General features: G+C 40.2%; 2 protein-coding genes across 7 annotated transcripts; one reads left to right on the forward strand and one right to left on the reverse strand.

The window, feature by feature from the left end:
- The first annotated feature begins 31,115 nt into the window (after positions 1–31,115).
- On the forward strand, positions 31,116–208,670 carry THRA (thyroid hormone receptor alpha). Of its 6 annotated transcripts, XM_087945606.1 has the most exons (12): positions 31,883–32,151; positions 34,546–34,575; positions 47,897–47,960; positions 93,495–93,564; positions 148,832–149,087; positions 175,953–176,014; positions 184,567–184,667; positions 195,570–195,717; positions 196,093–196,298; positions 199,224–199,370; positions 203,420–203,678; positions 205,515–208,670. In XM_087945606.1, exons 5-12 carry the CDS (start codon positions 149,035–149,037, stop codon positions 205,763–205,765), a joined length of 1,227 nt encoding a protein of 408 aa, XP_087801732.1. In that variant the 5' UTR covers positions 31,883–32,151; positions 34,546–34,575; positions 47,897–47,960; positions 93,495–93,564; positions 148,832–149,034; the 3' UTR covers positions 205,766–208,670. The 6 variants fall into 6 exon arrangements, with proteins under 6 accessions (XP_087801730.1, XP_087801733.1, XP_087801731.1 ...); XM_087945604.1 differs by lacking the exons at positions 31,883–32,151; positions 47,897–47,960 and adding an exon at positions 31,116–31,149; XM_087945602.1 differs by lacking the exon at positions 47,897–47,960.
- A 9,270-nt stretch (positions 208,671–217,940) lies between these two features.
- NR1D1 (nuclear receptor subfamily 1 group D member 1) lies at positions 217,941–231,364 on the reverse strand. The gene is made up of 8 exons (XM_026679693.2): positions 230,901–231,364; positions 224,867–225,196; positions 224,427–224,515; positions 223,325–223,469; positions 221,934–222,508; positions 220,827–221,012; positions 219,338–219,548; positions 217,941–218,844 (listed from the first exon to the last, which is right to left on the reverse strand). The coding sequence occupies exons 1-8, from the start codon at positions 230,959–230,961 to the stop codon at positions 218,648–218,650; spliced, it is 1,794 nt and encodes a 597-aa protein (XP_026535478.1). The 5' UTR covers positions 230,962–231,364; the 3' UTR covers positions 217,941–218,647.
- Between the last annotated feature and the right edge of the window lie 56,994 nt (positions 231,365–288,358).

Here is a 288,358-nt window from a genome sequence, read left to right on the forward strand (position 1 = left end):
ATAGCTTATGACCTGGCTTGAGATTGATTCCTTAAGAGCCATCAAGCCCCATCCACTGCTGTAGAATAAATTATTTTTCAAATTCCTTTCCTGAAATGCTATTTAGTCCTATTTTCTCCTACTGCCTTCTCTGAATACAATTTGGCAGGGTACCCCTTGAGGCTGTTTGAACAGAGATTGGTTTTAGCCTTAAATGTGACATTTAAAAAAAGTTATTTTGCACTGTTTGTAACAAAAACAAAAACATAAATACTAGGGGGTAGCAAAAGGTTATGGGAACTGTTTAAGAATATTTTTTTGAGCAGTCCTTTGGCTTTATCAATAAATCTTTGCTAGATGATACAGACCACATATTCTCAGAAGCTCTGTACTTTCCCATCTTTTTCCTACTCTGGCTAAAACTTTGTTTTATATTCTGGTTTTGAAATACAAAACCAAAAATGTCTTCTCCTTTTCTATTACTACATCAGAGCCCCTAACTTTTTTATAATCCTATTACTAGAATATATCAATTAATCAATATCCTATCCTGTTTCTTATTCCATTTATCGCTTTCTATATCTGCCAACTTTTTCATATAGACTCTTTGATGTACTATTTAGAGTGAGGATGGGGGGAAGATTCCACAGAAAAATCATATCCTTGAAAATCGCAGATTACGACGAGTGAAAGAATTTATATAATCAGCAACTGAGTTATCTTACCCTTCTTGCAAATTGGCTAACAGTTGATGTACACCAGGGTTGAAAGGATGTGTTGCAACTTCACAGCTTTGAACAAATCCAAAGAATAAAGGGGCATTAGAAACAGACTGTGTATCAGAGGCGGTATTCAGCAGGTTCTGACCAGTTCTGGAGAACCAGTAGCGGAAATTTTGAGTAGTTTGGAGAACCAGCAAATACCACCTCTGACTGGAGATTTTACATTATCCCTTGCCCTGCCCACCAAGTCATGCCCACAAAACTGGTATTTAAAAGTTTGAATCCCACCACTGCTATGAAGGTGATAGATCCAAAATATAGGTAAGAAATAGAACTGGTCTGAATGGTCACCAGCTACAGATCTAATCACAAAAGCAAATTCTGTTTTGTATAAAAATTTAAAGGAAATTTTTAAGATGTGGGTTGGTCAGGTTAACGGTAAAATCTGCTTCATGTTCAGTTAGCTCTCATTTCTTACTTGGATATATGGCTTGGTTTGAGATTAGAGAAGGCTTTTTACCAGTGGCCCAAATACTGGTTCAGCTCCAGCAGGTCCGACTTTAGGTTCAGGTTGAGGAAGTGATGATGTAGGATGCTGAAGCAGAGGGGTTCCAATGGCTCGCCTTCTTCTGAAACATTCTAAAAATGCAACCCTTGCATTGGCAGAAGATGGTACCATAATACCCATGAGCCATCAATGAATCCTGGTTACTAATGCATTGTTATTTTAGATGCATCCCTTTAAGAGCTTGAGATCAAATGTATATGGGGCTGGTGGAGGATAAGAGATGACCAATACCATGTATTCATTTCTAATATTGATACATTCTGATATATGCTTTCTCTGTCATCAGAATCTATCCTTTATGTCTGGAACACAAAACACTTTCACAAAGGCCACCTTCCTTCACCTGCCTCTTCAAATCCCCTCTTTTCTTCTTCTTATCTCTTTTCTTCAACTGAAGGAGAACCTACTTGAATTATTTCCCATTCCTACCTATGACTGCTCACTATTGAATCTGGGCTGTCAGGAATAGTAGCCACCATCATAAGAGCTCTGTTCCCATAACATATGGAACAACAAACTATGAACACATTTTAACATAGTATATTGTGCAAATCCAACCCATGTTCCGAATGTCATACAAATAAAGAAAGATGGGTTGAATGTACCATGGCTAAATTAACAGTGCGTAAATGGATTATATGAACACAACCAGTGAAGCTTTTTGTTATTATCTTAAGGATATGGTTTTTAAAAGATTTAATTTCCCCATATTTTTGTGTAGTAATTATTAGAACAGGCTGCTCAGAGAGCTATGAAGGGAAGATTACGAATGACAATCACATGATTGTGAGATATTGCAATCATTGTAAGAGAGAACTGGCTTGCCAAGCTCCAAGATTGCAATCACCTGACTACAGAGATGCTGAGGTGGTTGGAACTTCAAGGACTGATTGTAAGTCCCATTCATTAGCACTGTTGGAGCTTAAAATGGTTGTTGAATGAGTTATTAAATAAGGATTATTATCTCCTGCTTAAACTATTAATTTAACAACTATTCAAAGTTACAATAGCAGTGAAAAAAGTAACTTATTACCAGTCCCCGAACTTATGATTGCTGCAGCATTCTCATGGTCATATGATCAGATTTTGGGCACTTGGCAAACAGCAAGTATTTATGATGGCTGCAGTACCTTGGGATCCTGTAATCACCATTCCAGCTTCCCAGATGGCTTCTCATGAGCAAAGTCAATAGAGCTTGCCAGATTTGTTTAATGACTGTGTGATTAATGGAATATCTGCAGTGATTTGTTTAACAATCGTGGCAAAAAAATATCATAAAATTAGATGTGACTTAACAACAGTCTTGCTTAGCAGTAGAAATTTTGGTCTCAGTTGTGGTTGAAAGTTGAGGACTATCTATACCTGTAATGTAAATTCTTTGACCTCGCTGCAAGTTATTTCATGCATGCAAGTTAAAACTTGATGAAGTACTAAGCTTGGGTCTAGTGTAAAGTGAAACATTATAAACACAAAGGTTCTATTAGAAAATAAAGTACAATAGAGGACATTGATACAAATAGGATAGATCTGACAAAAGGAAGGAAGGATGGCGGCTGAAATCCCTTACACCTTTGATACGTATTTCCTTTTAGGAAATGCAAAATGATAAGGTAAACTTGCCAGATGCTTTGCAGATTTTAACTGGTAAAGCTCTGTGCTAGATGGGTGTACATTGGATCATTTGTTAAAGTCTACAGATGAAGCTACTATTACATAAAATTAAGGTTAGTTGACAATCATAAAGGAGTTGAGAGAAGCTACAGACATTTTAAAAATTGGGTATGTGGGAGAGCAATTGATTGTAAAAGGGCCCCATGAAAGCTTGCTGAAAATTTCTCATTATTTCTAAATGACAAGGTCTCCCCTCTTCATCACCACACCCCGTCTTCCAGTATTCAGTTACAGTCATTGCTGCTGACAAGCAGTCTTGAAATTAAAGACTGATATATTTGCAGAAGAAATTGTAAATACTAGGTGGGCGTTGAGGAGGGGAGTGAGGGGGTGGTAATTGCATGAAAGTCAGTTTTAACAAAAGCGAGCTAATTCTCATCATTAGCTATGCAATAGGTTATGAATCTCCTGGGGATCAAGGAAATGTGCAGAGTTGGGTGAGGTTGGACATACATTGTTGATTTGAATAGAAGAGAATGTTGTTATTAATGACAGCTGAAATAAAACACCCAAGTCTCTTAGCCCTTTCCAGGAACAAGGGAAATACTATTTTGGCATCTTTGGTATAGGACAAGGAGAATATTTATGACAATATTTAAACTGAATTATTCAATTATAAAAATATAATGTAGCCCTTTTCTGTAGTGTAGCCAGGGGAGTGGAAGAAAAGACAGATGAACAGGTGTGTTCCTCTTTTGATACAAAAAAAGTAAAATGCAAAATAAAATGGCATGATTCTGCTATTTTTTGACATCAGGTTATATTCATGCCCATGAAATTAAATGGCAAAAGAATCTTACTTAAGACGTGCTGTATACTTTAAAATTTTGAAACTATGCTAGGAGACTCAAGTGGGAGTTGTACTTCAGAGCATTAAGAAGGTGGTAGATTAGGCAATGCTGTTGTACATAGACATATAATAAACAGAAATATATTTTTCTCATTCAGCAATAACATCAAGGTGCTATTCTTTTTTTCCTTTAAAGGATAAAATTACCATGTTCTGTATGACAGCAGTAGACTGAGTTCAGTTTTGTTAAACTTATTCTATTTTTTTTATTTAGTATTCCTGATGTCCACCAGATGTTTAATTATATGGATTCCATTTTCAGGCCATATGCCAATGATGTGTCTAGTCACATATAAGCTAGCACTAACATCTTTAAAAAGCTGGATCTACCAATGGCCAGAATATAACACTTGCCTCAGGTGTGAATTATTGAGTGGTATTGGCTAATACATGTTTGCTAGCGTGTATTATGCTAGCAAGCGAGTATAAGAGCAATTGGTATTTCCAGGATTTCTTGCTTCAAGAGCCCCAATGTCATGGGGAGTTACAGTGTCTGCATTTTGACAAAGACAAGCCATTTCTTGCTGCTTTTTTTCAGACAGAAAATTGTCCTAGGTCAAACCTGCTCTGAGGAAACTGCTGTATACCAATAATGTATTAAAACGTGCCATTATAACCACCAGTAATGTTGCAACCTTAATCAGTACAATCTGAGTAAACTTTGCAAGAACTATTACACCAATTTTATAGGATGTTCACACACTTCCCATTTGTTGCACAGGTTTAGATGATGGTGTTAATTTACAAAGCCCACAATGGTTTGGGTTCCCAGTACTTGCAGCAATCCAGAGTCAGGCCTTTTATAAAACCTTATTAGAGTGCCCTCGTGGCAATGGGCTTTTTCCAGCAATTCTGGATTGCTGTTCCCAAGGAAGTAAATCTAGTGCTAATGTTATTGCCTTTCAGCACCAGGTAAAGTCAGAGTTCAATTCTCTCCCCCTTTTAATATATCTGTTAATTATAAATGTTCATGCTATAGAAGAACTTTTGACAATTAGGATGGCAGTCATAATATCTGTTATTTTTTTTATTTACTCTGCTTTTGAGTTATTTTGTAATTTTATCAGATGCCAATGCTTTGTATGTCACCCTGAAAACATTTAGGCTGGATTTTTTTTTTTGCTGACCCAAAATTTATTCATCTTCTAGTGATTTCTCTGAAAATACATAATGGATTTATATTTCCAAGAAGGGTTGTGGAATGCTACAGAAGGATGAAACTAGGAGACAAAAAATGGTACTGCTTGGAAATAAGTGGATATTAATCACTGTTCCAGATCAAAAAGCAAATATTATAGGCACCCCTGAGGATGTGACCTGGACTTTACCTGTATGTTCCTCTGATGCCCACAGTTGTATCCAAACCACCTTTTTGAATGAGCAAATCTGCATTGCCTCACAGCAGGAGAAGTTTCAATAGGCAAATAAGCTCTGATTATAAGCACATCCTAAAGAATTAATTTTAGAGAAGAAGAAAAGATCCAAGTCAGGCATGTGCATCACAACTGAAACATCTGGGGGAATAATGTGGCTTTGGACCTGACATATAAAATTATTTGCTTTGTTTCTATACTATAAAACCACAGAAATTGAAACATAAACAATCTGTCTATTGCCCCTTCCCCAAAATGTCTTCTCAGCTTGCAGTGGCCATTTTTTAAAACAAATTATGCAACATCCTGAATTCCACAACTATAAAATTTGGGGCTAAAGGAAAGAGAAAGAAGAACATAGTGAATTAAAACAGAAGATGATCTAAGAAAACCTTATAAAGAGGGTATAATTGTGTTAGCAGTTAAGACTGGTAGAGAATATGGTGCCTTAATCCAGGCCTACCATATTATCTCCTCTGTAAACCTTAATTTTTTTCAACAAAAACTACCTGTCTCTTTAACCCCTTCATTTCAGGCAGGTACAGTAGATTAAATGTTTCTGCTGTGCATCTAGGTGCAGTTAAAAGGAAATTACTGCACCTGTTGAATATTTGTCTCTCATAAAGCAGTTTATTGCCAGAGACATCTTTCCTGGAAATATAATTAAAGTGTGGAAGTCTTAATTTTACGGGAGAAGTTGCATAATTGAAAATGTGAACAAAAGCCTATATTTATTTAGGAAGCAATCATAATTAAATGTTTGGTCAATGAAAAACATTCAGAGGGCAAGCTGTTCCATTGGTTGATTGTTCTCATGGTCAGAAAGTTTCTCCTTATTTCCAGGTTAAATATCTCCTTGTTCAGTTTCCATCCATTATTCCTTGACTGGCCTACAGGTGCTTTAGAAAATAGCTTGACCTCTTTCTCTCTGTGGCAGCCCCTCAGATATTGGAAGACTGCTATCATGTCTCCCCTGGTCCTTCTCTTCACTAGACTAGCCAAGCCCAGTTCCTGTAACCAGTGTTAGTAAGAAAATAGATAAAAAGGGTTTTGGAAGTGTTGTGAATGAATAAAAAGTAATAAACCTAAATGCAAAGCAGGTTTTGGAAGCCTGCACATTTTATTGGTCCTTAAACAATGAACAAGGATTGGTTCATAACAAACCTCTGATTGGCCAAGCTTAGGACACTTCTTATTGGTTATTAGTTTGAACTTGATGCACTTAGTATTGGTTAATAGGGTAACAGCCAACCCTATAAAAGGGGCTACTGCTGCCCACAGCCTTGCTCTGTTCTGTTCTATATACTGTTATTAAAGAGTTGAAGTCACTGGTCAGATGTCTGGTCTCCATTATTCTCCAAATATAACAGGAAGAGCATGAGTTATAAAAGGAAAAAAATGTCTCTCCCATAAGAATCCATGTTTTGGGAATAGCAATTTGACAGTAAAATCATCATCTAGATTCTAGAATCTTCTTTGGGATGCTGGTATGGAAGAAAAATGGGTAGGTGGTGCCTTAAAATCAGCTTCCTGAGAGCATCTATCTGGCTGCCCACTGGGACAGAGTTAAAGACTTTTCAAGCAAAGTTGAATGAATTCTGGTTTTAATCAGCATCAGAGGGAGTCCAATTATAATGGGGATGTTGGCAAATTACTTATATTCCTGGGTTTCTCGGGAGGAAGTGAATCTCAGTGGAGGCTCAGATAATTAAGGATTCTAGGGTTTCACAACCACCCTTCAAATGGGAGCAATGGATAATAAAATTTTGTTGGATAGAAAAGAAAACAGCAGACAAAGAAAAATGATTAATACCAAGATAATGCTCATACATGAAAATAGAGAATTTAAGATAAATTCAAGAGAATTGGCTTCAGAGGAATTTACTTTTCAAGGGTTTTCATATCCACAAGTAGGAAACAGGTTTAATATAGATAAAACATTATCAGGTATGGAAAAACATGTAATGAAATTTGAAGAGGGATTATAGTCAAATAATAAAAATGTATTTGCTAAAATGTGCAAACTTCTGTTGAGAATTTGAAATGAAAGAAAGGCAGGCTGAGGATGCATGGAAAAATGGGCTAAGCATTTTGATTATAATATGCAAATGGATCAATGAGAAAGAATGTGATTAAAAGGACTAAAGTTAACATTGTCTTATAACTTAAGAGAGATTTTTTATAAAATGATGTTACATTGGCATAGGTTATCAGAGAAATTATCTTTAAAATATAAAGGCTCTTTTAATTGTTGGAAATGCAAAAAGCATGAAGAGATATTTTTACCATGCCTGGTGCACTTGTAAGAAAGTGAAAAAATATTGGATACAAAATAGACATTGTGGTGCAGAGTCAGATTTTAAGTCTCTCTCTGAAGGCCAAAAGGGATCTCACTCCAGCAGCAGAGATTCCGAAGAGTGGAGGCCATAGCAAAAAAAATAACAGGAACAGTATAAGAGAGTTGGAAGGGACCTTGCAGATCTTTTAGTCCATGGTCCCCAACATTTACACCTTGGCAGCCCAGTAGGGGGGAGGGGAACAGGCCCACACAAGTGGCGGGCTGGCATCTGCGGATGTACACACCAGTCCGCCACTCATGCAGATTGAGCTGCATACATGCACCAGACAACTGCCCACACTGCCCGGTTCCAAATAGGCCATGGCCCGGTAGTGAGCCATGGCCCAGGGGTTGGGGTTTCCTGTTCTAGTCCAATCCCGGGCTTAAGCAGGAGACCCTATACCAGTGATGGCTAACCTTTTCCACATTGAGTGCCAACACTTGTGCGTGTGCATGCTTGCGGTCGCATGCCTGCACCCATGATGCAATGCACACGTGATTCCTCCCCTGCACATGCATGCATGACCCCTGCGTGTGTACCGCACACCTCTGTGCATGCAACCCTCCCGCATGCTGCATGCCTCTGCACATGTGCATGCTTCTCCTACGCACATGTCTCCCCCCGCGCATGCACAGCTGATACCCGACAATAAGCTGGCTGGTGGGGGGTGCGCATGCACAGTGAGGCTTTTCCGGGCGACCTCTCGGGTGCCGGCAGAAGTGGTTCTGCATGCCACTTCCGACACGCGCGCTATAGGTTCGCCATCACAGCCCTATACCATTTCCAACAAATCATTGTCCAATCTCTTCTTAAAAACCTCCTCCCACAATTTCTGCAAGCAAGTCGTTCCACTGATTAATTGTTCTAACTGTCAGGAAATTTCTCCTTAGTTCTAAGTTGCTTCTCTTCTTGATTAGTTTCCACCCATTGCTTCTTGTCCTGCCTTTGGAGAATAGGTTGACTTTGTGATATTCTTTGTGAAATTTAAACTGAGATATTGAAACACTACTATCATGTCACCCCAGTCCTTCTTTTCATTAAACTAGACATACCCAATTCCAGCAACCGTTTTTATATGTTTTACCTCCAGTCCCCTAATCATCTTTGTTGCTCTTCTTTGTGCTCTTTCTAGAGCCTCAACATCTTTTTTATATTGTGACAGCCAAAACTGGGTGCAATATTCCAAGTGTGATCTTACCAAGGCATTATAAAATTTGTGTGGCCTTCATTCTAGGCAGGGGTGGGAGTCTACCAGTTCGCACCTATTCGCTAGAACCGTTTGTTAACATTCTAAGCAGTTCGGAGAACCGGTTGTTAGAAGAAATTACTGGCCTAATCCTGTAAGGAAGGCAGGAAGGAAACATTCTGGTGTTGCTTACAGAAACTGCCTCTCCGTTAACCCTTATTACATTCTTGGCAGGACTAGACTTCCTGTCTCAGGAACTTCTCTGGAGTTTTTTTCCCTCCTTTGCTGGTACTTTGCTTATGTGGAGTGATCGTTCAAAGTTACAATGGCACTGAAAAAAGTGACTTATGACCATTTTTCACACTTATGACTGTTGCAGCATCCCCACAGTCATGAGAGGCCAGGCGAGGAGATGTGTGCCTCGATGTGAGTGATATTGAGTTGACCACGCCCAGTCAATAACATGACCACCGAGTCACATCCACCCAGTCACATGACCCCCAAGCCACGCCCACCAACTAAAGCCACGCCCACAGAACCAGTTGTTAAAAATTTGAATCCCACCCCTGATTCTAGGCCTCTATTCATACAGCTTAGTGCTGCATTGCCTTTTTTAAGCAGCTGCAGCAGGCTGCTGCCTCATATTTAAGTGATTGTTCCTAGAATTCCACGATCCTGCTTCCAGTTACTACTATTGAGCCAGGTATCACCTATACTATACCTGTGCATTTTGTTTTTCTTGTCTAAATGTAGGATTTTACTTTTATCAACACCAAATTTCATTTTGTTAGAAAGGGCCCAGTGTTCAACTCTACCAAGTTCCTTCTGTATCCTGAGTCTACCTTCTGGAGTATTAGCTATTCCTGCCAGATTGGTGTCATCTGCAATTTTGATGAGTTTCCCTTCTAAATCATTGATGAAGAGATTGAAGAGTATTGGATCTAAGACAGAGCTTTGGGGGTACTCCACTGTATACTCCCCTCCATGTAGATGCAGTTCCATTGAGGACTACACATGTGGCTCTTTTAGCCAATTACAAATCCATCTGGTAGTGAGTTATCTAACCCACATTTTTCTCTTTTATCAAGTGGTAGGTTGTAGTCTACTTTATCAAATGCCTTACTGAAATCCAAGTAAATTATATCCACAGCATTTTGCTGTCCGCTACACTGTCATCTAAAATTTCTTGACAAACGGGATCCATAGTAGGTCTACTGGATGAATAATCAATCAGAGTAGGCCCATCAACATTTGTGTATATATATGGTAATTGCAGTTAAATTATTGTGTGTAGAAAATTGGAAAAATACATAAATATCCATAATGGAGGAGTTGATGTAGAACTTGTAGAAATGGCCAAATTGTTTGATTGGACAAAGAGTAACAATAACTATAAAATACTGGAAATCCTTTATGGAATTTTTGCTGAAAATTGATAAAAAATAAACTGATGATTTCTGGATTTATCAATTAAATTGGAAGTTATTTCTTTCAGTATCTTCCCCCCCTCTTTTTTTTTCTTTGTTGTCTATTGTTTTCAATAGTTTATCTTTCTTTACTACTTTTCCTCTATACTTTTTCATATTTATTTTTAACATTGTTTTTTAAAAAAACCTTCTTTAATTAAAAAAAAACTATAGAAAAAGAAAAGAAAAGGAGAGTTGCCTGAAAGCCAGAATATTTCTGGGAAAAATAACTAGAGATGAATTATGAACTCCAAACTTTGCCTTCTGAATGTCTTGTGCTCAGTTTACCTCAGGAACTGATCATGGCTGTGCTATGTTGGGAGCATTATGGGGGATGCTTACAATTGGACTCTCCCTCTTTACAGTGTCTTTCTCTTATGTCTTTCTCCCACCCTCCCTCCCCATAGGGACTGTTTACAAGCTACTCTTGCTTACTTACCCTGAGCTATCCCCTAGGGAGAAAGGTGGAGGTTATGTGTAAATTGTGTTATGTACGTGGTGTGATGATCTCAGCTTGACTAGGGGCTTATCAGGGCCAGACGGAGCTTGCACTTGGGGAGGGGGGTGGCCAGACACTGCTTATTTGCAGAGGATAAAGTGTACTGTACAGGCAGAGGCAACGTCACCCAGGCATGAAGTATCTTTTCCTTCCACTCTCCTCTCCCCCCACACCCATCCTGCGTCTACATAGGACACTGGCTTGCAACCCATCCATTCCCCGGACGGCAAAGTTTAGTTGATTTCCCTCATTCTCAAAGGATGGCCAGATCTTTCCCTCCCTCAGCCGGTTTTGGGTGGAAAGAATTGGATGTTTTGTCCCTATGACAGAGGAGATTGGGATTATGGTGAATGCCTCTTCTTTTAAGATTTGAGGGTGATTGAAGTCTTTTTGGGGGAGGGGGCATGCAATGGCAAATTTCCTCCCCTATTCTTCCTCTCAGTTCCTGCTTGAAGTCACCAAGAATTGAGCTCAACTGTAAAGCAAGTTTACCTTTTTTTGATACAATAACATCAAGAACATCAGAACTGCCAGCAGGCATATTAAGCTGGCATATAACTTTTGAGCATATATGAAGTTATCTTCTTCCCCCAATAAGAACAAACTGTTCTACAGTGACCTAAGTGTAAAATATGCCTATGATGAATGTGTGTATAAGAGCATAAGTCACTGATATGAAGTATTTTCAGAATCTGCCTGAGGACAAAGTGCATCTGGGTTCTTGGAAAACAAGAATGTGGAGAAAAATTTATTTATTTTTTTACAAATGTAGGCAAATGACTTTGAGAAAAAAAAGTCTGGGTATAACCCTCCTTCCCCTTTAACTTCCTTCAATCTTGACAACAGAGCTGGCCCCAAATGTTTTGCATTCCATGTAGAGAAGTTGATTGGGCTGGTAGTTGAGGCTTGCTTTTTTTTCAACATAGGCTCTGCCACTGCACCCAAAGGCAATAAGCTAAGGAAGGGACAAAGAAGCACACAGTCTTATTTATGTCTTATGCCCTGCAGCCACCTCTCAACAAGGGCTACTTGAAACAGTCACCTTGCTTTGCCTAATAGCTGAGCTGACCCTATTTGATGACTGTCCCTAACATTTTGGCTGTGAACCAGGAAGTATTATTTTCTATATTAGCTATCTTGGTTTAGAAGCACTCAGCAGTAGAGAAAAGGGAGAAAGTTACTCAGAAAATTCTGATATAATTTAGGCCCCAACTTTGTTTTCTGTCTCCAATTATTAAATTCTAGTTAAGGTCAATTATAGGTTCTTCAATAAACCACAGTTAAGTAAATCATGGTTTAGTACAATGTACAAATTATCTGGGAAAATGAAAGGCACAAAGGGAGCAGTGGAGAGAAAGATTCATAACAAGGAAAGGACTTTGCCTTAATGAACTTAGTCAGAAAGGAAGGAGGGGAAGTAGAAGAAGAGGAAGAGAAAGAAGAGGAGGAGAGGAAGGAGGAGGAAAATTATGCTAAGAGTTGTAGCCAATTCTATTGTTGTTTTTTTTATAAATGTACACACTCCACATACATTTTTTGTGCAAAGCCATGAGTGTTGCTTTATGTCTATGACATTTGAAATTACTTTACCCAAGCATTGTACAAAAGCTAATAATTTGACACAGTGCTTTCTTTTCTTTAATTGTCCAAATTAAGGTCTTCCAGTGGGAAAAAGAGTATGACACTGATTCCCAGGATTCCTATGGCACTTTAAAACAAGATATTTTTTTTATTCTGGGATTAAAATTGCCACCAAAATTGCCATCAGATGAGAATGAGATCTGGGGGGAAAGCATATATGTTACACTGGGGGGGGGGGAAGCGGGGGAGAGAAAATCTATTGGCAGACTCAAACCCTGGGTGAACAGACTCAGAATAAAGGTTTTTGCAGAGACAGTAAAGAAAATCTTCAAAATGGCGTTTGTAGCCATGCAATCAAGTCCTTTATACACGCACAAAGATTGCAGACACTTATGACTCAGGATTTGGCTGTCTGTCATTGCATTTAAATGTCATGCTAATCCATCGTTCAATTTGTTTCATTTTGGTTTACTATGTTGTATAAAACACACATATAGTAGTTTGCAAACTATCAATTAATAAAAATATATATCCCTTTTTACAACCCGGTAATCCCTTAAATCAGGACAACTGTATGGAGCTATCCTGTTAATTTTGGTCAATTCAGTAGATCACGCTTAGGTGTAATATGCATATCAGGCTGGCATAAAGTAGCTTTATGCATATATATTAAAGAGAAAGTTACTTTTAGAAGGAGAAATTGGAATTCAGCGGGTATTTATAAGGAATTAAAATGAATTGTGGGACAAAACCAGCTTTCATTCAGAGGAAAATTTTGGTTTGGTTTTTGCAGCTTATATTTTTTTCAAAGCTGTGAAAAAACATGGATTTAGCTTAAATTGCTGTGAAATTTAATTGGTTGAGTAATTGAAAGATTTTGTATACTATCTTCAAACATGATAATTAAAATGCCTCAATAAAGAATATACAAGAGGTGTGCATGTCTACATATTTAATTTATGAAATTTATGCAGATAGAATCCAGCCTATCTTTGAGCAGAATTTGATGCAAAATCAGGATGTGTAAGCCACTATTTTATAATTAATAAGTGTTATATAGTTCAGTTCCTCAGACATAGTTTGCTGTTTATGTCAGTAATGGATTCTAATCATTCTTTGTATGTAGTTCTTCATTGCATGTAACTATGTAGGTAAATGTATTGTTGGCAGAGGCACCAGTACTGTATCTTAGGACTAAATCTAAGGGACAAATCTTTTAGGGCTAAATCTAAGGGTGAAATCTTTAGATCTTTGTCCAAATGTCAAATCCCAAATCAGGAATAACTTGTTAAGTATGGGAGGATGGGTCCAAGAACGGAGACGAGACTCAGATAGTAACAACAGCTCTTTATTAGTGACTTCTGATCTGAGCGAAATATCCTAGCCGCAGCAGCCCCTTTTATAGGGCTGGCTGCGGCTAGGCAGCCAATGAAAGCAATTTGACTTTGCCGCGCTTGGTTCACCCAATCGCGGCAGCCCGTTTACAAGCCAATCAGATCAGTCTGAGGCGACCAATCACGACCCGCTGTTTACGGACCAATCCGAGTTGCAGGCTTTCAAGCCCGCTAGTCCGGAACACCCCTCCCCTCTAGGTTCCGTCTAAGGGGTGGGGTTATATAGTCTCGCAGGTAGGCGGGTCTTCGCACCTGTCTACCTAACTTTCTTAGTTCAAAATGTCTGTGTTCGGTCTCGGTTTCCGATGGGATGCTCGCTGGAATCGGCCGGGACGGTGAACCGGTTCCATAGCTGGAACTCCCTTCTGGTGACCTCGGAATGGTTGAGTCGCCAGCTTCGTTACTACTGCTTGGGCTCCCAGGGTCCGCTGAAACTGCTCGGCTGCTGCTTCTAGGTGAATCGCCCATTGGCCAAGGCTCCACTTCAGCTGGTGAGTTCTGTTGGCTGTGATGTGGTGATCGTGGGGTTTGTCTTTCCCGGCCAGATGTTGGTTCTATTTCCGCATCCCCGGTTTCCCTTCCCCCTCTGATGTCATGGTTAGGGTCACCGGTGGGACACGTGGTTAACCTGGACCGTAGTTGGTCAATGTGGCGTTTCCACATTCTCCCATCTGAGGTTTCTAGGCGGTAGGAGCGGGGGCCTGTAATCTGAGTTATTTTAGCAGGAATCCACAACGGGTCTCCTGAAAAGTTTTTTTGCATATACAGGGTCTCCTACCTGAAAAGCACGGTGTTTGCTGCTAGAGCCCAGGGGTTTTTTCGGAGTGTATGCAGGGTGGAGGCGGTCCAGGGGCGATCTGAGTTTCCTGGCCATCAAAAGTTCCGCTGGGCTCTTGTTAGTAGTGCTGTTTGGTGTGATGTGCTGGAGAAGGAGCATTCTGGTAACTTTATCGTGGATGTTGCCTTGTTCCATTTTTTGTAGAGTTCTTTTGGTGAATTGAACCATTCGTTCAGCTCTACCATTTGCCGCTGGATGAGCCGGCGAAGTCAGTACGTGTCGGATGCCTCGGTCCGCTAAGTACTGTTCGAAAGCTAGAGCAGTAAATTGAGGGCCATTGTCGGATACCAGGACATCTGGTAGGCTGTGTGTTGCAAAAAGTCTGTTCAATTTCTTGATGACTGCATCTGTGGTGGTTGTTTTCATCTTGTTAACCTCGAGCCAGTTAGAATATGCGTCTACTGTTATTAGGAAAGTATGCCCTTTTGTAGGTCCCGCGAAATCGATATGGATGCGTGACCACGGGCCTCTGGGCATTTCCCATTCAGTTGGTGGAGCTTTTGGCGGGGCTGAGTGCGTCTCTTGGCATCTGCTACAGGTGGCAACCCAGGTTTCAATTTGTTTGTCCATACCTGGCCACCAGGCGTAGCTTCTTACCAATGCTTTCATGCGCACGATGCCCGGGTGCCCGTCGTGCAGTAATTGTAGGACTTTTTTTTGTAGTTTTGCTGGTATGACCACTCGGTCTCCCCACAATACGCACCCTCTTTGGGAAAAAAGTTCTGTTTGTCTGTTCTTGAATGGTTTAAAGGTTTCGTTGGGTTCGATTTCTGGCCATCCCCTCTCCACCCAGCCCAGAACTCAGGCCAAGCATGAGTCTTTTCTTGTTTCTAATGCGATGTCCTGTGCTGTTAGTGGAGGTGAGGGAATTGTCTCAATTTGTAGTATTTGTAGTGTAGGAGCCAGGTCGTCCTGCAGTTCTTGTAGTGGAGAGCGGCTCAAAGCGTCTGCGTGAGGAATGGTTTTCCCCGGGCGGTGTCTCAGTTGGTAGTCGTAGGCGGCTAGGAACTCCGACCATCTTGTCATTCTAGGGGATAGAATGTGTGGAGTAGGTTTGTCGCCCGCCAGGATGCCGAGTAATGGTTTATGATCTGTGATGATGGAGAAAGATCTTCCATACACATACTCGTGGAACCTTTTTATTGCAGATACAATGGCAAGGGCTTCCTTGTCTAGGTGACTATAGTTCCTTTCTGTGTTTGACAAGGTTGTTTAAAAATATGCAATAGGTGCCTCTGTACCATTTGGAAGGACGTGGCTAAGGATGGCACCGACTCCAAAAGGTGAGGCATCACAAGTTACAGTCAATGGAAGTGTTTCATTATACTGGATAAGCACGGCATCTGAAGATAAAAGGTCCTTAACTTGTTGAAAGGCATATTCCTCCTGTCGTCCCCAGGACCAGGAAGCCCATTTGTCGAGGAGTCTATGAAGGGGTTCAGCAACGGTCGCCTTCTGGGATAAGAAAATGTTATAAAAGTTAATGAGTCCCAGGAAGGCTTGTAGGTCAGTTTTGTTTTGTGGTCTTGGGGCATTTTTGATGGCTGCCAATTTCTTTTCTGTAGGGTGAATTCCTTGTTTATCCAGAAGGTAACCAAGAAATTCAACCCTTTCTGTGCAAAGCTGGCACTTTTCCTTTTTCACCTTAAGGCCAGCGTCTTTGAACATTTGTAGGACTGTTCGTAGTCGTTTTTCTAATTGACTCTTTGTTGGAGTGGCTATTAATACGTCGTCAAAGTAGGGCATGACCCCTTTTATGCCCTGTAACAGTCTCTCCATCAGACTTTGAAAAATGCCTGGAGCTACACTGACTCCAAACTGGAGTCTATTACATTTGAAGGTGCCTCTGTGTGTAACTATAGTTTGGGCTTCAGCGGTTTCGGCATCAACTGGCAACTGTTGATACGCTTGGGCCAGGTCGAGCTTTGCAAATATTCTGCCGCCCCCCAGCGAGTGTAGGAGGTGCTGGACCACTGGTACCGGATAGGCGCTCTGCTGTAACGCGTGGTTTAGGGTGGCCTTGTAATCACCACAGATTCTCAAAGACCTGTCAGGTTTTATGGGAGTAACAATTGGGATCTCCCATCGGGCGTGATCGATGGGTTCTAGCAGGCCTTGAGCAATTAATTTGTCCAGTTGCTCGTCAATTTTAGGTTTGAGAGCAAAAGGGACTCGGTGTGGTTTCAGGCGAATGGGTGCGATGTCAGGGCAGAGATTAAAGGAGATGGGGGACCCCTTGTACTTGCCTAAATGTTCGCTGAATACTTCTTGGAAGTCCTGGACAAGGGCCGCTTCCCAGTCATTGCCTTCAGTCTGGTTGATGCCTGCCATTTCGATTCCTAATGGCGCGAACCACTGTAGACCCAATAGGCTGGGTCGGTCTCTATCCACAATGGTGAGTGGTAGTATTGCAGTGTGGCCCTTGAAAGAGACCTGGAAGTGACTGGTGCCAACAACCGGAATCCGGTTGCCCTGGTAGTCCTTTAATATGAGTCTCTGGCTGCTGAGGTCTCGGCGGCGGATGTTGGGAATCATCTGCTTTAGGGTTCTCCAGGAGACCATGGATAGGGAGGACCCAGAGTTCACTTCCATGATGCATGGTTGATTGTCAATGGTGACCTCTACACGGATTTTTTGTGTGTCCAAGGATGAAGCGTGGCCGATGGTGATAGTCTGATGTGCTTCTTCCCGTCTGGGTGTGCTGGTAAACTTCCGGGGTGTGTTGTACTGGTTCCACTGGTTGCTGGGGCGGTCCCGATTTGTGGTGGGGGTGCCTTCGGATTGTCTGGAATTGTTCTCTCCCCTTCAGGGGCTGGAGCTTCTCTTGTTCCGGCATACCTTAGCAATATGCCCACGTTTTTCACAGAAGCGACAGATGGTGTCTAGAAATCTGCATTCGGATCGAGGGTGGTTTCTGCTGCAACCGGCGCATTGGAAATTCGACTTACGACCATGGCGGTATCATTGCTCTCGATCTGACCGGAGTCTGTGGACGTCTTCTTCGTCAGTATCTGATGAGGATTCGATGTCCTCGTGGTGGGTGGCTGACGTGTATTTTTCTGATGTCGCCATGTCGTTGGTGGGTTGGCGGTTGGCTTCATTTGTTCGGCGCATACGCGCTGCTGATTTGCGGGTGGCTTCAGCTGCAGTGGCATCAGCTATGGAGTCCGCGAGAGAGATGTCTCCTTTGGCCATGATCTTGCTTTGGACTGTTTGATCTCTCAGTCCCAGGACGAGTCGATCCCGCATGGCTTCTTCTAGATTGGCGAAACCACACAATCCAGCCAAGTTCCTTAGGTCTGCCACGAAGTCCCCGACGCTCTCACCTTCACGTTGATCTCTTTGGTAAAAATCGTGCCTTCGAATGAGAGTCGGTACTGCTGGAGCGTAATGGTTGCGAAGGATTGGGGCAAGGGTATCCCAATCCATTGTTTTGACTTCAGCTGGCTTCGCTAGTGCCTTGGCCATCTTAAAGACGGCAGGTCCGCAATGCGTCAGGAAAACTGCTCGTTTTTTTCCAGGGGTAGCATCCTTCAAGTTGTTGGACTCTAGGAACATTTGGAACCTGTCCATATATGAGTCCCAATCCTCGCTGGCTGGATCGAACGGGGCGGGTGGTATAGCGTTGCTAGCCATTCCGTCGGCGTCTGCGTGCTATCAGCCACATGCTTGTCAATCTTCTGTGAGTGTTCAGTCAGCTCTGCTCTCTCCGCATCCCATCCTCGTCGCCAGTGTTAAGTATGGGAGGATGGGTCCAAGAACGGAGACGAGACTCAGATAGTAACAACAGCTCTTTATTAGTGACTTCTGATCTGAGCGAAATATCCTAGCCGCAGCAGCCCCTTTTATAGGGCTGGCTGTGGCTAGGCAGCCAATGACAGCAATTTGACTTTGCCGCGCTTGGTTCGCCCAATCGCGGCAGCCCGTTTACAAGCCAATCAGATCAGTCTGAGGCGACCAATCACGACCCGCTGTTTACGGACCAATCCGAGTTGCAGGCTTTCAAGCCTGCTAGTCCGGAACATAACTGAAATAACATTTCCAGCATCTTTGAGCATGCATTTCGTCAGTCATGAATGGACTATTACTATATCCCATACATTTGAGACTTATATCAAATTGAAAAGTTTGGAAAATTAGGAAAGGGTGCTCCTAAGAGTTTATCCTTGGAAAAATTATGAAATTATGTTAGGTGTTGCCAACCCTTTTAAAAAAAATACTCAAGATAGTCACTCAACTTATATACCAATTGTCTCATCTGTACATTTGTAGTTAGAAAGAAGAGATTGACTCCTCTTCCCTATTTTCATATGAAGCCTCCATGGCTATGAGAACTAAGAAGGTTTTGCAACACAGCTCTTTTATCAGCAAAGTTCAATTTCGAAACAATCACCTTCACCAGAGCAGATGCAAAGAACTTGGCTGTTTCTTCTGATTTATGTACAGTCAGCCAAGCAAATGCCTGTAGCAGAAATATCTTAGAAAGTTCCAGAATATTTGCATATTCTCTCTCTCTCTCTCTCTCTCTCTCTCTCTCTCTCTGTGTGTGTGTGTGTATCAGCAAATCCTGCCATCATATTAAGTTGCACAATTTAGAAGTGTATGTGCTTCTTTTGTGCATGTATATTGGGTTTATCTTATACATCATGAGTATCTCTGTACAGATTTATGCACTGGGTTTACATATAAATCAGTTTACATGATGATTATACAGAGCAGGTACAGTTTTTAATCATTTAAATATACATAATCTGTGTACATCTACAATTTGTATGTGTGTGTGTGTTTGTGTGTGTGTGTGTGTGTGTGCGCGCGCGTGCATGTGTGTATGTGCGTGTGTGTCCATCCAGGCTGGACATTTATATATGTTGTATGTTTTGTGCCACTTTCACAGTTGTTTGGGTTAATTTGTAAAACATTTTCATCTTAGAATCATAGCACTATTGCAAATGTGTTTATGATATCAATATCTTGTCATTTTTTTCAAGTTCTTTGAATATGATGGAAATCTGTCTAATTCTTCCCTCACAAACTTATTACTCCCCTTAAATTCTTCAGGCCAAGGATCTTCATTTCTTTTACATCTCATTTTTAATTTTTCTTTCAATTCTTCTACAACTTATTTTCTCAGAGATTCTTTACGAGAAGACACAAATGTAATTCTTTTGGATTTGCAATTGTGCTAGTGAAGACTCCCTGGTTTTCCATTATTAATCAATCAATATTGTTTTCTTCTATAGATCTGAATAGTAGGTTATAAATGTTTTAAATCTAAAAGAGGCAACCAATGAAGTTCTAGCTCCAGCTTCCCAGCCCCAGAAATATATATATACCAAGACTGAAATATGATAGCAAAATAGACATCTCTCTCTCTCTCTCTCTCTCTGTGTGTGTGTGTGTGTGTGTGTAAGAGAGAGAGAGAGAGAGAGAGAATGATTCTGTATCCATGTACAATGAACTTATTTTTAATCTTCCAAAACCCAGTTTTTCAACCAGTAATCCCTACCTCTGAGAATGTCCTCTATGAATTTTCAGTGGCAGAAAGAATAAGTTGTTAAAATGTGTTCTCAGCCAGTGGAAAAAAAGAACATCTTTATTTCAGTCATCAAATAGCGGATAGTACTTAGAACCTAGTTAATATGATATAATCTACAGGGCATGAAGGGAAAACATAAAACTACAAATAAGCAAACATCTTTCTCTCCTCATCCAATAGTCCTGCTTTCACAAAATGGTTATGCAGCAGATATTTATGGCTTGTTCTAAGGTGAGGAAAGAGACAGTGTTCATATGTTATACTAAGCAAAATGTGGATGTGATCTGAGAGCTCACAGTAGTTTATACAATAAAACATAATAAACCAAAGCAAGGATTGATGTTTTGTTTGAATTCACTCTAAATCTCCAAGAAGAAGGAAAGAAGAGGCAGATTCCTTTTTACTGTTCAGATAAATTCACTAAAGTTGCAGCAAATGTGAGACTTCACATCTAATGAAGAATAGTGAACTCCCATGTAATTCCAGAAGACATGCAGAATGTTGATACTATGAAGTGAATCTCAAGTTTTGTACACATTAGAGAAATTAAAAATCAAGGTTTTATAAGTTGAAAAATACTAGCAGTGATTCAGTGGTGGGATTCAAATTTGTTTACTACTGGTTCTGTGGGCGCGGCTTAGTGGTTTGGCATGACATAGCTTGTTGGGTATGGCAGGAGAAGGATAATGTAAAATATCCATTCTCTCCCAACTCCTGGGGGAAGGTTACTGCAAAATCTCCATTCCCTCCTCACCCCATTAACCTGCTTTCCAGCTCCATTCTCCTGTGCAGAGCAACAAAAGAAGACCCAGCTGATCAGCTGGGACTTGGGAGGCAGAGAATAGATGGGAGCGGGGCCAGGCAGAGGTGGCATTTGCCGGTTCTCCAAACTACTCAAAATTTCTGCTACCGGTTCTCCAGAACTGGTCAGAATCTGCTGAATACCACCTCTGCTGTGGTTAAGTTTGAATGTTAGAACTATTTCCCTTTAAAATTTGAAGCCTCCTCTTCATAAAGCAATCAAATAAAAAAAAATACTTGGCTTTACTTGGCCAGAGATGATCAGTACAATGATGGTTCATTGAGACCTTTGGTGATGGAGAATGAGTCTAGGTGCTTCAACCTTTCCATCTGTTATTGCCATCTTTCATCTTTTATCAGTTTTATTGTAATTTTTTTGTTTGATTGGGGTGAACCACCCAGAGTTGTTGTAAACTGTATTTGAGTTTTAATAAATTGTTGTTGTTGTTACAGTTACAGTAGCATTACCTTTGTGTTCTACCTTGACCTCCCTGGGTATATTTTGTGGCTGAACAAGGCACAAGCTATGTCTTTGACATGATCCAACAGACCTTTCTATTCTCTCAAGCCTATAACAGCTCCTGTCACCTCCGTTTTGCCAGTGCTCCTCAGCAGACACACCAAATGGTTCTTCTGGAGTGGATTAACAACCAAGGAATTTTCACAACTGGATGGTGCTCATATAATTATTATTTGGATGTTTGATTCTTTTCTTCCTTTGGATTTTTTAAAATTGTTATGCTATACAATTATTTAATCTTGTGAATAAATAAGTAAATAAATAGTCATCTGTTCAGTTGAGTTGCTGCTCCCTCCTTATGTCAATTTTTCATCTTAAGGTCCTTCTGAACACAGTTTGCCTTTGGCGAGAAGACCAATGCCAAGTATTATACGGTAGGTACTGAGGAGCTCCACCCTTTTCTAATTCTTATTACTGTGCCACTATCTTCTCCTAGCAATGGGCCCACACCTTCCTTTTTCTTCCTTTTACTACTACTATTGCAAACAAAGCCCTTTTTGTTGCTTTAACTTCTCCAAGACAGCTCTCTTTCTGCCATGATTAGCTACCAGCTGATACACCTCACTGGTTTCCATACCAGTTTCCGTTTCCTGTACCTATTCCTTTTAATGCTTAGCTTAACTGAAAGCTCCCAATGCATCTGTGATGGTTTCTTCTTTTGCTAAAGCTTAATTATTTTTGTAATCGGAGTGGTGTGCAATTATGTTTCCAATTTCTTATTTTCTAGCCTTTCTCAACTCTCCTACCTTCCCTTAGACCTCAGGAATTGTGTCCATGTGATTAAGCATTTTCTAGTTATACTAAAATGGATATCTCAAAACTTAGCATATTCAGTTACTATTACGCTAGCGAAGTATTTCCCAACTTTATCAGTTTTAAATGTGTGGATTTCAACTTCCATTGCAGGTTGGAGAATTCTGGGAATTGAAGCTCACACGTCTTAAAGTTGTTAAGGTTGAGAAATACTGCTGTAGTGTTTTGTATTCTAAGATGCCATTATCATTCAGCCACTTCTCTTTCTCCAGAGGTCTCCTCGGCACACTCTATGAAATGATTGAGCATTCTAGATTAGACCATTCTTCAGAATGTCCTCTTTGGAGTATTCTTAACAAACTCGTCAATTTGGAAAGGATTTCTTTAAGGATAACTTGTTTATAAAACACCGTGGTGATGCTAAGCAGAGCAATGGCTATACCTTTATGGCAAGGGCTGTGAGTTTGCCAGATTGCCAGTTAAAGCAAACAATACTAAACTTCAAGACTCCAACTGCATTTTTCATGCATATCCCAGTGCCAAATGGTAAGAGTGTCTGCTGCTTAAATTTTCAGCAAGTGTGGCTGTATGGCAGCTCAGGCTGCCCAGTCCATTCTTCAGGTATATAAAAACAAGTTCATAGCTAGATTGTGTCATTGAATCTAAATTCCATAAAATAAATATAGGCTGGAACTGAAATAAATAAGAGGCAGAATTATTTTATGCATTTGTGCATCAAGCTAAGCTGCAGTTCCATTTATTAGGATTTGTTGAATAAACAGCAGTGGCTGGATTTGTTCATAAAGTTAAGCCAAAAATGCTCATTTTCAGACCACACTGACTTGCACAACATGCTCAGCTAATATCAACCACTTGATTTGTGTTCTTGTCAATCTATTTGCATATAAAGTGTCAAAATGACTAACATTAAGTAAAATTTAAGAGAAATAATGAAATAAGGGCACTTTTCACTGTTTTTTAAAATAACATTTCACAATGATATGAAATACTAAGATGCTTTACACTAATTAAATGTTCACTTGGGACTTCTGAGGCTTAATCCAATAAAATACATCACTGGAAAAAGCACTTTTGCATTTTTCAGTCTAGAAAACTTTCATTGACTTTCTATATATAATCTGTATTTTCCGGAAGACTAGTAAGATAATGCAAGAAGGCAATGAAGCCATTCTTCGCATACAGCATCATCCAAATTCTATGATTTAAATTCAAGGGGACTTAATGTTTATGAAATAATTTCATTGGTGTATCATTATTTTGCAGGGAGATATTGATATGAACTATACATTTTTAATGTTCTGATCCATTCAAATTGATTTATAAAACGTGATAGCTAAATCATGGCATGGTAAATAAACATATCTAGATTTGCTCATAAGCTAAATCAAAATTAAAAAATGGCTTAGCAGGATATGTGAATCTTGCCACATATCTTGCCAGATTATTAAGGAAAAAACACCCTTGAAAGTATTTAAACAAAACTGAGGTTGCTGCATTGCAGCAATCAAAGTTACTATGTTCTTTCTTTAGAATTCTTTATTAGCCAAGTGTGATTGGACACACAGGGAATTTGTCTTTGGTGCGTATGCTCTCAGTGTACAAAAAGGAAAAAAAAATACATCATCAAGAATCATAAGATACAACACTTAGTGATAGTTATAGGTTACTAATAAGCAATCAAATCATACTAGGAAACAAATAAAACAATATAAATTGTAAAGATACAAGCAACATGGTTATAGTCATATGTGGGAAGAGATAGATACTAGGAAGTGTTATTATAATCTAGTAGTAGAGGAATAATAGTAATACAGTCTTAGTAAATAAATTGACAGTGTTGTGGGAATTAGTTGTTTAGCAGAGTGATGGCATTCAGGAAAAAACTGTCCTTGTGTCTAGTTGTTCAGGTGTGCAGTGCTCTATAGCGTCATTTTGAGGGCAGAAGTTGAAACAATTTATGTCCAGGATGTGAGGGGTCTGTAGATATTTTCACAGCCCTCTTTTTGATTCGTGCAATATACAGTTCCTCAATGGAAGGCAGGTTGGTAGCAATTGTTTTTTCTGCAGTTATAATTATCCGTTGAAGTCTGTGTCTGTCTTGTTTGGTTGCAGAGCCAAACCAGACCGTTGTAGAGGTGCAGATGACAGACTCAATAATTCCTCTGTAGAACTGAATCAGTAGCTCTTTGGGCAGTTTGAGCTTTCTGAATGGGCACAGAAAGAACATTCTTTGTTGTGCTTTTTTGATGACGTTTTTTATATTAGATGTCTATTTTAAAGAGATATGATAGAACCTAGAAACTTGAAGGTCTCTACTGTTGATACTGTGTTGTCTAGTATTGTAAGAGACGGTTGTATAGGAGGGTTTCTCCTGAAATCTATCACCATTTCTACGGTTTTGAGTGTGTTTAGTTCAAGATTGTTCTGGTTGTACCACAAGGCCAGTTGTTCAACCTCCTGTCTGTATTTAGATTCACTGTTGTCTCAAATGAGACCAATCACTGTTGTATCATCTGCAAACTTCAGTACTTTAACAGAGGGATCTTTTGAGATGCAGTCATTGGTATATAGAGAGAAGAGAAGTGGAGAGAATACACAGGTCTGGGGGACTCCTGTGCTAATTGTATAGGTATCTGATGTGATTTTGCCTAGCTTCACCTGCTAGGTGAATTCAATATTCAAAATTCAAAATTCATGAACTAGCAATATTAGCTTCTGCTTGGAAACAATCAGTAATCTATAATAATATATAGTTTTGATGTAGGATTCTGGGGCTTTATTATTTCACTTTTGATGCCTTTGTCATATAAGATAACCATTATAAATAAGTATAGAATGGTGAAAGAGATAATAGAACGAGAAAACAATTTCCCAGTATTGTACTAAAAAGTAACTTAGTAAACTGTAAATCAATTAAATATCAAGGATTAAATAAGGAATATATTATCAATGACAAAAGATTATTGAAATGTGATCCAACAATTTATAAGAATCCAGTATTAATGCACAAGATTGGGAAAAGGAGCCCGGTGATCCCAGGTAAGACTTTTGAACTGACCCTACTTCTTCTAATCAACTTCTGCTAATAGTGACTTTTTTTTTTCATCTTTTCATGGGGTGGCATGTTCAGCTTCTTTGATAAAAGACCCAGCTGAATTTCTTACTTCCAGGAAGAACTACTTGTGGTGTCTTTGGACACAACTTTACATCTTTCTCATTCTTTAAAGCAATGTATTTCATTTCAATCTTGGCAACTTTAAGATGTGTGGATTTCAATTCCCAGAATTCCCCATATCTAAAGTTGCCAAGTTGAGAAACACTGTTTAAATCACAACAATGCCCTCTAAGCTTTTAAAAACGAGTCCTCTTGAAATTGCCTTCATTGGAGCAGAAGTTGTTTACAATTTGTATTTGGCTGATCCAGTTTTAAAGCAAAGTTCAATCCAGTCCAGTCCCAAGTCTAGTCAATTTTCTCTCGTTTCTCGACGATTTCTGCTATGGATATGACATAAACACTTCCACAACAGCTTTGCTGTAGCTGGCATGCTCCTTACTCTCTGGCCACTGGGCAAAACCACACATTGCCATTTTTTTTCTTCAAAACTTGGAATTAGCAGAGCAGAGCAAAGTCAGGCAGGGATTATTCAAAATACTCTTAGTTTAACATTCCTCAGAAGAACTTACAATCTATTTTTAAGCACAGGTTTTCTTCTTTCTTGAGAAAGTGTTAAACTAATGTTTTAAAAAAATCAGGATTAGCACACTCTACAGAGAATCCCAGTGCTGCAAAGAAAATTGATTTAAACCAGGTTCTACCTGAACTTATTGCTGATTCTATCCCAAAATTAAAGGTTTCTACTCATAGGGGTATACTTTTTATGGTTTTTGTTGCTTGGGGAGAAATGAAACTTGGGGACTCCTGGTGCCATTTTGCATACTTGGTCAGTTTATGTCTACAGAGATTCTCAGACATCCAAGTCATAGTTGTTTCAAAGGTGATTTTTTTTAAAGAAGGCAACTGTCCAAGTTGCCTTTTGAAGAAAAAAAACTCCTTTGAGACATACTTGGTGGGTTATTTCTGCTGTTGCCATGATCAGAAGTGGATCTGTTGGCCTCTGAATAAGATATTTAGTTAGAAATCCATTGATTGTATGCATTCCGGTGGTTACAAATGGCTACCGAATTCCACTTGTAGAACAGGCAGTCCTTGATTTGCAGCCAGTTTCTTAGTGACTGCATGAAGCTACAACTGATCCAAAAAAGGGAGTTACAATCCGGATTCAATGGTCCTCTCTGCGCATGACTGAATTTCTGGTGCAAACATTTGTAGCTATTTGGTCATGTGACCAACCCATTTTACATCCTATATCATATCGAAATAGCTTGACTGATAGATCTTAGGGAAAGAAGAGAGAGCTTAGGTGAAACAGGAGGAAACACTTTTCCAATGATGATTGTATCTCCTGTACCACCATTGAGACCTTCCCTTGGTCTATTTCTGAACCTGGGTTTATTACTTTTCTAAATCTACATCCTGAAATAGTTTGGTTGAATGCTTGCAGGAAGAAAGGATGGGTGAGGATTAAAGTGGGAGAGAGTTCTACCTCTAGTGATAAGTTATGGACAGGGAGCACCTCTCTATCCGTAACTAGTAACTGGGGCACCTGGAAAAGCGGTCCTATACACACACACTCTCTCTCTCTCTCAAGCATCCGGCCACATTCAGTTGACCTGCCACAGGTTAAAAAGAGCTATTAGTGGTTGTTTTTCCTGAAAGCAGATGATATTTTGTGGAAGGAAAAATAAAGCCGGGAGAATTCACCAATTGCTTTTGAAATCTTGCCCAGCATTAAAAATGAAGGACAGTACCAGATCCAGGCTCAGCTGTTGGGACAGGGGTTCCTTTTCCTTTGAACTTTCTCAAGGACAGCTTATTAATGCAGTCCTGAGGCAAAGCCCTTTTTGTGCATCAGTGCTCTGAGAGGCTTCCTGCAAATCTGTAGGTTAACCTTAGACATCACTCCTTTTGAAAGAGTGGTGTTCAGACTGGGATTTTGGCGTTGAGTAACCAAACACAATGGTAAACATTTTGATAAGCTAAAATGGTACATACAAATGGCCGACATGAGGGTAAAAGGAGTATGGCTACAAGTCCTCAGTGCTATGTGGAGGAGGCTGCTTCTAAATGGAGAGGCAACTATGTTATTCCTGAATACCAGCTGCTGTGGAATAACAACAGGAAAGGAGTATACAGCGCATCCACGTCCTGCCTGTGGGTTTCCCAAAGGAATCAGTTTGGCCACTGTGGGAAACAGGATGTGGCATCCAGATAGACCTTTGGTCTGATCCAGCTGATCTCCTTGGGCTCTCTTGCACGCAAAACGGAATGCCATATCTATCATGAACGACTGAATGAATAATCACACAATAATTTAAAAAAAAACACCTTGTTTTAGAAATGTGATGGGCTTCTCTGATGTTATATATCTGAGAGGGGAAAAATTAATTGAGACAATTTGTGCAACAGGCACATACTGGGACATTTAGTACAATATTTTTTTCCTTTTAGACCATTGTGTCTTTTTTTTCTGCCTGGTAATGATGCAATTGATACTATATGATTTGATCATGTCAAGTACTGTATTATAGTTTCTATAATATGTAACATTTTTAATTTAAATCATGGCAAGGGGTCCACAGAGAGGGGTTTTAAAAAAAAGTGAAGATAGTAACCAGAACAATGCAAACAAAGCCCCTTCCCTGGTTTAAACATACGCTAACACATTGAAAGGGGTAGGATTTGAGTTGAACTTTTTGACCTACAAAGCTGGCTGGGGAATTCTGGGAGTTGAAGTCTGCCAGGCTTAAAGTTGCTAAAGTTGGAGACCCCTGCTACAGATAACCCTACATCTGCAAGTCTTTACCCCTGTATCCCCATTTTCTCCTTTACCTCATACACACGAGTTGTTCTACAAGGTAGCATGTGCTATTTTAGAAGCTACTGGTAGCACTCAAATTACGACCACAATTGAGCCCAAAATATATGTTGTTAAGTGAGAAATTTGTTGAGTGAGTTTTGCCCCACATTACAACTGTTTTTGTCACCTCTGTTAAGTGAATCATTGAAGTTGTTAGAGTAAACACATGGTTGTTAAGTGAATCTGGTTTTCCATTGACTTTGCTTGTCAGAAGTTCGCCAAAGGGAACCACATGACCCAAGGACACTGCAACCGTTATATATACGAACCACTTGTCAAGCATCCAAATGTAAGTCATATGACATAGGGATGCTGCAATGGTCATAAGTGTGAAAAATGATCATAAGTCACTTTTTTTCAGTGCCGTTGTAACTTCGAACAATCACTAAACAAACTGTTGTGTCGAAGACTACCGAGATGTAGATTTGTATGCTTTAAAAAAAAAAAGTTATTGTATATCAGTGTTTCTTAAACTGTTAATCTCTCAAGACCTCTTTCCAATTTTAAAAATTAAAATTGATGCATTCACTGTCACTACTTTGCATGATTGTTTGAAAGAATATCCATTTTCTATTAATTTTCAACACAGACTGGTGGATAATTTTGATTTCACTGCCCTGCAGAAGATATTGTAAGACATCCAAGGGTCCTAGGACCCTATTTTAAGAAATACTGCCTTATATCATGCAAACTGGATATAATACAGATAGTGTTGTGGTTAGCCAGCAGCAGGTGCAGACGGCTGAGGAGAGTGGAGACTCAGATGAGGGGCCAGGACTATTAGGAAGTGGACTGCTGCCTTCAGAGATTGTGGGGTCTGGCAGCAGCAATGAGGAAGTTCCTGAGGAGCCTGTGCCAAGTGCGTGTGCACGCAGGGCTGCTTGTAGGAAAGAGCAGCTGCAACAGCATGGGCAAATCGGGAGTAAGGCTGCAAGGTAATGGCCCCTCCTTCAAAAAGATAAAAGCCAGCTGTGAATCAGACGTTTTTTGTAGGAAGTAAAAAAGTTTTGAAAACTCCAGCCTCGTGGACATTGCAGTATCTTAAATTGGTTATTGAAGACTCTTGTGTTGTAAAATATTTCTTATCTGTTATTCTTGGCAGCCTCAAACAGTTTTGGCGAGGCTTGTGCTTATCAAAGTTAATTAGTTTGCAGCAGCCTTTTAACCAGGGATTCATAAGAATCATTAAAAGGTTTCTGTTCCCTTTGGTTCGTGTTTGTTTTATTGGAAAAGGATTTGGGTCAGAACAGATAGTCCTCGACTTACAACCACAAGTGTGTTCAAAATTTTGGTTGCTAAATGAGACATTTCTTAAGTGAATTTTGCCTCATTTTACGATCTTTCTTGCTACAGTTGTTAAGTGAATCACTGCAGTGTTAGTAACATGGTTCTTAAATGAATCTGGCTTTCCCATTGACATTGTTTGTAAGAAAATGGCAAAAGGTGACCACATGACCCCAGGACACTGCAACAGTAATAAATGTGAGGTGCCACATGTCTGAATTTTGATCACGTGACTATGGAAATGTTGCAATGGTTGGTAAGTGTAAAAAACAGTCATAAGTCACCTTTTTCAGTGCCTTTGTAACTTTGAACAGTCACTAAATGAACTGTTGTAAATTGAGGATACCTGTATGATGTAAATTGAGATACCTGTATGATGCAAGTTGGTAAGAATTTAAAAACCTGTTGAAGCAGACTGAGAAAGGGCTGGGAGCCAACAGTGTTAAGAAAAAATTAAACCCAGATTAACAAGGCATAGTTCTTGAGTTAGTGATACTGTTGGTAAGTTGTATGTTAGGCTATGAACTAAGAAAGATTATAAGAGATCTGGACGCAAAGGTGGCATTCAGCAGGTTCTGACCAGTTCTGGAGAACCGGTAGCGGAAATTTTGAGTAGTTCAGAGAACCAGCAAATACCACCTCTGACTGGAGATTTTACAGTATCTTTCCCCTGCCACGCCCACCAAGCCACCAAGCCCACAGAACCAGTGGTAAAAAAAAAAATGAATCTCATGACTAAAGCGTATGATTAAGAGAACTGGGTATGTCTAGTCAAGTGAAGAGAAGGATAGGGATCATATGACAGCAACCTTCTCATATTGAAAGGGCTGCCACAGAGGGAATCGACCTATTCTCCTAAGCATATGAGGTCCAGACAAAAAGTAAGGGGTGGAAGATCATTAAACAAATATCCAATCTAGAATTAAGGAACATTTTGCTGACAGAGAGAACAATTAATTAATGGAATGACTTGCTTCAGTAAGTTGTGGGTGCTTCATTGCTGAAGTCTTTCAAGAAGAGACTGAATGGCCATTTGTCTGGAATAGTACAAGACAGAGTGGAGAACGATGGCTTTTTTATGACTTGTGGACTTCAATTCCCAGAAATCACAAATAATATAAGGTCCATCGTTTCCCAGCTCCGATATCGTTTCCTGCTTGAACATAGGGTTGGACTAGACGACTTCTAGGGTCCCTTCCAAACCAATTATTTTATGTTCACTGAGGAAATAGTAATAAGATTCTACTGATAATTGATAATTGAGCTAATTTTCATCTAGGTTATCTTAAATAATGAGTACCGTTGTTATTCTTTACTCTTTTTGCTCAAAGACTGCATTCACATTACATACAATCTAATTGATTGTTCTGTTTATACAAGTGACTTAGGTTCACACAACACAGTAAGACAATTATATCCTACAATGATCACATCAGCTACTGAGCCTAAATCAAATAAAACAGATTACGGCTTAATTATGTATTTCAATACTGTTTTGTTTGCTTCAGGCTTAATTATGTGTGAAGATATTCAACTGTGGCTTTAATAACAAAAATCCAGTTTAAAGTGTGGCATAAACCCAGTCAAAATTACTATTACTAAATGCTAATATTAATATGGCAAAAATTATAAAGCTATGTGAAATGCTTTCAAGATTAAAAAAAAAAAGTCCAGTACAGTATATAAATTATACTGAAAATCCCAGCTCTAGCCACGTGTGTGGTATAGCTCTGCCTACTTCATATTTGCTCCACCCACTACAGTTTTGCTCCTCTTAAAACGTCTGGAGGGTAAGTAGTCCCCTCTTACAAAGGTTGTTGACGTCTGCCCTATGGTAAGAAGAGCATACTTTCCTAAGTACAGTAGTGAGTGTTGTGTTTCGTTTATTTCCTCTTAGGCTCGTGCGCTTTTTCAACTGTATGACAGGCAGAACTTGGCATGCAGCTGGGTAATCACTGGCGTAAACACTTTATCTGTTTGATTCTTCTTGGTTGCACAAGCTGTAAAAAGTCTTTCCAGCTGGGGGTAGAATTTGGCCACGCTAACAGGGAACTCTAGATTTATTCATATACACATAAGGTGTATTTTTTTAAAAAAGAATGCTCGAAACAAATTATTGCTAGGATTGGAGTAGAATGTACCCTTATTTGGAAATAAGCCTAGTTGAAGAAATCGGGACATAGGTTTCCGAGAAAGCGTACATGGACAGAATGCTCGGATAAGCTCTTCGCTGTTCGAACATGATGCGAATTTCCAGTTTTTCATATATGCCTCTGTAACGCAGAGAAAAATGTGCACGGGGGCTGCGAAGAACCGTGGAAGGCGAGGTGTTTTGCTGGGGATCGAACCTCCTCCCTCCTTTCCTTTGCAGGAGGAAAATCGCTGTGCGCGCGGCGGCCGTTCTGGCACAGCGCGTCCTCGGCCTGCAGGGTGCAGGCGTTAGCCAAGGCGGCCGCGGTGGCGGTGGGGAGGGATGGGGAGAGGGGGAGGAGGAGGAGGAGCCAGGCCGGCCTCCTTCCCTTCGGCTCTCGAGTCCATTTCCCCAGCTCTAGTGACACAAACGCACCAGGCGAGCGCCGCTGCTGCCCGAGCCCGGATCTTACAAACCCCTCTTGGCCGTCTTCTCTACCGATCCCCTCCCTTGGGGCTGCAGCGAAGGAGCGCGCGGGGAAACTCCAGCTTGCGAGGGGAGGGGGGGCAGGACGCCAGCTTCCTGCTTGCAAAGAAGGGGGGGCGGGGGAGAAAGAAGAAGACGGAGAGCAGCCGCCGCCGCCGCCTCCTCCTCGCCAGAGGTAGGTTACGGGGGGTGAAAGGAGCGAATTGCGGATCTCTGCGCTTCTTAAGGGAAAGCTTCGTATACGCTTGTGAACCCCAATATGTCTTCCCTTCTCGGCCCCCCACCCTCTTCCAGCTGTCTCCACCCTGCACTCCCCGTCCCCTCGCAGCTGTTCCTGTCACTGCCAACGTTGCAAATCTAGAAGAGATTAGGCAGGGGTGGTGGGAAAAAGATGCGCCCCCCCCCTCCTTTCCCATATAGGGATTTTTCGCTTGTGGAATCTTGTGGAGTGAAACCTCGTCTCCTCTCCCCCCCCCCTTTTTTAATCTCATCATTTAATGTTTCTCCCTCCCGTTTGGCTCACGCTCTCTCTCTCCCCACATACATACATACATACATACACACACATACATACATACATACTCCCTTCTCTTTTCAGCAAGGGAGGGAAAGAGGGAAGACTTTAAGGAGAGGCAGAAATGAGAAAAAGGGAGACACTTTTCTTTCCAAAGAGAGACGCTTGTTTATTTATTGCACTTTCTGGAGATTGGTGCTGATTTGGGATTTCTGTTAATTTGTAGAGGGGGGGGGGAGGCAAAAAATTGGTTTGTTCAGAAGTGATGATCTCAAAATCAAATTTATTTTTAACACCAAAAATTAAGAATTTGCTTACTAACACTAACCCCCTCCTCGCAAGAGATGGTGGCAGGGTTAATTCCCCACTTTTTTTCCTTCTTGCATGAATTTGATTTCTTACTGTTTGCATCTCTGGTACTAATCTCAGGAAGGTATCTCTGTTTTTGCATATTTCTTGTTGTTTTTAAATGCAAAGATTGTTTGCAAAGGCTGACAATAGGAAATTAGTTTTGACATTTGCGTTGATTGGGGGGGGGTAGAAGAGTTAGAAAAAAGGAGGGTATTTTTTCTATTTGTGTTTAAAGGGGGAAATATAGGTAAATATTTTCTTTAAAAATAAGGACGTTTGGCATGTGGCTGGTGGTCACAAGTCTAGGGGGGCTGTAGGGGGGATTGCGTTTTTTAATGTTGGCAGCAAGGCCCATTTTCTGGTAGAGCTAGATTTAACTTTCCTATTCCATTTTTTTTTAAATAGGGGAAGGGCTCAGGGTGAGTGAAGTGTCCCCCTTTTGGCTTGAGGGGGTGGTGGAAGGGGGACTTTGTGTTGAAAAGGAACCCATGCAGCAGGGATCCTGTTCTTAAAGAAAGGGGGATTCTGAGGGGCGACTGTGCTGTCAGAGAGACATCTGTCTGTAGGGGAACATGGTTAGAGTGGCGGATTAATCCTGAGCATTTAATGCATGTCAATGTTTAAAAATCAGAAGCTTTGAGATGTCTGCAAATGCTTCTGCGTAGCTCTCAATTTTATTTAAAATTGAAAGAGAAAGCTGAGCAGAGATTGATATAAATCTAAATTATATCTCAGTTTATGTCCATGTTGGTCCCAGTCAGCATGCAAGTTTTTGCATGTGTCTTGAAAGGAAGGGCCTTGTGCCACCCTGCCTCCAGTTTTGTCAGTGTTGCTGCTTTCCCAGCTTTCTTTCCTCCCCTGCTTTGTGAGGGAGAGAATGGGTATACATCAGTTTGCTTATGGTGCAGGTTGATGGGTTGGGGGTTGTAGGGGAAGGAAAGATAGCCATTTTTCCCTTTAAAGACCAGAGATCACCCCTTGTGTGGATCATCAAAAGGTAATTAGGCAGGTATCTTTTCAACCAGATACCAGCAGATGTCTTTCAACCACTTCTGACATTCATATATTATTGATTGTTTTTTTTTTTTAAAAAAAAAGCAATATCCAACCGGAATGTAACAATTTGGCGGCAAATGTGGGGAAAATTTCTTTCTGGTAAAGAAGTCAACTTCCAACCTGGAACAAGACTAAAGGCACATTTATGCCGTTTTTCATTGGGCATGGATAGTTCTAGTTAATTTTTCTACTAAGTAGGAAGATTTTGTCATATCTTTATTTGCACTTCTCTTCATCATCCCATGGCTATTACGCTGGCTTCACATCCAGATCTCCCTTTGCAATTGCTGCTTTATGTAGTATTAATTGTCACTTTACTTTCTTCTTTTATCCTGCATATAGAAATGTGGGAGAATGAAAAAATATATATTAAGGTTGCCTTTTAATATCATTAAAAGGGAATGTAATACTAGCAAAGTTTTTTTTAAAAATCTATAAAAGATTTTGAAGGAAGTTACAAGCATTAAGTGGATAGTGGTTGCCCTTAGAAGAGCAGAGGTCATGATCTGGAAATGACCTCAGCTTTGCCCACCCTAAAACAGCTTGCAGTGGCAATAAGCAAGTAAAGAGGTTAGTGCAGGCCAAGAGTATGACTTATTTAGAAGTCAAGGCAGGGAATTAAAACCAGAATTTTTTTTCTTATATTAGAAGAGCGACTTTTGTGAACAAGGCAAAAAGGTAAGGCAACCATGAGGTATTCTTATTGCTGTGTTGGGAGTAATGTCCATCTACCCCATACGTGTGTAATAGGAATGCAGATCTTCGCACTACTTAGACTGAAGGTAAACCTTCTATGTGTACCATATTAACAATATCTGAATCTTCTACCAACTAGCAATATTAATGTATACATTCAAAATGTGCACAAGAGCAATTTAATTAATCTCACTGTAGTATGTAAAAACACCCTTGCTAGATTTGAAACTTGTGTGTGAAATTCTTGGTTTCTCTCTCTCTCTCTGTGCTCTCTCTCACACTCTCTGCCTGTCTGTCTGTCTCTCTCTCACACACACACATTCACTCACACTCACTCACTCTTAAGTAGTTATCACCTTCTGGAGAACAAAATTAGCTTATGACCAAATTGCATTGTTCTAAAATGTTCCTCCCCTTAAATTGGCTTTGGAGATCAAGCTATGATGTCTATAGATTATAGGAACTATAGTCTGGGAAATTTGGCAGGCATCAGATTAAGGACAACCATCTGAAACAACTGGAACTTGGCAACAAAATGGGAATGTATAGTTTTAGCAGCTGGTTATGAAAGAGAGAGAAATAGCTTTTAAATTTCACATAAACGGAAGAAATACCACAACCCCAAAATTGGTGCCCTTTACTTTAAAACAAGATATTCAGAATCAGTTGTGGTTACTTGGCTAAGGGATGTTGCTCTTCCCCCCAACTCACCCAGTGATCTGTGTTGGTAGACGTAACATTTTGTTTTGATTATGGTTCATATGTAAGTTAAGCTTGTCTTGGAGAGCAGTTATAAACTTGTTTTTGAGATGGGGAGCGGGTGGGGGGAAGGTCTCATACATTTCAAAGATGGGTGGGTGCCTTGCCCTGCTGCAACTAGATTTGGGCAGTATTTAATAGATCCCATTTAAGGCTTCTAGAAGTGCTCGCATGGGGATTAAATTGTAGTAGGTGATACATAATGTGGTTTTTCCTGGTAGCTTTGCAACAACAACCAAACAGGTTTCCCTACCTGTAAAAATTAATAGTTGTGTGCTTGGCTGAAGTGGCTGAGCCATGGTATACTTGAAGTGTTCTAGCATAGTTTTTATATATCAGTGCCATACTGTCCTCTTCATCTCACCTGGGTTGACCTTTGGCTAGGGTGACCCTGAAATGCTTTTTTTCAGGACCTCCACTCCATATTGACTGTGGTTGAAGCTTCAGGTACTACAGAGAGTACAATAAAAACTACAGAAACTATTACAGACTCAGCTTTTCTTTTCACACTTACATTTGTAAAATTTCTTATTATATTATAGTTGTTCCCATTGCTCTGAGATGTCCCACATCAGTTTCTACTTGATGTCATTGGCTGCTGGGTTAATTTTCTTGTTAAATGTTTTTATATGCTTTTATACATTATTATTACTCTCTACTGTTTTGAACTTATCCATTGTTCATATTTACCTCAGATTGATGCAGTGAGCGCATACGAGCATGTTATGGTGATTGGTATTTTTGCTTGCAGAAGTGCACTATTTGCTAATATTCTGTGTGCGTGTGTGTGTGTATGTATGTGCTTTCCACATAATCCCGATATCATTAGTGGACAGTTTCCATATCTGCTTAAGAAAAGGCAAATAGCCTTATGGAGGACAAGACTAAAAGGTAATAACTTGACCAGGACCAATTGAAATACATCATTTGATTTTTATTCTTGTATATCAAAATCTAATAATTTCTCCCTTAAAACCATCATGTTATCTGCTTCAGAAGAAACATTAACCTTTTATTAAGGACCAACCAGAGTTTTACTAATGTAATAGAAGAGTCTTCCCGAAGAGGCTGTGGGGGCAGACAGCCATTGGCAATAGCACCATCCTGTGGTATCTGAAATTGAGGCCAGTTGGTTTTCAAGTTGTTGATCCAGATATGGTAACTTTTCCCCATACATGAGGAAATTTTAGGAGCAGGCAGACCTAGCCAAAAAAAAAAAGGTGTCTCACAATTGCTGAATAAGAGTATAGTATATGGTTGCTAATAAAGCCATTTCCTATAATGTATGCTTTTTCAGTTAATATATTATTTCAATTTTAATTGATGCAATAATGAAAATTATTAGCAGAATTCAAACAGGGTGATTTGTTTGTGACATCATCTGCTACGCTGATAGACATAGGTGGGAGTATGCCAATCAGTAAAATTGTGATTTCTCCTATGATATTAAATGACTTTAAACCCATGATTTATTTTAGAGTTAAGGATCACAAGTGTAGTTCAATATAATTATGAACAGGAGAGCATCATTTGTCTGTACTTTGTATGATTTAGTTCTAGTTTAACCAGCTGAATCTCTCATCAGTTGATTGAGATGCAATACTCAGGCAATTTAAAAAAGGAATAAAAATAAACCAGGACCTTCCATGACTATCTTTCTAACCTACCGGTATTTATTAAAATTGGATTTGCATTGTATGTAGCCACTGTCAGGTGGGATTCAGGGTCGAAGTGTTTTGCAAATTGTTCAATAAAGAAAAAGAATGTATGTTTGTATGTAAAATATTTTGATATTTGAATATTACTCCTGGGTTCTTCATGGTCTTTAAGGAAACTGCTATGTCGAAGAGTTTAAGAAATCCATGTATATAGTATCTTTATAATGAATATTGGATTTTTTTCTCTCTTTAAAATATATAGAAAAACTGATGTCTAGAAATGAAGTGAGGCATTAAGTATTTAAAAACCCATTCCAATATCAGAGATATTTCCTCTTATTTTTATGTTCAATGTTGAGAAGTGTATAGCACTTGAAATACTGTATTAAGGTTAGGAAACATAATCCTTTTAAACAAATGTTGATGGAGTAGATCCTAATAAAAGTACTTTGAACCTAGATGACAGTTTCTGTTATTAAGAGTGTGTCATTTCTATAACTCAGTAAATCTTTACAACAGTCCCGTTAGATAGGTAAATATTGTATTGCAGATGAGGGAAAAGAGAATATGATGTTTCCTAAAATAACCTGATGAATTCATGTCAGGAGTGAAATTTGTTTTGCACAAACAACTTACTCCTAGCCATTTTGCCAAATGTGGTAATCATGAATTCTGGGTTGTGTTTCTTTAGATTGTATGGTTTAGAGACAATTCAGATTAGTTTACTGTGTTTGTTGCCTTGGTTCCCCTACTTTCCTCTTTTGATTTCTGCCTGTTTTGACTAGGCAAAATGCTGACTTTGTGCGGGCAAGCCCTTCGTCATGGTTTTGGGGAAAATACATCTGATTTCTGCAATGTTCAGGAAAGACCAAACTGTTGGAAGGAGCCATCAAGGAGCTGATCTGGGAAGAACTCCTTGATTAGATGCAAGTCAAGTGGTCTAGCTCCCCTCTCAACCCCCCCCTCCCACTGCTGTGGCCTAGCCTGTATTAAGGCCATGTACAGTTCTGTACAAACATAGTATAAGCAACCTCAGCGGAGGCTTGGTCCTGCCCCAGGCTGCTGCCTTCTTTTCAAATCTTGTGTCTTTCTGAGAGCTTTCTCGCATGCTCTGTCTTCTGGAAGTGGGGCAGAGTTCACTATTGCTGGCATGAACGGTGGCTGTGTGTGGGTTAGTGCGTGTGAGTGTGGTACATGGGCGGAGATATGTCAGCTGAAACGCACGTGGAGAGCCTCTGTCGCTGTAGTTTGATTTAAATGGTTGTTTCCATCACAGAGGAAGAAAAAAGGAGGTGCGGGGTGAGGTGAGGGAGAGACATTATTTGTGAGGCAGGAAAAACGAATGTTTAGTCTGAGGATGCTTCCAAGGAGCTTAGAGTCATACAGGAACACCACCAGAATGAATGTTCAAGGAGAAAAGCTGTGTTGGGTGAAGATTGTCACATTTGTATCTTACGATTCTTGATGTATTTTATTTTTTCTTATGTACACTGAGAGCATATGCACTAAAGACAAATTTCTTGTGTGTCCAATCACACTTGGCCAATAAAGAATTTCTATTCTTTTTTTAAAAATAATGTTATTTGTATTTTTTCACAATGACAAGTCTCTTGTACATTTTTACAACACTGTGATACCGACAATTTCATGTATATCTACATACATTTCTACTTTTAGTTCTTATTTCTATTGTGTAATCAGCTATACTATTTATCCCAGACCGTATAGTATTCCGACTCCTCTCTATTTTGCAATTCCAATGTAAGTTTAACCATCTCTGCACAAACCAACACTTACTTTATTACCATACTGGGGTACTGTCCAATTTCTAATTTTGTGCAAAAGCAATTATTGCCGTGTCACTATATGCACTATAATATATTTGGTTTTTTTCATTAAATTCTCCTCTAATTATTCCTAATAAAAACGTTTCAGGTTTAAGTTCAATTTGAAGACCTATAATTTCCTGTAGCCAAATTTTATTTTTACCCAGTATTTCCTCGCTTTGAGGTACAGCCACCACATATGAAAGTAGGTAACATATTTTTGTTTGCACTCCCAGTATTCTAGATTCATATTTGGTTATATCTTTGCCAATCTTGCCGGTGCTAAATGCCAACAATAAAACATTTTATAGAAGTTTTCCTTGTATGCAACAGACATTGTTAATTTATAATTTTTTGTCTGCAATTTTTTCCCAATCTTCTAGTTGAATATTATACCCAAAGTTCCTTGCCCAGGCTATCCCAGATCCTTTTACTATTTCTTCTTCTCTATCGAATCTTAACAAATAATTATACATTTTCATTATAAATTTCTCTTCTGATCCTAGTAGAATTTTATCTAATTGTTGTTGTTCCCTATCAATGCCATATTCTTCTAAGTCTTTTTTATATCTCATCTGCAATTGTAAATATGGCCACCAATCTATATTTATTCCTTGCTCTCTCAATTTTTGGTTTGTTATTAGCTTCCCTTGTTTGTCTAATAGTTCACTGTATCTTACCATTTTGTCTAGGCCAAGTGTATTTGGGTAGATCATTGTTTCCATGGTTGATAGCCAGCCATGTATTTTAATATAATATTTTTTCTTGATTTTCCCCCAGTCCTGTATAAGTGCATCCCTGATTTGACGTCGGTGAAAATATGAGTGTGTTTTGCTTTTTTTCTCCCAGATAAAGGCATGCATCCTGTCTGCAAATCATGGCCTTCTAATGTTAAAATTCTTTTATTTTTAAAATGAATCCACTCCCTTATCCATGTTAACGCCACGGCATGATAATATAATTTCCAATCTGGGAGTCTGAAGTCTCTATGGGAGTCTCTATGCCTACTATCCTGCAATAATTTCAATTTTATTCGGGGGTTTTAAGAATTCTATTCTATTCTATTTACTCTCAACCCTCATTTGTTCAATCTTGGGGCCTACCTCCTTCCTATTTAACCACAGGAGTGCTTTCTCTAGAGCACTTTTTCAATTTGCCCCATCTGTAGAGCTGTTTGACTGCAGCTCCCCTTACTAGTAAGCACAGTGGCTATGCTGGCTGAGATGATGGTTTGAACTCCAGGTTCTTTTGAGGCTTATCAGATTTGGTGGGAATAGTTATTCCATTTCTGCATTAGAATTTAATTCAGGCGTCTTCTTCACAGTATGGAAATTTGCCTCATATGGCACTAATACACATGTTGTGATAGTAGCCATTCCTAAATTTACCAAGGAATCTGGAAGGAACAAGGAATCAAAACAGGATAAATAAGCTACCTTCATTGTAAATAACTGATCACCATTTAGCACCTAGAAGGATCCGCATCCCAGGCAAAATACTTGAAACTAGGAAAACTGCCTATTCTCTGGAGTTCAGTTCATCTGCTATAGCTACCTGGACTTGGTTTTCCCTTTCAAATACTTTTTTGGTAATGTCTAGGCTCACTTTTTGTAATACATCAAATTTGTATTTTTTTTGGATCAGTGATCTAGATTTCCTGAGATATTTAGCTGCCTGAGACTATATATGGAATCTTCATATCACATATAGAAAATAACTGAACATTTTGTATATAATATAAAACAACTTGAACATATTGTACATTTATCTTGTTGATAGAGCAATACTCCCTATTATCTTTAGAATTTTGGTTAGAGGACAGGTAGGGTGCATAGCACATAGGTTTAACATTCACTATTCATTGGGGGTACCTTATCTGCTGACCTTTCTCATTATAAACAGTATACAAAGCTCACAATGTGGTATAATATTAATCCTAGAACAGGGGTCACCAACCTTTTGGACCTCAGGGACTACCAAACTCATAATTTTAAATCCCGTGGACCAGAGACCCTGGGAAAATCCCCCCAAAAAATCTGCAGGAAAATCCCCCACCTTGTTTTCCTACCAATCGATTATTCTTTATTTGGGATCGCGGGATACCGTCTCCAGCTCCATTCTCAGGGGGAGAGAGAGAGAGACAGACTTTTGGCTTCACACAAGGAAAGCAGCAGAAGTCTTTCTTTCTCTCCCCCCAAACTCCGCCAGAAATGAGTCTTTGCCAGCGTAGCCTCTTGAAGCAGGAGGTCAAAGACTCATTTGCCAGCATAGCCTCTTGAAGCAGGAAGTCAAAGACTCATTTCTGGCAGAGTTTGGGGGAGAGAAAGAAGGACTTTAGCTGCTTTTCTTGTGTGCAGCCAAAAGCAGAAGAAGAAAGAAGCGGAAAGAAGCAGCCCAGTGGCCAGGCCAGGCACGTGGGGCAAGTTCCCCCCCGCCCTTTCCCCCTCCCCTCACTACCTCATGTTGTTCACAATGCAAGCGACTCAAGCCTTGTGTTCCTGCGTAGCCTGGATTAATTGCTTTGGGGGGGGGGTGCTTTGAGGGTGACTTTTCTCTGCAGACCACCAAAATTTTCTTGTGGACCACCAATGGTCCCCGGCCCATTACTTGGCAACCACTGTCCTAGAATATTGCTAGAAATTTGTCAGGATAGAATGACAGTGTTTAATTATTGAAAGAAGAAATATTAATACTCAGAATTATACTGGAAGTTTGCATGCTATTTTAGAAAGAAGCCAGAACCTTAATTCTGAATTATGTTAATTATGTTAATCATTAATATATGGGAAAGCACATTGCACATTTGTGGGACATTCATCACTACATAAGAGGAAAGCATCAGCATGTGTGGAAAATGCCATGGTGTGTAAGGATACATAGGAAAATGAACCCCATTTTGTTTTGAACATATTCAATAGGTACATGACACTGATTTTTAGAAGAGAAAATTGGGATGCGGGTGTTGTGTGGTAGGCCAGGGATCCTTCCCCGCTTGCCTGCCTTCACATCTGGCCTACCATGCAGCACCTGCATGCCAGCTGCCCTCTGGATCCTTCCCCGCTTGCAGATGCCTTTAGCCCAGCTGCTCTCTGGTTCCTTCCCCACTTGCCTACCTTCGCTGCTTGCCTGGTAAGTTGTTGTCATGTATAGGGACAAAGGGACCAAATGGGAGCCTTCCTCCCCTCCCTCTTTTGGACAGTTTTAGAAAGAAAGGGCTGGGAACTTAAAGCCTCCCTTGCAGGCCCTGCCTTGCTTGCCCCCCCTCCCGCCGACAGCTCCAGGCTGGGCAGCATTTTGGCTTTCCCAGTTGGCCGCGCCCCCAATCCCTGCCTGCCCTTCCTGCTGCAACTGGTGGCAGAGACGAAGATGAACTAGGTTGAGCCGCTGCTGCTGGGCCACTCCTCCAGCCCGCATCTTGTCCCGCCTGGACTTGCCTGCCCCAACTGCCAGCAGATTAGGGCGGCCAGGGGCTGCTAGGTTACACCGCCCAGATCACCCCTCTCCCACCCGCTCGGTCAGGTTGTGGGAATGCCTGGCCTTCCAGCCGCCCCCCCACCCTCTAGAATGGCAGGGGCAGGGGCAGAGAACAAGGGATCACCTGGCAGCGGGGAGGGAGAGGGACAAGTGGCGGCTGCTAGCAGAGAGGGGGAGTGTGAGATTGGTATTTCTGGGCCGAGGGGAGCTGGGAAACGTCTGGATCTGGTTCACTCTCTTTCTGTCGCACCTGCGTGTTCTCCAACCGACATGAACGGATACTATGTGTTGCCAGTGCTTCTGCTAGTATGCCGAGGCTTCATTAAGGTGAGGGGGAAGGTGGTTGTATAGGCCCCAGCCATGCACTTTTGGTTGCCCACTGCCACCTTCTTGTCCATAATTTCCTGGCAATGCCCATGACATCTCCTGGCTCTAACAGTCGTGGAAAATATGTGTAATATCATTAGAACAGAAGGTATATTAAATGTATGGCAGAAAGTAGAGTTTGGGTGTGTGGGGTTGAAGGTGTATAGTTTAAGAAGAGGTGTGTGTGTACACAGTATATATAGTATCTAATGTATCCTTTTGTGTGCCTATACACATTATACCATGTAACGTGTATGTACATATATTGCATATATACATAGGATTAAATAGTGTATTTTAGATGTTCAGTAGTAGTAAATAAATAGAGAGGGACCTTGTATAATTTTTGTTGGTATACTGCTGTTTAAAAATTATAAATTGTTTGTGTCCCATTTTGTTTTTGCTGGTCTGTGACCTTAATAAAGATTTAATTGAACAACTTAGGACTCTCTTCTTCAGTATTCTAAGTACCTTGATGGAAGACAAAAGATATGTCTGTCTGCTAAATCCATAAATGAGCAACAAAAGTAAAACAACAATAAAAAGGTATCAAGTGAAAAGGAAGAGATTTCCTATTTTTTTAAAAAATAAATGTTTATAGTAGGAGAAAAATGCATTTCAAATATGAGGGCCATTGTGTCCATGTATGTATATACATGAAAATATATCCAGATGAAAATATGCAAATTTATACCTTTTTAAAAATAGTTTGAATTGGTGCTAGCAAAGACTTAATAATGCAGGCATATCTAAGGACAGAAGGGCAGTGTTATCCTTTCCTACTACACACTCGAATATACAAGATGAAAAGCAACCCAAAGGGATAGATGTATGGCATAAAGGCAAACCTTGTGTGTGTGTGTGTGTATGTGTGTGTGTTTAAACCAAGCAAGTATGGTGATGCACTAATATCATCAGAAGGGGGAGGACTAGAATTTTGATTCTTTTGTACCAATTTGGCGAGGTGCTACACAGTGTACCATCTCAGAAAACTGTTTGGGCTACTTGAAGGAGCACTTTTGTCTACACATTTCTTACGTCTTATTTTATATAGATGGCATTCCTTAGGGGTAATGCTTGTTCTTCTTACATGCTCTCGAGAGCATCATGTGGGTTTTTATAGATATTAATAGATATTAACCAGCTCTTGGATAGATGTTTTTTGTTAGCCATTAATTTGCTATGCTGCAACAAATTAATATTTTTAATGTTGTAATGTAAGCTGTCCAAAGTTGCCTCATGGTGAGATGGGCAGCTAAATACATACATAAATAAATAAATAAATAATAAAATAAATAATAAAATGATATAAAATAAAATAAAAGTAATCCTTGACCTGTGACTGTAATTGGGCCCAAATTTACAGTCATAAGTCATTGCATTCTTAAGTTGAAATATGACATGAATGGACCTGATTTTTTTTGGCATTTTTTTGCTGTAGTCATGAAGTAAGTGCCACTGTTGTTAAGTGAATCCATTTTATTCCTTGAGCATTTTTTGTTGGAAACCAGAAGTAAGCATCAGAAACCAGCAAAGTACATTGAAAATTGTCAACGTGAGGTGCAAAGGGCTCCAAAGGTGAGCTGGTTGCCAAGCACCTATACGGGTATATGGAGTAAAGCAAAAAAACAAGTCCTTGGCTTCCATACATCATGAAATACATTCCTGGTGCCCAAGATTCTGAGATATTTATATAGCCTATGCCTATATTGGTAGTCCTCAACTTACAACCACAATTGAGCCCAAAATTTCTGTTGCTCAATGAGACATTTGTTAAGTAAGTTTTGCCCGGTTTAATGACTTTTATTGCCCATAGTTGTTAACTGAATCATGTAGTTGTTAGTTACTAACCCAGTTGTTAAGTGAATCTGATTTTCTGATTAGCTTTATTTATCAGAGGTGGCAAAAAGGTGACCACATGACTCTGGGACAGTGCAACCATCCTAAATATGAGTCAGTTGCCAAGCCTCTGAAGTTTGATCATGTAACAGTGAGGATGCTGCAACAGTTGTAAATGTGAAAAATGGTCATAAATCACTTTTTTCAGTGATGTTGTAACTTCATTGTCGTTAAATGAACTGCTTTAAATCAAGGACTACCTGTAATTGTGGGATGTGGTCATTTTTTAAAAAATCAACTAAATATTCGAGCTGATTAAAAGTATAAATATTTAATAAGCACAATGTCAAACTATGTGTTACACACCCATACCCACATATCTAATGGAGATACAAAGAAAAAAGTAGTTTGGAATATTGACAATTTGAGCTATGGAACATGGGTGTTCATCATCTTCTATATCTGTAAATCAGATGTTTTTGACACATATTTACAAGGAGGGGAAAAGCAATTGTTTGCTTTTTATGCAAAAAAGCAGCCTGAGAACCACAGATAATAATAATAAAAAATTAAGTACTCCTTGCCTGTTTCTCTCTTCTTAATTCCCTAAATGGGAAAGGGAAGCTTTCAACCTACAAGGGACAACTTGATAGTGAAGAAAGAAAGTTGCTTATAGATATGATTGTGTCATGGATATAGAATGCATTGCTGCTAGTTTAAATGCATGATTTTGGACTTTAAGGTAATCAGGGCAGGAACTTATTTTTTTCGGGTTGCACGTGTACTGTTCTGTCAGTAATGAGTCTTCAAATCAAGCTTTACTTTGATTCTTAGTGATTTCAGGATATGTTCATGTAACTTTCTTGGTATTAGTATAAAAGTGGTTCACTCCTATCTTCTGGGACTTTTGGTTTGTTTGTTCGTTTTTTTCAAGTCTACTTGAAATCCTGGGCTTCGTCAATAGATCTTCCATTCACGTACTAAGTAATTTCAGCCCCAATTTTTCCAGATTAACCAAGGTTAGTTAGGTGTTATACATCTCTGTGTTTAAAAATGAAATTTCTGACCAACTTGATATTATAATAACTTAAAAATCAAATATGGTCTCAGTAGGGAAGAGCAACATTTAGGCATTTTCATATTTGCATCTTGTAAGTATTTAAAAGTATTGGGAATTGGATGCAGTATTCAGAAATAGTTGCATGTGGTCTATCTGAAGGCTCTGTGGTATGCAATAATCAATTAATAAGAACTAGAAAGGCTCTTTGAACCCTGATTCTATTTTGTGGTAGCCTTGTTTACTTATGGTTATATTATCTATATATTAGGCCTGGGGCTTAGTTTTGTGACAGCAGGGTCTGAGTCTGACACAGATAGTTGAAGCTCATGTGGGTCAAAGGTAGGACACATGGTCATGGATAGACTGGAAGTCAAATATCAGTTTATTTAATTTGGTTCTGAAAACTAGAGTTGAAGCAAGGAGAGGGAAGCGGTAAGTTTATTTTCATTTCATAAAAATCAAGTCTAATACTAATGAATAAACTGCTTACCAGTAGATTCTATGCCAGTTATCACAGTGGGCTGTACTTCGTTGATTAATTCTCCCTTTAGCTAGCATCTCAGTCTTTTCGTGTTGACTGGATAGATAATGTCTGTTAAAGAATCATTTGGAAAAAATGAAAACATTACAATTAGTGAGAGCAACTCATTACACAGAATGTAGAAAGCTGAACGCCCCTCCCCCCATTATCATTCAGATGACGTATAGGATTTTAGTTTACAACTCATTGTTTCAAATTGTAGGGGTAAAATGTTTTTCTTTAACTCCAATATGACCTGTGGCATCATATTAGATCTAATTATAGTACAGGAATTGGTTTTGCAAACCCTGTATGTTTCCATTGGCTTACATCTAGTATGATAGTTTAATGTGCATCTTAAAGATTGTGGATTATCTGGTAATGAGACTTTCATATGGGTATTAGTAAAAGGTAATGATTGGATATCAAGTATTGGATGTCCCAGCATAAAACTCTATTTGGTGTTTACAATGCAAGTCATCCTTGACTTACAATCACAGTTGGGATCAAAACTTCGATTGCAGTATCCCACGGTCATGTGATTGTCATTTGAGACTTTCCCAGCCAGTTTCCAACAAGCAAAGTCAACATGAGAAACCAAATTTGCTTAGCAACCATGTAATTCACTTAATGGCCACAGCAAAAAAGTTTTAAAATTGGACACATCTCATTTAATTGCTTTGTTAACAATGAAAGTTTTAATCCCAACTGTGATTGTAAGTCAGGGACTACCTGCATTGTAAATATCAAATAGAGTTTCATGCTGGAATATCCAATGTTTGATATTTTGCTAATACCCTTATGAAAGATCCAATCAGATCCAATCAGGATCAGAATAGAGCTGGAAGGGGTCTTCTTGTCCAATCCCTTGCTGAAGTAGAACACTCTATACAATTTCAGAAAGGCTATGAAAGGTTTCTTAAAAACCTCCAGTGATGAACCTAGAACTTCTGAAGGCAAGCTGTTCCACTGGTTAATTGTCCTCACTGTTAGGAAATTTCTCTTTAATTTGTTTCTTGTCTTGCCTTTGGTGCTTTGGAAAATAAGTTGATCATCCATCATAAATATATACCAGTATATTTGCCAAATGCCCAAATATTCATCATGTGATTGTGGGACACTGCAACAATCATAAGTGTATGGAATGGCTATAAATCATTTTTATTCAGCACTAATATAACTTTGAATGGCCACTAAATAAATTGTCGTAAGTTGAGGACTTCCTGTTTGGCTAAATGCTCAAATAAGCAATTTGATCTCATTGTTATTTTGGAATACCCAAATTTTGCTTGGGAACCCAAAAGTAGGGCTGGAGAAAGGAAAAAATATGTGATTTTATATAGTATGACTGGAAATAAGACTCATTATAATATATATTTTTATTGGTTATAAAATACCTGAAGCTTGCTGCATCGTATACTAAATTGCAAGTTTCCTATGGCTAGATAAGAAAAACATCTTGATGAGGAATCCTAATTAGGTGTTTCTGATATTTTGAATTTTGGCCAAACCAGAGTTAGATCTGAAATTATATTAACCACAGGCTGAGATGGAGAAAAATCTGGTGCCAAATTGGCTCACAAAACAGCCTTACTCCATTCGATTAATCAAAAGGATGACACAACACTTTGCTGGGAACAGTTGAGATCACTGCGATTACCTTTTGGTTCCTTCCACATTCAGAGGCTATAATTTCTAGCCAGGGAGATACGATGCACCTCTGATCTTTACCTTTGCAATAAAGAATTCCAACCTGTTCTGTTTTGTAATGCCATGGGACATATCTTTGTATTTTCTGTAGATTTCTGTAGATGAAGCTTGTTATTGAAGCCCGTTTATGCACCTATCTCTCCCCTTCATAATCGGTAAGATTTCCTATTTTCAAAATTTGGAACTAAAGCAGTAGCACTTTTAATTAGGAAAGTGAGGTTCCAATATCACCTAAAGCAGGGATCCCCAACCCCCAGTCTGTGGCCCAGTACCAGGTCAGAGCCTGTTGGGAATTGGGCCTCATGAGCGGTGGGCAAATACACACACACACACACACACACACACACACACACACACACACACCAGTACGTGAAGCTCCATTTGTGCCAGCAGCAGGCACACATGTAAACCATCCTCTCTCCTATCGCCACAGAGTCGGAAAGATTGGCGGCCATTGTCCTAAAGGATGTAATTGTTGTACGGTGTAAAATAGTTATATATCCTTGCATTTTCTGTGTGTCTGATGAGGAATTCAGTTCTCTCCCCTTTTTCTTCTCCCTATTCGAATTTCCTCTTCCAGTTGGTTTATCTTGCCTCTCTGCCAAAAGAAAAAAAAACTAAATATAAAATAAAAAACTTGGGGGAAATCTTATTTTTATTGTCACTGCTTGTTGGGGTGGTAGAGAAAATGGGAGGAAGAAAGGAGTGATAGTGGAAAAGAACTGATCTCTTTTCCTAGGTGCTGCTTCTGTTACTACTTCTCTTTGTTGCTCTGGGTGCAATATCAGGAAACAATGCTGCACCAGATTGGGCTGAATGACCTTTTCTCTGTGTGGCACAATTGTTGATAGCTGTACTTCTCTGCTGGCTGATTTTCGGGGATAGAGGGTCTTCCTTGGAAGTCAAGCAGCTTTTTGCATTGCTAATTCTAAGGGGACTGGTTTGGACAAAACTCAACAGCACAATTTTTTGTGCGGCTGTTGATAAAAATAGGATCACCAACATTATTGCCAATGTTCGATGACAGATAGGGCACAAGAAGAAGAAGAATTATTGATGTATTGCATTACTTAGTAATTTGTTTATCTAAAATTACTTATTTACTGGATTTAATCAGTCACTTTGAGACAGCCTATGCAGCACTATATAACATCATAATAAAATAATCTCAGTTAATACTCCAAGATCAAACCCTATTTTAAAAGCAGCAGCAAAAATAATCATTAATTAAAATCTGGAACAAGATACTTTGGCTTCTTTCTAGGGCAAAATATAATACAAGACAATCTGAGTAACTCAAAATTGTCCTGAGCTACAGGACAATTGTTGATAAGCCACAGTGACTATGTTTTGAACACATGCTAAGCCAAAACCAAACGAACCACTTAAGGCTCAGCACACCCTTGAACTTGAATGTCCTTCATTGTGCATTGCCCCATCTGGACTTTTATAGGGATCTGGGCATTTTCATTCCTTTTTCCCTAAAGGAAATCTGTTAAAGAAGGAAATATAGAATAACTGCATTGACACACTGTGCTAAGCTAAGATGGTTTGGTTATTTTTCTCTTAAGCAATATATAACATGCCCACTGCAGACAATGGGTTCACTTAATGACAATGGGTTCACTTAACAACCACCATAAAAATGTTACAAAGTTGCATCGGTCATAGAATGATCTGTTTAACAATTGGAACAACTTGCGATCATAATCCTGGGCTTACTTATGGTTGTAAGTCAAGGACTACTTATAAGCAGGTGTGTGCAACCTCTTTTCCTATTATGATCCTGATTAAAACTCAAGTTCTCTCCCATTACCAATAGCAAAAATCTGCAGGGACCAAGACTTAAAATCTTATCCTATCCTATGGTCCCAGTTGACTCAGAGACTCATCCTTCTTTTCATGTCTGCTGTTCTTTTTTAATCCGAAAGGTCTAAAGATGTTATTAATTTCATCTTGAATTTCGCTCTTAAATTTATCACTCCAGCACAGCTATGAATGGGCCTGTGTTCCCCCTGATCTAAGTGCTGTTAATGGCTACAAGTTACAATATGCATCTATTTTTAGAAGAAAGGTTTTAGCTCTGTGGTAAAGGAGTAGATCTTGGAACCTCTAGTCAAAAGGATCACGTAACAGGGCTGGGAAATACTTCTGTCTGACATTCTGACTGAGACTTTCCCCAGTCTGGTGCCCTTGAAGATGTATTGATTTGGTATGAACTGGAGTACAAAACATTGGGATAAATGGAATATTCAGCTCATTAAATTTATACCTCATAAACCACTCACACCTGCAGAATGTGGACAGCAGTGAAAATCTGAAAAAACGTTGAGAGGAAATAAAATTGGTAGCCTTCAGCCATTCCAGCTTAAAAAAAAAACAATTGGCAAGATTCACACAATACATTCTCACCCCTGAAATAAGGCTAGTTCCACCCCTTTTCTATAAGATTCTCAAGACCTGGCTTATCTTAAAGTGGTATGTATTTAATTTTCTCTCCTGAACCAGATGGTTGTGTTTTTTAATATAACTCATTGTTTTTATATATTTATTGTTTTATTTTAATGATTGTACACTGCCCAGAGTAACTTCCTATGAGGTGGCATACATATTAAATAAATGCGCTGCACTCGATTAAAGTAGGAGTTGATAATTTGTGGTTCTGTGTGTCATAGGACATAAGCATTGTTTACCATATTGTATGAATCAGGACGTTAAGTTATAATGTATAATTGGGCGCAACATATACCGTAAGAAGTATTTTTAATTTGAGTTTGTTTAGCAGATAAACCTGGACCCTGATTTATTTTTTCATCTTATATGTTGGGAAATTCACATAATATGGTAAACTCTAAACCGGTTGCTGTGCTCAGACAATATGTTGAGTCACTAACTACCTAACTCAATTTTAGTCTACTGCAGCTTTGTATATGAATCCAGCAATTTTTTTTCATATACTAACTTCTCTTTGTGGTTTGTTGCCCACTTCATCTTTCTCCTTTTCTCTCTTTCACTTACAAATCTTTCTCTACCCCAAACCTCATCCTATCCCAATATATTAAAAAACACACCATTGTGTGGTTGGTATGCTGATTGCGGCTTATGAACTGCCAAGTGAAATCCTATGATGTAAACCTTAAAGAGCCCTTCCTAATCTGATACCTTAATGTGTTGCATTATAGCTTCCAGAATTAGCCTCTAATTTAATGGGACAATGGCCTTAGGTAAATTCATGTCATACTTTCCTTACAGAATTATAAGGATGGTTGAGATAATGTATGTGGTGTGCTTTGACTGCTCACAAATAAGCAATATAATACTTTAGCATTTGCACTGTCCCCTATTTTCATGGGGCATCTTTTAATAGAAGGCCACAGCCAGCCAGTGATTTAGATCCTTTCCCCTCCATGTGCTCCTGCCTTGTTAGAACCCATATATACATCTTAAAAAGATTCTTTAAGAGATGGTGATTCTCAGAAAGTAGATGCAAAATAGCTTTTGCTAGAGCAGAGAAACAAATGTCTGATTTTATATAGGTGCAAAGGATACGAGGTTGTGCAGCTCATTAACCTTCTCTCAACAATCTACCTCAACCAGGGCGATCTTCCTTTCAACTGCCACTCCAAGAAAGGGTTCAGGGTGCCATTGCCCTAGTCTCATTCCAGCCCCTCACCAAATACACTACACTGGCTTTTTTGCATTAGTAGTTAGAAACCAGATGTGGGACTGAGCCTGGTGTTGTGCATGAGCATTAGGAAAGGCTAATAGAATTGAAAAAGGGGCTCCAAAGACTAAAACCTGAATTTTCCAGTTTTCACAACTAGTCAGTTAAGTGGTAAACCTCTCTCTTTATGATTATCGCTTCAAACAACAGTTGGCGCATTGGTCACCTGATCACAAACTCAACATATCCGAGAGGGAATAGTGAGAAGGATGTCGCCATGGGACTAGAGGAAGGTCTCACCCTTGTGTAATGCCAAGAGGCCTCTTCACACCACAAAAGCTGACCTCTTATTTCTAATACTGTGCTTCTCGGAAGACCATGAGCCCCCCCCCAAGCTGTTGAACACAAGTTCCGTATCTAGTGGCATTGCAAGCTACATTTCCTGTCTGGGATTGTCTTTGCAACATCTTTGCTTGATGGAGAAACTGAGGCCACCCTTTTCCCCTTAAAACTATTTCTGCCCCCCTCCCCAACTGCTTTTTTACTCATTTTGCTTCTTTACTATCTAGGATGAACTATTGTACCAGTTATTGTGGAGAAGTTTGCTTAATTTTATTTGCTTTAAAATAGTTTTAGTGTATAAGTTATATAAATAAGTTATCCTTAACAAAGGGAGTAGGACTTAGTCTACTAGTTGATATGTTGGTTTCTTATATTCTCAACTTTCTGGATTCGTTCCCCATTTAAAAAAAGGGGGGGGGGATGTCTAATCTTGTTAGAGTTGTTCAACATGACATAACTTTTCCTTTAGATTCCAGACAATTCACTAAATAGTTTTTAAATTTAAATGTTTTATATTTTGGTTTTGCAATTACCTGTTTACTTATAAGATTGTTGCTTTGGTCATTCTGCTTTGTTTTACTTAGACCCTGTTTACTGATTTTCTTGCTGTGAGACAAGCAGTGTATTGAAACAGCCTTTTGAAATTTGATGCTTTCCAAGTGGATTGGATTACGTTTTTGCAAACTGCAGTTAAAATTTCTGGAGTGTGCCAGGTTAGGGAAGCCTGTGTTAGATTCATGCTTATTTTGGATTATTAGGAGCATAATCTGTGATGTGAGAGCCACTTTGGTTAGTGGTTAAGGTATCAGGTTAGAAACTTGGGAGACTGAATTCTAGCCCTATTTTTACCCAAAAAACCAGCTGGGTGGACTTCAGCCAATCACACACTCAGTCCTAGGAAGAAACAGACGATGGCAAACCACTTCCCAAAACCCTTGCCAAGAAAACTGCAGGGTTTGTCCAGCCAGATGTCAGTTGTCAAAAACTGACTTGAAGGTGTACACACAGAGACAAATAAATTAAATAAATCTGTGAAGTGCTGTCACAAAGCCTCTATCTGTACTAGATAGATTGTTAGAGGTAGATTGTTGAGAGGGTCAAAATTGCTTTTAAAACAAACTGTCCTGCAATTGCTCTTTTGCTGTGGACTGAGGAAATCATATAGTGGATGCTGCAAAATTTCCTGTTTATTAATATAGTTTATATAAGGGGTGCTGTTTGCAGAATATTTTTTACCAACTAAATCAATATTTTACAATGTATTGCTCTCTCTACTTGAAGAACTAGAATTCCCATCATCCCAGTCAAAATAGGCCATTTTGTATAATTAAATAATGAATTTAATTCCTGTATGTGACCCTGTAGAAAAACTGCACTTATTTATACAAATGAAGTATTTATAGAGTTAGGCGAATTCTTTGGAAAATATAAACATTCTTTAAGGGAAAAAAATTGAACCGGGAGACTTTTAGTTATGACAGTGAAAATGCTCACTGGGTACACTAAGCTGATTATTAGTGGAAAATAAACATTAAAATATTGGTAAGGAAAAATAAAAATTTAGTGCAGGTAGTCCTTGGTTTACAACAGTACATTTAATCATCGTTCAAAATTACAACAGCACTGAAAAAGGTGACTTATAATCATTTTTCACACTTTTCATCCTTGCAGCTGTCCCCATGGTCAGATGATCAAAAATCAGAACTGACTCGTATTTATGATAATTACAGTGTCCTGGGCTCATATAATCACCTTTTGTGACTTTCTGTCACAAAAGTCAATAAGGAAGCCAGATTTACTTAATAACTGTGACAAGAAAGGTTGTAAAATGGGCCAAAATTTATTTAACAACTGTCTCAATTAGCAACAGAAATTTTGGATTCAATTGTGGTTGTAAGTCAAGGACTATCTGTATTATGGAAGCTAACATACCTTTCTGACTGGAGTCTGGAACTGAAGTATTCTATGTTGTAGCATTTTGTTGTAGATACCAATTTTTAAATTTCAGAATTCCTAATTAAGTACTCAAGCATTTGGAAGTAAATGGAACCATTAACTAAACAACATAATTTATGCATACGACAATGCATACGACAAGCTGCTCACAAAAAAAACTATATAATTTTGAAAATTAAGGAAAACAAGACTTTTTAGAAAATGCCCAACTACTTTCATCCAGTTGATTTGAGAGGAGAAAAGAGATAAAAGACTTCAAACAACCAGAAGTTAGATGGACATTGTGCAATTCAGTGTTAAGTCTGTGCCAACTTTTAAGAAAGCAACTGGGGGGGAAATCAGCTTATCTCCCCCTTCTCCAACCACATCCACAATGAAAAAGTGAAAATTGAAAGCAGATAATTGTCCAAATTAAGATCCTGGCAGCCTATAATAAGTATCTGATAGGGTTTAAAAATTAGAGATGTAGCCAGTAAAAATATTGCCTACAATGATGCTTCAGAGTTTATTAAGTCCTTTGAATTTTCAATATTTCTGCACAAATATGACCTAAAACATGATCCATATAAGTCCTAAACTTATATTTAGAGGGCCCAATTAAATAAATGAATAAAAACATTGTACTTGTTCATTAGGAAAATAATCCAAAGCTACTTATTTGTGTGTGGCAAAAGTATGTGAAACTTTGCTTTCTATAACTGGGGTGGGCAGCACTAACTGCAACTAAATTTTATGGTGGACTGTTGATCAATCTGGCACATTGGTTTGGAAGAATTTTAGCCCATTCTTTCTTTCAGAATACCTTAACCTCTGGAATGATGGAGGACTTCCTTGCATGAATTGCCCACTTCAGGTTCTTCCACATTTTCATACGATTCAAATTAGGACTTTGACTTGACTATTCCAAAACATTAACTTTCTTTCAACCATCTTTGGTTCTATGACTTTTGTGCTTTCAGTTGTTACTTACTGCATAACTCATTTTCTCTTGAGCTTCAGTTCATGGACATATACTGTACGTTGACATTTGCCTGTAGTATTTGCTGACACAATTCCAGATTCACAGTTGTGTTAATAATGGCAAGCTATTTGATCCAGCGGCAGCACAGCAGGCCCATACCAGGATACTGTCATCACCATTTTCACATATGTGGTAAGGCTTTCATGGTAGTGTTTTCACCAAGCATAATGCTTTTCATTCAAGCCAAAAACGTCTAGTTTGATCTTTTATGTCAACATAAATTCTTCCAGTAGCCTTCTGGCTTATCTGCACAGACTTTTGCAAAATGTAGATGAGCAACAATGTTCTCTTTAGAGAATGCTTGTTTTCTCCTTGCAACTCTGCCATGCACTGCTCATAATGGTGGTCTCATGAGCACTGACATTCACCAATGCAAGAGGGGCATTTAGTTCTATGGATGTTAGCTTGAGATTTTTTGAGACCCCTCCAAGTATTACATGCCTTGCTCTTGGCATGATCTTGATTGGTTAACTACTCTTGGAGAGAGTAATAATGGTGTTGGATTGCCTTCATTTGTATACAATCTCATGACAGTAGATGGGTGGAGTCCAAACTGTCTTGGAAAAGTTTTATAATATTCCCCTGCCTGTTGAGCATCAACAACTGTTTTTCAGAGATCCTCTGTTTGAGTCATTACACACTTCCACACATCTGGTCAGGCTTTGATAACAAATACCCAGAATTCTTGTCCCTACTCATATCTGATTATCATTGATTAAAACACTGACTATTATTTTCCCTTTAAATGAGCTAATGATGTTAGAGGTTTACATATTTTTGCATTACACAGAGGTTAGTTTCAATAAAGCAATAAACAAGTGTAAGGTTTTGACTTACTGACTTAATTGAATTATCTTTATGCTGTTTTAGGACGTGGAGAACAGATAACTTTTTACTGAAAATGCAAATGGGTTCACAACTTTTAAGTACCACTGTACGTAAGAAAGTTTCAGAAGAATTGGGAAGGAAAGGAGGTTAAGACCCCATCCCTTTTTGCACTTTACAGAATTGTAATGCATTGTTCCCTTTCCCATGATTCTTTGCTAAAAGCTTTTTGGAGGAGACTGGTTTCAATTTTGCTCTGGGGCTAGAATAGGGGTGTCAATCTCGATTTAATTAAAGGCTGCATCAGGGTTGTGTTTGACCTTGGGAGGCTGGGGGGGCATGGCTGGGGGTGTGGCCAGCTTTACGTCAGATGTTGAAGTTCCGTTTTAGGCCCCGATGGCCTCTTGCAGTCCTCTGCCAGAGAAAACGGAGCCTGGGTAGACTTCGCGCAGCTGCAGTGACCTCCTGCAGCCCTCTGCCAGCCCTCTCCCAGAGCTCCATTTTCATTGGCAGAGGCACCGCAGTCCTTTGTTGTTTCCAGGGCGGCCCCACAGGCCAGATCTAAGTACCCCACGAGCCTTTAGTTTGACAGCCCTGGGCTAGAATGATCTTTCTAGAGTCTCCAGTTTGACAGTGGCCAGACAACAGCTGTGTTCCAAGAAGCCCTGCATATCTTCTGGGTTTCCCATTTAGATTTCCCATAATAGCCACAGTAGCACTACTTTGAAAGACTTGGAAAAATTAAAATAGTGGCTAAATTCACTGTCCTCTGCTACTTAGAATGGAGGAGAGGAAAGAAAACTGAAAAAAAAGCAGCTGTGTCTAACTCTGACCCTATACACAGTTTCATTATGAGGCGGCTGGCTGTTTATTGGGGACTTCACAGCTGAGACGTCAAGCTGATCCCTATTGGCCTTTTCTTGCTGTTTGTCCCCATAATTAGAGCTATCTCCCTAAGTGGAGGATCCTTTCTGATGGCATTATTAATAGCCGAGTTTCTACTTTTTACAGTTAAGTCATGGTAAATTATGTAAAGTCCGATTTCTTGAAACCTTTGACCTCCTTCTCCTAGAATGGCCTTTCTGTCCTTTAGTTTTTGCTGGGTACGTAACTTATGTTGCCCAATGGTACTCTTTGCTTCAAAAACAAAACCATTCCCATAAAGTTTTTAGACAAGAAAATCAACCTTAAAGTTGCTCAAGGAAGCCACCACCACCCCCCACATTTTTTTTTTTTTTTGGGCTTCCACTCCCAAGTCAAAATGTAAAAGATGAAGGGAAGCTTAAGGGTGGGGGGAAAACAGCAAGTCACAGCTTTTATTAAAAGCTATTTTTCTTGTTTTTCTGGGTGGTGGTGGGTCGGGACTTGACATGTAGAGAGGGGAACAAGAAAGAAGAATCCTTTTTTTCCCACAAGAAAATTGAAGACATCGGAATTTTATAATTACTGTGGGAAATAGGGAGTTGTAGCAGACATATCAATTAGGGATATTCAGGTAGTCCTTGACTTATAATCATTTATTTAGAAAACGTTTGAAGTTACAATGGCACTGAAAAAAATTGTCTTACAACCATTCCTCGCATTTATGATCATCACAGCATCCTTACGGTCATGTGATTAAAATTTAGAGACTTGGAAACCAGCATGTATTTGTGATAGTCGAAGCATCTTGGAATTATATGATCACAATTTGTTACCTTTCCAGCTGATTTCTTGTGACAAACTCAGTGGAGAAGCTGGATTTACTTCATGACCACAAGATTGACTTAACAACTTGCAATTTTCTTCTTCCTAGCATATTCCCGCAAGTGCAGGTCTGCTTTTCGGATCATTGAATGCCACTTTGCACAGTCAGCTGCATCTCCAGAGTACAGGCCCACGACTTGCATATCACTTAACAATTGCAATGATTCGCTTAATTTTGGCAAAACAGATTGTAAAATCAGGCACAATTCACTTATCAACTGCCATGCTTAGCAATGGAAATGCTGGCCCCAATTGTGGTCATAAGTCAAGGACTACCTGTAGTAATCAGGTTTGTACATATCTGCTCATCAGTTATGCAAGTATTTAAAAACCTCTATATACAAGCAGCCCTTCTTTAGTTGAGACCAGCAGCTTGGTTATTCAGCAAGATAATCGAGTGGATTACAAATTGGGGATGCGGTGGCTCAGTGGATAAGATGCTGAGCTTCTCGATCAGGAAGGTCGGCAGTTCAGCAGTTCGAATCCCTAGCACTGCATAACAGAGTGAGCTCCTATTACTTGTCACAGCTTCTGCCAACCTAGCAGTTTGAAATGCTAGATCACGGAGACGTCTTCGGACAGCGCTGGCTCTTTGGCTTTGTAACAGAGATAAGCACCACCCCCTAGAGCCAGAAACGACTAGCACGTATGTGCAAGGAGAACGTTTACCTTTATATACAAGCAGTCCTTCTTTAGTTGAGACCAGGAGCTTGGTTGTTCAGCAAAGTAATCACCAAGAGGAACTACAACTGAACTTACAATCTTCTTTCAGTTTTCCTTTGCTTTATCTGCAAAGATCGCAAATGTGAGGATTGTCCATAATATTATTTTTTCATCTTCACCCTAACTGAATAGTTGCTAAATGAGGCAGTTGCTGTATAAGGACTACCTGTCTATATCTCCTTTGATTACTCTTAATTCAAGTTGACCGGTTGTAGCTACCATTTTAATTTCATAGAGTGATCGCCATGTACGGTCATTTTAGGCATTGTAAATAGTGCCTTCAAAATAAAGGACATTGCTTATCATTAAAGCTGCCTTGTAAGTTTTTAGACGATCACCAGTGTAGTGACAGTGTTACTGTATGTGTAGCAGTTTCAGTTACCCGAAATGTCTCTATGAAAATGATGTGAGTGACTGGATTCACATATTGTGCAAGGACATGTTTTCCTTAACTGTGTTTAGTAAATAAACACAGCTTAACTTCATAGGATTCCAAGGCTATATTCATACCAGCTGCTTAAGCCCCTTCTGAATTAACTTAGTTTTGGGGTTAGCACAATTCGCTGAATCAAACTAATAAAGCAATTTGGATTTATTCAAGGTGGTTGAACCACAAAAGAACTAAGTTTGGTATGTTGTGCAGAGGCAGGAATCAGAATTTTAGTCGATCCGGTAAGCATGTTGTATGGATCCAGCCCAAATGTTTCTGAACTGAAGTTTCTATCATCCTCATTTGCCATACTTTCTGAGAAAGTTGTATATCTATAGCATGCAGAACATGCTGGTTTAACTCCTTGGCCATCTATTACATGGCCAAATCTGTTTTACATGGTAACCTTTCATGTGATATCTACACCTTGGATTCTTTCAGGTAACTGTATTTTTCTTAAACTGATATCAAATTAGTTTATTGTAATGTTGTTTGTCATTGTATGCCACTGTACTTCACAAAGAAGTTTAAGCTTTGAAGCCTGGCTTTTAAAGTACAATGGTTTCATTACATTAAGATACAAACAAGCATATTTTGGTTTAGTATAACCTGTGAACCTAGTCATGTAGTTGTGCAAACATGGAGGAAAGAAAAATACAGAAAGATGTAAGTGTTTTACTGGATAGTAAAGGGTGCCATCAGAATATGAGATTCAAATTTCCGTGTAAAAATCCTCTACTGTTAGATTTGAAAAAGAGAGGATTTTAATTATATGGAAAGAGGATGATGATTGAAAGTCTATTTATGATGTTTGTGAAATCATTCCTGTAAAAAGTATTCACATAATAGATTTAAGAGCTTGGATAATCCAATCTTGTTTGTGGGCACCCTGAAAATCTGCCTTTGTGTTGTTATTCTTAGAACTGCTTTTTCTGGCAGCATCTGAAAGCTGTGAACTCAAAAGGATCGATTTCCCCCTCCCGTGTCTTGAGTCATGTCAACCCAGGGACTTATCCCGTCAGTTCATGTCCTACAGATATAGGTCAGCTGTTTTCTGGATCAATTGCCAGGTCTGCCTGTGATGGGCCAAAAGAAGAGAGTTCCCTTTTTGCTTCCTATTCTTGGAAACGAGAATATACATGCACATCACATGATCAGTCATTGTCCTTTCATCATGTTCTTTTTCTTTGCTCATCTCTGACAAGTTTCACAATAACTCATCCACCCCATGCAGGGGTGTGCATATTACAGGGAGAATATGATGTGACCTCCATTAATGCTTCCATGTTCTTGCGTTCTGATTCTTGTTCTGACCTGACAGAAGTGGTGTTGGGTAACCTGGGACTGTGGTTTTGTTGTGGGGACAGGCACTCTAAGTGACTCATTGTCTTTTCTACTGCTGGGACCACTCCGTTGGCTTTGCTTATGTCATCCTTGTGGCATCCTCCTTCCAAACCAGAGTGCTGGCAGTTTCAGCAGCTGCTGTCCCTAAATACTTTGGATTCCAATTGGATATAGTAATGGAGGGCTCAAGATAGATTGTCTTGGGCAGCAGAGGGAGAGAGCATATATCAAAGGACCTGGCATACGTACACTCATAAGTTCATTTGCACATCTATTTACACAGAGCTGTGTGTGTATTTCCTTTATAAGTTGGAGCAATCCCCATAACTTCTCCACCTGCAAGCTTTTTCCCATCAAAACATAAGATCAAAGTGATCCATATCTGAGATCCATATCTGGATGCATGGACATATGCCATTTGTCTTTTGCAAGCATTGCATTGATTGGATCCGTTCACTGTGCTAAGTTAAATATGTGATTTGATTGATTTTGACTTAGCATATTGTGTGTTCCTAGCTTTTTGACTTTCAAGACTTAATTTTTTTCTTGTCATATTGGGTGAGGTATCAATTAATGGTTCAGAAAATCACAGCAGAAACCAACCTATGCTTTTCTACAATTTTATAATCTAAATGTATTTGTATGTATGTGCACATGTATAAATTTCCAGGGTACAGTAAGATAGCAATAGCAATAGCATTTAAACTTATATACCACTTCACAGTGCTTTATAGCCCTCTCTAAGAGGTTTACATAGTCAGGTTATTGCCACCAACAATTTGGGTCCTCATTTTACTGACCTTGGAAGGATGGAAGGCTGAGTCAACCTTGATCTGTTCAGAATTGAACTCCTGGAGTAAGCAGTGAGTTAGCTTGAATTATTGCATTCTAACCACTGTGCCACCATGGCATCTTTATTAATGAAAAATAAAATAACAGACCGGGTTATCTTGATGCTTTCTTCCTCATAATCAGGTCCTATTTGCTACAATTAATCTTCCAAATATATAACTACAGCCAAGCATCTATATAGCTGTGATGAACTTGATATTGTTAATGTATTACATCAAAATGTTTTATAGTCAAGTAATAATGTTCACTCAAGTATTAATTTTATTCTCTAAAAGTATATATTGACTGGAATGCACATTTCAACCAAGCCACTGTACCCATACCTCAAAATGCAGAGTAAGAAAAGTACTTCTCCAGAAAAGCTAACAGTATATATTTTCCCTTGTTTTGGCGCAATTTTTTTAAAAGGACCAATTAAACATATATAGCCTTTAGATTCTAACACATACACTGCCCTCCTTGTAAGCCCATAGGCCATACACCAAGTTATACCTATTTAATCAAATTTTTATGCAATTCATCTCATGGAAAGTGACTCTGGGCGATGTGTTACAATCCAATAAAACAGGAAATTTATCTGTCGACTTTAGTGTATATTTCTTCTTATGCTAAGTAAACATTGATACTGGCAATTATATTTTGATTGTCAACTGTTAGAGTAGAATCCTCCTGGAACTATCAAAACCAAACTCTTTTTATATTTAATTATACAGAGTATTTTTAAAAATCCATCTGGCTATGGAATAATGATTCCCAGATAATATGCTGAGGCATACAATATGTCAGTAAAATTGCTAGGGTGCCATAAGTTAATAACAATAACAAGGAGGAAATATTTTTGATGATTTGAAAACATTTGTATTACTCAGTGAGTAGACTTCCTCGTGTTTCTCTCCACATTGGTTGCCCTCACCTTCATTTCTACCAGTAAGCCTATATCTGAGGTGTTTAATTTTGCCATCCTCAGCATTGGCTGATATTGTTAATTGCTTCCAGAATAATTGGCACCATTATGAAAAGTTAATAATTGTTATCACCTGAATTAAGCCATCATAACTTGTTCAATGAACACAATTTAAGACAAATCATTACCTCTGAGATCTTATTCTATAGTATAATGTGATTTTAGCTTACAGTATATGGCACAACTCTAGTGATTATAATTTTATAAGCCATGATTTATGACTTAGCACCTCTTGGAAAACTCACCAAACCATTTGTTCATCTATCCTGTTTTGCAACCTGAATTAATCTCTTCAAGGTTTCAGAAGACTCTTACTTGGGTATGTTGGAAAATGAACCTAGCTCTATTGACTTGAAAAGCAGATTAATAACTATTTGCTTTAATTTGAAAGGATGTGGCCCTTTGACGTTAGTTGACCTTTATCTTGTATATATGACTGAAACAGTAAGAGGACTTCTCCACAATTTTTTATATTAGAATGTTTTCTGGAAAAAAAAATCTGCCCCCTTATCATTTGTGATGATTCACAAATTTGGTGTGTTTCTCCTCCATGCTGCATCGAGAGCCCAGGATGGGTTGATTCCTTCCTATGACATCATAGCCGAGTCTGTACTAAGATATAAAAGCCAGACCCCGGAAGAGACCCCAGCTTTTGACTCAGCTCCTTTCAGTCAGTAGCTGTGTCTCTGAAAGCGTTCTGTTAGATAGCAATCACCAGCGATCTTCAGTACTTTTTTCCTCTCTTCAAGCAGCTCCCAGGGATCTGGGTAGCTGCTCTTTCAGGAGAGCCCTGTAACATTGGGAGCAGCGTCACAGAGCTCTGTGCAGGCAAGCTGGGCAGCGTCTGCAGACCTCCCCCACGCCTGCAGTTTGGAGGGATCGTAAACACGATCGGCAAACTGATAAGAGCTCAATCCAGCTGATCGTGTAGCTGGTTGCTGTGTTTTTCCCTTGCTGACTTCACTCGGGGTTCTGTATAGCCTAAGGAGCGATTCTTCAATCTTGGAGCCTGTTTTCCTGTAGTCAGCGGCCATCTTGGATTCAAGCCTACCACCACAAGGTGAGCGGCCATTTTGTAAGCCCGGGGGCCATTTATACCCTAAGGGGCTTAATAGAAAAATTTCTAAACAGCTTCTTTCCAACGCAAGAGCCTTTATTTTACAAATGGAGCAAGATAAGGCTCTGGCAGAGCTTTCCCCCCAGTGGAACAGTCTCTTAAGCCCAATAGGAGAAAAAGTCGTAGGCAACGCACCCAATCAGTCCAGAGGGAGGTGGCGCTAAAATCAAAGCTAAGGCTCTAGCCCCTAAGAAGGCAGGCTGAATTGAGGGCAGAGAAGCGTAGACATGCAGCTCTAGAGAGGCAGTTCAACAGAACTATTCAACAGAAGGAGTGCAACTACAGCATGTTTCAGGTGATACTCGTGGGCCCCAACCAAGCCCTCCCAGGGAGGGAGAAGTTATCTATGAGCTTTTCCATCCTCCATCCTGGTCTCCTGAGGCTCTTGCTGTACAGTCAGATCCTCAGGATTTAAGCAGATCAGGGCCTTATTTCCAACAGGCTTCTGTGCCCTTTGCTCCTCCCCCTCCCTCCAGGCCTCGAACCTCTCCTCAGTCTAGGCCTGAAGCCACCTTCACTCCCACAGCAGCGGGCCTTCGGCCTTCTGCCTCTACCTTTGAGCATAGACCAAGGGATATCCAAGATGTAGTCTCATCAGCCATTAGGCAGGGATTGGCTGAAGGCTTCAAGTAAATTCTTCAACCTCTGGAAAGGGTTGAGGCCCTTCTCCCTTCTCAATCTATAAGTTCCTTGCCTCATCATCCTGATTTACACAGGCCTCAGGACCTCAGGGTGCATTCTTCTCTACCAGAATGGGAGGAGGTTGATGAGGAAGGAAGGCCTTCACCATCTGAACACAGTTACTCTTCTCATTCAGAGTGTGAAGAGGGTGAGATTTTTGACCAAAATCTTTCAGAGGAAGAGGATTCTCGCCCAGAGCAGACATCCTCTGCATTGGTCTTCAAACCTACTCTCTTCAGACCATTACTCAGCAAGGCCTTGGTCACTGCCAAACTGTCGCCAGAGGAAGTGGCTCCCAAGCCACAAGGAAATCCCTCTAGCCAAGAGGATTCGCTCTTCTCCAAGCCTGTAGTGCATGCAGTGGTTTTGCCTTCTCCCATTTTGTTCCTGGACATGGTCAAGGAACAGTGCACTTCTCCTTCGGCAGGTCCTCGCCCATCTTCTCTAGATAAGTGTTTCTACAATGTCAATGCAGCTCTGGACAACATCCTGGCAGTGCCTTCTGTTGACATTCCGGTTCTGGCCTCATTCTCATCTTCTGGCACTCCCACGGAGCCAGAAGATATCCTGAAACAGGATGATAAATGTTCCGAACAGACCCTCAAGTGCAATCACCAGGCTGCTGTTTGGGCTGTTTGGGCTTCAACTAGCAGCATCCTTCTTCACCAGGGCATCCATACAGTGGCTGCGCCAACTCCAGAATAGATTGCCTGCTTCTGACCTTCAGTCTCACCAAGACCTTAATAAGATTATTGCAGTGGCGGAATTCACTGCGGATGCCACTCTCAATTCCGCCAAATTTGCATCCAAGGCCATGGCATCTTCTGTAGCAGCAAGAAGACTTTTATGGCTCCGAAATTGGCAGGCGGAGTCACACCGAAAATGGAAGCTGGCTTCAGTTCCTTTCGCAGGCGATAAGCTTTTGGCGATGCTCTGGAACCTTATCTCATCGAAACCAGAGATAAACGTAAAATTCTCTCTTCCTCTGGGAAGAAAGCCGACTATCGCTCTGCTCCTTATCGCCCTCCTGCCTTCCGTGCAGAGACCTCATCTCGCTTCCCCCGCTCTCACAGGCCATACTCCCAACGCCAAGACCAACAGGCGGAAACATCTGGCAGGCAACAACCTTCTGCTGGTAAATGGCCCTTTTGGGGGGGGAGGGGGTCATTCCTTCCGTCGCTCTAAGTAATCCCTCATTCTCCCCACCCATCGGAGGTCGCCTAGCCTTCTTTGCCTCCAAATGGGAGGAATCAACGACGGATGCCTGGGTGCTCAGCACTATTAGGTCAGGGTTACAATTGGACTTCCTAACCCCACCCCCCCAAAATTTTTTGATCTGTCCCGTGTCTCGGGACATTTCCAGGCAAGCCCTCATGAATCAGGCCAGCACCTTCTTGAAATCAGGGCTATTCAACCTGTTCCCCCGTCTCAACGGGGACGTGGGCTTTACTCTTGCCTTTTCATCATTCCCAAAGCCTCAAGGGGGTGACGAGCCATCCTTGATCTAAAATTTCTCAACCAATTTGTAAAATACAGGCGATTTAAAATACAGACTCTGCATTCTATTTTAGAGAGCGTTCAGGAGGGCGACCTCTCTTCCATTGATCTCACTGAGGTTTACCTCCACATCCCAGTTTGGCCTCATCATCGCCAGTTTCTCCGTTTCTGTTATCAGAATACCCATTACCAGTATTGAGCACTTCCTTTCGGCCTCTCATCAACTCCAAGGGTCTTCACAAAGGTTCTGGCAGCATTGGTGGCATCTCTGCATTCTATTCCAGGGAGGATCCAATGCTACTTGGACGACATTTTGATTCTTTCCTCTTCCATCCTTGTGGCCCATTGGGATCTGCAAATTACCCTGTCATGTCTCCAGAGCCACGGATTTTCCATCAACACCAAAAAGAGCCAGCTCTCTCCTACAACCAAATTGCAACATTTGGGAGCAGTCATCGATACCATGTCGTGCCAGGTTTTCCTGTCCCCAGCTCGTGGAAAGAGCCTTGCAGAGATCATCAGCCAGATCCAGCAACATCAAATTGTCCCCCTGTCACTGCTGTCCAAACTTCTGGGGAAGATGGTTTCCTGTATTGGCATCGTCCCGTGGGCTCGGCTCCACTCCCGAGCCCTCTAATAGTTCCTGCTTCCCTACCAACTAGCAGGAACCAGCCACTCATCCATCAAGGTCCCACTCCCACCACAAATTTGGAGATCTCTCAATTGGTGGCATTCCCCATCTATCTGGAGGGGACTCCTATTCAGGGACCCAGACAGGCTAGTGATAACCACCGATGCCAGCCTCCTGGGTTGGGGTTCCCATATGCAGGGCCAGATAGCTCAGGGCGTTTGGTCCAGATCAGAACAGACCCTTCCCATAAATTGGCTAGAGCTCAGAGCTGTTTTTCTGGCTCTCAAGCATTTCAGGCAATCAGCGACCGGCTTTCATGTTCTAGTCCTTACGGACAACATGGCCGCAAAGGCTCATGTCAACCAGCAAGGGGGGACGGGGTCCAAAGCCCTCATGAGAGAGGCTCTACGGCTGGGGTTATGGGCAGAGAAACACCTGTTATCGATCTCGGCGGACCACATCTCCGGGTCGACAACTCCCAGGCCGACTGGCTCAGCAGGAGCCTAGTCGACCAGGCAGAATGGTCCATTCCTCCGTCTCTATTCAGGGATCTTTCCCTCAGATTCAGAATACCGGAGGTGGATCTTTTCTCCACTCCTCAAAACGCCCAAGTCACCAGATTCTTTACCAAGTTTCCTTGCCAGGGAGCGGAGGGGACCAATGCTCTTCGGTGCAGATGGCCCAAGGGTCTCCTCTACGCCTTTCCCCCGCTTCCCATCATTCCGGCAGTAATTCGGAAGATGTTGGAGGAACGTGTGGAGCTCCTCCTCCTGGCACCCTATTGGCCAAGGAGGCCCTGGTTTGCGGACCTGGTCAACCTATCGGTGGCTTCTCCTTGGAGGATCCCTGCCCATCTAATCTCCCTTCACCAGGGGGCCCTGCTCCACCCAGAGCCCCAGTGGTTCAAGCTGACCGTGTGGCACTTGACCGGCAGCGGCTAGAGGAGGCTGATCTTCCAGAAGGGGTCATCCTCACTATCCTGGCTTCTCGCAAACCTTCTACAAGGTGCATCTATGATGCCACCTGGAAGGCTTTTTCCCAATGGTGCCTCAGGGAGGGTCTTTCTCCTGCTTCCGCCCAGTTGGCAGAAGTTCTTAGCTTCCTTCAGCATGGGCTGGAGAAAGGTTTGGCCCCAACACCTTACGCAGGCAGGTTGCGCCCTTTCCTCAGTCCTTTCATGGGGTTTGCTTCCTTCCTTATCCCATCACACTTCAGTCAGGAGGTTTTTGAAAGGGGCTTCCAACCTGCACCCTCCGGTGGTTCACAGGTATCCTTCCTGGGACCTTCATTTGGTCCTTAATGCCCTTACAAAGCCCCTTAGAACAGTGTCTCTCCGTTTCCTGACTCTGAAGGTAGTGTTCCTTGTTGCCATCACTTCTGCCAGGAGGGTTTCCAAGCTTGCTGCTCTTTCCATCAGACAGGACCTTTGTTCCTTTCACGATGATAGGGTTGTTATTCGTCTGGACCCCTCATTTATTCCAAAGGTTAACACCTGGTTTCACAGGTCCCAGGACATTGTTTTGCCTGACTTCTGTCCTCTCCTGCACCATGACTTAGAGCGGCAGTGGCACATGCTAGATGTAAGAAGGGCTCTTAGAATATACATTAAGCGCACTTCCTCCTTCAGGAAGTTGGAAGCCATGTTTGTTTCCTTTTTCCCTTCTCACTTGGGGCACAAGGCCTCTTCTCCTATTATTAGCAGGTGGGTCAGGTCTTGCATTGAGCAGGCCTACAAAGCTGCGGCCCTTCCGGTTCCCCGAGGTATGACGGCGCACTCTACCAGAAGCGTGGCCACTTCTGCCTGGGCGACCCAAGCATCCTTGGAGGGGATTTGTCGTGCGGCCACATGGACATCTCCATCTCCTTTCATCAGGCACTACCGTCTGAATGCTTTTGCCTCGGCGACTGCAGCCTTCGGCAGACGGGTGCTTCAACGAGTGGTTCCACAGTCGGTGTGATGAGCCAGACGAGGACCCGCTTGTGGGACATGCAAGCTTTGGTATGTCCCATCCTGGGCTCTCGATGCAACATGGAGGAGAATGGGCGTTGGTAGAAGTTATCGTGAACGCCCTTTCTATCTATGCTGCGAGAGAGCCCAGCCCCTCCCTTGATTCATCCGGAGAGGGGAAGACATATTTCTGTATTTATTTTGGGCTTTCAAAGACACCTTTCAGTCTGTCAAGTATCTTTGCCAAAGCTGGGGTCTCTCCCGGGGGCTGGCTTTTATATCTTAGTACAGACTCAGCTATGACATCATAGGAAGGAGTCAACCCATCCTGGGCTCTCTCGCAGCATAGATAGAAACGGCGTTCACGGTAACTTCTACCAACGCCCATTTCCTTGTCTGGAGTACTATCCTTTGTAATACATATTTTACAGATGTATGTTCCTAATTAATTTAGGTTTAAATTTTATGTATAGTCAATGTATTTTTCTTGGTGTTATTCATATAAATTTCATGTATAACATACTGTACATATCTGGAAAGTTGTTTTAATAGCTAAAGGCTGTTTCTTGAAATAATGGAGTGTGAATGAAATATAGGGGTTAAGTTGTTGCCCTAGGAGTAGGGAAACCAAGGTTCTAATCTGCCCTCAGCCATGGAAACTCACTGGGTAACCATTGGCCGGTCAATGTCTCTCAGCCTAACCTATTTCACAAGGGTTGTAGCTATGGAGAAAATTAGTCTCTTTGAAAGATAGGATGTAAATAAATACTGGCTTCTGTAAATTGCATTTAGTGTTGCTATTATTCAAACCTTTTTGAAGCTTTGTTTTTTTCTTTATTGTTATACGTGTAAATAATAACATAACAGCATGCATTTCCCTTATATTATTTTGATTTAAAGGGGGAAAGCATTTGAAAAGCTGTAGTACTGAAATTTTAGCATTTTTGAATAGAAATGCACGTAAATATATATGATCTATGGAGAAAGTCACCTAAAATGATAATTATACTGCTAATTTTAGATTTGGCTCTTGTTGTTTCATTTCATTGGTTCAATTTGATGTGTGTTTATTCCTTATAATGTATTAATTTTACAAGACAATAGAAAGCAGTAGAAGGAAACAAGCAGAGAGGCCCTTCAGTTCGGTTCTGGCACAGGTGAATGACCTAGCTGATGCAGAAACACACTATTACACTAGTTACACTCTTACACTGCAAGCCATGTAACAAAACTGTTGTCATGTTCTTAGATTTAGCCACTGGATGTGTACTTCATAATAGCTAAAGCAAAAGCCTGTGACATGCTTTAGATGAGATACTGGTTTTAAAAAAAAAAACTATAATTTTGGCTGGGTCCATAATATGACATTCAAATTACTAATGGGATTTGGTACATGGAATGTAGATACATTTGCTGGTTTCTCTGGTGGAATATAGTCCAGAGTCAGGAGGGATGGACCCTTTCCTAGACGGCAAAGAGACAATGGAGTTTGGAAGGGAGGTAGGAGAGTGCAAAGACGGATACTCCCTCCCCCAACAGTTCACAAAATATATCTAATTGTTGTGCAGATAGTTGCTTTATTCTAACATGATTCTGCTAGCAGTGAAACAACAATAAAGAACTACTAAGCACTAAGTCACTCTGGGTGTGATCCTTTCTGGCAAAAAAATGCCCATTCAGAAAAATGGGTTTACAGTTAGTGTGGTATTTGCTTAATGACCATAGGTTTATTAATTATTGCTGAAAAATAATGTGATAAATCAGGTCCAATCACTTGGGTACCTCGACTTACAACAGTAATGACTTACAACTGGAAATCTGGTCCCATTGCAGTAGTATTTAATCTGTGCTTTATATAAAGAGCTAGATACTTACAATTCCTATAAATGTCCTATTTCAAATTGAGCATGTATTCCAGCACTTACTGTAGAATACAGTATATAGAGTTCTGGAGATTCCAGGCCTATTTGAAAATCTTCCTCAAATGATAACAGTTGTAATTAACGATATGGTACTCTCATATTATTTTCCCTCAGCCTAGATGAGAGAAAAGACCATGGAGTAGGATGTAGCTGGCAACATTTATATATGTTGGCAGGATTTTTCATCTTGGTGTCCTAATGCATGGGATTATCATATCCAGTATTTTGAGCTTGGCCAGTTTGGGGAACACCCATTTATATATGCTTTTTGTAATTAGAATCAGATTCAGCATGTGATTGAAGCAGGTAGAATTTTTAAAATAAGGATTTTCTAATAAAAAATGACACACACACACCCCATTTGTGGAATTTCTTTACTGAAGAAGACAATGAGGTTTATTTATTCTGGTTTTAGAAGGGTAAAGAAAATCTTTGTGTAATCTGGCCTTGTTGTTTGGCCAGCTTTGGGGGGATAGGAAGGGTGCAGGTTATAGGGTGCAAGGATGTAAAATTTTATTTTAATTAGCTACCGTGTTTCTCATATAATAAGGCCGGGTCTTTTTTTTTTTGAGCCCGAAAAAATGGCTGGTCGTCTTTTGGGGGTGACTTAATTCCCCCTTGCATCTTCGGGCGGGCAGGTGGTGACAGGTTGGATGTTGACCTCGGCATTGGTGGAGCACTTCGTATCGGGGTCAACGCAGGCAGCACCATATCCGGGTGTGCAACAAAAGTATTTCCTAACAGCAAGACCCCCACCATTCCCCCCCATTTCGCATGTTTTAATATAGGCCTTAATTTGGGGGGAGGGGCTTAATTTCATTTCATGCCTATAAAACATGCTGGGACTTCCTATTGGGGGAGGCCGTATTGTTGGAGAAACAGGGTATTGTGCAACTTTTTTCTTGGCAAGGATGGGCAGAGTAGATATTTGCTGTTCATGACAGCATTGAGAAATGTGTGAATGTAAGAAAAACAGTTTATGCTTAGTGGTATAGAGAAAATTGCATAGGCTTAAGTAATAGAAAATTTTATAGGAATATGAGAGTTGGTTGATTAATGTGCTAAAATAAATGGAATGCTTACAAATTGTTCCATGTGAGCAGGAAGTAAGACAAGAATGATTGTTTATTTTTTGTGAATAGGTATGTAGATAAATTGTAATGATTTTTTGTGAGTGTTGTGGGTGGGTAGATATTATTTTTTTGTATGTACTGTAAGCCAGGGGTGGGATTCAAATTTTTTAACAACCAGTTCTGTGGACGTGGCTTAGTTGGTGGGCGTGGCTTGGTGGTCATGTGACTGGGTAGATGTGGCTTAGTGGTTGTGTTATTGGCTGGGCGTGGCCAACTCAGTATCACTCACATCGAGGCATGCATCTCCTCGCCTGACCTCTCATGACTGTGGGGATGCTGCAACAGTCGTAAGTGTGAAAAATGATCATACGTCACTTTTTTCAGTGCCATTGTAACTTTGAATGATCACTCCACACAAGCAAAGTACCAGCAAAGGAAGGAAAAAAACTTCTGAGAAGTTCCTGAGACAGGAAGTCTAGTCCTGCCAAGAATGTAATAAGGTTTAACGGAGAGGCAGTTTCTGTAAGCAACACCAGAATGTTCTCCGTGGAGCTGCTGCGAGCATCCAGACAGTGGGAGGTGCTCCAGTCTTCACTTCTAACAGGCTGAGCTATAATTGAGGAACGCTCCTCCTCCTCCACGTGACTCCTCCATGCGTTCCCCCAGTTTTAGCTCAGCCTCGCTAGAACAGGCAGCTTGAATTTTCATTCCTTGGCCGATCCAGGTTCTTATCTAATTTCAAAATCAGGTTTGATCTCTCCTTTTTCCTTGTCCTTTGCGCTTTTAGTTTTTCGTCCTAAATTTACTGGAGAAACGTTTTTTCGTCCCTCAAGGGGGGAAATGGGGGGATTTGGAGCCCTTTGCCTCCCCCACCCCCCCTCCCGTTTTCCTCTGCCGCTTTTCAAGCCGCGCCACAGCTGAGCAGCGGCTTAAGATCGCGCTTTTGATAGCGCGCCATTGCTCCTTCTCCCCACGAACGCCTAGAAGCAGAAGCTTCTTCTATAGCCCTCGTGCCTGTTTTCCAGCCTGTTTTTGTGTGTGCTAGAGGGTTGTGCGTCTCTGTGGTAATCACGCCGGGGCCGGCGGCCATTTTGGGCGCGCCTCGTGGCTGGCCGCCATTTTGGATTTGTTCGTTGATATCTTTCCGATCAGGCTGCGAGGGTTTTAAAGGCCCATAGCGGGACCGGCAGGCCGTGTGGAGCCTAGTGGCTAAGGGTAGTGTGGTTCAGTGCCCGGTTGCCCTTTTCATATTATTTCTAGTTGGCTTTTCTTGTCTTCTCCGCAGCTCGCCCAGACACGCAGGCACTTACTTCCCATTTTTGTTGGGAGGCTGCCTCAGGAGGCCTCACCCTTTTTTCCATTGTTGGTTATTCTTTTCTGGCCTCTGCGTTCATTTGGTGTATTGGATGGTTAGGATTTAGTTTTAAAAAATTTTTTTCCCTTTCTTCTTGGTTAGCAATAATTTGAAACAGCTTATTCTTAAACCTTTTTTTGTTTGGACTTAATTGGCACCTTTTAATTGGCCCACAAAAAAAATAAAAAAAAATAAAAATAAAATAAAATAAAATTCGATAAAGAAAATAGATTATAATAATAAAAAAATTATCCAAAAGGGGGACGCGGCCCAACTATAGGAAAGCCGGCCTACGTTGTAGGTCGAACTCCCAGGCGTGCCAACCGCCCTTTTTTTCTTGTCTAAAATCTTTTTTGTGTCATGGCAGAAGGCAATCCCAGTGGCCCTTCTTTGAAGGCAAAGTCAAAGATGCACTATTTGCGCAAAAGGGACAAGGACTCCTCCAAGGCCTCTCAAATGGATGCCTTAAGGCGTCATAGGGCCTTGGAGAAGGAGTTTGACAAACGATCCAAAGACTCGCTTTCTGTACATCCTGCCCCGCCCTCTACCTCTATTCAACCCCCTCTCCTTTCAGGTCAACCTTCTCCTTCCAGGTGCTCACCGGCACGTAGCCACCAGGCCTCTCGCACGCCTGAGGCAACCTTCACACCAACTGCAGCGGGCCTACGTCCAGAAGACCCGTCCTCAACATTATTCCGGACAGCATTAGGGAGTGGATGCAACTGGCCATCAGACAAGGAATAGCAGAGGACATCCAGCAGTTGTCCAGACCAGGTTCCCAAATGATGGCACCCGAGGTCGAATCGATGTCCGGAAGATCTCTCTCCAGACCGGCTTCACATCACGGTCAGGTACCTTCCTAAGTGGAGGCCCCTTTCCCGGAAGGGGAGGTGGGCCAGGAAGAGGAAGAAATGGGGTTTGAACCCTTCAGGGAAGAGGAAGGTTCAGACAGGGGGTCTCTCCAATATTCAGAACCCTTTTTCAAGTAGACCCCATGGAAGGGAGATGTCCGAGGACCCAGGGCATTTCCCTGACCAGCCAGTATTCGTAGGCCTATTTAAGCCTCACTTGTTTAAGTCCTTGCTATTCAAGGCAAAGAATGTCTCGGGCCTGGCTTCCCAGTCTCCCTCTGAACCATCACCAGCGACTCCGGGGAGGGACCAGAAGACTCAGTTTTCAGACAATCGGTCATCGAAACCGAGGTTATTCCAACCCCCCAATTTTTTTCCGATTTGGTTGCAAGGCAATTGGCCTCTGCGGGTCCCCCTCCCGCTCCTTCCAGCCAAGACAAGAGATTGTTTAATCTCGACCCGGAATTTTCTACCATGCTAAACACTCCGGAGGTAGACGACCCCATAGTGAGACTAGCATCTTCATCCAACCCCACTGACGCTCTAGAAGCGCTGAAGCCAGAGGATAAGTGAGCAGAGATGGCTCTGCGGCAAGCTCACCAGTCGGATGCTTGGGCCATCCGGTCGGCCACAGCCGCATCATTTTTTACCCGATCCTCCATCAGGTGGCTCAGACAGCTGAAACAGCATGTCCCCCCGTCGAACACTACGGCTCATCAGGACATTGCAAAACTCACGGCCGTAGCGGAGTTCGCGGCCGATGCCACTCTTCATTCTGTAAAATTTTTGCTAGGGCCATCTCCTCACACGTTTCTGCCCGAAGGCTACTTTGGCTTTGGCACTGGCAGGCCGATGTCAAGAATAAAACTAAGTTGGCCTCAGCTCCTATAGCGGGTGAAAAAATTTTCAGCCCAGCACTCGAGCCGTTGCTGATGGAGAGCCGGAATAAGAAGAAGTTCCTACCAGCGCTTTTTCGCAGGCAAGAGTCTAGAGGCTCCCAGCCCTTTGGAGGGGTTCCTTTCGCCCCTCCTTTCAACCGTCTTTCACCCCAGGTATCAGGGCTCCCCGATGTTCCGGTCAGCCTATCAGGACCGGAGCGACTCGGGGGATAGAAATAGAAGGGGAGGCTCCTACAGGAGACCCTTCCGGGGTGCAGGGAATAAGGCGCCCCGCCGTCCCAGGTAGTTTCTTAGTTTCTTATCCCATTGGCGGTCGCCTTAAGTACTTTGCCGACCAGTGGGACTTATCCACGTCAGATTCCTGGGTTAGGGACACTGTAAGGTTTGGTCTCTCTCTTCAGTTTCAGTCTGCTCCCCCGGAGCACTTTATGGTTTCTCCCCTTTCCAGAGACCCGACTAAGCGGGCTCTCATGACGGCTGCTATCACTCATCTTTCCGATATCAAGGCCATCCAGCCCGTGCCTTTGTCACAGCGGGGAGTGGGGTTCTATTCCCTCCTCTTCTTGGTCCCGAAGCATTCCGGGGGTTGGAGACCCATTTTAGATCTGAAGAGGCTCAATCGTCATATTGTTCGTCACAAGTTCAAGATGCATACACTTCAGTCGATCTTACAGGGTACTAGGAAGGGAGACTGGCTCACTTCTATCGACCTCTCCGAGGCATATCTCCATATACCCATTCACCCCTCGTATTCCAAGTATTTGAGATTTTGTTATAACAATCAGCATTACCAATACGTAGCCCTTCCTTTTGGTCTCGTCTCGGCCCCGAGGACCTTCACCAAGGTGTTGGCGGCCCTGGCGGCTTACCTTAGGCACTTCCCTATCCGCATTCACTGCTACCTTGACGACATTCTTATTCTGTCTCCTACCCGACACCAGGCTGAGAGTGACACTAAAACCACCCTCTCAGTACTTCAGGCTCACGGATTCCTCGTTAACTGGGAGAAGAGCCAACTTAACCCTTCCACCCGTATAGCGCACTTAGGAGCTGTGATTGATTCGGTCGAAGGGAAGGTCTTCCTCTCTCAAGAGAGGTTCACCAGTATCGAAAAAGCTATCAGGACAATCAGGCAGACTAGAAGGACCTCGTTGCTGAACTTGTCCAAGTTGCTTGGAAAGTTAGTCTCATGTATATCAATTATTCCCTGAGCACGTTTACATTCCAGATCCTTGCAGTGGTTCCTCCTGCCTTACCAACGTTCCGGAAGGAGCAACTCAGGTCTCGTGGTGAAGGTCCCTCCAAGAGTTCTCGCCTCCCTCCTCTGGTGGACAAGACCCTCTACCAACAGAGGTCATCTCTTCAAGGAGCCCCAAAGGGTCACTCTCACGACAGACGCCAGCCTCTCCGGATGGGGAGCCCACATGCAGTCGCTTTCAGCCCAGGGAACTTGGTCAGCAACCGAGCGGCGCTGCAGCATCAACTGGCTGGAGCTGCACGCAGTATATCTGGCCCTGCGCGCCTTTCTTCCCCAGGTACGGGGCCGTCACATTCTGGTCTTAACAGACAACACTACGACCAAGGCCCACATCAACCGTCAAGGGGGCACTCATTCTATTCGACTCATGAGGGAGGCCAGAGACATCTCTTATCCATCAGGGCTGAGCACATCTCGGGGGTCTCGAATGTCCAAGCAGACTGGCTGAGCAGGGCCACGCTGGACCAATCGGAATGGCGCCTTCACCCCTCCTTGTTCAGGGAGGCAGCAGCGATGTACGGTCAGCCCTTGGTGGACCTGTTCGCATCCCCGCTCAACGCCCAGACACCGCGGTTCTTCTCTCGTTACCCTGCCAACGGCGCAGAGAACCACGATGCCCTGCGCTGCCCCTGGCCCACTGGGCTTCTGTACGCCTTTCCTCCCCTCCCGCTAATACCCAAGGTGATTCAAAAGTTGATTCTCGAAAGGGCGGAGGTCCTCCTGATAGCCCCGTATTGGCCCAGGAGGCCATGGTTTGCGGACCTTCGCAATCTGTCAGTGGCCCCGCCGTGGAGGATCCCCCTCAACAGGATCTCTCTGTCCCAGGGACCTCTTCAACATCCAGACCCGCAGTGGCTTCAGTTAGCCATCTGGAGGTTGAGCGGGAAAGGCTAAAAAATGAGGGTTTGTCGGTCCAGGTCATCAATACCATCCTGGCAGCAAGGCGGCCTTCGACTACCCGCATTTATGACGCAACCTGGAACATCTTTTGTAAGTGGTGCCATAAGTCGTCCATTGATCCGCTCTCGCCTTCAATTGCGCAAATCCTGGCCTTCCTACAGGCCGGACTAGATAGGGGCCTCTCCCCCAACACTCTGAGAAGGCAGGTTGCAGCCCTGTCCACGGTGATTGCTGGCAGCTCTTCTGACTCACTTTCCCACCACCCTCGCATAAGGTCTTTCCTTAGAGGGGCTTCTAATCTGCACCCTCCGGTGATCCACAGATACCCTACCTGGGATCTTAATAAAGTTCTTATGGCATTAACTAAACCTCCCTTCGAGCCTCTCAGGGAGGCGCCACTTCAGTTTCTCACATTCAAAGTGGTGTTCCTTGTGGCGATAACATCGGCAAGAAGGATATCTGAAATAGCAGCTCTATCCGTGAGAAAGGATTTATGTGTCTTCCACACTGATCGGGTGGTTCTGAGACCAGATCCCGCCTTTATGCCGAAAATCAACACGGCCTTTCACAGATCCCAGGAATTGATTCTGCCTAATTTTTGTCCCAAGCCTTCCCGAGAAAGGGAAAGGCAGTGGCACACCCTCGATGCGCGAAGGGCTCTTCGTATCTACATCTATCGTACACAGTCAATCAGAAAATCAGAGTCTTTATTCCTGTCCTTTCAGCCAAAGGCGCTGAGCTGCAAGGTTTCCCTGTCTACTGTTGGCCGCTGGATTAGGACTACTATATCCAAGGCCTATTTAGCGCAGGCTCTCCCTGTCCCTAGTGGGATTACCGCTCACTCTACAAGGAGTGCAGCCACCTCGGCAGCCTGGGCTACTCAGGCGTCGATTCAGGATATCTGTCGAGCAGCTACCTGGGCGTCTCCATCTCCCTTTATACGTCACTATAAAATTGATGTTTACGCCTCAGCTGAGGCTTCCTTTGGTAGGCGAGTCCTTCAGCAGGTGGCAAAAGACCCAGAGGTGATTCCGGACCAGACGGAGTCCCTCCCATAGGACAGGCCATGCTTTGGTATGTCCCACTGTCTGGATGCTCGCAGCAGCTCCACGGAGAATGGGCGTTGGTACCTACCTGATACGCCCGTTCTCGTCGAGCTGCGTAGAGCATCCAGCCCCACCCTAATTGGTCCGTCTGGTGGGGAGTCCTGTTTCGCCAATGATGTATATAGTTCACAGTTGAGACTTGTATTATAGTTGACATGAGAGGATAGTTGTTGTCTTCTCGTCTTCGTAAAACTGGGGGAACGCATGGAGGAGTCACGTGGAGGAGGAGGAGCGTTCCTCAATTATAGCTCAGCCTGTTAGAAGTGAAGACTGGAGCACCTCCCACTGTCTGGATGCTCTGCGCAGCTCGACGAGAACGGGAGTATCAGGTAGGTACCAACGCCCATTTCCTTCTTGCCTTCCTTACAGGATTAGGCCAGTAATTTCTTCTAACAACTGGTTCTCCGAACTGCTTAGAATGTTAACAACCAGTTCTAGTGAATAGGTGCGAACTGGTAGAATCCCACCCCTGCTGTAAGCTAGAGATAATGCAAAAACCTCACTAATTTGGGAATGAAATAGAACAGAACTCTTAAGTGTTTTCTTTCTCCTCTGGACCATGCTGTTCCAGAAAACGGTAAATCCTCTGAATCATAAATACAGAGATGTCCTGGATATGGTGAATTTTGCATACCCTAAATATAATTACGCTATGTTATTGGCAGTGAATACAGATGAGCTGCACTAAATGTTAAGCTAGATTGGGTAACGCAAAAAGGAGTGTCAATATGAAAACATATATATTGAAGACCAAGAAAATGGAACACTTGCAAATTATATACAAGTGGGAATAATTAGAGCAAGTAAGTAAATTTGTTTATCTTAATAAATATTTCTAAAGTCAGAGAAATGAATAAGGAAATGTTAATATGAGCAAATACTGGTAAAATTGTATGCAGTCTTATGAGAAATGACTGTTTATTGAAAGAAGTGAAAGTGATTGGGGATAAGATATTGCTTCTGCCTATGTCCATATATAAAAGATATATCAAAAGAAGCATAATAATGAACTGAATGCAATGGGAATGGAGAACTTAAGTATTTAATAAAACAAGAAATCAGATCGAGAATGAATGGGTGGGAAATGAATTGTTTTAGACTAAAACCAAGAGTGTTTTGAATATATAGAAAATAAATGAATAAAATAAAATATTAAAGTAAGTAAATATGCTTTTATTATCCATGCCTAGAGTTCAAAAGCAACAAAACATTTAAATGTGTTAGCAAATGCAGTTGTTCTGTAATCCATTTTTGTAAATGCTATTGTTTGCCAGCACATCTGCAAGACCAGCCAATATATATTTATACCTATTCTCACTACTCTCTTCCTGTTACTCACATACACATCCTGACTAGATATCCCCCCCCCTTTTTTTTGTCTTTGGGGAGTAATGGACTTGTACTATCCTTACCAACTGTAAAGTGTTTTCCACATTAAGCTAAGTAGGGCAGGATCCTCACACAAGTCAATTAACACTGTTATCTGATGTCCTTTTCTTCTCATCCAGATAGGTGCTGCCTGATAATTTAGATCAATCTACAAATGAGATGCTGAAGGAAGAAAAGTGGGAAATGGGGGGAAATTATAAGTTGTTTGAGTAAGATGAATATAGAACTTAAACACTGGGAAGAGTTCTAATTGAATTTGTGTTAATGCATAGATCCTTAGACCATCCATTGCAGCCTTATGTTGGAAATTTTGATGCACAGGTGGTACCCCAGTTAAGAATCAGTTCTGTTCCTAAGCCTGCCTTTAACTTAATTTTGTATGTAAGATCAGAACTCATACTTATAAATGGGCTGCCTATTACTAAAAATGGCAGATGGCATTCCCCTTCCTTGAGTGGACACACTGCTGAAGCCATGCCATGTTTTCTTGAACTGCTGAAAACAGACTGTATATTAAAAACATGGAGCTTCAGCAGTTCATGAAAACATTGTGTGGCAGTTGCAGTTCATTAGCTCAAGGAAGGAGAATGTTGTCTGCCATATTTAGAAATACTGTAGGCAGCCCATTTGTAAGTACGAGTTGTCCATAAATCAGACATTCTTAGCCCAAGGATACTCTATAAAAAAGATGGTCTTCATATAGCTCCTCACGTGAAGCTTAATCGACTTTTAAATAAATTAGAATCTTTCAAATGTTTGGCTTGTTTCCATCTCCTGCAATTTGAGTTTGTTTAATGTATAGTGACACTGATGCACAAGATAGTTTCAGAGTATGGAAGAAAAAATCCTTGCCCTGAGGAATTTACAGTCTAAAACAGCCTTATCCAGCCTGATATGCTACAAACATAGACAGACTATAACCTGAAGCTATTATGACCCTAGAATTTCTGAATTTAATTCATTTCCCCTCCAAGGGATTTACAAATTGAGGTTTTTATGATATATTCTAGAATTTTCCTAGTATTAATATCAGACCAGCTGATTTATAGTTTGCTGAATCATCTTTCCTCCCATTTTTTTTAAATAAACTCCTTTTTCTCTTAATTTCTCCTTTCATGGGATCCAACTTACTGTTGTACTGGGTTTGTTAAGACCTTTTTTAAAAGTCCAATTTAAGTGTTTAACCTTTGCTTGTTTTTATTTCCTTTTAGAATAAAGGACAATAGTATTGCACAGTCATTCTATCCCTGTTTTTGTTACTTCCATTTCTCAACTGTATCCTTTATTAATTAAAATCTAATCAGAAGTTGATACTTTTGTGTGTGTGTCCCCATTCTCTAAAACAGAAAGATGTCAGTAAAATAAGTCAGGAATTTACTGGAAGGGCCGTACTTGGAAACGTTTGTCTCCCAGCAGATGTTGGGGTAAAATTAAATTCTCCCATCACTATGATTTCATGCCTTTTTGAAAAATATTTGCAATTTGCTTTTGGAAGGCATCATCAACATCTCTTGGATTGGGAGGGTGACAGCAGACACCAATAGCAGTATTGCTTTTATTTATTCCTCTGCTTAATTTAATCCAAATGTTTTCTCAGTATTCCAGATTCTTTCATGTGCATTTCTAAAAAAGAATGGATATTTTTAACATAGTTCTATTTATCCTCCCTTTCCTTTCCTTTTGAACAAATAGTGTCCTTCAGTTACTATATTCCATTCAATAGAGTTGTGCTACCAGATAATCTTTTTATGTTTATAATTGTCTTTATATTTGTACATTTATTACATTATAAGCCACCCAGAGTCATCTTGATCCATGAGGTTGGTAGCATATAAATTTAATAAACAAACAAGCATACCTGCTAGATTGTATTAATTCAAACTCATTTTATATACCCTAAATATTTATGTATGGATAGGAAAGACCATGAACTTTATGAATCAATATTCCTTCTGTTTTTCTTTAAAAGACTTCCTTTCAACAACTCTTCTGCAGTAGTTTTTAGAATGCAAAACTTCTCTTTTATTCAGTTTAAAACCACCCTGATCAATCATGACATGTTTTGGCTAGATGTATATTTTTATCAGTTCTTAGGAAGTGCAACTCATTCTGTAGTTCATTATCTAAATATTTTCAACCATTAACTCAAAACATCAATTTTTCCCAGTATTTTGTAGCCAACCTACTTTGGTGTTATTTTTTTCTCTTTCTAGTCCTTCTCCATGGACTGGAAATCTGGATGAAAAAATCACCTGAGCTCTCAGGAACTTTAGCTTCTCTCAGAGTTTTTCCACACACAAATATGTAACATTGGACCTTTTCCTCAATGAAAAAATAAACAAGCGTAATACTTTTGATTCATTTGTTTAGTTGGGTTCTCTTTATGTGGTTTCAGGACTTACATGGGGAACAGATCACATTTTAGGTCATATATTTGTATTGCTTTATGCAGCAATACAAATATACAAAAGGGTTCAGAAATTTTAAAGCACCAGGGTACCTATTTCCTTAATGCTACTAATATATCAGACTTCTTTGTGTTACTCTGATGGAATTGGCATCACAATCTCTTTCCACCTTAACATTTAATGATGTGAGTTCTGGAAAGTGTGTGATGCAATCTGTAGAGGCATTTTTGCACGTGAGGCTTGAAAGTGACTTGTGCTTAAATTGGTGCTCAAAGAGAACATGCAATTTGATTCCCTTTCAGTTATCTGTCACTTTTTCTGAGTCTTAATGTCATGAGTGCAAGCAGTCTTGGTCTTCAAGATGCCACTGAACTTGCAGCTGCTCTTCTAGTTTGTCACCTCTCTTCTGAATCTTTTTTTCTGGTTTGTCAGCATTGTTCTTGAACTGCGTATTAGGCTGGGTATGTTCCATACTTAAGTAAAGATTCTGTAACTATGCGCTCTGGATTTTACACTCCTTTAAATATAGTTGTTTTTCCTCAGTTGTATAAATCATCACATTGGCATGAATTCTCTTTTCCTTTCTCCTGATGAGTTCCCCGCTTTTTGTAAGTCATGGGAAAGGGCAGAGAAGCTATGCAGGCTGAGGAGCCAGGCTTGAAAATTTTATTCATTGCTTCTTTGGATTCTATGTTTCAGTAAGCATTGCCCATGTTGCTGATTTTCAAGCACATTTTTCCAATGTAAGAGTTGGAAACTGACTTTAAAAATACACACAGAAGAGGAAAACATCATAAGCCAAGCTAACCATTTAAAAAAATAGTTTATTCAAAATTGATCGTAGGCTGGGATTTTTATTTAATAAAATTTAATAGGTCAAGTCAAAGCTCATACAACTTGCAAATTTTCAAACTTTACACAATCTTAATCAGTTAAGATCTAAAAATAGAACTGATGAGGAAAAGGGAACAAAATAAGAATTCAATATCAAATCCCATGGTTGATGTTTACATTGAGTGGTGATATTTTCAAGAACCTGAATTCTGTACCTGGGCTTATCCTTTCAACTGCAGCACATAATTGTTCTGGAACCCTGAAGATAAATCTTAGAAACTTCACTCTTCTCCCATGAGCTGTTCAGAGCATCCAGAAGTGGGAGGTGCTTCAGTCTCTTCTGGAAAGGCTGGGCTTAAAACTCCGGGACGCTCCTCCCCCTCCATGGGACACCTCCCCAGTTTTAGCTCAGTCTTCATGGTAAGAGGTTGCGCACTCCCTGACTGGAACGGTTTCTGATTCAGCTACTCAAATTTCAGGTTTGCTCTTGGGTTAATTCGGCTTGTAAATTTTTCCCCCAATTAATTTGGCGATTTCAAGGCTTGTGGCTCTGTTAGGTTATCCCCCCCGATCAGCTGAGAGCAGCTGTTTGTGACAGGCGGAGCCTGCCACTCGGCAGGCAGCCTGAGATGGCCGAGTCAGGCAATTAGCTTATCCCCCCGATCGTTTTATCTCTGCGATCTTGGCGGAGCGCTCGCAGCCGCAGCTCTCTCCGTGCCGTTTTGACTGAGGATCATTTAGAGAGTCAGCAGCAGCGGCTCGTTAAACTGCACAGGCAATCAACATCGGAGATTCTGCCTTCCCGCCATTTTCAACGCCTGGCTTCAAGTTCGTGCCTAAATACACAGGCGCCATTCCCCGCTGGTTTCCCTTCTTGGGGACCGGGGCAAGTACCTTCCCACTCCACTTCCCTGGGATTATTTCTCCTTTATCTTGCTAGCGTTGGATAAGCAGGCTAGTTCTTAAACAGGAATTTCTTTACAGTTCCTTTTGAATCATTACATTGAAGTGAAGCCGCAAGTGCCATTTCAAGCAGCGGGACGGAAAGGATCCATCCAGGTCCTGTATAGCTGGTTTCCCTTGTTGGGGACCAGGGATCCAGAATATTTTTGCTTGTAGCGATTGGGGGTTTCCCTTGTTGGGGACCCTTAGATATAAAAACTAATTTTTATATAAAACTCAGTTTTACATATATATATCTATATCTGTATGTGTATATATGTGTGTGTATATAGATATATATAGGCTTACACTCCTGGAGAGGCGTTCTACTTTCAAACACGGGGTAGGCATCACTCCTAAGTACTACTACTACTACTACAACTACTACTAATAATAATAATAATTTAATTTAAAAAAGAAATTAAAGTTAGAGGCACGAGAATCAGTCATCCACAATGGAAGGTGACAACGTCTTTCTCTCCAAGACAAATAACTCCCGAGATAAGTCAGTGGGCCCCAAAAAGTCCTCTAAGGCGGCGGATAAGGATGCCCATAGACGGCACCAAGCCTTGGAAAAGCAGTTGCAGAAACGGGCCAGGGAGGCGGACAAGATGGCTATGACACATCAACCTCAGGACCCAAGTCCATTGCTGGGGCCCTTGGATTTATCTACCCAGCCCAGACAGACTATCTCTGAACAGCCTTCCATAGACATATCTCCTCCAATGAGCACTGCTTGGCGAATTCCAGAGGCAACCTTCACCCCTATGGCCGCCGGTTTACAACAGGAGGAGGAATTACCTGAGACTATCCCCATCGAAATGAGGCAATGGATGGAGATGGCCATAAAAAAGGGCATTGCGGCTGGAGTTCAGCAATCCATCCAGACCAGATACCTTTCGGCTACTTCGGAAGTGGGATCCCTATCTGCTCTTTGCGCATTTGGGACACCATCAAACTCAGGTATTCCCCAATACTCCTGACTTACCAGTCCAGGGTCTTCGGGAGGAGGTGGAATTAGATGACCAGGATGTTCCCATGGAGGTGGGGTCGATCCATCAGATGGACTTGGGGTTGTCAGAGGCTGACCCACTAGAATGAGGAATGTCAGATGACGAAGGCCTCATTCCGGACCAACCTACCTTTTCTGGCCTTTTTCGTCCGCACCTTTTTAAATCTTTACTGTTCAAAACAAAGAACACTGCTAAACTAGGGACATCAAACCCTCATCCATTATCATCAGGGTCTCAGGACGAACCCGAAGATCTAATATTCTCAAACCGGCTAATGAGGCAGAAACTATTCCCGTCCCTCGTATGTTTGCTGAATTAGTACAAAATCAATGGACATCAGCAGCATCCTACCCAGCCCCAACAGGGTACGATAAACGATATTATAATTTAGCACCAGAGTTTTCAAATTTTCTCAAAACGACGGAGGTGGATGAGCCAGAGGCACTGGCCTCTTCTTCAACTTTTCCCAACGAGGCCGAGGAAGCCCTGAGACCGCAGGAAAAGAGAGCAGAGTTGGCACTCCGTAGGGCGCACGTTTCTGATGCCTGGGCCATTAGGCCAGCTACAGCTGCGCCTTTTTTATCACGGTCCTCCCTACGATGGCTTTCCACTTGAGGGATATATTGCCGGCGTCAAATGTCAGAGCCCACCAGGACATTGCTAAGATTATTGCAGCAGCAGAATTCTCCGCCAGACGCTACTTTTAATGCAGTCAAATTCCTGAGCTCTAGAGCCATAGCATCTCACGTATCAGTACAGAGACTGCTATGGCTCAGACACTGGCAGGCGAATACCAAATATAAACGCAAGCTGGCATCAGCCCCAATATCGGGGATAAATTATTTGGCAGTGTCTTAAAGCCCTGCTTATTGAGAATAGGAACAAGAAAAAAGTGCTTCCCCCTCTCTTTCGGAGGTCTGAAAACAGAACGCCCCAGTCGTTTCGAAGGGGTTCCTTTCGGCCCTACTATCAAGGCCCATACGTTCCCAGATCGCAGAGAACATCAGGCTACAGGCCCAGTTTTAGACAGGATAGGTCGGAATCTTCCGATAGAGGTCAGTGAGGAGGCCAAAATAGAAGAAACCCCAGAGGTACTGGAGGCCGATTTTTTCGTTGCCCCAAGTGAGTCCTTGACAGCAGCTCCCATTGGAGGGCGGCTAAAATTGTTTGCTGATCAATGGGACAGTTCCACATCTGATGCGTGGGTCAGGGACACTGTTAGGTTTGGTTTGGTGCTAGACTTTCAATCCTCCCCTCCGAATGTTTTCATTAGGAGCCCTAGGTCCACGGACCCCATTAAGAGGGCGTTGATGCAGGAGGCTGTCCATCAGCTTCTGCATATTCAGGCCATTAGAGAGGTCCCATCTGAACAACAGGGTCAAGGCTGTTACTCTCTATTGTTTGTGGTCCCAAAGGGTTCGGGGGGCTGGAGGGCAATTCTGGACCTCAAACATCTGAACAGATCATTGGTTTATCGAAAATTCAAGATGACTACTCTCCAGTCCATTCTGCTCAGCAACTGAGAGAACGATGTCCTGACCTCTATAGATCTCACAGAGGCTTATCTACATATACCAATTAGACCTGCTCACTACAAGTATCTCAGATTTTGCTATTGTGATCAGCATTACAAATTTATCGCCCTACCATTCGGTCTGGCTTCGACCCCTAGGACCTTTACCAAGGTCCTGGTGGCTTTGGCTGCCTCCCTCAGGATCAAATCTATTGGTTTACAATGTTATCTGGATGATATTTTAATTTTGTCATCTTCCAGACATCAAGCAAATTTGGATTCCAAGATTACTCTGGAGACCCTTCAAGGTCACGGCTTTTCCATAAATTTGGATAAAAGCCATTTGACCCCCTCAACTAGGTTAGTTCATTTAGGGGCAGTGATAGATACCGTGGAGGGCAAAGTTTTTCTCTCTCAGGACAGGCTGAATAGCATCCAGTCTTTGGCCAGAGAAATCAGAACCTTAAAGAGGGTTTCCTTGGCATTTCTGTCTCAACTGTTAGGGAAACTGATTTCTTGTATTTCCATTGTGCCTTGGGTTCGATTCCATTCTAGAGATCTGCAGTGGTTCCTGCTACCTTTCCAGCGATCCGGAAGAGCCACTTCCAACGTCCGGATAAAGGTACCGCACAATGTTCTTTGATCACTCCGCTGGTGGTCGGAAAACACGATAAACAAGGGGTGTCCTTTCAAGGAACCTTGCAGGGCAACGATCACTACCGATGCCAGCCTGGTAGGATGGGGAGCTCACTTCCAATCCCACACTGACAGGGAACTTGGGCTATTTCCGAACAATCACAAAGCATCAACCTATTGGAGCTGCGAGCAGTTCATCTGGCATTATGCAGTTTTCTACCCCTTTTCCAATCACGCCACGTTCTGGTCTTGACAGACAATATCACAACCAAGGCCCACGTAAACAGACAGGGGGGTACCCATTCCAAACTTCTGATGCTGGAGACGACCAGGTTGTTCAAGTGGGCCGAGACCAATCTGCTTTCGCTCAAGGCAGAGCCTATAGCAGGGGCCTTAAACACACAAGTAGCCTGGCTCAGCAGGGCCACGATAGATCAGGCAGAGTGGCGCCTACACCCATCTGTCTTCCAGGAAGCAGTGCGGAGGTTTGGGCAACCGGTGATTGATCTATTTGCCTCTCCCCTCAACACCCAATTACCCCACTATATTTCAAGTTACCCACCTCAGGGCGGAGGCCGTAAACGCCCTGCGATGTCAGTGGCCTCCCGGACTTCTATATGCGTTTCCTCCACTTCCTGTAATACCCAGGTTGATCCAGAAGTTATTGGAGGAACGAGTGGAATTGATATTGGTTGCCCCTTACTGGCCCAGGTGAACATGGTTCGCGGATTTACAGGACCTGTCGAGCCAACCACCTTGGAAAATTCCACCGTCGAGGGTTTCCCTCTCGCAAGGGCCAGTACTTCACCCGGACTCACAATGGCTCAGCCTAGCCGTATGGAGGTTGAGCGGAGCCGTTTAAGGACCCAACAGATTTCAGAGGATGCCATTGCCACCATACAAGCATCCAGACGGTCCTCAACAAATCGTATATACGAGGCTACGTGGTCTGCTTTCTGTCGCTGGTGCCAGGGGTCTGAAATCGATCCAACCGCCCCATCAATAGGACAATTACTGGACTTTTTACAGGAGGGGTTGACCAAGGGCTTATCTCCAAATACTTTACACAGACAGGTGGCGGCCTTAGCCTCGATGATATCCTGGGGTGACCTTCATTCCATAGCGCACCATCCACATGTCCGCAGCTTTCTTAAGGGTGCTGCAAACTTACGACCTCCTGTAATTCACTGCTATCCCACTTGGGAGCTCAACAAGGTGTTAACCGCACTTACATCTGGCCCGTTCGAGCCTTTAAGAACCGCTAGTCTCAAATTCCTGACGTATAAGGTGGTCTTCTTAATTGCAATCACATCAGCAAGGAGGATTTCCGAATTGGCAGCATTGTCGATGAGAAAGGACCTGTGCGTGTTTCATGCGGACAGAGTGGTTCTCAGATTGGATCCATTGTTCACTCCTAAAGTAAATTCAGTCCTCCACAGAGCGCAGGAGTTGGTGCTTCCAAATTTTTGTCCGAAACTATCTCATAGACTGGAGCATCAATGGCATCGATTTGACATTTGAAGGACGTTGAGCATCTATCTGGACCGCACGGCGGCATTTTGAAAATCTGAGGCTCTATTCATATTCTTCAACCCATCCACTTTAGGACAAAAGGTGTCGTCGACGACTATAGGTAGATGGTTGAGAGCCACCATAGCTAAAAGTTACGAATGCCAGTCCATCTCAGTTCCTAAGGGCATTACAGCCCACTCAACAAGGAGTGCGGCAACATCAGCAGCATGGGCCACACGGGCTTCCATAGATGAAATTTGCAGAGCGGCAACTTGGGCTTCACCATCGCCCTTTGTCAGAAATTATAAAATTGATGTCTATGCCTCAGCGGATGCTTCATTTGGCAGAAGAGTCCTGCAGAGGGTCCACTGAGTTTAGGAGTGGATTTTGATCCAGACGGAGTCCCTCCCTAAGGACAGGCCAAGCTTTGGTATGTACCACTTCTGGATGCTCTGAACAGCTCATGGGAGAAAGGGCGTTGGTACTTACCTGATACGCTCATTCTCTGTGAGCTGTGAAGAGCATCCAGCCCTACCCATTTCTTTCCGTCTGGTGGGGTTCCGTTCCAGTCAGGGATCTAGATTGGTGAGTTCCGGACTTTGGCACTCTGTCTTCGCAAAACTGGGGGACGCTGGGGAGGTGACCCGTGGAGGAGGAGGAGCGTCCCAGAGTTTTAAGCCCAGCCTTTCCAGAAGAGACGGAAGCACCTCCCACTTCTGGATGCTCTTCACAGCTCACAGAGAACGGGCGTATCAGGTAAGTACCAACGCCCTTTCTAATTGTAGCATTACACTGACAACTTGTATTGAACTGCTTATTCTCTCTGAAAAGTGATGTTGACTTTTCAGTTTCATTACATTTCTGTGCAAAACATAATGTTCAGTTCTGTATTAGTTTGCATTTTTAAAAAATAATAGCATCAAATCCCAAACCAATTTTCATATCTATTTCCCTTAGCACTTTGTACACTTTTAAGATTATGTCTCAGTCAAGGAAATGTGAATTAAATAGGTTCGCAAAATAAATGGATTTCTTATATATGCCCACAATATTAGGTTTTGGAGGCTCTGTTATAATCAGGAGAGAATGTAAATAAGTAGTCACCTCCAACTGGATTTTTCTTCATTTGGTTCTATTGGATTTATTGATGTTTCTCTGATAATTAAACAAATGGTTGGCTTCCTTAGCATTCTCTTACCTGATCTACTTTAGGACTCTGGGAAGATGAGTTGTCGCAGTGGTTAATTCAGAAAACACCTTCTGTTGTATATTTTTACAACATGAGTGCATTATGTTCCTGGGATTCAAAATCATGCATGGTACTTGTTGGAGGTGTCGGGGAAACATTTTGCCAAGGCAATGGGCATTTGGACTTGGTAACAGGAGAAGGTGGAGCATCTGGAATAAAATGTATTCTAGTTTTCTTAAATTACCTCTTTTCCTCAATTTGATTTCCATACTCAATTCTTTCATTTCTCATTCAGTTTTAAAGTAATGGTTTTTGTTTAAATTTGTTGGAAATTGGTGGCAGTTAAGAAAGTAGATTTGGGATTGGAGAAAAAACTTAGGGAGTTGCTCATTGTATATCCATGTTTAAACACCATTTTTATACAGGCAGACAACTCTGCTTCAACTTTAAAAGGTTTTCATGCATTATTTGGGTTATCTTCAGATTTCTGAGTTTCTCATATTTTTATCATCCTGAAGACAATTATGGTATGAATGGGACTGATTTAAGATTTTGGAATTTATAAAAGGACTCATATCTCACATATCTGAGTTCACTACTTTAATATTCCTCATATTCCTTTGGAGGAATAAGTTCTTTCAGGTTTTTTTTAAAAAAATGTGGCCTTTTATACAGGTCAGATCCACTTTTCTTTTCTTTTTTAAGAGGACATACTGTGATTTGTTCCATTTGTGCTTAATATTTTGTGAAAACTGTGGTGGTTATCATCACATATTAAATTGTAGCTATATAATATAACCATAGTTTAATGTGATGTATGAATCAGAGAAAGAAAAAAGCTGAATAGGGAGGGATGTATAAACTGTACAGAATGATAGTAAGATTCTGCTCAGAGTTGCTCACCAGTGATTGTTCATAGAAGTGGAAGGTCATGAAGTCACGAACCCCTTATTTCTCTCCTAATCAGAAGGCCACATACACAATAGGGACTAACTTCAAGTATGCTAGAATACTATTTCTAGATTTTCTAACAAAGCAGTTCCCCAAATCCTCTATTATCATGACCCCAGCTCATCCTGGATGGCATTTAGGTTCCCATCATATCTGGAGGACACCAACTGTGCAGATGTTTGTACTAAGAGCCCTTAGGGTCAAAGGGCAAGTTTAGCTCTCATCCCTCATGCCCTTTGGATCATTCTTTTCATTTCCTCTTAATAGAAAATAGTTGTCATTCAGTTTTATGATGTCAAAACATTATCAGTCTCATTACTTTTTGTAATGAGCTTTTGTTTTAAAAGATAGCATACAATATTTTAAAATGAAATAAAGTACAATAAAACAAACTCTTTTGAGGGAAAATAAAAAGATTGACCTAGGCTTCTATATTTGATGTGTACCCTTCTTTAATTATTAGGGGAGATAAAAGAGAATTTGCATCTTTCGTAATTTGAACTGAAATTCCTTGATCGAGGTTTTGGAAGTTATGAATTTTGGAGAGAAATTTATAAGATTGGTAAGATCTATTTATACTTCACAGAAAGCACAAATAATTGTTAATGGAAATGTAACAAAACCCTGTGAGTTACACAAAGGAACAAGCAGGGATGTCCATTATTTCCTCTTTGGTTATTTACGTTTTTGATGACTTTGGTACTGGAAAATCCTTTAAAAGGAATTGAAATATTAATGGACAGATTAAAATAATTTGGTACTTTTGTAGGATTAATGAACAGAAAATGAAGATGTTAATTAAATGTGAAAATAAAAGATGAATAGAACAGTTTTAAAATTTAAAAGGTAAAATATCTGGGTATCACTATGATAGACGTAAATTGTATGCTATTTAAAAGTAACTGTTAAAATGTAGAAAAAAATAAAAACTGTACTAATATGGGAAAAATTGTAACTGTCATTGCTAAGAAGAATTTCTCTGATAAAAATGAGTATCTTACCAGAATGATGTGTTTGTTTCAGAAAATGCTTGTTTTGACAATTGATGCACCTTTTAAAGAGTGACATATATGATGTTACAAGATGCAAAGACAAGAGGAAAATTGGGTCTACTTGATTTGAAATTTTAGTTTGCAGCCTGTTGTATGGTTCGAATGAAAGAGTAGTTGTTGCTGAGAAACATATTGCTTTTGGAGTAAGAAAGATATGACATGATATTTAGATGGAATGGACGTTTGTGATACAATAAGGCCAAGATAAATGTGGATTTTACAGATCATTATGTTAGCTGTGACATATTGAGAATTATTTTCATTAAAATAATTTGAGGGTATATCAGTATAGGGCCAAAGAAATTATTGGGTTTGTACCATGATAAATTACAAAACGGTTAGTTGTGGGAAGATTCATCCCCTGAACTCTGAATGTCCCATTAAACACTTATTTTGGATTCAGCAATATTACCAAGCATTTAGCAACATTCTTCAGAATCTATAATCTTAAGGGCTCCCTATATTTTTTAAAAATTAAACTGTTTCTTTGCAACCCAAAGAAAACTAGATTGAAATTGTTCAGTTTGGATTTTAAAAGTTTGCTTGTGATCCAGTTTGCTTTATCCCCCTACATTTATCTTATCCCTGCCAATAAATCTCAGTTGCAACTCCAAGCCCTTCCCTTGTATAGTTTTTTAAAATCTCTAAGATTTATTATAGCCACATGGATTCTTTCAATTGTTGGCTCCAAGTCTCTCTTGCAGATACATTCATATCCACGTGTCCAAATTTCTGCCTTTATGCCTGAATCTGTTTTTTTATGCCACAGTACCGTATCAAAAAAGGGCTTCCCTGCTGCACCCAATGCTCTCCTTCAGCCACCCCTTTGCTTCCAGGTGCATCTTGGCTCCCTTTCAGCTGTGGAGTTCGGCCATGGTTTGTTTTGCAGCTGCAAATATCCTGAGTCAGCAGGAAAAATCCATGTTGGGTGCAGGGATAGTGGGAATTGGGAGCCAGCCAGGCAGTTGCATGTTAAGAGGGTTATTTAAATGATTGGAAAAGGAACTAGTTTATCTCCTGCAGAGTATTTTTTTTTTTGTTCTTTGGGGCCTTAATTTGAATTTGGATGCTCACCAAGACTAAGCTTTTGAGCCTAATTTCAACCTAAAATGTGCAGAGAAGTGATAGGGATGTAGTTTTGTTTTCTGTAAAGAAGACAGGTTTTGAACATGCACAGAGCACTTTTCCTTAAAAAAAACAAAGAAGCAGAACAAATTGCACACAGCTAGATGAACATATGCATCCTTGACACAACATAAAAGGTTATTTAGGCTAATTGAAGATTGGAAACAATTTTGCAGCCACGACTTGCGCTTAGTTTACAGGGCTAAGGAGATGAGGTCATGATGCCACTAAGAGGATACCTTTTAGGAGAAGTTGAAGGCCATATGGCACTTATTTTACCTTTAATACCTTATCCCCATCCTTCACAAAAGCACAGCTTTCATAAAAATGGAATTAAAAATGGAGGGAGCTGGGAGCACTTTGGGTGATGACCAGGATGTTGTGGCAGGATTACAAGTTGCTGTTGGCCATGAGTTGAAAATCCGACAAGAAGGTTTGATTCACACATTGCACTAAATCACAAAATTGGTTGCTTGAGTTTGATTAGCATAATGGCTTGGTATGTTTTGTAAAATCAAACTATTCTATAATGATTAAGAAAACCATTATGAAATAAAGCTTGGCTTAGCATAATGTGTGAACTATATCAGAGTCTAGTGCTTTAAGATATTGATAGATAGTCTAGTGCTTTAAGATATTGATAGATAGGAGAATTGATTACAAGCTGAGTAAACTGCCCTTATTTTCACACCACTGTCTTGTCTTTGCTATAGGCTATTCCTATAGTCATTCTCGGTTCCTTTTGAGAATTTGAGGAAAAGACTGGCTTGCTGATCTTTTTAGCAAGACTCAATTATAATTAAATACAAGCTATGTTGTGGAGATAGTGGGAAAGTAAATTTATTTCTTGATGATGTATATGTGTTGAATTGGTTTTGGATAAATTTCGGTGGCTGGTTTGCAAAACGCTTCCAACTAATATAAATGGGCATTGGCTATCAGTAGTTTGCAGTTCAGAGTATAGTGTTAAATCAGTCATTGTCTTAGCAAGTTAAGTAAATCAGATCATCCTATTAAGCCCTAATTTATTTTTATATGGGTATAGCATATTATGTAAATACATTACTTTCTTGAATTTATGTATCCACTCATCTCACTCTTGTGATCTCTAAAAAATCAAAATCACATACAATGTCCATTAACATTCTAGCCTGATGCCTAAGCTTAAACCAGATCTTTACAGAAGACTAACAGTGTCAGTGCCATCCAGATTTCAGGGGGGATGCTGTTCCAAAAGAGCAAGCACCACAATAGAGAAGTCTCATTTCCTGCACCTTTTTCCCAGAAGGTATATGGAGCATTCCCACCCTGCAAGATCTGTTGTTGTTAGTTGTGAAGTCATGCCTGACCCATCATGGCCCCATGGACAATGTTCCTCTAGCCTTCCTGTCCTCTACCATCTTTTGGAGTCCATTTAAGCTCACTCCTACTGCTTCGGTGACTCCATCCAGCCACCTCATTCTCTATCACCCCCTTCTTCTATTGCCCTCAATCTTCCCCAGCATTAGGCTCTTCTCCAGTGAGTCCTTTCTAGAATAGACAAATTCCCATTCTGTGCCCACTATAATAATCAGTATAAATTTTCTCCTGCCTACTGTTAGCTAGTCTGAAACCTGATGATTGGGACCTTTGTGCTGCAAGTTATTACCCTCTCAACATCCTTCTACTAAAAGGAAAAGTTGGAAATCAGATTAAAATTGCCTAAATTCATTGAATCTGGCAATTACTTCCTGAGTTCCTGAATATTATTATGTTTACAAGTTGAATTTAAGATTAAGCAGATTTTGTGAACTGTGCCAATGTGTGTAGTCAGAAAATAGTGACAAGTTGCTCTCCCCATAGTTGACCTTTAAAAAATAACCAGATATATTGGTCTGCATCTTGAGAGATCCTGTGGTTCCTGTTGCTCTAAAGGAAGACATTGTCTGGTAAAATGAGACTGATTGATATCAGTAAAATGAGGTAAAATGAAACTGAGTGATATCTTTGTAATAATCAGATGGTGATATTTTATTTTTCAGAAACCTTGGATGAAATAAGATAATTTGGAAATGTTTTAGTCTGGCATCCAGGTTAACTTCAGGATTGCAGGTGAGTAAGCTCGGATACAGTATTAATGTAACTCATTCTGTGGCTTGTTCAGCTTTAATTTAGCATGTTTGTGCTTTGTTATACAAGTTTTTGTGCTTTGCAAACCAAGAATCTGTTATTGTAGGTGTTCTGTGTTCTAAATGAGGTGTTATGTCTGCATGGTGTCTGTTTCTTAGTCTCATTGTGCTCCCATTCCTCTTTTATCTCCATGAGAATTAAGAGTTTGAGGGCTGCCTAAGGCATTTTTAAAAATTACTTTCTTTCTTGACTTATATCTTATTTATCTCATCATTGCCTTGCTAACCGATTTTCCCTCTGCCCTTCATAGCCACCTTTATCACATTAGGCTAGTATAACCTTATACCACAAGTGTACCATCTAACTGGACCATCTTCCATAATTATCAACCAGCATGAACATTTTCTGAAAATTTTGAAGCTAACACCTCACATTGGATGTACCACGACCATTCTAACTCTGCCACAAAATCATCAACAAAATCCTGTACTAAATCTTGGTCTGAAACCCAATTCAAATCAGTCTAGATAATCTGTTTCCTCCAGAGTTCTTGTCAGCTGCAGACCAATTCCCCGCCCTTTCTCAGCAACCTTCTCTGAAAAGGGAAGATTGGAGACTAGTCAGTATCTATCAAAAACTGTTCAGTCCATGAATGTAGTCTTGAGGAAGGGGGCGCACCACCCCCTCTTTCAAGAAAGCATCATTCTCCCTTTCAGGGAGGCCAACAACATGGTCTGGACTTAACTGTAGGCCACTTCCCTGGTCCTTTCACAATCTAAAAGGACCCAGATCAAGTAAATAGGTGTCTGATCTATCAACATGGAGAACACTACTTCCTCAGCTGTCTTCAACTCAAATTCATTCCAAAATAATTGTATACATCATTCTCTTTATATAAAATGATAATGCCAGTCTCTTCACTAAATGGCTGCCTTCAGGTATGATTTAATGTATTGTTGTTTATATTAAATTATTTGTTGTCTGTTTTAAGTTTATTTTTTATTCAGTTGGAGGAGTTCTGGGATTCACCCAAAAAGCTTTCACAAGCTGTTTATCATAAACAATTATATTTATTTTTTAAAAAAATATAATTCAATTATTATCTAAAAAATAATGAAATCTATAGCATACTCTCAAAATTAAATTCAAAAAGTGGACAGGTTTTACTTAACACCAGGAAAAATATTTTCCCAATAGTACCTAACATGAAAGATAAAATTGATGAAAGCACTGGATCGTAAGGGATTGTGCAAATGAAAGGATTTGTTCCATTTTGAATGACTTTTTTGTGGTTTTGCATATAGTACATCTCAGTAATGGCAAACCTCTTGGGTTTTCCATATTAAAAATTTGGAAAATGCTTAAGTTGACTTTGCTGGTGTGTCACACTTTACACCCCCAAAAAAAAAAAGAGAGAGAAACAATTCTCTATCTCCTGTCACTCCATCTAGGCCTGAACAACAGCACTTAACACGCCAAGTCTGGGCCTGATGTGGAGGCTTAGATCTTGACTTCAGCCCTAGCATCACCACTGCCACTCAAAAAGCCTTCCTTGCACCATTCCCCAAGGTGCATGAGGGTTGGGAAATGGCATGATTGTTCACTATAGCAGAGCACTTCCCAGGATTTTCTGCATGCCACTTAGCCCCAGGGGATGTTCCTCTTTCTGTTGACCTGCCCTTGTGGCCTGTCTTTTTTTAAGTAATTTTGGAGAATGCACTTCCATTGTCTCTGCAGCCCCCCAAAACTGTGTGAAAGCATGCCCAGTTCTTCTGTGAATTTCAGAGGCTGCAGAGGCCAGGCAAGAGCCTTCTCCAAAGTTACTTGAAAAAAGAAGGCCTTCTGTAACTTGAAGCAGCCTCTGCTGCCTCCAAAAATCACACAAGAAAGAAGTGTGCTTTTGAGAATTATTGTCAGATGTGGGTGAATACTGGTGTGACATCCAAAATGTCCTGATGTGTCACCTTTGACATGTGTGTCATAGGTTTACTGAAACAGATTATTCAATACTAAATATTCTTGAATTGTTCTTATTGAGATCCATCCTAAATTGTACTAAATATAAAGAATATAATGGACCGCAATTGTGATTGGCCTGCTAAAGTACAGGCAAAGGAGTTAATTAAGTGAACTGTTGAAGTAATAATTTTAAAAAACCTATTCTATTGAATTAAGGATTAGTCGTCATCTACGTCATGTGTTTCCAATCAGTGAAATGTGCTCATTTGTGAAGAAATTGGAGGCAAGTATATTGAAAATGCAACAAAAATGTTTTGACATGTATTTTTTCTTATTTTATGATTATATAATGTATTTTTAATTTCATTTTTATAAATACAAGCACTTTAATTTTTAACTGAGATTTAGATCTAAATTTAAAACTAAATTTAGAATTAGATTTAAATAATATATTGTATTTTTTGCATAAGACACACTTTTTTCCCTCCAAAAATAGGTGGAAATGTCATGCGTCTTATACACCAAAACTCCGCCCACTCGCTGGCCCACTTTTGGCCTCTGCCTTCCAGCAATTTGCCTCCTTGCAGCAAACAGCCTGGTCTGCTTCAGCACAGCCTGATTAGCACAAGCAGCTGACTTGGCCTCCCGACGAACAGCTGTCTCAGGCTACAGGGATCCTCATCACCTATTGCCACCTTGGCACACCCCATTTTTGGCCTCCACATCCTGTTTTTGGCCATGTGCCCTGTTTTCAGCCTCCACATGCCCTGTTTTCGGCCTATTCCGATCCCCACCTCCTAGAACAGGCCGAAAATTGGCTGCACGGAGGCTGAAAACAGGGTCCAATAGGCGATGGGAATCCCTATAGCCTGAAACAGCTGATCATTGGGAGGCTGATTCAACTGACAATCAGCTGCTTGTGCTAATCAGGCTCTGCTGAAGCTGACCAGGCTGTTAGCTGTTTGTTGCAAGGAGACAAATTAGGCAGAGGCAGAGGCAGATTTTTTTTCTTATTTTCCTCCCCAAATGCTAGGTGCGCCTTATATTTCAGAGCATCTTATAATCTGAAAAATATGGTACATGAGGAAATAGAAGTGGAACTCATGAAATTTGCAGACAGCACCAAGCTGGCAGGAATAGCCAACACCCCATAAGACAAGCTCAAGATCCAAAAATATCTTGATAGATTTAAAAGCTATTATTTGATCCAGAACAGTTATCTGATTTTCAAATATTCCATTCTTTGGTCGGTGATTAAGGAAATTATGGCCTTGTATCTCCAAATATACCTGGATCAAATTGTTTTTCTGGACCTATTTCAATCAAAATTTCATCTAGGATTTTGTATTGAGGCTGATCTAGTCACCTTTGGTAAGTGACATTTATCAGAAACAGGAAGGAAATATATCCCTGCTTGTTGTCTTGAAACTCTAGACTAGGTGGTCTTCAGTACTATTTACCACTGTATCTTTAACCCCTAAATCTCTGACCTGTAGTATGGTTACCAATTCTGATAACATTAATATGAAACCTTTGGGAGAACATATTTGGAGCAGGATGCCATTAAATATAGAAAGAGTGTTTCACAATTTGGGAAATCTGCTTGAGCCCCAGTTATGATTTAATTTGTAGATTGTAATTATAAAAAGGAATATATATGGAAAATTATGGCCACTGTGCCAGTAGATCAGATTCAGAAACCCTAATTCAAGCTCCCAATAGCATTTTTAAAGCCTTATATACGTAGTGGTTGACTCTCTCTTTGACCACTTTGGTGGTGGCTCCCTTTCCTTGGAATATGTATCTCACTTCCAGATCTATTACATTTTCTAAGAGCTGTGAAAATACGGTTCTCTAGAAAGGCTTTTGGGACAGGCAAGATAATGTCATCTCTGAATTGCAGTATCTTGAATTAACTGATGGATAATTGTAGTAATTAATTGTTATTTTTACTTATTCCTAGTATAATATCATAAGCTGTTCAGAGTTTACAGAAATGTAAGTTCAGCATGCTCAGGTATCCAAATAAAGAAGAAGAAGCCGTTTTGAAAAGTAGTTATGGTTAGGAAGTCAACTACGACAAGAAAGGACTTTCAGTTGTCTTAATTTTGTTACGTTTTGTATTCCCCATTTATAATTGCTGCAAGCCACCTTAAATGTTGGACTAAAAGCACAATATAAATTCTAAAATGAATTAATTAATCGCCGAAGCCTCCAATTATGCAGGTATGGGACCTGAATTAAATACTCTATGATCTGCAAGGTAGTATGAAAATCATTAACATGGTACATGGTTGAGATATAGAACTCTGAGGAGCATGGTATGGAATTATGTATTTTGTCCACATAGAATTTTAGTAACTTTGATAGTGATGATAGCAACTTTTCAGTGTGGAATATCAAATCTTGAACTATCATATCTACAAAGTATGGGCCATTATATTTGTAAACACAGTCATATGTCAGATATTTGAAGCAAGTTGTGGATTGCATTATATATTTGTTTTTGAATAAAATCTAAGTGATAATTTGGCACAGGTGGAAGTTCTATAAGAAATTCATTACCAAACTACATAGTTCTTATGTTCGTTAGTCCTTGTGAGTTTTTTTGGAATATATTCTAAATTACTGGTTTTTTTTTAAAGGGGTACTAATCCTATAAGGAAATTTAATTATAAATGTATCTCCTGCATTACAGTCTGAGCGGTTATAAAATAGTGCTGATAATTTCTTCTTCCATATTCTCCAACAACTATGTAGTTGGGAGAGTGAGGGGAAAATATTTTTTTTTACTTTTCTTTACGGCTTTTTCTTGGCTAGTATGGTAAAGTAGGAATGAAATGCTCTGCTATTCCAGTTCCATTGCTTATTTGCATATTTTGAAAGTGAAGGAAGAAGGATTTCATCAATTTGGGAAGGAAATGCATGTTGGGAATTCTGTGGTTGAACTGTTATATCAGGGAAATAGACAGTTGGGGTGGCTATTCTGTTATTGTCCATCTGGTGTGCAGCACATAAACCTAAATTCTCTTGTAAAATATTTCCATGCTTTTTTATATAAAAGCTTTTAAACCTCATTGGTATGAACTATTACAGTTGTCTTCAGCTTGCAACCACAATTGAGACCAGAATTTCGATTGTTAAACCATGTAATTGTTAAGTGAGTTTTTCCCAATTTTACAACTTTTTTTTGGCCATGATTGTTAAGCAAATCACAGCAGTTGTTAAAGCAATCTGGCCAGTGTTAAATAAATCCTCCTTCTCCCATTATCTTTTTTGGTAGAAGTTACCTGGGGAATCACAAAAGGTGAGCATGTGACCTTTGCAGCCTTCATAAATAGACGCCAGTTGCCAAATGCCCAAATATTGTTCATGTAGTTGTGAAGAAGCTATGACAGTTGTTAAGTGCAAGGACTATTTATAAGTCACATTTTTCAGTGCCATTGTAACTTTGAACGGTCACTAAATGAGTGGTTGTAAATTGAGGACTACCTGTACAGTCTGAAAAATTGTGTGAGACTACATATATTGATGCAAGGGGACTATTTAACTTGTGTTCATATTTCTTCTAGGACTGGTTCTCAACTTGAATCTGCTGCATTTGAAATAACTAGTTCAAAACCCAGTATAGGTTATTAAAATTTTGACCCCAACATGGTCTTTTCAGACTGTAATTCGTACCTTCCCAAAATAGCAATTTAATGCATAGAACAGTTTGCATATCCCTAATCAAGCTAGTAAGGGATGCATTCTGCTGTGCCACAATGGGAATAAATTAGGGAATTATTTGCAACAATTCTAGAGTGAAAGCTTCCTTTTTGCGGCAGAAACAATACTCTTTTTGCACCTGGCAAGAATGAATGTATTCTGGTATAAAGTTTCCATGGATTGATGAATAATAAATATATTAGCTTTTAAAGTGTGTGCAACTTTAAAACCTCCCATGGCATGGTGAACTGTCTTGTCCTTCTACTCATGCCAGCAGAGGAGGCCTGCTGTGGATCCTGTCAGTCAAGGAACTCCAGGAGAAGAGCCTTCTAACTCTCTGGAACATTTTGTCCCTCAGGGTGAGGTCTGTCTCCACCCCCCTGTTTCCCAGAGGCTTAAAGTCCTGGCTCAGTTGGTCTGGGATCCCAATAGGGGAGTATAACATTGGAGCTGGCTACTGAGCTAATTAGCTGACTCCACCTCCCCCCTGTACTTTCTCTTCCCCCTCCGTCCATCTTTTGATTCATATTATTTTATTGTTTATTGTTTCATTGATTTGTTATTGATATGCTTACATTTTTATCATTTTTGATAAATGATGAGCCTCGGTGGCGTAATGGTTAGAGTGCAGTACTGCAGGCTACTTCTGCTGACTGCTGGTTGACTGCAATTTGGCAGTTCAAATCTCACTAGGCTCAAGGTTGACTCAGCCTTCCATCCTTCTGAGGTGGGTAAAATGAGGACCTAAATTGTTGAGGGAAATATGCTGACTCTGTAAACTGCTTAGAGAGGGCTGTAAAACACTGTGAAGCTGTATATAATTCTAAGTGCTATTGCTATTGCTACTTTTTTGTTTTGTTTTACTGTTGTAAGCTGCCCAGAGTAGCCCCACAGTGAGATGGGCAGCAAATAAATTTAACAAATAAAATAAACTCTACCAATTTCTAAGATAGAAATAAAAAAAATCTGAAACCCTGGCATTGCCACTCTTCCAAATGTTCACTTTGAGGCCTGTAATACGGTGAAAGGTGGCAATAGAAACTTATGACTGCAGAGAAGGGGCCGGCCCTCAGAGGGACTACTTCTCAGGTCTTGATGTTCTGTCTAGTGTGATGGACAGATGGCCCTTAGGCAAGTTTTCTCAAATGTTCACTGTCCTTGTTTCTTAACCCTAAATACTTCTGGTTGCCTCTGATCTCCTACTGCCTTTTGAATGATGTTGGGCATAAACTTGAAAAAGAATGGAATGGATGGAATCATCCTTCATGATGAGAAAATGAAATGCTGCTATTGGGGAGAATTCCCTTCCCTTTCCCAATTCCAACTTGGAGGAGAAGAAAGGGCTGATTTTTGGCACTTGGCTGTTGAGAAGCACTTTGGCATCTTAGCACACATATGGCCAGCCTCTGTGTCTCTCCCGTAAGTTGAAGGGAGGTTGCTTAAAATTTGTTTTGGCTCTCCCTTCCGAAGGCCTCTATGGTTCAATTGCTCAACCATCACAGTCATTGTAAAATAAGGGAAGAAAATTGTGACAAACATGGGCCAAGGTAAAGCAAAGATGAGCAGAAGATTATTGTATGTAATCCCTATGAACATCTGATTTTGTCAGCATCCAGCTTGCTCAGAAGAATATTTTGGGCTGTGAATTGGGCCCCAGGGTGCATGCAATACAATTTGATGTGCAGTTTGCCTCAAATCAAATTAACGTACTTGTGCATATCTTTTTCCTAATTAAGATTTTTTTAAAAAAAAAAAAAGACTTTTTAATTTGCAAATCCAAATTTAATAGAAGTTTTTATCCAGAAAAATTGGTAGATTTCAGAATGTTTAGGAATAAAATATGTTCATGTGTGGATCTGTCTGTCAAGCTCTGTTGTGGAAAGGAACATAGATACAGTACAAGTAATTCCTTCCTGTTGAAGTTTTGCTTTCCAGCTCCTTTGCAAGACATATTTAGTATGCTGACCCTGGCCCATGTTTATGCGGAAACTATGGTGGCTTCCTATAAAAGATGGTTTGTGACAGATTATGCTGCGTTGATTGACATTGTTATATGCCTCCATCCCAGTATATAAACTTAATTTTATTCTCCAATCCAGACAAGGAGTTCCTGGGGCCTGGTTTTATGCCGTTCCTTGTTGGATGGAGGAAGGGAAAATATGCACAGTGGGGAAGGAGTTAATTATGTTCTGATCTTGCTAGGGCAGCTAGTGTAGTGTTCTCCCCTTTTCTCACACTTTTTAAAAAATATAATACATTACAATTCCCCACTATGTCTATATTCTACTTGCTGTTTCTGCTGGTATAATTAATACTTAATCAAAAAAAAAACATTGAGGGAAATTACTTTGAAAAGTTGACACATCCCATATATGTCTCTCAACTTGAATTTGGCGCTAGAAATGCCCCCGTTGTCTTCTGTTGAAAATCTGGCATATTTTTATAGCGTCACCTAAAGAATTTATCCCTTAAGCCCAAGTTCTGATGCCAATTAGATATTTAAATTGTCCTGTTTTCTGCAGTTCTTCTAAAAGACAAATGTATCCTATAGCGTCTCTTCAGTCAGGAAAACAATTAGGAATCTTTCTCCAGCTGGCATCTTTGAGATATGCTGAGAAATGCAATTGTCAGAATTCCTAACAAACATGGCCATGGGGAATTCTAAGGGCTAGGTAGTCCTGCACATCTGGAAAGAGCCAGTTTTGGGGAAAGCTAGTCTTGCCTGTGAAAACTGATAATTGATTTTAGAGCGAGCATTGATTAAAAAAAACTAAAGATGCATATGTAGTTTGGTGATGCAGCAGATATAATATGATATTGCATAAAACCATAGGGAAGAGATTTCAGGTTTGATTACATTTCCATTTGCAGGAAAAGAACATTATTTCCATAAAACAGTCTGTCAGATTTTTTTATTTGATAAAAAATTATCTTTTTTATTTTTTCTGAAATCTTAGCTTTGTATATGCATAAGAAAGACTTTGTTTAATTTTTGAAATCTTTATGCATGTTTCAGTATATGTTTTCCAATCTTGAGGAGATGCATTTCAGAAATAATTTATGGGATAGTGCTGTGTGCCTGGAAGAGTACGCCTGAGAGTCTTCGGATTGCAGTGGGATAGAAGTATAGTTAAATAAGTACATAACTATATCAACCTGAAAAAGTTCCCATGCTGATATGGTATACTCTCTCCCCACAAATACTGTCAGTATACCTGCATGTTCTGAAATAGTATCTTGAACTTGTCCTGTTTCCAATTCTGAGCAGATTAAATAGCTTGATTTGAGAATCTTGTCATTTGTGTTTTTCAGTCAATTCTGTGTGCCGATCTTATTTAGAAACTGAAGTTTGTATAATTCCAGTCTCAAAATAATTATGCAACACTATTAAAATCACTATTAAAATCACTATTGCTAGGAATTAATTTAATCTCCTGGCCATTTAAATATGTGATATATTTTCAATAAACATAGGAGAAGTAGCCTTGCATCTTTCAGTCACCTTTTTTTCCATAGATTATCTGTAGCTGAATATAGGGAGGCCTCGATTTACAAGAGTTCATTTAGTGACTGTTCAAAGTTATAACATCACTGAAAAAAGTGACTTATTTTTCACACTTACGACCGTTGTAGCATCCCATGGTCACATGATTTACATTGAGATGCTTGACAACTGACTCACATTTATCACAGTTGCAGTGTTCTGGAGTCATGTGATCACCTTTTGTGACCTTCTGATAAGCAAAGTCAATGAGGAAACCAGATTCACTGAACAACCGTGTTACTAATTTAACACATAAAGTGATTCACTTAACAAGTGTGACAAAAGTTGTAAAATGGGACAAAACTCACTTAACAGATTTCTCATTTAGCGACATAAATTTTGGACTCAATTGTGGATGTAAGTTGAGGACTACCTGTAATCGTGAGATTTATTGGCCATGCTGGCTGGGTATGTGAAAATTGTTTTTCAGTGCAATTGTAAAGCTTTGAGTTGGAACCTCATAGATGTGATTGGACATTTTAATTTGCAGAGTGATTTGGAAGTATTTTTCTTGTAAATGACATTCAATGTTATCATTTCTATTAGTTTTCTGTTCTTTTTAAATGGTGTTTATGAATATGTTGTACATCATTCTGAGTAGCTTCTGCAACTGAAGTGGCTTAGACACTGATTAAATAATACTACCATGCAGGATGCATACATCCAGGACATCAGACGTGACAGATTAAATGTAATATGTGTTCCATGGTTGAGAATGCTTATCTGTTTTGAGAGATGTCCACACGCACACCTACCCCCATCCGTGGGTCTAGCTACTCCAATCAGATTGTCCCATTGATGGTTAATTACCTTTTATTGTTCACATAGGCTTAGCTAAATCTTGCTAATTCCTTCTGATTTATCCTTGTTGATCAGTTGATATCCGTGGTAATGTGATGGGGAGAGGACCTCCATCTGTTCAAGCGTTGGCGTACTAGGGGTTCAATTGCTGCCTATAAGAATAGATATTTCTTACCTTTCCCACCATCCATTATTAAAAATGTTCCCAGTCATTCTACTTATTTGCTGGGAAAACATCAGTTAAGGATATTCTCAGAAAGTTCTGGTAAAAGGGGAGCATAGAATGGAATAATAAAATCCCACTCTACTTTTAAGGTAAAAAGAAGACTTAAAAAAATTAATAATAATATTTCCCATCCTCTCATAAAATAAATATATTCCACTCTTTTGCTGAAACTTTTTTATCTTCAAAAAACAGCAGATGCAATCCAGGTTCCTATCATACCTTTTCTAACCCAGAAATTTCTATAATTTCATGCTGTTGCCTAGATTCTGATTATATTATTTCCCCCCAGTGATTAATATAAACAGTAATTAAAATCTATCTACAAAATATCTGGCAAGTCATTTTGTCTGTAAAATGAGAATGAAAAATTATATACTAGTAGCCCACTTTGGGTAAGGCAGTCAAAGAGAATCAGGACATTGGCCCTCTAAACTAGATGGTACAAACTCTAAAGCCATGAATGTAATTTGTCATGAGAAGTTCCCAGTAGGCAAAAGATTATGTACTCTGTGTAGTTTCTTGTATCACTTTTATGATTATCTGAAGCAGATTTAACTATTCAAAATAAATAGATATTCACAAATTTCCCCGATTATAGAAATTAATGAAATTTGGCTAATGTAGTATAAATGCTAAAGCTACTTCTTCAAAATACTACTTTTCAGTGGAATTTTCAAAGAAGTTTACAACACTGTTAAACAATTAAAAACAACTATTGATGTAGAACTTTAGTGCCTCTTAGATGATGTAATTAAGAATATAGTAAAGAGTTGCAAAGCTATGTCATCATAACAGAGAAATGAGGAAGTTGGAAATTTCTGGAAGAAGCATCTTTTATCCTTAATTACCATGCCTGACTACCAATGTAAAACTATTTGAAATTGATTTTAACAGTCTCAGTCTGCTTTAAATAACACTTTGCAATTTGGGGAATAAACAAGAAGACATTGAAAAGTATTTGGGCAAATGTTTCTAGTTTAACCACATCTTCAGTATAATAATGTTAGCACTGTTTACTTATTTGTATTGTTAGATGAAAGAGATTATAAAACCTGTAGATTGAAGTAACATATCTAATAGGAGGTCAACTCACCCGCCCAATTTTGCGGGGCTATGTGTGGAAATAATCCAGTACTGTTTTGAATTATTATTTGAAACAGTTCACCAACAATTGATGATGCCAGTTCATTCCAATGTTTAAAAGTACTATAACCGGAAAGTTCATAATATCTTGATATATTAGGCAATCAGTTTTTAGTGAAATGCTTGAGATTGTTCAAATTGTATTTTAATAATTATTGCAAATGAATTAAATGAAAATAAGTTCCTGTGAAATTAAGTCAATTATTCTGATGACAGGAGCCGTATATTATATATCCAATTTACAGTGTTGAGATGCAGTGGTGGGATATCATCAAAAGCAGATAACTGCAAGCCCAGTTATATGAGGTAATTATAGCATCTCTACATAAAGCCATTTGAGGAGGAAATCTTGCAGATATTCAGCCAGATAAATTTTGTAAAATGTAACAGGTATTTCATTTTTTGTCTAGGTTTCCTTTACTTCATATATGGATAAAAAAAGTAGAATTTTTGACTACAAAAATGTACTCAGGCTAGTATTTTTTTAGAATTTCTCTGCAATACTGAGTTGGAAGATGTGATACTGAGAGCTATGAATTCAGTGTATTCAGCTTTATAGAAGGATAAAGGAATAAGATTCTGTGACTTAAAGAAAGCTTGGAGTAAGGATATTTGGACTGCATTCATATCTCTGCTCTGAGGGGTGGGGTTTTCTATATGATTTTAGAAAAGCGTTTTTCAAACTTGGTAACTTTAAGATGTGTAGATGACAACTCCCAGTTTCCTAGCCAGAATTCTGGGAGTTGAAGTCCGCACATCAAGACTTAAAAACACTGTTTTAGAAAAAGGAGGCAGTTTCTTGATGTTTTTTCCCCCAGCTCCTGATGTTGGAAACAGATGGAGCTTAGCAAACTGCTAGTGTTCTTCATAGTGTGGTGTTTTTTTTTACAGAAAATGTATGGAAGATGCAAAATTCAGGGCCTAGTTCAATCAACAGAGTTTCCACTACATGTGTATTTGAAATGTCACTATGGAGAGAACTTTTCTTATAAGAGCAAATTGATATGAATTTGGTAAAGGCAGTTATTTGCACTACTGCGCCTTCCTGCCTTCACACAATTGCAGGCCACAAATAATAAAAATGTACATTAGCGTAGTGAAAAATTCCTTGATTGTCTTTGAAGTCAAATAAGTGTTACACAGCCAAATAGCTAGTCTCGTGTTTGTAAAAGATGGGTTGTAAAGTTGTCTAAGCCAGCTACAAATTGAAAGCCTATTCTGTTAGGAGACATTACTGAGCAAATAGATTAGGGCATCTTAAATTCAGCACAGAGGCTTCAAGTGGTTCCTGCTGTTCTTTTCTATTCTTGAAATAGTTGTATTTGGCTGAAAACTGAAGTTCAGGACTCTCCTTTTCTGTCTCTAGAAAATCTTTCTATCCATACCATGGCTTGCATGTATGAATATGAACAAGAAGTACAAATAATCCTTGACTTACGACCGGTTGCTTAGCACTGAAGTTATAACACATCTCCCTCCCCAGAGAGATGTATGAGCTGATTCTGAAGTTTGCAAATGGCTGCTTCCTCTCATGATCATCTGATCACATTTTGGGCACTTGGCAACCAGCCTGCATTTATAGCCATTTGCAAATATCCAAATGTTTTTGCCAAAAATCAGCAACTTCCCATTTTTGGAAAAAATGGCACATAGCAAAAAATGGTTTGTTTAACAACCACAGTTTTCATTTTACAAATCCTGCATTCATTTAACAACTGTTGGGTTAGCTTAAAAACTGCTGCAACAAAGGTTGTTGAATAGGGTCAGTCACACGGCATTCCACCTTAGGACCATGATGACTTATGACCACAATGGCCAGATTCCATTACAGTCATAAGCTGAGGACCTATAGGTATATTGGTATGATTGTTAATTGAATAAGACCTTCATTTCTTTTTCCTTCATTTTGATTCACTTATTTTCTCCAGATGACAATGAATAAAAGTTTCAGTCTGCTAGCAGTGGCCTGGGCCCAAGCCACATGCTGCAAAGAATCCCCCCTCCCCCCTCCTAGCATTTCCATGTCCCTGTGAAGGACATGAATTCTGTGTATGTCTTTGGCATGCTGCCAGTCTCTATACTTGGCAGTGGCTGTTGTGCACCAATCCCGAATGTAATAAACACTCAGCTTGGCTCTCCCACCCATGGTATTTACACTTCGTGATATAAGTTCCATGGCTTGGCAGAAGTAGCAGGTGGGTGGGGGGACAGTTAGTGAGCTTTGAGTCTGCACAGGAAAGGCAAGGACGCTTGGGAAGGATGAAAAGCGGGAGTGATTTGGCTTGGAGGGCAGTTAGAGGTAATATCTTGAGAATTGTTGACTGGAGATGAGGCCTTGCCAAGTGTTTGAGAGCTAGTAAGGCTTACTGATCAAGGAAAGTGGGAATCAGGAGGAGGAGAGCCCTATTAATCTGTGGTAGAACACTTTTCTGACCAACAATTTTTATTAAAAAGTGTTAGCTTTCATGCACTGCGGCTCCCTTCGTCATGTGTTTCAAATCTTGCTTCTGTTGTTAATTCACTGGATGATGTTTGACAATCACCCTCTTGTCGCCCCACATTTGAAACAAGTGAGTAATAACGTGTGCCTTGACAGAGTGCAAAGGGTTTTAACAAGTTAACACATAGAAAGTATTTGCAGCCTTCTAAAATACTATGTTAATACTATTACTATTTTCCCTATTTGTTTTTGGAAACTGGTTTTTTACTCAGATGGGAGCTACTGTTCATACTCACTTTCTCTAAGAACATTTCCCAGTTAACAACATGGTTAGGGAATGACAGCTTCTTGCATTGCATATCGTAAGGATGATGACATGACTTTCCCCTTATTTCAGGCAGATGTCACCAAACTGGGCTTTCAAATGTGCAGTTAACCTGGCAAACAATTCTGGTGAAATTGTAGCATTTGGTGGCGGGGGGAGAAATAAATCAGACAATTCAGCTTCAGAATGTTTTGATATAAATCTTTGGAATGCTAGTGTGGATTGTCTTGAATTTGAAATTGTGTGTGTGTGTATTTGTTTTCACCTTATTTTTCAGTGTTTATATAAACGTGTAACTACTGTTTTAAATTCTAGCAGTTACAGAATTTGCGAAATTTCCAAAAGTAATAATTCCATATTTTGGGAACATTTCAAGTTTTTAAAAAACTGGAGAAGGGATAGGCGCACACTCACAAAGAAAGAGGTTTGATTGTGCTCAGAATACTTAGAACTGAGTGACATGCATCCTAATGTTCTTCCTCCTTATCCCACGGTTTCCTTTCTGCCGCCTTACATGGCGCTACAATCCTGTATTCCTGCAGACTTTATGATTCATGATTCCTCCTGTACATACCTGACTGAGTTGAACCCATGGAACGAACTCTTTGTCCTATAAGACTTGAGAAGAGAATGTTTTGTGTTCTGATACCTTGTATTGCTTCAGTCACCAGTATGTGCTACCTTCAGCATTATATTACCTCTCCTACCCACCACCCACAAATTTGTTACATACCCAATACAAGAATCTCGAAGCCTCTTTTTCTTTTAACTTAACAACTCTATTTTTCCCCAGAGCTGGAAGCAGAATGCTAAATTCTGAAAAACCACCGGGTTCTATTTTTAATTTTTCCTAGATAGCTAGATACCTCTGGGAGGTATATTGCCTGAAGTTTTGGTTTGGGCTGATAGAGAAGCTGATTTTTTGTAAACACTAGTGCTCAGCATGATCTACTTCGCAAGGCTGCTGTAAAGGTAAAATGACAGGGATGCATATGCTAGAGAAAAGTCATACTATCAATACAATTAGAGATGGATATATGGACACACATACAAACACACACACATACACAACTGGTTCCTACTTTAACAGTTTGCACACTCATCAACCCTGTTCTAGTAGGCAATATCTATTTTCTTATCCATACTACAAATTGTTTTGTGTCTTAATCCTCTCTTTCTCAAATCCTAATATTTGAGAATAAAAAATTAGCAGTTCTGTAGTAGCATTAATACTTGGGGCTTTGATAAGATTTTTTATCTAGACTTTTAAAGTAACTGCAGTATTTCTGAGGATCAACATTATTATCCCCAAATGAGGCTATGGAAGTAATGATTTGCCTATTTATTATTTCTTTATTAGATTTTTATCCTGCCTTTTTAAACTTTATAAATAACTCAAAGTGGAAAATATATATAATATTCCTCCCTCCTCCTATTTTCTGTATAACAACCCTATGAGGTGGATTCGGCTGAGAGAGAATGACTAACCCAGTCACCCATCTGGAACTAGAATTCACAGTCTCCTGGCTTCTAGATCAGTATTGTAACCACTAAACCATACTGGCTCATTGCCTATGTTACTAGATGCATTCATGACAAGGCTATTTATACCTTTTACACTAGAAACTAGGAATCTGGGTGTTTACTCTCTTGCCTGGTTCCCCTGAATATAGTAGAAATAGACCCCAGATACCTTTCTATTTTCTTCACTCGCTTCTCCCTTGGCTTTCAAATCAAAGTTGAATGTTGGGATGTTAAATTCAGACTTACATATACCATTTGTAAGGGACAAGGTCACAGCACTGCGAGAGTTAACATGATCTATCTCTTTGTCTCCCCCCCCCCCCCAACAACCATATCTGTCTAGGGCTGGGTCATGCCAGAAACTGACTAAGCCGGATTGTGCAACAATTTTCCCCCACCACACTCCCTGCCCCCAACTGCCTGGGGCGGCTGCTGTTGCTTCTGCTGCTACAGCAGACAGCTAGGGACTGGGGTGTGTGTGGCTGGGGGCTTTTCAGGGGGAGAGGTGTGCCCAAGGTGGGGCAGCCAGGTGGCCAAGGGGAGAACAAAGGAAGGGGGCTTGTCTTATTTAACCCAGCCTTGAGTATTTACTTGGGATGGGCAGGGAAAATGGAGGAGAGGGGAGTGGAGAGAGGAAGAAGGGGCCTTGAGTTGATGAATGGGGTTCTCTGGCAATTCTAGAAGGGGGAGGCTCTATTGAATTAGAAGAGGGGTGAAAGAGAGGCTGCAATTCTCTAGAAGGAGAAATCCTTAGCACACAGAACTTTAATCATGATTAGTTGAAATGGAACGGGGGGATTGAGGTGATAGTGGTAGAAAATGTGAACCTGTATATCAAAACCACTTTCTGTCCTTATTTTGGAGATTCAAGATTTGCTGTTATTGTATGAAATCCAAATTCAGGATAGGTTAGGATAGAAGAGTTTCAGATAGCGCCTTTTCTGTGACTATATTGGCACATTGTACTAACTAGCCCAACCTATAATGTAGTTTGAATTTAAGTTGGGTGCAAATTGTAAACCAGGATTTATAAATTAGAATGATATGCAGATTTTGCTAGTTGTGAATTATTCAGTAAACCTAGATTAATCAACCACTGTGATGTGTGTCAGCCTATGCTAGGAACTGTGTGTTTAAGAGCACTGGAGATAGAATGGAACATGAAATTTGCCGTGTCTTGCTTTTTGTTTATTTTTCTTTGTTTGACTTTTAATTTCACAGCAGCTTTGTGCAGTAGGTTAAGCCATGAACTAAATAACACAAAACTAAATAACACAGAAATGCCAAACATTAAGTCACTATGCTAGCCGGCTGCATCCACGGTCTTAGGCAGCTTTGATTTCTTTTTTTAACACCTTCCTGTGCTTTTTTTTGCCAATAGGTATGCAATGATATTATCTCCAGGGAAACTATAAGGATGATCCAGAGTTTCCAGATGGAGTGCTTATGACACAGTGTGCAATTGAATTCCATCCCTGAGCAGTAGCTAGGTGAAAAAATTGTGACATACTGAGAAATGGTGTTAAACTTGGACTAATCAGTGGTCTAACTCTTGTTCTGAGAATGGCACAGGAAACTAAAGCTATATTATTGGAAGGCAAAATTGACATTTGCTTCCAGGCCTCATGCAACAAAACCTAGGGAAGCACTTGGGTAATGATGTGGCTATGTTGGGACAATTTTAAAAATATATGATCTTTGTGGCTATTGATCGTTCTTCCATAAGCAGACCACCAGCTTGGGGGAAGAATAGTGCATCAGCAAGGCAAAGAGACAGTATTAGTTGTCAAGGATAAATTGATGTTTTCCTGTGAGAACAGCTAAACAGCTGAGATCATGGAAAATTAACTGGTGCTCTTAAGGTGTTTATTTCTTTGCACAATCACAAGCTTGCACAACCAGGGTGTTTGCACAATAGTCAAGTTGAAGGATGTTTACAAGGAGAATGACAAATTTGCTCGAAGAACACCTGCAGACTTTCATAAAGGTTACTAAATTAATGGATAAGAGATTTGTGCTTTGAATGTCATATAATTTGAGGCAGAGTAGCCTTCAGTGACCATTCTGTTGGCCAGCTGTCCCAGTATGTAAGATATTCATATTATTCCTGCTGGAGAAAGGAGGCAATTAAAAAAAATGGTTTTCTTAATGCACGGTGTTCCAACTGTACAAATGCCCTGGGCAAACAAACTAGTGCACTTGACTTGCAAGATTTCAGTAGTGGAACTCCCTTAGTTTATTTTATGCAGGATGCGTCGTAATATGTTTCCTGTGATTATGGGGAGGAACTAGTTTATAAGCATTTAGTCTTCACTATTTTCTGAGAAGAATATCTATAGTTATCTACCTAGAGATGGATTCAACTGTTTTGCAGGCAAAAAGGTCCAGTATTTGGAAAAGAAACTTGTTGGAAACCCTTGAGAATTATTGGTAGTCAAGTATAGATATAAAAAAGGCAATTCCCTGTCCAGTCGTGCCCAACTCTAGGGGCAATGCTCACCTCCGTTTTCATCTGAGGAAATTAGTGCTGTCTGAAGATGCTTCCGTGGTCTTGTGACAAGCATGACTAGATGCTGAGGTGGATGGAACACTGCTACCTTCTCAGCAAAATGGTACCTATTTATCTACTTTCATTTTGCATGTTTCTGAAGGTTTGCAAGAGTTGGTGCAGGAATAGGAGTGCTTGGGTCTCAAACTGCCAAATTTTTGGTCAAAATGCCAACATTTTAACCGGTAGGCTACTGCATGTATGTTGGAGTACAATTTTCAGAGTTCAAAACATTGTCATCGAAGTATTTTTACAGGATACCTACTTGGGCTAGATAATAATGAGTTTAGATAAACTGGTGTTTTGATTCAGTGCAAAGCTTCTTCTCTCCATTCCCCACAAGATATGTTTTATATTTAATTTTTTTAAGTTCTCTACTGAACTCCAAAATTTCCTTTATATACATGGAAACATTTTCAAGTTGCTCTTTTACAAAGCAATTGTGGAGGAGGAGAGAATGTATTTATATAAGAATAATCAGGCTGTTTTGAAATATGGAAGATGATCCTTTACTGTCTTTGTTCATGTGGCGTGCAAATGTATAGCAAAGCTGAAAATGACTCTTAACCATTATGAAGCAACCACACTATCATTCTACCTTTGAAGTAATTTTGTACTGTGGGCCTCCGGCATCTTCTCCCTCAGGTCTTTTGCACTAACAGGTCACCACTTGCCTTTCTAGAATGCAGGCAGAAGCACTAGAAAACTGTGTTTTAACCACTGAATGTTAATTGCATGCAAGCTTAGGTAGCCAAAGGATTTCTGTAGGCCAAACTTTGACACTAGAAGAACAAAGTGGCCACCTAGGCATCAGAAAATACAAGGCTTTGAGAAGTTGAAAAGTAGAGATGTGTCTCCATACCAGTGGTAGAATTGAATTTTTTTTACTACCGGTTCTGTGGGTGTGGCTTATTTGGTGGGTATGGCTTGTCATGTGACTGGGTGGGCATGGCTTGGTGGTCATGTGACTGGGTGGGTGTGGCCAACTCAATGTCCCTCACATCAAGGGGTGCCTCACCTGACCCCTCCCCTCCCAGCCATTCCTTGTCAACCAGCCTCAACTTATCTATACTTCTGTAAATATGTTGTTCACCTTTTTTGACTTCATTATCTGCATACTATAGATGTATTTTCATGGACCACTGAAAGGAGGAAATGGCTCACATGCTTTACTCAAGAGTGTGATAGGCAACAGGCTTTTAAGGGGCTGCCAGAAAGAAAGGGGGACAATGTATTTTCCAAAGAAGCAGAATGCAAACAAGAAGCAATGGATGGAAACTGAACAGAGAGAAGCAACCTAAAACTAAGGAGAAACTTCCTGACAGTGAGAACAATTAACCAGTGGAACTGCCTGTCTCCAGAAGTTCTGGGTGCTCAATCACTGGAAGTTTTTAAGAAAAGACTGGACAGCCATTTCTCTGAAACGGTATAGGGTTTACCCCAAGGTCCCTTCTAAGTGTTATTCTGTTAATCTGACACCTTTCCCAGGATCTTTACTCAGAGTTTGGCATCCTCAGTTTTCTTTCCTGAGCTGGGGGTTGGACTAGAAGACCTCCAAAGTCCCCTTCAACTCTTGTTAAACACATGTGTATTTTATGCTCTGGACTATTGACATTGAATGCATGTAAACTCTGAAAAATATGTGGTAGCCCTGGGCAAAAGAAAGGCAGAAAAATCACTCTAGGTGTAGAGTGAAAATATTAACACATGATAAATAATGGAACAATTAAAAATAATAGCACAGAGTTTTATCTCTCTCTCTCTTCCTATTTCTTTCTCAACCTTTCTGTTTCTCTCTCTCTCTCTCTCTCTCTCTCTCTCTCTCTCTCTCTCTCTCTCTCTCTCTCTCTCTCTCTCTCTCTCTCTCTCTCTCTCTCTCTCTCTCCCCCCTCTCTCTCTCACACACACACAGCACAGCACTTAACAGACAAGCATTTTGGAAGAAGCTTCTTTAAATTTCTCCAAGGCTTGAGTGGATTCACCCACCCCCTGTCAGACCGCACTCCTTCTCACTCCAGCACTTTAACTCATAAGGGGAAAGCGATACTTGCAGCATCCATGGGGAATCCTTGGAGAAGTTTTTAAAAGACCTGCTTCCAAAATGCATTTCTTTTACGTTGCAAAAGTGCTCCAAGGCTCGATTCACCCCCACCCCCTCTGTCAGACCACACTCTTTCTCACTCCAGACACTTTAACTCACACGGGGAAAGTGATACTTGCAGTGTCCATGACTTTCTTCCTTTTCCCTGGGGAGAAAGAGGACGTGGGGAACGGAAAGCTAGGAGAGTGATCATACGTGAGTGACCGGGTGACCGGTTTGGGGGCGTGGCCAGCCAGGGATTGCCACCGGTTCGGCGACCCATGCCAAATAACCGCTACCAGTTCGCCCGAATAGGTGCGAACCGGTTGAATAGCACCTCTGCTTCATACCTACCAAGCTAGTCTACTGTGATGGTAAACGTGGTAGATGTGGCTAGGGTGCTGATTGGGGATGAAAGGAGCTGTAGTGTTTAGCATCCAAAAGGCACTAAATGAAGAAGGTTGGTAAATAGCATGGAAAAGAGGTGTGTTCTTCATCCCAGCTAGCAGACTATCTTGGCCAATGTTTCTTTTAGGCTAGAATGTTTTGGAGATTGTGGGGGACTAAAACTACAAACATGGGTAAGTTTTACCCCAATAGAATCATGAATAAAGCCCATTTTCTGTCCCCCTCTTACATTTTACTGCTTTTTAAATCATTGAAGTTATAAAAATGCAAATTTTTATATGCAGTTTTCTGTGTTTCCCTGTCCCTCTCTCTCCCCCAAATTTCTTGTGTATGGATTCATATTGGCCTCAAACATATGGAGGAGAAACACAAAACTGTTAGATTTCTAAGAGTTATATGACAAATTAATAGATGAAGGACTTCCCAGCATGGAAATATAGTGGTATAGAAGTTGCATCATTGAATCTCTGGGAAATGTAAGTTTAAGGATGGAAAGGAATAATATACAAAGCTTTTTGGCTATCATTACTTCTCTTTGCTGTGGGTTATAGGTTTTTACATCAACATACTTTAATCTTTCATGTTAAAAGGTCTTCTGGCATACATATTCTTTTGGAAAGTGTTGAAAAGTGTTTTCCAAAGGAAGTCATGGAAAGAAAGGCTCAAGTGTTGGTGCAAAGCCAAAGCATTCTGAGATGGTTTCCGGATTCTCCTGCTTAGCTGTAACTCAATGATACTGCCAACCATCAATCAGTTACCAGTTCTATCCTTTTCTTATTTTAGCTGGAATCAGACAGACATATACCTTTCTAGTCTGCCTCTGTGCATAGAGTTTGCCCTCTGTTTTGATGCACGCTCTATGTATTACTTGATATGGTAGTTTTATTTCCTTGGACTTTAATAACTTCACAAGTAGCTGGACTGTGGCATCTTGCTTCTTGTCTGCCATAGTACTAGAGAATAGAACTTCCTGCACACAAAAATGGGATTCTCTGGGTTAATTCCCCTTGTTTCCAAGCTTTATGATTACTTAGACTTTATGTTACTTAGACCAATTAAAATTAACCTGTAGCCTAGAATGTTTTTGTGTGGAACACAGGCTTCTGTGGTACATGAGACCACATTATCTAATTTTAGTATATTATACAAATTAAATGCACACACACACACACACACACACACACACACTTGTTTTCTTAAGTTTTTGCGGGTATTTATATGTATGGTATTCAGCTTTGTTCAGGTATTTTCCCACGTCATTATAATTGTGCTTTTAAAGTTGTAGCGACGTTTTGGCAGACTCTCATCTGCCATCATCAGGCTTGTGTATTGTGTTCGTCTGTGAGTCAGGCTGAAGTCGATGCTATGACCTGTGGCTTTCATGTGTTGGACTAGTGAGGAAGTTTGTTCCAGCTTTTTTACTGCATTTTTGTGTTCATCCAGCATCGACTTCAATGGCACCAAAACCCCAGCCACTATAGAAAATCCCAACAACAGAATTATCAGAGAAGCCATAGAGATTGAAAAAAGACCTGAAAGCATGAATAGAAGAGATGACTCCACCAGACTGTCAATTATCTGGAAGCCTGCACTCACAAACAAAAAAATATCCACACCACAAGCCAAGCAAACACCTGGGCTCAAACAGACACCCCCCCCCCGATACCTCCAGCTCAAACACACCCCAACCAGGCACCCAGATGAAACCTAGCTTCCTAATAAATGATAGCCGTCCATTTACCCAAAGCCAAGCCACACTAAAAGCCTCCAATACAGGAAACACAATGTTGCCAGCCAATTAAGACAAAAAAATGCTACAAAACAGACAGAAGATATTAGAAACACCAATCAAATAGAACACAACAAACCCCAAGACCAATAAACACAGACCAAGACTCCCAACCAATCAAGATGAAGAAAAAAACATTCTAATACAGCAGTAGGCTAGCACCAAATTTAAAACAGAAATGGCTGTGAAAGTCTGACTCACAGACGAACACAATACAGAAGCCTGATGATGGCAGATGAGAGTCTGCCGAAACGTCGCTACAACTTTAAAAGCACAACTATAATGATGTGGGAAAATACCTGAACAAAGCTGAATACTATACATAAATACATACATACATACTGTACATACATACAATCTATTGTTCAGACAGATGTGACAAGTTTGGGAGAATACTGTTACCCTGTCTAACTGCTAAAAATTTAATTTGACCCACTCTGGCTTCATTGTTATTTGCAATACACTATTTGCATGGATTTTGAATGCATCTTTCATTTCCTAGGCATTAAAGGTAAAGGTGAAGTTGCCCCCTATCCAGTTGTGTCCGACTCTAGGGGGCAGTACTCATCTCCATTTCTTAGCCCAAGAAATCTCCATGGGTCATGTGGCCAGCATGACTATATGCTGAGGCACACAGAATGCTGTTGCCTTCCTAATGAACTGGTACCTATTTATCTACTCGCATTTGCATGCTTTTGAGCTGCCAGCTGGGAAGGAGGTGGGGCTAGGACAGGAGCTTACCCTGTTATGTGGCCCTTGGGCCTTAAACACGGGCTGTCAGCTTTTCAGCTGACAAGCTCAGAGTTTTTAACCATGGAGCCATCGCTCCCACTTCTTGGGAATAAAAACTTACAAAACAAAAACTGTCAATTTACAAATCTTTGAATTCTGCAATCAAAGTAATGTGCATGTAACTAATCCTCAACTTTCTTTTTTAATTTTTATTGGTTTTTAAAACAAACATGAACAAACAAAACATAAAAACATCAAGCCATCTTCCATATATATACATACAGTGTGCTGGTTGGTTTACAAATTGTTTTGTGCTTCCATTTCGTAGTCTTCAATTACAATTACATTGTATATACTCTCGTACTTTCAATCAAATATTAAATACCTTAGTATCATTATTAATCAATCATTTGACTATACTTTTATTCATTCATGTTTTACGAAATAATCATATTTTACTTAATTTGTTTTATAACAGTTCATATTATCATCCCAAATCTATCCTAAAATCATTTTGTAGATATAATAAGAAAAGAATACATCTTTATATATTTATTATTTTCTAAGAATCTACATATTTCATTACTATATTTTATTGTCTAACCATTGATAGAATAGATCCCAAATTTTATAAAATTGTTTATCATCTTGTTCTCTAATTTCAAATGTCAATCTACTCATTTCAGCACATTCCAATATTTTCTTAATGATTTCCTCCTGTGATGGTGTTTTCTCATTTTTCCAGTTTTTAGCAAATACAATCCTAGCTGCTGTTAATACATTTACAATCAGGTATTTCAATTCTTTACTATATATTTCAGGTAAAATTCCCAATAAAAATATCTCTGGTTTCAAATCTATATGCTTTTTCCGTCATTTTTTCCAACCACGTGTGGATTTTAGTCCAATATTTTTTAGCATCCGCACATGTCCACCACATATGGTAATATGAGCCAGGTGTCTGATGACATTTCCAACATTTTTCGGATTTATTCTTGAACATTCTTGCTATTCTTGTCGGGGGGAAATAACACCTGTAAAACATCTTATACAAATTTTCTTTATATGCTGTTTTGACATTGTCATTTTATAATTTTGAGACCACAGTTTTTGCCATTTCTCTAGATCAATCCCATATCCAAAATTCTTCCCCCAAGCAATCATAGTTTCTTTAACTTGTTCTTCTTCTAGTTTAATTTCTAATAAATATCCATACAATTTTTTAATCACATCATCAGTACCTGTCAAAATCTTATCTAAGTCAGTCAGTTTATCATAGAAACCTTCTGTTTTAGAATCTTTATCATACCTTGAATGTATTTGCGCATATGAAAACCAATTCATCTTTATACCTTGTTCCTCTAATTTTTGCATAGTTCACCATTTTCATTCAATATTTCACCATATCTAACTGTTTGTTCCTTTTTGTATATTATAGGATAAGAAAATGCTTCAATAGTCGATAGCCAGACTGGAATTTTCAAATAACATTGTCTTTTAATCTTCTCCCAGTTTAACCACAGAGACTCCCGTATATAATGTCTTCTAAAGTACCCCTGTGTTTTAGTTCCTTTATACCATAAAAAAGCATGCCACCCCAATAACAGATCATGTCCTTCTAATGTCAACAATCTAGTATTTCTTAATGTTATCCATTCCTTAACCCACATCAAATTTGTAGCTTGGTAGTACAACTCCCAATTAGGCAAACCAAATCCTCCTCTTATTCTAGCATCTTGCAAAAGTTTTAACTTTATTCTCGCTTTCTTACGACTAATCCTCAACTTATGACCACAATTGGGCTCACAATTTGTATTGCTACGTGACAGTTAAGTGAATTTTGCCCCCATTTTATGACCCTTCTTGCCATAGCTGTTAAGTGAATATAATTGTTAAATTAACACGGTTGTTAAATGAATCTGGTTTCTCCGTTGTCTTTGCTTGTCAGAAGGTGATCACCTGACCTCAGGACACTACAACTATCATAAATATGAGTCAGTTATCGTCTGTATTTTAATCATGTGACCATGGAGATGCTGCAACGGTTGTAAGTGTGAAAAATGGTTATAACTTATAAGTCACTTTTTCATATTTCAGTGCTGTTGTAACTTTCTACGGTCATTAAATGAACTGTTATAAGTCAAGGACTATCTGTATACAAAGAATATACATAGCTCTTACATTACACTGCTTTGCCTTCTTCAATATGGAAGGATTTGTACTCATATGTTTTATGTTGAAAGTTCCAAGTGAGGTGCTTGTTATCCCCACTTAAAATAGGAAGCAGTTTTTGTGTCAAAATCAGTCTCATGTGGATTATGGACAATGATGGGTACCCTAATAAAAGGAGGTAACAAACCAGGTGACTATGAAATGTAGTCACAAACAGCCATTTATCAAAAAGCAATCTAGCCTTCTTAGAATTCTGACTCATACTGCATAATTTTATCCTACCATCTCCTTCTCTGAAATGCAACAGCTTTCATACTGGATTCTTAAAAACTCAAAAGTGCTTAGAAAGTTGCTTACAGTGTCCTACGTGTCCTAATAACTGCTTCTCAGCCATTTTGCTGATTCGATTCCTGCAAGATACAATTGTTAAATGGTACAGATCTTTCTCTGTATGCACAAAGTGATGGTGCAGCTGAAGTCTGGGAGTAGTGGGGACATTATGTCAAGTTACAGTAGGTAGGCAAAAATATTTTTAGGGGGATGGGAACAACATGATTCATAAGGAGGCTGAAAGACCCAAGTTGTTGTATGCTGAAAATTAAATATGTAAACAGCTGTCAGAACAACATAAAGTAAAGAGTTAAAAAACATGCATTGTGGTTAGGTTTTTACAACTTATAAAAATAATAAGGCGTAGATTTAAAATCCTAAAATGAATATATTGTTGAATGGTGAAAGAAAGGTGGTTCCTTCCCAAAAGATGATCCAAGTGGAAAACAATTTGAACCAAAAGTCCATTCTACAATATGCTGTAATGTTGAAAATGTCATAGACATGAGCAATTTGGGGCTCTTGTCCTGGAACCCTAAGAATTCTTATGAGCATGTAAATTTTTGAAAGTAATTATGACTTGATGAATACTTAGTATTTAGAATGGTCCAATATCATATGCCCTACTAATACAGCAAAGTATCGTATTTCCAGAGCTGAATCATAATTGTATGAGATGAAATTTTAAAGGTCATACGGTTGTACTCATTTAGGGCATAAGCCTATTTCATTACTCTCAATTAAGTGTTTCTTATTTTAATATTGCCAAGCATGTGTAGTTGAGGATTATATTAAAAGAAAAGGGTAAAAAACTATCTCTGTCTCTTTTAATGCGGAATAGATATTGGAAAATGACCACCACTACTGACAAATACTTTCTCACAAGTCAAAAGTTTTCTTAGTCATAAGTTGCCATAATCAGAACAAACCACAAACAATAGATTGAAAAACAAGAAATGAAACAATATCCTCACACTAGCAATAATACCATTATTTGCACCTACACCAAATGGACAAAAAACAAATCATGACTGTAAACGACAATGAGTGTAATGTAATAGATCATAGGATCTCTGAGGATAGTTGGCCACAACTCCAATCTAGCAAAAGATTCACCGGAAAACTTCGGTTGTTATTGCTCATTTTTTATTCTGCTATAAATACAGTAATTAATGATCGGTCAGTGTTTTTCAACCTTGCCATTTTAAAATATATGAATTTTCAGCTTCCAGAGTTCCCAGCCAATGTGTTGACTGGAGAATTCTGGGAGTTAAAGTCCACACAACTTAAAATGATCAAAGTTGAAAAATATTGATACAGACATATCTTCACAGCTATTTTGAGACTTATAACTTGTGTCAATTCTGACATCATGGTGAAGGGAGCTGTCTGTGTGAATTGTGTGCATGAATACATCCATCCATCCATACATACATATACCACTGACAAACTCTGAAGAAGAAAAGGGTGTTGGTACTTACCTGATACGCCCGTTCTCTGTGAGCTGTGAAGAGTATCCAGAAGTGGGAGGTGCTTCAGTCTCTTCTGGAAAGGCTGGGCTTAAAACTCCAGGACGCTCCTCCTCCTCCACGGGTCACCTCCCCAGCGTCCCCCAGTTTTGCGAAGACTGAGTGTCCAGAACTCATCACCTAATCTGGATCCCTGACTGGAACGGAACTCCCCAGATGGAAAGAAATGGGTGGGGCTGGATGCTCTTCACAGCTTACAGAGAATGGGCGTATCAGGTAAGTACCAACGCCCTTTCTCCCATGGGCTGTTCAGAGCATCCAGAAGTGGGACATACCAAAGCTTGGCCTGTCCTTAGGGAGGGACTCCGTCTGGATCGAAATCCACTCCTAAACTCTGTGGACCCTCTGCAGGACTCTTCTGCCAAATGAAGCGTCCGCTGAGACATAGACATCAATTTTATAATTTCTGACAAAAGGAGATGGTGAAGCCCAAGTTGCCGCTCTGCAAATTTCGTCTATGGAAGCTCGTGTGGCCCATGCTGCTGATGTTGCCGCACTCCTTGTTGAGTGGGCTGTAATGCTCTTAGGAACTGAGATGGACTGGCATTCATAACTTTTAGCTATGGTGGTTCTCAACCCTCTACCGATGGTCGTGACGACACCTTTTGTCCTAAAGTGGATGGGTTGAAGGATATGAATAGAGCCTCAGATTTTCGAAATGCCGCCGTGCAGTCTAGATAGATGCTTAAGGCCCTTCAAACGTCAAGTCGACGCCATTGATGCTCCAGTCTATGAGATGGTTTCGGACAAAAATTTGGAAGCACCAACTCCTGCACTCTGTGGAAGCCTGAATTTATTTTAGGAGTGAACGATGGATCCAATCGGAGAATCACTCTGTCCGCATGAAACACGCACAGGTCCTTTCTCATTGACAATGCCGCCAATTCAGAAATCCTCCTTGCTGATGTGATTGCAATTAGGAAGGCCACCTTATATGTCAGGAATTTAAGACTAGCGGTTCTTAAAGGCTCGAACGGGCCAGTTGTAAGTGCGGTTAACACCTTGTGGAGGTCCCAGGTGGGATAGCGGTGAATTACAGGAGGTCGTAAGTTTGCAGCACCCTTAAGAAAGCTGCGGACATGTGGATGGTGTGCTATGGAGCGGAGGTCACCCCAGGCTATCACCGAGGCTAAAGCGGCCACCTGTCTGTGTAAAGTATTTGGATCTGGGAACGTATGGGCCTTGATAGTAGGGCCGAAAGGAACCCCTTTGAAACGACTGGGGCGTTCTGTTTTCAGACCTCTGAAAAAGAGGGGGAAGCACTTTTTTCTTGTTTCTATTCTCTATAAGGAGGGGCTCCAAGACACTGCCAAATAATTTATCCCCCGATATTGGGGATGATGCCAACTTGCATTTATGCTTGGTATCTGCCTGCCAATGCCTGAGCCATAGCAGTCTCCGTGCTGATACGTGAGATGCTATGGCCCTAGATGAGAATTTGACTGCATTAAATGTGGCGTCGGCGGAGAATTCTGCTGCTGCAATAATTTTAGCTATGTCCTGGTGGGCTCTGACATTTGACGTCAGCAATATATCCCTCAAGTGGAAGAGCCATCGTAGGGAGGACCGTGTAAAAAAGGACGCCGCTGAAGCTGTCCTAATGGCCCAGGCGTCAGAAACGTGCGCCCTACGGAGTGCCAACCCTACTCTCTTCCGGTCTCAGGGCTTCCTTGGCCTCGTTGGGAAAGGTTGAACAAGAGGCCAGTGCCACAATGGGCTCATCCACCTCCGGTGTTTTGAGAAAATTTGAAAACTCTGGTGCCAAATTAGAATATCGTTTATCGTACCCTGTTGGGGCTGGGTATGATGCTGCTGATGTCCATTGATTTTGTACTAATTCAGCAAACATACGAGAGACAGGAGTAGTTTCCGCCTCATTAGCCGGTTGTGAGAATATTAGATCCTCGGATTCGTCCTGAGACCCTGTTGACAATGGATGAAGGTTTGATGTGCCTAGTTTAGCGGTGTTCTTTGCCTTGAACAGTAAGGATTTAAAGAGGTGCGGGCAAAAAAGGCCAGAAAAGGTAGGTTGGTCCGGAATGAGGCCTTTGTCGTCTGACATTCCCCATTCTAGTGGGTCAGCCTCTGACAACCCCAAGTCCATCTGATGGATCGACCCCACCTCCATGGGAACATCCTGATCCTCAAATTCCACCTCCTCCCGAAGACCCTGGGCTGGTATGTTAGGAATATTGGGGAATAACTGAGTTTGATGTTGTCCCATATGCGCAAAGGATCAAGCGGACAGGGATCCCACATCCAAAGCAGCCGAGAAGTGTCTGGTCCTGATGGATTGCTGAACTCCAGCCGCAATGCCCCTTTGAATCACCATCTCCATCCATTGCCTCATTTCGATGGGGATAGTCTCAGGTAATCCCTCCTCCTGTCTTAGGCTGGCAACCGTAGGGGTGAAGGTTGCCTCTGGGATTAGCCGGGCAGTGCTCATTGGAGGAGATGTGCCTATGAGAGGTTGTCCAGAAACAGCCTGCCTGGGCTGGGTAGATAAGTCCAAGGGCCCCAACAATGGACTTGGGTCCTGATCAGATTGTTGTGTCATAGCCATCTTGTCTGCCTCCCTGGCTCGTTTCTGCAGTTGCCTTTCCAAAGCTAGGTGCCATCTATGGGCATCCTTATCCGCTGCCTTAGAGGCTTTTTTGGGGCCCACTGGCTTATCTCGGGACTTATTTGTCTTGGAGCGGAAAGCGTTGTCACCTTCCATTGTGGATGACTGATTCTCTTGCCTCTGACTTTAATTTTTAGTTATTTTTTTAAAAAATTATTATTATTATTATTATTGTTATTAATATTTGTACTTTGGGGTGATGCCTTCCCCTGTGGTTGAAAGTAGAATGCTCCTCCAGGAGAGTAAGTCTATATACCTATATATACACACCCATATACATATACGTGTGCCTATATCTATATGTAAAACTGTGCATATGGTAAACAGTATCTAAGGGTCCCCAACAAGGGAAACCCCCAAGCGCTCCAAGCGAGAACTTTCTGGATCCCTGGTCCCCAACAAGGGAAACCAGCTTACAGGATCTGAGGTGGATTTTTTCCTGTCAAAACAAAACCTCCCGCTGTTTAAAATGGCACTTGCGGCTTCACTCCAAAGAAATGATCCAAAGGCAATTGCAAGGAAATTCCTGTTTAATGACTAGCCTGCTTATCCAACGTTAGCCAGACAAGGGAGAGCTAAACCCAGGGAGAACAAAGTGGAAAGGTACTGCCCCGGTCCCCAAAAAGGGAAACCAGCAGGGAATGGCGCCTGTGATATTTAGGCGCGAACTTAAGCCAGCTGTTGAAAAAGGCGGGAAGCCAGAATCTCCACTGCTAATGTCTGAGAAGTCTAATGAGCCGCTGCTGCTGAGGCTTTAATTTGCGAGTTAAATGCTCCTGTCAGACGAAACGGCAAGGCGAAGTGAGCCGCGGCTGTGAGTGCTCTGCTACGATCGCAGAGAAGACGATCGGAAAGTTAGATAAGGTAATTGCCTGAGGCGGTCGCCTCAGGCTGCCCATTGAGTGGCAGGCTCTGCTAGTTACAAACAAATTGTTTTTAAACTGATCGAGGCAACCTAATAGAGGCACAAGCCTGAAAAAAACCAAATTAAATGGGGAAGATTTTTACAAGCCGAAATAACCCAAGAGCAAACCTGAATCAGAAAACCGTTCCAGTCAGGGAGTGCACAACCTCTTACCATGAAAGTTGAGCTAAAACGGGGACGCTGGGAAGGTGTCCCGTGGAGGAGGAGGAGCGTCCCGGAGTTTTAAGCCCAGCCTTTCCAAAAGAGACTGAAGCACCTCCCACTTCTGGATGCTCTGGACAGCTCATGGGAGAATTGGGAGTACATTAATTGTATGTACTGTTAGTGAACTAGCTAGGACCAGATTTTCCATTATATGGTTAAAGTAAACCGTAACTTACTTGAAGTTAAAGTTAGGTTATCTTTCCTGAATATAACAATTAGTGAAATAATTAAAACATATTCAACACTTCCCATCTCCTTGTGGTTGAAAAAGAGATAACTGATAACTCATGCAGCCTCATTTTATATATTAGTCTTGCCTTCCTTACCTGCTGACCTCAAGATGTATTGGTCTAAACTGTAGTTTTGTTTAAAATCAAATCGTATTCGGTATCTTTAAAGCACTTTTATAATGTACAACATGGATTCACCTACACTACAGTACAATTGACTTGCTTTCTCCCCTCCCACTTTATTGGCTTTTAAAAGAGCAGGATGGAGTATATGTTTAACTTTATAATGTCTGTGTTTGCACAATACACTTAACCAGGTCAGTTAAAGACTGTGGCTGCATATGTGCAATGTGGGAAATTTGCTTAGTTTCAATTTTGGATTTTTTCCCTTGGTTAGTTTGAGAGAAGGTGGTTGCATTGTAGTGTGTTGTAAGATGCTACATCTGTTTAGTCAGCTTATGTATAGTAAAAACCCAGAAAGATTTAATTCAAAAATTAATATATGTATACTCAAACCATGCGTTATGCCTCCTTAAGCAAAGAATTGGGTGACACAGCCTTGAAAAAAACTGAAAAATTAAAAAAAAATACTGTTGAATACTGTTTGTATGCATTTGTTAACTTTTGGCTCGCTGGTGTCATCCTCCCCTTGCAAGAAGATGGGACCTGTTTGATAAGCCCACCCCAGGTAACTGATGGATCTAATGGGTTCCAGAAGTAAATTGGCATTTTCCCCAAGGATCTTGTGAGCAGATTATCTGGGGTCACTGGCTGGAATGGGTGGCTGGCTGGACTGTATTTCCCCTATGTGTGTCAGTCCAGAGAGCTCCTTGGTTTGCTGAGGATCACTGGGAGATAAATTGCTAGACTAGATACCTGGAGTGCCACTGGAAGACTTGGAGTGAGTCTACCCAACATAATAAGAATCTACATTAGGAACTACTTTGTGGCAGTAAGGTAGCAAAATATCAATATTTTTCTGCCCTTGTTGCATCTGCTGATAGTTATCCAGCAGTCCTATTTAGGGTGACCTGATCCCTGCTGGGTAGGGACAGACCATGGGATTATCTGCAGGACTGATGTAAGGAATAAGATGGATGTCTGGCAGGTAAAGTTGCTCAGTTCTGGTCCAAGTTGGAATTTGACTCACCCAATCTTGTGGTGAGACCTAGGATAAGTTTAAGTTAGTGATTCCTGAGGAAATAGAAAAGGTTCTTTGCATTTTTAGTTTGGCCACCTATTTCTTCGACCCAGGTCTTTCCTTGAGATAGGCAGGTAGGCAGGTGATTTGTGGTTGAGTCCATGCAGAGTCCAAGCCTCTTTGAGGAAGATGATATTTCCTCCAGATTGAAAAGATGTACTGGTATATTCCTTTCTCAAGAGGTTGTTTTTCAACCTCCAAAAACTTGGATAACTATTGTCCCATTTTAACATTCCTTTCTAGGCAAGTTGTTGAAAAGGTGGTCAGACTACATCTGCTAAGGAATAATCTGGAGGAAGCAGATTATCTGGGTCCATGTCAGTCAGGTTTCAGGCTGGGATTCAGTATAAAAACAACTTCAGTTGCATTTGTCAGTGACCTGTGTCAGAGCCAAGATGGAGGCAATGCATCCACCCTTGTGTTCCTGTATCCCTCAGCAGCTTTTATTACCATCATCTGTGTAGTCTTCTGGATCTGTTCTGGGGCATGGTTTAGTGATTCTCTTCCTTCCTTCTGTGCAAATTCCAGTCAGTAGTTGGTGGGGAGGAGGCTGCTTCCTAAACTCTTCCTTTATTGGATGCCACAGAACTTGAAGCTCTCTCCCCTCCTGTTCAACTTCTGGGTGAGGCCATCTGCTGGTTAGAGGTTGGATATTATCAGCATTCTATTTTTTTAACCCCAGGTTGGCTAAGTGTGTCAAATTCCTGTCTTAATTCCTGGTAGCTGTGTGGGTATGCAAGAAAACAAAAAAAAATCTGCCTCTGCCTCCCAGCCCCAGCATGTGGCTCATCAGGGCGCCGCTCCATTGTGCCCACCACTGGGCAGCTGAACAACAGCTGTATCTCGGCCTCCCATAGCCCTGCCAATTACAACAGGCTGGCTGACCAGAAACAGTGCTTTTGCTGCCTCCTCTGTGTCTGCTGCCTCTGCTGGGGAACGCTGGAACCTTTGTCCGGCTACTGCTGCTGTTTGTTGCCACTGCCTATTGGTGGTTGGATTGGCCTCCCAGAATATCACTAATTAGCTGTTTGAGGCAGCGGGGAATCACTGTTGGTGGTGCCACTTATTGCTGCCACGGCAGTGGTGGCAGGTAGTGGCGATCCTTGCTGCCTGGAAGAGCTGATTGGCCATATTCCAGGAGGCTGATCCAACCACTGAGCATCTGCGATAGCTGGAGAATGCTGGCGAAGGCTCCAGCATTCTCTGGCAGAGGCAGCAGACAGACGTCCCGCATGGAGGCCGATAATGGGGCACACAGAGGCCGAAAATGGCCGAAGAGTGGGCATCGGCGGATGGGTGGGACATCGGCAATATTCACTCCATAAGACACACAGACATTTCCACCCACATTTGGGAAACAAAAAAGTGTGTCTTATGGAGCAAAAAATACAGTAGTTCACCCATTATACCCTATCATAGACTTGAAAGGCCCATCAAGCAATCACTTCCTGATCACACCTTACTCATCTCATGGCTTGACAACTTTAACTGATCCAGAATGTAGGAATGCTAGCAGTGGTGGACATGCTTCAGTATACTGATGTGGCACCCATGCTCCATGAGCTACACTGGCTACTTCTGTGCTTCTGGGTATGGATCAGGGTGTTCAATATGACGGAGTTATCTGAGGAACCACTTATTTTCTTTGGTCTCTGCCTTGCTGATGCAAGTTGATAGGAGTGTGTAATCCGGGTCCTCTCAATTAACAAGTCATTGTTTGGGATTCAGGAAGTGTGCCTTTTCTATTGCACCCTGGAGGTGACTCCATTCTGATGGTGTTCTACAGAGTCTTGAGGATTCTATGCATGTTAATTATAGCTCTTTATAATTAGGCCGTGCTTCACATTCAAATGCAAAAATATGTCTTGGACACTGCAAGAACACAAAAGTTTCAGCCAGAGTAATTTAAACAATTGTGAAGAAAGGACACTGCTGTCTCCATATGCTCCATAGTACCTCTCTTCCTTTGTAGTTGGGGAGATGCTCTGCTTTATTTCTTCCCTGGTGAAGCACTCTGCAGTATTTTGAGATATGTTGGTAGTATTTTTTCTTCTTAAACTATAGTTAACTAAGCCAGAGCTACACAATCTTCCCACATTTTATTACTTAGCATAATGTTGTACCATCACATTCAAAAAGTATTACATTATAAATTGCTGCTTAACATATTTGAGGTAGTTTCTAGAATCAAATATATTTGAGAATTTAAATTTTTGCCGAGCGTTGGCTCAAGTTAAACTTTGGTTCTTTGTAGTTGATTGCAATAAACACTTGCTCAAAGAATAAATTGCCAGTATTTATAAAAGAAATGCTTGGGCCCAAACTTGCTAGAGAATAATGTGTACATTATGAATAAAAGAATGTAAGCAATGAATAATAATAACAATATACAATTAATAATAAATGCTATAGTGCCTTTGGTATGTATATTTGCTCAACAAAACATAAGCCAAAGATGATCTTTGAAATACTGTAATGAGAAGATAGCATAATATTTATCTGAAAAACAATTTTTCTGTTTTCAGGTCTGAAGAGTTGAATTGTAAATTGCTTTGTGATAGACCAGTGTGGTTTTACTCGTGCTCAAAATACTTTAAAAAAAAAGAAGAATGAAAACATTATTTTTGATATGTTCTTACTTTGCATGTATCATTAAAAGTTAATTCCAGAATAAAAACATGTAAGAATACATTTCCTAAATCTTAGGTGAAAGACTGTCCTATCATAGTGGGGAATTCTACTTTCTGCTGTGGATTGAAAAGGACTGTAGAAACTCTAAGAACTTTAGAGAGGAAACGTTTTGCTAGTTTTCTATTAGTAATTGCACCTCTTTTATTACAGAAGTAGCACAGAACAAATCTATGAATCATCTCCTACTTTGCATAGAAAATTGAGGAGGTACTGTTTCCCTCTTGAGGATATAACGGGTTCTACAAACACAGAGGTTTGTCCATTGACACCTGCTATGTGTTCCTTTTGATGCTCTGATAAATTGTCAAAACGACAACTATGTTTTTCTTGGCAAAAGCTCCAGAAATTTTATTCGCTCACATTACAGTTCCATGACATTTTGAGCTTTGTTTATATTGTTGTTTTTTCATTGAGTTGAAGACTGGAATCATTATAAAAATGGAACTATGCTGCGATGAGACTGGAAGGTTGCCACACCCGAAAAATAGAGGAGCAATGGGGTAATTGTAATCCATGCAGTGGTATTCCCTGTAACTCTATAGTCCTTTCTTGAGGCACCAGTGATCAGGATCAAATTATCCTACTTTGGACACATTATGTGAAGACCTAGCTTTCTGGAGAAGGTTCTGATGCTGGGAAAGAGGAAAAGAAACTGAAGAAGAGGACAACCAGTAGCAAGGGGGTGGACTTAGTTACAGATGGGTGCACTATTGAAAAACTTGAAGGACCAGGTTAGGAACAGATTATCATGAAGAATATCTGTGTGTCCAGCAAAAATCAATGAGTCAGAATCAGTCAGGCCGTGGTTTGGCTCACTAGCTGGATTCCCTTGGCATCCTCTCTTTTTCAGTGTGTGTACACTCTTACCTTCTAGAACTCAGTACATGACTGGTGGATGCAGCAATGCCTTCAATAGTATGCCCATATATATTAGAGAGTTTGCCAAAATCTCCCTGGTGATTTTCAGATTCCCTGCTCCACCTATGCTTTTTCTACTTTTACATTTATAATATGTGTTAAATTATAATTAACACGTGTTTATTATGAAATAGAAATCGGGCAGCAGGAAAACAATATACTGGTTTCTAGTAATATCTTTGTTTATAAGAGCTCCTTTCATTGCTGCATAACCTCATGGAGATTCTTAGAGAATAAAAATGATCATTGGCTGCAACCCAGGGCTTGCTTATTTATTCAATTTATTTATGAAACAGATTTATATAGTCGTCCAATCTACTACATACAGTGACTCTGGGTGGCGTACAGCATTAAAAATCCACAGTTTGAACCCTACCCATCCCATGATGCCAACAATCAGCCAAATTACTTAATTAACTCCAGAGCCCTTTGACAAAACCATGTCTTTAGAAAAACAGATGGGGGAGGGTCAGTCTTATTTTGGATAATATTCCAAAGAGGGGAGCCACCACAGGAAAAGCCCCTTTTCTAGGTCCTACCAGATACACTTCTTTGATAGTTGCCAGCCGTAGGAAGTATCTTCCCCCCCCGCCCCCCCAAAACAAAGATAAACACAGGATGCTGAAGAACATTCTCACCAATTTGCTATTTAATTGCTTTATGGCAGGTAGCCCTAATATAGAACCCCTTGTTTATTAATGTCCAAGCTCTTCCAGTCGTGACATTTTGTTAGATATTTCCACTATTCACAAAATGTGAGAATGCTTAAATTGTGGCTAGATATGTCTACGTTGTGAGTCGAGAAATACCCAGTTCTCTTTTTTCCTTACCTATTTACAATAGCAATAGCACTTAGACTTATACACCACTTCACAGTGCTTTGTAGCCTTCTCTAAGTGGTTTATAGAGTCAGCATATTGCCCCCAACCAGCTGGACCCTCATTTTACCGATCTTGGAAGGCTGGAAGGCTGAGTCAGCCTTGAGCTGGTCAAAATTGAATTGCTAACAGATAGCAGAAATAGCCTGCTATACTACATTCTAACCACTGTTCCACTACAATACTCTTTCTTTCTTTCTTTCTTTCTTTCTTTCTTTCTTTCTTTCTTTCTTTCTTTCTTTCTTTCTTTCTTTCTTTCTTTCTTTCTTTCCTTCTTTCCTTCTTTCTTTCTTTCTTTCTTTCTTTCTTTCTTTCTTTCTTTCTTTCTTTCTTCCTTTCTTCCTTCCTTCCTTCCTTCCTTCCTTCCTTCCTTCCTTCCTTCCTTCCTTCTTTCCTTCCTCCCTCTCTCTTTCTTTTTCTCCCTCTCTCACACTTTCTTTTCCTTCCTTCCTCTTTTCTTTGCCTGCTTCTCTTTCTTCTCTTCCTCCCTCCCTTCCCTTTCTCTCTTCCCTTTCCCCCCTTTTTTCCCATTCTTCCTTCCTTGGTTGATAATCTCCCAGTGGGTTCATGCCAAAGCAAGACTGTTACTCTCCTGTTTTCTAGTCATTGCCTTTAACAACTATTTCAAATGGCTCTCCATACAAAATTGCAAACATAAAAACATTGCGGTGAACCAATTTCTTTCATCTTTAGCTCTTCTCCAATCCCAATGGTCTACAAAGAAAGGATGATATTTCTTTTGCTGTTTTCTGTGGTAGGCCTATTTTACCTTGTCTCTGTGGTTCTTTGAACTTGAGTACTGATCTCTTGGACTACAAAGACTTAGATGCTACTATATTCACTGAGATAATATATATATAAAGTTAAACAAATGTACTATAGGGACACAACAGCACTCATTCATTGCTACATTGTTATTACACAAGTAATAACAATGTGACAATGAATGAATGCTGTTGTGTCCCTATAGTGGTTTTGGCCAGATACCTTGATTTAATTGCCATCTACTTTTCATGACAGGTGTATATATTAATAGTTCAATGTGTTACTTAAAATGTGGACATTTTAAAAAGAAGAACCATAGTTATATATAGGTGCTTAAACAGGCAGGCTATATGTAATCCCATCATATGATCAGTACATTTCATATTGTATTTCTTCATTAGCCATTATGTAATTTATCAGAGATAAACATGTTAAAAAAGCAGCACAATCCATGGAGAATAGGTCTCAAGAATATAGCCAATTCTATTTAATTTCAAAATTCTGATTGGAATGAGAAGGAAAGTACTAAAAGCATCCATCCCCCAACAATATTTTTCTATACCTATTCTATGAATAGGTGAAAATAAGTATAGTTTAAAAACTATATGAGAGGGCTAGTACTTGGTAAAAATTGAGAATTGCTCTCTGTGTCCTTATGTTCAGTAGTGGGTATATGCAGGGAAGATGGAGTAGCTTTGAAGTAAATGAACTCCTAAATGAAACAGTTGTATCTTCTTTTATTGCCTTCTGAAACACAAGCTAAAGATAAATAAAGACAAACAAGCTGGATAAATAAATTCATGAATTTTAAGCCTAGACTTCTAGTAATCATGTCAGAAGTAAAAGCTGGCACTCTCCTCCGTTTCACTTTCCCTCCTGCAGTTGGGTGCTAATTCCAGAAATGAGGTGTCAGGAGCTGAAATCACACCACAGTATTATTTTCAGTATTAGATTAAGTTTAAATGCTGCTTTCTAGTTTTGCCTTTAACCTTCCACAAAAGTAACTTTTCTACTCACATTCTTATTTTCATTAAAATAAAACAATAGAGGGACACATGCAAGTGAATAGTCCTCATGAAATTCTGTTTCAGAGTTATTAGATTCTGTAAAAGAATCAATATTGTGCAATTTGTCCTGCACTTCAAGGGGAAAAATTGAATATCTTTGCATATTCTGCTGCATAACACGTCTTATTTCTCTCCCTTCCCCCAAGCTTAGCATGTGGATTAATCATATTGAAGTTAGGCCAACACATCTTTCTCCTGGTATTTCAGCTGTTCCTGGCAGGGCCTCAAGTAGTGTGTTCCTAGCTGAATCCCCATCGCTGTCTTCATTTCCTGTATTTTAAGTGTGCCACAACTGTTGCAAGTGTGGAAACCACACAAGCACTGTTTATTGCATGTTCAGTAACCACACTGAGGTTGTTTATTGCATGTTTATTGCATGTTCAATAACCGCAACGAGAGTGACTTGGAGGGAAGAATACTTTGATTCTTCCCCCTTCCCCATGGCAAATGCCATTCTGTCTTTTAATACCCTTTATCCCAAACGATTTGAATTCTGCAAATTCCTCCATGTTACCATGGGCAACTGAAAATAATCAATGTGTTCAAAATTTTGAATAGTTTAGGAATCTACTTTTAAGAGAAACAATACTTGTTTTCAGAATTTTCTTGTCTAGTCTGTTTTTTATAAGTTGGGGAGAACTTCGATGTAACACACTGGCAAAAATTAAGTCAGTCTTATTGGCATGAATGAGGTAGTAACACTCCAATTGCAAAAAGGATATAGCCCCTCCCTTTTACTCGCTACTCTCCACCCGTCTATCTTTTTGTTATCATATTGATATATTCTCATTGTGTTATTTTTCATTGTTTATTTTATTGTTCTAATATTTTACTTCTGTTTACTCTGTCTTCATTTTTTCCTTTTTATGGTTGTAAGATGCCTAGAGTAGCCCCATGGAGAGATGGGTGGCAAATAAATTTAACAAATAAATAATATATAGAATCAGTGGTGGGCAATGTCGGAGCGGAATGTCCAAACTTCCACAGGTAATTCCTTGACCTATGGCAACAATTGGGTTTAGAACTTCAGTTTCTATGCAGTGCAGTCGTTAAGCAAGTCATCATGTGACCAGATCATTTTTATTATGGTTGTTAACTGAGCCATGAGGTTGCTAAGCAAATCTGGATTCCTCAGTTATCTTTGCTTATTGACCAGGAGGGTCGCAAATCACAATCATGTGACTGAAAGGCACCGCAACTATCATAAATGCTAGCTGATTGTCAAGCACTTGAATTGCAATCGCATGACCATGAGGGTGGTACAATGGTCATAGGTTTGAAGATGGATCGTGAATTACTTTTTCCAAGGCAGTTATGACTTTGAACCTTTGTTAAATGAATGATAGCAAGGGGAGGACTACGGGTAGTCCTCCACTTATGACCACAGTAGAGTCCAAGGAAGACAATTGTTAAGTGAGATGTGCCCCATTTTATAATCTGTTTTGCCGTGGTTGTTAAATAAATCTGGCTTACCCCATTGACTTTGTTTGTAAAAAAAACTAGTTGGAAAAGCTACAACAGGCGATCGCATGATCCCAGGACACTTCATCTGTCAGAAATACATGCTGTTTGCCAAGCGCCTAAATTTCGATCATGAGACCATGTTGCAACAGTAGTAAGTGTGAAAATTAGTCATGCTACTTTTTTTCATTGTAACTTCAAACCATCTCTAAACAAATGGTTGTAAATTGAGAGGCAGAATGTCAATCTCAATAATAGCAGTGCTTCATCTTCCCATATGAATTACCATGGATTTACCATGAATTACCATGAGGTACGTTGGAACTGCAGTTTCCAGCTTGTGTGAAGGGAACAAAACTGAGCAAGAGAAAGGAGAATCCAGGACTCCCAAATGTCAATGTTCATTTCTCCATCATCACCAACCAGCATTGCCAGGCATCAGGACAAATGGAAATTATAGTGAACAACATATGGGGTATCAGAGGTTTTTGCTCCCATTTTACTATGTAAGAAGATTTTAGTAGGTAAGAACAACACGGAACCACAAAAATTTAACCTCAAGATATTCTCTCCCCGGGGGTCAGCTTTTCAGGTATAGGAAATCTTCATTTAGTAACTTCCTCGTCTAGTGATTGCTCACAGAAGTAACTTTGAGACCAATCCACACATTTATGAATTTCCCAAGACTGTAAAGCAAAGGAGAGCTGAAGTAAAGTCATAAGTCGCAGTTTCATTTAGTGATTATTTTGTTTAACAATTGATTTGTTGGTCCCAATTCTGATCGGTATATGAGGATTTTATGTATTCAGAACATTAAATTTACTTACATAAAAAGTAATAACTCCTTTGACTGAAGGTCAAATCTTAATAACTTCATGGACATATCTTTTTTTTTTAAATATAGTTTATTAATTTTTACAATTAAAACCAGTCACAATACACACACGAATAAGCAAAAGAAAGGAAAAGAAGGAAAAGAGGAAAGGAAGAGAGGGAAAGAATTTGGGAAAGGAAAGAAAAAGGGGGAAGAGAGAAAGAAGGAGGTTACAAGGTTAAAAGTATTCTTATTTTAACAGTTTGCAAGATCTTCTTTTGTTTTCACAACCTTAACTTGTGTCATATAACCACACCTGTTTTTTTTACTTATATCGCTACCTCGTTATTATGGGTTGATACTTTTCTTTTATGCCTTATGATATATAATTTATCTTTGGTCAATCCAATTATACCAACAATTCTAGCTATCGTAGTATAGTGAAGTGTCTTTGTTTTTTAGCACCAAAGTCAATTTATCCATTTCTGCGCATTTTGAGATTTTTTCAATAATCATTTCTTCTGAAGGAGTTTGATGTTGTTTCCAGTGTTGAGCGAAGACTAATCTGGCCGCTGTTAAAATGTGTATTGTTATGTATTTAGCTTTTTTGGAAATTTGCTTATCAAAAATCCCCTCTAGTTTGTATTCGATCTGCTCTTTTGTGATTTCTTCCAACCAAGTTTTGATTTTCTTCCAATACTTTTGGGTTTCTGCACAAGACCACCATATATGGAAAAAGGTTCCTTCTTTTTTCCTACACTTCCAGCAATGTGGATTCATGTTGGGGTGCATCTTCGCTATCCTCGAAGGAGGGAGATGCCATCTATAAAACATTTTATAAAGATTTTCCTTGTATGCGGCCGATTTGGTAATCTTATTGTTTCTGCCCCAAACTTTCTCCCATTCCGCTAATGTGATGCTGCGCCCTACGTTCTTACTCCAAGCAATCATATTTCCTTTTACGATTTCTTCTTCTAGTTCTGTTTCTAATAAGTAATTATAAAATTTTGTTATATTTTTTTTATTTGATCCTAATAAAATTTTATCTAATTGTTGCAATTTATTGTTGATTCAGAATTCTTTTTTGTCTTGTTTGTATCTGCTTTGAATCTGAAGATAAACCCATTGATCAATTTTTTGTCCTTGCTCCTAACTTCATGGACATATCTATGTACCTAATTTTCTTGATAAAAACAGAATGTGGCATACCATTGGGTTTTTTTAGATGCTTTTTGATGAGGACCTCCTGCTCAGAAATTTCCTGATGACTTCTCATCCAGGCAGATCTGACCCCACTTAACTCTTTCAAGAGCGGCCAGGTTCTAGCCAAAACTTTAATTTATTGGTACTTATTTATTAACATTTACTAAATTTATCTTAGCAAGGAAATGCAAATACATTTTAAAGCTTATTTTTATTTATAAAATGTACTAGTTTTCAACTGATATTTTTCATAATTTGTCTTTGTAACAGGTTGAATTATTCAACCTATGCATCATACCTGAAAGAATGCGGTATCTATTCACATTATTAGCCATATATCTATGAATACATTGTATAGGATGTTTTGGAAGCTGAACTTAATATATGTCACAAAGATGTCTAAATAATGGCCTCTTATTGCAACAATACGCACTGCAACAGATAATCAGGGACCTTATAGGTCATCTAGTCCAACCCCTCCGCCCAAGCTGGAGACCCTACACCACCAGGGGTCACCAACCTTTTGGACCTCAAGGACCACCAAACTCATAATTTTAGATCCCAGGGACCATTAACCAGTTCTGTGGGCATGGCCTAATTTGTGGGTGTGGCTTGGTCATGTGACTGGCTGGGCATGGCCTGTATGTAAATATTATGAATATTTATATAAATATTGAATGTTTTATAAAAAAAGAGCAACTTTTACCCAAAATCAGGCAAAGCAGGCAGATTGAGTTGCTCACAGAATTACAGATTTGTTCAGAGATCTATCTATCTGCAGTCTGTCTGTCACATAAAATGAAGCACATAAAACTCATAAAATTTGCTAGCAAGCAAACTCACAAAATTAACTCATAACACACCATGCATGTAAATATTGATTTTTTTTATAAAAAAGAGCAACTTTTACCCAAAATCAGGCAAAGCAGGAAGATTGAGTTGCTCACAGACTTATTCAATGATCTATCTATCTGCCATCGGCTAGCTCAGTCTCTCAAATTTGCTTGCTGTCAGTCTGCACTGAATTTGCTTGCAAGCAAACCTTCAGTCCTAAGGGAGGTTTGGCTGTGCTGAGCCGAAGATCTAAAGACTAGCTTAAGAAATCCAACCATTTCCTGCTTCCTAGCTAATCTAAATCTCCTGGCACAGCAGAACAGATGATGGTCAGAAAAAGGAAAAATAGCAATTTAGCAGGCAAGTAAGGAGTGAGTGGGCAGGGAGGGTTCCCGCGGGCCATGTGGGTGGTGCAGCCTTGTGTTTCTGTGCAGCCTGGATTAATTGCTTTGTGGGGGTGCTCTGGGGTGAGATTTCTCTGCGGCCCACCAAAATGGGCCGCGGCCCACCAGTTGGCAACCGCTGTTCTAAATCATGTGTTGCCAGTAACAGAACTTTACATTCAAGTCTAGGGCTCTGAGTTAACAAGATTTGGTGAATATGGTAAGCATTTTGTGGATTAGTTTCCACTTTCATGGGGATGACAGCAACACTGATACATTGACATCGCTCTTTAGCCCCAAAACCTGTGGTGGGATTCAATTTTTTTTACTACCATTTCAGTGGGCGTGGCTTGGTGGGCGTGGCAGGGGAAGGAGACTGTAAAATCTCTAGTCAGAGGTGGTATTTGCTGGTTCTTCTAATTATTCAAAATTTTCGCTACCGGTTCTCCAGAACTGGTCAGAACCTGCTGAATACTACTTCTGCCCAAAACATCTGGTTCCTCCATGGCTTAACCATGGTGGCATTTTCTGAAGACTCTCCTTTTAAGAAAAAAAATTGATCTGCTGTCATTCCAATAATCTTCTCAAATACATTAAGGAAAACTGGTAATGAATAAATTTTGTGATGAGGCCAAAGCTGGTATAGCATAATGACAAAACTAGAACAAAAATTAGAATACCGCTTCTGCCGTGTAATCTTTGGGTGACTATAGACAGAACTTCTATTATCTCTGCCTCTACAATTTTGGCAGGCAGTGACATTAAAATGAAGCATTTATAGTGTTATGAAACTGCTACGTAATTATAATTACTATTACACCTGTTTCCTGCTCTTGATAGTGTCACAGTTCAGACTAAAAAGGACAGCTCTTATTTATCTAGCTTCACCTTTTCCTTTATGTGATCTCATCCCCTTGCCTGCGCTTTATTCCTTTTATCATCTGGATGAATTGATCTTCAGCTCCCAAAATTCCCAGTTAGGTTGTGGAAGCACTAGGATGTGATAAAATGTAAGATAACAATGTTTTGGGGTTTTTTTGGGGGGTGGGGTGGGGTGGAGAAGGATTTCCTTTCTTTAAAAATCCTTTAAAAGGCTTGAAGATAATATTGCTACTAAATAAGTTTCTGCATTTTTGTGAATTATATAATTGCTCAGCATTAATGTGAAAGTGAACTTCAACCTTATAAAATAAACAGTGGTGTGTTTTCTACATGACGGTTAAATCAATTAATAAAGGTAGAATGATACTTCTACAGTAGCTCATAGATTTGCATTGCTGAATTCAAAATAGTGTGTCTCCTGTCCATTTTCTTTCTAGTTATTAACTTCTTCCTTTGTATGCAGGAGGACTTGGTGATCTATTTTTTGATTTAACTGTGTCCTCTCCCCCATCCTTACCATGATTTTCCTTTCCCAACTTGAACTCTGTCTATATCCTTGCGAAATTTCCCAATTCCCAGTTCATTTCAAGAGAGTTGAGTCCTAATGAAAAGGTCATTTGAGGATAAAGCTGGTCCTCCCAGCATTTTTTCCTCTCTCTTCCCCCAATTTTTTTCCCCTTTTAGGGAGGCCAGCAGGGCTTGACTGTTTTCACATTTCCTTTGATGATAACACAGGTTTGGCAATGCGCCAAAGAGCTGCAGGTCTCCTTACAGAGCGCTTTGCATGTAGCATGTTAAGGCTGAAACAGCAAGAGCAGGAGGAGGGAGAATAAAACACTGCTTGGAAAAAATAGGGGATGCAAGGAGAGGGGAAGTAAAGGAAGAGCTGAGGCTTAGCCTATCTTTACTAACTGGGAATAGAAGAGATGAGGTTCCAAACCAATAGCCAATCACTTAATGAGTGGTTTGGAAAAAACGGAGGCCATTTTTTTTCTTATGTTCATATGTTTTCTTTTGTTTATATATCTATTACTTGCCACAGTTGCTGTGGTGATACTTTTTATATAAAGGTTTCCCCTGCCCAGTCGTGACGGATTCAAGGGGACAGTGCTCATCTGCGATTCTCAGCTGAGGGGGCCTGTGTTGCCTGAGATACGCCTCTGTCATCAAGTGGCTAGCAGGAAAATATGGAATCGAGTAACCTTTTCCGCCAAAGTGGTACCTACTTATCTACTCACATTTGCATGCTGCTAGGTTGGCAGGAGCTGGTGAGAATAGCGGGAGCTCACCCCACCACGCGGCACTCAGGTCTCGAACCCAGGCTGTCAGCTTTCCGGCTGACAAGCCCAGCATCTTAACTGCTGAGCCACCACACTGCCCCTTTCTATATAATATTCCTGCTACCCATCTCAATATAATCTTACCCAGTATAATTTCTACTCTATGCTACATGTATAAACATAGAGTGATAGTGTGTCATAAATATGCTAAAAACTAATAGATGCATTAGGGCATCCTTGTTTTAATTTGTCTGAAGGAGAGATAGGAAGCTTGTGACCCTCCACAAGTTTCCGAATTTCAGCTTCCTTAACCTTTATCACCATGATAGTTGTGTATCTGGTAACTTTAGTTGATATCATTGGGTGGGGGCATATCTTAGGAAGAAGTCAGTGTAGACATTTCTAAATTGGGAGGTCCAAGGAATCAACTAAGCCAAAATGTCTAGGGAAATGACAGATTATATAAATGATCGCCATGTTTCAAGGCTGCATATGGAGAACAAATTTTAGAGCTAAATCTTGCTTTTGAGCCAGCTCCAGCAGTTCTTCAGCTCTAGCTCCATGCTAGGAAGAAGATGATCCTATTTAAGCCACAACTCTCCTATCTTTGGGCCATTACATCTTTCTAACAGGGAGATTTATTTCTTGTGGACAAGTCTTTGTTAGTTATGCAAAACTAATAGTGTTCACTTTGAAGTAGATTTTTTTTTAAAAAAACGAGGGTAGATGCAATCCTTTTAACACACACACCAGCAGTTTTCCCTCTCCCTTCCCCCATCTGCTTCTCAGCCTGATTCGTTTTTTGACTTCGGTAGGTGCGTGTTTATTTCTGTGACCATTTTGTCTAGAGAGCCTGAGCTTCAGCACAGGGGATTTTGACAGGTTTTCTGACACTACTGGGCATGGAAAGAACCTTCTGTTTTCTCTGCAGTACAAGAGGCACATGGGGCTGTTATGGAACCAAATGCCAATATTTTTATGAAGCCCCATTAATACTGATCAGCTTTCCTCAGTCCAGTTCCTGGGGTGTGGTGGGCTTTTGGCTTTGCAGCTTTGGAATTTTGACACTGCAGTCCTGTCATATCTGGGGATGCAAAGTTTGCTTTTTAAGAGGAATTTTACAAGTTCAGAGAAGAGATTTTTCAGCCTCTATCATCTGGGATAACATAACTGAACTAGGACAAGTTCAAGGCATTTTGCTTGGGGTCAAAGGCAAATGGATATGCCCTATTGTGCTGCCTTCTATTCTGAAATTGATGGACAGAGAGTTTGCTTTTTCTTTTGTCTCTAATAATGAACTAGAGAGAGGCAAGGCCACTTAGGCTTCACAAAACAGTGCTTCCACGGGCCAAGACTGCTGTCTCATTTATTCTAATGGCAGATTCAGTGGTGAACTACATATCTCTTTTCATAAAACTCTTTATACCTGATGCTGAATGTAGACAAGAGGACGTAACTGTTCACTACACTGGGTTCATAAAATTTCCAAATGATTTGGTTTGGCTGTTGTGTGAGATGGACTTTGATCTGGTCATTTTTTTCCATATACGACATGTCACTTGTACATGCTATTTCAAAGAGGCTTGTTCCATTGGCTCAGATTGTTGAGTTTAAAGTCCTACATCTATTTTCCAATTGGCATGGATATGTTAGAGCTGTCCATAAAACACCAAAGCTGATAACAGAAACCATGTGGCTGCAGCTTCAGACTAAATAACTGATTGCATTTACCTGCTGTGGACCACTGTTTTTCAATTGCTGGAGTCACACATTAACTGAAATTATATTTTAGTTTCTTTGCTTGATGTGTGAACCCAGCTAAACATAAACTATAGGTATTATAAATTATATTAATCAATCAACAATGGCTCTTAAAATCCTGACTTAGTATATCATATGTGAATTCAGCTATGAAGTCCCAGAATAGAAGTGTATAGCAGAATGTTGGTTAGACACTGGAGCTAAGTTTGATTTATTGATTATATGCTGTCTAGTCATTTTCAGCTCCTAGCAACCACACTCATAGATTTTCTCTATGACAACTATCCCTAACCTGTTTTTTTTATGTCTCCCAATAGAGCTCTCATCGCCACTGTAAACTAAATCCATCCACCTTGCTGCTGGTCATCCTCTTAACTTCCACCTTCCACCCAGCATTAAAGCCCTTTCCAGAGAGCGGAGACTTTCTATAATGTGTCCAAAGTAGGATAATTTGAGCTTGTGGTCATTTGTGCCTCGAGTGAGATGTCCGGGTTAATTTGTTTGATGAGCCATCAGTTTGTTTTCTTGACAGTCCACAGTACCCTCAGCCAAGTTACATGTTTCTAATGTTTTTTAAGAGGACAATAATGGGATCCTTAATTATATTTAATTATATTTTAATAAATGAGATTACCAAGCCTTACAAACAAACAAAAAAGTTAGTGTTTCTCAATGTCTGTTCCTTAGTAATAAAATGCAAGCATAATAAGAATCTATAATGCTTTTTACTATGCTCTAAGATATTATTTTTATTTTATTTTAATTTGATTTGTCAATTGCTTACAAGATAATAGGTATAAGAATAAACATAGTTATGAATACATGAAATGGATACATATAAGAAAAATAAAAGAAACAATAGGACAGGGATGGTAGGCACATTGGTGTGCTTCTACACGCCCCCTTTTTGGTTACACTTATATACAATGGCTCTTATATGATAGAAAGATACTGAGATGCTGTTTATACTGTTAACATTATAACTTGTAGAAGAAGTTAAAAGTGAAAGATAATGGTTTTCTTAGAAAACATCGAACTTATTTGCAGGAACTTACTGATTAATAGCTCACATTCTTGATAATTATTCTATACTAGTTCTGAAGATTTGCAGCAAGAACATGATACATAGAAGCAAATGTTGCATTTCAACATTTTCAGTTCTTTAGAAAATCAATAATATTTATGATTATTGACCAGCAAAATTTAAAAGAACAAAACAAACAAAAGCCGAGTGAAGCAAATAAATGCAATAATATGTTAATTAATATACTATACCAATAGTATACTTTAGGAAAGATTAAACCTCTAGGCTTTAGAGACGAGCTATGTTGAACTCCCACTAGCTCTAGTCAGTAAAGAGGGATAAGGAGGTGAACTAAAATAATAAGAGCACGAACTTATTAGGATCTGCATTACTGAGTCAGACACATGAAGGAACGCAACTATTTACGGAGCCTGCCAGATTTGAGCTGCAGAAATCCTGATGACCACCATTTGGCAAAAAAGAGAATTTGCTGAATTTCATTCCCGTTGTTTCGTCATTATTCAGATTTTTGAAATCAAGGCTGGGAGGGATGATATTCTTTAATATGCAGTATTATTAATATAGTTACTCAGATTTACTTATAGTAGGACCTGACTGGCTGTTCCCACTGAAGTAACTGAAATACAGTTTGGATTTTTTAGGTGGGACAAGTTCTCCAATGAGCTGTTCAGAGCATCCAGTAGTGGGAGGTCCTTCAGTCTCTGCTTGGATAGGCTGGGCTTAATTGCGAGGATGCTCCTCCTCCTCAACGGGACTCTTCCCAAGTGTCCCCCAGTTTTTGCTCAGCCTTCGTAGGACTAGGCAGCTTTTTCCTTGGCCGGAATAGGAGCAAAGACTACAAATACTGTGTATTGCAGGTTTGGTCTAAATTTCTACCAATTAGACTCCACATATCACCTGAGAGTCAAAGGAGCTTCTGACGGCATTCTTTCCATCTGGCCATCGGAGCTTGTATACAGACCGTTGGGGAGCGATCTTGGCACACTCACAGCAGTCTGAGGCAATTCCTCGCCGAAATTCCGAGCATCAGCCCTTGCCATTGCAACTTCTGTTTCTAGCGGCGCCATTGTAAAAGGGTGCACAGCTCAACCAAGGCTTTTTTCTCCCTGCTGAGAACACCGATAGGGGTGGGGGCATCAGCGCCCTTCTTCACCCATCCTAGCCTCTATTTTTCATTTGCCATTTCTGGCGACTTCACTACGAGGCAGGAGTTTGCTGTTGATCTGGTCTTGGCACACAAATTAACTGCACCATTTTGATCACTCAGACCACATGGTGGTGCTCCACACTGTATTTACTGAGGCTGCTGAGAGGCATCATCCCCTAACAAAGCTCTCTTTGCAGAAGCCCAGGGGGAGTTTATACTCCATTATCCTCTTCTCAGGGTATTATTGGAGACTCGTAAGTTGGCTAAGCCTCACAGCCCAGTTGATTCAGCAGCACAACAGCGAGCACCAAGGCCTGTGTCCATGTGTACAAGGCAGCTGTTGCAGGCCTAGCTGAATCCATAGGAGTTTCCTTCTTTATCTTGTCTTTTGGCCTGTTGTCTTTTGGTGTTCTCTAATTTGGCTGATCAAGGCGAATTTGATACAATTTTAATTAACTGTCTCTAGTATTAGTACAATAACATCCTTATTTTTATTAAAAAATTTTTTTTTCCAGAAATTAAAAAATTATATTCAACAATAACAACAATATAATAGTACTATAATATTAATACTACTACCGTTATAAATAAATTTAAAAGAGGGGGAGCTATTATTAGTAGGGTTCCCTGTCCATCCCTGGAGCAGGCCCCTGGACGTGCCAACCATCCAAAACAAGTACAGCCTCGTAGGCCTACTGCATCTCAACGGGTCATAATGGCAAGTGGTAGTAGCTTTAGAGCATCAACTTCTAGAGCCATGACAAGAACCCAAAGCAAGTCAAAACAGTCCAAGGGACCTTCAAAGGCTGCAGAGAAAGACGCCAATAGGCGCCAGAGAGCGTGAGAAAAGCACATGAAAAAGTGCATGCGGGAGTCTGAAAAGAATTCCCAGCTTCCGTCTCCCTCTAGGCCGGCTCAGGCTCAAGAACCCCAGCCACCACTACCTGGATCTGTCCATGCCATCCAGGCACAGCACGGCTATTCCGGTCCAACCTGCTTTTTCAATGATCGTGCCCATTGTATGATAAGCCCCTGAGGCTACATTTACTCTAATGGCAGGACAGATCAACATTACCCTCAGGTACCTCCCCAAGGGGAGATTTCTATGATCCCACACATGCCTCCTCAGAGATTACAAGACGAAGGAGACCAAAATGACCAAATGGAACAAGTTGAGGCAGGATCAGCACATGACAGCAACCCGGTCCTGTCAGAGATGGATCCCCTAGAAAGGGGCATGTTGGATGATGAGGGCCTCAGTCCTGATCGATCGATATTTACCGGCCTGTTCTGCCCTCAATTATTTAAGTCACTCTTGTTCAAGGCCAAAAACACCACATGCATTGATAAATCTACCCTCTCTTTCCAACAACCAGTATTACAGGAGAGTCAGAGGACTTAATTTTCTCCCAACCAATTTCTAAGGTGGATGTAGTCCCAGTTCTGCAGATGTTTTCTGATCTGGTACAAAAACAATGGGCTTCCGCAGCAGTGTACCCCGCCCCCATGTGATACCACAGGAAGTTTTTCAATTTGGCATCAGAATTCTCTAACTCCCTGAACACACCAGAGGTTGATGATCCGGTCGTAGCCTTAGCATCCTCCTCCACTATTCCCAGTGAAGCAGAAGAGGTGCTTAAACCGGAAGATAAAAGGGCTGAGTTAGCTCTTTGTAAGGCACATCAGTCAGACACGTGGGTAACGGCCGCATCTTTTTTTACCAGATGGAGAGATAACATTCTGTTTGTATGGGGAGCATACTTCCAGTCCCTCACGGCTCAAGGACGTTGGTCAGCAACAGAACAATCATGCAGCATAAACTGGTTGGAGCTCAGAGCAGTCCATCTGGCTCTTCGCAGTTTCCACATATTCGGACCAAGTGCATCCCTCATCTTAACCGACAATGACACAACAAAAGCCCATATAAACAGGCAGGGGGGCTACCCACTTGAGACAACAGAGAGACTGTGCTTTTGGGCAGAAAAGAATGTGCTCTCCATCAAGGCGGAGCACATCTTGTGTCTGTCAAACACCCAGGTGGACTGGTTGAGCAGGACCACGGTTGATCAATCAGAGTGGTGCCTGCATCCGAGTTTGTTTCAAGAAGCAGTACAAAAGTTTGGTCAACCGGTCATAGATTTATTCGCCTCTCCCCTAAACTCACAGCTCCTGAGGTTCATCTCCAGGTACCCAGCTCAAGGAACAGAGAACATCATTGCTCTCCATTGTTGTTGGCCCCCCAGGACTTCAGTATGCTTTCCCCCCTCTGCCAGTGATTCCCAAGGTGGTACAAAAACTTCTGGAAGAGAAGGCAGAGCTGTTGTTGGTGGCACCATACTGGCCCAGGAGGCCGTGGTTCGCGAATCTATGGATCTGTAATCAGAAGAACCATGGAGAATTCCGCTGAACAGAGTCTTGCTCACTCAGGGTCCGATTCAACATCCAGACCCTCAATGGCTCCACCTAGCTGTATGGAAGTTGAGTGGAGATGTCTGAAAAGCGAGAAACTCTCGAACAAAGTCATCTCCACCATCCAAGTGGCCAGGTGCCGTTCAACAAACTGCATATACAATGCCACATGGAACATTTTCTATAGATGGTGTGTTAAATCTCACATAGACCCCACCTCTCCGTCAGTGGCACAAGTATTGGGGTTCTTACAAGAGGGCCTCAACAAGGGACTCTCACCGAACACCTTGTGAAGACAGGTGGCAGCCCTAGCTTCAGTCGTCACCTGGGGAGATTTGCGGACTATCTCACATCACCCACACATACGCAGCTTTATTTGTGATGCCACCACAAATTTACAACCCCCAGTGGTGCACCGTTATCCAACTTGGGACTTTAATAGGGTTCTCACCACGGTCACGAAGTGCCCCTTTGAGCCCCTGAAAACTATGAGTCTCCACTTTCATTCATACAAGGTAATTTTCTTAGTAGCAATAACATCAGCAAGACTTATCTCGAAACTAGCCACCTTATCAGTCAGACAAGACCTCTGTATTTTTCACTCCGACAGAGTAGTTCTTCATCCAGATCCTATGTTCATCCAAAAAATTAATTCAGCTTTCCACAGGGCACAAGAAGTAGTCCTTCCCAACTTTTGTCTGAGAACAAATCAGGGCCTAGAACGCCAATGGCATCGGCTTGACGTGAGATGTACTCTACGTATGTATTTAAACCTCATGACACCTTTCAAGAAAACATGGTCTCTTTTCATTTCCTTTCAAGCTACCAATCAAGGGCACAAGGTCTCCTCTTTGACAATAGGCAGGTGGTTGAAAGCCACGATTGCTAAGACGTACGAGACTCAATCATTACCAGTGCCCAGGGGCATAACAGTGCATTCAACCAGGAGCGCTGCTATGGTGGCGGCATGGGCCACACAAGCGCCAATAGCAGAAATTTGTTGGGCGACAACTTGGGCTCTCTATCACCCTTCATTAGACACTATAAAATAGATGTCTTTGCCTCCGCTGAGGCTTCTTTTGGTAGGAGAGTTTTGTAATGGGTCCACAGGGATCAGGAGGGGACTCCACAGCAGACCGAGACCCTCCTGTAGGACAAGCCAAGCTTTGATATGTCCCACTGCTGGATGATCTGAACTCATTGGAGAAAGGGCGTTGGTACTTACCCGATACGCCTGTTCTCTTGAGCTATGAAGAGCATCCAGCCCCACCCAAATTCCGTCTGGTGGGGTTCTATTCCGGTCAGCGGTTAGACAGGGTGAAGGATACGAGGGTTTCATCACTTCGACTTTGCCAAAACTGGGGGACGCTAGGGAGGACTCCCATGGAGGAGGAGGAGGAGGAGGAGGAGGAGCATCCTCGCAATTAAGCCCAGCATATCCAAGCAGAGACTGAAGCACCTCCCACTACTGGATGCTCTTCACAACTCACAGAGAACGGGAGTATCAAGTAAGTATCAACGCCCTTTTGCACCCGTCACTCCCAGGGAAGGAGATGGAATCCTCAAGACTGCTCGTCCGAACATCCATTTGTTTATTGTATCTTGCCTCCTCCTGACTTGTTAGGTAGTATGTAATTTGCATTGTTATAGAGTCAGTTTCTTTGAGGTAAGAATGGTTCCCCAGCATTGAAGCATTGTGCATTCTCTTCTGAAAAAACTGTTGAACTCAAGTGATTTGAACTGTTCTTCAGACAGTCGTTCATGGTTTGGTCCTCTTTCAAATAGACTTTTTGCAACAGGTTCCACAGAAGTCTGAAGACCACTTAGACCACTTAGAAACCGCAGCTAATCCAAAATGTAGTGACCCAGGGATGTCTCAGTAAGGCCATATAACATTGCACAGGCTGCTGGTAGTTTTCCAGGTGCAATTAGGATGCTAGTTATCATCTTTAAAGCCTTTTGTGGCTTAGGGCATAGCTATTTGAGGGACCATTTATTTTCTGTCTGATCTTTTCTACCTGTTTGATTTCACAGAGTTGGCATGTTCTGATATATTGACATGTTGGGTCAGTGGGAACCAGGAAGCATGCTTTCTTGGTCACTACCTGCCTCTGGAGCAGCATTTCCCCTGAAATTTGTTTTCTCTCTCCCCTGGTCTGATTTTAAAAACTCCTTAAAACCTGGGTTTTTGTGGTGGGCTAATTTGGATGGTATGATCCTTCAGAGAGCATTTGCATAAGGCTGAGACAGAAGATTGTTCTCTATTATTGCTGTCATTTCTTATTAATTGTTACCTGTTTCTAGTATTGTACACTACTTTAGAATCATTTCTGAACTGAAAGGTTGTACAAAACTAATGAATAAATAATAAATATTTAAATAAATAATGCTCAAGTGTTCATTGCAGGTGGGCATTAATGAAAGAAATACAATCTGGGCAATATTCCAGGACACTCTTAGAAATATCTTGATAGCCTCACATCTTCTCTTAATTCTTGGGCTAACAACAGGCCTTTCCCCTTTACCAAGATAAGATGCTAGCCTCCCATCACTGGGCATGAAGGCGAGGCAATAATTTAAAGTATTTTTCCAAATCTTTGCAGAATAAGTAACAGAATCACAGTGAAGAAACTGACTGGGGTGGGTGGGGAGGATGGAAGGATGTCTCACATTGACTAAAGCATTCAAAAGGCTCTTCTCCGATCATTCCATTACTGGTTACATGGCTTTGTTTCTAAGCATCCGAAGTGCTGCAAAAAGTAATTAATTTCATACCATTTTAGGCTGCCGATAAATAATGTGAGAATAAGGGGGGAAATGCTGCTTTAACACCAGTATAGCAATGGATGTCTGGAGACAAGAGGAAGGCACCATCGCAAGAAAAATGGGGATAATTGCTATTGTCAAAGAATAGTTCTTCCTTCGTTAAATGCATGTAGAATTCAGCCAATGTGTCAGTGTTCAAAATATTTTTTTTCTTCCTTCTATTTTTTTTATTTGAAATATAAAATATATTCATAATAAACAAGCATGGACAAAACTGTATTTCATTCATATATTTCATCTTGCGTTTTTTGTGGTTTTGAATTACAAAAATTGAGGATTTAAGAGGCTAGATTCAGAAATTAGATAATGTTGTAACCAGCATGTTACATGTATACGTCAGTGAATTAGAACGTTTTCAAATTTTTGTTCCAAAGTCAAGAGAATGAGAAAGACTCAAGATAAAATATGAATAAGAAATTTGTTCTTTCTTTTTATCTTTATAAGGTCTCCTCTTCAAGCTTTTGACCCAGAATGCTTGCAGTTTGCCAACAGTGAAGAGGACCACAATGGGGCTTGCTTCATAGCATAATAGCCCCTCCTTCCTCAAATCTCAAATCCACATCTGTCGTGGCGACCGTGGAGTGTTGCCTCTGGGGGCGGAGCCCACCTTGGTCTCTCTTTATTGATCCTGGATGGAATTGCGGTGAATGGAACAGAAGCCCAGCACGGTGGAGTGCCTATCGGAGCCAGAGGACACCCGGTAAGGTCATCAAATTGATGGAACTCTATAGAGCATTAAAACAGTTAGAGAATGTTGGAGATTTCCTTCAGTGGTAGTTTGAAAACCTCTATTTAGTTCTGAATTAGTTCTAGAAATGCACATGGTAAAGAGCTCTATTCTAGTTGATGGAACACATTAAAAAGTAACCATGTGCTGAAAATTTAAAAATTAAATTTCTGTGAAGATCTCCAGGATTTTTTGAAGTATCTTTGAGTATTCTTGATTCTCAGTTATCCCAATTTGACTCATTTCTGATTGTTGTGTAATAACTCATTAACTTTTAGGGGGAGCAATGGGGAACATATAGTTAGACCTCTATGATTTTAGTGTTTCTCCATTTGACACTATCTCTGCTGCTTTCTGCATTCACATCACGAAACATACAATTTAGCATCATATTCAGCATTTAGTGTACTTTTTACTGCTTTTTTAAAGTAGATCTGAAAAATTGGGCGATTTCTCACTACCAGCTTTTTTTTTTAATTGTAAGTCTTTCCTCATGCTACTTACTCATCCCTGAACCAGCAGAAAACTAAACCAGCATAAAACTTGCTGACTCCTATTCTGCCTTTCTATCCTCAGTTCTGATTTCAGTTTACAGGCATGTTAAACAAAGCCTTTGGTTAAACTTCTGTTTTTGATCGTCTTCCCTTTTCGGAACATCAACAGCTAGCAACAAATGATCATAGCACTGCTAAATACCAGAGATCTAGTCATTTGTTCAAACCCAGTACCTCCTCAAGTTCATTATATGAAGCAATGAAACAGGAGTGATATTTAAAACCTGCTGCATCCCAGACTCCACAATCCAGATATCAGAGATGCTTGTTTGGAGAATTAGTTTAATTTCTTTTTTCAAAGGGGCACCAAACCCTCTAGAAAACAAGCCTATGGGCAAATAATAATGAGAGGTGGGAATCTTCTAGCAGCGACATCAACTCTTTACACAGAGGAAAAAAATGAAGGGAGCCATAAGGGACAGAAGGGAAAGGATTGTATACACCAAAGTAACCTATAGGAAGTGGGCTTATCCTACTCCCTTAAATTAACTCACTGTACTTTTGCTAACATGGATAGTTAAGATTAACAGATTGTATGCACCCTGAAATTATCACTGGTTCCTGACAATTTAAGGGAAAACATCTGTAGAGCTAGCCATGACGTAAGGCTGTCTTGTGTGTCGACTGTGAACAGGAGAAAGGCAACACCATGGGGACATGGCAAATCAGAGATGTTGCCAGAGAATGAGTTGTACTTAAAATAAGAATAAGAACAACCCAGCTTTTCTCATTTACATCTTATCAACTATGTAAATGAATAAAGCTGAGTTGTTCTTGTTCTTATTTTAATCAGAATTAATTATGAACTAGAAAAACCAGTAGGCAGCTCCTAATTGTTAGTGTGAGGATAATATTGCATTACATTACTACAATGGTTCTCAAAGCATGGTTAGTGCCTTCCTGTGAATCATGAACAAATTTGAAAGGCACCACACTCGCCCCAATTTGCTCAAATGCAATAATATTTTGTAAAATTTCTGCTCTGGGCTGGCTGTGCAAGAGGGTCAGGTACTTGGACAATGTCCTTTGCACTCATAGCAGTGGCTCCTGTAAAAACCCTGCCTTGTTTCAGAGAGCTATCCAAAATAACCTGTCCAGAATCTTTGAGGTCCTCTTGCCTAGTTTCCTTCCTCTATTTCTCATCTTGAGGATCATTGATCCTCATCTTCTTTATGGGCTTTTGGTTGGGTCTTGGCATTGAGCCTAAGTGTCCTCTTAAGTAGGCATTTCTATTTCTGGCAAAAAGACAACACTTTGTGGCAGGGAGCCAGCATACTCTATAGGAAATCTTTCTGAAGTCCATCCCTTGCATACTACACTTTTGCTCACAAAGCATGGAGACAACTCCCTTATTGGTATATATTTTTCAGTAAAGAAGTATGTCTCTCCCTGTCTTTGTTGTATTTTAAGAAGAGATTAGACAACCATTTGTCTGAAACATTATAGGGTTTCCTGCTTGAGCAGGAGGTTGGACTAGAAGACCTCCAAGGTCCCTTCCAATGTTGTTTTTCCTGTTGTTTTATTATATCAAATAGCCTATTTTTAAATTATTGGCTAATTCACGTGTGATTCGCAAAAATAGTTTATAGAGGTTGGGGATTACCTAAACTAATTATGTTGAGAAACATGGACAAATCCTGTTGCTAAACTCTAGAAACTTTTGAGAAATAATGTATTGCTTTTAAAATATTATTGCATTGAAATATTTTGTTTCATCAACTTCTCTGAATCAATTACTATTAGACAAAGAGACAAATGTCAGGTGTATTCTTTTGATGCAAGTGGAGTTTTCTGAGCATACATCCCCCTTTGAAGGAGAACCATATCTCAAGCACAGGCCTACTCATAGCACTGCCCTCTGAATATGGCTGAAACGGCTAAAATGCCCATGTGGGTGTGTGAACAAGGCTGTGAGTCAAAAGGCAGATTTGTGTGAAGCCTGAAAATAAAAGAAGAAGATTCAAAGTGCTAGTGGGAGGGTTCAATTTCATAGTTTTAGATATACAGTGAAAAGCAGCCTTATTTTTCTGCTGTAGTTATTTAAAAATAAAGGTTCATCAATACACTCCTGAAGATTTCCTTCTTATCCATTTTCTTTGCCTGGGCTTATTCACATGATAACAACTGAATTGAAAGAACCTAAAAACAAAGGTAAATAAAATCCAGTGGTTAGAGAGCTTGCTGAGTGACCTGAAGAGTTTCTCTAGGCTGCTGGTATTTGCCTACACCATGCTGCCTTTCTGTTATTTAGGTGATTGAAAGAGGTCATCCTCAACTCTGTCATCTTTGGATTCTTTTAACCTAAAATAGAATCTGATGACTTCTGGATGTACAACTTGAATCTGACACAAACATGTTCTCCCTTCTGTTGATGTTATTTAACAAAAAACAGAGATCAAATGTTATTTATATGAATGATGGGTAATTAAGGGGAAAACCAGTAGCCTTTTCTGGCCCATGCTACACCTCCAAATACCCAAGATCTCTTGAAAGTTTAGTAATTTACAATTTATTTGTGATTTAATTGGGGTGCCACACTGCCACAGGTCTATTGGAGATTCCAACAAAGGTCCCGGGTTAGAACAAGGTAATGTTTTCAGAAGACAACTTCATGCCAATATGTAAGGTCTTTTCTCCATTCTTATGTGTGCATATCCTCTAGCTAGACACTTCAAAGATTCAAGCTAAATGTGTGGGTTTATCTCCATTGAAAAGTCTTGTTTTTAAGATTGTTGAAACAGTCCTATCTGTAATTATTGGCTTCTAGTATTATTTTGTGGATTTTTACTTCTTACTAAAATCAATGAGAGGCAAATATGTTTATTAAAGCTGATCCTAGCACACGGTTCTTCTGTAGAATCTATCTATCCTGATTTTATACAGAACAAGTTTATGATTTCTATATATTAGAAGCCAAATCTCCAACAATAGGTGAAAAGCACAATTTTTATGAATGTGACTTATAAATTTAACTGTAGCAATTAAGGATTAACTACAGGCGATCATATACAAACTGTAATCAATGCTGCAAACAACTTCATATCAAAATTCAAGGTACAGGGTTTATGTGAAATACATTGGATTAGTAACTAGTAGCAACTAACCAGTTGCTACCTGAATTCTAGCTTTCTGAAGTGGTAGTAGTACCACTGGTAAAGCTGAAGTGATAATATTCCCCTTTCCCATGTAAAATTAATGTCTGGGGAGGCAGGTAATGTTATGCATGTCAAAAAAAAGTATAAGTTTACAGGCATGTGCAATATGCACAGAGGTTGCAGTCATGTCACGAACTGATAGAGAAGTTCGTTTTCAGTCAAGTTTGTGAGATCATTTCCAAATGCTATAACTAGAGGCTGTCAATTCATACTGCAGTATCCTCGGTCTTTGTTTGTTTCCAGAAAGGAAACTGAATCGCAAATCTGGCATTAGATTAGGAATGTGAAATCTTAAGAAACTTCAGCGGGTTTTGTTTGTTTTCATATATTTCTCTCTTTTATTTTATTTTTAGAATAACAGCAAAAGGTGAGCTTTTGACAAAAAGGATATGGGAATGACAAAAGAGGTTCAGCCTGAAAAACAATTAGGAAAAACATTTGACAGGTTCAAAAGAGAGAAAGGGGCTGGCCAAGTACATTCTAGTAGTCAAATGATATGTATTAACTTGTCTCAGTCACGTACACTTCATCTCCATTTCATTTTCCCCAAATCATATTTGCTACTCAGTCTGGGAAGTAAATTGTGCTGTGACTTAGTTGGATAGTGTGGGCAAGATAGACTGTAGTTTCTCTGTGCTTGTGTTAACATAACATTCAGGTCAGTTATAAATCAATAGATGTAGTCATCTATCTGCACTAAGATAAATTTGAACCCTCCTTATTTTTCCTTTTAATAATTTCAGTGATGGTATGAATCCAATTATTTGATTTATTTAGGGTTAATGCAGCCCACATAATACAGTAGAGACGTTAAATGGATAAAATGCCTGTAATAATTAGGCTGCGGCATCCTGGATTACTTTTAACTTCTAAGGGCAGCTCCATGTGCAGCAGATTGCAAGAGTTGAAACATGAGGTACAAGGGAATGTGTGACCCATCAACAAAGGCTTCTATTCCAAAAGCAGCCCCAATGGGCACCGAGATGAGATTGTTCAAGGGTCTGCCCTTGTTCTTTAGGTTAGGATACATCAACTTCTGGGATCAACAACCACTCCGTCTTGCTGGGGTTAAAAGCTAGCCTATTTCTCCCTACCTAAATACTAATGGCTTTCAGGCACAGAGGTCGAGGGTTAATTGTATCTTCAGTTTAATCTGGAATGGAAATATCATCAACAAGCAGATTGATGACCTTCCTCGCAGCTTCATGTAGACATTCAATAGTAGGAGAAAAGAAGATGGGGGGGGGGAGTATCAAGCCCTATAACACTCTACAACATAGAACTAGCAGCTCTGCCTCTTCTTCCCACACAATCAATTGGAACCATTCATGGAGAAGGGTGAGAATCTGCAGGTGGTCCACAAGGACACACCATAATTAACGTTACCAAGGACGGTTGAGATATCCAGCAAGGCCAGCAAAATCTCAATGGAAATGATCTTCCATTGGAGGTCATTTTCAAGAGGAGTCTGCCCTATCTGGATTCCAGTCTGAAGGTTGACTGAAACTGTCCAAATAATCTTCTTTATCCGTAACTCTGCAACTAGTCCTTCACCATCTTACTAATGTTCCCTAAAAAGGGAATGGAAGGACTGAGAGTTATCTATCATAGCCAGGTTTAAGGGGTACCTGCTTCAAGACAAATAACGCAAACCCTTTCTCCATGAAAATGAATGCAAAATATAGAAACAATTACTATTATTATTTTAAAATTTTATTGTGAATTTATTTAATTTATGTATAATACAAATGCAATACAAATAGCATCAATTTAAAAATGAATTACCAATAAGGCCAACAGTGCAAAAATAAAATTCATGAAATTGCTACTGAAAATACATATATATATAGACCTTTCTGGTGAATCTGCAGACAAGGAGCCTGAAGCCTCTAGGGATGTGAGGCCACTATCAAAGATATATTTTTCCTTGAACAGTATCTGCCATAATAATTTTCATTTGACATAGGAATAAACGTATTGTCAGAAGGCAGGCACTTTAGAGGAAAGTTGTCAATCCTTAATAACTTGGACATAGATAATTTAAAGTGTTAAAAATTAAAAGATGAAATGAATTTGAAAATGTCTTCATCACTGCTATAAGTACAACATTATTGATTCCATGTAAGCCAGTCACCAGTTTCTAAGAGGCTGTTTTAGGAGTATTCAGAAATAATTTGGACTATTTGGGAGTACAAATGTGGCATTTGTCTGTGACTCTTTAAAGTGGCTTTATCTTTTCTCTGGCTCATATAGTTAACTTCCACTACTACAGAATGATACAGTTCATGTAAAAAAAATTGCAGATGCATGCAAACATACCCAAACCACTTAACCAAATTATTTATGAAGCCTTGTTTAGCTTTTTTAAATTTTGTACTGACCTAATTTCCTGAACTAGTTACCTAATAAAACCAATAGCCCAGCTTGGATTTTGCTATGAATAACTGGAACATATTCAATTCTGTGACAGTCACATATGACATAGCAACATAAGTTTAGAAAAAATACTTCTGGCCATCAACCCCAGATTTCTGAGTAATTTCCAATTATCACTGAGGCTTAAAGGAAACCCAGACCATAAATGGCAGTCCATCAAGGATATATTTTCATTGGTCTGATGGTCCTGCTTCCATATCCATGTTTCTTCTAAACTAGGAAAACAATCTCAGCCAATTTTGCAGGTCATCCATATGTTGATTGCATATCAACGCAATGTTCAAAATACTTTCCTCTAGCAAGTTTCTTCTAGATCAAGGCTGTCAAACTCATGGCCCACAAGCTGGATGCATCACATGCTGGCCATGCCCATGCACTGTTTAGGGAAGGGGGGGAAAGTCCCAATACGTCATGTGATGCCACCATGATGATGTGAGTTTGACACCCCTGTTCTAGATGTTGAAAAACAGAGTTGAGTAAATGATATCAGTGCAAATATTTGTTTCCTACAGGCCAGCTCTTCCATAGCTGATACTCTTGAAATATATTGGACTACAGGGTCAATATCCATTCTGTCTGGCAAATTATAACAGCCAACAACTGGGGTGGGGTGGGGAGAGATGTTAGCCTGAGAAACCTAATATAAATAGGGAGTCTGATATGATGCAAATTCCTGTGTTATATTTGAATCGTTACAGTAATTCTCATAGATGCAGATCCAGTTTATTGCATCATTCAAGTTCACCAGTATTCTTTGACTCAAACCATATGTTGTTTATGCTTGTGTGGCTATGTGTATGAGTGAGAAAGGGAGGGAATTGTGTGGTTCTTGGTCCCATTTATTTGCTAGCCAGAACAACTGTGATTTTGTCTATTTCCACTCCTAAGAAGGACTTGTCTCCATGTGTGCCAGGCTGCAAGCTGGGTCTGTTTATCCCTCTGTCTGTGGCATCTGGAAGTGCCAAGTAGAGGTGGGGATAGTTAGGATAATGGACCCATTCTCTGACACTGGCAGGGACTGGACCCTCTTGAGCCCCACAACCCAGCAGGTGTCTTTTGCTGCCGAGACTGCTGTCTGTCAGCCAGTTGTATTGCCACCTCTGTTTGCCCAGACTTTGCTGGCATGATGTATTGGCAGCCAGGATAGTTAAGCAAGGATGGAGGACCAAACTGTCTTGGAATTCTCCCATCTCTCAAATCCTAAAGTTTACAACACAGTTTTTACTTTCTGTTTTTTACCATTTTCTCGTAGTGATCCCTTCACAATGAGGCAATTTCTGTTTTTACAAATGGCTGAGGAAATACTGACTTTGCTCAAGGTCCTTCAATGTAATACTCCTCAGAATTAAGCTATTTTCCTTCTATTTGAACTAATTGAAGGACAGGCAACCAAGTTAGGGAGTAACTTAAATTAATCCATCTGTCCTTCATGATGTACTTTCCCTCTCCCCAAACACACACGTCAGAGCCCTAACTGAGCAAAGGCAGTTTCCAGGTCTATCATCTCAGTTCTTGATAGTAATGTAACTGGTTGCTCAGCATCAAGACTGGGGCAAGTCTTGGTTCTCAGTATTTGTTCTTTGCCCAGTTGGAAGTTGGTACTGGGTCTGCCAAGACTCAAGTCAGGAGGATAAATCTGATACAGTGGAGCTAAATGAAGAAATCAAGCTAAGGATAGAAAAAGAAAACTGAAAAGAACCTGAGGGAAACACAGAATGTGAGTAAATTACTGTAGGCTATAAACTATCTATAAATGTACAAGAAAGTGAATTGGGGTTAGAATTGTGCAAAAGTATTATATTGAAAGGGACCTCTTTGGAGACTTTTGAGTTTTTTTCAATGTTATTTTTTTGGGGGGCGGGGGGGAATAGCATTGAGACTTAGAGAACCCTAGAAGAAAAGATTGTTCAGATCATGGTGCAATTTTTTTTGTCAGATTTATATATATCTACCAAATAGGGCTGTAGGAAACTTACCGATATAAATTTAATATAATTTATAATATATAACAATAAGAAAGGTTTTTAAAACCGTATAAAAGAAATTTGATTTTTAAAAACCCCCTTAATTGCCTCATATTAAGAGATCAACATATGGGGCAAAGTCATTTCCAAATTAAAAATTAAAATATCTGTGTCGACTGATGTAGATTTGTAAGGATAAAGATAATCAGGTCTGTTATGGCAAGGAAGCCCAGAACCTAGGTGCCATCTACAAGAATGCCATGTGATAGGTATTTCCAGAGCATGTTTGAATGGGGTAATGTCTCTCTCTTTCCCCCTCTCCAGTAATCCAAATCATGTAGGATAAAGTCCCTAACTTTGGGTTTTGAGGTGTTTTAGAGGTACCTTCTCAAAATAATTGCCATAGCAGCTGTAGCCAGTTATAGAAAGCTCATATCTTGAAGAAAGTACGTGAAACTATATGTGACATGTACTTTTTTATTTTCTAACTATGCCACGTGGGTCTGTCTGGGACCAAGAAGCATTGTTAGAAAGAAGGATTATGGTTAAGCTGGCCTTCGTTTTGCAAACTGCTAACTTTCCTTTTTTTTTAATGTAAAAGAATTTTAATAAATGAAATTAGGTCACAACCAAATCTTAAGTAACTGAGTTTCTTCTCTTGTTTCAAACAATGAAAGCAGAAATGGGAACTTCACAGTTCAAATTTTGCCATGAGATTCCTGCTATTATTTTTTAGCTAAACTCTCCAGCTTGTTACTACAGCAGGAAGAAATTGATACTAGCATAGTTACTGTCAACTTTTAAGTGTACTATAACAATGTAGGGAAAGCACCACATGGATTCCAAGTATTTTATTTATGTAAGTATGATTAAAATTAGTACCATTATTTAGGTTTCTCTGCATTTAAATTCTCCTATATATGATTGCATTGTTGATGATTTTTTAAAGAGAAAGACAGGTGTAAAAGGCAACTAAAGCGTTCATTTATCTGGTTTTTTAACTTTATTTCCATCCTGGCTGGAAAATTTGCAAAGCTGGCTGAGGAATTCTGGGAGTTGAAGTCCACAAGTCTTAAAGCGGCCAAGGTTGGAGACCCCTGCACTAGACCAAAGTGGCTCCTCAGTTTGGTTTATTGTTATTCTCTCCTTCCTGTAACTGCCCCAAGGCAGAACTAGAATTCATGGTCTCCCAGTCTCTTTGTACACAAACATTTGAGTAGAGAATGTATTCTGTTGTGTTCATATGGGTTGATGCTGAAGGACACCATAATCTAATTTTTGAAATTATATTTCAGACTAGCTATATGCTTTAGTATTTGAAACCAGTATCATTTATGAGCTTAAGAGCTTTCCAGCAGCAGGAAGAGAGACCTCATCTTGTGAGTGGTAACCTGCAAAATACTCTTTTTTCCTCCAGCCACTTCCCCTCCCACCTCCAAATATATCTTGTCTGTATGTGGTAGTTTCTGGTGATGAACACACCTGGCCACTAGATGGCACCCCTGTTCCATAACTTATTCTTTTGGGGGTGGTGGTGTGGAATCTAATTAGGCACCACCATTCCAGAAGAAATTGAGACCTGCAGGTAAAGGTCATGTGGAATAGATTTGAATAGCAATCATGCAACCCCTGCACTGTGTAACTAGTTACAGCGATCTGAAAAAGGGCAATAACAATGTTTTCCTCAATGGTAAAGTTGGCATGCCAGACACGTATAAGCATAAAGCATTAGTATTGTCTCAGACTCTAAAAGAACATGCATTCACAATCTTAATAACCATCAGAAGTGCAAATGAACAAACTCAGAGCACTAAGGACTCTACTTAATAAAAACACTAGGCATAAGGAATCCAGCAATGGTTGACTTCAAAGTTCAGTTGATGCCTGCCAATATCTTATCCTCTAGTCTGTGGAAACATTGTTCCAGTCTCTGGGGCTGCCCAATTTTACCAAAATTAATCACAATGAAGTATATGTTAATATTTCTTTTGATCATATAGGTGATTTTGTGCAAGGAGCTCAAGGTGACATATCTGAAGTTAGCCGGTTTCATTCTCCCAACCAACTCTGGCCTTTACAATTAGTGGAATGAGATAACTCAATTCAAGGAACAGATCATTGGCAATTCCAGCTTGTAAATTACTTCTTTCAGGGTATTCATTGGGAAGTGATGGAATTAGAGCCTCCTGCATAAATGTCTTTCACCTTACCTTGTCCATATGGGCAGCTTATCAGACATCATTCAGAAATGCCCAACTTCAACACCCATCACTCCTGGAAGGTTTTGATGGTTGGGCTTGGCTAAAAGATAGGTGAGACACTTGCCTAAGGCCATCATGATTAATTGACCCAGGAATGTAATACTAGAATACAGTACTTCCTGTTTCACAGAAACTTTTTTCATGCTGTTGTACGGAGGACAGAAATTAACTGTATCATACAGGTAAAGAGCTTGGAGGCAATCATTTGGTTTAGTTTACTTTATTGTCATTGCTCCTGGCACAATAAAATTAAATGCCATCTTCAGTGTACATTATAACTATAAAAATAAAAAACAAACACATCCTTCACATTCTATACAATTGAACTGAAAACCCAATATTGCATTAATATTTTACTATACAATAGAATTCAACAGAGCTACTGCCCTGGGATAGAAGCTGTTTTTCAGCCTATTTGTCCTTGTTTTTATTATTCTGTACAGTCTGCCAGTTGGTAATAGTTCAAAAAAAGGGTGCCCAGGATGATATGGATCTTTAAGAATGTTTTGAACTTTCTTAAGGCATTGGGAGCTATAAAGCTCTTCCAAAGAGGGGAAAGAGTAACCAATGATCCTCTGGGCAATTATGTTAACCCTCTGGAACGCTGTCCTATCAGCCACTGTGCAATTGGCAAACCATACACAGGTGTAGTAAGTTAAAATACTTTCTATGATGCAGCCGTAAAAGGTCACCAGCAGTTTTTCATTCAGTTGTTGTTTCCTGAGAGGTTTCCAGTAGTATAATCTCTGCCCTGGGGCCCTTTTGACCAGTGCTACAATATGAGTGCCCCAGGGAAGATCCTCTTTTATGATAACATCCAGCAAGTTAAAACTGGCCACTTGCTCCACTCAGTCTCCATTGATAAGCAAGGGCTGGATATCTGATCTATTCCTTCTATAGTCCACTATAAGCTCATTGGTCTTACTGGTGTTGAGGACCAAGTTATTGTCTCCACACCACGAAAGCAACCATGTAGGCAGACTCATTTTCTGTTCATACAGCCCATTTATAAATATGCTGAGATACATACATGGACCTTAGGCTTTTCTATTTACTTATATGGGTTAGTCTCTATGTCCATGATGTATGTGAGCTGGAGGACAGAAAACAATAAAAAATAATACCCTCTCCCTCCCTCCCTCCCTCTCTCTCTCCCTCCCTCCCCCTCCTCTTGCTCTCTCTTCCCCTCTCCCCCCTCCCTCCATCTCCCTCTCTCCCTCTCTGACTTCCCCCATCACACACACACACACACACACACACACACACACACACACACACGACACCCATAGAAAAAAATTAACAGAGATTAAACTAAACCAAACAACTGACAATGGTTGAGTCTTTCACTGACTTTCCACTAACTGATTTGCATGTTGTATGCAAAGCCAGCCATCATGAGATGCCTTTTTAACCTTTGTGGTTCTGAATATGGACTTGATGAGATACAACCAATGCTAGGTGAAATGTCAATGAGTAAATGAATAAAATGTTTAGTAATGTTAGTGATTATTCTGACTAGGATACACTTTTCTCCAATCATACTCTGGGCGGAGCTAATATGAGTAAACCACAGAGCCACCTGCTGCAAAGAACTGGTATTGATCTCTTCCCAAAATATGTGATTTTGCAAGAGTGGGGAGAATCCAAGGGTTTGGATTTGTTCAGATTTGGCCTGATGTTTGTTTACATTCAGCAGCCTTCCCCTAAAATTATGCCAACAAATCCCTTTGACCTCTGTTCAGATTAGCATTGATCCGGAACTTGACCTCTGCTTAATTTTAAAATGAGGATTACTGGGGCTTAAATTTCCCTTGGATCCTTGATCTTGAGATGAAATTAGTTGGGGCTGATAATGATCAATAAAATGCACTCTTCAGATGATCAAAAGGCAGAAGCTTGGCAGAGAAATTCCAGGCACTGCTTTGCGTAAATGTTGATTTAGCAAGCATTATCCCCATAAATGGGATGCGGTGGCTAAGATGCTGAGCTTGTCTATCAGAAAGGTTGGCAGTTTGAATCCCTAGTGCTGTGTAACGTAGTGAGCTCCCATTACTTGTCTCAGCTTCTGCCAACCTAGCAATTCAAAAGCATATAAAATGCAAGTGGAAAAATAGGGACCACCTTTGGTGGGAAGGTAACAGTGTTCCGTGAGCCTTAGGTGTTTAGTGATGCTGGCCACATGACCACAGAGACATCTTTGGGCAGTGCTGGGTCTTCAGCTTTGAAACAGAGGTGAGCAACACCCCCTAGAGTCAGGAACGACTAGCACATATGTGCGAGGGAAACCTTTACCTTTTATCCCTGCATATTCTGTTGAGAATCTATGATAGGAAGCAAGGGAAGGATTTTGAACACTGATTGCAAAATGCTTTCCTTTCTGGAATGTTATGATATTGTTTCAGATTCCTACATTCTGTGATAAACATAACTTAGAGGATGTGTAATTAATTACTCACTTATTGCACATGACAGAGTATAAGTAAAGGCTCCACTCGCACATACATGCTAGTTGTTTCTGGTTCTAGGGGACGGTGCTCATCTCCATTACAAAGCCAAAGACCTCGTGCTGTCTCAAGACATCGCCGTGGTCATGTGGCCAGCATGACTAAAAACCGAAGGCGCACAGAATGCTGTTACCTTCCCAACCAAGTGGTCCCTATTTTTCTACTTGCATTTTTGCATGTTTTCAAACTGCTAGGTTGGCAGAAGCTGGGACAAGTAATGGGAGCTCACTCTGTTACATGGCACTAGGGATTCGAACCATCAAACTGCTGACCTTTCTGATCGACAAGCTCAGCGTCTTAACCACTGAGCCACCGCATCCCCTATGACAGAGTATACGTTTGTGTAAAATATAAAAAAAGGTGGGGGGGAAATCCTCTTCTGGATCTGTGGTGGACAGTTCAACTGAAGCTCTAGTTGCAACCCAGAATGGACATACAGCTGGAGATTCAGACTAGATAGCCGTTTTGAAGTCTCTCTTTTTATGTTGGGCATGCCTTGGTTTTCTGAGGTGTTCTATCAAATGAAGTGCAAGAAGAAAGTTATGGGAGAAAGATGAAAAATCATCAAGCAAGAACCTGTATTAGATATTACACTATAGTGATAAAAGTGGCCAAATGTTTACTCAGCATTCGTGCTTACGGAGATTGTCGCTGCTGAAGACAGCTGAAGGACTATCTGCAGAGGTGCTGTGGGGAATATTCCTGTTACTTGGTTGATTTGCAAACAGTTGGACTCCAATTGGACATAAACCAATAAGTTGAGGTGCTCAGGAGAAGGTATTCATTGTACTGCAATTTGAAGCAACTTTGATTCTATGATTCCTAAGAAATTGGATAGGGTTCTTTAGCCTTTTAGTTCACCAACCTGTTTGTTAGATCCAGATTTCTCCTGAATGGCTAAAGCCACCCAAGAGTGATCTGTGGTTGGATTTAGTTTCTTTGAGGAGGCAATCCCCTCAACTTTGAAGAAGATGGGTGCGTTCTGTCCTCAGGAAAACAGACTTGAATCTTATCTTCCAGTCTCTAACCTTCCCTTTCTTGGCAGCATGGTGGAGGCGGTATTGGTCTCTTGCTCAAAAGGACCCTAGAAAGATTATTTAGTATAGCGATAGCATTGGTCTCTCTTGTTGATGCCCTGGATCAAAGCTAGGAAGGGTGTAATGTATCTATTTTCATACTTCTTAATCTCTCAGTGGCTTCCAGTATTGTCAATTGTTTTTGAATTGGCCTTAGAATTTAGGGATGGAAGGCAAAATTTTGCAGCAATTTTCCTCCTTTCTTTATGACTGGCTTCAGTTGGTATTGGTAAGTGGGGAGAAATCACATCCATGGCCCCTCAGTGGCGAGGTGTTGCAGAGTTTAGCACTTTTCTCCCCTTCTGCGTAGTATCTACATAAAACTGATAAATGAAGTCATCTACCAATTTGGAATCACATATCATTAATATGTGAATGATACCCAACAATCTTGACACCTTGCCAGCCAAGCAATTCATCAAAGTCCTAAGCCAGTGTCTGGAAGCTGTAAATGTCTGGAAAGGAAGACATGTACAGGATTCAGATTCAATTCTTACATGACAAAGGTGCTGTGTTAGTTAATTAACTTTATTGATTAGTCCTTGGGCCATATCAAAGTGCAAAGTTCCAGACAAATTATTACTAAAATCTGATAAAAACAATTTAAAATGGAATTGGATAAAATAAAATTTAGAATGAAATTTGAATAAACTCCAGTTTAAAATTGGTATAAAAATTGGTATAAAATACAATAATTTAATATATAGATAAATAAAGTATGATAAAATTATCCTACACCCATACAATCTACCACAAAGGGGCTATGTCTGTTTGGCCTCCTGGGTCTAGAAGGATTCCATTGTTGATTAAGTGGGGTTGCAGCTCTTCATATGAAATCTGTGCACAGTTTGGCTTCCTCCTTGGATTCTCAGTTCCTGGTCCAAAACTGTGGTACAGGGTGCCTTCCCACAGATACTTTTGTAGTTTTTACTAGCCCTGGAGGACCTTGAGACTGTCACTTATGCCCTAGTCATTTCATGATTGGATTATTGTATCATACTATTTATTGGGCTACCCTTAAGGACCATTCCGAAACTACACTGCTCAAAAAATAAATAAAGGGAACACAAAAATAAGACATCCTAGATCTGAATGAATGAAATATTCTTATTAAATACTTTGTTCATTACATAGTTGAATGTGCTGACAACAAAATCACACAAAAATTATCAATGGAAATCAAATTTAGCAACCCATGGAGGTCTGGATTTGGAGTTACACTCAAAATTAAAGTGGAAAAAAACACTACAGGCTGATCCAGCTGTGATGTAATGTCCTTAAAACAAGTCAAAATGAGGCTCAGTAGTGGCTCTCCACGTGCCTGTATGACCTCCCTACAATGCCTGCTCCAGCCACATGAGGTCTAGCATTGTCTTGCATTAGGAGGAACCCAGGGCCAACCGCACCAGCATATGGTCTCACAAGGGGTCTGAGGATCTCGGTACCTAATGGCAATCAGGCTACCTCTGGCGAGCACATGGAGGGCTGTGTGGCCCCCTAAAGAAATGCCACCCCACACCATTACTGACCCACTGCCAAACCGGTCATGCTGGAGGATGTTGCAGGCAGCAGAACGTTCTCCACGGCGTCTCCAGACTCTGTCACATCTGTCACATGTGCTCAGTGTGAACCTGCTTTCATCTGTGAAGAGCACAGGGAGCCAGTGGCGAGTTTTCCAATCTTGGTGTTCTCTGGCAAATGCCAAACGTCCTGCACGGTGTTGGGCTGTAAGCACAACCCCCACCTGTGGACGTCGGGCCTTCATACCACCCTCATGGAGTCTGTTTCTGACCGTTTGAGCAGCCACATGTACATTTGTGGCTCGCTGGAGGTCATTTTGCAGGGCTCTGGCAGTGCTCCTCCTGTCCCTCCTTGCACAAAGGCGGAGGTAGCGGTCCTGATGCTGGGTTGTTGCCCTCCTACGGCCTCCTCCACGTCTCCTGATGTACTGGCCTGTCTCCTGGTAGCACCTCCATGCTCTGGACACTACACTGACAGACACAGCAAAGCTTCTTGCCACAGCTCACATTGATGTGCCATCCTGGATGAGCTGCACTACCTTGTGTGGGTTGTGGACTCCGTCTCATGCTACCACTAGAGTGAAAGCACCGCCAGCATTCAAAAGTGACCAAACCATCAGCCAGAAAGCATAGGAACTGAGAATTGGTCTGTGGCCACCACCTGCAGAACCACTCCTTTATTGGGGGTGTCTTGCTAACTGCCTATGCTTTCCACCTGTTGTCTATTCCATTTGCACAACAGCATGTGAAATTGATTGTCAATCAGTGTTGCTACCTAAGTGGACAGTTCGATTTCACAGAAGTGTGATTGACTTGGAGTTACATTGTGTTATTTAAGTGTTCCCTTTATTTTTTTGAGCAGTGTACAATTGGTCCAGAATGTGGCAGCAAGGGCATGGAGGTATCATGTTATGCCCATGTGACCCTTCTGCTTTGTGAACTGCACTGGTTGGCAGTTGGCTTCCATTTTCAATTCAAGGTACCACCTTTAAAGCTATTTAACAGATAACAGATAATCAGAATTGGAAGGGACCTTGTAGGTCATCTAGTCCAACTCCCTGCCCAAGCGGGAGACCCTACACCATTTCTGACAAATGGCAGTCCAATCTCTTCTTGAAAGTCTCAAGTGATGGTACTCCCACAACTTCCAAGGGCAAGCTGTTCCATTGGTTGATTGTTCTCACTGTCAGAAAGTTTCTCCTTATTTCCAGGTTAAATCTCTCCTTGTTCAGTTTCCATCCATTGTTCCTTATCTGGCCTACAGGTGCTTTAGAAAATAGCTTGACCTTTTCCTCCCTGTGGCAGCCCCTCAAATATTGGAAGACCACTATCATGTCTCCCCTGGTCCTTCTCTTTACTACTAGACTAGCCAAGCCCAGTTCCTGCAACTGTTTGTTGTATGTTTTAGTCTCTAGTCCCCTAATCATCCTGGTTGCTCTTCTCTGTACTTTTTCTAGAGTCTCTTTTTTATAATGTGGTGAACAAAACTGGATGCAGTACTCTAGGTGTGGTCTTAGTAAGGCTTTCTAGAATGGTATTAGTACTTCCCTAGATCTTGATTGTATCCCTCTGTTAATACAATTTAGGATTGCATTAGCTTTTTTGGCTGCTGCTGCACACTGCTGGCTCATATTTAGCTAGTTGTCCACTAAGACTCCAAGATCCCTCTCACAGTTACTGCTATTGAGCCTGGTTTCACCCAGTCTATATGTGTACTTTTGGTTTTTCTTACCTAAGTGTAGGAGTTTACTTTTCTCTACATTGAATTTCATGTTGTTAGATAGGGCCCAGTTTTCAAGTCTGTCAAGATCCATCTGGATCTTGAGCCTATCTTCGTGGGTGTTAGCTATTACTGCCAGCTTAGTATCATCTGCCAATTTGGTAAATTCCCCTTCTATTCCCTCATCTAAGTCGTTAATGAAGATATTGAAGAGTACCGGGCCTAAGACGGAACCTTGTGGCACCCCACTGCTTACTTCCCTCCATGTAGACTTAAACCCATTAAGGACTACTCGTTGAGTACGGTTTGTCAGCCAGTTGCGAGTCCATCTAGTGGTGGTGCTATCTATTCCACTTTTTTCTAGCTTACTAAGAAGTAGGTTGTGGTCTACTTGCTGAAATCTAAATATATTATGTCCACAATATTTTGCTGGTCTACTAATTTGGTCACTGTGTTGAATAATGACATAAGATTGGTTTGGTATGATCTGTTTTTAACAAACCCGTGCTGACTGCTAGTTATTACTTTACTTGTTTTTAGATGTTGGAAGATCTGGTTTTTTAATTATCTTTTCCAGTATCTTCCCAGGTATTGATGTTAGGCTGATTGGTCTATAGTTTCCTGGGTCTTTTTTCCCCCCGTTTTTGAAGATGGGAACCACATCAGCTTTTTTCCAGTCCTCTGGTAGTTCCCCGGTGCTCCAGGATTTTTGAAAGATATGGTGTAGTGGTTCTGAGATGACCTCATGTCATAGAGCCGAACGATTTGATGCACAGCTTGTGACCAGTTGTCCTTGCATGTCCAATTCTGTCTAGCAGGGTGGGTACATTTATGAGTCCTGTCAATTAAATAATGTCATGTTACACAACCCAAGAAGCATGCCTACTCTGTTGGACATTTTGCCCTCTGTCCTCAAAATTAATGTGTATCCCATTCATATGTACTTCAGGAAATGATTGAAGACTTAGTTGTTTTTCCAGGTCTTTGGAATAGGATGATTGTGGAGAAACTTTTTAATGGATTTTTTTTGTCAGAATGGTTATGGGTTTGGTTTTGGTATTTTGCTTTCCTGATTGTTGATATTTTTCATACATTGGCATAACTTGCTCTGAGTTATTTAGATTTTGAGCATAGTATACACAAACACTAAGGGATAGGATTTGCTTACAAGTTTGAAGTAAAATGCTCTATTCTTCTCTGTTTTTACCCATTCGAGAGATCCATTATTTCTTGAATTGTGTATCCTTTCATAAAGAGGGGGGGTTGTTTAAAGGTAAAGGTTTCCCTCGCACATATGTGCTAGCAGTTTCTGGCTCTAAGGGCAGTGCTCATCTCTATTACAAAGCTGAAGAGCCAGTGCTATCCGAAGACATCTCTGTGGTCATGTGGCCGGCATGTGGCTGAAGGCTCACAGAATGCTGTTATCTTCCTGCCAAAGTGGTCCCTGTTTTTCTACTTGAATTTTTACATGCGTTCAAACTGCTAGGTTGGCAGAAGCTGGGACAAGAAATGGGAACTCTCTCCGTTACACAGCACTAGGGATTCGAACCACCGAACTGCTGACCTTTCTGATTGACAAGCTCAGCGTCTTAGCCACTGAGCCACTGCGTCCCTAGGGATTGTTTACATTTTATTAAAATGAGTTTGGCCACTGTAAAAAGAACTATTTCCACATAGGGTATTCTCTTCACAGGCATTATCTGAGCAATTATAACTTTATTTAATGATTTGATTTATTGTGGACTTCAACTCCCAGAGTTCCTCAGCCAGCTTTGCAAATTTTCCAGCCAGGATGGAAATAAAGTTAAAAAACAGATAAATGAACGCTTTAGTTGCCTTTTACACCTGTCTTTCCAGGTAAATCTCTTTAAAAAATCATCAACAATGCAATCATATATAGGAGAATTTAAATGCAGAGAAACCTAAATAATGGTACTAACAAGTGACTATATATGGATTGAATATCCAATTTTCCACAATAGCTGATTGTGCGGTGGGGGAACAAGTTTTGGCCTTGTTTGATACAAGCATTTAGTTGGGACGCTGGTTGTAAAGATGGATATGTATGTTGGGGGGGACGTAGTTGCTGCATATATATTTATCTGGTGTATTTATACCCTCCCCCCTTTATTTTACTTTTCAAAATATGCAGCATGGCACACAGGCTTGCCATCCTTATGTAGTATCCTTATACAACAACTTTAAATCTAAGAGATGGTGATGACTCAAACTTCTTACTTAGGGAAGATTTGAACTTGGCAGCCACAGCTCACTGTCTTAGTTCTAGCACACAAATATTTCAAATCGGAATCTGTTCCAAATCTTCCTTCCCTTTCCCACCCACTGGAGTTCATAGGGCTATTCTGCCTCTTTTCCTTCCCTAGAAGCTGGCGCCCAGATCAAAACAATTTTTGTATTCCCTGCTCTTCCTCTTCTCCACTCCGACGTCTCCGGGGAATTCCCAAAGCTGTAAGGCAGAATCTCTGTGCCTTTCTTTCGTGTTCTGCTGCTGGCACATATTGTCCTCAGGTGCTGTCCAGGCCTCCTTTGCTGGCAGAGGGCCAAGCACCGTCATGCAAGCCGTTGTGAGCAACAGCAGAGAAAGCATAGTTTGGCACTGGTTCCAGGAACTCCTGGTACAAGCCGTGCCTATAAGCTTTACGTGGATGAGAGGACATCCTGTTGGGTACTTTAGAAATGGGGAGGGGTGTATCAGTCTGGTCGTACCAGTCTTGCCTCCCCCCTCAACTTTGCAGTCACGATAGTCTTTTTTTAGAAGCTGCATTGTGTACATGCTGATATGTAATGTTTGCTCGAAGAGTGCACGTACACACTGCCAGCCTGGGCTGCTTTGGGCTGCTTCCCTGACAAACAGCTTTTTTTCCCCTTTTCTTTCTATTTTTCCTTTTGCATATCCTGCTGCGGTAATTCAAGCATTAAGTCTACATTTGGTTGGATATATATATTTCTGTTGAAATGCCTATTAGACTGATGTGCAAGTGCTGGTTCTTACAGCTGCAGAAAACCTGCATTGGGGCTGAATCACATTGTATTACAGATGGGAGCTCACATCACTGAGGGGGTTTCCATTCCATTTAACTATAAATATCCTCACGTAAACAGGTGTGTTTCTACGTGGGTGGGTGGGGGATTAGAGGCAAAATTAACTAATTTTCTCTTAAATATAACTTTTCATGCTAAGGGAGTATTTCTCTTTGGAGAAGTGTTAAATTGTGCAAAGTCATCCCTGTGGTCTGAGTGGTTCAATCCAATTATAAGCAGTTATCTTGCTTGAGGTTAGACTAAACATATGGGAATCCTAGCAGAAAAGGGAGAGAAAGACGAAGTTATCCCTGAAATCCAATTCCCGAATCTAGGGTAAAATTGCCCTACCTAATGGGTAATATTTTATAGGGAACTTAGATGCTGGATACCTTCAATTTCAAACCATTCCTGATATGGAAATCTCAAATAATATGTATGTTAAAAGATAAAAGATACATAATGCAGGATATAAAATTGCCACATGTGGCTCTTCCCACCACAATTGTGATAGCCACGTCAAAGCAAATTGTGCTTCCGCGTGATCAGTTGACACAGTGGCTGCTGAATGAGAGCTGTTTTTCATTTCTTGTAAATCCCTTTCAAAATAATTCATTCTAACAACCATTTTGGATGCTTATGGTTATGTGTTATTATTATTACTATTATCTGTTGCTGCAACTTTCTTGCTCTTAACCCTGAACAGAAATCTCCCTGGCATTTTGGGCTGCATTTGGTGCATTTATGTCTTGTTCATAGGATTTTATCTGTAATGACTTCATGGGACTGTTTACCTAAAGAGACCTACCTGAGCTCAGTCTTGTCTTATTGGATGATTTCAGAAATCATTAAAAAAAAATCCTCTTTGCCAGGTTTTTAAAAATAGTTTGCAAATAAGGTGGGGATTTTTTTTTTAATTGAAGTGTATGAAATTGCAAAAACATGGGAGTCCCCCTCCCAATTCAGTTTGTTATAAATATACAGGTTGCAAAGAGGTCCAACAGGGTGTCTTCCTTGCTCCGCCTTCTTCATTCCATTTAGCACACAGCTGCCAATAAAATATCAACATGCAAATGAGAGTGCTTGGACTGGCAGATGATTGGCGGAGCTTCAGCTGAGGTCACCGTTTGTTGTTGTTGTTGATCCAGGCCAAAAAGGACATTTTGTCTTTGGAATTTATTTTGGAAGGAAAAGCTAGTGGAGAGACATGCATTTCTGCACACTTACTCACTCTGTTGGGTGGGGGTGGGGGACAAATCCAGACTATTACATGAAGAAAAGTCTATTCCCTGTATAAGTTGTAATGACAGTGATGGTAATCATAATAAGTCAAAATTTCACCCTCCTTCCATAGTTGTTAAAATCACCATGGTGGGGTGGGAGAATGGGTACTAATGTCATGCAGAATTCCTAATTAGAATTAATCATTATCATATTTATATTTTGCTCTGTTTAACATTTCTCACAATAAAATATTCATAATAAACAGATAAAAGAAAATGCTCATATTGGCCAGTAGCAAACAACACCTGGATTGCTGAATTCTGGAACAGTTTAAATTTCTGAGTGTTCTTTAAAGGCAATGTGCAATATTAAGCACATTGTAGTAATCCAGACAACAGGTGATGGCAGTGTGAATTAACCATCAGGAGGTCTTTGTACTTCAGATAACCCTGCAGTTTGTATACCAACCATTGCTTCACAAAGGTCCCGAGGCTTCAGCTTCCATCTGACCACCAAGCAGTAGTTGCGGGTTCAGAAGCAGAGGTGGTATTCAGGTGGTTCGGACCGGTTCTGGCATACCAGTAGCGGAAATTTTAAGTAGTTCGGAGAACCACCTCTGGCTGGTCCTGCCCACCCAACCCCGCTATTTCCTCTCCTATATTCCCTTGTTTTTTTTTAGCTCAGTTGATTTGCAGCTGATCTACAAAACAGCTTCGCTCACCAGCGCTGACACACAGGGCAGTTTTTGAGCGCTGCACATACAAAGTATCCTCTCATAGAACTGGTAGGGATAAAATGCGGAATCCCACCACTGTTCAGGGATCCCAGTGTCATAGACCTGCTCTTTCAGGAGTGATGCTACCCTGTGAAATGACCATTCTGAAGATATCACTCAGTTAAAACAATGCAAACCCATTCGACTTGTTTCATCCTACCCAGACCCTTCACAGACTTCAGATACAATCTTTCAACAAAATGTCATTTGTTGCTTGGGCCACAAACTACCCAGCAGTTCCATGTAAATATATAAAAAAAACAGAGGAGACAAACTGATCCATGCAGCATTCCACAGAGAGCAACTCCTTGGTCATTCTGGAATTGTCCATTGAAGAAAGAGCAGAATTTTTATAGGTAATCCTTGCTTAGCAATAATTAGGATTGTAAACTCATTTGCTAAGCAACGTGGTTATAAGGCATGCTATCACGTAATTGCACCAATTTATGATAGTAGTTGCAGCAACCCCAGTTTCTGTCATCAGGCAAATTCTGAGTAGTCACAGCATCCTCCAGTCAGATTACCATTTATAATTTTCTGCTGGTTTCCGCATTGACTTTGCTCATCAGAAGCCAGCAGTGGAGGTCACAGATGGTGATCATGTGGCTGGGGAAGACTGTGATTTATAATTGCAAGCCAGTTGCCATGTGATTATGAGATGGTGTGACAGCTGCAATATAAGAACCCATCATAAGTCCTCCTTGTTCAACACCGCCATAACTTTGAATGAGTGTTCCAATACTGAATCCCTCCCTGCCCATGGTCAAGAAGGATACCAGGCCACTGGTGTTGAGGTCTGCTGAGAAATCCAAAAATACTGTAATAGGCATATTTCTCAAATCCCATTAAAGGTTATCCAGAGGGCTACTGAAGCTGTGTCCATCCCATATTCCAGCTTGAATCTTAAGTGAAAATGGCCCAATAATCTGGTTCATCTAGGTTGTTCTGCAGTTGTACCCTGATTACAATCGCCTAACCATACTCAAGAATTGGTGATTAGATACAGGGCCATAGTTGTCCCATGCAAAGAGATCCAAAAAGGGTCTTTTCAGGCAGGGTACATCACAAAACTAATAGCACCTGTCTTTCCTGAATAGATGTGTTAACTACCTCTCATTCCAATTCATCATACTTCTCAGATTCCTTGAAGAGTCAAGAAGCATGGATCAAGCTCATATGTATCCAGAGATAGCTAAGAAAGGGCTATATCTATTTACCTCAGAGTCTAGGCAAGTTGTTGTATCTGTATCACTATAATAGGCTCTCCCCATGAAAAGTCAAGCCTTTGCAAATTGGAGTGACCATCAGCAGAATGCTATGCTAACTGCTCATAGCGGGAAATCTACCTGCTGCTTCTACCCTAACTAAGCTGCTAGCTGATAAGCCTGCCAGTATTATAAGCAGGGGTGGGTTTCAAAAATTTTAGCAAAGGGTTCTCTGCCTGGTTGCTGGGTAGGCATGGCCAGGCTGGGTGTGGCCTAGTCAGCCTCCTACACCACAGGGGGGGGGGTGTTTTTGCCCTACCTAGGCTACAGAGGTTTTCCTCGAGGGAAAAAAGGGCGAAAATGGCATCTCTGGGCTCCGAAGGCTCTCTGGAAGCCAGAAATGGGGCCATTTCCAGCCTTCCCGAACTTCTGGGAGGCCCGATTTTTGCCCTTTCCGAGCCTCCGCACACACCCTGCATTTACCTGCATCCAAAACGGGCCGCATGGGGATTCCTGGGGTGGGCTGGGTGGGTCAGCCAGGAGTGGGATTTGGGGGTTCTCTGAACTGCACAGAATTTTAGCTAGGGGTTCTCCCAAACCCCTGCGAGCCCCCAGCAGCCCACCCCTGCCTATAAGGGAGAAATAACAATGCTTCATCTCAATTATTGCTCCAGCATAGAATCAGACTTGAATCTGTATTTTCCTTCTCTGGCACATTAATAAGTCTCTCTTCCTGCTTCTTTTCTGAAGGTCCTCAGTAAGCATCCATTAGACTTGGCCAACAAGAGGGAGGCCTCTTGGGATAGTCCTATTAAGTAGCTGGATTGGTTTTTTTCAGTAGGTAACAAGTTGCTCAACAGAACAGTCCATAGGATCACATGTTGCAAAGAATATATTCTTACATATTGGAAGAAACTTGAAATCCTTAGTCAACCCTTCTGCATTTTAGATGGCATCCAGGCTTAATTTTTATAGCCGCCTTCTTCTGGAAAATAATTTTGTCTCTTGCCCTCAGTCCTCTTGAAACTGAGATGGTGAGAGAATGATATTAGGAGCTAAGCTGGTATAATTATGAACACAGCTGAATAAGTTCATTTTTTTCTTTTGAACAGTTGTGTCCAATTTTAAAAGAATGCTTTTAAATTCCTGCAGTTTTCTTGACAAGTTTTTTTCAGAAGTGTTTTGACATTGCCTCTTTCCTCGGGCCAAGAAAAAATGGCTGGCCCCAGGTCCCCCATTTGGCTTCATGTCCATGATGGGGCTAGAACTCACAGTTTCCCAATTTTTAGTCTGATGCCTTAATCATACATCAAACTGCCTCTCTAGTTTCATATAGCTCAATCTAGTACGAGAAATTCATGCATTTACTTTACTTTATGCTGTCTTTCACCAGGGAATTCAAGGCAGCTTCTAAAGGGATCTGTCTTCATTTTATCTTTATATCAACTCAGTGAGATAAATTGAGTTAGAAGAGAAGAGAGTTACTAACACAAAATACGAAGATAATTTCATTGGCCAATAGCAGATTTCAGTATTGTTAGTCTAACATCTTAACCTGCTGCACGATACTAATTTTTTGAAATATTAAACTCTTTGCATGGAAGCTACAATTTCTGCCCCTTCTCTGATTGTGCTAAGAATATTAAGTTTTTATGTGGTCCTATTAATCAGATTTAGGAAGGTTTCACTCAATACAGTGGGGAGAACCACTTGGCCAATAAAGAATTCTAATGCACAGGATCTGATAATGTGAAATAATTAAAAGCTAGATTTTCACTGGCTTGTGGGTATTCCTGTTTACAGAAAGTCCTTGATTTTTTATCACAGTTTGGACCAGAATTGTCATTGCTAAGTAAGGCAATTGTTAAGTGAGTCACATCTGGTTTTACAATATTTTTTTCTCATAGTTAAGTGAACCACTACAATTGTTAAGTCAGTCGTGGTCATTAAGGGTCCCCCATTTGACTTTTACCTGTTTGAAGTCAACTGGAACTGCTACAAATGGCAATCAGGTGACTGTGGAATGATGCAGCCTTCATAAATACATGCCAATTACCCAAATTTTAATCATATAACTGTACAGATGCTGTGGAACTGTTTTAAATGGTTGTAAGTCACTTTTTTCAATGCTCTTGTAACTTCAAATGGCTGGCTAAACGAATGATTATAAATAAAGACTACCTATATTTTATTATTAAAACAAGTACATATTTTGCAGAGAAATATACTTTATATTTTAATAATAAATTTTCATTTTTCCTAAGAGTATTCTATCTACATAAAAATTTTATTTCAGTCATACATGCATACAAATTATATGTGTAAAATCATTTTTTTCTTCAGCTGTTTCTAATTGCCTGAAATCTTTGGAAGAATTATCAGAAATTTCTAACATTTATTTCAACAATTTTTTTTCTCTAAAAACAATTTCTCAGTTCTTGGGTTAGAAAAAAAGATAATATAAGATAATATGGAATTTGAAATACACCAGGAACCTCTCCCACTCATCTGTTTTCATTATGTATTCCTAGCAATTTGTAACAACCTTTAATTAGGCTTTTCCCCAAATACCGTAATTTGAATCTTCTTTTCAAATTAGTAAAGTATACATCCAAGTTTAATAATGCAAATTAAATACACATACACAAAATATTGAGTATACTTCCAAATATGTAGCTGAATTGGGACTTTTTTTTTTTTGTAATAGCAGGAATTTCCAATGTTTCATGAATTTTTGCTCCTCCCTTTCATAGACGCCTACAGTTCAGCCGCCAAAAGGATTTACGTAGCTTTACATCTTTCTTTCTACCATATTTTCTTGCTCCAGCAAGGTATTATTTTAAGGCAAAAAATTTCAATTAGGCCAGTTAACTTGGGTTATGTCATTACGTCCTAACCTTCACTAAAAAGTTGTCACAATTTTAAAAGGAATAATCATCCTGAGCTTCTTGGGCAAGCTATCATGACAACCTCTCACTTCTTTTTAGGGCAGCCATGGATCTCAGTGCAAGAAATATAACCTGGATTGGGTTGGGTTAGCTTCCTTTAAACGATCGCTGGTAATTTAACTTTTTTATCTCCTGCATCTAGTCCATATTAGCTTGAGGTGAGAACAGTCTAGCAGGACTCTTACTTGTGAGAAGGGTAGCATGGAAATCTTGGCTGTATAGGGGGTTAGCCATGCAACCACTTTATCACTTCTGCTCTTCTCAGATAAGTCTCCCTGTACTGCTTACACCTTCTGATTTCCTAAAGGGTGTAGGATAATGGAAATGCTACACCATGAAGAAAAAGGGTGAGCTGAGCTCTGGTGATTTGGGAAGGTTTTGAGGCAGGTGAGCAAGAAAGATAAATTGTACTCCAAATTTCTGACAGATTCTCCCCTTTCTCTCTTCTTCGAAGGTGGCCGGATGGGAAACGTAAAAGAAAAAGCAGCCAATGTTCGGTGAAAAGCAGCATGTCAGGTAAGCATCTCTTCCAGGTTTGCCAGTGCTCAGAATTTTCAGATCAATGTGCTTATCTCTTCTGTGATACTAGAAGACAGTACATTTCCTTGTAGTCGTGCCAGCAGGATATCGAGGAAGTGACTCACTTTTTAGGATTCTTTCCTTTGCTGTAAGAACGGGACTTTTATTTAGTAGAAAAGGATCACATCCAAAGATGATAGCCCTTTGTGAAAACTAAACCAGGGTTTGGATTGTTCTGTTTTTCTGCTGTTCTAAGCAGGCAAGAAAATCATATAATGCTATATTCAACTGATAGTCATAGGTCTGTTTGGCTTTGTCAGTTATAAATTTGGAAGATGTGGCATTACCATTTGTAAGTCTTTTTATGGAGATTTGCAAATCTCCATAAAGATTTAAGGGGACAGGATCTCCGTTAGCTTCCTATCTTATACTCAAGCATGTATTCCTTTTGAAATTCCTCTTAGATCACATTATTAATTAGACTTTAGTAACAGAACAATTATTCCAACGTATTCTTCTTAAAAATGTATTTATTGTTTGTTTATGTATTTATTCATACATTTATTATTTTTATAAATAATTCAAGGCAGGGAACATATCTAGTACTCCTTACTTCTCTTTATTTATTTTCTCTTTATTTTCCCCACAACAACCTTGTGAGGAGAATTAGGCTGAGTGATTGGCCCAAAGTCATCCAGCCAGTTTTTGTGCCTAAAGCAGGATTAGATCTCAGAGTTCCTGGATTCTAACTTGATGCCTTAACCACTAGAGCAAACAGGCTCTCAAAGTTATTATTATACTTATATAAACAGAGTGTTGATATTCTAGAGGACTGGAGAAATTAAAGGAGTTTGGGGAAACCTGCTTTGACAAATTGAAATAAAACAATATCCCCAGAATGTATCCAACTTTGACTTGAACCTATTGAGGAGTTTTTTTGATGTTTTTCACTAGTCTAGAAAAGGCAGTCATGGGGCAGCTCAGGATATCGGATGTCAAATGGCAAAGCCTGCAATAGGGAGATAAACCACAAAGAACTGGGGGCGGGATTCTAAAGGTGAGGCCACAGTGGGTCATGGGGCAAGAGGGAATCACATGTGGACTGGTGAATGCGAAAGAATGCCAGACCACATCGTTCCCAGTTGTGTGATTATTATTTTTTTCCTATCTCCGTTTAGCCTCCATCTCCCAAGACCTGGCCACAATCAATTTGTTTTTATTCCCCCTCTTTAAAATATGCTCTTCAACACTTTATTTTCAGTTCTTGAGAGGTTTTTTTTTTAAATGATGCAGCAGCATGGCAATACTTTTACAACCAGGAGAAATATCCTCTTAGTCTTGTGAGAGAGATGAGGAGGATCCAGACTTTAGCACTTATAGTTCAGTTTAGCTGTTGCATTAATCCACCCACCAGCAGCATAGATGTGATTTTATTTTTTATTTTTAAATAGAAGCTAAACAAAGAATATAAACCAGAGTTTCCCAATCTTGGTAACTTTTAAGACGCATGATCTTCAACTCCCAGAAATCCCTAGCCAGCTGTGGAACATATTTATTTCCATGTTTATAGATCTGAAGATGTGTGTACTAGAAATAACATTTTTCATTCTTTTCCCATAAAAAAAAAAAAGTAAATGGGATTATTTCCCATTCATAGACTATTTGGATAAACCACATTGAAGAAAATTCTTTTCATAAGTGTTTAGCAGCTTCGTTGCCTTTTACCTGGCATTGCTTTAATTCAGCAGTTGGCAAATGGAAAGACACTACAGTGCATACAGTTGAAGAATGATCTATATATAAAAAGAAACATATCACAAGGCTAGGGGAAAAGGCAGAGAGCCCCTATATCTGCATTATAGGTTCTTGGCTTTCTTTCATTTCTTCCAAGAATCTGGCAAGTTGTAGTTCATTTCCTCTTTAGAAAATATTTCCCAGATTTCTCTACAGCAAATGAGTATTGGGTTTAAGTTCATAATGTATCTGCCAGGGGACAGCAGAAAGGAAGCAGGTCTGGCTTCTTTCATCTGTGAGGAGACTTAGGGTCAAAAGGAGGCTATAGCAGGACTAAGACCAACCTGACTTCATTCATCAGCCAGATAACTGCTGTCTGTCTTGCTCTATTTCAGTTCTTTCCTCATTCTTTTTGTTTTTTGTTCATCAGCTTTCAAAACTGTAGACAGAGATTATCCTGACTTTTAATATATCTACAGCACATAGAAAATTTATGTTCTTGGAAAGTTTGTGATTAGAAAATAAATCATAAACACCTAAGACCATTATTGTTATGAGTCTTTTATGTACTCTCCTTTAAGTTCATCTAGATACATTGGCCTCCAACTCTCATAATCCCTCAACAGCATGACTGGGAGCTTTGCTTGGGGGAAGATGTGTGGAACATATCGGCACCCATCAGTTTGTGGCTCTCTTAGAGACTGTACATGTCCCTTTGATTTACAAGTAATTTGCGTTTAGCAGCTGCCTTGTTTAGCAATCATTTGCGGTCACAGTGTTGATGAAAAAGTAATTTTGTGACCAGTCTGCGCATTTATGACCTCCAAAAGCAAAGAAAAGATGAATTAAGATCATAACACAGTTGCAATATCATTTAGTGACTACTTCACAACCAAGCTGCAAGTCTCACTTGTCAGTCTTACTAGATAGTCCTGAAAGGAAGCATGATGAGATGAGCTAATTCTACTTTATTGCAAAGCAACATTAACAAAATCTTGCAAGTCCGAAAGGGTAAATCTCCTACCATCGTCTCTTCTGAGCCTCTTGCCGTTCTCTTATCTGACTGCTCCCTAGGCAGCATCTCTTGGCCCTGTCTCCTAACATCTTTCTCACATAGATTGCAGAACAATCTGCATTTGTTTGAGGTGCAAGACCCAAATCTTGCCCTTGGATTCTTTCTTTAATTTATCAGATTAAAACAATATCTTTTATCTGTATTTGCAAAATATGCAAGCGGTAATGTACACAAATTTTTGAGATGTACGATATGATTACAACCTTTGGACATTTTTTCACTGTTCAGTTGTTAATAATCTTCAAATCATATGTTATATATATGGACTATACTGGGATATTAATTCCACAAAGCAGATAGGCAGGTAGGTGCCTAAAAGTCAAATCATGGTTCAGGGTTCAGTTTTACTCTTCCTTCCATGTTTCAATAACAGTCATCGTTCTTTGCTTTCATTGTCCTTTTTTTAAAATAACAGATGCAAGGTTATTTATGGGCATCTCTCATAGTAAGCAAAAATAAATAAATATCCAGGAACTAAGAACATATTAAGCCTAATAAAATGAAGTAACAGAATGTTAAGCCTGTGGACTGCAGTGTTTCAGAAGCAGTTTAAAGTGTCATCCTTTCACATGTTTAAACATTCCTTCTAAATAAATGGTATAGCAAAGGGACTAAACTCAAACTGTTCTTCCTAGTTAGGTTTCTATCTGCAGGCATTTTTGTTTCCATTCATCTGTATTTTGTAATTTAGTTGACTAAAGCCTAGTCAGTTTTGGGTCAAGTTCTGGAGTTGTGGGTTGGGTGGAAGTATGAAGTAAAATCTAAACAGAATGATTGACTGCTGTATCCAAGCTATACCCTCAAACTATCCTGTAGATAATTGAAATAATCAAAGTTTACAATTCTATGCAAGCCAAAGAGTTATAACTGTAAAGTTTAGGATTGCTACAGTTCTGCTCTAAACAAATAGATGAAAAAACTCTGTATGTGGGTGTCTATATCAATCTTATTAGCAGTAAGAAGCGTCTGGAGAACAAAATGTAGTCCTTCCAAATTGCCTCAAATTCCTCTAAAAAAACCCATTTAACCATAACCCTTTAAGATCTTTTAAAAATCTTAACGTTGCAGCTTAAATATATTATGAGTTGTTGAATTAGGAAAGGTGCAAGGGGTAAATTTAAACCAGTCATAAAATTATTTGCTTATTTAAATTTATTGACTGTCCCCAGTCCAGTGGATAGTCATTATTTGAGTTAATGACTAAACCACCGTTCACTTCCATTTATCTCCCCCTCAAAAATTAATAGAAGAATGAATGAGTCTAAAGGTAAAGATAAAGATTTCCCTGTCAGTCATATCCAACTTTAGGGCATAGTGCTCATCTCCGTTTTTTGGCCAAGGGAGCCAGAATCATCCAAAAACAATTTCTGTTATTAGATGGCCAACATAGTTATATGGCAAAGGCTCATGGTTGGCTGTTACCTTCCCACCCAAGTGGTACCTATTTATCTGATTGCATTTGCATGCTTTCAAACGGCTAGTTAGGGCAGCAGATGGGGCAAGAAATGGGAGCTCACCCCTTTGCGTGGAGCTTGGGCCTTGAACCTGGGCGGTCAGCTCTCCTGCTGCCAAGCTCAGCATCTTTAACCACTGAGCCATCACTCAGGTTAAGTAGATTCTTCTATTGTGTTACTTGTATGATGATATCATGATTTTCATAATATCGCTTATGTCACTTTCCCTAAACCAGAGGTCTGCAACCTTAAACATTCAAAGAGCCATTTGGATCCATTTCCCACAGAAAAGAAAACACCAGGAGCCAATAATTTAACAACCGGTGTGACTCCCTCCCTCTAGAATATGGAGCAGAGTCTCCATCCCCTGCCATCACCCTTACCTTCTCAGGCCAAGCAAGGAGTGATGGGAAGGGGAGGGGCCAGCCAGTGGGATCAGCCGACGGGGAGCTGCAGCAGAGAGCCGATACAGCCGCATGTGGCTCCAGAGCCGCAGGTTGCAGACCCTTGCCCTAAACAGTCAGTCATGCAGGAGTGAGGAGTTTTGGGATGTAATGTGCTAAAATAAACATGCATCCAATTGAATAAATAAATGCTAAGCAGAATTACATATGACCACACACTTTTTAAAATACTTAAAATAAAACAATTAGAAGAGAAGATGTGGTTGATCTTTCTTTTGTGGGTGTTCCAGCATCTGCCTGTTTTCAGTGTACATATGTATATTTGATGGTGTAAAGAAATGCACCCAAAATGTGCTTCTAGTTGTATTTGCAAACTTCCCTGTGATCTAAAACTATGATAAGGCAGAATTTCTGGTTGTGAGAAAATTCAGCTAAACATAAAATGTTTTTTGGAGCTGCTTGTGGATAACAAGGAAAAGGCTTGCATCTGCAACTTTGTAATCATTTGCCTTTTAATATTTGGAGAACTTACATAGGTTTATTTGTATGTTTGTTTATTTGTATCCTAGCTTTATTATTTTTACAAATAATTCAAGCTGGTGAAAATATCCAACACATCTTCCTCATCTTGGGTTCCGCTCTCGTTCTTGACCCTATGCTTGAAGAAAGCTGTCTAACTGCTTTTGTATTCTCAAGTATTAAAAACATGTTCCGCAAGTCACTTTTCACTTAAAATAAAAGACTTGCCACAAGTTTCTTTAAAATTGGAAAACAATCTGCTCCAAATTCTTTCTCTTTCTTTTTGGAGAAATGGGGACAAAGAAGTTGCATTAGTGATATCATAGCTTCCAGTCAATCATCGACTGCAAATAGAGGTAATCCTCAACTTATGACCACCACTTATTAAATGAATTGTGCCCGATTTTATGATCTTTTCCCCATAATCCTTGTACTGCAATTAAGTGGATCCTGGGGCTGTCAACGAGAATCTGGTTTCTCATTGATTTTGCTTTTTAGAAGCCTGCTTGGAAGGTCTCAAATGGCTATTACATATCCCAGGCAATGCAACTCTCTTAAATACACACCGGTTGCCAAATGCCCAAACTGTGATAATGTGACTGGGGTTGCTGAGATGATCATAAATGCAAAGGTTGGTCACAGATCACTTTTTTTAGTGCCATTGTGACTTTGAATGGTCCCTAAATGAATGATTATATATTGAGCGCTATCTGTACTTCTGCTGCTGCCTTACAAGATAGATCCTTTTTGTAGATAGTCACCTTACAAGCCACCCTTTATAAATACAAAATCATTGTGTTTTCCTGTCTAATAAACCCTTTTTTAAAAAAGCCATTACAAGTGATTCTCAATCTATCTGGGAAGACTTCCGTAAGATTTTATTGCTTTTACGCATTCCAGAGATTTAGAAAGTCCTCTGTAGGCCAGAACAGAAAATGGAATTTCTTCTTTTCCTGAAGATGATTTGTGACCAGATTAAGCTCTGGGAAAGGATTGCCAGAACTGTTTTTCAGGGCTGTAGGTACATAGGAGAGCACAGTTTGTCTGTGAAAGGCTCCATATTTTTTCCTCTGGCATATCCACACTGGGATCCTTACTTAAACCATAGTAAAGTTTTTGATCCATATTGACAATATAGATTAATAGAATCACTTCATGTACAACCTGTCAGTGTTTTTCAAACTTGACGAATTTAAGATGTGTAGACTTCAACTCCCAGAATTCCCCAGCCAGCCTGCTGATCTAGGGCCTTTCATTTGGAAGTGCTCAGATCAATTGACTTACTAATTTATATATTCTTTTTCATTGGGAAATTATAAATACCCAAGGTAAAAATGATGTTTTTTAACTAATAAAATAATACATTGCCAAGAGTCTATTAAATATATTTTATTGCACCTAAATTTGATTCAGTTATATTGTTTCTATAAGTTTGCTAATGCAAATTTGTTTTTTTATTATACTGGTTGTTATCAGCCCCTCCTTCTGCCCAATGCACACCATTTTCAGTATTCAATTCAATTTTGCCTATGGAAATGCATATATCTGCCTATTGGAAAAATACATACAAACTGCCAAGTATATCTGTAGGAATATGTTAATTGGTCATTTTGAATTGGCAGTAGTTCCATTGTGAACAAAGTGGCATGTTTGTGTGACATCTACATGTGATCTATAGGTGGTGGTGATTAATTGGGAAGTATGTATTTTATATACTAAGGGATGTCCAATATGGAAATTGTAATGTGAGAATCAACTTTCAGCCATTTCTAGGAATCAGAGAAGTCGTTCATACAGCAGTAAACACATAATAGATATTAATAGCATGCTCGTTTGAGAAGAGCATGAAATTTCTTTTCAACAAAGACCCACATAATCAGAGTTAAGTTGTGCGCCCACACACAAAGTTTCCAGACAAGCATGCAGTCCTTGAACCTTTTGTATATGCTGAGTAAAACTGTGGAGCTCCAGTAAGAAAACATCCTGCAGCTATCTGTGCATTCTTTAACCCTTCCCAGCTTTAATTTCAGAGAAGGGGGCCACAGGGGAAATAGCAGGCAAAACAGAGGGAAAGGAAGCAAACAGAGAAAGACAGGAGAACAGATTCAACAAGTAGAGAAGCCAAAAAAAGGTTGGAAAAAGGACCATAAGGTAGAGTGGTGGGAAGCCGTTGCCTGAGGAAGGAAGGGAGCATTGAGCTTTGCCTGCCAACCCCCCAAAAAAAATTGTTGGCTGGAAGACAGCCCACCTTTCACATCCTTAGGGTTAAACTGGTTGAGCCCAGAGCTGAATGGGAAGCTTTCTCAGCCAAAGTCAAGAAAGGTTCTGTGCTGCTGGTAGTAAGAATAAATATAAGTGAAAGAAATGTAGAGACGATAGGGCAAGCAGACAAAAAAAGGCAGCTTGGTTGATGAAAGGTAATTTATTATTGGCTCAGGCAATGAAAAATTAGATGCCAGCTTCTATAGCAAGGCTGTAGAGTCTGCCTTCCTGTGATTTCCCTGCCCAGCTCCTTATTACAGCCACAGGAAGAGCAGTTCCTTTTGCCACAATGGTGGAGAAGTGGGGGTGGGCGAGGAAAAGTACAGTAGGAGAGGACATTGTTGTTTCCTATTGATGGGAAAAGTCAAGGTTATAGAAAGGGGGTGGAGTAATTAGCAGGGATGATCATGTCTGCTGTTTTCTTCGCCTTACCTGGAATCAAAGGGCCTTTTATGGACATACATGTGATTATGCTTTCCTCTGCTCTTTATCACTATTTCAGGAAGCTTTCTGTGTTTGGGGGGAGGGGAAGTATTTCAGAAAGATTTGGAGCAAGCAAGTCCCTGCCTTGCCACTGCCTCCTGTCACCCAGCCGGGAAGTAGCACTTGAACAGCCTTGTAGACTCTGCTGTGAGGGAAGATGGGCCATGGAGTTCTAAGCCTCCGCCTTCCGCCTGTGGTCGACAAAGCAAAGGGGATTTTATATCCTGACATTCTTTTAAGGCACTGCAAAATAGCAAATTTAGCTTCTTGTCCTTCTTAAGAGAACTGATGTTGAGGTTTAAGTGATTTTGCTCTCATTTTGTAAAACACGAATGACAGAGAACCTGAGCTGTCTTATAAAATGGTGCCTAAATTTCAGTTTTAAAGAAATAGCGGGAATGAACACTTTATGTAAACTTTATGTTCAAAGGACAAATGCATTTAACTAACAGATATTGGTAAGTAGCCACAAAGCAGGAGCTGTTGCTATCTTGCTGTTTCTCTATGGAGTGTAAGTGATGGGCAAGAATACTTTCTAGTCTACTTCAATAGTCTTAACCTCTTGCAGCTGCTGTTTCATCTTTTCAGCTTTGACCTCTTGGCTGCTTTCTCCTACAGGGTACATCCCTAGCTATTTGGACAAAGATGAGCAGTGTGTTGTATGTGGAGACAAAGCCACAGGATACCACTACCGCTGTATTACCTGTGAAGGCTGCAAGGTAAAAAATGCTTGAAAAGGTGTATCTCAACCAAGGGCCTTCCACATTTGCACCTGATCACAGCAGCAATACAGCCCAGCAACCTTTTCTTCCCCATATCCTTCTGACATTGCTTTCACCTGAATCTCAAGACATATCCAAGGCAGCTTAAAGTCATCCTCGGTATACAGTAATACTTTGCTCTTTAATCAGTCAATAGGTTGTAATAGTTTTACCATGAGCCCAGTCTGACAGTGACCATTCAGTTGGTCTGCAATCAAGTGACCCTCTGGGGTTAGGAACTTTTGGCCATTTGGGCTGTTGCAGGCATGCCTCTTACTCTCCAGCCCTTCGGTGTTGTCTTCCAAGTTCAATCTGCTCCAGGCAGCATGAGTGTCCTTATTCTTTCAAACCAGATTGTTCCCAATTTCAGAGACTTGGATCAGCATGAGGGGAGCTATGTGTTGGAGCAGAACAGAGGTTTCTCATTGCTGTTTCATGATACAATTCATCCAATGCCTATCAGTTGTTTGGGCTAAGAGAAGAACAGAGTTGGAAGGAACCTTGGCAGTCTTCTAGTCCAATTCACTCCTCAAGCAGGAGACTCCATACCATCTGACAAGTGGTTGTCCACTCTCTTCTTAAAAGCCTCCAGTGATGGAGCACCCACAACTTCTGAAGGCAAGCCGTCCCACTAATTTATTGCTCTCACTGTCAGGAAATTCCTCCTTAGTTCTAGGTTGCTTCTCTCCTTAATTAGTTTCCATCCATTGTATCTTGTCTTGCCTTCTGGTGCTTTGGAAAATAGGTTGACCCCCCTCTTCTTTATGGCAGCCCCTCAAATATTGGAACACTGCTATCATGTCACCCCTAGACCTTTGGCGTACAAGTTTTACATGGTTGCATACGGGTTTAGCGCTCTTCAAAAATACTGCTAGACTTATGTTCAAATGGAGCTGTTCTTAGTTGATAATCATGCTGACTTAGAATTCATGTCCACAAATCCCAAACAGTTTACTCTTCTATCAAAACTCATTTCTTTCCTGACCAACATCATCTATATTGAGAGTGATTAGATGTTTTTCTATTAGCTGGTGACATTAGGTAGGAGAGCAGGGGAGCAAAGCTTGGGATATCAATTCATCCTTATCCTGAATGTGTCTGCAAACTGTGAATAAGATCAGTGCCATTTGCTAACTGCATGTCAATAGTTGTCAATAGTAAATTTCATGCCAATATAATTTTTTGGTAGCTCAAGAAATGGTATATCACATTTCAACATGGCTGTGAAAAATTCCTACATCCTCGGTACTGGTAGTCTTCAACATATACAACATAATGAACGTTAGAAGTTAAAATGGCACTGAAAAAAGTGACTTATGGTCACTGGTTCTCACACTTATGACTGTTGCAACATCCCTGTGATGACCCGTAGTGTAATACAAACGTAACAAAATCCAAAACGTAAATAAATGTCCTTTAATGCCTCCAACTTGGCCCCACTGTTCAATAATTCTCAGTTGGAGATAAAATTTATTCAAAAATAGTCTTCAAAAGAAAGCAATACAGTCTGAACTTAATGAGCAGATAGAGGTGAAATAAAAAAACTAAAACAAACTACAATGAAGGAATTTCCACAATGGACCAGGATAAGTAATTACCAACTTCAAGGCACAGTCTTTTGGAAGAATGCCAACCAAAATAACTTCAGCCCCAAATAACACACATTTTGCTTCTGGCAATGCTGTGTTTTAACCGTCTCTCTTATATACTATTCTCTCCAGCTGCAACCAATGAGGGAGATTATGGCCGCTTCCTTTCTTGTAAGCCAAGTTGTTTCCTTCTCCGTTCCTCCCTTGTGCCCTAGGATGAAGAGGGGATGGGCCTGGTTCTTCCTCTGCTTACCCAGCCGGCCTCTGCCCTTCCCCACCCTCCTCCACAACCTCCGGAGCCACACCTCCACTCCATGTCGGCTGTTCCTCCTCTCTCTCAGAGTCTGACTCTAACAAGGGCATGACAATCCCTATAGTAACATGGTCAAAATTTGTGCACTTGTCATGTATTTATGATGGTTGCAGCTTCCCTGGGTCACGTGATCACCATTTGTGACTTTCCAGGCAACTTTCAACAACTAGTTAATGGGGAAAGTTGGATTTGCTTAACAACCAGATGATTCACTTAACATCTGAAGTGATTCACTTAACAATCTGAAAAAAATGTCATAAGATCAGGTATAATCCAACAACTGCCTAACTTACAATAGAAATTTTGGTCCCAGTTTTGGTTCATAAGTTGAGGATTACCTGTACCTTGAATTAACTCATTCCAGAAAAATTAATTATGTGCATGATTCTGCTGCATAATGGTAAATCATCCCAAACATTTTACATGGCATCACACTGTTTCTTCTTCAGAAAGTAATGTGGGTTGTTTGGCCACTTGGTGATAGAGGAAATAGACATGCAATCAGGCATAACATACATTGACCAAGTGAGGAGAATTCATAAGAACCTTTTGTGCTAGCATTCAATGCCAAGAAAAAAGACTAGACTAGAAAAATGGAAAAGGAGAAGAAGATTATGTCTTAAGAAGCTACAAAAAACATCTGGAAAGGTTTGGCTGGCAAAAAAAAGTTAGATCCATTTTATTTTCATGACCTCCAATTATATTTCCTAGTTAGTACCCTATTATATCTGATCTTTTCCCTGTCAGCCTTTCTCAATACCACTATCAGTACCCCAAATCTAGAAATATGACTAGTTACTTATCATATTTATAGGATATATGTAGGGTTATCTGCATTAAGGCACAGAAATTCTGATTTGCTGAAATTTTTATAATGTTATGTCCCAAAGGTGCTTTTTCAAGAGGCAACTGGACTTTCTGATTTTGTTTTGAAGACATTTCACTTCTCATCCAAGAAGCTTCTTCAGCTCTGACTGGATGGTGGGAAATGGGAGTATTTATAACCTTTGCATACAGCTGGTCATTTGTGTTCTTTTAGCAAGTCATTAAGGTCACCTGAAGGCTTATCTGGGTCACCTTGGGGAAACCACCCTATGCATATATGGACTCCCCAAAATCCAGGAGGGAATTCCACTGAGACCAGTTGTCAGCAGCATCAACTCTGTCACCTACAACATTGCAAAACATCGTATTAACCACCTTATTAGCTCCTCTAGTTGGCAACACCATCCATCACATCAACAATTCACAGGACATCGCCAGCAAGGTTTGGAAATTAAAACTGGACCCGGATGAGTCCCACAACAAGGGGGATGAGTCTGCCTACCAAGATGAGGTGGACCGGTTGCTTTCGTGGTGTGGAGACAATAACTTGGTCCTCAACACCAATAAGACCAAGGAGCTTATAGTGGACTATAGAAGGAACAGATCAGACATCCAGCCCTTGCTTATCAATGGAGACCGAGTGGAGCAAGTGGCCAGTTTTAAGTTTCTAGGTGTTACCATAAAAAGTGGACCTGATCTGGGGTGCCCACATTGCAGCACTGGTCAAAAGGGCCCAGCAGAGCGTATACTACCTGAGACTTCTCAGAAAACAACAACTGAATGAAAAATTGCTGGTGACTTCTACCGCAGCCCCATAGAGAGTATCGTAACATACTGCACCTCTGTATAATTTGCCAATTGCACAGTGGCAAGCACTCCAGAGGGTTAACGTCATTGCCCAGAAGATCATTGGTTGCCCTCTCCCTTCTTTGGAAAAGCTTTATAGCTCCTGCTTCCTTAAGAAAGTTCAAAACATTCTCAAAGATCCATCTCATCCTGGGTACCCTTTTTTTTTGAATTATTACCCTCTGGCAGACTGTACAGAATAATAAAAAGAAGGACAAACAGGCTGAAAAACAGCTTCTATCCCAGGGCAGTAGCTCTTTTGAATTCTGCTGTATAGTGCAGTGTTGGTGCGGTGATGAGGGTTTTGGTTCAATGTGTGGAGTGTGAAGGATGTGTGTTTATTTTCATGGTCCTGATGTGCATCGAAGATGGTGTTTGATGTCATTATACAAGGTACAATGACAATAAAGTAAACTAAACTAAGATGAGACCTTGGTTTCCCATGATGTGACTTCTCTCTTCACCTGCATTCCAACTACCGAAGCTGTCGTGGTAGTGAAAAAAATGACTTGTACAAGACAGTACCTTAGATGACAGAACCAACCTCAGCTCAGACCACATATGTACCGTGCTGGACTTCTGCTTGACCATTACCTATTTTAAATACATTGAAGGTTTCTACAGACAGAAACATGGCTGTGTCATGGGTTCTCCTGTGTCCCCCATTGTGGTCACTCTCTACATGGAAGTGGTAAAAACCAAAGTTCTAGACTCCTTCACAGGAATTCACTAGTATAGGTATGGGGACAATACTTGAGCCAAGATCAAAGCACAGGAATTGGAAGCGTTCACCAAACATACTATACAAACTCTATGGACAGATACATTAAATTCACATAGGAAGATGTTCAAGAAAATAGTCTAGTCTTCCTGGACTGTGTGGTACACATTAACGGTGAAGTTTATAGAAAATCCACCCACACAGATCAATATTTACATTTTTATTCCCACCACCCACTGGAGCACAAAATGGTTCATCAGAACCCTACACCATAGCCTACCAGCAAACCCTACACCACAGCCTACCAGGAAAGAAAAAGAACGAAAAGACATCAAGAAAGCCTTCAGAATGTGTCACTATCCCAAGTGGGCCTCCATCAAATCTCTAGAAAGACCCGACAGGAGCTCCTCCATAATAGATAATGAAGAAAAGAATAAACAAAACAACATTGTCATTCCGTACATTGCAGGCACAGCAAAAAAGCTCAGGAAGATCTTCAGCTAACATGACATACGTGCACACTTCAAACCCAAGAAAACACTAAGGCAGAAGCTTGTCCACCCCAAAGACAAAAACTGAGCAACGTGGTATATACAGTACAATGCAGTGAGCCATGTGCAGATCTGTACATTGGGGAAACAAAACAACCACTTCATAAACAAAAGACACAACATAGGGGAACAAACACATTAGGACTAGATTCAGCAGTCAACCTGCATTTAAAAGACACAGGCCACCCATTTGAAGATTCGAACTTCCAAATTTTGGACAGAGAGGACTGCTGATTTGAAGGAGGAGTCAGGCCATTTATGTCAAAATTGAACATCCTCTTAAAAGAGGGGATGGGATATGACATCATCTATCTTCAATCTACAATACAATTTGTTAACCTAATCCTGCATAGTTTTTTCTCCGGTAATATCATACTACTAACTGGAGCATACAAAACATTTGCTAGACCAATACTTGAATATAGCTCATCAGTCTTGAACCATCATTATGTATCTGATATTAATACAGTTGAGAAAGTCCAGAAATATTTCACAAGAAGAGTGCTCCACTCCTCTACTCGTTGCAGAATATCTTATGTCACGAGACTTGAAATCCTAGACCTAGAAAACCTAGAACTATGCCGCCTTCGGTTGAATCTAAGTATAGTACATAAAATTATATATTGCAATGTCCTTCCTGTCAACGAATACTTCAGCTTCAAACCATAACCACACAATAGATACAAACTCAAGGTAAATCGCACCAAACTTGATTGCAGGAAATACGACTTCAGCAACAGAGTGGTCAATGTCTGGAATACTCTACCTGACTCTGTGGTTTCTTCCCCAAACCCCAAAAACTTTAACGTTAGACTGTCTACTGTTGACCTCACCCCTTTCCTAAGAGGTCTGTAGGGGGCGTGCATAAGGGCACCAATGTGCCTACCGTCCCTGTTCTATTGTTTCTTTTTATTTTTCTTATATGTATCCATTTCATGTATTCATAACTATGTTTATACTTATACCTGTTATCTTATAATCACTTGACAAAATAAATAAATAAATACAGTCCTTTCAGCAGTTCCAAGAAGGCTTCACACCTATTTGCACCACACAGGCGACCTTGATGACCCAGATAAACCTCCAGGTGACTTTAACGACTCACTAAAAGAATGCAAATGTCCAGCTGTCTGCAAGGAGTATACAGGTGAAAAAATTCAAAAAATTCAAAAACTCAAAAAATTAGAATATCATGCAAACGTTTATTTATTTCAGTAATGCAACTTAAAAGGTGAAACTAATATATGAGATAGACTCATTACATGCAGAGCAAGATAGTTCAAGCCGTGATGTGTCATAATTGTGATGATTATGGCTTACAGCTCATGAAAACCCCAAATCCACATTCTCAGAAAATTAGAATATTGTGAAAAGGTTCAATATTCTAGGCTCAAAGTGTTCCACTCTAATCAGATAATTAAGTCATAACACCTGCAAAGGGTTCCTGAGCCTTTAAATGGTCTCTCAGTCTGGTTCAGTAGGAATCACAATCATGGGAAAGACTGCTGACCTGACAGATGTGCAGAAAACCATCATTGACACCCTCCATAAGGAGGGAAAGCCTCAAAAGGTAATTGCTAAAGAAGTTGGATGTTCCCAAAGTGCTGTATCAAAGCACATTAATAGAAAGTTGTGTGGAAGGGGAAAGTGTGGAAGAAAAAGGTGTACAAGCAGCAGGGATGACCGCAGCCTGGAGAGGATTGTCAGGAAAAGGCCATTCAAAAGTGTTGGGGACTTTCACAAGGAGTGGACTGAGGCTGGAGTCAGTGCATCAAGAGCCAGATGGATCCTGGACATGGGCTTCAAATGTCGTATTCCTCTTGTCAAGCCACTCCTGAACAACAATCAACGTCAGAAGCGTCTTACCTGGGCTAAAGAAAAACAGAACTGGTCTGTTGCTCAGTGGTCCAAAGTCCTCTTTTCTGATGAGAGCAACTTTTGCATCTTATTTGGAAACCAAGGACCCAGAGTCTGGAGGAAGAATGGAGAGGTACACACTGCAAGATGATTGAAGTCCAGTGTGAAGTTTCCACAGTCTGTGTTGATTTGGGGAGCCATGTCATCTGCTGGTGTTGGTCCACTGTGCTTCATTAAGTCCAGGGTCAACGCAGCTGTCTACCAGGAGATTTTGGAGCACTTCATGCTTCCTTCCACAGATGAGCTTTATAGGGATGCTGACTTCATTTTCCAGCAGGACTTGGCACCTGCCCACACTGCCAAAAGCACCAAAACCTGGTTCAATGACCGTGTGCTTGATTGTCCAGCAAACTTGCCTGACCTGAACCCCAAGAGAAAGATGAGACACATGAGACCGAACAATGCAAAAGAGCTGAAGGCCGCTATTGAAGCATCCTGGTCTTCCATAACACCTCAGCAGTGCCACAGGCTGATAGCTTCCACGCCACACCGCATTGAGGCAGTAATTGCTGCAAAAGGGGCCCAAACCAAGTACTGAGTACATATGCATGCTTATACTTTTCAGAGGTCCGATATTGTTCTATGTACAATCCTTGTTGTAATATTCTAATTTTCTGAGATTGTGGATTTGGGGTTTTCATGAGCTGTAAGCCATAATCATCACAATTATGCCAAATCACGGCTTGAACTATCTTGCTTTGCATGTAATGAGTCTATCTCATATATTAGTTTCACCTTTTAAGTTGTATTACTGAAATAAAGGAACTTTTGCACGATATTCTAATTTTTCGAGTTTCACCTGTAAATCCTTCCATTCCCCATCATTCAGTCAGAGCTGAAGAAGAAGCTTCTTGGATGAGAAGCAAAACGTCTTCAAAGAAAAACCAGAAAGTCCAGTTGCCTCTTGAAAAAGCACCTTTGGGGCAACCATGACCTGGATGACTGAGAATCTCCACAGACATCTATAATATGTTTTTGAATCTATATCTTCCTGGTCTAAATTTATTGCTCTGGCTACCACACTTCAATTACAATTATGTAATTGAACATTATTAGAGAACACCAAAATATTTAAAACATTTATGTCCTGGAGAACTTATTTACAATAAATATTAAATGCCCACAATGAAAGGAAGAAGAAATTATGTGATTTGATTAATGAGTGAAGATAGGAAACAGTAAAGAAATTGGGAATATGTGGCTGACAAAAGATTGTACAATGTTGTAAACTGATTTCTGCAGATAAAATAAACAGGGTTTTTTTTAAAGACAGGGAGGAGACAATTAACTTAATAAGAGCCTATGACGCTTTAGGGTCAGTGTTGGACTCTGCAACAGAAAATACAGGTAGTCCTCAATTCATCCCAATTTGCTAACTGAGAAATTTATTAAGTGAGTTTCTCCCCATTTTACAACCTTTCTTGCCACAGTTGTTAAATGAATGTTAAATTAGTAACACGGTTGTTAAATGAATCTGGCTTCCCCATTGATTTTGCTTGTCCAAAGGTCGCAAAAGGAGATCACATGACCCTGGGTTGCTGCAGCCGTCATAAATGTGAACCAGTTGTCAAGCATCCAAATGCAAATCACGTGACCATGGGGATGCTACAATGATTGCCAGTGTGAAAAATGGTCATGTCGCTTTTTACAGTGCTGTTGTAACTTTGAACAGTCACTAAATGAAATGTTGTAAGTCGAGGATTATCTGTACAAGGGACATTCTCCAGCCAGGCATATGATTCACTCCATGGAATTTTTCCTACAGTTAACTAAATTGCAGTAATTTGAAGCCATGTCTGAAGGCAATGGCCGATTAAGGCTCACTGGTGCCCTAAACACTGACAAATCTTGGTGCCTCCCTCCGTGGGACATACTGTACAAATGAAGCCAAGCTTAGGCTACATAAAAGTTTTTGTGGTACCCCCTTTGGGCCTGGTGCCCTAAGCACATGCTTAGTCTGCTTAATGGTTAATGGTTAAGACACCACTGCTTGAAGGTCTCTCCATTCTTGGTACAGAAACTGCCTTTTACTTGGGGGCTGCAGTGTGTCATTTAGTGATGGCCTCTTGTAATCCAACTCTTGAGATGGCCATCTCCTCCTCTTCCAGGAGGTCTATTTCTGGACTCAGTAGCAATATGACTTGGAATTCATCTTTTTAGATTCCCAGACATAGCACATGGATTTTTTTAATTCATGTTATTTTTTAATGCTATTATTTTGACATTGTTTAGTCAGAAGTATATGAAACATGTGCTTGTTTGCATGCCTTTAAATTCAGCAGAGTGTTTTTTTTTAAATGTAAGTGTAATGGATATTATAATAAAAGGAATGAAATCTTCAAATCTTACCCTCATTCAATTATCCCCCCTCCGATCCCTATTGGATCTGGACTATGAGGGTTCAGTTCAAACACAGTTCAAAGACCCAGTGCAACCAAAAAAAAAAAGGTTTTCCTTTTATAATTGTTCAATTTGATAAATAACTACTTTGTATAGAGAGAGGCAAGATAATGTTAAGCACACACACACACACACACACACACACACACAAACAAACAATTGGTTGCATGCAAGACATTTTCTACAGTGGACTTTTAAGAATTCCTTACAATTTCTTGTAAGTACTTCAGATTGCTGCAAAGTTGTGTTTACTTTTCCTTGGATGGGGATGGGGAAAAGATGAGTAGACATTTAAAGATTCTGGTTGGATATTGAGTAAAACACTGTCATAAAACCTGATTTCAGTGCCAAATTTAACATGGAAATATAACATTTGTAACAATCTAAATATATCTTGGAATACACACAGAGTAAATTTCCCTCTTAGTTATTAGTCAATTCTGCCTCCTCCCTTCCTTTTATTTACTTCAAGAGACATCCTAAAGCTGCCTTTTTTCTTTTCTCTTTATTTACATATTACGAAAATCGTATGTTTTCCATGGTCTGACAATATGTTACTTTTGGTAGCTAGGACCTTCTAGATCAGGGGTCTCCAACCTTGGCAACTTTAAGACTTGTGGACTTCAGCTCCCAGAATTCCTCAACCAGCAAAGCAAAGCTGGTTGAGGAATTCTGGGAGCTGAAGTCCACAAGTCTTAAAGTTGCCAAGGTTGAGACCCCTGTTTTTGATAGGACTAATCTTCCCATTTTGCAGCAACCTCTATGAGGAATGAGTTAAGGTAGTAAGTTAGTAAATGTATAGGCTCACTTATATCCATGACTCTGACTAGCCCATAATTAAAACAATTAAAATCAGTTTCCTGCAGAGAAAGGCAAAAAAGTTACTGCCCTTATATATCCAGCTCTTTGATTCTGTTTCACAAATATGTTGTACCTGACATGGCTAAAAAGCATTACCTTTGCTTTTCTTTATTTACTTTTTTTAAAAAAACCAAAAAGGTAAAAGAAACACAGGCTTAAATAGAAAACAAACAAACTGTAGGCAGACACAGTGCCCTGGGCAGAAAATTCAAGTGGCATCATAAATCACTCAATTATGGCAAAATGCCAGCCAGCTTTCGGTTGAAGTGTGGAATTAGTCCTGAGCTGAAAAAGTTTAACAGCTAATAGTAGGCTTAAGAAAAAAAAATAAGGGTTGGTAATGGGGAAGAAAAAGAACTAGCTCCCAGATGTGGTCTTTGGGAAAGTTTGTTTTTTTTCTGAAGGCTCAGTGAAATAAAATGAAAACTCTAGAGAATCCAGTAGAAAGAGAATAGTTTCCTAGTAAACTTTCCTGTATTCATTCCTAAGAAACCACGGTACCAGAATATGGCAAGGTGACTATATTTTGGGTTAGAACCATAGAAACACATACCATTTGAAATCCACAAATTCACATGACAACCTACTGTTCCAAATACTAAAATGATATCTTTTTACCCCAGTCATTTTTATGATTACATGTCTGTCACTGATAGTTATAGCAGAAAAAAAGGTCTCTTTAGTTAGAAAAGTCAGTAGCGCTACATACAACAGGACAGCGTCCTCTTTAATAGAATATAGAAGCTTGAGGGTGGGGGAGAGTAGAAAATGGGAGGTTAGAGAATCAAAGAATGCATGCTCTGCTTTTTCAGAATTGCCTGGGTCTCTCTTCTACAGGGCTTTTTCCGACGGACCATTCAGAAAAATCTGCATCCAACATACTCCTGCAAATATGATGGTTCCTGTGTCATCGATAAGATCACCCGCAACCAGTGTCAACTTTGTCGATTCAAGAAGTGCATTGCTGTTGGCATGGCCATGGACTGTAAGGGCATTGCGCCCACTGTGGAGAACTGGGGAGGGGGGGAGTTGGGGAGATGGGGAGGGGAGTGGTTACAGGGAGCAGAGGAGAAGAAATGTGCCCAAGAATGGACGCACGTTAAAGGATCAAAAGAGGGAAATAATTGGTGTGTAAAATTGCATAGGGATCATCTTTGAATCCCTCCATTTTGAGTCCATGGAATAGCGTGAGAGCTGTCCTGGTATTCCCTAAGGTTTTAATTGAGCCGTCCTGTCAGATGGCTATTCATAATTCCCTTTGGCACCTTGGAATTGGCCAAATTGGTTGCAGAATTCTGATTGGCTCTATGTGAAGTTCCCCCCTCCTCTCATACCTCTTCATTCTTCACCACCCTCCTAGTGGTGCTGGATGACTCCAAGAGAGTAGCCAAACGGAAGCTGATTGAAGAGAACCGGGAGAGACGGCGCAAAGAGGAAATGATGAAATCCCTTCAGCACCGGCCAGAGCCAACCCCAGAGGAATGGGAGCTGATACGCATCGCTACGGATGCACACTGCAGTACCAATGCCCAAGGCAGCCATTGGAAACAGAAGCGGAAATTCCTGGTAAATTGTACTGGCAAATAGGGCACACAGTTCTGTTTGTCAGAATTGACACAATTTTACGTATTTCTTTTCATTCTTTATTTTGGATTACGTGTAGTCCTTCCTTAACAATAATTCATTAGTGACTGTTTGAAGTTACAGCTGCACTAGAAAAGTGACTTACGGACTGCCTCATGGGCCCCTGCGGTCACATAATCACAATTCGGGCATTTAGAACACATGATTGTTATTTGTGATAACAAGCCCACATGATTGTTATTTGTGACCTTCCCAGCCAGCTTTTGACAGGCAAAGGTCAACAGGGAAGCCAGAAAGAAGTTGTAAATGGCAATTGCGTGATGTTTCATTAAACAATTGCAGGTGACTCACCTAACAACCACAACTGGGACTGCTAGAACTGTCACTACTAAGCAGTGCAGTCACGTGATGTTTCACTTAACGACCACTTTACTTAGCCACGGTTTTCAGTCCCAGTTAGAGTCATTAAGCAAGGCCTGCCTGCAATATTTTCTGCCCCTATTTTTCTTTTGAAAGTCTATAGATCTCTTTACCCCACGCTTTCCCCAGGATCTGATAGATCAAAAGTAAGTCCAGCAGAATAAGTGAATATATGCATAATTTATGGGCATCAAGTTTGGTTACTAAAAAATATACATGCAATTTGACACATGCCTCTGTTTTGTGCTGCTGTTGGACTTAAGCATTTCTCATTCTTGGCAACTTGAAGGTGTGTGGATTTCAACTCCCAGAATGCTGGTTGGAGAAGAAGTCTTCACCTCTTCAAATTGCCATGGTTGAGAAACACTGTACGAATCATTGCAGAGCTAACTGTGCATCGGAAGTTGTTTTTCTTCGTGTTTTATTCCTTAACCATTGGAAAAAGAAGCAAATGCACAGTTAGAGTTCGTGTAATTAAAATTATGCATCTGGACAACATATATTTACATTCCACTTAACTAATTAAAATACTTAGTAATTACACATTTCAGCTATATGCTAGCTCTTCTTCAACTCTCCATTTATGAGTAAAAGTAAGAAAGCTACTATGAATTAGGCAAAAGCGGGCCTTTGTACCATTAAAAAATACCATTTTGCACCAAAAAAATCTTAAGTTCTGTGCTAAAATCACATTAATCAGAAGACTCATGTATCCTTTAATAAAATGCTATAGATTTATTCCAAATTGTGAGCACTTTTTAAAAACTGAGGCATTTAGCTGTATGGTGTCTCTCTTAAACTTTTTCTCATTCCATTTAATTTGAATTTGAATAAATTTTGGACCGGAGAATAGAGTATCATTTTTAACTCTTTTTTTCATTCATGCTCATATATAGATTGTCAGGCTAATATATAAGCTTATTTTATTTCAGTACTGGTGATAAAAGCATATATGCCCAGCCCTTGAAAAAACAACAATATTTTATGCATTTAACATTATTTGCACTTTTGCTTTTGAAAACGTACAAATCTCTTGCGATTAACATGAGAAAATTGGAATCCACCTTGAATGGTAACAATTCTACTAAGCTCAGAGTCAGCATAAACCTGATGATAAAGCCATTTTTATTAAGACTACTTTCTGTGCCATAGTTTAGCATGCTGTTTCTCAGCCTTGGCAAACTTTAAGTCAGGGGTCTCCAAACTTGGCAACTTTAAGACTTGTGGAGAATATCTGGCTGGAGAATTCTGGGTGTTGAAGTCCAGAAGTCTTAAAGTTGCCAAGTTTGCAGACCCCTGCTTTAAGTATATGGTCACATATTGGCTGGAGAAGTCTGGAAGTTGAAATCTACACATCTTAAGAGTTGCTGAGGTTAGAAAATACTGACTTAGCAGATTCAGTGCTGCAGAAGTACCTTTGAAGGGTTAATTTGCTTGAGCAAATGGACACAGCTGTGACCTCTTAGCTCTGATCAAGGACAGATGGAATGGAAACCCCTCAAAGCCAACCCTCTCTCCTCTCCTATTTCCTAAGCAGAGTGGGAATTGCTGGTTCGGAGTGCCCTCTGCTGGCCATAATTAGTTAATGTCAGGGCAGGTCAGGACATGGAGGTCACAGAAAGTGAGGCTTGGGGGTGGGGAGAGGAAATAGGCCAGCAGACTGAAGGGGTCATGGGTTAAGATTGCTCCGTCTGTTCCTGCAGCCTTTATAGTATGCAGCACTTCCTTACTGAACAGAGGAAGTGGTCCCAAAATTTAGTCTAAAATGGACTTACTAAAATGGCATTACTGTTCAGTTCACATGACGAAACTAAACCGGCTTTGTTCTTGAACTGCTTGTGTATAAGAAAGAAATTTAAACCTAAGAGGTGGAGACTTCTGGGCCTTATGAGCGCATGGTTTGAGCAGGGTCTTCCCAAGTATGCCAAATGACCGGGAAATGAAGTGTAGAAAACTTCCCACATTTTCAATGGAAAGCAGATGGAGGTTCTCCAAGGTTGATGTTGCTTTTTCAAAAGCACTCAAATCCAGAATAGCCAAAAGCAGATGGGTGTCATTCTCAAACTAGTGCATTGGAGTAGAACCATGGATTCTCATCTTCCCAGCCTCAAGGGACTGAAACTTGTATTTTCAGCAATGTGACTCTTACGTTTGCAGACTGTGTTATAGCAGAGTAATATCTGCTAAAACTGATCTTTTAAATTGCTTTTACTAATTTTATTTTTTAAAAATAAAATCTACTCAGATAATAATTAAAATGTTTATTAAAATATTTTAAAAGGGTAATATTATTTTGGTGCTAATTGTAGAAAAGATATGTAATGTAAAGAGATCACCTTGTAAAGAAGTTGAGAGAAGGAAAAGTTATCGACAGATAAAGAGTTATATTTCCGGTGTTAGGGCTGGATGATAAATTTCTTTTTGTCTGGGGTCTCCCAAGTTAGTTCTCTGAAGACATTTAACGCTGCTTCTTTCTCCCACTTGTAGCCTGAAGATATTGGTCAGTCACCAATGGCCTCCATGCCTGATGGGGACAAAGTAGACCTGGAGGCATTCAGTGAGTTCACGAAGATCATCACCCCTGCCATCACCCGTGTGGTGGATTTTGCCAAAAAACTGCCCATGTTTTCAGAGGTAAGCAAAGGATGGCGAGCAACGAGAGAATGGAGGAATTTGATTATTTGGTTGTGAAGTTTTGAACTTCCAGAGAATTTCTCCTTACATTCTTCTTTTATCATAATTAGAACTATTTTTGGTTGATTGTTAGGAAGACATAGGAATACAGTGTGTGTGTGTGTGTGTGTGTGTGTGTGTGTGTGTGTGTGTAGTGGCATTCAGCTTTGTTCGGGTATTTTCCCACGCCATTGTTGTGCTTTTAAAGTTGTAGCAAGCGTTGCAGAATCTCATCTGCCATCATCAGGCTTCTGTATAGTATGTATGCACTATATAGTATGTATGCACTATACAGAAGCCTGATGATGGCAGATGAGATTCTGCCGAAACGTTGCTACAACTTTAAAAGCACAACTACCATGACGTGGGAAAATACCCTAACAAAGCTGAAATGCCATACATGTAAGTACCAAAACTTAAGAATATATATATATATATGGCAGATGAGATTCTGCTGAAACGTTGCTACAACTTTAAAAGAACTACAACGACGTGGGAAAATACCCGAACCAAGCCGAACACCATACATGTAAGTACCCATAAAACTTAAGAAAACATATATATATATATATATATATATATATATATATATATATATATATATATATATATATATATATATATATATATATATATATTTATATTTATATTTATATTTATATTTATATTTATATTTATATTTATATTTATGATTGGTCGCTTAATGATATTTCAAAGTTACAATGGAGACCCCTCCCCCAAAGATACTTACAATCTGGTTCTGAAGTTACAACAGCTACCACCCTCTTGGAATCACATGATCATATTTTGGATGCTTAGTAACCAGCCCCTATTTACAGGCTTTTGCAACGTCCCATGATCATGTGACCACAATTTATGTTTTTGTAGAAAACTGGTCTTCCATTTTTTCAACAAAAGTGCCCCAGAGTAAACAATGGGTTCATGTTAATGACTTAATGACCACTGCAGAAAAAAAGATTGTAAAATCTGGTGACTTATTTTAGGACCATCATGATTTGTAACCATAATGGGCAGGCTTTATTATGATTATAAATTGAGGAATATTTGTATGCTCACATTATCAGTATCTTTACATGCCAACTCTCCTCTCATCAAGTCCTGGTCTGAAAGATTTTGGTCTTAATAGGTTTGTTTCACCAGCCCTACTTTGGTCATATACTTTACTTCAGCTCTTTACATACACAAGAGATGATGGGGTATTATGAAGATAAGTGTCAAGTATAATCAGTTCGTCCTATGTCTGCAAGGTTAAGGGATGATCTAAATTAAAGGAAAATGAAATTTCATAAATATTTATCTCACAGTATCAAATGATGTCCCTCATTTTCCACAATCTTTTACGGAATGGCTCGTGAATCACTACAAAAGGAATAGCTTTTGTTACTTAGAACGCATGGTAGCCCGAATAGATTTTGCTTAGTTTTGTTAAACTTAACCAACCAAGAAGATTCTTCAGCTATAGTAGATTTGCTTTCAGGGATACAATCATATTGGCCTAGTTAGCTGGGCATATCATGATGTTGTCATATCCAGTTTGTGATTCCTGCTTGATTGAAATCATTTTGTACAGGAGAAATCCTTAACTAAAAGAGAGGGAAAATATTACACTGAAGCAGCAGATTGGCAAATAGGAACTCCAGGAAGTATTGAGAGTAGAGGGGCATTTGAAGAAACATTTGAGGGAAGGGGGGGGCCTTAGCCGTCTGTTCATTCCCAAGGTGGACAAATGATTATGATGGTGATAATAATGATTCCAAATTCCTGTATATCACCTATTCCAATATAAAGAAATATACCGTCAGTTTACACCAGAAGGTCAATAAATATAACAGATGAGACAAGTTAAATAACACCCATAGTCACCCAGTCCCAGCGGCAGCGGCAGCCATTATAATTGAAAGATTTTCTGGAACGATACCATTTTACCGTATCTAAATGCCATCAAGATAGACTATAAACCTGAGGGGTGGGGGAAGAGGCGGGGTGTTCTGAAGTCATAGAGCTACAGTGGGGAGTCAACTGCCTTGAGTCTCTTCCCAACCTTCAGCATGAAGGGGATGATTCTGAAGGCATCAGGAAGCCACAGCATAAAGGCAGCACTTTGACCAGTACCTGGAAACTCACTGGCAACCAAGGCCATGCCGCAAAATCATTGCTGTAGCCAGTGATTGCCGGCAACAAGGGTCCACTGTGTTTTGACAATTTCTGAGTAGCCTTCAAAGGCAGCCTCAGTTGAGGTCTAAAGATGGTTCTCCACTAACTACAGTAATTGGGACCAGAATGTCCATCTCTAAGCAATGCAATATTAAAGCATGACATCACATGAATGCATTCCTTAGCGATGGCAATCTCTACACTCCGGATTGCTGTTGTTAACTAAATCCCACCAGTCATTAGTTGAGGACCCAGCCTTATCCAAGCCATTCCTTCCCAGCCCTTTGCCATGGTTAAGTAAGAGCCTGCCTCCTCTTTAACCCACGCTTCCATCTGCATATTTCCCCTCCATCTCTACCCTTTTAGCCACCTATCTACCCAACACTGACAGCTGCCACTGTTTTTCAGCCCTGCCCAACACCACTCCACCGTTCACACTATTTATTAGACGGAACCTCCTTTCACACTGCCTTGTTTCACCCTAGTGCAGCCGAAGCTTCTTCCCCCCCACACACACCCAGGACCTCCATTGTGCCCTCCCCAGGGCGTTGTTTTGCACAAGAATCCCAGGGTGTGGAAGAAGGCTCCAACCAGGAAAGATATTATTTCTCACTGGTGCAACTTGGGCCTTTTTTAATGTGACAGGCAGGCCCTGGGCAGAACATGATTGACTCGCCAATGGAGAGTATGCAAAAAAGTCCCTGGATGCACCAATGTGAAAGAACACCGTGGCCGTTATGGTAGAGGCATACAGTATGGCATGCATGGGAGCAGGGAACAGAACCATGTGGTGGGTATGCAGGTTGCCAAAAGTAAGACTGAGTTGGGCCAAATTTTGTTAAGGACCAACTGAAAGTCCCTTCATTCAACAACTGAGCAAATGGATGATTAACGAGGATTACCTGTATTGCAGTAGTTTAGCCTGGAGATGATAAGGGTGTGGGTTGTACAAATGGAGAACATCAGGTAAAGCTACACTGAGTCCTTCCCTTAAGTAATTAATGTAGTTGGGCCTCCTTCATCATACTTTCAGAAAACAAATTTTCTGTTTTCTTCTTTTAGTCTTATTTAATATAGAGAAATTGAGTGGGTGGGTTTTTACAGCATGCTAAGACAAAGACAGGATTCAAGAACATTCTGAACCACCAACATCATTTTATTCTATACTAATGTTCTGTAAAATTATGATTGTATTATACAGCATTATTGTTAACAGTGTAAAATATCTTCTTTGAGAATTTCATACATGATGGCTTTAGATTAAGTGAATTAATTGCCACAAACTATCTTATTATGCCTGCAAAATGTTCAGGCTGGATAAATAAGCCAAAATTGGAAACCAGGGACTTGGTCACAAATGCAGGAGAGAAGGAATATAGTCTCAGGCCGTAAATTGTACACTTTTGAGAATTTATCATGCAGTAACCTGTTGTTTGTCGATGGTCTGAGAGCCATCCTGGGAGCATATCTAACTAGCTGAGGGTGGCAAATTTCAATTAGCTTCCTGGTGAACAGAGCCAGCTACTAAAAGAACAATTCCTGCAAATAAGTGACTTTCAAAAGAAGCATTACATTTCCTACCACAACTAACTTCTGGCTCTTGGTTTCCTGCTACTTTGACCTAGAGAAGTGTGTACTCTTTCAATTTCTGGGTCCCACTATTGATAGCACAGCCACTCCTTGTCTTTGCATATTAAGAAAATACACCAATTTTCTCACCTAGAAAGTGTGTGTGTGTGTGTGTACACACTCACACACATATATATATATGGGAGTATATATGAAAGCCATGCATTCCGGAAGCCTATTATGATCCTGCTTTTCTCTGCCTTTAGCTGCCTTGTGAGGACCAGATCATCCTTTTGAAGGGCTGCTGCATGGAGATTATGTCACTGCGGGCAGCTGTGCGTTATGACCCTGAAAGCGAAACCCTGACACTCAGTGGTGAAATGGCTGTCAAGCGGGAGCAGCTGAAGAATGGTGGCTTGGGCGTAGTATCAGATGCCATCTTTGATCTGGGAAAATCCCTCTCTGCCTTCAGCCTGGATGACACTGAAGTGGCACTACTCCAGGCTGTGCTGCTCATGTCCTCAGGTATGTGTAGGGGATGGATTATGCTCTCAGTATGCCCCTTAAGTGATTGGCATTATTCAAGCATAGGTGACTCAAACCAAGGCTGAATATAGCTCAGTATTATCCCTGTTAATTATCAATAGCTTTGTAAGACTTCAGATTAAAGTTGTACTTTGCGGAGAAGGTAGAACTTGAACTTTTGGCTGCTTGTGGGCTAGGATCTTAGCTGCAACCTTTCCTTGAGGTCAAGGATGGGCAACATGCAACTTCGGATTTGTCAATGCCTAAGTGAGGCCATGACCATCAATAGGTTTGTATTTGTAGGTATATTTTTTTCACAGTTTTTCAAATCTCCAGCTACAGCAGAATATGTGTCACATTTGTGGAATTGGGTGGGGGGGGTGCTGTACCTGGCTAGTGAATAGTTGGAGGATTAAAAGGATATTAAATAATGAAGAAGAAAGTTAATTTAATGGCTTCAGTCAGTCAGTTGTAGGATTAGTTAAAGTGGCCTTTGGATGTGTTGAAAAATTGAATTCAGGTTGGATGTCATTAACTGGACTCATCATTATGTTCAAGTAAGAAGGTTGCACTGAGAAACCAGAGAGGAAGGAAACATGGTAAGTTTAATTTGAGGGACATCTTGAAGATAGTATTGAGTGATTCTGAGTGAAAAGTCATTCTCGTTATATTATGACTGTCACTAAGCAACATTTGATAGAATTGCTTATTGACAGTCATAATATAACGAGACTATTATTGGATGCAGTCCCAATAATAGTCATTAGGTGAGGGTTATCTGTATTCTTTTCCTGAAGGTCATTATAACATAGCTGTAAGCAGTGAGCAAGGGCCACTTTTAATCTCTGGAGATACATAGAAAAACTCTTCAGATACATAGAAAAACTCTCTTCAGATACATAGAAAAACTGTATATCTAAAACACTAGAGTAAGAATAGGGAACTTTAATCCTTTGGGCCTAAAGTAGCCAGTCAGGCCAGTTCCTATAGACTTTGACAAAGATCTTATCCTGCCTCACAAAGTCTTTGTCTCTTCCTGCAAGCTGTTGTGGTTAGCCAGCAACAGGTGCGGACGATAGAGGAGAGCGAGGACTCAGATGAGGGGCCAGGACCATTAGGGAGTGGACTGCTGCCTTCAGAGATTGTGGGGGCTGGCAGCAGTGATGAGGAGGTTCCCGAGGAGCCTGTGCCAAGTGCGCGTGCACGCAGGATTGATCGTAGGAGAGAGCAGTTAAAGCAGCACAGGCGACTCAGGAGTAAGGCTGCAAGGTAATGGCCCGTCCCTCAAGAGGCTAAAAGCCAGGTTTGTAGATGTGTTCTTTGCAGAAGGCAAAGACGCTCTGAGACTCAGCCTCATGGACATCATAGTTATTATTTGAAAACTCTTGGAAATTAGTTCTTATCTCTGGGTTTTTGGCAGCCTTAATAAACAACTTGGCAAGGCTCTTGTCAGAGCTAATTAGTTAGAAGCAGTCTTTTATCTGTGAAGAAACAGAATTTGTTGATTAAACCTTAAAAGGTGAGGGCTGCTGCCTTTTTCTGGTGTTTGCTGTTTTGGAACCAGGTTGGGTCAAAACACAAGCACATTTGTGGATGCTCTCTTTTATGGGGGCAGGGGAGCAGAAAAAAACCAAGGAGGTTGAACTTCAGGTGCTGTGCTTTGCCCATACGGAGGACACAGTTAATTCTAACCTGAGCAATGACAGTTTGGCAGATTTAGTGAGTCAGAAAGATAACTTGGGATTGGGACAACACTTGGTTGGTTGCAGAGGGGCAAATTTACACATGCAGCTTCAGTCTGCCTTACGTGTGTCCTCTTTTTTATTTGTTTTGCAGATCGCAGTGGGCTTATTTGCGTTGATAAGATTGAGAAATGCCAAGAGACCTATCTGCTGGCATTCGAACACTACATCAATTATCGCAAACACAACATTCCCCACTTCTGGCCCAAGCTCCTCATGAAGGTGACCGACCTGCGCATGATTGGGGCTTGCCATGCCAGCCGCTTCCTGCACATGAAGGTGGAATGCCCCACGGAGCTCTTCCCCCCACTCTTCCTTGAGGTCTTTGAGGATCAGGAAGTTTAGGGCATGAGGAGGGATGGAGGGAGGGTGGCAAACACAGGGTGGCGTGGGTGAACTGGGGACATGGGGCAATTTGGGGCTGGGGCGATGTCTGGACTTGGGTTACAAGGCCCTCACCTCATCACCTCGGACACAACAGATTTTCATTGTTTTGTTCTGTTTTGTTGTTTTCATTTCTTTTCTTTTTTTCTTTTTGTTTTTTGTTTTGTTTTTCTAAATATTGCACGTCAGCATCAGTGAATCCCCTGGATAGGGGAAGCAAGGGCATCCTTGGCAGGGGGTGGGCCGCGATAAAAGTCAAAGCTATACAAAATCTGGGTTATGAGGTAGACATGTGCAGTAGCCAACACATTCTTTGTCTAGGCAGATTTTTTTTTTTTAAAAAAAAAAGTAATAATAATACAATTCCCACCTGCCCCCTTGTTATGTCCCCTGTTGTCCAAAGTTATCTTTCTAGGGTGAAATGTCTGTCCTAAACTTTAACATAAAAAAGAGAAAAACAATCCACATATTGTTCTCTTCCCCCCTCCCTCCAAAATGCTTTCGCCTTTCTCCCCTTCTTTAAAGAAAAGTTTTCTGCCTCCCTCCACACATCCCCACAACACTGGAAACAATTGGCACCTCTTGAGCCCTGATCAAACCTCTCTCGTTTAAATGGACTTGATTACCAATATATATAAATATATAAAGATATATATATATATACCTTCTTTTGCACATAACAGTCCCAGGAAACGTCAGAGTGTGTTTGGTTGTTGTTTTTTTCTTTAAGAACTTTAGCATTTAGTTATCCTCCCTGGGAGGCTAAAATCGAAAATGCACTTTTTTTTGTAAAAGAAAGAAAGAAAGAAATGGAACCGAGAGAGAGAGAGAAAAAGAGAAATCCTATTAAATTATTAAGGGCAGGTGGGAGGAGGAAGGTCACAGATGTTTTGCAAAATAAAATAAAATAAGAATAAACCTAAATTGAGGCTGAAGGTCCACATGTGAAGGACAAATGCACTTTGAGTGAGATAAAAATCCTTCCCCTCGTCTCCTCCCTTAATAGAGAAACAGATGACAAGATCTATTTTATATTGCTTTGAATGGCACTGCAGGGCTTGCTTCTTAAGAGGTGCCTGCTTTGTGTTCCAGTGTTGAGAGGTATATTCATCAGCCTTCTTCCTTGTCCCAATGCCCTCTTCCCTCCCCAAAGCTTCAGCCAATCTACCTCCATGTTCAGCAAGGTGGGTGGATTAAACAGATTCCCACCCACACCTGCTGCCCCCTCCCACTGGGCTTCGAAATGGCCCTTGCTAATTCTTTGCACACGCTTTCCCACGCCACGTGGCGGTACACTTCTTTCTGCACTAGTATTCTTGCTGTCCTGCTGCACCCTCCCTTCAACGCCCTTCTCTCTGGGGAAGAAAATAGGAGAAATCCTAACCCTTCAATGCTCCAAGAGAATCAAAGTTAGGTTTCAATTCTTTCTTTCTTTTTTTATGGGGAGAAGGGGGAATGGCACTTAGCAATACAGAAAACATGAAGACAGTGAAATTAATGGGGACATGGCACACACTGTAAAACCCAGGATTGTACAGCCTTTCTGTATTAAGAGGTTGTAGGCTCTGCATAATAACTTCTCTTTCTCCTACAGCATTCCATGTCCCCCTGCACTTCTGAATTACTGGCCCTTTTGTAGTCCCAGTTGTATCTGTGCACGTGGGAAGAAAAGGTTTCTCTTAAAAGGCCTGTTGGAAAGGTTATCCTGGCCTGATTAAGTCTAATTTTCCCTTTCGGACGGGTGTTTGATCAATGAAATAATATTCAAATGCACTTCCTTGCACAAAAGGAGGATCATTCTGCCTAACTTGAACTGTCATGGGCAGAGCAATGCCCCAAGCCTCAGGTTGTGTGAACTGTATCAGAGGTGATCCAGTTGGGAACTTGGAGGCAGGCTACCCACATTTGTAAAACTGAATTGGCCAAGCTGGTAAGAGAAAAAACACCTCAAGTTTTTCAAATTAGGTATTGTTTCCATTTGATTTCAGCTTTTTTTTGTTGTCATTATTTAGTGTTGTGCTTATGTGGTTGTAACTGGTTGTTGGAAAATAGAACCTCTGAAGTTCTGGCCAGAAGTTAGCTTGATGAGAACATCATTTGGAGAAGGGGAATATGGTAAATTTTGATCAGGCCTAACAACCCCATTTTAATAGCCACCAGCCCTGCCTTTTATCCTGTACTTTTGCCCCTTGGCTGATGCTTGGGGAAGGTGGAGCAATTGGTACATAGGGCCATATTTGACATGGAACATCCAGTTATGAATCCCCACTCTAAAGATTTGCCCTTGGAGGAGGTATTTCTAAAGAGAAAAACAAAAACAAGATAACAACCACCAGCTTCCCGCTTTCTTCCTGTCTTTTTCACCTTTAATGTAAGCCAGACTGTGATCACCTTAATGCAAGTATTTTGGCACTTAACACTGTTAATAGATCAGACTTCTCTATCTCTCCTAAACTGCTTTATCTGTGATAGATCCATTTCTTGTCAACTTAATAGCCAGACTTTTTTTTCTGCAACTGTAATATGATGTTACTCGGGAGAGGGATATATTTTTATTCCCCCCTTCTTTTGTTCTTTCTCTCTGTCACATGATTTCCGTTGGAAAAAAGAAACCCTTTACCTCTTACCTCATTCAAGACGCCGTGGGAAATGTTACACGTTGAGTTGGGTGCATGTTGGATGTATCATCTGAAGGTTCAGAGGCCGGCGCATGGAGAACTTAGCTCCAATTTAAGCTAATATACAGAATATATATATATATATAAATATGTATAATTTTTTTTAATTGAGAAGAAAAATCTTTGTACGGGTCTGTTCACAAAAAAGAAAAGAAAAATCACACAAACAAAAATTTGGGTTGGAAAAACATAATACTTCTTTTGTTTGTTTGTTTGATTTTTGCTTTGTTTATATCATCTTTAAGTGACATGGGGTTAAATGGGGAAGTAATTGCTGGCTTGGATTGAAGCGAGTCTGGGATCCTAAATGCCAGCTATCATACTGGATAATATTCAAGGCAATGCCTGTTCCCCAGTCATCAAATGTGATGTTGAATACAGATCTTAACAGTCTCATGGTTTTTTTTTCTTTAAAAAAAGCAAGTTTCTAACTTGTATGGCAGTAAAGACAGTTTGTGAAGCCCAATGAAACCTCAGAACAGACCTTAAGTGGGATTTTCAGTGGTGTGGAATACATCTCTGGTACAAAAACAGGATGCATTATGAAAAATAAGACCACATTTGTGGTTTTTCTTCATTATTCCATTTTTCTTAGAGCAGCATTCAGCCTTTCTTGATGTGGGAGTTAGATGTTTGTGTTTAAAGTGCAGAGGAAGCTCCATGCCCAGTTGTTGTTCCACCAGCTTCTTTCCCCAAGGAATAAAACTGGGTCCATGGAAAGAATGTATCTTGAGAAGATGCAGAAGTTTTGCCTTGAAAATATGAGCTAATCCTGGGTTTCTTTGAGGGAGAAAACTTTTTTGTTCAGCTTAGATGTTGAAGAAACTTGCCTGAAACTATCCCCAAAGCCTCATATCCATGCAATAACAATTTGAAAAGCACCCAAAGATGAGGAACTTTATAGTCTGATTGGCTAATTTCAAAGACTGGTGTTTTCTTATTTTATTTAAGTCATAACATGCTGCTCCCTGTATACCTACACAATATGCACACAGCTTATTAGAAACTTAGGTTCCTTCATACTTAATCCAGCTCTTCTGAAATTAGATAGTTTACTCAGACCACTTAACGCTGCCTGCTGCAACCCTCATTGTTCTGCCCTTCTCTAATACTACCCGCCCCTTCTAAAATCTGTATTGGTCCGATGAAACAGGCTTGCAAGTCTTTGGTAAACAGTTCCCCTCTTACATTAATCTTCCCTGTGCAATAAAATGAGGTATGTGTGCTTGTGTGTACGAGAGAGCTGTATATATTGTGTTTGTTCCTGTGTCTGTGAGAGACAGAGGTTAATTAGGCTGAACTCCTCTAACCAGAAGGGAATCCTACTGAAATCACTGGATTTGCTTCAAAGTGGCCATTAAAATTCTTTTGCTAGGCCCTGATCTTATATCTTAAAGGTTTGATTGAAAATACCCTTTTTGGACTTGAATCAAAGACTCACTTTATGGACATAAGTTTCTGCCTTAAATGGAAGCAGACCAGTGTCCTCTGTAGCTCAGTATTCTCCCCTTGGGCGGGCAGCAGTCCCCAATGCTTCAGGCCGTTTCCCTCAGCGATGGCACCTGAGAGCCAAGCAGAACGAGAGGCTGGAGAGCAGTGAAATGAAGCGATCTGACTGTTTGGGTTTCTGGCAATTCAGAATCCTCCGCAAAAGGTAGGGCTGCATTTTTCATGGAAACATCCTTTTCTGCTCCCTCATTCAGAGAGTGAAAGACATGTAGGGGTTTCTATGAATTGAATGCGGGACCTCTCTGGTGCCATGCAAGTGTTCTGCCATAGAAGTTTATATAGCACTTATCCACGTAGGTTTATATAGCACTTATTCACAAGAACAGCCTTTGCTTAGTTCCGGGTTGGAGATTTTGACAGCTATATCTGCTTTTGGTGGTGCAATTGGGTAAAGTTAGAGCATGGAAACTATTATCTCGAAGGAGTATTAGGTAAGGGAAGCACAGTATTTGATTAAAACAGGAGGAATTGGTTGTGATCCGTAGGTACCTCTGTGCTGCTGTCCTTGTTTTGCTTCAGGAGCCCAGAGCTCTCTTCTGTGCTAAGATCATCACAGTTTAGTAGGTTTTTAAATAGTGCCCAGTGTTAGTATAACCATCCAAAGCAGCTTCCCCCTTTTTATTGATAGACTTTTTTTTATACAACCATTACTCTTAGCCTACTGCATTATTCTTAGGCTGGCTTCATACGTTTTGTTAAGATACAATGTGATTTTCCTTGATTTTAGCTTAGCATGTTGTATGAAACTTAGCCATCTTTTTAAGCCATAGTTCATGGTTTTGCATGTTTTATGAACTCAGTTAATTTATTCATTAAATCATAGTTAAAACATATAATGTGTGAACTCAGCCTTAATCATCTGCTTTCCCACTATGCAAGACCCATTCTTATTCAGAATTAAATATGGATGCTTCCCTGTAAGGCCGTAAGGTTCCTTAGCTTTTTTTCAATGCTTTCTTTCCATGACTCTTCCAGTGGAAAATTTTTAGGAATTTCTACAGATGTGAGTAGTAGGAACTAGCTTTCTGGCCAGAAAAGAGTTACAACAAAATCTGAAAACTTAAACTGAAACTCGCTGAATAAATAAAATAGAGCATTAGCTATCCGTTTGTGACTCCCACCCACTGGTAACTCCTGCACTGTCTTTCGACTTTATGTAGTCTTGTTAAACAGTCTTGTTAAAACAGCAATATGCTTTTCAGGCAGGAGCCCTTTTCTACTTAACCATTTTCCAGTTGTATTTTCAAAACCAATCTGTTACTACTGCAATAGTATTTCAGCACCACATCCACCCACTGTCCATGATTGGACTGTTGGCATACAACTGTTGTAAAGAAAGAAAACAAAAAAACTCCTTAAGTTTCTATGCATCTCGGGGATTTGGCTTGAAATCAGATCTCTGAGATGTGTATTTTCTAACTGGAATATTGAATAAATTTTGGCAAGGAAAAGACATTCAGAATTATCCATGTAATTAGGAATTGAACTCAACTCAAGCTACTTTTTATCTTTTTATACTCTCCCCCCATCTATTTATTCATTCCAAACTGAAAAGATTTTAATGCATCCCAGATATCACAGAAATGTGTCAAAAGGTTTTTACTGGCTAACTAATTTTCTATCCTTATTCATATTTCATTTAGGGAGAGGTACAGCTTTCACTAATGTATCTGCACTACACAAAGCTGGTTAGTATTCCCAACCCATTCTTATCCATTTCAGAAATTGAGATGCTTTGCAAGGTATGTAATTTCTAAGCCTCAAGCATGTTTATTAGCATATACCTTCCATACTGGCACTTTTCTGTTATGAATGAGCTGCTATTGAGTTGAAGGTGATCACATAAACAATGTTTTTACTGAATCGACACATTCGGTAGTTCTTAGGATAGCCGAATGTGTGAAATCCTCCTTGGGTGAATGTAGCATCTGAAAGAGTTGAGTGTTGCTTGAGGGAGATTTGAGGTCTTTAGATGCACATACACAATCAATTCAGTTGTAAAAGGAGTTTGAAACAATATCAATTCAGTTAGGTTAGAAATGAATGTAAATATAAAACAGAGTTGGACTGATCAGCTAAAAAATATCTAATAACCAGCATAAGGGCAGGTTGAAAAAGAATCAGCCATTTGAAATTCTCTTCTTAAAGAATTACTTCTTTTTGCTCACTTAAGATGGAATGTTTGTCCCAAGCTGGCACCTACTACAAATGTGGCTAGTGTATAAAATATTTCTGTATCTTCTTTTGGAAGCAGTGAATCTGTGGCCATTGTGCTTCTTACATGGCATTTTGAAAATTTCTAAGAGTATTCCAGGATGCTCTGCCCACTTATTTAGGCCAAGAAATCCTGCACAAATAAGCATGAAGAATGCCTTTTCTGAGGAATTTTCAAAAGTTGTTGCTTTTTTCTGCAAGCAAACTCTAGCCACTTTGATGAGTTTTCTCCAAAGAAAATCAGAATGAAATTATTAATTGGCTCAAACATCTGGATTGGTTCTAAAGTTCAGCTTCCATAAATTCCATTTAATTGAGTTGAAGCCAAAGTATTGTGGACAAGATCCCAAATAAATCCTTTTTCAGATCACTTTTTAACTGATAAACTTATCTTCAGCCTTAATTTTATACCATTGTATTCCAGGCTGTCTAAATTCTCATGGCATCCAAGTGAGGGGCTGTTGCTTCAAAAGAGAGAGTCAGAAAAACAAGATTCTTGAAGCCGAGCATTCTGCAAAACTTTACAGTGTTTGGAAGGTCTCATAATTCTTCTTATTTTCAGTTAGAATAAGAATAAGCAATACATAAAAAATAAAAAGCTGATTTTGACCTAAAATAACAGATTTTAAGATCTTCTTCCCCAGCCTGCCTGCCAAAAACGGTTCCGGTGTATTTGACATTCATGCCTCAGGTCAGCCCCTTTATTCTCTTTTCCTTCCCTGCTTTCTCACCCACAGATCAAGGAGCCCCAGCTGGACAGTCTCAGCTGAAAGACACACATTATTTCCTAGTGCTAGTTCTTGACTTAATTTGACTTACCTCAGCAACCAGCCTTTCAAGTTCTTACCCCAAAATCTGCCACATAGTTCTTTAAAAGATAAAAAATAAACCTCTGGAGGTTAATTTCTTTTGATAACATTGAACTACATGGTAATCCTCATTTATCCCTGGCAATTTGGTTGTTAAATGAAGTGGTTGTTAAGTGAAACGGATTGTGTTTGCGATCTTATGTCAGTTTCCTTTGCTTTACAGACCTGCAAGGTTATAAATGCAAGGATTAGTTGCAAGGATTAGTTTCAACACTGTCATAACTGTGGCAGTTGCTAAACAAGGACTACCTATATACTTCTGCTGCCTGCAAAGGGCTGCAGAAGCTATGGCTTTCTTCCCATTTATAACGCTCCTTGCCAGGCTGAAAAAGTTTGCATAGGTACCGTAACAAATCTGTAATTTCCCCCTTAACCTGGAAGCCTAAAAAAACAGATCTCACATAATCCTCCTATCATTACCTTATTCCAAATCCCACCTTCAGTTAGAACTAATACCCTTCCTCCCTTTTTTTTTTTTGGGAGGGAGGTTGAGATGAGTTTGCTTTACTCCCTGTACTATATGTACTATACAGTAGGTACAGCATCCTCTTTGCCAGCCCAGGGCCCTAACAGATTCTTCTTCTTTTTAAAAAAAACTTGGACAGCATAAGAAAAATGAATGCCATCCAAAGGCAAGTTATTCTGCACTTGTAGATTGAGCAAAGGCACAGGTCGTGAAACAGTTTAGACATTGTGGTGCTGCCAGGAGACCCTGCTGAGGCCAGAGCTGGTCACATGTGTATTTTTTTTTTTAATCTCAATGGGTATGTTATTCTGACAGTTGGTGGTGTTCCTACATAAACATCTTCCTGGTATATGAGAAAGATACACTCTGGTTTATGGTGATCCCAGATGAGTTCCTAACACCCTATCAGCATTGGCTCGTGTCTAAATGTGTATGTTTTACTTGTGTAATAATGAAAATGAGGCACTTGTGAATCTGCAGTGTAAATTATCTCAGATGTATGGGTGTCTAATCTTGTGGTTTTAAGCTAACAAATTCTGTATGTATTTTAATATTTTTAAGAGGTACAAACATATCTAGTACAAATTTGTTTCTCTACGAAAAGGTCCCTATCTCATACACACATGCCAGTGTGTCTCTGCTTTTATCATGCCGGTTCTGCATTCCCTGTTTGTTCTTTCCCATACTAAGATTATATTCCTGCTGTGCCTGGCTGAATATACCTAAAAGCTAGAAGTACTGAGCCTTGCCTATTCTCTGGGTTCAAACTATTCTGCCAAGCACTTGTGGCAGAGTTGAGGTATATCCTAAATGTGTTTCTGTATGTTTGCAAACGTTTTCCTTCTCACTGTTAACCTTACCTCATTTTCCCCATTCTTGTTTGTTTCTGTCTCAAACATGTTTGTCATTTGGCCTCACTTCAGTAATGTCTCATATCCCCCCATCTTGTCATGGCAGCTGAAGTACCATTCAAGCCCCAGTGCCCCATCTTGAGGTCAGTTCTCTACACTCATCTTTCTAGAAGCCTTAACAATATTCTGTAAGTTGCCAGCAAGGACACACTTTCACACATCAATCAAGTGAACAGTCTGTTCAGCATTTGTACTTCTGTAAATATTTTATATATAACCCAACTTGGAAACTAGTTCTGCCTTGAAAAGGTGTAACTGGAACATCTTATCCTTGAAATCTACAAAGCATGTAAAGATGCCCCTGATTTATCAGAGAGGAGGGGAGGGAGGATAATAATTCCCCATTGCCTTATATCAAATAGTACAGCCTCTATAAAATAGTATTTTGGTACTCTATGAATTTCCCACACATACTGAACTTCAAGATGTAAGATCGGCTTTATAGTCCTGAGAAAATAGTCACAAATTGTATTATATTGGATTAAGGAGCCTAAACTTATTTAGGTGTGAATATATGAAAAGGAACAGCTTCTAGACACTACCTGAAACCAGTGGGACTGCTCATTCATTTCAGGGAGTTTGTGCAGAACCTCCTGCTTGACTTCATCTAGAGCATCTATATTTAATAAGTATAGTTATTTCAACAGTGCACTGATATCCTATATATATGAAGTGTAAACTCCACCTGCACTTTTGCTCTACATACATGCAGTCTCCTTCCAAAGTCTCAAATGGAAGGCAGCATAGGGGGAGACAGAGATGTCAGCTATTTGTTTTAGTTTATTTGACTTGGCTAATTATACTACTTTCGTTGATGTGTTTGGTTGTCCCTTTGAGACTCTGAAAGGAATGAGAGATGGCCTATCCAATTAGAAACATTTCTGTGATTTCAGCTTAGCGCCCACTATAGAGTTATGAACCCTTCGTTGTTCTTGCCTAGCAGGCTGTTTAAATTCTGTATTTCCTTAAATAATTTGAGAAGCTAGGCTTTTGGGTTTTTTTCTTAAGATAGAAAGCCAAGCCTGGGGTATTTAAAATTAAGAAAATGATTTTTCCTCTTTTGAGACCATGAAGCTTGGATGGTGATCCGGTTGACATTTATATGATAATGGCTTGTAGGATAGCATTATTGTTAGATAGCAATAGTTTGTGAATGAACTAGCACAGATTATCGCTTCAGCTAGAATTTATAACACTAGGCTAATTCAGACTTTATAGTTTCAATCCACACCTATGGAGTACGATCAAGTAATAGCTTCATTTGGTTGTGTCTTACAAGAGGCTTTTTCACAGGGATTACTTGATTGGTAAGACTAAGACATTATAGCCAAAGTAAACCTTTTCAGCCTGGCCAACATCACGTCGTCAGCTGTGAGGAATGAATGCTTTTGCACCCCTTAAGCTTTTAAAATGGCAGAGATAGTCCTCAACTTAAGACCACAATTGGGACTGAAACTTGTCACTAAGTGATACAGTCATTAAGCAAGTCACACTTGATTTTTATTATCTTTTTGCTGCTGTCATCACCTGAATCATTCAACTGTTAAGCAAATCTGACTTCCCCTGATGATTTTGCTTGTCTCAAATCAACTGGGAAGATGACAAGGCAGTTACATGATCCCAGGGTGTGCTGCAACAATCACAAGTTGCCGAGAACCAAAGTTGTGATTACATGACTGCAGGCATACTGGCAGCAGCAATTATCAGATCAAGGACTGCCATAAGTCACTTTTTTCAACACCATTGTAACTTCAAATGGTCACTAAATGAATGGCCGTAAGTCAAGTACTACCTGTAAATTTTTTTAGGATCTGGATTGTAGTTCTCATTTAAAACTCTCTCTTCTCTCCATCACCAGCACATATATAACACCACCTCCTAGTGGGAGCTGAAATAGCTTTTGTTTAAGGAGTTTGAATGCAGAAAGGTAGAATTTGCTTTTTTCTCCCCTCCTCCTTTGTACTAGAGATTTATATATGCAAGAAAGCTGCTAATGGAGAAAGAAGGCCTCTGACTTTATTCCTATGTGCCCATTTACCTATAGAGGGCACTGTCATCCATCTTATGTCCACTGTGGCACTGTCATCCATCTTATGTCATCTGGAGTAGGACACATAGGCTGCTGCCTGGGTCATAGTTTAACCTTAATGTCATGTGAAGATCTCAGGATGTGAATCCCTCCCACGATACTTCATACTTTGATACTTGGCCATCTCAGGTGTCATTTTCCCTATCATGCCACGCTCACATTTTGCCCAGAGTTCAGTGCAAGGAAGACAGTATCTCTCCCACCTCCCTTTGTATGCCGTGCCATTTCTATGCGGGTGGGAGCCACCCTTCTTGGAGAAGCAAAATCCTTTGCAATCTGTAGTAAAGGTGTTGCTTCTCAGGGCACAATGCCCCAAAGTTCCTTCCTCCATCCATGTAGGGCACTTAATGACTATGGGTAAGAAGCAGGTTTTTTTCACGTTATAGACCGTGGGGGGTGGGGGGGAGAGAAACTGATTATTATTCCCACACCTCCTCTCAGTATTTCTTTGCCAATACATACCTCATGCAGTCCTATAAATGGTATCCCACTACCTTTTTCACCATCACCCCAGCCAGTCTGTCTTTTCTTTCTGAAAGGGTTTTTATTTTAAAATTTTGAATCCAGATTATCGTAAAAGATTATGGAAAAATAGAAAGGAGTTTCCAATAAGGAAGCAACTTTGTGCTTAACTTTATACTTAAACCCCAATATACTATGCATCGTGGTTTTCCCCTCGCAGTCCAGAGCAGGGAAAGAAACTGTGAGCAGGGAATTAGTGAATGTACATTTGGGAGATGGGGTTTTCGGAAGGGGGGGGGGTTGGGTTGGTGGGGAAAGAGTTCAGAGGGAAGGAAAAACCAGGTGGGTGAAGTATTCCCTCTGCCTCATCCCTTTTCCCTCCCTCTCCCTTATTGTCTTTTTTTCTTTTTCTGTTTCTGTTTTTCTTCCTTTCCTTTTCCTTTTTTTTGCATCTGGGAAGCAGGAAGCTGCTGATGTAAAAAATACGACAATCACAATTTGTCTGTGACGTGCGATTTTGAAAAAAAAAAATAACCCTGACAAGTCTGGGGCAGGGGAAAAAAAATAACCCTTTTTGTGTTTTTGGTCAGGATTTTAAAGAAAGATATTTTTATGGTAATTGTTGCCGGTCTATTTTACTATATATTTATGTAATAAATATATGATTAAAAAACAAACAAACCTACCCTTAAACAAAGACAAAAAAAACTCACAGCCCCAGCTGACTTTTGGTGTTTCATTTCTGGTAAATGGTAGCTGGCATAACATCCTTTCTTTTAACTGCTAAAACTGAGTACAAGGTTGGGCTGAAATCTGTTCCGCAATTGTTTTGTTCTACCATTTTACCCATCAAAGCCTGTCTTAATGGTAAAACTTCAGTTCCCCTATACACAGAAAGTTTATCAAGCATTCAGGCCATGGAAAAAGAGGCTAATTGACAGAAAACCTCATTTTATTTAAATTTAATCTGAGGATGGGTGATCATGCCTTTTTTCTTTCTGCTAGACAGGAGTATTTCAAAGACGGTGGCTTAGTTATTTCCCTTGCATTTCTATTGACAAGGGACATTATTTCAAAATAATTTTGCCCTATCACAAAGGGACTCATAGGTCTCCTACACCAGAAAGGAAAAGATGAACATTTTAAGGAATAAATAAGGCAGGTGAACCTAAATTCACCTAGTGGCTTTTACAGGACTTCAGACCACATCACCCACCCTCCCTAGAAAAAGCCAATGGGGCTCCAGTTACCTGCCTCTATCTAAGACTTGCTTTCCTTCTGGTAGCAGCCAAGGATCATGCCACACTTGATCCCAATCCCCACAGTAGTTTTGACTTAGGAGAGCAACAAGTGAACAAAAGGAGGAAGAACAACCACCCAGACAGTTTGCTTTCATTGTATTTTTCTCCTGAAGTTGGCACCACAGCCTGGAAGAGAGGGGTATTCTCTTCACACAGTTCCAATATACAAGGATATATTTACAAAGGCGGTTGTGCTGTTTGTATCTGAGCAGGCAGTAGGAGCAGCTGCTACACTCACATAAATAGATAGCCAGGTCCAGGCTCAAAATAGTCTGGTTAGTGCAATAAAGCAGGGAGAATTGGTCAGGAGCCTGGACTCGCAGTATTTCTGCCCGCACTATCTTCTACTGAGCCTCAATGCGGAAGGAAAGCAGCTTTTCGGAGTGCATGTTGAGGGTGCGCAGATCAGGCAGCTTCAAGAGCAATTTAGTAAAGCGGGATGTCTCCTGGGGGTGATTCTTGAGGATGAGAGCTCGCAGTGCTCGGATCAGAGTTTCCTGCAGCTGTTCCACTGATGCTGGGTTCTCAATGCCTGAGCGATCTACATGGAGAGGAATGGACAGTAAGTACTGCAGAGGAAGGCTGCAAAAGAACTACATAAAACCAGAGTCCAGACTGCAGTATATCAGAAATGTCTAGCCTCCCTCCAGGTCACAGGAATGCCCAATTGTAAGAGAAAATCATGCCAGAGATGACCTGCAGATCACAATCCTTGAAATATAGTTGGCTATTATTTCTAAAGAACCATCGCCATGCATCTTCACAACAAACAAAAGGTTTTGCTAAAATGTAATGTTGGAGGGAGAGCTGCTGGTATTGAAGAAGAATATGGAGAATTTCAGTTACACCTACAAGGTTTCTAGTATTTGGAAGGCAGGGACTTTAAAAAGATTTGTGTGAGGGAGCTGGGGGTTAGTTACATTGGGTAGCGAAGAATCACAAATCTGGAGGTATGGAAGCCATTGGCAAGGACAGCAAATGAATGAGAACAAGGTATGCTGGGACCAAACCAATCTAGGTCAACGGATACTTGCCTGCAGAGATAAGCACCACTGCTGTGAAGAGGCCCAGTTCTTCTTCAGATAGTTGCAAGGCACTAAGCTTCTCACTGAACTCAAACATGGATGTTAACAAGTCGTCCATGCCCATCCCCCACAACTCTTCAAGGTTGTACTTTGTGCGGCTCATGAATGTTACAGTCTGCTCCTTGACATTGAAAAGGGAGGCGAACCGAACCATCAGCACCTAGGGTTGGAGAGAAAAGATAAAAAGAGCTTTCAGAATATAATATGCTCCCACAAACACTGGTCAAAAGCATTTTTTTAAAAAACACCAAAGTGACATAAGAAACATCTCCATACTTTTGAGATTATAATTACAATTTAGGAAGGATTATAATTGCAATTTGTGCCGTCCATGAAGAATCAAATGAAGAATCTTACTATATCAATCACTTGATGTCTTTCACTGCTTTAAAAAGCCCATCAATATGACTGCTTGAGAAGAAAAATGGAGGCTTACACACACTCACACACAGCTTCACAAAGGTCTTAATTCAATGCTGTGACCAAGTTTTCCATGAATACAAGTTTTAGGATGTAACTCACCATTTTACAATACTCGAGTTTCCTGCCAAGAATCTTCCAAGATGCTTCCAAAGCCAATGGATTAAAGAATCTAATGCAAACTCTCTATCATAGCATAAGCTTGAGAAATATGATAATCTCATGGGCTAAAGCATGAAGTTACTTTTAGCTTTCTCCGCTATGTATATAAATATCCACATTCCCAGTAAAACATATCTGCCAAATTGGTACGAACTATGTTGACGGCTTAATTTTATTTTGAAGTCATAAAGGTTTGACTATAATGTCAATAAATATGTAGTGACATTGGAAAACATTTACATAGTAACACCAGGACCAGTGGCATCCATAGGAACTCATTAAAAGGCAAAGGTGGCGTGCCACAAAAGCCACTCGTTTGCAGTATAGATGAAATGAAGATACAAAAAGACCATTTCTGATACTGCTGAGTTTGCACAAACAATCCCACAACCTGCAGTCATGTTGGTAAGGATTAGCCCTAACCCTTTTCTCCACTATTAATTTGCAAAAAGCATGCTAAGGATCAAATCACAAGGTGGTTGTTCTTCTTTCAAAGATCTCAAAAACGATTTGTCAGAATTTCAGCCCAAATTCTTTTCCTGGTTTTTCAAAGTACTTATTTTGCTCTTGGTGTGGCTAGATTACAGCCTCCCAGAAGCAGACTGTCCTGACAACAATCTTTAATTATTTCTAATTAATTTATATTTAAGAAAAATGCCAACATATAATGTCTTTCCAATGCTTTCTCAGTACTATAAAAAAAAAAGATGGAAATTTGCGATGGGATTTAAAAACAACCTTTGTTCTGCACTGTTTACAAATGCGCAGTAGGTTTTTGGGAAAAAGTATTTCCCGGCACAGAATATTAATAGCTTGTGACTAAGGAGGATCTAAGTGTAGGTGGAAATTTTCCTACCTCAAATGTGCCAGCTTTGAGTAGTGAGACTTGGTCGTGTTGTGACAGCTCCTGAAATCCCGGAATGTGTTTAGCAAATTCCACAACTTCTCGTACAGCTGACACAAAGCTCAGTGAGAAATCCTCCCAAATCTCCTGAAATGTGCGGCCACTATAACCATGAGGATGACAATTCACTGGGCAGGCCTGTTGGGAGGGGAAATAGTCATGTAAGGACAAACAAGGGTATGGATTTAAGTGGTTGGAAATAGGTAAGCCAGCAAAAAAGAAAGCTTCTAAGCACCATTTTTGGCTGTTTGCATACATTTTTTCCATTCTAAGAAAAAAAAACTTTTCCTTTCTTACCTGCTAATTGTTATGTACATTCTTAAATAAAATCTTAGCAAATTTTGATTTCCTTGTTGCTTTTTTTTTATAAAAAAAAAAAAAACATGAAAGCTCTGCTTTCACGTAATAATCGTGCAACCACAGTGAAATACTGAGGATTTTCAATACATTCCATGCCTACAGTTGAACATCTGCCAATATTTTTGGCAGACACCTCCTAAATTGGGGCAATCTGATTGCACACCCAAGGTTTTTACTGGGGCAAATTCTCTGACCTTCATTCAAACAGAGGTCAAAAGGCTCTGAAAAATTACTGAACGCTACTGCAAATGGTGGGTATTATTTTTCATTCTAAAAAACATTGCAGTTATTGTTTGGTAAATGGTCCACAATCATTTATGAAATAAAAAGAAAATCTGCAGAACAGATTTTTCTTGAAACAGAAAGCTTCAAGAACAGAAGAGAAAACAAATACTCTTCCTTAGGTAAATAAGCAACTTCTCTTTAAGGTACCAGAACAACTAATCCAGTTTTAATAAATAAGTATCCAGAACATAAAACAGTGGAGACAAAAATACACCCAAATCACATGGTGAATAATTAACCAAACAGCTAAGATAAACATAACTATCTTGATTTGAATTTCATTCCCACCCCAGGGAAGTTCTTGATTTTCAGGCCACATTAAACCCAACCACCAGCAGCAGCAGCAGGAAAACAATTTAGCAACAACTGAATTTGAAAGGCAAATGAGAACTTCCATGGCAAAGTAACACTTACCAAGAATCTGGTTTTGCCTTGCCTAAGGGAGAGGTCTGCTTCCCCAGAGGGACAAAACCTATGTCCATGGATATTCTGGTGGCAAGCGGGACGAGAGGCAGAGCCAGTGTTCCAATTGTCGTTTTGAAGATGCAGCCCATTGGTGCGGTAGCCATTACTCAACCAGTTGTTGTCCCAACTAGGAGAACTGTTACTCCCTGTGGGTGGTTGGGGCCCTGTAGCCAGTTTGTCATGGGCATAAACAAAAATTTCTTTGTGGGCTTTAGCCACTTGTGCGATTACATCCTCCATGACATCTCCGGGGCTTGGGGATCGTGGAGGTGTCAGCTGCTGAGAAAACTGGGAGAAGCAAGGAGAAATCTGGGGTGGGGAAGCTGCACAGGATGGTGGGGAAGAAGGTGCCAGTTGAGACTGGTGGCCCAGCAAGAGGGCACTGGACTGCGAGTGTCCTGTGGGCAGATTCTCAGGGAGGCACTGTGCACTCAGTTGGTTATTAGCCATGTTGTTCATTGCACTCTGCATCTCAGCCAACATCCTTTGCTTCTCACGCTTGGGGATGCGCCCAAATCGTACAGCTGCACAGGATGCAGAAAAATAGATGACAATACATGAAATATTCCTGTGGAATCCAAGGGTCAACATAGATATTTTTAAAACTGCAATCTAATCCATGGCTTTTCTTAAAAGCACAAACTCTTACAAAAAGCCCAGAAAGTGAAGCAGGGATAGGGTAAACTTCATCTTCAAAGACTTTCCATTGATGGAGCCCAGGAAAAAGCCTGTGTGCCTTATGCCCACACATCATGCTTTTCCTTTTGCTGACAAATGAGACAATAGCAGGATAAACTATTCAGTGGAAATCTGGAGATTTCACACATATTGAATTGCTTATGTTAAGTGGCATATATCATTGTCATCATTGCAATTATACAAAGTAGCTTGCCATTGCTTCCGTTTTACTTTTTCAACATAAATTTCTGGGATTTCCTAGCCATTCTCCAACCAGGTCCAAATGTGCTTAGTCCTCCTTTTAGAGAACAATCTATGCTAGCAAGCAAATAAATTCTACAAGACTGAAACATTTGCTCTGTCCAAAAAAACAACCACCCCCGACATAACTTTCCCCAAACCCTTCAGCAATGCTGTCCAAGTGCACCATGCAAGAGCTCTCCCTCGGACCTTTTAGGGGCTTCTCAAAAGCCAAGAACCAAAGAGTAGATCAGAAGAATTACAGATGGAAGACAACCCAAAACCTCTGTATTGTAGTGCATATGATTTACCCTTTGGTCTCAGATCTTCTGAGATCACCCTGAGAGCCCACCAAAAGGTTTACAGAAAACTAGATTGTTGCTCTTCCCGAGATCTCTTAATTTCCTGCTGCAGGAACTCACCATCACGAGACATGCCAACCCTCAGACACTTCTTAAAGCGACACTGCTGGCAACGATTCCGGTTGATGCGGACGATGCTGCAAGTTTCATTTTTCAGGCACTTTTTGTATTGGATGTTCTGCTGAATGCTGCGCCGAAAGAAACCCTGCAGTTGTGAGGGACAGGTATTTTATTTAACCTGAACAGTGAGCAGCTAAGTCTGACTGTTAATTCTTAGGGTGTGTGTTTCAATACACCCCTCTTGAAATTGTGAAGCAGTGTGTAACTGCAAGTGCTTTTGGTGTAAAAATTATCAAGTGTATTCTTTTTCACCCAACAATTCTGCTATGTGCGTGGCTCTAAGAAAAAAAGGGTAGGAACCTCAATAGCTTATAAAAGTCTAGAGCAATCTCAACCATGGCAACTTTAAGACTGCTGAATTTTAACTCCCCAAATTCTCCATATTAATTGAAAGTTGAAAATTGAAAGTTGCTTTCAAGTCTTAAAGTTGCTAAGGTTCAGAAACCTTAGTCTATAGTGTAAATCTGAGAGGAGAAAAGAACTACATTTGCTATTTACCTCCATAAAGTCTGACACAAAGGTCTTTTCTCCATAGTAATTGCAAGTAAGAGTCTCTAAAAATAGTGCATTGCATTTTTATTAAAATATTTTTATAGTTGAAGCAGAATTGACTGCAGAAGAATCTTATGCTCTGCTTAACTGCATGTCACTATCTAAGGTATTCTTGCAGCTATGGCATCTAGAAATGCTGACAGGTTTCATTATCCTCAAATAATATAGCTTGGAATGCCACTATTAAGTATCAGTGCACCTGGATGGAGAGCCTCAAGCAGTCAACTCTGAGGCAGTTCTAATAGAAGAGCAGGTAAGTAATCAAATCACACTATAAATCTTTGATGTCACTAATAGCAATCAATAGACAGACCGGATCTCTAGAGCATAACATGCTCAAAAGTGCTACTATGCTCACAAGCAGCTCTCGATCTCATCAAAGACTTACAAAATGATATTTTCTCATAGATTCATTTATGTGAAAAAAGACATATTTTCTCCTTGTTCAAAAGTATTGGAATGTCTAAGTATGCGGAGGTAAAAACTTTACCTTGCAGCCTTCACAGGCATGGACACCATAATGGAAGCCGGAAGCAACATCACCACAAACTTTACATAGAAGGACCATCCCATTGAGTTCTGAAGAAGAAAGAAAGACAAAGGCTATGAGATGCTTTGTTTGAAGACTGGATTCACAATTCTACAACTTCAGCCTCTTCAACACTGGCGAGCTTTCACACATTGGATGCACATTGTTGTTTTTGAGGAACACAGCTGGAATCAATGTTGTCAGAAAGGCAACACTGATAGATTGAAGTACCTGAATATCCCAGAGTCTGCCAAAACAGTCGGTAGTTGGTGGAACCTGTGAGCCCACAACTATCCTGTGAAGTGTGGTCATCTCAACACTCACTCTCAAATCCATGCTCACCTCATCATCCTCAATCTGATCCCATCCCCCAAAGCGCAGCTTTCCAGTTCATCACTCACTCGTGATGCTGGTGCTTTTGATAGGGGAGACACGCCTCCCATCATCCAAGGTCACTTGGAGTCCCACTGGAGAACCTCCAGAGCTGGAGGAAGAGGAGGAAGACGACAACGACGGGGAGGCATCATCGCCAAGTCCAGCCGAACTACCCCCGTAGAAGCGTCCAGAATCCTGCACCAGAGATCCAGTGGGCGAAGGTGGGAAGTAGTTGGGAAAAGTTGGGTGGGAAAACAGTTGGCAGCTGCCATTCAAACTGTCACTGCCACATAAAGAGATGGGACTGGTGCGGCTTGGGGAAGATCCATTTGAACCAATGTAACTGATCACACCACCTGCATAAAGAGAAAAAAAAGAAATTTATGTTAGTCTCTCTTACCTTAGAGCACTTGAATAGTCTCTCAACTGATTGTTTCTGTCAGTTAACTGTATGTCTCTAACATGCCATCTAGGTGAAGACTAATCTCGGTCCTCAATATTTTTTTTAAAAAAAAATTGGAGCTAAACCTGAGGTTCTGGCCTGACCCCAAAATACCTCTAGTCATTTAGGCTGGGAATTCTGGGAAGGGACATTCTTGCACATTAGGAGAGTTCAGGTTAGGGAAGAATGACCAAAGAGACAGGTTTTAAAAATGCAGAAGAGAAAGGAAAGGAGAAAGAAGAGAGATGGAAATACCTTGACAAATGCTGATTTTTATCTTTGGAAAACACTATTAAAATAGGACATAAGAGAGATTTATACATTTCTGAATGTAGTAAAGAAAATGTTTCATTTATTATACTAGCAGAGGCAATGTGGTTCAAGAAATGCTTAGTGAGCAAATAGCTGAAGACTTAGCAAGCTGCTAAGGGTAATAACACTAAGCTTCTCACATATATCAGAGGATTGATTTGGGATTAAATTGTTTCCCTATTTCATATACAGCTAGCAACCTAGATCTACTGAGTCATGTATGTCAGGCAAGAATTCCATAAGAATACTTTACATTCTATCTCAGCCAGATAAACAAATGTCTAGAGGACTAACATGCCCACCATTCAAGGATGCGTTAGTAAGATTCTTGCAGTAGACATTTAGATTAGATGGCCCCCAGATACCTTCCAAACTTTAAATTTTTATGGTGATTTTTCCTTGTTTCTTATTTACTGAATCAACTGAGTTTCAAGGGTTTTATCTGGGAATACAGAAGCATTTTTGATTATCAAGAGTAATCTCTAATTAACATGATACTTTAAGAAAGGTATGTCAACTCTCATCACCTGCAACTACAATATGTGTTTCCTATATGCCTCTCATACCATACTATTTGGGTGAATCATCATATACAAAAAAAAAAAAAGGTGGCAATTAGTGATCAGTTTACAATATGGACAAGCAACTTGCGTAAAATGTGGCAGAACAGTGAATGGGAACATCATGTCCGTATTCTAGAAAGCATTTGCAAAAACTGGACCGGAATGGGAGTACAACACTAGTGTAAATAAACTAGGAGTAAGAAAACAAAGCAGTCTATGCGAAGTATATGGCAGACTTTTCTTCCCAAACACGTCTGGATAAAACAAGTTTATTTCCTAGCTGCAAGCTCTGAACTCATCTCACCAAAATTACCATATTTATTTTGCAACCCAATTCTTTCTGCTTTCAGATGTTGACCTATATCTTAGGCTGCAAATGGGATGGAATAAAGGAAAAGCAAACAACTTGTAGCAATGAAACAGGCAGCCAAAACTTCACTGAAAAACAGGTGGAAGCCAAAATAATTATTTCTTTTTAAAAAAAATCCAAAAGATCAGTTAAAATGGGAACCTGGTGATTAAAAAAAAGACTCAAGGTTTCAGAACCGGGCCACTTGCCAGGAGGCAAATATTACTGCCAAGGAATCTTGGAGCAACAAAAACAAAATCATACATGCCAGAAGGCTTATAAACAAGATCACGTGGGAGAAGCACATTCAGTACCCAGGTAGGGCCTTTGACAACAAGCCAGTCTTGACTGGGACAGCCAAGCTTTATTCCCGCCAGCTCAGTTATTAGGTGGAACCCAAGAGTTGGGACAACTTGCTTGGGTGAAGCTGAAACAATACCAGTTATGGCTGGCAATCCAAAAGCAATCTTTGCCAACAGGGAAGACGATGGCATGGATTAATCTAGCCTTTCCCAAACTGAGGTCTTGGCAGGGATTTCTGGGTCTGCAGTCCCAAAATATCTGAACTGCTAGAACTTGCCAATCATGCTTGGCTGCTCCGTATGGCTATCACATCCTATCAAAAAGGTTAAGATGTCACCAGCCTTAAGCAAGACAAGATCTCCTAGCTAAGGTCTTCTAACCTTATGCTACTCTTTTATTATCGTAGATACTTATCACCCCAACTGCCCCTACAAAATATTTTCCACCCCAAAAAGGGGCTAGAGTGAAGAATCCTTCTCCAGAAGGAAAGGAAAAAAATACAACTCTGTAATACTTTCCTGCAAAAATAAAAATAAAAAATGCCCAGGCATCTTTTAGAAATTGCATTCTTTTTATTTGGTACGCTTCCTGCATTACTAAATTTCCTGAACCTGAAACAACAACACCCCTCCAGTTCTAGTGTTATGGATAATATCAACCCATTCCAGGCATTCTCTCCCCCGCCCCACCCAAAAAGAAACATTCCTTTATGCTCTCAGATACCTGCTGGGTTAAAAAAGGATCTCTAGTAACTATCCTCTAATCTTCTGTACATTTGGAAGATGGCTTCTGATCCTGTTGAGATTGCAGCTTCTAACCTAGAACTTAATCTTCTTAGACAACAGGGAAGATCAGGATGAGGGTTAAAGAAATGGGATAATGTCCCCAAATCCTTTCATTCATTTCTACCTCTTACATTACAGTATAAGGGACCTTTTTCTCCCTATTAAATGAGCCAGAGATAACCTGCTTATGCACTAATTCACCACTTGTTCTACAGAAATTAGGTTTCAATGAGAGTAAGTGAGGAAATGAGATCTCTTTTTCCTTCTGCAGCTTCAGAAAATAAAAATGGCAATCTAGGTGTCAACTGGAATCTGAAGACACCCCCCCCAAAAAAAAAAGTGGGGGGGGGAGTAGCTTATGAATGACATTCCTTACCAGAAAAAAAGCACCAATTACAGTACTGCAGCCAAAGGAAATTCTCAGTAACTTAAAAGACAACAAACATTCAAGAAGCAATTTCACTATTCCCAGCTTAGACTGCTCCAAATGTCATGCAGCCCAGTATTAATCTGGAACTTTTGTCAATCTCTGAATTTAAACATAATGACCAGGAAAGTACCAAGGACAAACAAGGATGAAGATAGTTTAAATTACAGCATCTAGTTCAATTAAGAACTACTGGGCTGCAGGGACCTGGAAAGCAGCCAACTCTTTTGGCTGGTTAAGGCAAATATCTTCGTCATCTTGTCTCTCATTTGGATCTAAGAGAGCTACTGCCAAATTGTAGGCTCAGGCCCTTTTTCTCCTCTGCTTCTGCCCTCTTTTACAACAATCTTACTTCCCTATTTTTTAACAGGTAAGCAGCAGGGTTTGAAAACCTGCCAGTTCACACCATGAAGGGTGGAGCGGGGAATCCCAGTGGAGGAAACTATGTACATGTGCAGCTGTCCCTCCCAGGAATATTAAAACAGACCATCCCAGGTGAGTCATAGAGAATAAATAATGCTTGAAGGCACAAGACAGCACTGAAAGTTACGAGCACATCAAGCTGGAAAACTTCCAAATGGGTCTGAAGAAGGGAAAGGTGTGTCATGTCTGTTTGCAATATATGCCACTAGTTTACCCAAGTGGAGGCTCGGGAGTGGCTATGGATAATATTGGAGCATTGCCAACATGTTAGTCTTAGATACAAAGCTAGAGTTTGTCAATTTGTTCGCTTCATGAGGACACTACTCAATGGACTGCTTGTAATAAAATTGCATAAGAGCTCTTTGGATATAAAGACATCAACAGTGCAGAAAGAGGAGAATTTGATCACTTATTGAAACAGATTAATATGTTTATTAATGTTATATGAAAGATCCCTGTGGTGTGATGGAATAAACACTAAACCAGTGCTTTAACCATTTTTGTGGCTAAGAACAGGCTCAAATTTAGTTGCAAAAAACAGGTTGAGTAAAGTTTGTAGAAAAAATATTTGCTGTTATACTGATGTTTATTAACCCCAAACTAAAGCATCCACGTACAAACCACTTTCACGAAGAAATCCAAGCCCCAACACATACCAGTGCAAGTATATGGGGTGTGGATAATCCCAATCCCAGTGGGTTTATTTCTAAAGAAATGTACAATCCAGCAATATGGATAACTGAGGAAGCCCCCTCAATTTCTCTTGTACTGTGATGACACCATTACCTTAAAACAAATGCAACATCAGATGTTGCATCAAGTTCAGCTACTTGCAGTTATGTTCATAAACTTTCCTTGGCAGCTTCACAGCAGCTAATCAGTGTCTTCTTCAAAAATACATAAGAGAGTGTGTGTTTGTGTGTTTTTAACTTCCCTATCCAGACTACAATCCAGGTAATTCCTGTCAGCCTCTTATATACTATTTATCAAGGTTAGCTAGGAGCTGCCATCAAGTGTGGTTAGTGGTGATGGTGGGGACAGATTAGTCTCGGAATAAAATGGAGATAAACCACCAGAATGGAAGAGGTTCAAGGGTTGGGATGCTTGCATTACTTAATGTTTAGTTTATCTTGGGCACATCCCAAGATGCAGGTTCCACTCACGCAGTTGGCATTTGGGCAGGCCTCATGACCTAACCAAAATTTTCATATGTCCCAAAGATCTTAAGAGCCGTTCCTCGCTCAGTTTAATGAATAGGAGACACGACAATAAGCTTGGCAGGTCGGACGAGTCTCCCCAACGTGTCCCGTCCGCACATGGACCCCCTGCCCTCCTCCCTTGTCCCAGCTCTGCCCCTCACGCTTTGCCCTTCCCCTTGCTCTCCATTGGTTCCCATTCCTCCTCCACCCACCAGCAAAGGCCACCCAAACGCCCGCCCAGGAGGGAGGAGAAAGGGAACTGTTTCTTCCTGAATGTTGACGTTCAAAAACAGGCGTGGCTTAAAGATGTAATTGAGGCGGGATAGGCCAATGGATGGTAGGGGCGGGCCTGGTGAGGAAAACAAACTTTGCACGTGGCCGAGTCTGAACACAGGACACGTGAGACTCTGGATAGGGGAATCCCAAAATAAGGGTGGGATGCCATAGGGGGCAACGCGATTTCAAACGTCGAGGAGGGGAAGATCCCTGAGAGTGATATCTCAGGACGATAAGCACAACGGCGAGATGGGAATATCGAGAGAAATTACGAATTTCCTGACTCTCCCAGAGGAAAGTTCACTGAAAAATAATTGCGAGGCGCAACAGGAAAACAAAAAGTCTCCCTTCTCTTCCGGATTGCCCCCATTCGCCATCTGCCCCTCAATTCAAAGGACAAGAAAGGGCGTCGCCCTGCGACGATTAGTGACCTAAGTCCTGGGCTCTGCCCTTTTCTCTCCTTAGGAGGAGGTTGATCTCCTCCCTTAAAACTGGTATCTAAACTTTACTTCCCTTTTTACCGATCCCCAAGAGGGAGCCACAGTGCACGTGTGGCAAATTAAACGATCTTTGACCTGGAGACGAGAACAGGGTAGCAGCGATTTTTCTCCGGACTTTCCTCCCACTTCCTAAAATATATTCTGTGGTATGGCGGTTCGGAAAGGCTCCTTTATCCTATGTACAGTTAGTGCAGTTCATAATAACTTCGTACAAAATCGCCCTATTTGTGTGGGTGGGTGTGGGTGACCCCTGCCTATCCTTTCAACTTACGCTGATTAAACATAGACTTCGTTTAGCTGGGGTGCTGGTGCACAAACTAAAACATATCGGAGGAGACTGAGCACCGAGAGTGGACTTTGTCCTACACAAAAGGGTATCAAAGGTAAGTGTGCGAATGAGGAGGGTTAAAATCACCGGTATTTTAAGTACAGGGAAATAAAATCGACATGGGAATCCGACAGATGAAAAGCAGGGGCTTACCTGGGGCATTGTTGTTGTCATCCAAAGTTGCCATCCTGTTCAGCTGATAGTTGTCATTCATATCAAGCGGCGATGCAAGTTGAGATTCGATTGGTGAGGAGGGAGGAAAGCAAAGGGCTCTCTTCCCCCTCCTCTTCCTTTTTTCCCCCCTGCCCAAAGTTATGTTGCAATGCAAAAGAACCTCAGCTTGCACGGGATGATGGAGACTTGCTTCTTTAAACTTCGTAATTTGCACCGGCACTCGGATTGGAAAGAATTGGAGCTTGGCTGCGCGTGCAAAAGATTCTCTCACGCCAGCCAGGAGCTCGATTATGCCGCTGCCTCTCCCTTCGCCTGCAAAATGTTAATCTACCAAAGCTCACTCTCTCCTTGCAGCTGCGCAGACACCAGCACGCGGCTCAGGAACATCCACCATGTGACTCCTAGGGAGAGCCTCGTGTCCCAGTGACACACTTTCTACTAATGCTGCCGCAAGAGCGGGCACATTGCATTGGGCTTCTTCACAGGACTTGAACGCAAGGGTGGCAGGGAATTGTAGTTTCCCCTGTACAGGGTATTTTTATTTTTTTTGCGCTTGCGCAGTTTTTGGTCACGCTACACCTCTAAGCAGTGACTTTGCTTAATATTTTTCTCGCGCCTGCTTGGCCGGAGAGATTAAAGTTGTTGAAGTTTAAGCATACACATAGGGAAAAGGGGAAGTATCCATGAAAAACGAGATGCTTTAACGTGATGTGTGATAAGAAGCTCTGCTCGCTCGCCCTCACCACAATTGACTGCTAAAGTAGGGTTGGCAAAAGATACTGAAATGAAAAAAGAATTTTTGTTCGGGGATTTTTTTCAGAATAAGAATGGACCTTCTCCAATGCGGCCGTTTTCTCCCGAGTTTTTCCTCTTTCGAGTAGCAAACATCATCCCGTTTTGAAAAATCACTGGTGCTTTTTGATAATGTTTTTGATCATTACTCACACACATACCCAAGTTTTGTGCTGCCAGTCATGCTGTCGAAACAGTGCTCAAATGGAAATGGGGGTGTTGCATCTCTATTAAACGAGATTGAGCATCAAACGTTCCTCCAAAATTTGTTGAATTCCAAATCCCCTCAGGTTGGCTGGTGATGAAAGTAGCAGTCTAACTAGAGATCCCCATATCCATAGCTCTTTTGGGTAACAGTATTGTAGCATCCATGAGCTTTATACTTCAAGTCTATAATCCTGACCAATATCACAGTGATTGTGGAATGGTAGAGCATCTGGAGGAAATGAATGAATTTCTGGGTTATGGACATCAAATGCTGTGTTATGCTAATTTGGCTTCTCTGAAAGTGGCGTTTAAAATGATGTTTACAGGGATTTATTCTTAATCTAAAGCAGCTTTCATCATCACCCATAATCTTAAAGTATGCTGGCTGGAAAGTTCTGGGAGCTGAAATTCAACCATCTTAAAGATGTTGAGGTTGAGAAACCCTGATGAAAAGACAAACCAGGATCAAGATGTGTATTTATTCTAAGAGTAAGGTATGATATATGGAATTTTCAAACTGTACCTCATCAAAAGCTGAGCGGCTATTTCCTGGTTTGCAGGCAAACGATGCTTCCCCTTCTTCCTAGGCAACATTACTGTCTTAAAAGCAACTCCTCTGCCTTTTGTCTTCCTGATGTGCTAGTGAAATAATAGTTGGAGTTGAACTCAGCATATCTGGAGAATACTAACTTCCCTTTTTAAAAAATAAATGAAAATGAAGGAGCTATTTTATTCTCTCTGCAGTGGTGTGATATAGTTGTAGCCAACCTAATAACACTCAGATATTTTTGATATGAACTGCCATCAACCCCAGTATCCTGGCTAATGACAAGAGGATGTAAGAATTGTAGTCCAAAAAGCATCATAGGTTGCCTACCCCCCACTTTAATATGTTCCATGCTGTCTGCTCAAGAGTTTCATTGAATGCCATGTGCCTTTTGAAGCAACACACCTTTGGCTGCATTCCTGCACTTGGATTTAGGTCCCATGTTGTAATCAGGTCTTCCTTAAGGGATATTACTCACTTCACTGAGACCTGGGAGAGTCTAGAGCAATTGCTGAGTAAGAGAAGGCAGGCACTGTGAAACAATGTGTATTGTATTATGGTTCAGAGGAATGCATGCCACTGAAGACAAGGGAAACCAGTGGTTCATTGTTATCTGGCCACTCTGGTTCCCTTTTAGTATAAACCAGTTCAACTAGAATAAACACATTTTCCAAAAGCATGCTTTAGACAGCACCTACTATGAAAGTGTGACTTGTGGAAAGTAGCACAATTCCCAGCTGTTTTCTAAAGACATATGCCTCACCATGATACCTACTATTTATATAGCTCATCTTAAATATTAATAGCATCTCCTTTATAATAGTTAAGTGGCCTCATTGCAAGACAGGATAGTATCGTGGCAGTAAGGAATCTGAACATTAAAGACCTGTCTAAAGTTATTTAGACAAGCTATATTTTGGTTGAAATTTAAAGGAGAGGATTTCTCATAAGAGACAATAGTCTGAGCCACAATGGTAAGATATTAGATACAAGCTCCATGCTGATGCCCTCTAGTTTTGAGACTGCGACTTCCATAATTTCCTTAATTCTGGGTGCAGTCATATTCTAAAAGACATCAGATTGGAAAAAAATGATCTCATAGGGGAAAATTTGCTAAATGAACTCAGCAAACATACACCTGATTGGGAAAGAGCTGCATGTATAGATATGTCTATGGCAAGACATAGGTGGAGTACCATTGGCACTAATCGTAGTGTCGTAGCATAACACAGCATTCTTCCAATATGATAGGGCAATATTGACCAAGTGTCTGGTAATTAAACTGCACATAAATTTTGGGAACTCCCTTTCCACAGAGAGTTCAACAAGGATTTAATCACTTATATTTTATAAAACATTAATTAAAATGTTCCTGTTCATTCCTAATTCAATTTTCTCATTTATTTTATTTCACTTATTTTATTCACAGACATTTCACTAAATTACACTATTTTATTCCTCATTTTAATCATACATTGTTTCCAATTTTCTAAAGTTATTTCTATTACTAATATAACAATACAATCTTATGTACCTTTACAGAATCCCTTTTTCAGTTAGATTTTCACCCATTATCTCTAAATAGGTCATGTTTCTCTATATCTTGCTCCGGACCTTTGTAACTTCTTTTCCTTTCCTTCTTCCCTCTCTTCTTCTCTCTCCCTTTTACCCCTTGTCTCTCTACCTCTATTTCTCTCTTCTGTATTCCCTCTTCTGTTGCTTTCCAGTATTATACTTATTTTTCAAATTATTTTTCTTTTCTTTGGTTGTTTTTTTTAGTCTTAAATTCTCCATTCTCTTTCCCCCTTTCCTTTTTCTTCCCCACATAAAATTGCTTGTTCATTAAAGATGGCTTCTTCTTTGTCCCAGTCTTCTTGTTTTGCAGTCTTTTCTTGTTATTTCTCATAGTTCCAAATCTCCATTTCTAAGAATTGAAAAACGAAGCCAAAAGAACCCTTCCTTCTTGTGCATCTTCTTTGTACTTTTTAAGTTCCATTTTCAATTCATCCAGAAGTAGTGCCATTGTATAAATTTTTAAACAACCACCCAATTAATTTTAGTCATCCAAATGTAATAACCAAGAATCCAAAGATCACCAAATAATCCAAATACACGCAAGCTGTTTCTTTTTTGCTCTTTTTTTTCACTTTCTCTTCCTGGGGTTACTATTTAGTTGCAAAGTTTCAGTTAAAATGTATCTTTTAGAAGTCTTGTTGAAGTTTTACTGTAGATTCTTTTTAATTCCAGGCAGTCTCCTCCCTCTTCCAGATCCTGCCCTTATTCTTTTTCTCTCCCTTCCTGCTTATGAAAAAGAAAAATTTTAATGTCCAGAAATCTTTATTATCCCTTTGGCATTTTGTTTTATTTTCAGCTTAATTGCCTATTGATGTCAAAGCGGATTTTTCTGATTTCTTATTTAAGTCTCTTAGTTGTCAGTATAGGGAAGGAGAGAGAAGGGAAAAAAAGCCAAACCTTTCCCTTTTCACTTTCCTTCGCTGCTTCCGACTCTTCTTTGGGAGTGATGTTATTTTTTGTAAGTTTAAATTCCAGGGTACCTTAGTTGTTGCTTTTACAATTTAACCCGGTCAGCCAAAACTTTCACTTCTTATCTTCCTCCTGCACATTCTTTTCCGGCCAAGTTCTTCTTTGAGGTGGCCATTTCTGACCACCGCTGCAACCGCCTTCAGGAAAGGGAGTAATGGCCAGCTGAGGAGGAGAGATGCGGCTCTCCTCAACCCTGCTGGCAGTCTCCCCCCTCTTCACCACCTCTACGGGGCGGCTTAGCCCCGAAATCAGCTGGCTTGGGGTGTTCCAGCGGCGAGCCCAGACAGAAACCTCGCACAATCGCGGATTTCTGTCTGTCGCCGAAGGAACTCAAACCGGAAGTTTTATAAAATATAAGTGAAGAGGGGGGGGGGGAATTAACTATGGAAAGCTTATAATTGTTCCCATAGAAGTATGATATTTAATTGAAAAGTAATGTTAAAGATGTTAAGGCTTTAATGAATATTAATATTAATGATAGAATTGAATTGGAATGGAATGTTGTTTTGTATTAAATTGAATGTTACAACTTTAGGGAAAAGATATAAAGGCGTCATACTCCAATCAGTAACTACAGGAGAAATTTTGTTTAATGAGAAAAGATAATAGATAATTGAAACAGGACAGGCAAAAAAAATAAATACAATGATTTGAATTGAGATGAGATAATTAAAATAAAATTGAGAAAATTAAAAGAGGGGAGAAGCTATGCAGAAAATGTAAAATAGTAATAAGATATGGAATAGAATATAAAAATGAGCATGAATCTGAACTTGTGTCTGTACGAAGAAATGTAACCCGGGATTACACTAATTTCAAAAAAGATGTTTTATTTGTATTTTTTTCTCTTTTTGAAAACTCAAATAAAATTTACAAAAACAACAACAACAAGGATTTAATCAGAATACCTTAGCCATTGCATTTTCCAAAAGGTACAAGATGTTTACCTCAATGACCATTTTAGTTTCCTATGTCATCTTAACTTGAAGAGCCCACCAAATTTGAGCAACAAAAATCTGGATGACCATTAGATGGCAGTAGAGTTAGAGTGTTCTGTATTTCTTTGTGCCTTCTAGTGGTCATTTGGATTTGTGAACTCCAGATCTGGTAGTCCAACATGTGGAGATTTTGCAAACCAGAATTTTAACCAACACGTAACCTACAACACAAGTTGTCATCTCTCTGAACCTAAAATAATTATCAACCCAAGTTTGGAGAACAAGTTAAGACTAAAACTAATTTAAGAGTTATGCCCACTTTAGTATGACATATTGATCTTTAAAATATTATACAGTTTGCAATTAGGTTGCTTTTAATTTCTTTCCATGGTTATTTGTGTAGTACATTATCATTTATTATTCAAAATAATATGTGAATCCAAACTATTTTCATCAGGATATTAAATCTTATTTTAATAATAGTTTATTAAAAATTAGAGATATCTAGGTTTACGCAACTTCCCTAACCATGAGGAAGTAAAAAATATTTTGAGCAGTTCCATTGTATAAACCAAGCCATATATTCTAATTTCACTATAAACCCAAATTAGAACATCTGTTAATGATCTATTCTAAGAATTAAGAAACCAAGTGAAATACATATGACTATGAAATACAAAAAAAAAAATATGACCTGGGGTAAGCACTATATTAAATCATGGTTGGTTTGTTAATGGTTTATTGGTGGGTTCACTTGACACATTAAACTATCAATCACAATTTAAACTACAGTAACTGAGTTCCCACAATTTACTGTGTATGTAACCTAGCCTACTATGTATTGTCAGTTCCAAAAGCAAAGGCAAAGGCAGTGAAATGTAACTGATTCTTTATTTGTGTACAACTAACAGACAGAATCTTGCCAGAATATAGCTATAACCTTCTAACCTATTAGGTACATGCTGAGTAATTCTATGGTATGGCTACCATTCAGGACTGTGCATTCTTATTTTGGACTTCTTTGCAATGTATGCTACCTCACTGGGAAACTACATTCTCTTGCTGAGACTCCCTCCCCCACTTTCTCATTTTCCAGGTGCAGGTTCCATCACAGTATTACAATTTATTATGGATTAGTGTGAAGTATGAATCCAAACAAATAATGTGTTTTACGTGAAACATATTTGCTTCAAAGCATTATTCTAAGGTGGCTATTGAATCTAGCACAAGGTTAATCTACAATTAGAATCTGAATCTCTGAAAATCATGATAATCTAATCCACATCTTAAAATATGTGAAAACCTCTTTTAAGGACCGTTTGGGTCAGGCATTGATTCTCAAGATTTTATTGCACGTTATCTGGCCTGATGATGTATAAACATGGAAGATGAAGTTGTCATGCAAGCTGCTCCTTGGTTCACAAAACCATGGACTTTATTTATTATACATTTATGTCCTGTTTTTGCAGGTAGTAATCCTCCCACATATCTTATATGTAATATAGGATATAATGATTATGATAATATCAGGTCTGATAAATATTCTTAATTTGCAAAAAAAAAGTATCTGGTCTGGTGATTAATTTCCCCCCTTGTAGCATAAGCATTATCTGGAGTCATAAGACAAAACTTACCTGTAATACAAACTCTGTCTCTTACAGACTTGCATACAATATCATGTTGAAAGGAGAGATGCTTATAACTCCCAGCTGGGGAGCTTTAATCTTCATGTCCTGACTATGGAAGAGAAAATGGCCCAGGAGTTCATGGAATTGTCCCAAGTTGTACTGACCCAATTCGTACCAGTTGCCTATATGCTTGATCTGATTTTTATTTTGGAGAAGATATTTCAGTCTGAAGGTAGAAGACATTTCTACTAGTATTTCTTCATGGTAAGATCACTTCTTGGTCATCCTGAGATTTAGTACCTCTGATCTCCATGTGGTGGTAGAACCATTAAGATGGTCCACCCCTGGTGCCTTATGCTTGGGCAACCAATGATCTAATGACAATTTCACGGTGTCCATGATCAACTATTGGAATTCAGAGTTGGCTTGGATATTGGGCGTGATTGCTCCTAAAACGATTTATTCATGCCTGCTGATCAAGGAATGCTTCTTGAATTATGCAGGAGCTTTGGAACTATTCTTGGAAACTCCCATAATATACATTTGAGTTGGGAAATCAAATTGTGAAGCTAAAAGAAAAGCGGCCAAGAAAGTCAATAGAGAATATCCTGTCCCAAAAATAGAGGTCCTCCTCCATCTTAACTATCCTCTTTCAACTTAACTTTTGGGGTTGTGAATATGTTGATAATGGGTGGTTGTTATTATTTGATCTTAAATTTTATGGTTTTATGATGCAGTTTATCTGATCTGAAGGTTTAGCTGAGATCTGAACCCAATGTACAGGTAGTTATTAGCCAAAAGAGTTATCTTCTATTTTGTTGCATGCTGAACACAACATGGGTTGTATTCATATGACCTAATGTAGTCAACTGTTGGGCTAGGTAATATGTTTTGGAAAAGTGCCCTTCCCAGTCAAACGGTGTGAAAATTGTGACAATAATTTAAGCCTAAACCTAAACCAGTCAAAAGTGGGACACTTGCCCAGTTGCCCAGCCTACTCAGATTTCCAAGAAAAAGTACTCAACTATGGAGAGACAGGAAAAGCCACATTTTCCACAATGGAACCTTGTCTGCAGAGGTACCCAAATCACCAACACCTAATCGGGCTACTGTGCTCACACATCCTACAAGTCCTTGGAATCAAGGAGAACTCCAAAACAAAACCCAGGTGGAGCTTCTCACACCTATACTCTGACAATATTCAAATACAGTATGACAAGTTGCCAAATGCAGATAAGCCAGTCCAAACAACATAGCTCAGGTTCCCTGAAAAGATAATGCTTGTTGGGCTGCTTTCTGGGGCCTGTCAATCAGACATGCCCTGGATGCCAAGCACACACCTTGACATTTCTATACATTTCTCTCCTCTCCTTTTCTGGGTTGCCTTATGTCCCTGTGGATATTCAGGATATGGTTCAGGCCTTTCATTGTTTTTCCTCACATTGAAGACTGTTTCCCTTACACTGTGTATGGAAATAGCTTTCTTCTCATGGGTCATTCTGGAGGGATTGCTTCGCCTGGTTAAAATAATTCCTTTTCCATAGATCTATGCTAAAACCACATGCTCTTACTCAGGGATGGGATCTGACCAGTATAACTACCAGTTCTGTCGCTCTGCGAGTCGCGCAAGTGCAATTTACGACCTGCTGAGCTGCCCGGGACAACTGAGCAGCGCTGTGTGCAAGTGTGCAGCGGCTGGAAAAGCCCTTTCCTGCTTGTTCAACCACTGCTGTGTCGCGCAAAGCAGCTTCAGTTGAAAATGCAGGAAATAAAGGTCAGGTAAGAGCCCGGGCGGGAGGGTGGGCCAAAATAGCAGCAAATATAGAACCGGTTCTATGTATGCTCTCTGTTTGCTGCTCTTCAGAGCAACCTGTTCTACAGAAGTGGACAGAACCAGTAGAATCCTAACCCTGCTCTTACTGGGTTGCATTATTTCCATCCAGTCTGTATTTTGAGACAGTACTTAGCGCTGGAGCCTATGATTCACATGCACACTTATGATCCCACAGCACACTGAATCAGTATGCTTAGAAGACTTAGTATTGCACAGTACATTGTTTCATTAATATTAGCTTTTGTTCAGTTTTTGTGTTTCAAGTGTGTTGCCTAACCCAGGCTACCTATACAATTTGTAATGGATTATGTGAAATGGATTAATTCAATAAGTGCATTGTATAAACATAACCAATCTGATCTCTTGGGGTAAATGTAGCAATAACAGAATGGAATGATTTCTTGCTTTGAGCATCTAATCCTGAGCTACTGCAGTCTCTCTCCAAACTTCTGGTCCTCAAAAGCTGAGAAAAGAGCTACCTTAAAAGGCTGAACATTATAAAAGGCAGACGATCACCAAATGCCAGCAAAGATATATAGAAAACTCAACCCTTTGCTTCTGCGATGGTCATCTAAATTTTGCAACTCAAAACTGGTAGCCCTAACCCAGGTTAACATTTACCAAACTTAAATTGTGCTAACCACAATTGGTCTTAACTGGCCTCTTCAAACATATGTGACACTGAGAAATTTCTGCATCCATGAAAACCCCAAGTCCCATGATGGCCTTTGTTGTGCAAATGCATATAGAATGTTTACATGGGTGACAGCGTGGCAGTTGCATCACTTTTGATTTTGCATGTTTGAACTAGCTTTGCCAGCTATTTATAAAATTTGCAGGCAGGTGCAAGTTTGAGAAAGAAGTAAACAGATTAACATCTTGCCTAACTTTTAAACTGTTTGGCTCCCACTATGCTGCCAGATTTTGCCTATCTGATATCTTTATTTTCCAGTTTTCCTCGTTATCTCAATCAGTTATTTCCAAAAAATGAAAGATGTTGAGAAATCTTTTAAATGTGTATACAACTGTGAGTGAAATTCTGATATTGGGAAAGTAGTATTCAAGTACAAAACAACACGAATAAATTTTAAAAAGTGTGCATTTTGTTTTGCCAGATTATATGTTGACGTATTTGCTGACTGAGTGAAAAACTTCCACTACATTACACAAACTTTCTGGATCAGGACAATTTGCCCCAAAGATTACAGAACAAAGAGCAAAGATGAGACATGCCCTTTTTCTTGTTTTCTCTTGGCTAGAGTTTAGGGTCATCCTTTTGGGAAAAGAACATTTGCTTTTTCAGTGTTACTAGAAAGTACCTTTAATACTCTGAACAACCCAATGCATTAGGTGCATTTTTCTACTGTCATTAATACCAACTATTGGCTGTCAGGACATCTTGTAGCAGAGTATTTGTAACTAATCCTCAAAGTTCTGACCATTGCAGTGCCATGTCACGATTGCAATCTAGGTGCTTTACAACCAGCCTGGATTTTTGACTGTTTCTGACTATGCATTGGTCACATGATCATTTGTGACCTTCCCGCAGGCCTCCCACAACCAAATGGGGAACTGGCAGGAAATCACAACTCATGATCATGTGAGGTTCCTGCTTAACGACAGCAACTGGGGACTGCTGGAACTGATGTCGCTAAGTGGCCGTCCATTGTCATTGCACTTTATAATCATGAAGGTTAACAAAGGAAATCCTCAATTACTGTCATTAAACAAGGATTATCTAAGTTTACATCTTAGTATTTTCTGCAACCCCAGCCAATTGATTTATTATATTCAACTAATCACTGCTTGCCATATGTAAAACAGTATGTTTCCCCCCTTGAAGGGGCAGGGTCTGGATTCAAACCAATTTCTACCAATAAACTCACAGGACACAGTTCAGCAAAAGAATCTCATTCCTGGCTGGACTTAACTAATCCTGGTTTATACTTAAAGACCTAGTGAGTATTTGGATGGGATATCAAAAGGAAATCCAAGCACTGCAGAGTAGAATACACACACACACAAAGCAAAATTAATTTCGTATTACTACCAAGGAAACTACATAAGCATAGTCCACAATTTACAAGCATTCATTTAGCGACTACTTGAAGTTACAACATCTTTGAGGTGCGATCAAATAAGCAGTGTTGTAGACATTAATTTTGCACCCAGGAAGAAACTAGTGGGATGCAAAAGGACATCAAAGGAGGAGTGCCCACCTTATGATGATTTTGTGGGAACAGATGGAATGCTGTGCAACCAGTTAATAGAATGATGTGTTTATGCTCTTGCAATTAACTGCATTTTTTCCTAGAGGATAAGATTCCAAAGTGTTATTAGGATCAAAGTTTCATGTGTGTTTAAGTATTGAAATATCTGCACAGGAGCATCTTTTACCTATGTACCAGGTAAGTCAGCAATTCAGCTTTACCCATTAAGGAATTTATGCTAAATGAAAATGCATCATGGCAAATGGCATTGTTTGCTTTTTTTTTCCAAATTAAAAAAAGCTCCGGAGTGCATAGTAGAGCAGCTAAACTGTCAAATTGTGCAAGATTGTACAGATTCCTGCCTGAAAATTTATGCTGGTTGTCAGTTGTTATTGGGCACAATCTAAGGAGCTGATATTAATGCTTAAAGCCCTGAATGGAAGTGCTTGGTTACCAAAAGCGCAAAAAGGGGCTTCAGAGTATAAAAGTTGGAAGTGTCTTCCTCCAACTTCTTTGGTATGAATGGCAGCTGCCCCCCCCCCCCAAATAGGTGTTTGCCTACCCCAATATTCCATTTTTCCTAAGCTTCCAGAGCAGCGGGCAACTGAAAATCTATCTGACTCTTCCTCCCACTGAAAACCTGTCAATCTTCCTGGCTGCAGAAGAGCCCTTCCTCTTTAGAGATGATTTATCTGGCACATGCAACATGATTTTCTTCTATCTCATTGTAGGAAGAAGAGAGAAGTATACTCTTAGGAGCTGTATTTAATTCCCACTCTCTCTCTGCTTGTAGGAAAGTAGTTCCAGACCCCCAATATTAGTATTAGTTTTATGTCTTTGCTGCCCAGGGACTCATTAGGATAAAACAGCATGCTAAATAGTCAAATGAACAAAACACAGTTGCTGAATTCAAATTGCATGTTATACTGAATGAATAAACCCTACTTACTGGTTTAACATGATAACCCCATTTGTACCTAATGTTACAACAGTGGCAGCATTCCCACAGTAAGCTAACAGAATTTCCTGACAATCTCCACCCATGCCCCCCTCAAAAAAAAATTGCACCAAACTTTCTATCCTATTGGAATATTGTTGAACGTTTTCATTTAATAGGATACACAAATAAATGCTATTAAAACTTTGTTTCTGTGTACAATTAAACTATTTTACAAGTGTTACTTTCTGCAATGTTGAATGTATATAATCCTACATGTAAACCAGAATTTTCTGCAGTAGAAGCATCTCAATGTGCTTGTTCTTAATAATGGTCCAATCCTCATGTGCAGCTCCTGTAAGTTCAACAACACAGGTAAAGATTTCTGGTACCTTAAGAGCCATTCTGTATAATGATGCTCAATATCCCGTAAATTATCTATTATTATGTTTTTCCAACATAGTGCCCCCTAAAGCATCTTCTAATAACATGGCATCTGAAATGTATTGCTAGCTCTCCAGCAGTGAAGCTATCACTACTACTCGATAATCAATTGATCAACTATGGCCAAGGTTTTTTAGAATCTTCAAGGGAATTTTTACATATACTAAATTAAAATATGATTTAAAGTTATTCTTATTCACATGTACATAACACATATACACTCTCAAAAACCTAGATCTGCGATGCAGTAAAGGGTGGCAAAAAGCTTAATTGTTTTTCTGGGATCCTGGAGCAGCGCAGAGCAAAACTTTTCTGCTTCCATCACATAGGAAGATTTTTTTCCCCCGTTTCAGTATGCCACACTGCAACACTGCGTTTCTTGAGACTGCAGTCGGTCACGTTTTCCTCCTGCAATGCAGCGTTTGCTATCCAAAGCGAGATCCCTCCTCCATGCAGCGCCCCGCTTCACCGAGAAGAATTAGCGCGCCTTTGGCTCGCCGTCTGGCCCCTTTCAAAAGTTAAGCCTCTGCCTGAGACATTTGGCATCTTGACCGTTAAAGCGGGCGGTTTTGCAGCAGCTTGTCGATGTCATCGCCCGCCCCCCTTTCACCGAACGAACCCATCGTCAACCCACCGTCCCTGAGGGTTTCTGTATTAAGAAGCGGGGAAGCAGAGGTCTGCTGCGGCAAGCCGTGCCAATAAGTTTGGGCTCGCTGCCCGGCACGGAAGCTTGTTTTGACCCTCGCAATCACGAGGCGATCTAAATACTTTTGCACGGCTGGGGAGGTCAGAGCTGGGGCGAACACGCTCCTCCGCGTCGCGCCTTGGTTGCTCGGAGGATGCCTCCGGCCGGGGGCGCCACTACCAGGAACGAAAGAAAAAGGGGGAAAGCAGATCAATCCCGTTCTCTCCCAGGGTTGGGTCAAGGAAGGCGATCACCTCAATTGGCTCCGCGGAAAGGAAGTGGAGCGGGGCAAACCGCCCGAATAGCTCATGGCCAACCCTCGTGATCAGGCCGAGCCAAGGCTGCAATCGCGGCAGCAGCGACCACCAGGGGAAGGAGTTGGCTTAGCCGCGTGCACAGCCGCCGCTCGCCTTCTTTCCCTTCTCGTCTGCAGCTGCTTGCATAAACCAGAAGGAAAACCTGGCAAGGACTGCAGAACCCAAAGCAGAGGTGGACAGGCACGGGCATCCAAGTGGGACGGACATTTCTGCCCGTAAGCAGTAGACCCGCGCCCGCAACCCATTGGCCTTCCTATGTATCTGGTGTTTTCAAAACTTTGGCCTGATTCCTGTTGTTTTCAGAACATGATTTATTACTTCCTTTGCTCAGGCAAGAAAGGGGAGTATGAGAGTTTATTTATTTCGAACGTTTGTAGGCTTCCTTTCCAAAAACTGGTTTAACGGAGCAAGTAATAATCATGCATCTTTTCCTTAAAAAAAACCCAGTCGAAATGCTTTTGAAAAGCTAAACTGTTGCATCTTTAGGTTTGGTTAGAAAAAGGTTTGACTTTAAATAGAAAATAAGGTTAGAGGTGAGATTCCCTACCCCCCTTAAAAACATCCTTCTGTACTGCCAGCAAACCTCAGAATAAACATACAAGCTCACAAATAACAGATAATCAGAGTTGGAAGGGACCTTATAGGTCATCTAGTCCAAACCCCCACCCCCCATCCTAGCGGAAGACCCTACACCATTTCTGACAAATGGCAGTCCAATCTCTTCTTGAAGGTCCTAGACTAGTACTTCATTGGCTCCAGCAAACAGAGAAGCAACCCCTGATAATAATCCAAACTTAGGGAAGATCTCACCTGCTCAAGGTTGACTCAGCCTTCCATCCTTCCGAGGTCAGTAAAATTGTTGGTGGCAATATCCAGACTCTGTAAACCACTTAGAGAGGGCTGTAAAGTGGTATATAAGTCTTAAGTTCTATTGCTATCTTCCTTCCTGGACTTCACACATCCTCAAAGCCCACAACTGGAACACCCCCATTTACATATCTAAACATCAGTCTGCTTGTCATTATATATAAGTCTACTTGTAGAGCTCTAGTGATGTAGGCTGCCTTCAACCATTGTATGCAGTTGAATTGATAAGCTACTCTACTGACAGCAAGTATCCTTTTATGTGTATTTGTGTCCCAGCTCAGAAAATCGGACCAAGAAAATTCTTCTAAAAGTTTGAAGAAAAGAAACAATGCTGGGATAACGACAATTTTACAGGAAATACGTGATACTGTTTAAAATATCATTAGGGAAAACTTTCTGCTGGCTCCAAGCAAGGCCCTTCCAAAAAAGCTTTTCTGCAAAACTTAATAACTGATCCAGAGCGAGAAATACAGCTTCTCATAATAGTCAGGTTCTAAAACCAACATTTTGCAATGGGGAGTCAAGATTAAACTACCAACAGTCTTGGTACTAGAATGTGATAAAGGAGTCCAGACCTGATGTAATGAAACTGCATCCTATGTAGGCTACCACTGAGGAATGTCTAGATCAATGTTTCTGAATCTTGGCAACTTTAAGAAGTCTGAATTTCTATGCCTAGAATTCCCCAGCCAGCATGGCTGGTCAGGGAATTCTGGTCATTTGAGTGCAGATACCTTAAAATTGCAATAGTTGAAAAACACTGGTCTAGAAGATTCAAATGCCCAAAATATAGCAGCTATGTGGCTAATGACAGTAGTGTAAAAGATAGTGACCCCAACCTTGTGCATCCTTAAAACTAATCAATTTATAATTGAATTGTTATGCCATCAATGTTTAGGGTATAATATTGAAAGCCTTCTGTGAAAGAACACATAGAATTGGACTGCTTGGGTGATATAAACATATCTAGATCCAACACTGCCATCTGCATTACTTTTGACTAAGCTTAATCATCAAATGTTCTCCTCTATCCACTGTGTTTGTTCTCTAATATGGTTTGTTCTTTTGCATAAAATGACTGAGTGAACCAAAGCCCTATATGCAGTCTTTTTTGTGTGTGTCCCTTGGAATTTCCTCTGAAGGCCAAAGCCAAATATTTGCAATATCTGTAATGCTGAAATTAGAAACACTCAATGATTGCAGAGAAAGCTAAGAAGGCCCAATGCTACACCAAATCAAGAAACCTCTCCAAAAAAAAAAGGACTGGGAGTACAAAAAACCCCCAGCACCCCTGTACTCTACACCCGAAATTCTGGCAAAGGTTCACTCACTCTTCATCAAATATTGCACAATTTCTTTTGATGCTCCTTATTAAAAGCTTGTCCATTCCTGATAAAAAAATACCTCCTTCCTAGTCCTACAAGTCATCACCTACTATAGACATATACATAGGACACTGGAAATAAAGACTAAATTAACTAATCAGACAAAGTTAACTACAGATTGAAATGCTTCTGAACTTTCCCACTGAAATTGCATAATCACTATTAAAAGACACACTGGCTCCCCATACCTTCCTTATGAGACCAGGAAGAAGTAGAAATGAATGTCAAGCTATGGCAGAGATGATGCGGGTAGGGACCAGGCACAATTCCCTGGTGCTCATTCTTGTTTGGAGAAGTCCCAAAGGGTCTCTTGGTAGAGTGTCCTTTTTTAAGGCCGAAGGACAATAATCGCAGAGCTGTTCTTAATGGGGGGAGGGTGCAGAGAAGAGCAACGAAGGTGATAAGGAGTAACAAGATAACAGCTGGAAGGGACCTTGGTCTTCAACTCCCTGTTTAGGCAAAAGATCCTATGCCATTTCAAGACAAATGGTTGAGGGACTGGAGGCTAAACCATATGATGAAGAATTGTCTTGTATAACAAAGAGATGGGCTAGGTGTGATATGATTGCAGTTTTCCAATATTTGAGGGCTGTCACAGAGAAGACGGTGTCAACTTATTCTTCGAAGAATCTGAGGGCAGGACAATTAATCGGAGCTGTTCCTGGGGGTGGGGGAATGAAGATCATTTAAGAGAGATCCAATCTAGAACCAAGAAATAGTTTCATGACACTGAGGGCAATTAATCGGTGAATGGCTTCCCTCAGAAAGTTCTGGATGTTCCATCACTGGAAATTTTCACAATTAGATGGGATAACTATTTGTCTAGAATGTTATAGTTGAAAAACACTGGTCTAGAAGATTCAAATGCCCAAAATATAGCAGCTATGTGGCTAATGACAGTAGTGTAAAAGATAGTGACCCCAACCTTGTGCATCCTTAAAACTAATCAATTTATAATTTAATTGTTATGCCATCAATGTTTAGGGTATAATATTGAAAGCCTGATTGAGCAGAGGGTTGGATTAGAAGACCTCTAGTCCTTCCAACTCCTCCTCCTCTTCCTCCTCCTTCTCTCCTCCCCCCGATCAGTGGGGGACAGTGTTCTGGACTAAAATTGGAGACCTGTCCCTCTAGTCCTCCATTAGCACTAGAAGCCAACTACATGATCTTGTACAGGCACTCCCAAACCAAGAACAGTAGTGGATTCTGCAAGACACTGGATAAAAAGCAAATCACATCATGCACTGATCATTTTGCTGTCAAATAGGCAAGCACCCTAAGTGTAGCTTTCCCTAGATGACCTAATAGGGTCTGTTTAGATTGAAGTCAGCAATCTGGTCAGCTATCCAGATTAGGAATACTTTTGAAAGCAGTCCTGAGAAAATGTTGCAAAGTAGGGCATTAGCTATCCATATATTGATTTTATTATGTGCTATCAAGTCATTTTTAAAATACGTTTATCCCGCCTTTATTATTTTTATAAATAACTCAAGGCTACAAACATAGCGAATACTCCTTCCTCCTATTTTCCCCACAACAAACTTTTGAGGGGACTTGGGCTAAAACAGAGTGACCAGCCAAAAGTCACCTTAGTTAGCTTTCATCCCTAAGGTGAGACTAGAATTCAGTTTCCAGTTTCTAATGCTTTAACTACTAGACTAAACTAGACTCTCTTTTTTGACTCCTAACAACAACAACATTGATAGATTTCCTCCATAACAATCTATCTCTAATTTGTTCTTTCATGTCTCCCAACTACTCTTGCCACTGTCGATCCACTTGTGTTCTTCTCTTTCCTTCCAGCGTTCCCAGATTAGAGGAAGCTGAATCTTTGCATAATATATCTGAGCCTGGTCATTTATGCCTCAGATGAGGATTCTGAGTTGATTTATTTGATGATCCATTGGCTTGTTTTCTTCATGATATTCTCAAGAATCTCTTCCAACACCAGAATTCAGAAGCATCCATTCTCTTCCTACCCTGCTTCTTTAAAGTCCAATGTATAGGTGCATGAAAATGAAATGCTTGCTTAGAAAGATTCTGAAAAGATTAACCTTTCTACTACTGACTACACTGATATGCAATTTCTCTCAACATACGTGGAAGATGCTAACCTGGTTTCTCCTTCGAAAACCCCTGTGACATAATTTGATTTTAGGCAGGTTTTCTCAAACTGTGTGGGCCGGGCAGCAAGCAATTGAGAGGGAATTCACCTGGCTCACTGTCAAAATACATGCCGTCAAAATCCAACATACAGATTAAATTACAAATTGTTAAGCAAGTCATATATTTATTTCTTGCCCATTGTAACTCCACTGAAATAATTTGTTTTATAAAGAGAGGGGATCACAGTACTGCAAAGTTTAAAAACCTTGGTTTAAAGATTGAAACTATCCTAATCCATGAACATCGTGACTTTATAGAAATCTGAATTCAAATCTCCCTAAAGTGAAACAAGAATAGCGAGGTCAGACATAGTCAGGGACAGACTTTGGAGAAACTCTTCTCTCCTTCAAGGCCTTGGCCTTGAGATAAGGATTCACATATCTAGACGTAGCTTTTTTTTTTTTTTTTTTGCTCCGTACTAAGGAAAGAAAGTCCCCTGCGCTCACTTTTATGCAGAGAGAGACCACGCCAGATGAAGCATAGGTTGTTGCCTAATTCCTCTTGCATGGCAACAGAGAAGTATTGTGAGGACTGAAAAGAATAAGAGGCGGAAGCTTCCAGTAATTTGTTCTGAATCCTTTGCAGGCCACTTCAAGACTATAGGTTAAAGGTTTTCCATCCTTTTGTGTACTTTGGGAAAACAGAAGAGCAAATACTCCAAAAAGTGCTTATTGAAATCTGGATAATTTAAGATAAATGAAATTGAAAGCCTGAGTTCTGGTAAGTTCTGAAATTTGGTATTTTTATTTTTAAGGAGGGCATGGTGTTAGGATGTAGCTGTTAGGATGTTGATTATCCTGGAAGAAGCTTCAGGTAGTCCTTGATTTAACAACAGTTCATTTGGTGACCATTCAAAGTTAAAACAGCGCTGAAAAAAGTGACTTATGACTGTTTTTTGGAATTACAACCATTGCAACATCTTCATGGACCCATGATCAAAATTCAGACGCTTAGTGACTGGCTCATATTTATGACAATTGCAGTGTTTTGGGGTCAGGCTATCTATCACCTTTGTGGCTTTCTGACAAGCAAAATCACTGAGGAAGCCAGATTCATTTAACAACCGTGTTACTAATTTAACAATTGCAGTGATTCTGTTAACAATTCTGGCAAGAGAGGTTGCAAAATGGGATAAAACTAAGCAACGAATGTCTTGCTTAGCCACAAAAATGTTGGGCTCAGTTGTGGTTGTGAGTCAAGGACTACCCGTGGCAGTTTTTACTTTAATAGCGGAAAGGCTTGAGGAGTTTATGAAAATATATTATTTATATATATATTTATAATATATAATAATAATATTATTTTATTATTTATAATATTTATATATATATTTATAATATATAACAATAATATTATTTTATTATTATTTTTAATATATTATTGTACTGTATATTGTATGAACGTATATGAGGTAGTGTGTGAAGTGCACTGGTAGCCTTGTGTGTTCTGTGGAGCTTTGAGTTAGAAGATGGAGTTGCGTTGGGTGTGGTATAATTTTAGCTGCTTGTGAAACTGAGATAGTCTGGAATGTAGGGCAATTCCTTAAATAAGGTTGTATTCCCTTTAAAAAAAAAAACTTCTAGGCGCAGCACTGCAGTTCATTCTGCAGAGCGATTTATAACTCTTCTTCCTAGAGAAACCCAAGGAGTCTCTTCCTTATTGCTTTTTGGTGCAGTTGGATGGCTTTGCAAATGCAGCCACGTAGGCACAGAACAGTTACAGAATACCAAATTTGCATCAAGCAGTCTAGGGTGCCCATCATCTATTCTTCTGTTGTGCATCTTGCCAAAACCCTGCAGAAACGTTTTTAAGAGGGGAGAACTTTGTAGGTCAGTTCCTAACCTTTGATTTCTTTCCCTCAGCCAAGTTTCACATAGCAGCTATTTCACAGTGCCATAGTTACTTGTCATTGTTTTTAGTTCCTCAATAAAGCTTATGAGAAATTAAAAAGTCAGCTTATAGGCCAACAATGGCACATCTAGGAGCCTCTGTGGTGCAGTGGTTAGAGTGCAGTACTGCAAGCTAGTTCTGCTGCCTGCTAGCTGCCTGCAATTTTGGCAGTTCGGATCCCACCAGGCTCACGGTTGACTCAGCCTTCCATCCTTCCGAGGTGGGCTAAATGAGGACCTAGATTGTTGGGGGCAATAGGCTGACTCTGTAAACCGCTTAGAGAGGGCTGTAGAGCACTGTGAAGCAGTATATAAGTCTAAGTGCTATTGCTATTGCCAAGGCACTTCGACTGTTTTTCCCCATACCAATTGGTGTCACAGCCTGCTACTCTCACTTGAGCAATAAAGGCATCTTGCACATGCAAGGAAACACTTGGTCACAATTAGCACTGAGTAACTCGTGGTTTCCTTGCCCATTGGCATGCTGGCTTGAAGAAACTTGCTTGGCAGCTATTTAATAACTGAGAAGGGATTAGCTGTAGAACCTTGATTGCACCATCATTTAAGTTAATGATTCACTAGTCTGTGATTGTTACACATCACTATAGGGTGCCAGCTTCTCTGCAGGCCACCACAGTTATGCTTTTAGAAATACTTTCATGGGTAGGGATAGCAAATTTTATCTTAGTACCATGAAAAGTTTTATTTGCAGATTTTTGCATGCGAGACTAGAGTGCTAAAGAACAGCTGTGCCCTTGCTTTGGTCTGTTGGGAGCTATGGATTAACAATCTTTGACATCAGACTAAGCCATTGTGGGATTAATGTTGTTGGGCTTGGCTTGTAATAGGCCATCAGGTGCAAAAGAAGGTCAAATATTGACTCCTGACACTTTTGGACAGACAGATAGAAATAAAAAAGTTGGACATGAGAAATTTCCTGACAGTAAGAGCTATGGAAGTGAACACTGGCACAATTGGCATAGATCAGTGGCCCCCAACCTTTTTCGAACCAGGGACCAGTTTCACGATTATTTATTCTTCCACGGACCGGTACCTGAGTAACGTGAGACTCCACCGTCATCAGGACGGCTCGTTCGAAGCCGCCCCGCCCCTTCGACGAAACTAAGGCACGAGCACCCAAATGCCGCTTTCCAACTGAAAAACCGGAAGCACTTTCCAACCAAAAACCCGGAAGCAACCAAAAACCCAGAAGCACTGTCGAAACAAGATGGCGGCGCCCAAGCTTTGCGGCCCGGTAAGAAATGATCCACGGACCGGTACCAGTCCGGGGACCGGTGGTTGGGGACCCCTGGCATAGTTGGACTCACTTACTGGAAGTTTTCAGGTGAATAAGAGATGGTCACAATTTCAGGAGGGATCATTACAATTGACTTCAATCTTACTGAATGACTCTTGAGAATATGTTTTAATTATTAATAAAATAGCACTGTTTTCTCATATGAAAATATTATTCGATATTATTCTAAAATTCCAGGTTAATCATCTTTCCCTCCTCATCCAGAGGTCAGTTCTGATCTTCAGGATGAAGATAATCAAAATATCATATCTTCCAGAATCATTTTAATATATCAAATTCTGTTCTTCCCTTACATACTGAAGTCAACTGGATGACTTTGGATTAATCTCGCTCTCAGCCCCAGACTAATTGGTAAAAAAAATCTATTTACCAACTTCACTGGACCAATATAGTGATGTACAATCAGTAATTTTCAGTAGTAAAAAAGAATTTCACCTGAAATGGACTGATTCCGCCTGATAATTTTATACACAAAGATGCATATGTGCGCATATTAACAGTTATGAGTTGATTTTAGGTACAACAATAATTACATTTTAATCTTCTGGTCACCCTTGTTTGGGGACTACTTCCTGCCCTTCTCACATATCTTTCTAGAACCCTATGGAAATCTGATAGCAAAGACATCATCCCAAGACTATAGGAATTTAATCTGAAATTCCAGGATTATTATGTTATGCAATTCCTAATCATTTCAATGCAAGGAAAACTCATTAATAGGCCATTTCCAGTAAACTAGGAATTTCACTATATCTTAAAAGTAGCAATACACTATGTGGGGATGTTGCTATATAATACAATTATTTTCATTTCATGCCTATTCCAGAAGTTAACAGGAACCTGTCATTAATAAAGAAGGGTGAGAATACTTCTATTATAGAAGCTTAAATCTTCACACTTGACTACTTTGAGATGTGCGGACTTCAACTCCCAGAATTCCCAGCCAGCATATTGTTTGTTTTTCTATATGATGAATTATTATTGGGTCTGATTAATTTTCAATATTAATTAAACTGGGTAGCCACATCTGGATTGCCAAAATTTGTGGCCCAAATTTTAAACCCTAATGAACTGCTTTTGTGGTCCAATCTTAACCCCTAACAAATAATCACTCGCTACTGTTTTCTCCAAATCGCAGTTTAATCATTTGAAAGTGTGCAGCTGCAATCTGGAATATATTTTCGTACTGATGTCAGTAAGGTGTTGGGTTGCAATCTCCAGGTGAGAAATACTTCTCTAACATGAAACACTTAGTCTGTTCTTCCAATGAGATACTTGTGATTTAATTGTTCCTTAAATCTAATTGCCCGGGTTTGTGCAACACTGGACTATAATCTATGTATGGAGCCTGGATCTGCAAAATATGCTAAAAAGTAGTTGCTATCATGGTTTAAAATCTGCGGTTGGAATATCAACAATTCCCGATATGCACATGAAATAAAAGCAAAGAGGATCTGGAGTAGCCGGTCCTGAAAGTCCAAGATGAAAGTGCAAAATTTGGATGTCGTATCTTAATATGAAGAAAACAAAGATAATGACTACTGCAGAGAACACATAGGTCAGAATGAAGAGTTGAAGAAGAGACTATCAAAACAGTAAACGAATTTATCTTCCTGGACTCTAAAATCGATCAAAGTGGTGACTGCAGCCCGAGATCAGAAGACGTACAACACTTGGAAGAACTGCAATGTCAACTTCACAACCAAATGCAGATTAATTAAGGCAATAATTTTTCAAATTGCTACTTATGGCTGAGAAACTTGGACTCTGAAAAAGGCAAATAGGAGAAGGATGGACCTTTGAATGTGGTGTTGGAGGCAACTATTATGCATCCCCTGAACTGCAAAAATAACTAACGAAGTCCTAGACCAAACCTCACCAAAAATATCACCTGAAGCCAAACAGAGGCTGTCATACTTTGAACATGTCACGTGAGTGGACTCTCTTGAAGAGTCTTATCATGCTGGGAGCGATTGTGGAAACAGGAGAAAGGGTTGTCCTATAGCCTCTGGCTGAATGCTATACAGGATGACACCAGGGCGACCATGGCGGATCTGAAGGAGACAGAGGAATATGGAGAATGCTGTGGGTTGGGCACAACTGAATGGCTGATGACAACAATATTTGAACTATCAATTACAGTTTATATATTGATAAACAGTTGATTTATGGCTTAGCACATGCAGCTTCATGACTACATTAGCCATAGTGAAATAAAGCTTAGGCAAAGGCATACCAACTTGGATATGTCTCATAGCAGCTTCTCCTAACATGAGGTTCTCCATATTGTATCATAACTCCCCAACCAGCATCTGCTAACTGGGGAATCGTAACAGTGGAAGCTCAGCAAAACTGCAGAGTTCTAGTTTGGGAAACCTGGCTTGGTTTGTGAACTTATTTTGAACTCATTTCTTTGTTGTTCCTCTCAGTGGGGAATGTTTATGCTAATACCTGCCAGGTAGGTTCACCCAGCATCCTAAATTAGAAATCCAGTTTAACAAAATATAATTGCAGTGTTCCCTAACATATTAAGATCAAGCAAACCATATTACATGTTCACAGAATGTGCAGTGACTACAATATGGTTGGGTTCTCATTATATGATAAACTACAAACTTATCAAATTCCATCCTGGTAGTGAAATTCTGGAAATTTTAGCTCACATCTCTTGAAGTTACTAACTTTGAAATACGCTGGTCTAGATAGTGTATTGCATAATTGTGGGTCCCTAAAACAGAGTGATCTAACCTTTACAATGCTAAGAGCAGTTATTTAACATACACCCCACCCAACCCCACACACAAACAGTCATTTTGGTTGGGAATAAGTGGGTTTGGCCATTGCTTCTATCACGTTTTCTCTTTGAAGTCTGATTTAAGGCAAAGTGTGGCTCAGCCAGCCAAATCGGTTGCTCTGGCTTTTCCAGGCAGTTGCTTGCCAGTAATCCAGGGCTGTCTTTTACAGCTCCCCATGTGAGTTGCTCTCTTTCGTTGCTTGTTTTCCAGAGCCATCTCTCAGTAAGCCGTGCTGTTTGTTTAAAAAAAGCCTTGCCTCTTTCGGTCACGTGTTTCTGCCATGTGAAACACAGTCCATTTTTAGATACAACTTCTTCACTAGACTTCTCTGCTGCAGTAACATGTGCCAAATGAAGAGGCGGGGATATTGCACGTGTACAAGCAGGATACTAGCCTGTGTGTGTGTGTGTGTGTGTGTGTTGTACATTTCTTTGGCTGTGGAAACTTCCTGTTACAAAGCAAGGCATGTTTTATTTTTGCTAGCTGGGAGCAGGAGGAGGGAGAGTTGTTTTTGTTAATTCTGCTTTAGTTTGTTCCTTTTAAAGTCTAAATAAGGATTTGGCTTAGTTATTGTGGCTGGAGTCGGGAAACGGAGCTCTGCCCCTAAACAGGACATCTCCATTTTTGTCATTGTGGCTATGTCAGTGTTCCCCTAGTGGGTGAAGGAGGAGACAGGAATTTGGCAAGGAAACTCCTTGATGCAGGGGAACTGCGGTACCGCCAAGTACGAGTTGTTTACATCTGCAGTGGCCCGAGTATGCTGTTTGCCTCTGCTGAGAGAAACAAGGGAAATAATGGAAGTCCAAGTGGACAAATACTGACTCTGTGAAGGGACACAGATTCCACATTTGTATCAGCACAAATGTTCCACATGTTTTCAAGAAGCACAACACTGTTTTTGAGTTTGTATTTTTTTTAAAGAGAGGGAAGTAGGGATTTCAAAACATGACCCTCTTCCACAGCCACCTAAGCAACAATGATTGGCTGCTAGGTACCTGCTTTTTATTCCCAAATAATTGAGGTTGCATTTGAGATATCCCAAAGAATATTACTCAAATTAGAATTATTACATAATATGTTTTTTATAATACATGATTGTTTCTATTGCACAAAGGTAAGTGGGAATATTGTATTTGCATGCACATTAAATATACCTTTGTATTAATCATGGGCAAAGCATTCACTTAACAAACATGCCCCAGAAGACACAGTAAAATACAGGTGGCCACAACAGTTTTTTTTTATTCTTTACAACCTAATGACATATTACAGAGAAAAAAAGTAAAGGAATTCAGTACTCCACCAGGCTATCTGAATATTATCAGCAGGATTGCTCTCAGAAAAGGGAACAGAATGGGATCAACTGTGTGGAAGAAGAAACCAATGAAGGAAAATTAGGTGAGAAGCTGCAGCAGGAAAAAAAAAATCTTGGTATGAGCGAAGAAGCTTGCTGACTTCTTCATTCTAAGCTGCGATCTCAGTTATGTAACCTAGAATGGAGCTATTAATGGTTTGGAAAAACATCCAGAAGTCAAGCTTTGCACTTCTGCTTTGTGCTGCAGTTGGGCAGGGGTGAAAGTGCAAGATGAAGTTTTATCATTCTTTCATTTTAAAACAAAGTCTCTTCTTTCCTCCCTCCCACCTCCATACAAATGAGAAGCAAACAAGGATGCTAATTCTCAAGTAGCTCTGTTTGGTGGCAGTTTCTGCACTCACTGATTGTCCAGGTGATTAATTTCAGATTATGACCAAGATTTTCTCTAATCAGAGTATAATCCATGATTTGGAAGACACTACGAATCAAACATCCAATGTTTTACTCTACTGTAACATGCATACACCTGCTAAAATAGTTCTCCAACTGAATGACCTATATATTCCCTGGAATTTGCCAGTCTGCTTCCTTGCCAGGCAGTTACAAAAAGTATAGCAGCTGTCTACAACCATTTTCCAAATTTCTTCCTTCAGACATTAATCCCAGGTTCTCAATAGCTAATAATAAGGCATTGAAAGTCTTCATAGTAATTTTAAGAAAGTTTCCGTTGTTGAGTGCTTTAAAACACTTGGTAATAATTACTATTACTGTATGTGAGATTAATTATATTTCTGCTGTATAATTCTTAGTTTCACTGTTCTCTAAACTCCATGGTTTTGTAGCTAATGAGTTCATTCCACTATACTCAACTGATTGCAGTTCTTGGAGGAATTGGATAATTGTGACAATAATGGTGAGGATGCTATGGGTAACAGAAGCCCAAAGGCATCATAACAATGTCCAATGTGCATCTGAACCACCTTGAGATAAAAATAGAGTTGCACTGGCATATTGAAAAAAGATAAAGCAAAGTCACCCAAATGCAAGTACACAGAGAATCTGGACAAGGACTGCACCAATTGAATATCCAGAGCCACCTAGTGGCCACAGGTTTATAATAGAAGAGTAAGACTGCCCAGCAAATCAAAGTTATGTAAATAAGTAACTATATAGTAGATAAAAGAGTTTCTTTTGTTGAATCCCATGGCAACAAATTCCAAAGGATATTATTCACAGCAAAAACAGCAGGGTTTTTAGAGACCACCCTTAGTACACTGTGTTATAATTAGAACATGAAAACAACTTTGGTTCTTTAAAATGATTGAGACCCTATTATCACATTGGAATCTGAGACAAAAATTTTTTATAGCATGCTACAAACTTCACATAAGAGTGACTCTGATCACACAATACAGTGAACCGTAAACTTATTACAGTTTACCGTCACATTGCACAACTCAGTCCTGAAGTTATTTAAGTGTGCTATGCAAACTCAGAAAATGGCTCAACTGAATATGGGTAAGTAAATTGTGTAACCTCCAGCTATGTCTGTAATGGGAAGCAGATGATCAAACCAGATTCTTGGCTGCATCTGGTTGTAAATAGTTGTGACTTAAATTAGGCCTCCTATCGCATCTAAAGCTTGACGAAGGCAGAACTTTGATCCAACTGAGCTGGATCAACTGAGCTGGATCCATTATTATTGACTTTTTAAAGGAAGTGTTATTGTTAGTTTATCCATGGCTAACAAGTTGTATAAACATACTGTAAGCTATAATTCTTAGTTTTGGCTTAGTTTCTTCTCTAGCCAATTAAGGTTTATTTAGTAACCAGGATACACAAATGATACTTTGAGTTGATACGTTATCGATGGAAGAGAATATTTGCAACAGAGAATTGAATTTATGTACTTCAATACTGCTGCAATCCTGAACATCCGAAAGGCTGAACCACTATTATCATGGACAGATTACAACATATTATGGATTGTTTTCCTATATGATCAATTATAATGAAAACATACCAATCTGATATAATACTAGACAACCAGATCAAGAGAACTCTCAGTTATCTTACAAAGAAAGGTCAAATCATCAAAGATGACAAGTGGCAAATCAAAAGTAGTGCATCCATCCTCCCATGTTTCTATGGATGTCCCAAAATACACAACAAGATATACCTCTTCTTCCAATTGTATCATTACCAGGTACCTCAGCTTATAACATTGCCAAAAAATTGACAGAAAAGCTTGGATAGTTCACAGAGAGAAGCAAATATCCATCAACTCCTTACCACAATGCCTCCAAATAATCAAACAGATAGCAATAGATGAAGATGAAATCATGGTTTCATTTCATGTCACAGGACTCATTACATCCACTGACCCAGAATTAGTCAAAAAATCCATGGCTGCAGTACTTCACAGTACCCCTGACCTAACTAAATATACCAAGATAGAAATACCCAGAATTATTGTATCTTATCAACCTGATCACACACTTTCAGTTTGATGAACAAATATATCAGCGACACAAAGCTATGGGATCAGCCTCTTCAGGACTAATAGGACAGATAATAGTAATAATATCAGCAGAAATAATAGTAATGCAATGCCTGGAATCCATAGAACTCCCATGCATACAAAGTATGGATCTGATATATAGATGACACCTTTGACATAACAAAAAAGGATCAATTAGAAAAACACACACAAAATTATCAACATCTTCAAAGGAGTAAAAAACGAGAAGAAGAAGAAAACACATTCCCCTTCCCAGATATTCTCATCAGCAGAGGCAGTGATTGCAAATTAGACATACAGCTTTATGGAAAACTACCCACACCAACCAAGTGTTTCACTAACAATGAACCTCCCACTAGAAAAGTTGTTTAAAAACACTATTTAGACAAGTATGAACATACTGTAGCAACCCTGAAGATCTGAAAAAAGAATCAGAACTTCCATACAATGTCTTCCAACAATATTTATTTTATTTGGTTTGTCAATTGCTTACAAGATAATAGATATAAGTAAAAACATAGTTATGAATACATGGATACATAGAAGAAAAATAAAAGAAACAATAGGACAGGGACGGTAGGCACATTGGTGCGCTTATGCACGCCCCCCACAGACCTCTTAGGAAAGGGGTGAGGTCAATAGTAGAAAGTCTAAGGTTAAAATTTTTTGGGTTTGGGGAAGAAACCACAGAGTCAGGTAGAGTATTCCAGATATTGACCACTCTGTTGCTGAAGTCATATTTCCTGCAATCAAGTTTGGTGTGATTAACTTTGAGTTTGTATCTATTGTGTGCTCTTGTGTTGTTATGGTTGAAGCTGAAGTATTCATTGACAGGTAGGACATTACAATGTATGATTTTATATACTATACTTAGATCGGACGAAGGCGGCGTAGTTCTAGGTTTTTTAGGTCTAGAATTTCAAGTCTGGTGGCATAAGGTATTCTGCAACGAGTAGAGGAGTGGAGAATTCTTCTTGTGAAATATTTCTGGACTTTCTCAACTGTGTTAATATCAGATACATAATGTGGGTTCCAGACTGATGAGCTGTATTCGAGTATTGGTCTAGCAAATGTTTTGTATGCTCTAGTTAGTCGTGTAATATTACCAGAGAAAAAGCTACGTAAGATTAGGTTAACAACTCTTAATGCCTTTTTGGCTATGTAGTTACAGTGGGCTCTAGCACTTAGATCATTAGAGATGAGTACTCCAAGATCCTTGACAGAGTTTGGCTCATCAACAAGGTCTTGACTATTCAGCCTGTATTTTATTTTCTGATTTTTTTTGCCAATATGTAAGACAGAGCATTTATTTGTTGAGATTTGAAGTTGCCATTTGTTTGACCATTTTGATACATAGTCGAGGTCTTTCTGAAGGGTAGCAGGGTTGTCTGTGGTGTTGAATAGCTTTACATTGTCAGCGAAGAGAACGCAGTTGCTCTTAATATGATCCCAGAGGTCATTTATGTAGAGTATGAAGTAAGTTGGTCCTAGAACACTGCCTTGGGGGACACCACTGTTGACAGGTACAGAATTTGATAGGATGCTCCCAATTTTGACCATTTGTTGTCTGTTTGACAGGAATGCTTCTATCCAGTTATGTCCAGAGATACCATAAGATTTTAGTTTTAGGAGTAGTTTGTCGTGTACCACTGAATCAAAGGCTTTACAGAAGTCTATGTAGATTGCGTCTATTGCTTTGCCCTGATCGAGTTGTGTAGTCCATATGTTTTTGCAGTGTAAGAGTTGCAGATTGCAGGATAGTTTTTTTCTGAAACCAAATTGTTTATTAGAGAGTAGGTTGTTTGTCTCTAAGTGGAGGATAATGGATTGGTTAATAATTGATTCCATGACTTTACAGATGATGCAGCATAAAGAGATTGGTCTGTAATTTTCAACTAGGCTGAGGTCTCCCTTTTTGAAGATGGGGATGACCGTGGCTTGTGACCATAGTTTTGGCAAGGAGCTGGTCCTGAAAGATTTTTCAAAGATTATGCTTAGAGGTTCGGCTATGGCAGTGGATAGCTTTTTTAAGAAGTAGGCACATATTCCGTCCAGTCCAATAGATAGAGATGGTTTTACATTGCGTAGTGCTTTTTCAACATTGTCTTCTGTAAAATCGATATGTATTAGATCATTATTGTTATCTGTGGTAGATCATTGTATTAGATCATTGTATCTTCATCAAAAATTGCCTGACCACTCAATATATCACAGCTGAACCAATGCAAGTGTGAAAAGGATAACACTGCCATATGTAAAAAATATTTTAGAAATCACCAGCAGACTATTAGAACCACATGGCATCTCTGTGACACACAATCAAACTAAAGCCCTCACATTGTAAGATAAACAAACCGTTCAAAAGAAACAGACCTAACAAAATAGGAGGTGGAGTTACATTATATGTAAAAAGTTACTATGTATCTACAGAAATGCACAAAACCAAGAATGAAAACCGCCCCTAGGATACATATGAGTCAATATAAAAGAAAAAAAGAATGGCATTGCCATAGTTGTATATTACAGGCCACCCATCCAAGCAGAAGAAATACATGAACTTTTTGCTAAGCAGTTAACAAATATAGGTAACAATGGAGGACTTTACTCTGACATCAACTGAGAAACAAACTCTGCATCAAGTTGAAAATCAAACAGATTCCTGACCAACTTAGCTGACAACTTTGTCATCCAAAAGGTAGAAGAGAGAACTAAAGGGACAGCTATACTGGACCTAATTCCTAATAACAGGTTGAAATTGCCAAATTAATGCAATATAATGCAAACACAAACAATAGAACATAATAAAACAAATGCTTTAGACTTTTAAAAAGCTGATTTTAACTTAGGGAGAGCTTGGGAAACACTCCATGGATGAAAATCTTAAAGAGGAAAACCACTATATAAAGCCCTAATAAAAAATACTGCATTCAGTTTTGGTCACCATATTATAAAAAAGATGTTGAGGCTCTGGAAAGAGTGCAGAAAATAGCAATAAGGACAATTAGGGGACTGGAGACTAAAACATATGAAGAACAGATGCATGAATTGGGTATGTCTAGTGTAATGAAAAAAAGGACTGGAGTGATATGACAGCAATGCTCCAATATATAAGGGGCTGCCACAAAGAAGAGGGGGTTGGACTCCCAACTCTGTTATTTGGTTATAACCCAAAGTGCTGTGTGCATCTGCTGACTGTTGTTGCTTTATTCCACAAATCATGGGAATGTAAGTATTTGAAAAGATACGGGATTTAAAACAGACTTTCAAGAATCCCCCAAATATTGATCAGCAATTATTAGGATAAGCCATTATAGTTGATTAGTAATACAGTTACACTGCAACATGATTTTATGGCCAAATTCTGAGGAAAGTAAACTGGAAAATCTGATGGTAGTTTGGAATCCCTGAATATTTTACATAGAACATTTCCTCAACAGAAGAGTACAGGCAATTTTTTTAATTCCAGACTACAAGATATTCATTTTATTACCAGTAGTCTACAGGTAGTCTTTGACTTAAGACTATTCATTTAACGAAGATTCAATCTTGGAAAAAAGTGACTCCTGACTGTCACAATGTCTGTCACAAAACCCCTGCAGTCACATCGTTGTACTTTGAGCACTAGGCAACTGGCTTCCATTTACAACAGTTGCAGTGTCTTTTGATCATAGGAACATGATTTGCAAGTTTCTCAGCTGGCTTCCCACAAGCAAAGTTAATTGGGGAAGGCAGACTTGCTTAATGACTATATAATTCACTTAAGGATGATAAAATCAAATCTGGTCATGTCATGATGAATGTATTTATGATGACTATGATCATGATTTATCACTTATATCTTTTATGTACACTGAAAGCTTATGCACTGAAGACAAATTCTTTATGTGTCCAATCACACTTGGCCAATAAAGAATTCCTATCCTATTCTATCCTATCATGACTTGCTTTATGACTGCACCAATTTAAATAGAAATTTTAATCCCAATTTTAGTGGTAAGTCAAGGATTACTTATACCTTTTAAACACATTTCCAATAAAAGAGTCTTCTTGAAAAAGATTTTGGCAACCTCTTAATTTATGTGTGAATTGAAAGGAAGAAGTCACTCTTAGCTAGGTCCACACAAGATATTTAACTTTAGCATAATGTACTCAAACATTTTTACTCAGTTCAAGTAACACAATGAACCATGAACTAAGCAGAGTTACACGATATACCAGGGGTGTCAAACTCACAGCCCGTGGGCTGGATGCGTCACACACTGGTCAGGCCCAACCCCAGTTTAGCGAAGTGGGAAAAAGTTGTGATAACTCACATGACAATGCAATGTCATCACAAGTTTGGCACCCTTGCAATATACTATATTAAGTTAAAATGTGATTCCATATCTTGTGTGTTTGAATCCAAGAAAGATGGAAATTCAGAAATGGCTCACTGCTTATTTTTAAAAGTTATTGTTTTAGGGTTACACTGAAGATTTGGTCCTAGATATGTCATTTTGAATCCCTGAGAAGCTTCAGATAAGTTCATTTCTGCTTTGAGTAAAACATGACAAATGCAGGTTTAAAATATTTATGTTCCCAACTATTTGATTCTAGTAGTTAAAACAATGTCTTCATTTTGACTCCTAAGCAAATGAAATCCTTTTGACAGTACAGTAGGCACAAACCTAGACTTATTCAGGTCACCTTCAAGGGAGTGCCACATATAGCACATAATGGAAGGAGAACAGAGTGTGAATCAACGTGTTAAAATATCTCTTTCTAGAAATGAAAACACTCCATGCAACAAAAACTACTTGGCATCCAGTAACAAATAACTACAATTATAGGTAGTCCTCAACTTATAACCATTTGTTTAGTGGCCATTCGAAGTTACAATGGCACTGAAAAAAATGTCTTGTGATCACTTTTCATACTTACGACCGTTGCGGCATCCCGATACTCTTATGATCAAAATTCAGATGCTTTGACAACTAGCATGCATTTATAACAATTGCACTGTCCTGGGGCCATGTGATCACCATTTGCAACCTTTCTAGCTGGCCTCCAACAATAGTCAATGTGGGAAGCCAGATTTGCTGAACGACTGCAAGATTCACTTAACAACTGACATGATTTGTTTAATAACCGTCAAAAAGATCATTTTAAAAAATGATCACTTAACTGACCTACTTAGCAACATAAATTTTGGGTTCAATTGTGGTTGTAAATTGAGGACGATATGTACCTCCCACTAAGGATCCAAAATCTATATCAGTCCTAGTTATAACTATTTGTTTTAACTCCCTGGGAATATAACCAATAAAACTATGGATCATACTCATTTCTATTCAACATCTTGCATGAGGCTGCTGAGTAAAGTCATCCAGCAACATAGAGTCAATATGTGGAAGATATCCAGATTTACATATCAATCCTGCTCTGAAGAGTAATTCAGTAAAGGTTCTGTTCAAATGTCTCAAAATTATAAGAGTCGGGATGGACAGAAGAGGTTTAGGCTCAATCCTAAAAAACTAATTTCAAGGAATTTCCAGTTGCAGGAATTTATCAGATTTAGTTCTCAGTGGGGTTGCACTCCCCCAAGTGGAACAGGTAGGTAATTTGGGAGTCTTACTGGGTGGGACTTTTACCTCCTGCTCAATAAGCAGGATAGACTTGCACAAATCCAACTTGTGCACCAATTGTGACCTTGTTGTGGCCTTTCTGTCAGCCATGCATTAGTCACTTTCTATTTGGCTACTAGAATATGCTCTACACCAGGGGTTTCCAACCTTGGCAACTTTAAGTCTAAGAGACCCCTGCTCTACACAGATCAATCTTTGAAGATCATTTGGAAGTCAGCACCGCAAGAGATTATATTATGATTTAGTACAATTCCACCCACAAGGAGATAATTAAAAATAGAATGTGTATTACTAGTAAGGTTTTTTTAAGCCAATAGTAAAGCAAAAACCACTATCAAATGTAAGCCTATTCATGTGCAGAAAGCAAAATTGTGGAAACATTAGAATACATATACTTTTTCCCTTAGTATGGTTGTGAAAAGATTGAATTCACACATTAAGTCATTGTTCATTTGTTTGTTAAATAAGGCAGTACTAACTAGTTCACATATGAAACTAAGCCACAAACAAATAAACCATGTAAGTGAACCTAGCTTGTAACACTGTACTCTGAAATAATTTTATCTCAGTATGTTATGTGAATGCACCTTATGATTTGAAAGCTGTTATGCTTAGTTTTACATAGAAATCCTGCCAGGCATAATCAACAGATCATAATTTAAAGATCAGTCTAGAATGGAAGACTGGTTGGGGTACATTAAGTCCTATAATTAGAACATAGAATAACAGAGTTGGAAGGAACCTTGGAGGTCTTCTAGTCCAACCCTGTGCTTGAGCAGAATTCTCTATACAATTTCAGAAAAATAGCTGTTCAGTCTTAAAAGCCTCTAATAATGGAACACCCATAACTTCTGAAGGCAAGCCATTCCACTGTTTAATTGTTTTCTCCATTAGGAAAATTCTCCTTAGTTCTAGATTGCTTCTATCCTTGATTAGTTTCCATCCACTGTTTTTTGTCTTGCCTTCTGATGCTTTGGAAAGTAGGTTGATTCCCTCTTCTTTGTGGTAGCCCCTTAAATATTGGAACATTGCTATCATGTCTCCCCAAGTCCTTTTCATTAAGCTAGCTAATTACTGCAACCATTTTTCATTTGTTTTAGCCTCTAGCCCCCTAATCATTCTTGTTGCTGTTCTCTGTACTCTTTCCAGTGTCTCAACATCTATTTTATGTCGTGGTGAACAAAACTGAAACAGCATTCTAAGTGTGGTCTTACGAAGGCTTTGTAAAGGTACTAATACTTCAAGTGATCTGATTCTATCCGTCTATTAATGCAGTGTACAATTGTATTGGCCTTTTTGGTTGTTGCACACTATTGGTTCATATTGAAGTGATTGTCCACTAGGATCTAAGATCCCTCTAACAGGTACTGGTATTGAGCCAGCCATTTCACCCATTCTGTACTTGTACAAATAGTTTTTCTTGCCTAAGTGTAAAATCTTACTTTTCTCAACATTGAATTTCATTTTGCTAGATGAGGCTCAGTGTTCAAGTCTGTCAAGATCCATCTAGATCTTGAGCCTATTTTCCAGTGTGTTGGCTATTCCTGACTGCTTAATATTGTATGCAAATTTGATGAGTTCCCATTATATTCCCTTACCTAAATCATTTATGAAGATATTGAATAATGCTGGGTCTAAAATAGCACCCTAGGTACCCCATTGCTTCCCTTCCTCCGTGTGGATGTAGTTCTGTTGAATACAGTTTGTCAGCCAGTTACAACTCCATCTGCTGGTGATGCTATCTATCCCTCATTTTTCCAGCTTACCAAGAAGTAGATTGTGGTTTATTTTATCAAATGCCTTACTGAAATCCAAGTATATTGTATCCACTAAATTTTCCTGATCCACTAATTTAGTCAGTCAAAGAATGAAATAAGATTTGATTGGCATGATGTTTTTGATAAAGTCATATTAGCTTCTGGTGATAACTTTGCTTGCTTCTAGGTATTTGCAGATTTGTGGCTTGATTATCTTTTTCAAGGTCTTCCCAGGTATTGATGTCAGGCTGATTAATTTGTAGTTTCCTGAATCTGTTTTTTTTTTTTTTTTTTGTAGACGGAAACCACATCAGTTCCTTTTCAATCCGCAAGTAGTTTCCCAGTGCTCCAATAACTTTGAAAGCTGCCGGTTCCCTCAGAACTCTGGAATATAATCCATCAGGACCTGGTGATTTGAATTCGTCTAGAACTGACAGGTGTTCTCTTACCTTATTTTTAATTTATATACTCCCATTGTGTCTTTTACGGTTCTGTTTTTGGTAAGTTGGATTTTATTATCTTTTTGCATGAAGACAGATGCAAAGAATGAGTTAAACAATTCTGCTTTCTCTCTACTACCTGTTATTTCCTAGTTATCATCATCCTATTAGTATACTGATGGTTTCTTTGATTTTTCTCGTTTTTTATGTATTGAAAATACTTTATTATTTTTGACATTGGTTGCAAGTCTTACTTCATGCTGAGCCTTAGCTTTCCTAACTTCATCTTTGCAGGTTCAGGCTACTTCTTGGTAATCTGCCTTAATTATGTGTCACTCTTATGGTGTTGGGAAGTTATGGTTATAGTTATGGTGATGGGATGGGACAATTGTCAACATTAACATTTTATCTCCTTTCCTCCTGTCTCTGCAATATTAAAATATGGGAAAAGAGATTTTATATTTAAGTCTAGATTAATTTTTTAATCTAAAATCATGCTAGTAGTAGGAACCTATTGACAAGATAAAGAATTTTGCATTGTCTGTTTTTATGTGTAGTTTCTCTTTGCCTTGTTTCAGTTTTTTTCTGGCAGATATTTTATTTGGAATGTTGAATCAGTTTATCTTTATGTAGTCTATGATGTTAGGTTAGTGTAGTGAGGCTTCTGAGGAATATTTTATAACAAACGTCTTCATGCAGAAAATTGGAGAAGGCTTCAGCCAGGAATAGGCAGATTATTGGAGTTGTGGGCACACTTGCAATTTTGAATATATGACACCCATGTAAATTGATTCTTATGGGAAATGTTTTTTAAAAAAAACAGTTTTATTGATTTTCAAAGACAATACACAAACAAACAAAACATAAAAACATAGAACATCTTTTCTGAAAGCTGCTTGATCCCGGGTTACAACTCTTCGTACAGACACAAATTCAAATTCATATTCATTTTCTATACCATTCCATATCTTATTACCACTTTCAATTTTCTATATAACTTCTCACCTCTTTTAACTTTCTTAATTTTATTTTATTTATCTCATCTCAGTTCAAATCATAATACTTATTATTCTTTGTCTGTTCTATTTCCAGCTATCCATTTATCTTTTCTCTTTAAACAAAGTTTCTCCTGTACACTGATTGGAGTATGATGCCTTTAACTCTTTCCCCTAAATTTATAACACTTAATATAATACATGACTTCCATTGGGATTCTGTTTGGTACATTCTAGAATTACACACTATATTTTTTTATAAAGGAAAAAATTATAAATGTATAATATAATTAAAACAACAATCCATACTAATTCAATTCTATCATTAATATTAATATTCATTTAAATCTTAACGTTTTACCCATTACTTTTCAGATACATATCATACTTCTATGAGAACACTTATACACTTTCCATAGTTAATTCCTCCCCACTTCACTTATATTATATAAAACATTAGGTAATTAAAATGTTCCCATTCCTTCCTAATTCAATTCTCTCATTTATTTCATTTCATTTATTTTATTCACAATTTTATTCTCTAAAATTACACAGTTTTTTATAAAGAAAAAAAGGAAATTATAGGTATATGATGTAATTAATTATTAATGCCAATACAGATCTAATCATTAATATTAATATTAATATTAAAATATTTATATCTTAAACACTTTATATGTTACTTTTCAATTAAATATCATACTTTTATGGGAACACATACTTTCCATAATTATTTCCCTCCCACATCACATATTTTAAATCATTATTTCATTAAAATGTTCCCATTTCTTCTACTTCAATTCTCTCATTTATTTCATTACCTTCTTTTTCCTCACAAAAATTTCACTAAATTACACTAAATATTTTATCCCATTTTTGATTACATGTTGTTTCCAATTTTCTAACATTATTTCTAAATATAAATATAAGAATACAATCTAGTGTACCTTTACAGAATCCCTTTTTCAATTAAATTTACCCATTGTCTCTAAAAGAATTTTGTTTCTTTACATCTTGCTCCCCACCATTGAGGCTTCTCATCCCTTCCATTCTCCCTTGCTTATTCTTCTCCTTGCCCCTTTTACCCCCTTGTCTCTCCACCTCCCTTTTCTTCTTCTGCTTTCCCCCTTTCTGTTGTTTTCTAACATTGTATCCACTTTTCCCCTTATTTTTCTCTTTTTGGGTTGTTTTTTCAAGTCTTAAAGTCCCCTTTTTCTTTTCCTCTTTCTCCTTTCCTTCCCCAAATAGAGTCACTTGTTCATCAAAAATGGCTTCTTCTTTATCCCAGTCATCCTGTTGCGCAGTCAGTTTTTCATAAGTACAAACCACCATTTCTAAAATTTGAAAAAGAGTGCCAAGAGAATCTTTCCCTTCTTGTTCTTCTTTTTTGTATTTTTGGTATTCAATTTTCAATTCATCCAGAAGTAATGCCATTGTAGAGAGAAAAAGTTTTTCCAAAACAACCACCCAAGTGCTTTTAATCAATCTTATGGGAAATGTTTATCTATTTACAAAATGGCTGCCATTTTGCATTTAGCTTGGTCACAAAGTACATTAATCTAAATGCAACTTGGTGAAAATGTTCTGTACCTCATCTACCCTATTTTTTTTATTTTCCCAATTTACCTTTATTTTTTCTAGGCAGGCAGTTGTGTTTCAAGATAAAAACTATGCTGTTGTCACCCATAATTTTAATGACATAAAGTGACGCAGAGACATTTAGGTTACCATGAATGTATGATAAGGATGAATGTAGATGGAGCTACATCATGCAAATGTTCTATAAACAATGATATCATGATATATATAATACTTGCTACCCTTCCTGTGAAAATTCAAGGATGGAATTAATTGTTCTGTGCAGGAGGACTACTAAGACAAGTTCAATTCACACAATTTGCTAAGCCTTAGATTAAATTCATAAGCCATAATGCCTGGATTTGCATATCATGTTAAGTTAAAACTACAGGCTTTTATGGTTTAGATTATGTGTAAGACAATATTTGTGTTATAGAAGTTTAACAGATAAGAGTCTTAAACTGTAATTTAAATTACTACATTTTAAATGTGAAAGTTTTTCTCAGGAATAAAATATCTGGGAGACAGGAAAGAGAGCCATTTCTGGCAAGGTTAAAAAGCTATAGCTCACTTGACATAGCTCCCATAGTGCCTGAGTATTAGCCAAGGTTCATAAGATGAAGATTCATGCAATATCTGGAAGAGCATTGGTTCTTGAGCAAATGTACCATTTCATTTTTAGTAAATTCATCTGCCTGAAAAAGGTGCCCAAGGAAAACCTCAGTGTGTGTGTGTCAATCTGATTGTAACAATGGACGCATCAAAGCAGCAGGTGCAATGGTGGTGGCCTGCCTCAATTCCTGCTTCCTTAATGGAACATGCCATTGTTTTCCCTGAATGTGGAGACTGCCGCTTGCTTCATATTGCCACATGAACAAGGAAACCAACATAAATTGGAGAGAGGAAGGGACATGCCAGCCATCACTGTGGCGTATAGCGGTGTTAGATATGAAGTGCCAAAAATGCAGTGCAGTTTGGCAGTTTGGCAATGGTTGCTTATAATGGAATGAAATCAAGAAGCTACCTTTTCAAGCACTGTCTACAATTCCTGACCAATTTTTTTTATATGGAACAAAGTTTTTACAACTTTTCAAAACCCCATTGTGGCCTTGTGACTAAACTGAAATCCAAGCAAAAATATGACACTAAGTGCACTTCCTTGTTGTCTACAGAGATTAGGGATCCATCAAGAAGACAAAATATATGAAAATTATAACGTACATAAACATTATCAAACCAGTTTTAATAGCCTTCCAAAGTTGATGTGCTTTTGTTTTAACTCATCAAACCCAATAAATAGCAGAGGACTAAATGCAGTATTATTTTTTCAGAGTTGGTTTTTTTGTAGTTGCTTTTCCTTTTTTTCTACAGCATAATTTTCTATTTGCAGTCATAATTACTTTTAGTAAACTGATGATTTCTCATGTATTATTTTGATGTGTTTCTTAGTTTGGGCTTCAGAAAGGCTGCTGCTATAGAGCTTCTGATCCAGTATAGTTAATTGTGACTTATTCTTTTGGATACTTCTTTTCATGGCTTTAAAGACAAAATTAATGTGGAGGAAACAGCTGGCAGATGATAAAAAATACTTTACAGTCTGCTTTACAGTGATCTTGTTATAAGGAAAAATAGGAGTGAACACTATCACTTTGAACTCCTAAATGAAAAGATACACCTCTAGTAAATAAATATTATGTATAATATTACTGTGCATACTATAAACTGTACAGACAATCCTGTATCTCTATTTCTCATTTTGACATGTTGAAAGTCATGTGCCCGTATGTTCAAGGATGTTATTCAGCCAACTAAGTCTGGTTGTGGAAACTGATTGTAAGCTTGGTGGTTTTCTTGCAGATATTTCATTACTGAACTAGGTAACATCATCAGTGCTAATACACCCAGAAGTAGAAAAAGAATCCGTGATAGCACTAGTACATAGCACACTCACCCAACCAAACACACCAAGATTGAAATGCCCAGAATCGTGGGCTGTATCAATCTTATCAACCTTTACCTGACCACATACTTTCAGTTTAATGGACAAATATATTAATAAATCAAAGGAAGTCCCATGGGACCACCATTTTCTGGACTCATAGCTAAGACCATAATGCAATGCCTGGAATCTACAGTGTTCCCCCACATACAACCCAAAGTATGGATCAGGTATGACCTGACCACTCAACCTACCACAATTCAACCCATGCAAGGTGTGAAAAGGATAACGCTGCTATATATCAAAAACATCTCAGAAACCATGAATAGACTACTACAGTCACATGGATCTCCATAGACACAATCGAACTTAAGTCCTCTAAAACTTCCCAAATAAACCAAAAGACCAGCAGCCCCAGAAGAAAAAACAGGAGTCATCTACAGTAAGGACTGCAAATGCCACTATGTAGGACAAATATGCAGAAGGTTGGCAGAGTGCATTGGTGAACACGAACTGGTAGTCAGAAGACATGAAAACTCCTTATTTCACAACAGCTGGATAGATTGAAGTGGGAAACTGTAAGCATCCTAGATCAAACCAAATCTAAAAATGCCAGAGAATTCCTGGAGGCCTGACACTCGGACATTAACAGGCACAAAGAGATAAACATCATCTACATACTATTCAAAAGAGACAATCAAAAAGGAAAAAGGTTTGCTCCTGCCCAGCAATCAACACCCATATGAGCAGAGATTAACACCAAGATTAACCACTAGACCAACAATCAAGAATACCCAACAATATCCCAATCAAGGAATTACCAATAAGCTAATAATAAACAACCTAATTAGGAAAGAAACCTAATCAAGAAACCACCAAAAACACTCCCACCAACACTGTCAAGTTAAGCCACTAGTATATAAAAATAAAAGCAATCTCCACTCCTTTCTAGCACTGATGATGTTACCTAGTTTGGTAATGAAATATCTACAAGAAAACCATCAAGTTCAGCATGTACCAAGGACCCAGAGTTCAACTCTGAGCTACAAATACTTTCTTTTATTGATTTTCAGCTCTTTCTGAGCATCATGCTAAGTCCTAGCAGTGACTACATGCCTGTTTCACATGAGCTCTGCCTTTCCTGTACCTCTTCTATATCTTGCAGGAGAAAAGGACATCATGTGATAAGTGGTCAGCTTGCTGTGCAGCTTTGAGTAATTGGGCTTTCTTTACAATTAAGTGCAGGACAAGGGGCAGTAAGTACTGGCCTTCTGAGCTTGCTGGTAGGGGAAACAGAAGCAGACAGGTTGTTGCCTAGTAACATCCCTGGCCATTTATATTCTTTTTATTGAGGTAATTCTTTTTTATTTTGCAACTTCTTCACATCTGCTCTCTTTCTCTGTCATAGTTTACTCTGGATAAAGTATGTTATAATGAAGAGATGATCGCATTCTATATAATAATATCAGCAAAGTTAAAAGCTATAGTAGCTTTAATTTATACTGTATGTGTCTGTATTTTCTTAATTTATATCCCTCTTTTACTCTGATCAGCTCAAAGCTCCCTCCTCCTATTTTCCCCCTGTTAGGTTTGGAGAATAAGGAGACCAGACATCTGACCAGTGACTTCAACTCTTTAATAATAACAGGAATCAGAATGGAACAGAGCAAAGCTATGGGCAGCAGTAGCCCTTTTATAGGGTTAGCTGCTACCTTATTAACCAATGAACTTGTAACAGGTTCAAACTATTAACCAATAAGAAGTATTCCCAAAGTGGCCAATCAGGGTCTAGTTCTGGCCCAATCCCAAGTTGTTGTACAAGGACCAATCCAGTCTGCAGGTTTTCAACCCCTGATTTGCATTTAGAATATCAACTTTTATTGATTCACAACACCCCTCCCCCGTGGGTTCCGTTTGAGGGGAGCTGTAATAAAATCCTCAAGATAGGCAGGCCGTTTGGTCTGCCTGGATGATTTCCGAGGCTCCACCGGGTTTTGTCTAATGTCCGGTTCCGGTGGAGCGTTTGGATGACCTTTATTAAATTCTGTTTCGCTGCATGGCGATTCTGTGCTGCATTCGCTTTGGTTGTCTCTGCTACTCCGTGATTCTTCGGGGTTTAGCAGTTCAGTTTCCCCCGTATTAGAGTTCCCTGGCAAAGTCAACTCCCTTCCCGCTTCACGCTCCGGTGTTTTGCTGGGCTGTAGGGCCTCCGTTGGCCCGCTATTAATTGTATCAAAGTCACCCTCCTCGATGCTTCCTCCCCCTTGAGTTGGAGAAACCGGGGGGCCATGACCGCTGGGTGGTAATCTCGACCGGAGCTGGTCTATGTGGCGTTTCCACACCCTCCCATCGTCTGTAAGCAGGCGGTAAGATCTAGGCCCGGTGAGGTGGGTAACGGTTGCGGGTATCCATAGCGGGTCGCCGGAAAAGTTTTTGGCAAAGGTTAAATCGCCTACCTTAAATTCCCAGCATTTGCTGCTGGAACCGAAAGGCTTTTCTGGTGCGAAAGCGGGGTGGAGCCAGTCAAGGTGCGATCGGAGTTTCCGTCCCATAAGAAGTTCAGCGGGCGTTTTGTTGGTCACGCTGTGAGGTGTGTGTGTTGCAACAAGAGAATTCGGTTGATTTTCTCATCGATGTTGCCAAATTCCATTTTGTGAAGGGTCTTTTTACGAATTTTACCATGCGTTCTGCACGTCCATTCGCCGCAGGGTGCGCGGGCGAGGTTAACGCATGGCGGATGCCCCGATCGGCAAGATATTGTTCAAAGGGCAATGCAGTGAACTGAGGGCCGTTGTCCGAGACCAACACGTCCGGAAACCCGTGTGTGGCAAATAGTCTGTTTAATTTATTAATAACTGAGTCTGTTGTAGTTGTGTGCATTCGATGAATCTCGAGCCAGTTAGAATAGGCGTTGACAGTAATCAGGAAAGTGTGCCCTTTGGTAGGCCCCGCAAAGTCAATATGAATACGGGACCACGGTCCCCTCGGCGTTTCCCATTCGGTTGGGCTTGCTTTAGGTGGGGCGTTGCTGACGTCCTGGCAACGTTGGCAAGTAGCGACCCAGGCCTCAATTCGTTTGTCGATTCCCGGCCACCAAGCGTAGCTGCGTGCGAGTGATTTCATCCGCACAATACCCGGATGTCCCTCATGCAATACCGCCAAAACAGTCTGTTGCAATTTGTCAGGGATTACGACTCGATCGCCCCATAAGATACAGCCTTTATGGGAAAACAGCTCGGTTTGGCGGGCTTTGAAAGGCGCCCATTCAGGTGCTATTTGGTCCGTCGGCCACCCCGTTCAACCCAGCGGAGTATGTGTCGCAGAACTGGGTCGCGTTTCGTTTCAAAAGCAATGTCTCTAGCCGTCAAGGGTGGTGCCTGTAGAGCTTCGATCTGGAGCGTTGAGATGGTTGGGGCTGGATCCACAACAGAGTCTGGAAGCGGTGTTCTGCTCAATGCATCAGCGTGGAGAATCGATTTCCCCGGGCGGTGTTGCAAGGTGTAGTTGTAGGCCGCCAAGAATTCGGACCATCGGGTCATTCTGGGGACAATATATACGGGGTTGGTTTATTACCCGCAATGATCCCCAGTAGCGGTTTATGATCAGTGATTATTGTAAATGCACGGCCATAAACATATTCATGAAATCTTTTAACTGCAGCCACAATAGCTAAAGCTTCTTTGTCCAGCTGACTATAATTCCGTTCAGCTTTAGCTAAGGTTCGTGAAAAAAACGCGATGGGGGCTTCCGTTCCGTTTGGTAACATGTGGGCCAGGATTGCCCCAACCCCAAAAGGCGACGCGTCACACGTGATAGTGAGCGGCAGAGTCTCGTTGTACTGCATAAGTACTGAATCCGAAGTTAGCAATTTCTTTACTTGTTGGAAAGCATGTTGTTCCCGTTGCCCCCAAACCCACGTTGCTTTTTTGTCTAATAGTCTATGCAATGGTTCGGCTACTGTTGCTCTGTGTGGTAAAAAAACATTATAGAAATTGATAAGTCCAAGGAACGCCTGTAGGTCTGCCTTGTTCCTTGGAGTGGGTGCCTTTTTAATTGCTCGTAATTTGTCTTCGGTGGGATGAATTCCTTGGCTGTCCAGGAGGTATCCCAAAAATTCTACTCTTTCGGTATATAACTGGCATTTATCCTTTTTTACTCTGAGGCCTGCATTCAGGAATCTTCGTAGAACCTCTCTGAGTCTTTTTTCTAGAGTGTCTCTGTTAGGGGCGGCGATGAGTACATCGTCGAAATATGGGACAACGCCTTTTATCCCCTGTAACAACCTTTCCATTAAACTCTGGAAGATTCCAGGGGCGACGCTTACCCTGAATTGGAGCCGGTTGCATTTAAATGCGCCCCTATGTGTTCACGATCGTTTGTGCCTCAGCTGTGGTTGGGTCTACCGGCAATTGTTGATACGCCTGGGCTAGATCTAGTTTGGTGAAAACCTTCCCGCCGCCCAGAGAGTGGAGCAAATGTTGTACTACCGGTACTGGATAAGCGCTTTGCTGTAGTGCGTGGTTTAATGTAGCCCGGTAGTCTCCGCAAATTCTTAAGGACCCATCAGGCTTGATAGGCGTCACTATTGGGGTTTCCCAACGGGCGTGGTCGGTGGGTTCCAGTATGCCCTGCGCTATTACCTTATCGAGTTGTTCGTCGATTTTAGGCTTCAATGCGAACGGCACCCGGCGCGGCTTAAGGCGAATGGGTGCTATTTCAGGGTTCAAGTTAAACGAGATTGAGGTCCCCTTATACTTGCCTAATCCGTTTGCGAAAACGTCTTGGAATTCTTGCACGAGGTCTTCCTCCCAATCGACGCTTTCGGCTTTGTGGACTCCGGCAACCGTGATTCCAAGCGGCTCGAACCATTGAAGGCCTAGAAGACTAGGCCTGTCTCGGTCCACAACAGTCAGTGGTAGTGCGACAGTGCGGTCCTTGAATGATACCTGGAATCTGCGGGACCCGACAACGGGAATTCTGTTTCCCTGATAATCTTTGATTATAACCCTTTGAGGGTTAAGGTCTTGGCGGCGGATCGCGGGAATGAGCTGTTGGAGTGTTTTCCACGACACCATCGAGAGGGAAGATCCCGAGTCTACCTCCATCACGCAGGGTTTGTTTTCGATGGCGACCTTCACTCGGATTTTCCCGGCATCAAGGGATGTAGCGTGGCCTATGGTGATTGTTTGGTGGGTCTCTTCCCGCCGGGTTTCTTCGCGCCTGGTGGAAGTGGTGGACGGTTTGTTTCTGTAGGAGTGGTTCACTTTTTCTCGGTGTGTGCCGAAGAATCCTGAAGACTGGCATTTGGCCTGTCGGGGTTTGGAATTCTGTTTGCTTCTGCAAACCTTTGCGATGTGACCTCATTTCCCGCAATGGCGGCAGAGTGCGTCGAGGAATTTGCAGCCGGATCGTGGGTGATTGGACCCACAACCGGCACACGGTCGGAATGAGTGTTGTGAGGACTGGTCTCTCTCCGTTCGAAGTCGGTTGACCTCTTCCTCATCGCTGTCGGACGGGGACTCTAGGTCTTCGTGGTGAGTTGATACCGGGTTTCTCTCTGAGCGAGGCGAGGTATCAGTAGCGAGTTTACGTTGCGGTGCGTTGGTGCAGCGCATTTGGGCTGCCGATTTCTTTGTTGCCTCTGCTGCCGAGGCTTCTTTAAGGGCATCGGTGAGGCTGATGTCCCCCTTAGCCATAATTTTACTCTGGATCGTGCCGTCTTCTAGGCCCAGAACCAGGCGGTCCCGGAGGGCTTCTTCTAGGTCTGCAAATCCGCAGAGGCCTCCTAGGTTCCGGAGGTCCGCGATGTAATTGGCAAGGCTTTCGCCCTTCCGTTGGTCCCTCTGGTAATATTCGTGTCTTCTTACTAGGGTTGGCACGGAAGGCGCGTAGTGAGCCCTTAGTAGCGGGCTCGAGGATGTCCCAGTCCATTTCTTTTACCTCTGCTGGCTTGGCAAGTGATTTTGCCATCTTAAACACGGTTGGCCCGCAGTGAGTTAGAAAGATAGCTCTTTTTTTGCCGGTTGTTGCATCTTTCAAATTGTTGGTCTCCAGAAACATCTGGAACCGATCCATGTAGGCCTCCCAGTCTTCGGTTTCTGGGTTGAATGGAGCGGGTGGTACGGCACCACTGGCCATGTTGCCGTTGATGGTGCGTGATTAACCACGTGCTCTGTGGGTTGCTCTGTAGGTTTAGTCAGCTCTTGGTCTCCTATCCCACCTTCGTCGCCAGTGTTAGGTTTGGAGAATAAGGAGACCAGACATCTGACCAGTGACTTCAACTCTTTAATAATAACAGGAATCAGAATGGAACAGAGCAAAGCTATGGGCAGCAGTAGCCCTTTTATAGGGTTAGCTGCTACCTTATTAACCAATGAACTTGCAACAGGTTCAAACTATTAACCAATAAGAAGTATTCCCAAAGTGGCCAATCAGGGTCTAGTTCTGGCCCAATCCCAAGTTGTTGTACAAGGACCAATCCAGTCTGCAGGTTTTCAACCCCTGATTTGCATTTAGAATATCAACTTTTATTGATTCACAACACCCCCTTTCCTGTGAAATGAGTTGAATGGACAGAGAGTGACTCATCCAAGATTACTAAATTGCGTTCTCTGCTGAAGGGAGTTTAGAAATTTCCAGTGTCTAGTCTAGCATCCCCAAATTGCTTTTATTATTAATATATTACTATTAATGAAAAGAGAGCCACTTTGGTAAATGCATCAGGTTAGAGACTGGGAAACTGAGTTTTAGTCCTGCCTTAGACATGAAGACAGCTGGCGACCTTGGACCAATCTTTCTATAATCAGTCAATTATAAAGGCAGCTTTACTTGGAACAGTTTGCATCCTGCAAGGATATCTTTAATACCTTCAAACAACAACATCTGCCTATTCCAGTCCTTGGGAAAGATTAAGTAGGTGGATGAAAATGTCAAATTGAGAAAGTCCAGAAATATTTCACAAGAAGAGTTCTCCACTCCTCTACTCGTTGTAGAATACCTTATGCCACCAGACTTGAAATTCTAGAACTAGAAAACCTTGAATTACGCCGTCTTCGGTCTGATTTAAGCATGGTATATAAAATCATACATTGCAATGTCCTACCTGTCAATGAATACTTCAGCTTCAACCATAACAACACAAGAGCACACAATAGATACAAACTCAAAGTTAACCGCACCAAACTTAATTGCAGGAAATACGACTTCAGCAATAGAGTGGTCAATGTCTGGAATACTCTACCCGACTCTGTAGTTTCTTCCCCAAACCCCAAAAACTTTAACCTTAGACTGTCTACTATTGACCTCACCCCTTTCCTAAGAGGTCTGTAGGGGTGTGCATAAAGCGCACCAACGTGCCTACCGTCCCTGTCCTATTGTTTCTCTTATTCTTCTTTTTATTTTTCTTATATGTACCCATTTCATGTATTCACAACTATGTATACACTTATACTTATTATCTTGTAAACAATTGGCAAATCAAATAAATAAATAAATCTAATCTAAACAACTGGCTGACTGTGCTTTGACCCATAATAATAATAATGAAAACTTTACCTTAGGATGAAGAAACACATTTGAAAGTATATTCTACTTAAAGAGCCATTTGATAAAAGAAAATGTCAGAATTGGCACATTGTGCAATATAGTTTAGTTCAAAGTTATCTGCATTCTCAATGAAGGAAATTATGTATATGGAACAATTCTTAAAACTCCATGGTGTTTGAATTTCATCCTATGTGGATGCAATACATAAAATGTATTCTCTAATACACCAAATCAAACAATAGTTAGAATTATTAGTTATGGTTGAATCACAAGCAACTTAGTAGCTATACGTTTTTTAAAAAGTTGTTTTACAAATGGAAATGCTATCAAAATTTATTCTAATAGAGGCTGACCCAGATAAAATAGGAAGAAAACCTGATGGGAAACTTTTTTGATGGGTAGCAAGATTAAAAATCAGGAATGGGATATGATCAATACAACTGGGTGGATAAAGATGACTGCCTTATATAGCAGTTTAGGGGTGTCAAGAAAAGCAGCAATGAGTAGCTATTTACTCATTATGGTATTACCATTCTTATACAAATATGGCTGGGAGAGATGCCTGTGAGTTCAATATTCAATATTCAGATTTTCTTGCTTTATGTGAATTTGATGTTATGTAAATTTTCAATAATTTTCATCCCAAATTGTTATTGTATATTTTTTTTTACCAGCAAAATCAGCTTGTGCCAAACATCTGGAAATATGCCAAAACTGCTGAAGCATTTTCTGATTAAAATCCCTTTTATATACCTTACCCACCTACTTACCATTGTGATGAGAGGTTATTTTATTTAATACATCCTTACTTCTATAATCAAAATAGCTATGGTATTACTGTTATTGTTGGGTCAAAGGGTCATCAACATCTTATACAGTACCTTTATTCAGAAACAAAAGGAAAATATCAAAAGGGGTGTGTGTGTGTAACATTAGAAATAAAACTGGACATATTACATTGCACTAAAACTAATAGAAAATTTTCAGCCCTAGCACAAGCTTTTAACCTGGGCAAATACACTTGTTTGAAATACACAACAAATGCCAATGAAATTTGTAATGTGTGATATGTATTCTGCCTTTGTCTGCAATAATAACACTATCCCATAGAAATCCAACTGAAGAAAAGATGGAGAAAATATATTTGCTGTTCAGAGAGTCAAGGAAGAACACATTTCAGCAACGGAGCAATTAACAACCAGGCTCTAAAAATATATGAGCACATTTGTCAACACATCTGGGTTACAAAATTTGTCACCTTATCCCCTCTTCCCACTGATTCAGTGTCTGGCTTTATGCACATTTATTTTATTTAAAAAAAATGGGGGAATGAAACCCTAGCAATAAAGTGAGGGAAGGTTTTAATTTGAATGATTAGGGGCAACATCTGTGGCTCTGTTTCAAGTAGAAAAATACTTTTTGTCATTTTTAGAGTTTACAGTCTCTAGTTTCTCATTTCAAAATATATTTATTGGGCAGTTTTAATGTGCAAATCAAGTATGCATTGCATCAACAATTCTCATTCTGTAGGAGAATTTCATATAGTCTAGGATTGGTAGTGATGAGGGCGCTCATGTAATAATATTGATAGACAGTGTATGTGTGTGTGTGTTTCCCCCAAAATAAGACCTATTCTGAAAATAAGCCCTAGCATGATTTTATGTGTGCACCTAATACAAGCCCTACCATCCCAAAAAGTACTAAAGAGCTTGCACAGCTGTCTGGCCACCCATTCTGTCTGATTGCTCATGGTGCCACAGCTATGAGGCGAGGCAGGGAATGGTGGAGCTGTCACATGTGCTCTGTATTGGCTTACCTCAGGGCCTCCACAGCCAGGCCATCCACATCCCAATACCTGCCCCAAAGCAGCAGCGCTACTTCTTGGCTGCCAGCCTACTTCTGCTTGCTTGCGGCCTTAACAGCGCAGGAGGCCAAGCGGCATGCTGGTGCCACGGCCACAAGGTGAGACAGATGTTGGGGCATTGATTGCCTGCATGGGGCAGCCCAACCCCTCACCTTATGGCCATGGCACCAGCACGTTGCTCAGCTTCCTGATCCTTTGTGACCATGAGCAAGCAAAAGTGGGCCAGCTGCAACACGGAGTCCTGCTGGTTGGGACTTTTGGAGCTGCTACCGTGAGACGAGATAGGTGTTGGGGCATGGGTGGGGGTCCTGAGATAAACTGGTGTGAGCTCCACACACCCCTACCCCTCACCTTTTGTGCCAGCACTGGTGCATTGCATGGCCTCCTCCCTGCCATGAGCAAGGAGAACTAGTAGACTTTCCATACATGGAAAAAAATTAAGACACCCCCCAAAAATAAGCCCCAGTGCTTATTTTGGGACCCACAAGAAAATAAGACCAGGCTCCTGTATGCACATGGGTCTGCCAGGATGGCATGGACCAGGCCGAAGTGACACGTGTGCCCGCTGCCTCCTGCACACCTACCGGGATGGGATAGGCAGGACTGAAACGACATGGCTCCTTGCCATTTCCAGGATGGCCATACTTACCAGCCTTTCAAGTGTGTGCACATGGTGGGGGGGAGATGTCCAGCAGCCGGGACTCCACAAGTGGAGCTCCAAGAAAGAAAGAGGCACGGCAGCAGCAGTACTGGCACCTGTAGCAGGCAGAGTCGGGAGAGGCATGTGATGGGCCATTTTAGTCAACATATCCACCACCACCAAAATTGTTGTGGCACCATTCGATGGTGGTAACTCAACGATGAAATCCAATGAAACTGCCCCCCATGGTCGTTCTGGCATGGGCAAGGGCTGCAAGAGACCAGGGGGCACACCAGGAGCATACTTGGCTTGGCGACAGATCCCACAGGATGCCACATATCCCGACACATCATGTTTAAGTCTCAGCCACCAAAATGTCCTAGAGATGAGGTGCAGTGTTTTGAACACCCCAAAGTGTCCTGCCGCTGGACTATCATGACATTGACATAGGATAAGGCCACGAAGAGGACCTCCAGGTACGTAAATGCGATCACGGAACCGCAATAGGTCCCCAATATACGCCCAAGGAGTCTCTTGTCTCCCATTCTCATCCAGTTCTTGATGTCAAGCTGCCACAAATGGGTCCTGCCACTGCGCCTCCTGAATCCTCACTCAGAGGTCCACAGGTTCCTCGGTGGCCGCAAACCGCTCCAACGGAATCACCATCCGGGGCAAGATTTTATCCTCCCTTTGGGTATACTCGGGCTTCCAAAATAGAGCGTCAGTGCGTTGATTCCCTCCACTCGGAACATAGGTCACCCAGAAATCAAATCGAGCAAAGAATAAGGACCATCTCACCTGATGCTGGTTCAATGTCCGAGCTGTACATAGGTGTTCCAAATTGCGATGATCTGTCCGAACTTCGATTTGGTGATGAGCCCCCTCCAGGTGGTGCCACCATGTCTCAAAAGCAACCTTAACCGCCAATAGCTCCTTGTCCCAAATTGTATAGTTGCGCTCTGGAGCCGACAACTTCCAGGAATAATAAGCGCACGGGAACAAGGTGCCTGCGGGAGCATAGGCCTGGAGGAGTGCCGCACCAACAGCCACACTGGAAGCATCTGTTTCCACCACAAATGGCTGGCCTGGATCAGGGTGTTTGAGGATAGGCTTGGAAGCAAAGGCGACTTTCAACAGCTCAAAAGCTGCCTGCTCCTCAGCATCCCAATGGAACTTCTCCCCCTTCTTGAGCAGATTAGAAAGGGGAGCAGTCAAGTCAGCAAAGCGGGGAATAAATGTGCGGTAGTACTTCGCAAACCCCAACAGTCGTTGCACATCCTTAACCTGCTGTGGAGGTTCCCATGCCTGCAACGATTGTACTTTTTCTGGGTCCATTTCCACCACGACAGGTGAAATACGATGTCCCAAGAAGTCAATCATGGTTTGTGCAAACTGACACTTCTCACGCTTAGCAAACAGGTGGTTATCACGCAAACGTTGCAACACCAGCCACACATGTTGCCAGTGTTCCTGCAGGGAGTCTGAGTAAATTAAAATGTCATCTAAATAAATGACCACGAATTGATCCAACAAATCACAGAAAACATCGTGCATGAAATGCATGAACACAGCTGGGGCATTGGTTAATCCAAAAGGCATCATGGTATACTCAAAATGCCCGTACCTCATCCAGAAAACTGTTTTTCACTCATCCCCTGCACGAATGCGAACCAGATTGTAGGCCCCATGCAAGTCCAACTTCGTAAAGATCTTAGCTTGACGAAGCCGCTCAATCAGTTCAGGGATGAGGGGAAGCGGGTACCGATTCCTCACTGTGATTGCATTCAACTTGCGGTAATCACAACACAAACATAGCTCCCCCGATTTCTTTTTTACAAAAAGCACCGGTGCAGCCAATGGGGAGGTAGAAGGACGGATAAACCCTTTCTGGAGGTTCTTGTCAGTAAAATCCTGCAACGCGGCCAACTCCGGTTCCAACAGGGAATATATCCGACCCACCGGCAATTTTGCATCTGGCAACAAGTCGATTGGACAGTCATACTCCCGATGCGGAGGCAACTGATCCGCCTCCTTCTCCCCAAACAAATCAGCAAAGTCCACCAACTCCGCAGGTAGATCCAGGTCCACGGGCGTAGCCACACTCCCTGCCAGGAGTGCAAGCAATGGTTGGCACACTTCCTATCAAGAAACTGCACAGCTCCAGATGACCAGACAATCTGTGGATCATGGGCCTGTAACCACTTCAAACCCAGCACCACCGGAAAATGAGGCACTGCGGTAACATGGAACATGGTTTTCTCCACATGCTGCCCAATACGCATGCAAAGGGGTTTGGTTGCAGCAACCACAGGTCCTGAATGAAGGGGCCGACCATCAATTGTCTCTACCATTACTGGCGGGGACACCTGTTGCTGAGGAATGAACCACTGCTCTACAAAATGAGCATCCATGAAATTGGCTGTGGCCCCTGAGTCGACCAAGGCTTGGATCTCCACCACTCCCACACCAGGCACAAACACATTTGCTTTCAGCCCAAGATGCTTCACCAATAACAATTGTGGTGGAGATGTCAAAGGTGGTGAGGATGGCAAGGTTGGTGAAGATGGCAGGCCTAAGGACTTTACACCCTGACCTACAGACACCCATAGGCCGAGTGATGCTCCTTTCCCACCACTGCAGGCGTTGCTGCTGTGGATGTCTTAACAGGATACTTGGCCACAAAATGGCCTCGATTACCACAATAGAGGCATAAACCATCACGATGACGTCTCTCCTTTTCTACTTGAGTTAGGCGAGGATGGCCAGCCCCCAACTGCATGAGTTCCTCCAAAGGCACTTCCACCAAGGGCGCTGTCTTGCTGGAAACAGATACGGTCTCTGTCCATCGTCGCACCTGTCGCTGCTGAAGTCTAGCATCGATACAAAGACACAGATGCATGAGCTCCTGAAGGGTGCGAGGGCATTCAGTGCGTGCCAACTCATCCAGGAGCTCCGACGACAAACCCTCCTGGAACTGGTCTAATAGTGCTGCCTCATTCCATTGTACATCCTGAGCAACCACCCAAAAACTAGCAATATAATCCATGAGTGAGCTTCAACTCTCTCAAACATCTGTTTGCTGTTTGGCTTTGAACAGGGTCCTCAAACATGGCCTGAAACTGACGGCAAAACTCATTGTAATTGTCCGACACCTGGTTGGGCTGGGTCAGCAGAGGTGTCACCCAATGTGCTGCAGAGCCTGACAACAAACTAATCAAAAACCCCACCCTTATCCCGGTCAGTGGGAAAGTCCTCAGGCTGAAGGCTCATGTAAAACTGGCACTGCCCCAAAAATGCTGGAAATTGGGCCAGCGAACCATGAAATTTATCTGGCACTGCCACTGGGCATTTTCGGCGTGGCCAGGCAGCTTGCATTTGTGCCACCTGTGCAGTCAAAAGAGCCACTTGCTGAGTTAAATGGGCAATCTCTGCTCTGAGCTGATCCATGGTCACCCCACAAAAAGCAAAAATAAGTTGAAGGCTTGGCTGGAGTCAAAATGTGATGACCCGTAGTCTCTCAAAATAAACCCAAACCCAAAACATACATTAAAGTCCGGTAAGGCTTTCAACTTAACTTCACTGTTTTATTAGGCACAATTTAAAGTCACAAGAGTAAATAATGAGGCAAAAAGAAAACCAAAACAAACCGCTTTGACAAGAGCTCCAAAGCAAGCCAAGATAGCTAATCATAAACTCCAGGAAAATAACCGAGGAGAGTCCATGGGAAGAACGCCAGCAAAGATAAACCTCTTTCAAAGTAAAGACTAAACTTTGACTCCAGCAATTCTAACTGCGTAGTTACAAACTTATATACATAGCTCCCAGCTGCAATCCATGAGGAGGATCATGGTAATCTCCTCTTGAGTAGACCTCACTTTTCCCTGATCCTCTCCTCCCTGCGTGACCTAGGATGGATAGGGGATGGGCCTGTGTCTTCCTCTGACTGTTCAGCCGGCCTCTGCCCTTCCCCAGCCTCCTCCACCACCTCTGGAGCCACACTCCCACTCCCTGTTGGCTGTTCCTCCTCTTCCTCAGAGTCAATCTCCACTAGGGGCATGACAGTTCTGTTCCTTTCAATGCATCCCAAATCTGATGCCCAAAAGAATCTCTCCAAGATGACGCCGCCGATGGCTGTCTCGGTGAAATGCTAATTGTTTCTTTATTTATTTTTTATTCTGTGTTTCACTATGGATTTGATACCCACGAGACCATCTGCTAAGAAGTGGGCAATATTTCTTTAAGGAGCAGCTTTCTGAATCCTCATCTCCCCTGTCTTTGCAAACATGGAGGAGATTCTAACACAGGAGGAAGCAAATTACCCGGAGCAATGGATTACAACAAACAAATGGAAGAAGCGCTGAAGATGAGGTAAAAGAGTGAGAATTTTGAATAGACTAAGGAATAGGGGGGAACCCCCGCTCCCTTCAATCTTTCTGATTAATTTATGTTCACTAACTAATAAGATGGATGAAATACTCCTTTCAGATAGATGCAATTCTGATTTCTACAATCCAGCAGCCCTCTACTTCACTGAAACTTGGCTAAATGAGGAAACTGATGACAACAGCATAAATATCCCAAGGTTTCAGATAGAGCCCAAGGTTTCAGATAGATAGGATTGCAGAGTCATCAGGTAAAAAGAATGGAAGAGGCTTGTTTATATATCAACAACAGCTGATCTCAGGATATAACTATAATATATAAATTCTGTTTGAAAACTTAGAGTCTTTACTTATCAACTGTAATCCATTTTATTCTCCACGTGAGTTCTCCTCATTTCTCCTATTTGCTGTGTATCTTCCTCCACAAGCTTGTGCAAACAAGGCATTATGAATTCCAGCTGACCAGATTGTAGAGGCTGAAGCCAAATACCCAGATTCTCTTCCCATTATTTTAGGAGATTTCAACCAAGGTAACTTAAGGAAAGAGCTTCCAAAATATTTTCAACATGTAAATTGTCCCACTAGAGACAAGAATACTTTAGACCATTGCTACACAACACTAAAAGATGCTTATCAGTCTTTACCACGAGCAGCTGTGGGACACTCTGATCACTGCATTGATTCATCTTGTATCTGCTTACAGAAAGAAAACCACAAAACCAATAATTAAATCAGTGAGGACTTGGACTGAGGAGGCAAAGCTAAAGCTACAGGCTTGCCTTGATTGCACTGATTGGAATGTTTTCGAAGATATCTCTGCAGACTTAGATGAGCTCACAAATACTGTAACATCATATGTCAGCTTCTGTGAAGACCTATGTGTACCGACCAGGACCCTGCAAATATACAGTAACAATAAACCTTGGTTCACAGCTAAATTTAAGCACCTACGTCATTCCAAAGAGGAAGCCTACAGAAAAGGTGATAGAATGCTGTACAATCAAGCCAGAAACGTATTAACAAGGGAGATCAGAGCAGCAAAAAGAAGCTACACTGAAAAGTTAAGGAATCAGTTCTCAACAAATGCACCAGCAAACATGCGGAAAACTCACTAGCTATGGCAAACCTCCTTCCCAGGCAGAAGGAAATCAACAACTAGCAGATGATCTGAATGTGTTTTACTGCAGGTTTGAAAGGAAACGACAGCCATCTATCTCCACAACCCCCATCTCAGACACACCAACAGCCAGACCTCTCATCTCAGACACACCAACAATAGCCAAGCCTCCTACAGCTGACCCCATCTCAGACACACCAACAGCCAAACCTCCCACATTGGGTTCACCACCCCTGGTGATCACAGAAAAAGAAGTGCAAGATCTATTTCACAGACAAAAGCCAGGAAAAGCACCAGGCCCAGACAAGATAACTCCTTCTTGCTTAAAAGTCTGTGCTGACCCATCTTCACCCGAATCTTCAATAAATCACTAGAGACGTGCTATGTTCCTTCTTGCTTCAAATGCTCTACTATCATCCCAGTGCCGAAGAAGCCCTCCATTAAGGAACTAAATGACTACAGACCAGTTGCTCTAACATCTGTAGTTATGAAAACCTTTGAAAGGTTAGTCTGTCCCACCTGAAAAGCATAACGGACCAGCCATGCCACAGAGCAGGTAGGGAACAATTTTGAATTTCACACCTGCTTACAATACTAGACAACACAGTATCAACAGTAGAGATCTTCAAATTTATTTATTTTATTTTGTCAAGCAATTATTAGATAACAGGTATAAGTATAAACATAGTTATGAATACATGAAATGGATACATATAAGAAAAATAAAAGAAACAATAGGACAGGGACGGTAGGCACATTGGTGGGCTTATGCACGCCCCTACAGACCTCTTAGGAAAGGGGTGAGGTCAATAGTAGACAGTCTAAGGTTAAAGTTTTTGGGGTTTGGGGAAGAAACCACAGAGTCAGGTAGAGTATTCCAGACATTGACCATTCTGTTGCTAAAGTCGTATTTCCTGCTATCAAGTTTGGTGCGCTAAATTTACCTTAAGTTTGTATCTATTGTGTGCTCTTGTATTGTTGTGATTGAAGCTGAAGTATTCATTGACATTGCAATATATAATTTTATGTACTATACTTAGATCAAATAGAAGGCAGTGTAGTTCTAGGTTGTCTAGGTCTAAAATGTCAACTCTAGTGGCATAAGGTATTCTAGGTTCTATCATATCTCAAGACCTAAAATGGACACCTAACATCAAAAACCTCATCAAAAAAGCACAAAGAATGTTCTTTCTGTGCCAACTCAGAAAGTTCAAACTGCCCAAGGAGCTGCTGATACAGTTCTACAGAGGAATTATTGAGTCTGTCATCTGCACTTCTATAACTGTCTAGTTTGGTTCTGCAACCCAACAAGACAGACACAGATTCCATAGAGTAATTAGGACTGCAGAAAAAAACAATTACTACCAACCTGCCTTCAATCGATACTGCATGAGTCAAAAAGAGGGCTGTGAAAATATCTACAAACCCCTCACATCCGGGACATAAATTGTTTCAACTTCTACCCTCAAAATGATATTATAAGGCTGACTTCCGGTTTGTCGGCTTCGCTAGCGGTAGGGATTTGCGATCCTGCGCGATCCCTGCCGCGCTAGCCGCTTTGGTGCTTCCGATCCGCGGGTTTGGAGGCTAAGGCTGCCACGAAGAGGCAGCCGAAGATAAGGGAGAGCTGGTGAGGGGCTTGGGGGTGTTGCAGACCCCCTTCCCAGCCGGCAAAACCCCCTTTTCCCAAGACGGTCGAGCGGCAGTCTGTAATGGCCGCCTCAAAGAAGCCGGCAGCTGGGCAAGATTGAGCAGGAGGAAGAGAGGAGAAAGTTGTCAAGAGAAAGTTTTTTTGGCTGACCCAGGATTTTAAGAGGCGTTTAATCCTGAGAACTATGGTTTTTTTGAACAACACTTCGTTTCCAGAGGAGGATTACAAGCGGCAAAATTGAGTGCTGAAAGGGAAAGTTCACTCTCCTTCCTTATGGAATCAACAAATGGCCATTGAGAAACCTGTTGTTTTTTTATAAAAGGTAAAAACTTGGCTTCTTGTTTTAAGTGGGAAGGAAGAGGACAAAATATATATATATATATAATTAAGATTTTGTTGGAGGGGATGCCTTGAAGATTTTGAGACCAGAAATTAATTGCAATAAGGCTTTAAAGTATAGATTGGAGGTTTTTTTCCTTTCCCTTTGATACCTCCCCAGGAAGAGAAAGTGAGAACTTTGTGTATTTATTTTTTATTTTTATTTATTTGATTTGCCAATTGTTTAC

This window comes from Notechis scutatus, chromosome Z (assembly GCF_049901735.1).
Source record: "Notechis scutatus isolate UNSWTSFEM ecotype Mainland chromosome Z, rNotScu1.2, whole genome shotgun sequence".
Lineage (NCBI taxonomy): Eukaryota > Metazoa > Chordata > Lepidosauria > Squamata > Elapidae > Notechis > Notechis scutatus.

What these genes read in the sequence shown, in the direction of transcription:
- THRA (XM_087945604.1), top strand. Translation starts at nt 149,035, where the DNA reads ATGGAACAGAAGCCCAGCACGGTGGAGTGCCTATCGGAGCCAGAGGAC. An exon ending in TGTTGGCATGGCCATGGACT is followed by an intron (nt 195,718 to 196,092) that starts GTAAGGGCATTG and finishes CCACCCTCCTAG; the next exon opens with TGGTGCTGGATGACTCCAAG. An exon ending in TGTGCTGCTCATGTCCTCAG is followed by an intron (nt 203,679 to 205,514) that starts GTATGTGTAGGG and finishes TTTGTTTTGCAG; the next exon opens with ATCGCAGTGGGCTTATTTGC.
- NR1D1 (XM_026679693.2), bottom strand. Translation starts at nt 230,961, where the DNA reads ATGAATGACAACTATCAGCTGAACAGGATGGCAACTTTGGATGACAAC. An exon ending in AAGGCAAAACCAGATTCTTG is followed by an intron (nt 221,013 to 221,933) that starts GTAAGTGTTACT and finishes CCCTCCCAACAG; the next exon opens with GCCTGCCCAGTGAATTGTCA. An exon ending in AGTGGTGCTTATCTCTGCAG is followed by an intron (nt 218,845 to 219,337) that starts GCAAGTATCCGT and finishes CTCTCCATGTAG; the next exon opens with ATCGCTCAGGCATTGAGAAC.